At 40.1% G+C, this 288358-nt stretch overlaps 1 protein-coding gene and 2 non-coding genes across 4 annotated transcripts; 1 reads left to right on the forward strand and 2 right to left on the reverse strand.

Annotated features, from left to right (window-relative positions):
* Positions 1-33671: 33671 nt before the first annotated feature.
* Positions 33672-234386, reverse strand: SATB2 (SATB homeobox 2). Of its 2 annotated transcripts, none has more exons than XM_069574480.1 (11): positions 234308-234386; positions 229679-229906; positions 207646-207822; positions 152437-152563; positions 150913-151036; positions 134204-134306; positions 107563-108035; positions 86407-86619; positions 81655-81810; positions 65831-66028; positions 33672-34863 (listed from the first exon to the last, which is right to left on the reverse strand). In XM_069574480.1, exons 2-11 carry the CDS (start codon positions 229845-229847, stop codon positions 34402-34404), a joined length of 2202 nt encoding a protein of 733 aa, XP_069430581.1. In that variant the 5' UTR covers positions 229848-229906; positions 234308-234386; the 3' UTR covers positions 33672-34401. The 2 variants fall into 2 exon arrangements, with proteins under 2 accessions (XP_069430581.1, XP_069430580.1); XM_069574479.1 differs by lacking the exon at positions 234308-234386 and adding an exon at positions 231176-232587.
* On the forward strand, positions 88672-88744 carry TRNAC-ACA (transfer RNA cysteine (anticodon ACA)). Its single transcript has one exon. It is a non-coding gene; the product is annotated as a tRNA-Cys (tRNA).
* Positions 234387-272187: 37801 nt separating the features above from the next.
* LOC138434816 (U6 spliceosomal RNA) lies at positions 272188-272291 on the reverse strand. Its single transcript, XR_011254895.1, has one exon. It is a non-coding gene; the product is annotated as a U6 spliceosomal RNA (small nuclear RNA).
* Positions 272292-288358: the final 16067 nt, after the last annotated feature.

Genomic DNA, 288358 nt, shown 5'->3' on the forward strand with positions numbered 1-288358 from the left:
TAACTTCAGGTCAACTACAGTTATTAGTCAAACTACCTTCTCTTTATGATAAAGGACTCAAAATGAAACTTACAACAAATATACAGTTGCATAACAAATATCTCACAATTCCATCTCTCGGGTGATTTAAGACATCAGGTCAAATCTGGGTCTATTTAACTCTGTCACAGAGAAATACTACATCTATTGGCAGTAAACCTTGATGAAGGATTCTTTAAATAGGAACAAATAATCCAATGAAACAGGAACACCTGGCATTGGTTGCCTGCCTACTCAAGCATCATGCCAGACCCAATACTGGACACTCTTGTGTCCAAACCTATCATAAATTCCTCATTTAATGGATGAAGAAACTGATGCTTGATGTCAGAACTTGCTGGTGGCCTCACAGCTGGTGAAAGGAAGCACTAGGATTCCAACAGGGAACAGCCCAAGTCTCAACTATCTCACTGCCCTGACTCTCTAGGCACATTATCGGTGTGTTGACCTGGAAGACAGCTAAGAAGAGTAGGCGGTGACTTGGGCAGAGTCTGGAGTCCTGCCTCTGACTCTATTTAAATCACTTTTTCTACCTGGAGACATTTCTTTCTGGAGAAAAAAATGAAGAAAGAATTACTATCCATTAAGCCAACTCTGATTAAATAATCCTGCCTTCGGAGAATCTGCAAGTTTTAAATCCAGATTATCCAAAAAGACCAGAAAATCACTCACTTTTCATTCATCATCACCTCTAAGCACAAAAGAGAACTATCATTTTAAGGGACTAGTAGTGCTCATCTCTTAGGTAACATATTAGAAGTAATATTTAGATGAGTGAAAAACAAACTTACTCTGGGTTTCCCTGGTGGTCCAGTGGTTAAGAATCTGCCTTGCAATGCCAAGGACACAGGTTTGATCCCTGGTCTGGGAAGATCTCATGGTGCAGAGAACAAAGCTCATTGGCCACAGCTACTGAGCAAGGACCCTAAAGCCAGTGAGCCATAACTCTAGAAGCCTGCGCACCTACAGCCTGAGCTCTGCCACAAGAAAAGCCACTGCAATGAGAAGCCTGAGCACCAAATCGAAGAGAAGTCCCTGCTGGCTGCAACTAGAGAGAGCCCATGCACAGCAATGAAGACCCAGCACAACCCAAAATAAAATCGATCTTTTTTAAAAGAAGTCACTCCGAAGTGGTCTTTGGTGCCATAACCACATAATGCCTGCTCATGTTATTTTGTGGATGCCCCTGAACTCAGAGTCACTCAGTTATTTCCTACCAGGTGCTACCCTGAAAAGACCCCAAGTGTCTCCGTGCCCATCTACCAATTGGGGATACAGTGAAAACAATTTCTGCCTGTTAGAAATATCAAGCACTACACAATCTGATGCAGCTTCCCTGGTGGCTCAGATGATAAAGTGTCTGTCTGCAGTGTGGGAGACCCAGGTTTGATCCCTGGGTTGGGAAGATCCCCTGGCGAAGCATATGGCAGCCCACTCCATTACTCCTGCCTAGAAAATCCCATGGATGGAGGATCCTGCTAGTCTACAGTCCACGGGATAGCAGAGTCGGACATGACTGGGTGACTTCACTTCACTTCCCATCACCAAATACTAGGAAAGCTACTGTTTACACAAATATTCTCTCACTTACTTCCATTAAGACCTCAGTTAGAAAAAACTCAGGCATTGGCTTTTCTCTGGATCTTCACCCTGAACTTGTGAACATCAGGCACAGAGCCATCCATTGACAAGATACTACCCCTTTCCCCAACTCCACCTTGTCTACCTGGTAAAAGATTGTGCTTGTAATAGACATAGGATATGTTCAAACGCTGTCATTCTTGTCTTGCTAAAAAAATTTTTGTCCTGAATTTTCATTCATCTTCACAGCCTCCTCATTGCTTCCATTTAGTTTGACTGACATACATTCTTATTAAGAAAAAAAAATCCAGTTGGCTTACTTACTGCTCAAGATTTATTAAGTACATTAAAATTAGTGTCTTTTTTCTTGATAGTGTCAAATCTCTCTAGAGCCTTCTTTTCCCTCTCTCTCTCTCTTTTTTTTTTTTTGTCTCTCTCTCTCAGATAGGAATGCAAGAAAAGCTGAATCAGTTGTTATATTCTTTCACGCATTCCTCTCAGACACAGAACAATTATTTTATTATTGGCAAACGGCTGCCTAACACAGGGCTTATTAACCAGTTACTTAGAACACTTGCTCTCAAACTTGGCTGCCCACTGGCATCATTTGGAGAGCTTTAAAAATGCTAATACCCAGATCCCATCCTCAGAAATTCTGATATAATTCATCTGGATTGTGGCCTGAACACTGGGATTTTTTTAAAGCTCCCTGAGGGGTTCTAAATGCAGTCAACTTTGAAAGCTACTGATTTAGAGCTTTGAAAAGGGTAGTTTGAGTAGATTTAGCAAGTCAAGGGTAGAAAATTATAAAAAATAGAGCTAAAGATATGTTGATTTCTCTTTGGTAAAGCAGCCTTACAACGGGCAGTTCTTGGTATTCAGCCATATCCAGCTCCATACCCTATGGACTGTAGCCCGCCAGGCTCCTCTCTCCATGGGATTCTCCAGGCAAGAATACTGGGGTGGGTTGCCATTTTCTCCTCCAGGGGATCTTCCTGACCCAGAGATAGAACCCACACCTCATGTCTCCCACATTCGTGTTCTTTACCACTAGTGCCACCTGGTAAGCCAGAATGTACTGGTGCAAAGTTCAAAGGTTTAAACTCCCCCTACAAGTTCCCCAGGAGCCTCTTTTCCTTTGGAGTTTACTCCTTAGCTTTCTTTGATTTTTTTTTTTAATTTGGAGTGGAAGCATTTTTTAAAAACAGTATTGAAATTGATTATGATCTTACTTTTGCAATGCCGCAACTTTTAATAAAGAGGATCGGCTTTCAGACAAAGTTGAAACAAACAGACCCTTCTGTTTGAAGTTGCTTAGTCAGAATCCTAAATGCCAATTCCAGCAAAGAAAACAGGACAACCTGAGAGCGTGGAGATCATTTCTCCCTGAGCAGTGACCAAGTCGCTGAGTGTCAAAGTGACAAGCCAAGAAAACACCAGGTGAAGAAAGAATCCTGGTAACACATCAGTGTGGTTCAAAAGGCAGTGTGGTCCTAAATATTTGGACTTAATTCGGAATTTCCTTCTTTTGGTGAATTTAAATCCTTAGCCTAATGTTATGCAGTTGTTTTTGCATGGTTTATTTTCTTTTCCCCTTTTTTTTTCATTTAATATTCAAAATAACGTGAAACGTACATTCTTCATCACATGAAGAATGAATTCAGCAACAACTCAAGCACATAATTCTTCTCTGCATGGAAGATGCTGGACATCTGCTCATCCCAGATCTACAGAACAATGTGGTACATTTACACAGAGTAACTGAGGGAGGAAGTCTCCTGTGAGATGCAAAAACACAAGCTTTATGAGAGGCAAGGAACCTAGAAATACCCTATTTAAGAAAAAAAAATCTGTTTATTATTTGCCTGTCTGCCCCTTTGAGAATGAAGGCTCCATGAGACCAGTACAATCTGTTCACACTATATCCCTGAGCCTAACTAATGCCTGGCATACAGTAGACACTCATTAAATACCTGTTAAATGAATGAAAGATTCCTCCTTCAAATAAAGTCAGGAAAATGAAAAAAAGTACAATGTATTTTTCTTCTTAGTCTCAAAGCACAGAAACAGGATTAAAATGACTGTTTTTCTCCTAAGCTCCATGGATAAGTTGTTATACCTGGAAAGGAAAACATTCTATCCTAACACCTTCTGTAGGTTGTCACTCCCAGCCCAGGCAAGCTCTAAGTAACATCCAAGAGGGTATAGACAGGCATCCACACTGAGCTCCAGCTTGCTCCTCGTTCCATCAAGCCTGGCTCCAGCACTGCCTTGATTCCTGACTCCCCATCAATAGCCCAGGACAGTCCTTTAACATTAATGCCTGTCGGGATCATCTAGGGCACTTGTTAAAATAGTTTTGGGGGACTTCTCTGGTGCTCCAGTGGTTAAGACTCCACACTTCCAGTGTGAGAGATGCAGGTTCAATCCCCAGCCGGGGAACTAGATCCCATATGCTGTGTGGTGTGGCAAAAAAGTTTTTTAAAAATACAGTTGCTGGGACCCCACATTCGTGTCACAATAGCATATACCTGTTTAATGAAAGAGCCTCATTTAGTCTCTTTACCTAAGCCCTGAGTTTGCTCTTAGATTAGAAAAACTGATTCCTAGTTTTGAGTCTCTGCTCCTGAGTTCTCCTCTGAATAACCTACTCCCAATGTAATCGCTCCTAGAGTGGCTTTATCAAGCTACTTACTTTCTCTTTGTCCTGAGCTTCAGAATTGTCATCCATGAAATGGAGACATTTCTTTGAAAAGAAATAGATTTTTTCAAGCATATATACAGAAAAATTGAGCAGCTATGTCTCTATATGCTAAGTCGCTTCAGTCATGTCTGACCCTGTGCGACCCCAGAGATGGCAGCCCACCAGGCTCCACCATCCCTGGGATTCTCCAGGCAAGAACACTGGAGTGGGTTGTCATTTCCTTCTCCAATGCATGAAAGTGAAAAGTGAAAGAAGTCACTCAGTCGTGTCCGACTCTTTGCAACCCCATGGACTGCAGCCTACCAGGCTCCTCTGTCCATGGGATTTTCCAGGCAAGAGTACTGGAGTGGGGTGCCATTGCCTTCTCCAATGTCTCTATATACTATCCCCCCAAAACAATTTCCCCTGTTTTTAACATCTTGCATTAGTGAGGTACATTTGTTATAATTAAGGAGTAAGTATTGATATATTATTGTGAAGTTCATAGTTTACTTTAAAGTTCATTCTTCACATTGCACAGTTTTGTGGGGTTAGAGAAATGTCTACTGTCCTGACCCACCATTACAGTGTCGAACAGAATAGTTTTACTATGCTAAAAATGTCCACCTATTGCTTCCTACTTTCCTTCTTATGAATCCCTAACAACCACTAATCTTTTCACTATCTTCATAGTTTTGCCTTTGTTAGGATGTCTTATGGTTGGAACCTCTTTTTTTCTCTTTTGCATGTTGAATGTCCAATTTGCTGGAAAACACTGTCCTTTCTCCATTAACTTGGCTTTTCTTCTTTGTCGAAGATCGGTTGACTGTATTCATGTAAATCTGTGTCTGGGATCTGTAGTCTGCTCCATTGATCTATTTATTCATCTATTGTTTCATCACCATCTAAGGGTGTTGATCACTGTGTGTGTGTGTGCTCAGTCATGTCTGACTGTTTGCAAACTCATGGAATGGGTTTCCATTTCCTCTTCCAGGGAATCTTCCCAACCCGGGGATCAAACCCACATCTCCTGCGTCACGTCATCTGCGTTGACAGGCAGGTTCTTTACCACTGAGCCACCTGGGAAGTCTGCTTGATTACCATAGGTTTATAGTGAGCCTTGAATTCAAGTAGTGTTACTCCTCCAACTTTGTTCTCCTCCTTCAGTGTTGTGTTTCCTATTCTGGGCCTTAGAATCAATCTGTCAATATCTACAAAATAAGTTTCTAGGATTTTGACTGGGATTGTGTTGAATCTACAGAGTAAGTGATGGAGAACAGACATCCTGACAATACTGAAACTTCCTAAGCATGAGCATGGAACATCTTTCCACTCATTGAGGTCATTTTTTTTTCAAATATTTTATTTAGGCATGATTGACATCCAGAAAGGTACATATATTTAATGTGTACCACATAGTGAGTTTAGAAATAAGCAAACACCCGTGAATCTACCTGTCAATGCAGGAGACATGGGTTCGATACCTGGGTCAGGAAGATCCCCTGCAGAAGGAAATGGCAACCCACTCCAGTATTCCTGCCTGGGAAATCCCACGGACAGAGGAGCCTGGCAGGCTATGGGGTCATAAAGAGTCAGACACAACTTAGTGACTAAACAGCAAACAACAATATACCCGTGAAACCATCACCACAATCCAGGCCAAAAATCTATCCATCACTTTCAAAAGTTTTCTCCCTCTGCCTCATTATTTGTAATGAGAACACATAACATAAGATCAACCCTCTTACCATCTTTTAGACATACAGTATTGTTAACTATAGGCACTACCCTATGCTGTAGATGTCTAAGACATATTCATCTTGTGTAAGTGAAATTTTATACCCTTTAGCTAATATCTCCTTGCTTTCCCTTCCCTCATTCCCTGGTAGCAACCATTCCACTCTCTGCTTAAATGCATTTAACTGTCTTAGAATCATCATATAGGTGTTTATAGTGTTCGTTTTTCTGTGTCTGGTTTATTTCAGTTAGCATAAAGTCCTCCAGTCATTGATGTTTCAATGGCAAGATTTCCTTCACTCTTAAGACTGCATAATATCCAATTGTACATACAGACCCATTCTTTATCCATTCATTCATGGACATTTAGGTTGCTTTGATGTCTTGGCAATTGTAAATAATGCTGCAGTGACCACAGAAGTACAGATATCTTTGAGATTATTATTTAAATTCTTTCTGATGCATGTTCCCAGAAGTGGGATTGCTATTTTTCATTTTTTAAGAAAACTTCATACTGTTATCTATAATGGCCACACCAATTTGCTTCCCTACCACATCCTTGCCTATATATGTTATCTCTTGGGTTTTGTTTATTTTTGTTTGTTTGTTTTGGTAATCGCCATCCCAACAAGCATGAAGCAATATCTCATTATGCTTTAATTTGCATTTCTTGTTGATCTGTATTGTTGAGCTCCTTTTATCCCTGTTGGCCATGTATGCCTTTGGAGAAATGTCTATCCAATTCTTTTGTCAATTTTTAAAATTGAGTTGTCTTTTTGCTATTGAACTGTAGAAGTTTCTATATTTTTAAGATATTAACCCTTTATCAGATATATGATTTGCAAACATTTTCTCCTATCCTATAGGTTGCCTTTTCATTTTGTTGTTATGTACCTTTGCTGTGCAAATGCTATTTAGTTTGATGTAACCCCATTTGTCTTTTTCTGCTTTTGCTGCATATGATTTTGGTGCTACATTCAAGAAATTGAAATTGCCAAGGCCAATATCAAGAAGTTTCTTTCTGCTTTTCTTCTAGGAGTTTTATGTCTGGTTTCAGGTTTTATGTTTATTTAAGTCTTTAATCCATTTTAAGTTGATTCTATGTACATTGCACCATTGATGCAACAAACATGAACTTTGGCAAACTCTAGGAGATGGTGAGGGAGGGAGGCACGGCATGCTGCAGTCCATGAGGTCGCATGAGGGAGGGAGGCATGGCATGCTGTAGTCCATGAGGTCGCAGAGTTGGACACAACTGGTGACTGAAAAACAACAACATGTACAGTGCAAGAAAAGGGTCCAGTTTTTCTTTTGCATGTAGATAATCTCTTCAATAAGTAGTATTGGGAAAACTGGCTCTCTCTTCCCCATTGTGTGCAGTCTTGTTGAAAATCAATGACTCTCAGAAATACTTTACATGTATTAATTCTCAGAATAAATCTATGCTATGCTTAGTTGCTCAGTCATGTCCTACTATTTGTGACCCCATGGACTGTAGGCCCCTCTGTCCATGGGAATTCTCCAGGCAAGAATACTGGAGTGGGTTGCCATAACTTTATCCAGGGGATCTCCCCAACCCAGGGATTGAACCCAGGTCTCCTGCATTGCAGACAGATTCTTTACCATCTGAGCCACCAGGGAGGCCCAACAAACCTATAATATAGGCAAAAATTTTATTTCCATTCTACTACTTGTGGAAACTGAGGTATATGGAGCTTTTATACCTCAACAAGGATTCAAGCCTGAAAAGTCAAGTTTTAGGACATAGACTGGCATAATCAACCCCCCTCCCCCAAATAAGTCCCAACACAGACCTTGTCTTATGCTGACCTCTTATACAAGGGGCTGGACTCAGACATCTCCACCATCTCATGGCTGAAATCCTGCTGTTGCAGGTAGATCTCTTTGACTCTGTGTAGCTTCTCAGTTGACGGCCTTGAAGCCATTGGAATATTCTAATTCACTAGCCTTTCTAGATCTGCCTACCAGGCACATCTGGCCCCTAGTCTGCCTCACACCCTTGACTGATGCTTTAGAGTTCCCATCCTGACCTCATGTTACAGATAGAAAATTTGAAGAAAAACATTTAAAAGATGAGTTGCAAACAAACCACAACAAAAATGTTTGCTTGTGGATTAACAGAGTCAAAGTCTGTGAATGGTTCTCAGAGATCCTAACAAGGAGGGTGATAAGAGATTTGAATGCACTGTTCAGTCACAGCTTTCCTGGGGCCAGAAATGACAGAATGTGAAAAGAGACAAACTAGGTAATTAATTTGACCTAGAGGGCTTCCCCTGTGGCGCAATCAGTAAAGAATCCAGCTGCAATACAGAGGACTGGAGTTTGATCCCTGGGTTGGGAACATCCCCTTGAGAAGGGAATGGCTACCCACTCCAATATTGTTGCCTGGAGGGCTACAATCCAGGGGATCACAAAAAGTTGGACATGACTGAGCGACTAAACCACCACCATAGCGTTAAATTAAGGGTCTCAGAGTTCCTGGCTAGTTAAAGCCGATCTCCTTTCCGCAGTTCAGGAGAGGCCCCAGGTGACAGTGAGAAACAAGTCCTTCTCTGGGACCAGCTGCTCAGGCCCACAGACCTAGTGGTCTGAGCCATTTTGTTGCTTCTATCCTAGTGGGTGGCACAGAATTTCTATGTATCATTCTTCCATGGGAACTACAGGAGTGAATGGTGTTAAGGGATTCTGTGTTCACTCCAAACCTTCCTTGTCAACTCTCTCTGTGTGTGCTATCTTTAGGGAGAGTCCTGACAAACCCTACACCCTCAAACAAAGAATAAAAAGCCCCTGATTGTCCCCATTAATACCTCGCATTGATCTAAACAGCCCTCTATAAGAGATCAATTTATATCAGGAAATCAGTATTCTACCATTGCTGTTCATTAGAATTCATTAACAGCTAAAATCAATTTCCCATTCTGTGCATTTTACTGCCCTGAAAACATCTAGCTTTTTAACAAGTTAGGCTCAACTTAATATCTACCACCCTGATTTATTTGGTGAGTGTTTAACAATCAACTCCCTGCAAAAGAGAAGGTATGCTGATTTGTAGAATTTGCCAATTTGTAGGCTACAAATCACTTTCCTGCCAAGAAGAAATCAGTCTTCTGATTTCAGGGCTACAGTATGTTGAAAAGCAGAGATATTACTCTACTGATGAAGGTCCTTATAGTCAAGGCTATGATCTTTCCAGTTGTCATATACGGTTGTGAGAGTTGGATCCTAAAGTAGAACACAAAAGAATTGATGCCTTTGAACTGTGGTGCTGGAGAAGACTCCTGAAAGTCCCCTGGACATCAAGGAGATCAAACCATTCAATCTTAAGGGAAATCAACCATGAGTATTTACTGGAAGGACTGATGCTGCAGGTGAAGCTCCAATACTTTGGTGATCTGATGCCAACAGATGACTCATTGGAAAAGTCCCTGATGCTGAGAAAGACTGAGGGCAGAAGAAGAAGAAGGCATCAGAGGATGAGATGGCTGGACAGCATCACCGATGCAATGAACATGAACTTGGGCAAACTCTGGGAGATGATGAGGGACAGGGAGGTCTGGTGTGCTGCAGTCCATGGGTTCACAAAGAGTTAGACATGACAGGGCAACTGAACAACAAGGCTACAAATACTGCCACCATGGCTAGTTTTGAGCTGTCACCAACATGATGACATCAAACATGGAGTTGGGAAGAGATGCAGAGAAGCACATAATTCTAGAGTGTTTCCATCATGTACAAGCGTAAATAACCTTAAGAGCAGAAATGACAGTAACTGGCTGAAAAATAACTATGTGGTGATAAGTCTGGAGTATTTGAAAATCTTCATTTTAATATAATTCATTAAATTCTAAGTTTACAGAATTTTTAAAAATTAGCTCATAATATTCCCCAAAATGTTAATGATCAGCAAGCATACTCTGGACAGGCAGCATGGTGGAGGAATAAAACAAGCATTGCAATAAGAAGTGCCGTGGATTTTGGTTAAAAGACTATAGGTGACCTGCTGAACTTTTCTGGCTTTAGTGGCTAGACTAGGTAATCTCTTAAAATAGATCCTATTCAAATTGCAGGGCTCTGAATTGCTGCTATTTCTACTGTTACCTCAAAGAACTCTGTTGCCCTTTGCATTTGATACTCATAGATTCCTTTCTACCCAAGGACATTAAATAAATGAGTAATTTTTCAATAATAATAGCTAACACTTATTGAACATATACCATTTGTCAGGAGCATATTAATTTATTAAATCCTCACTTAATGAGATGGATACTATGACTATTACCATTTCAAAGATGGGTAAATGAATGAACCGAGAGGTAAGATAAATTGCTGAGGGTCTTACATCTAGCTGCCTTGTATTTAATCCTTCCAGTCTAAGTGACTAAGCATGGGCGGCAACCGGCACACTAAATGCAGCTGAGAGGAGCTACCCCACTTCCGAGGTCAGGGGCAGAAGCCGGGAGGACCCCATGCCCGAAGGGTGGCTGCCAAGAGGAGTTACCCCACATCCGAGGTCAGGGGCAGCGGCCGAGAGTGCCAGGCTGCGACAGCACAGCAACGGCCGAGAGGAGCTACCGCGCATTGGAGGTCGGGGGGCCGGGAGGAGCCACCCCAACACCTGAGGCCAGGGGCAGCAGCCAAGGAGCTGTGGCTGTGCAGGCACAGGAGGGCCTAGAGGTATCCCATGTTGAGGTCAAGAAGGGCGGTGGTGAGGAGATACCCTTCGTCCAAGGTAAGGAGCAGCGGCTGTGCTTTGCTGGAGCAACCATGAAGAGATACCCCATGCCGAGGTAAGAGAAACCCAAGTAAGATGGTAGGTGTTGCAAGAGGGCATCAGAGGGCAGACACACTGAAACCTTACTCACAGAAAACTAGTCAATCTAATCACACTAGGACCACAGCCTTGTCTAACTCAGTGAAACTAAGCCATGCCCGCGGGGCAACCCAAGATGGGCTGGTCATGGTGGAGAGGTCTGACAGAATGTGGTCCACTGGAGAAGAGAATGGCAAACGACTTCGGTATTCTTGCCTTGAGAACCCCATGAACAGTATGAAAAGGCAAAATAATAGGATACTGAAAGAGGAACTCCCCAGGTCAGTAGGTGCCCAACACGCTACTGGAGATCAGTGGAGAAATAACTCCAGAAAGATTGAAGGGATGGAGCCAAAGCAAAAACAATACCCAGCTGTGGATGTGACTGGTGATAGAAGAAAGGTCCGATGCTGTAAAGAGCAATATTGCATAGGAACCTGGAATGGCAGGTCCATGAATCAAGGCAAATTGGAAGTGGTCAAACAAGAGATGGCAAGAGTAAACGTCAACATTCTAGGAATCAGTGAACTAAAATGGACTGGAATGGGTGAATTTAACTCAGATGACCACCATATCTACTACTGCGGGCAGGAATCCCTCAGAAGATATGGAATAGCCATCATGGTCAACAAAAGAATCCGAAATGCAGTACTTGGATGCAATCTCAAAAATGACAGAATGATCTCTGTTCATTTCCAGGCACACCATTCAATATCACAGTAATCCAAGTCTATGCCCCAACCAGTAATGCTGAAGAAGCTGAAGTTGAATGGTTCTATGAAGACCTACAAGATCTTTTAGAACTAACACCTGAAAAAGATGTCCTTTTCATTATAGGGGACTGGAATGCAAAAGCAGGATGTCAAGAAACACCTGGAGTAACAGGCAAATTTGGCCTTGGAATGCAGAATGAAGCAGGGCAAAGACTAATACAGTTTTGCCAAGAAAATGCACTGGTCATAGCCAACACCCTCTTCAAACAACACAAGAGAAGACTCTACACATGGACATCACCAGATGGTTAATACCGAAATCAGATTGATTATATTCTTTGCAGCCAAAGATGGGGAAGTTCTATACAGTCAACAAAAACAAGACCAGGATCTGACTGTGTCTCAGATCATGAACTCCTTATTACCAAATTCAGACTTAAATTGAAGAAAGTAGGGAAAACCGCTAGACCATTCAGGTATGACCTAAATTACATCCCTTATGATTATACAGTGGAAGTGAGAAATAGATTTAAGGGCCTAGATCTGATAGATAGAGTGCCTGATGAACTATGGAATGAGGTTCGTGACATTGTACAGGACTCAGGGATCAACACCATCCCCATGGAAAAGAAATGCAAAAAAGCAAAATGGCTGTCTGGGGAGGCCTTACAAATAGCTGTGAAAAGAAGAGAGGTGAAAAACAAAGGAGAAAAGGAAAGATAAAAACATCTGAGTGCAGAGTTTCAAAGAATAGCAAGGAGAGACAAGAAAGCCTTCTTCAGCAATCAATGCAAAGAAATAGAGGACAACAACAGAATGGGAAAGACTAGAGATCACTTCAAGAAAATGAGAGACACCAAGGGAATATTTCATGCAAAGATTGACTCGATAAAGGACAGAAATGGTATGGACCTAACAGAAGCAGAAGATATTAAGAAGAGGTGGCAAGAATACACAGAAGAACTGTACAAAAAAGATCTTCATGACTCAGATAATCATGATGGTGTGATCACTCATCTAGAGCCAGACATCCTGGAATGTGAAGTCAAGTGGGCCTTAGAAAGCATCACTACGAACAAAGCTAGTGGAGGTGATGGAATTCCAGTTGAGCTATTTCAAATCCTGAAAGATGATGCTGTGAAAGTGCTGCACTCAATATGCCAGCACATTTGGAAAACTCAGCAGCGGCCACAGGACTGGAAAAGGTCAGTTTTCATTCCAATCCCAAAGAAAGGCAATGCCAAAGAATGCCCAAACTACCGCACAGTTGCACTAATCTCACATGTTAGTAAAGTAATGCTCAAAATTCTCCAAGCCAGGCTTCAGCAAGATGTGAACAGTGAACTTCCAGATGTTCAAGCTGGTTTTAGAAAAGGCAGAGGAACCAGAGATCAAATTGCCAACATCCACTGGATCATCAAAAAAGCAAGAGAGTTCCAGGAAAATATCTGTTTCTGCTTTATTGACTATGCCAAAGCCTTTGACTGTGTGGATCACAATCAACTGGAAAATTCTGAAAGAGTTGGGAATACCAGACCACCTGACCTACCTCTTGAGATATCTGTATGCAGGTCAGGAAGCAACAGTTAGAGCTGGACATGGAACAACAGACTGGTTCCAAATAGGAAAAGGAGTACATCAAGGCTGTATATTGTCACCCCACTTATTTAACTTCTATGCAGAGTACATCATGAGAAACACTGGACTGGAAGAAACACAGGCTGGAATTGAGATTGCCGGCAGAAATACCAATAACCTCAGATATGCAAATGACACCACCCTTATGGCAGAGAGTGAAGAGAAACTAAAAAGCCTCTTGATGAAAGTGAAAGAGGAGAGTGAAAAAGTTGGCTTAAAGCTCAACATTCAGAAAATGAAGATCATGGCATCCGGTCCCATCACTTCATGGGAAATAGATGGGGAAACGGTGGAAACAGTGTCAGACTTTAGTTTTTTGGGCTCCAAAATCACTGCAGATGGTGACTGCAGCCATGAAATTAAAAGACGCTTACTCCTTGGAAGGAAAGTTATGACCAACCTAGATAGCATATTCAAAAGCAAAGACATTACTTTGCCAACTAAGGTCCGTCTAGTCAAGGCTATGGTTTTTCCAGTGGTCATGTATGGATGTGAGAGTTGGACTGTGAAAAAACCTGAGCGCTGAAGAATTGATGCTTTTGCACTGTGGTGTTGGAGAAGACTCTTGAGAGTCCCTTGGACTGCAAGGAGATCCAACCAGTCCATTCTGAAGGAGATCAACCCTGGGATTTCTTTGGAAGGAATGATGCTAAAGCTGAAACTCCAGTACTTTGGCCACCTCATGTGAAGAGTTGACTCATTGGAAAAGACTCTGATGCTGGGAGGGACTGGGGGCAGGAGGAGAAGGGGACGACAGAGGATGAGATGGCTGGATGGCATCACTGACTCGATGGACGTGAGTCTGAGTGAACTCCGGGAGTTGGTGATGGACAGGGAGGCCTGGTGTGCTGCAATTCATGGGGTCGCAAAGAGTTGGACACGACTGAGCAACTGAAATGAACTGAACTGAACTCTAAGTGAACCATAGCGTTTCCATTATGGAGGAGGCATTTTTTGGGGACTATTTGGGATTATGATTTCTGAAAGAAAACCTGGTAAAATGAAGTATGTCTCTGAAGCAAACATGCAAAATAAATGTCTTGTTTTTCCAGAGTAACTTTTTTCAGGGTAATTTTTTAATGACTCAAATTTTGAAAAGTTTATTACAATGATACATGAGCGCCTGCAAAGAATTGATGCTTTTGAACTGTGGTGCCAGAGACAATTCTTGAGAGTCCCTTGGACTGCAAGAATATCAAACCTGTCCATCCTAAAGGAAATCAACCTTGAGTATTCACTGGAAGAACTGATGCTGAAGCTGAAGCTCTGCTACTTTGGCCACCTGATGAGAAGATGTGATTGGAAAAGACACATAACTGGGAACGATTGAAGGAAAAAGGAGAAGGGGGCAGCAGAGGATGAGATGGTTATATAGCATCACTGACTCAATGGACATGAGCCTGAGCAAACTCTGGGAGACAGTAAATGGCAGGGAAGCCTGGTGTGCTGCAGTTCATGGGGTCGCAAAGATTCAGACACGACTTAGCAACTGAACAACAACAGTGGTCCCTTCCTTTTAAAATCTAATGTCTATGATAGCTCCTGACAAAAGAAATAGTTCATTCATTTTTTAAAATAATCCCTTACTATACAATGAGAAAGATGGCAGCATTCAGTAACACAACTTCCACAAATTAGATATTCCCTTACCCCCCAATAAAATCTTATAAGAAACCACCAATTACTGTGAGAATTATCTTCATCTTAACCATCTGTTTCTTCTGAACAGAAAATGTATGCACATGAGCCTGAGATCAAGATAGAGAACTGTTATCTTGATGTATTGAAAATAATTGCTTTTAGTGTGGTTAATACTCATATCACACACAATACAACTTTAGGGCAAAATTCTTGTCTGTGTTCCATATACTTAATTTGACTCCAACGTTCAACCCTTCTTATATGTACCAGACTGATTAGACATTCTAAGACTGACTTAATTTTGCAGAAAATTTTCCAAACTAACTCAATAATGAAAATTCATACACAAGAAAAGGTAGTCTTTTTCCATAATGTTCATGACAATGTGATTTGAGTTTTAAAGAAAGATAATGTGTACCCAGGGTGCTGGTTATTCTCTATACGGCCCGTGAGTCTATCCATCACCCTCCATTCCCTGTCCTGGAGGTTCATCTCAGATATTTTCATCACCCAAGACACTGCCCTCTGGCTTCAGGTTGTTTGGGGCCAACGGGAGGAATTGACAGGAGACTGGAGAATGGAGAGAAGATATGGTTTTATGCCCTTACTTTGATGTGGTGTCTGAAAGACCTCAATATTCTGAGGCCATGGAGCCTCTCAGGCAGCCCCTCTTACCTTTCCATCTCCTGGCTCCTTCAGACCAGCGTGCAGTAACAGCTTCCAGTGTTGCTAATCCCTTGGGTGCCCAACATGCTTTCCTGATTCCTTTAATGATAGCCACATCTTTATAGACAGGCCCTTCATCAACTTCATTTTGGTTAAATACTTTGCATTTGCCATCTGTTGCCTCCCAGACATTCATAGAAATATCACGCTTTAAAAGAATATGTATATCAAAAATGTTCTGAATGATGGGGTTGATTATTTGTTATATATGATAACGTGTCATTTCTTTCTACAAACTACCTTCCCTCTATATTCTTTTAAACAGAGAGTAAGCCCTGAATTATTTGATTCAGGTAAAATTGACTTAAAGCAACTTTTTAGGAGACACACCTGTTTGCATAAATTGAGGCATCCTGGAAGTTGTTGTTTGGTGTTGAAGAAATGTTTAAAGATACACGTTGATTTCTACCCATGGTTTTGGCTACTAAATAGTGAAAGCCGACAGAGTCCAAAAGAAAATAAGATCCATTCTATTCCAAGTTGAAGGGCTTTGATTTCACAGTTTTGTTTTTCAGTCACTTCAAAGAACTTGACTCTGCTGCCTTTTGCACTGTATAGCTTCCTTCCAGTCAAACACAAACAAATAAATCAATAATTTTCAATAGCAATAATAGCTAACATTTTGTAAGCTAAACTGCTATAAGCATAGGGCATATGTATACTAAAAATTGTCTGCTGATTATCTGAAATTCAAATTTACTAGGTCTCTTGGCTCAACTGGTAAAGAATCCACCTGTAGTGCAGGAGACCTGGGTTCAATCCCTGGGTTGAGAAGATCCCCTGGAGAAGGGAAAGGCTACCCACTCCAGTATTTTGGCCTGGAGAATCCCATTGTACTGTATAGTCCATGAGGTCTCGAAGAATCGGACACGACTCAGTGACTTTCACTTTCACTTCTCTGTTTCTTTGGCCTTCCCAGTTGTCGCTAGAGTAAGGAACTCGCTTGCAAATGCAGATTGATATAAGAGATGCAGGTTCGATCCCTGGGTCAGGAAGATCTCCTGGAGGAGGGCACAGCAACCCACTCCAGTATTCTTGCCTAGAGAACCCCATGGACAGAGGAGCCTGGTGAGCTACAATTCACAGGCTCGCACAGTCGGACATGAATGAAGTGGCTTAGTACCCACACTGGCTTCTTTAAATTTAGGGGCTTTGTTTTGCTAAATGTGGCAACTCTACACATGTGTGAGGGGTTATGAGGCAACACAGATGTAGAACATTTCCATTATTAAAGAAAAGTCTATTGGAGTGCTTTGTTCTAGACTATTACAAACTCAGTAGTAATAAAAATCAATAATAATGCCAGTCATCACACTCTTGTCTAAAGGGCAACGTATTTGGATAAAAATAGGCATTTGTATGGTTGAAATTCTGAGCATTTACATTTATTTTATTTGTTTTTGAGAGAAAATAGAGATCAAGTCTTCTGACACCAACTTTCACATTAACATTTTAGAGAGCCGGTTAGTCATTTTTCCCTTTGAGATAGTCTTCCTTTCAATATCACAAAAGAAATTCCTTTTAAAAAAAATCTTTTATGGAAAAATACTGTCTTCATAGATAAATGTTTAATACATATTTGGACAGTTTCAAAAATAATCATAAATTGACTTCCCTGGTGGTCCTGTGGTTAAGAGACAGCGCTTTCACTGCAGGTGCTTTAGTTCAATCCCTGGTTGGAGAACTAAGATTTTGCATGCCACGTGGCATGGCCAAAAGAAAAACCAAACAAATTATATGCATGTCCCATGCACTTTAAGAAATTCTACATTCTTTTGTCATGTATGTCAGAGGCTGGTTACTTTCAAGGAATCATTTTGATTTATTTCCTCCCAATTTTCTAAATTTAGCCAGAAATATTCTTTTTTTTATGTTGTGAACTCCTCTTTAATCAGCTCCTGAAAAAATTTGTAGTTAAAATCCTCAATAAATGACTCAGAAAATAAAGGAATAGATTGTATGAAAGGAAGGTATTAAGAAAATTGACCTCTGTTAATCTCATAAAAATGGGAGAGACAAGATCCTTACAGCCCAATCAATGCCATTAATTGGTTATTGGAGCAAACGAATGATTCTCTCTACCTGTTCTCCTCCAGGTTTGGGGGGAATTAATCTGGTCAATTAACCTTTGGCATCATGGATTCAAAGCAATTTGGAAGAAGGCTATTTTTCATTTTCCCAAGCTATCCTTTTTGTCCCATGCACTTTAAGAGAAAACTCTACCCAGGACCTTCCAACAAATCCAGAAGGAAAAATCCTGAGTCCCCTGATGCTTGAGAAGTGAGAATCACAAGCAGGCCGTGGGCCTTTATTTCTGGAGGGAGACAGCTGGAGTGAGCCCTCTCTGTGGGGCTAAGAGCATCTTGCTCTTTATTCGTCTTCTCTGATCAGACCTTGTGTTGGGCATCAGTTTACCCACTGGTACATGCAGTTGAATAATATATACTTACCACTCCATAGTAAATGAATATTGAAGATCTTTGGCTAAAGAGGGCCATGAATATGCAAAAGTACTATGAATACAAATCAAGAATTCATGACTTAGTAAAAGCTCAATATGTTGATAAATCTTGAATTTTTGCAAATGCTGAGATGTTTCGCTTTTATTCAGAATATATAATAGTCAGGGATTGAGGTTTAGCCAGAGAGGCTTTATGCAAAGGACACATATGTAACTACATACAGTAAGAAGCTGTACATCTGGCATGTTGCGGGAAATTGGAGGCACCAATCAGTCAAAAGTTCTGACTAACAATTTTTCATTGCTTTTGGTAACTCTCTTGTTTCTTGTCTTGGCCTCTCTACCAGAGTCTAGATGAGGGGGGAAAAAGTTGGAGATTTCACTGAGGCAAAGCTCTGTTATTTCAAAGTCCACTGAAGCAGAGATGTAGCTTGGCCCCACACAGTGTGATACCCAAGACAGCCTCAGAGAACATCCTGTTCAAAGATCATGAGATCCTTACTATAGGCATTCTGACATTAAAGGAGAAAATGCTGGAAGGAGAAACATATATGCAAATGGACTGTGCATGAGCGTGGGCAGAGGCCTATTCCACACCTTAGTGTTAACTACAGAGAAGGGCCCCTTCTCTGATCAGAAGCAGATCCCACACCAGAGCACATGATTTGGTAAGCCTCCATTCAACCCTTTACCTGCACACCTGTGCTATAAAGAACTGCACATGTGTAGAAGGTGGCCTGAGTATGAACCCCGGGGAGCTCCTTGATTTCTTTAAAAGAATGGATTTGTCTGTATGAAGAAATTTTACTAGGTTGAAATTTTTAGTGACCTACTACTGAAAACTCTGTACTGTCCAAACTCAGCTTTCTAGGTAATCTGACATGTCATTTCTTTCCCATTTAGAAGTACAGGGTAATTCAGCAGCTATGAGTACACATTCGAATTAACACTGAGCTTCCCAGTGGCCCAGGCAAAAAAGGGAACTCAAGAAGTTCAGTCATTCTCATTATCAGAAAAAGCAAATAGCATCTCCATTCCACTGGAGAGACAATGATCTTTTTTCACTTTCAACTGGAAAAGAAACTTCTCAGGTGGAATTTCACATGGGAGACATTGAGAGACATTACAGGCAACAGCTAAAGCAATAGCAAGTGCAACATGAGGGCCACATGAGTGGTTCCTTGTAACAAAACTCGATACCACAGTTGAGTCAGTTCTGAGAAGGCTGAACTAGTTTTGGCTTCAGTGTTGATCTTTTGTTGCCTGATTCAATCACATCAATCTTATATTCCTAGATAAGAGTATCTAGGAAATAAATACTCAGCCTAATTCTCAGACCAGTGATTCCCAGATATCCATCTGCAATAACTTCAGGGTGGTGACCAAGTTTTCAATGCTCCCCATGAAAAGGAGAAAAAGAAGAACAGGACACGTACATTTCATTGCAGACTGGCTAACTTTTGACACATTGTTAGGAGTATACTTCACTGCAAGAGTATGTCTCCTAACTTTGGGCGTGATTAAAGATCCTTTATCTGATGTAATAATGGTAGAGCAGATGGTAGTTTTAGCATTTTTATTGTCTGTTGATTGCCTTTTTTGCCAATATGAATTTGACAACACTATTGGCGACTACGTCTGAAGGGGTGGCTATCCCTCTCTCTGAAATCTCAGTGTCTGGAGTGATTACCATGGATTATCTTCCCAACATAGGATTTCCTAAACTGGCAAATATTTGAAAGTCACACTTGGTGAAGAGGGCTGGGTGTAAGTGCACCTTTCTACACTGATGCTGAATATTGCAAAGTCTTCCAACTATTCCCAGGCTGGACCTCTTCAATGCCACCAGACCTGGGCCTGAAGGTCACCTGCAGGAAGCAACAAGGTATACTTGTAGGCATCTTGACACACAGTGATTGAAATCCAATTGTTCCACAGTTTGGGGGTTTTTGGTCACATGGTGCAGCTGGCAGGATCTTAGTTCCCCTACCAGGGACTGAACCCTGGCCTGGCAGTGAAATTGCCAAGTCCTAACCACTGGACTTCCAGGGAATTCCCTCCATGATTTGAGTCTGGAGGCTTTCAAATCTGCTTCATCTGTGACCTGTCTGTGATGTAGAAAATGTTCTTCTATGTTTTGCCCATCCTTCTGATATTAAGCACCCCAACTTGATGCTTGCCCACCATGGAATCAGTTATAAAACGTATCCCCAGATAATCTAATGAGTTGACCTGCCATCAGGAAATATTTAGTAGATCCAATTGAATAAAGAAGAATTAATGGAGGTAATTTTACCTTTGACAGGAGTAAGATAGCAAGACAAAGAATGATTTGAGTTTCTGCTAATAAAGCTGCTGCTGCTGCTAAATCACTTCAGTCGTGTCCTACTCTGTGCGACCCCATAAATGGCAGCCCACCAGGCTCCCTCATCCCTGGGATTCTCCAGGCAAGAACACTAGAGTAGGTTGCCATTTCCTTCTCCAATGCCTGAAAGTGAAAAGTGAAAGTAAAGTCACTCAGTCATGTCCTACTCTTTGCGACCCCATGGACTGCAGCTTATCAGGCTCCTCCATCCATGGGATTTTCCAGGCAAGAGTACTGGAGTGGGTGGTCATTGCCTTCTCCAGCTAATAAAGCAGGCACCAGTATTTTGGACAACACTGACCTTCCTCCCATCCACAGTGGATCTAATTTGTCGCATCTTGGGTTTTAATACTTGGGGTTTACATGTTACCTATCCACTGATATATTTTTCTTGAAGCCAAATACCATGATATCCACAAACATTCCTACATTTAAAAAAAATTGAATACTGTGTACCAGGCTCCATCCTTGGTAATGGGGATATAAAGACAATGAGGGTAAAGGTGCATTTGTAGGCAGGCATTGTGCTTTAGAAGGGCTTCCCAAGTGTCGCAGTGGTAAAGAATCTGCCTGCCAACGCAGGAGACACAGGAGATGCAAGAGACACAGGTTCAATCTCTGCGTCACGAAAATCCTCTGGAGTAGAAAATGGCAGCCCATTCCAGGATTTTTGCCTGGAAAATTCCATGGACAGAGGATCCTGGTGGTCTGCAATTCATGGGTCACAAAGAGCCAGACAAGACTGAGTATGCGCACACATACACACACTGTGCTTTAGAAGATTTAACCACTATTCTCAAATGCAAAAGCACTGCACGATAGGTCTTATTTTCAACTTGTGGAAGTTGAGATCTAGGTTAAACAATAGCTCAAAGTCATAGAGAGCTAAGAAGTGGAGTAGTCAGAATTCATACTATATCTTTCTGATTTCAGACCAAACACCACGTTATTTAAATAAAACACAGTGTCTTTCCTCAATGATCTCACAAGTAATCCCATTGCTGCTGGCATTTGAAATGCTTTGGGTCTCTGAATACTTCTAACTATTTCTCCTATGTTTAGAGAATTTCCTATGCTTTCCCAACCTTCCTTGCCTATGATTAGACTATTTCATTCAGTCGCATCTGCACGAGATGTTGTTTTGGAAGGAAGTGGAATGAACAAAAATGTGCCTCATAGATTTCATTCTGATAAGGGCAGTAGCAGAGCCCCACCCTTCAGAGGCAGCAGGGGGAGAGGTTATATAGGGAGTATCCATGCCCTGGATCAGGGGCCAAGTTTGGATGCCTACACCTCATGGGACAGGAGTGGAGTCTCCACTGGAGTGGCCTCAGATCTTGACCTTCACCTCTAAACTTGATTTCCTGACCCTTCTCCAAATTCTCTGAGGGCTCTCATGGCTATTAGTAAATTCCTTTTTCTACTTAACTAACTAGACCTAGTTCTGTTGTTGTCAGCTAACAATCCTGGCTTCATTTCCCTTCAGTTCAGTTCAGTCGCTCAGTTATGTCCGACTCTTTGCGACCCCATGAATCGCAGCACACCAGGCCTTCCTGTCCATCACCAACTCCCGGAGTTCACTCAGACTCATGTCCATCGAGTCAGTGATGCCATCCAGCCATCTCATCCTCTGTCGTCCCCTTCTCCTCCTGCCCGGAATCCCTCCCAGCATCAGAGTCTTTTCCAATGAGTCAACTCTTTGCATGAGGTAGCCAGAGTACTGGAGTTTCAGCTTTAGCATCATTCCTTCCAAAGAAATCCCAGAGTTGATCTCCTTCAGAATGGACTGGTTGGATCTCCCTGCAGGCCAAGGGACTCTCAAGAGTCTTCTCCAACACCACAGTTCAAAAGCATCAATTCTTCAGCGCTCACCCTTCTTCACAGTCCAACTCTCACATCCATACATGACCACTGGAAAAACCATAGCCTTGACTAGACGGACCTTAGTCGGCAAAGTAATGTCTCTGCTTTTGAATATGCAATCTAGGTTGGTCATAACTTTCCTTCCAAGGAGTAAGCATCTTTTAATTTCATGGCTGCAATCACCATCTGCAGTGATTTTGAAGCCCCCAAAACTAAAGTCTGACACTGTTTCCACGGTTTTCCCATCTATTTCCCATGAAGTGATGGGACCAGATGCCATGACCTTCGTTTTCTGAATGTTGAGCTTTAAGCCAACTTTTTCACTCTCCTCTTTCACTTTCATCAAGAGGCTTTTTAGTTCCTCTTCACTTTCTGCCATAAGGGTGGTGTCATCTGCATATCTGAGGTTATTGGTATTTCTCCCGGCAATCTTAATTCCAGCCTGTGTTTCTTCCAGTCCAGCGTTTCTCATGATGTACTCTGCATAGAAGTTAAATAAGCAGGGTGACAATATACAGCCTTGACGTACTCTTTTTCCTATTTGGAACCAGTCTGTTGTTCCATGTCCAGTTCTAACTGTTGCTTCCTGACCTGCATATAGATTTCTCAAGAGACAGGTCAGGTGGAGCCAAAGATGGAGAAGCTCTATACAGTCAACAAAAACAAGACCAGGAGCTGACTGTGGCTCAAATCATGAGCCACAGTAGGGAAAACTGCTAGACCATTCAGGTATGACCTAAATCACATCCCTTATGATTATACAGTGGAAGTGAGAAATAGATTTAAGGGCCTAGATCTGATAGATAGAGTGCCTGATGAACTATGGAATGAGGTTCGTGACATTGTACAGGAGTCAGGGATCAACACCATCCCCATGGAAAAGAAATGCAAAAAAGCAAAATGGCTATCTGGGGAGGCCTTACAAATAGCTGTGAAAAGAAGAGAGGTGAAAAACAAAGGAGAAAAGGAAAGATAAAAACATCTGAGTGCAGAGTTCCAAAGAATAGCAAGGAGAGACAAGAAAGCCTTCCTCAGTAATCAATACAAAGAAATAGAGGACAACAACAGAATGGGAAAGACTAGAGATCTCTTCAAGAAAATGAGACATACCAAGGGGACATTTCATGCAAAGATGGACTCGATAAAGGACAGAAATGGTATGGACCTAACAGAAGCAGAAGATATTAAGAAGAGGTGGCAAGAATACACAGAAGAACTGTACAAAAAAGATCTTCATGACCTAGATAATCACGATGGTGTGATCACTCATCTAGAGCCAGACATCCTGGAATGTGAAGTCAAGTGGGCCTTAGGAAGCATCACTACGAACAAAGCTAGTGGAGGTGATGGAATTCCAGTTGAGCTATTTCAAATCCTGAAAGATGATGCTGTGAAAGTGCTGCACTCAATATGCCAGCACATTTGGAAAACTCAGCAGTGGCCACAGGACTGGAAAAGGTCAGTTTTCATTTCAATCCCAAAGAAAGGCAATGCCAAAGAATGCTCAAACTACCACACAATTGCACTAATCTCACATGTTAGTAAAGTAATGCTCAAAATTCTCCAAGTCAGGCTTCAGCAATACGTGTACCGTGAACTTCCTGATGTTCAAGCTGGTTTTAGAAAAGGCAGAGGAACCAGAGATCAAATTGCCAACATCCGCTGGATCATGGAAAAAGCAAGAGAGTTCCAGAAAAACATCTATTTCTACTTTATTGACTATGCCAAAGCCTTTGACTGTGTGGATCACAATGAGCTGTGGAAATTCATTTCCCTTACAGTGATTTAAATCCAATAGATATTTCATAAATTTGGTTTGTTGGTTGATGAATAAGAAAATTATTACATTGAATAAATCAGTAGAAGGTAAACTTTCAATGGGCTTCCCGGGTAGCACCAGTGGTAAAGAACCCACCTGCCAATTCAGGAGATGTAAGCAATGCAGGTCCGATCCCTGGCTTAGGAAGATCCCCTGGAGGAGGGCATGGCAACTCCAGTATTCTTGCCTGCAGAATCCCACGGACAGAGGAGACTGGTGGGCTACAGTCCATAGGGTTGCAAAGAGTCAGACTTAGCACACACATACACACAAACTTTCAAGGTCCTTTATCATCCTGATCACCCTGTGACTTCTGAATATACTGCAGTTTACTGATACATTTCCAAAACATGTCATGAGAACTGACAGTAATGCTGTAATGTGGCCTGATAGGTTTGAAAAGTACAAGGAGATCACTTCCTTTAGCCTAAGCTGTGTCTTTCTGTTCATTGAGTCTGAGTGACATAAGCTCTCTTTATGACTGCATTGCATGGTTAGTAAAAGAAACCTAGGAACTTACAAGATTTAATGGTCAAAATCCAATGTGAGTTCAAACATGTGAGGCGATTACTGGAAGAGCCCATGCAGTCTTAGGTGGCATTCACAAGAGTTCAGTTCAGAGCTGACCCAAGGTGGACTGGGCTGAATTCCAAAGCCATAAGCTCTTAGTTATGGAGGGACAAAGGCTGCCTGGCCTCCAGCCAAGGACGCCTCCAACCTGAAAAGGGTTTTCTGCTTTGAATAGAGGATGTGCTAGACAACAGAATCCATGATTCAGTGATTCTGTCTTCCAAGAGAGCATAGACTCACAGACCATAAATTAAACAAATGTGAGCTTACAAATGTCAGCCTTGGAAGTTCCTGAGGCCTCGGGTACCTGGGATACGTACTAAAGAAATATTCAGGTGAAGTTCATCTCTAGAAAGTAAGTTAAATCCTTCATCTAGACTGAAGTTTGGAAAATTGAAAAATCTCACTAGGTGAAAACTGTTATGAAAGGTAGTTCACTTAAATATGTATTGGTTAAAAAAAAAAGAAAGACAGAAACACAGACTTTGTGCCCTCCTGGTGTTTTCATTGGGCTAAAGGACCTGACAAGTAAAGAAAAACAGGAAAAATAAGTAAAGTATAGATTATGTTAGAAGCCATGAAAAAATTAAACTAGGGTAGGATAAAAGGGATCCAGAAGGCAAGGGTGGGATCTTTTTGCAATTTTAAATAAGGTGGTCAGAGTAGTTGTCACTGAGGAGGTGACATGTGAGCAGACTGGGGGGATTTGAGGAATGAGCCTTGCAGCCTCGGGGGGAAAAGCTTTCCTGGCAAAATGAAGAGGGAAAAGAGTAAGGGCCCTAAGGCAAGAATGAGCCCTGCATTCCGGGGACAGCCAGGTGGCCTAACTTGGCTGGAGCCCAGGAAGCAGGGAGAAAGTGGAAGGGAAGGAGGTCAGAGAGTCAGATCAAGTAAGAGATGATGGTGCCTCTCACCAAGCTGGTGGCAGTATCAAAGGGGAGAGGTTGTCATATAGTGAATGTATTTTGAAGAACTTTGCTGACAGACGAAGAATCAAGGATTAAGTCAAGATTTTAGGTCCAAGCAACTGGAAGGCCGGAGTTGTCATCAGCTGGTGGATCAAATTTGGGGAAGAAGATAAGTTGGTTGGGGACATGTTCGGTGGACGCGGTGAGCAGGCAGCGCAACAGGACAGTTTGGAGATCCAGCAAAGGTCCAGGCTACAGGTAGAAAGGGGAGGTCGCCAGCTCAGGGGACACTCGGTGTCTTCATAGCAGATGAGGAAGGAGTATGGATCTGGGAATAGGGGGAGCAAAGAAGGTGCCTACCACACCTGAGCGAAAAGACAGAATCTACAGAACACACTGGGACTGAGTGAGAGTGAAGCAGGAGAAAAACAGGGGAGTGGGATGCCATTCATGTTTAAACAGCTAATTTTGAAAACTTCAGGAGGCTACTAAGCTTTCTCTTTCATTTTCTCTTCTCATTTAGAAAGAAAACCATATTATAGCTCTTGACAGGAAGAAGGAAAGAGAAGGGAGGGAGGGGCAGAAAGAGATTGTAATGAGACAGAATGGAAGAAAGGAAGGGGCGGGATACAAAAGCAAAAGATAAATAGCACAGTAGCCCTTCAGGCTATAAATCATGTAAAACCACGTCTAATAACATCAGACTTAATCCTACTCTAAAACCCATCTGAAGTGTTTAAAATCATTTATAACATCTTATATCCTGCTTCTCTTTCACCTTTGGAAGTGAGAAAGAAAGGAAGGATTTGTTCTAGATGCTTCTACCTATCTTATTTAATCATGGCAACAGATCTGAGATCTATGAATTATTAACCCCATTTTGCGGATAATGAAACTGAGGATCTGAAAAATAACAAGCTGCCAAACTGGTAAGAAATAGACACTAGGATAGCTCACTGCCTTTTCACAATCAACTTGAGAGAGTAAATCTAGAATTCTCTCATCTTTTTCTTGCAGTGGATGAGGAGGATTCCTAGGACTACATAGTCCAAAGTTGCTACAGAGCCTCCCAGGACTCCCTTAGTCTGTACTGTTTTGTGTTAAAATGGGATTATGCTTGTTAATGGATAGTGAATAAATAATGGTTCTGTCTTTAATTAATCATTGCTCTGCACCATTCATTACAGTGCTGATGGAATATTTTTGTAATTATTTCTTCATATGTGAAGGTAACACTTTAAACCTCTTAAAATGTTACCAAAGAAACAACTTCTAGATTCTTCTGGGACAGTTTTACTAGCATAGTATGGTGTTTTTTTAATAGGTCTTTCCTTCAGAAATGTCATACTCAGACAAGATGATGAAAAAGTGGGTGAAGTCAAAAGGTCATCTCATACAAAACATGTCAACCAACAAACTGACATGCAGTTCATACAGCCTTTCTAGGATAGTGGTGTTACTGGGGAGAAAATGCAAGCTTTGGAGACTTTAGGTCCTGACTCTATCATCACCCTGCTCTGTTGAGCTGGCAGGGTTCTAAATCATCTGGCCCTTGCTGCACTTTTCATTCTTCACTTCTGTCTCTGACTCTGTGTCACTCCTGGACATGCTGAGCCAGAGGAAACATTGTCACACCTATTTCCCCGGGGCTGCTGCTATTTCCACCAGCCTACCCCACTTTTGTGCATGGATAAATGCAAAGAAAAACTTCATACCTTCCCACTGAGCAAATACAGCAACCACGTTTTGCCACAAAACTTGGGACAGACCTGTAATGGTGGAATATTCTGGATGCTATGTGAGAATAGGAGGATTTGTAACCACACTGGCAGGGAAGATCATCAAAAAAGGAAGAGAGTTCCAAAAAAAACATCTACTTCTGCTTTATTGACTATGCCAAAGCCTTTGACTGTGTGGATCACAACAAACTGTGGAAAATTCTTTAACAGATGGGAATACCAGACCACCTGACCTGCCTCTTGAGAAATCTGTATGCAGGTCAGGAAGCAACAGTTAGAACTGGACATGGAACAACAGACTGATTCCAAATCAGGAAAGGAGTACATCAAAGGTGTATATTGTCATCCTGCTTATTTAACTTATATGCAGAGTACATCATGAGAAATGCTGGGCTGGAGGAAGCACAAGCTGGAATCAAGATTGCCGGGAGAAATATCAATAACCTCAGCTATGCAGATGACACCACCCTTATGGTAGACAGCAAAGAAGAACTAAAGAGCCTCTTGATGAAAGTGAAAGAGGAGAGTGAAAAAGTTGGCTTAAAGCTCAACATTCAGAAAACGAAGATCATGGCATCTGGTCCCATCACTTCATGGCAAATAGATGGGGAAACAGTGAGAGAATTTATTTTCTTGGGCTCCAAAATCACCGCAGATGGTGACTAAAGCCATGAAATTAAAAGATGCTTGTTCCTTGGTAGAAAAGTTATGACCGACCTAGACAGCATATTAAAAAGCAGAAACATTACCAACAAAAGTCCACCTAGTCAAAGCTATGGTTTTTCCAGTGGTCATGTATGGATGTGAGAGTTGGACTATAAAGAAACCTGAGTGCCAAAGAATTAATGCTTTTGAGCTGTGGTGTTGAAGAATACTCTTGAGAGTCCCTTGGACTATAAGGAGATCCAACCAGTCAATCCTAAAGGAGATCAGTCCTGAATATTCACTGGAAAGACTAATCCTGAAACTGAAACTCCAATACTTTGGCCACCTGATGTGAAGAACTGACTCATTGGAAAAGACCCTGATGCTGGGAAAGACTGAAGATGGGAGGAGAAGGGGATGACAGAGGATAAGATGGTTGGATGGCATCACTGACATGATGGACATGAGTTTGAGTGGCTCCAAGAGTTGGTGATGGACAGGGAAGGCTGGTGTGCTGCAGTCCATGGGGTCACAAAGAGTTGGACATGACTGAGTGACTTAACTGAACTGAGGGCAGATCAGAAAGGCTTCCTGGAAGAAGTGGTGCTCTAACTGATTCTTAAAGTTAGCAAGGAAAAGAATACAGGATGGAAAGGAAGAAGGGGGTCAAGGTACTAGAAGTAGCAGCAGGACAAATGCGTCTTTGTACTTATCTTCCTCTTATCTATTATCTTCAACATTCTTTTTGATACCTTCTCTGGCAGAGGCCACCTGACCTGCCTCTTGAGAAACCTATATGCAGGTCAGGAAGCAACAGTTAGAACTGGACATGGAACAACAGACTGGTTCCAAATAGGAAAAGGAGTACGTCAAGGCTGTATATTGTCACCCTGCTTATTTAACTCATATGCAGAGTACATCATGAGAAACACTGGGCTGGAAGAAGCACAAGCTGGAATCAAGATTGCCGGGAGAAATATCAATAACCTCAGATATGCAGATGACACCACCCTTATGGCAGAAAGTGAAGAGGAACTAAAAAGCCTCTTGATGAAAGTGAAAGAGGAGTGAAAAAGTTGGCTTAAAGCTCAACATTCAGAAAATGAAGATCATGGCATCTGGTCCCATCACTTCATGGGAAATAGATGGGAAAACAGTGGAAACAGTGTCAGACCTTATTTTGGGGGGCTCCAAAATCACTGCAGATGGTGATTGCAGCCATGACATTAAAAGACACTTATTCCTTGGAAGGAAAGTTATGACCAACCTAGATAGCATATTCAAAAGCAGAGATATTACTTTGCCAACAAAGGTCTGTCTAGTCAAGGCTATGGTTTTTCCAGTGAGAGTTGGACTGTGAAGAAAACTGAGTGCCGAAGAATTGATGCCACTGTGGTGTTGGAGAAGACTCTTGAGAGTCCCTTGGACTGCAAGGAGGTCCAACCAATCCATCCTAAATGAGATCAGTCCTGGGTGTTCATTGGAAGGACTGATGCTGAAGCTAAAACTCAAATACTTTGGCCACCTCATGAGAAGAGTTGACTCATTGGAAAAGACTCTGATGCGGAGAGGGATTGAGGGCAGGAGGAGAAGGGGACGACAGGATGAGATGGCTAGATGGCATCACCAACTCGATGGACATGAGTTTGAGTGAACTCCGGGAGTTCGTGATGGACAGGGAGCCTGGCGTGCTGCGATTCATGGGTCACAAAGTGTTGGACACGACTGAGTGACTGAACTGAACTGAACTGGCAGAGGCTGTGAGTTGCTCACCAAGTATCCACTCTCCCCTTCTGTCTGGAATTAACAGAACAGCTAGGAACATTTACCACTCTCCCTTGTATTTAAGCATAGGACTTGAAAACATCCCACAAAAGAAAGGGAGTATGCCTTTCTTTACTTCTTCCATCCTGATGTCTGCAAGGTGGGTGTGATGGCAAGGCTCTAGCAATCACCCTGGGCCGTAAGGAAAAGGGGACACAGGAACATAGGGAGAAGTGGAACTGGAAGGAGTTTGAGTCCCTGACAAATTGTGAAGTCAGATTATCCTAGCAATTTCTTTTATGTAAGAAATAGGTAAATTCTTCACTTGTTACTACTCTGTAATTTTAAAAATGATATGCAGCCAATCCTAAGGCCATTCTAGCTCACAAATAATGACAATTCTTATTTTCTAAATTATAGCACATGCTTGTACCACTCACTGAACAAATACATATCTGTCTGAGGACAACCATTGGATGACAACTTCAGTTTTCCTGGATTGATATACATTTCCATTAAGTTACAAGCTCTTTGAGGGGAGAGCATTAAATTATACAGTTTTCTTTGTCAACTCAGTTATTAGCAAATTATTTGGTTTAGAGTGTATGTTTAATAAATGTTTACTGTGATGATGCCGTGATTGTCCTTTAGAAAAAATGTGAAGACTTTAAAATCTTTGTTTAAACCTTTGCAGAAAGGGAAATAACCGTGTAAAGGAAAATATCTTCTCTAAGGGAAAAAAACACCTCAACCCATAAAGTGATAGCTCTGAGATGACATGACTTAACATATAGTCAAGAACCTCTGACTTTGTATTATTGGAAATAAAAGTTGTTAGCACAGACTCCCCTCTAAAAGACAAAAGCCAACTCATCCTTGGGCAGAGCCTCCCAGCTTTGAGTTTGTCACTTTGGATGAAGTATGACCCCCGAAAATACAACCTCATGACGGTGGAAAGCATTTGTGCTAAAAGGCAGACTATCTCACACACGCTTTACTTCCATGTCTTTACCCCAAAGGCAGAATTCATGTACATTTGCATAGACATGTTTCATCCTCGATTGAACCTCTAATTTTTCCTTAAAAATCTTTAGTGCTCTATACTATGGGGCTATCTGCCTTTCTATAAACACCCAGTTTCCACAAACTGTCCTCAAAACTTATCTACACGGTTTTGCACTACATGGCTATCAACAATCATGGGGGGAAAGGAAAGTGAAATCAGGGGAAAAAGGAAAGTGAATTCAAGGGAAAAAGGAAAGAAAAATTACATCTGCATGTCAACCATGTGCCAAAGACGAAAGAAAGAAGAAGAAAAAAAGACAGGAAAAACAATTTGCAGTATCAAAAGAAAAAAAAATCACTTTTTAATTGACTTTCTCTTTGTCAGTTCTGATGCTAAGCACTTGCTCCTTCCTTATTAACTTTGGTCTTTTGAGCAATTTTTTCCATTGTGAGCACTTTCTAAAAAATCATTTTCACACATTTCTCAGAAGCATCAATCCTTCCGGCATTCCTCTATGCTCACATTATGGTACCCAGCTCTAAATATAAAAGACTTTTATTATGTCCATTAACCATGGACATATGTGCTCCAAAAGTTTCCTGACATGCAGTCATTTGTGGGTTTTTAATTATAAACAGAAAATATTCACTAGAAAAATAAAGAAGCAAGCCCATAAATATATCTTTATGCACTGAGTTTTGTTTGTATACCACAAAATGTTTAGGCAAATGACTCCCCCAGCTGCCAACTTCAGGATGTGAGCATGCATACGTTTACAAACACACAGAGATGCACATACATTTATAGGTACGATTAAAATCTTGCCTTGGTAGGACTCAAACGTCTGTCATTGCAGGTACAGCTGTCTTGTAAATAAGAGAATGGAGCTTCCTTACACTCACCAGGTCTCATCCCATATGAAAACTTCAGTGGGAAAGAAGGCAATACCCAATAAAACACCTGACAGACAAAGTCATATTTTTTGAATGCGTTTTATTTTAACAACCAAAAAATTCTAACAGCCTAACAATGCACATAAGTTAAAAATTAATTATCACTTAGTGATAACAAAGATAGTTGATTTACATGGAAAAAAGAACATTTACAATATGTTAATCCTTATTCACATTGTTGATACCGCAATAAAACACAATTTGTTTTTTCATTTCACAAAAAAAAAAAAAGGGGTGGGGCAGGAAATTGTGCTTTGTCAAGAGGCACTACAAGAGAAAGTTTCTTCTTCCAAATAGATATTATATGACAGATATTGAATAAATAGACATATATGCATTGTAATTCGCAAAGATCTGGCAAGACCACAGGCTAAAATGCCCACAGATTCACTTAGAACCACTGCAAACTTGGCAGTGAAATTAAAAAATAAAAGGCAAGACTTAGCATTGAAAAATACCTAATAAATTTTTGGTTGAAGTGTAAAAGATACCAAATGCGGATGCCATCGAGAGATGAACCACCTTGTAAGAGCTTGGCAAAATCAGTTTCCATTACCTGTACAGAGTGACCTTCAGCAACAGTGTAAGAAGACAATTTGGAAAAGAGTAACTCGGAGATCAGGAAGCAGCAACCACGGACTTTCTGATTAAAGCTGCAGCATACTACAGAAATAGGAATGATGGGCCCAGGGCTTGACTGCAAACCACCATCCTTTTGCAAAGGTATATGACGCTCGTGTCAAGATAATTTCTTAAACATCATTATTTGAAAAAGTACAGGAAAATGTCCCTTTAAAAACTCCAGAGGTTACTGAGCAGCTAGAATTAGCTTGTATTGCAACATGTCTTCTCCCTGTATATCGTAAGTTCTGAGTTAATATCTACAAATAGAGGTTTTTTTTTAACTCCGACCTTTTATACCTTTCAAATATATAAATAGTATTAACAGTTATATTACAATGTTTGTGTAGTAAACAGAAAATAACTTTCAAAGTGATATTGCATGAGGTCTTTGACAAGGTTGCATGAGAGCACAACTCTTAAAAAAAATCCAACCATGTGGGACTGTCTGATGGCCACCTTGAAGTATGGGTTAGGTTTGATTGGCCAGTCCTGAAGGTGAGGTCTCCTCTTGCAATGACTAGAAGTAGAAGTAGCAAGTAATGGTTTCTGATGGGAAGCTAAAGGCGGTGGGAGAACTATAGTAGATTGCAGCTTTAATGCTCATTCCCTTAAACAGCCAGTCGGCATTAGTTCTGCTTTACTTAAGGTAACTGCTATGTAGGTAACTGGGAAAATGTTTTAGTTTATGACAAGTAGGTGATTCCACTGAAATTGCTTTGCTTACTCTATTGCTTGGAGCTACACAATGATTTAAAAACAGGTTTTCGTTAGGGCTGCTCCCATAGCAGGGAAGGGATGAGGTGCATGAGAGCAAGGACTAAAAATGTCTGGTTAGTTAAGTGGATGGAATGTGTACGAAGAAGAAGACGCCCAAAGTAAAACAGAAATGAGAAGCGTCTCTCGGGAGCTGGAGGGACGGGGATTTATTTGAGAAGGAGCCCCTTTACCTGGGCAGCAACTTCTTTTCTAACTTAACATTACATTGAACTATTTTCTATTTTTAAAATAAGAAAAGTAAAAGAAAACAGCAACAATAAACAAGTTAAAATGAGCAGGCTTATTAATTTTAAGATCTGAAGCCACGAGCAGGTAAATAAATTTCACAATAAAATGTGGCTCATACTGTGAATTCCATTTGTCTGATGTCAAAATGTCATTTTATCGAGGCTGCACTAATAAATGAGTTTTCTCTGCACTGAGTTTCAGCTTCATTCATTTGGAATTCCACAGAAATGCACCTGTCCACTACAGTAACGACAAGTTGAGGAACGGAACACATCGAGTCATTTAAGTGTGCATTGTGTCTTTAAGATTAATGTGACTGGTATCATTTTAAGGTGCCCTGATTTTTTTTTCCACTTTATTCTTCTTTCTTTCTTTTACTTTTTTTGGCAGTGTTGATTTATTTAGTTAAATACATACCTCAAAAATTACCCATCAAGCTGCCAGATAGGAAGCCATAGAATTAAAAAAAAAAAAAATCAGGGACAAACACAGAAAATAAATAGGAATTCAAAAATAAGTCACCCCACCCTGAGAGCAGGCCGCAGTTTATCAAAAAGCCAAAGCGACTCACTGTGAAGTGGTTTTTTTTTTTAATACATAAACAAGTCTCTTCTTTAAGAACTCATTTCACAGTCTATTCTTTCAGATTGTAAAGTTCTCTGTCCCATGCAATTTAATATATATATGTAAATATATAGATATATACATATACATATACACACACACTTGTAGCTTCCTTCATTTCGTAGGTCTTTTCATCTGGGAACTTGCCTGGTGTCTCTTCCATAAGTGCAAGGATAATGAAGGCAGAGTCTCCTGTGATTATAATGACTACGATCCAGTCCATTGTAAAGCGTAACACTTTAGTGTCTTTGCCAAGGCGATGTCTGATTCGGAAATACTGAACTTATTCAGTCTACAGGTGTATCCTGTGAAACAAAGAAATGTCAAAAAAAAAAAAAGGAAGGAGAACAAAAAGACCAAAAAAGACAAAAATAAAATAAGGCAAAAAAAAAAAAAAAAGCTTTCAGAGAAACTAAAACGGAAAATCCTTGGACTGGTGTATTGCTTCACCTGATTGGAGTTCACATTATCTCTGGTCAATTTCAGCGGGCGCGGCCTTACTTTTCTCCGCATTCTCCTCCTCAGCCTCCACTTTGTACATCTCCTCCGAGCCTTCCTCACTGTCATTCTCTTCTGACTCCGTCAGCAGCTCCTCGTCCTTATACTCGGCCACATCTACCGCCGAGCCCAGGTGTTCCTTGAGCTTCCCATGATGTTTCACGTGGTACCGCTGGTTCTGGAAGAACTTGATGATGGTGTGTTTGGGGAGATCCAGCTGAGCAGAAAGAGTATGGATAGCTTCCTGATCAGGGTAGAGGCCCACATCATGAATGAAGCTCTGGAGGATTCCAAGGGCTTCCAAAGAGATCTTTGTACGAGACCGAGGCTTTTTGGCACAACTGTCTTCGGTTGGAGGAGGTGGTGGGGGTGCTTCTTCTCTGGGAGGAGAACTCTCCTTGGCTGGCTGAGACTGCTGTCTGTGAAGGACCTGATAATTAAAAAAAAATAATAAATAACATTTGATTCACTATTTCACCTTTCAAAAGCCATCATTCTTCTAAAATACACGTTGTCTGCTTAGCATTTTAGTGATGCATAGTCATTGTAAGTTCAGGTCTTCTGAAAACTTAACTGAATTTCTGGAGACTCAGAATCTCATCTACAAAACAAGAGGTTAATAATAGTAATGTTTCCATTCTGAGGCACAAAGAAGTTAAGTCCCATGTTGCCCAAGGTTATTCAGATTCAAAGGACCTGGCTCTAGGCTCTTGCTGTTAACCGGTATGATGTGCCACCTCTCTGGAGCCCAGTGACAAAGAAACTGGACCCAAAGGAAAAGTGCAGGCTCTGCAAATGAGATCACATGAATTCACGTCCCGATTCTTCCACACAGCTGGGTGTCTCTGTGCAAGACACTAAACATCTTTAAGCCTCAATTTCATCATATATGAAAGAAGGATAAGACACTAGCTTCCTAGGGATGTTGTAAGGATTAAATGACATACTGCATGTAAAGAACAGTGTCTGCCTTAAACCAGAGGTTGACAAACTTTTTCAGCACAGGGCCAGGTGGGAAATATTTTATTTAGCCTTAGCAGGGCCTCACCATCTCTGTTGCCTCACCATCTCATGGTTCAATTCTATCTTCATAATGTGAACATACACAAATGAGCATGGCTATGTTGCCATAAACTTTATTTATAAAAACAAGAGGTAGCTTGAATTGGTTCATGGGCCAGAGTTTGTTCACCTCTGGCTTAGACCAAACATCCAATAAATGATAAGTCATTATTATATCAGCCTCATAAATTATTCTTGAAGTGTAACAGAGGAATAGTATTTGAGTCAAAAAATCAATACTCCATAAAATTAGGAACAACTTAAATTTATTTTCTTTTAACCCTGATCTTAATCCTTAAACAATAATGTTTTTTTATATATATATAAAAACTTACAACTTTTTATTAAATTATGAACTTTAGATGACTACTTTATACTCATAAATGGACCTTCTCAATATCACTAATGTCAAGGAGACAGCAATGCCTGGTGTCTTGAAGTGAGACCTTGGTTTCCTACCCAGGAACTGCAGCTGGTTAGCCTGGGTGAAAACCAAGAATCCTAGCCACTAGTCCACCATGGAGGCTAGAGAACAAACTAGTCATCCTTTGTTTTGCAGCTCACTTCCTTTTTTGCTGTTGTTGTATCCTTCATGTCAAGGCTTTCTAGTTGTAATTAATTTAAATTTCTCTTTCATTTCTACCTATTCCTCACTCAAAGATAAAGCAAAACTAGTATTTAAAAAAATTTTCTAGACCCAAGTTGGGGCCACTCCTGCCTGGTGCCACATCAGCAGACTGAACTTTCATGTGGCTGGCTGTAAATGCTCTGCTTGACCAGAATCACAGTATCCATTCAGCCCAGCCCCAAACGCAAAGCCAGCTCTGGGCTCTATACTTACTTCCTTGTTCTTTGATCTTTCTAAATAAAGTCAGATATGCAATCCCCACCAATCATGCCCGGTCCTCTGTGTTGCCACTTCTAATGCTCTAAAATGATGCCCCAAATCCCTCCACACGATTGCTCCACTGCTTGTGAGGAATTGTAGCCCCCATCCATGGATTGTCTCCCTTAAATAAAGGATATCAAACTCATTGCTACATTGCATTAGTTTTGTCATTTGACACTGGTTGTGGTCAGTCACTCAGTAGTGTCCAACTCTTTGTGACCCTTTGGACTATTGCCTGCCAGGCTCCTCTGTCCATGGGATTGTCCATGCAAGAATACTGGAATGGGTTGCCATTTCCTCCAAGGGATCTTCCCAACCCAGAGATCAAACAACGTCTCCTGTGTCTCCTGCATTGCAGGCAGATTCTTTATGGCTGAGCCATCAGGGAAGCCACATTGGACACCAGCTGGGCAAACTTATTCTTGATCTTCGTAACTGCTTTTACAATGTCCTCTCTGCATGAAATAGTTTCCCATTTTAATATTTACTTACGAACTTCTTCAATCTGACTAATCTTCACATCTTGCAACATTAGCAGCAGTGCTATGTAATTAAAAGGCTACCATGAAGGTCCCCATGACAAAGTATTCTATCAATGTCAAAGGCAAACACTGTATTTCCTCCGCTCAGATCAGTGTCTAACTTCCTGGATCACCCCCGCCCCAAGACCTTTAAGAATAGTGAGTGCATTTTTTAAAAAACACATGTTTCTCTTTTACCATTCTCTCCTATTTTACATGGTGTTTTCCATGTTAGAAAAACAAATTAAACATTTTCCAGAGTTCAAGTGAACTCAGTCCAATCAATGCATAAGAAACATGTCTGGTTACACTAGAGTATCACTGGTAATATCACTGCCACTCTCCCCACACATTACCCTAATGACCCATTTTTCAGACTAGAAAATATCAGCATCAGAGCAAGCATTTAAGAAAAAAATCTCTGCCATCTCTCCTAGTCTCAGGGACTATTTGATGAAAAACTAATTTTTCACTGATGTGAATACGTCAGTCTTTTCTATAGAATTTAATAGTTATTAGGGCAGATGAAATTGTTACTTAGGTAGAAAAAAAAAGAGGATGAAATTTTTAATCATTCATAAACAAATAACAATAAAAGGATAATCAAATGCACATAAGAACACCCATCATAATAGGCTGATGGCTGGTGGCAGAAAGAAATCTAAAACAGAGGACCATAAAACGGTGGCACTAAAGGCCCATATAATGTTGACCAATTAAAATGAATGTTCTTGGCATTTTCTTTACCACTTTCAACTAAGAGTAAACTCATGTGGTCTGCTGTGGTGAGCTGGCATCAGCAAAAAAGTGAGAGCTCCATTACTTCAATGTCCTAATTATAGCCACAGGGAGAGGAAAGCTGCGTGGTGGGCCTGCGTGTTCAGGGCAGCTTTGACGGCAGGAAGATATTTGCTCCAAGGTTGTAATCTGGGTAGCCTGAGCACTGTAATAAATAAACCTCCATGTCAACAGGTGAGGGTTTTTTGTTTGGTTGCTTTTTTTTTTTTTTGGATGAGAAAGAATAAGAGAGAGACTGAAATTACGCAGGGAATATGTACTCATAGAACATGTACACTCAAGCACAGGACCTCCTTTTAGAGCAATTGCGTTAATTGGAAAACAAAAGAGAATTAAAATGCCCCATTTTCTAAATTATGCTTGCCTTCTGTAGTAAAAGTCAGCATAACAGTTCCATTTAATTAAATAATTAGATTGGTTCTTTAGGGGTTTTCCATTGTGCATCGGTTAGATTTAAAGAGATTTTCCAAAACTATACTTTGAAGTTACTATAATCTTTCTGCATGATAGGGTTTGTTCTTCTCCTGAGGTCCCAGCAATTGGCCTATTTTCCCTCCCTTTCTAACTTTGAACCTAGCTGCAGTAACACACGAATAGAGAGAAGCCACACATGGAATGGGAAAACAATGATCATAGTAGCTACCACTAACTGAAGGCTTACTCTGTGCCAGGCATTTCTAAGAACTTTACATGGATTAACTCATTGTGAAGGTGCTACTTGAATCAATAACAACCTGGAAACATGTAGCATTTCAAGAACACCCTCAAAGTTGGAAACTTTAAACACAGGGAGCAGTCAGTCTTAAGAAAGTAGGTTTCCAAGGAACAATGACAATGTCGCTGCCCTCATAGGAGAGGAAGATCTTTTTCAGAGAAATAACAGCAATAGAAATGATCTACAAAGTGAGAGATCCTGGGTTAGTTCAATATTCTATACTGAGTTAGAAGGCATAACAGTATTTACATGAAGGTTAAATGATATTTCTAGCATCTTTGACCAGACAGTAAAGAGTACAATGCGCATAATATCTGAGACAAAAAGAGTCCCCCCAAGTCTCAGCTATCTTTACTCTCCTGAAATGTTCTGATTACTCCAGGCAGAGAGTTGCTTATTGTCTGTAGATAATTCTTAGCAAAAAGAACTGCCTACATTTCCTCACTAGCCACTTGTAGTAGCTTATTATTATGACAATCAGGGAATTCTTACTGTCGTGCAGCACTTCTTCCAATGGTGTGAATACTCTGAACAAAAGTAGAGTAGAGCCAAAAAACAGAGATGGCAGTCCAAACTCTCTTCCCAAATCCTCCATCTAAACAGCAGGATCAAGTCACTTCATAGGACTGATTTCTGAACTTCCACTTTACTAAATTTTGGTTTTTCTGTCTGAACTTTTCAGAAATATTTGAAATTCCTTGTGCGTTAACTAGAATGACTCAAGTTTGGTTCCTGTCCCCAGCCAGCACCCTGAGTAACTCTAGCCTGAGGCTGTCACTGATTCCTGCCGGATGGACTACACACCATCCTGTTCCTCAGATCATCTGACAGTGCAGGCATATATTTCTGGATGATTGACTTTTTGAAACCACAAAATTTACAGTTACTTCAACCAAGACAGAGAATGCCCTGCCAACTAAACAGAGATATGCTCTTTCCTAACAAGTTCTTTCCAAACCCAGATGATTGTTTTCTGATATTTTTTTAAAAAGGTAAGTATGATAGAGCAGCTACCCAGATAGTTACATAAATCTGCCCAAGTCTGCACATTTTCCAGCCTCATCCTTTTTCCCCTTTTTCAAAATGGGCCCAGAAGCTGACCTTTGTACTCCTAAAGTCCATCATCTCTCTTCACATGATTTTCCCAAATAACAGAATATATCATTCTGTAAAGATAGCTATCCATCCCTTTCTTCATGACCTTTGCAAACTGAAGCCTGACAATTCATCCCAGTTCATTTTGGTTTGGATTTTTCTCCATCACGATTGAGCTTAATCTGGTCAGCAATTCATTTCTGATAACTTCTACAAAGAGAGTTTTAAAAGGTTTATTTGAAAGTCTTCTTCTATTTCTTTTTTTGTAGCTTCTATTGTTATTTTTTAAATATAACGATGAGGGTTCACAGCAGTAAAATATCTAGGCAGCTTCAATAGTAATAATAATATTAATAATAGATGGTGGCATTAATGTACAGTTTATTATGAACCTAAACACCAGCCTAAATCTATAAATGCATTTTATTTTCACAATAATCCTGGACTAGGTATTTTTACTCCATTCATGATGAGAAAACTGGGATTCAGAGAGTATAGGTAATTTATGAGAGGTCTCATAGATTCTAATTAGCAGGACTGGGAATCTAAAACATATCTGGTTTCAAATCCCATGTCTGTAACCATGCTGTTCTCCTGTCTTCTATGAGCAAGATCACATGGGAAAACTGAGCAAAGGCTCCAGAGTAGAGGAGATAGACCGTAAGAAAGATATCAGGCAGTAATAAATACTATCAGCAAAAATAGAGCAAAGCATACAGAGAAGAACTGGGGGGAGATGACGTTCTTTTAGATTCAGTGATTCAAGGAAGGCTCCCTAAGGAGGTGGCATTTGAGCAGAAGCCTGAAGGAAGTGAGGACCCAGCCATGAAGAAGGGCATCCCAGACAGAGGAAAATAGCAAATGAACAAGCTAGGAGGAAGAAGTACACTCAATATATTTGAAGAACATCGAGGGAGGCAGCAAGTTAAATCTGTGCCACCTAATACAGCAGCTTACTAGCCACACACAGCTACTGACATCTAAATTCATTAAAACTGGAAGAAGAAAAACCACTTAGCTCTCTCAGGCACATGAGCCTTCTTTCCAGTGCTGGATATCCACACTGCACACCACCACACTGGACAGCACAGATATAGCACATTTCCAACGGCAGCACTGTCATTGCCATCACAGGACATGGCATCAGACAGCCCTCCGCTGGACAGAAATGACAAGTGAGGGGTGGTCAGGGCGAGAGCCGGAGCAGCGGGGCCCTGGCATTCTACTATCAGGGTGAGGGAAACCCTGACTGTGATCTATAATCATATCATCTGATCTACCCCAAAACACAGCAGGACTTGAAAGTACGACTATCACTAGAGAGAAGAGAAATATTCCTGTGTGTATGTGTGTGTGTATATACATATATATATAGAGTAAGACTCAGCTCACATATATAACTGGACTTTCAATACAGTATCACAAATAGCAATACTATCATCAAAACAATCAGAAGGATGCATTGGCACTGCTATCCTAAAAAGATGGTTAACTTACATTTAACTGATGACTGCCTTCTTCATCAGAAGTGTTTATCATGTCTAAAAGAAATTATGTTTAAAACCGTAGACCTTGGGTTAAAAAAAGTAAAAAAAAGAATTCATTTATCAAATATTTTTGGAATGCCTATAATAACTGGACCTAGCAGTCTACAAAGCTTTCTAATAAGGAGTCCTGTCTCCAACAGTCAAGTGTTGATGAATAAGTTATGAGTAGAATATAATCAAATAGAAACTTGAAAGTTTAATAAGTGTGTTCTTATTTATTCACTGAAATCTCTTTGGGCTGAAATATGACATACATGTGTATAAATGAACAGGAACATAGCGATGAAGAAAGAAAGGCTGTGAATATATTCAAAAGAGACATCAACTTCAAAATAAAACCCAACACCTCCTTGCCCAGTAACGAAGCGCAAGGATATATGTTGTTTTCCTGCCTAAGAGATGGAAAATTTTAAAAACACAAGGACAAAATGGTACCATGACAAAGACTGACTAAGAAAGATAAAGCAGCTCTTCTTAAACTGCTCAGTGTTCAAATAGATTTTGAAGGCCTCAATGAAAACCAGCTGGGAGCCATGTGTAAAATATAATGGCTTTTGCCTGCAGGGAAGGAAGTGAGATCCTGAATGATTAAGTTTAGGAAAGTATATAATTCACTGTATCATTATGGGGTGAACTGGATTACTTATAATATGCCAAGACTTTGTGGTCTTTTTTATATAGAGAAAATGAGAAATTATTAAGGAGGTGACTATAGAGGGTGGTTGATCTAGTGGGGTAATAGGTAATGGGTTAAAATCGGCTCCCAGGTGGCTGCATCCCTCTCTCTCTCCGACAAGCCTCACCCGCAGGAGTGAGTCAGTGTCACCAGAGCGTCAGGTTCTCCATGGTGGTGAACATCAATAGGAGATGACTTCTAACTGCATTTGAGTCAATAACAGAATTCTTTTTACTCGTTTAATTTTACCTCATCTAAAATAACAGAATGTTAACAAAATAACAGAAGGTAAAATAGTTTATCCAAAGAAGGAAAGCATTCTTCTACTAAAAATTCTGAGAAAGTATACTTAACAGGCAATAAGAAAAACTGGTTAGAACAACTGGAAAGCCCTCATGCATAACTCAATTAGAATTTGTTAAATGAATGAGTCAGTGCTGCTGTTTTTAAAATATACTATATATAAAAAATAGAATATAACTGAGATATTTGTCTTAAAATATAACTGAGATATTTGTCTTAAATTCCAACAGCCTAGCTCTACCCTCTAATTTTTCCTTTTTTTTCAAAATCAGCATCTAAGACTTTAAATTTTGGCTCAAAACTCAATGGGGAGAATTCAGCATTAGTAATTAATAATTAATGTAACTATCATACCTCTCTCTCATGTGTTGGACTGTGAGCTACACACTGGCACACCTAAGTGCTCAGTACATCTTTCTTCTGCTATACTAGATTAATCCATATTCTTTCTTCCTTTAATTGCAAGCCGGTTATTATTTTTGTTCTCTGCCCCTTACTTTTTCTTGCTATTATTCATCTTTAGCAAAACTATGCTTTAAAATAAAGAAACCATCACTCATTACAGGAACTTTTATCTAATAGTTTGTGGCATTTGTTTGTTTTTCACCATTTTTTTGTGTTAAAATCAGCTCCAGGGCACTGTATAAGCCTTAAGGTTGCTTTTATATAAAAGTTGTTAGCAGGAGTTGTGAGGTTACAAAGTTCTGGTTTTGAATCCAGTCTTTATCCTAAAAAGCATATCTGCTTACTAGCCGTGCAACTCTGAGCAAGTTACTTTCTCAGACCCACAGTGTTTATTAATCTATAATATCTTCCTTGCAGTTTTATAAGGATTAAGAGAGATAATACACTTCTGTGGCATACCTAAGTAAAATAGTTCTCATGAGAAAGAAGTGAAGTGAAAGTCACTCAGAAATGTCGAACTCTTTGCAATCCCATGGACTGGAGTCTGCCAGGCTCCTCTGTTCATGGAATTCTCCAGACAAGAATACTGGGCTACATAGCCATTCCCTTCTCCAGGGGATCTTCCCAACCCATGGATAGAACCTGGGTCTCTTGCATTGCAGGCAGATTCTTTACTGTCTGAGCAAAGAGCATTTGTGCAACTCTGTGAGTTGAGAGCTGAACTAGCACCTTTGTAATGAAATAAATATCATTTTTATTTGAAATAACAAACAACAGGCATACTATAGTTATTCAGACTTAGGTTTGTGGCAAACATTCTCTTAAAAATGAAGTAAGCCTGTTGATTAAAAAAAAAAAATCTGTACAATTTGTTGCCAATGATTAAATTCTACCTTCTCAGCAAAAATAAAAAATTTGGAAAACTTGTAGCTTCCACTAAAAACTTACTTCCCCTATACTTAAATACCTCCCTGATGATACTGGTGATGATTTAAGAATTTTTAAAAAATATGTCATGCAATGAAATGTGTCAATATTTAGAAGATCTACATAACTCACTACATCAATATTTTATAAATATTGATATTATAAAATTATGAATAGGTAAAATACTTATTCAAAGTAACAGGCAGACAAATGAATTATAATGTAAAAAAATATGAAGTTCACTGATATAATTTTAGATTCCACTCTGCAACTAACCTTTAAGAAATGACCACTTGTAGAGTTTTGTATCAAAAAAAGAAAATCATAATTTCCTGGAAAAGCTAGCAAAATATGCCTTCCTTTTCTAATTACATGTCTGTGTGAGGCTTGCTTTTCTTCATTTACTTCAACCAAACTATAAGCTACACTTTATATCAGAATGAATACAGAAGCAATTATGATAATCCAGAGGTCTTCCACTCAGACATTAAAAATATTTGCAAAAATATATTTAAAACAATGGTACCCTTCTTATATTTTTTTGGGGGGGATACAGTGGTCTTCATTAAAATATATCATTTATACACCTATTATTTCTAGTTGGTTTCAAAAAAATAAACATTTAAGTTTTCTCAGAACTAATTTCTAATATGTTAAGTATTGATATGCACATTATTGGAGTCCTTAATAGGAATAGTGAAAGGAGATCCCAATACTAAGATGTTTGAAAACTCTATACCACATAAATCATACTGAATATATAGCTCTGTCTTAGCCCTAATGAAAACTAAACCATTTACTATGAAACTCAAAATGGATCTTAGAGTTAAAAACATCCTTACTTGAATTCAGTCACCTAGGAAGGTATTAGAGAACGAGCGTAGGAGAAAGTACCCAGCATTATGATTTGCCTCTTGACTTGATCATTCAGAGACATTTTCACAGGCAAAATATATCTGCCTAGATGTACAACTCAGCACTATTTCTAACTTCAAATGGTGTTACTTGAGTTGGTTCTTATGGTTGTAATTTCACATTCTAACATTATAAGACTTATTAAAAACTATGGTTTAGTTTTGTTGCTTTTTTTTTTTTTTTGGATTATACAGTATCCTAAGGTCAAAACTCAGGAAATCTGTTATTAAAAAAAAAAAGTATCCATGAAGTGATGACAAATTGCAGACTACAGGTGTTAGATTACATTTTGACTCCAGGCAAGTTTAATTTAAGTTGGTCTCCTTTTACAATTGCTCTTAGCACAGACAGCTATGGGAAGGGGATTTGGGGAGGGGAGGAAGCGGGGAGAGAGAGAATAAGAACCAAAAAAAAAAAGAGTAGTGCTCAATAAAAGAAGACCATGTCAAGAGAAATCAATACAAACAAGCAAAATGGTAGGAAGTCTGACATGGAAATATGTGTTCAATTTCATCCAGCCTTAGTCTGAGTTTCCTTTAATATTGTAACCAAGATGGCATTGGAACATCGTGTATGTTTTTAATGCAGTTTAATGATTGTTTCTCAAAATAAACACTTTGGTCAGAGATAAAAGCATAAAAACACTATGACACAATAATCTGTTAAAACAAACTTGGGGGTTTAGAGGAAGCATAGTTCTTAAAACAGCCTTTGGCTTATATCATTTCCTCTTTAGTAACAAATTGAGAACAACTATACCAACAACTTCGGTATGGTTTGGGTTAAAAAAAAAATGTGTTGTAGTCCTTAATCTGACTATACTGAGTGGCCAGTCTGCAGACTCTAGAGGTAGCTGAGTGAGCTGCTTTTCTAATACAAGGAGATGAGCTGATAGCAAATTAAGCAGGGTCAAGATGAGGAGCTGTATTTCCATCAAATAGACTCCATGACACATAAAAAGCAAATCTCTCTCCTATTAGAATGCAAAAGAGATAAAACATAGGCATATACTGAACCTATAAGCAATGAAAACTTTTCCTTCATCAGCGTCACGATACATAGGTTTATTTGATAATTTAGGACCTAATATGACCAAAATCATTCCACAAACTGTTCATGGGGTAATCCAGGAAGAGCAGATTCTTCAGGATGGTCCAGGCTACAACCTGTGTCTTTCTTCCTAGGAGAAATCATCCCTCAGCCCATCCACCCAAGCCCCATTTGCCTGACACCCATGAGTGTTCATTTACCCCCGTTCCCTATACTTCTACCACCGTTCACAACGTCATCTCAAAACACAAAACTCTGCCTAAAAATTAACAGGGAAAGCCTATCTTCTGAAGATCAGATTCAAGTTACAGGTAATGTTAAAGTGTCTTTGAAAGTGAAAATCGCTCAGTCGTGTCCAGCTGTTTGTGACCCCATGGACTTATACAGTCCGTGAAATTCTCCAGGCCAGAATACTGATTGGGTAGCCTTTCCCTTCTCCAGGGGATCTTTCCAACACAGGGATTGAACCCAGGTCTCCTGCATTGCAGATGGATTCTTTACCAGCTGAGCCACCAGGAAAGCCTTAAAGACCTTATATTTGAGTGAAAATGAGTCAACAGTAACAAGACATGACCAGAGCTGACAGTTACCTATGGTATTCTGATTTCTAAATGCCTGCATGGTGTGTTCATTGGTATAGCTGAGTGGCTTTTGCACCAACGTGGATGAAAGAAGAGCTCTTAAGTTAAAGACAATGAAGAGTATAAAATGCTAGGATGAACTGAGTACCTGGAATTCATAATGTCATTAAAAGAACCAAACTAGAAATTCATGACATATCATCAATAGCAAAAGGGCAAGAGAGAAAGACGTGCAAAGGTTCAGAATAAGAACGATCTATTAGAATTATTAAACAGTTAATCCAGTTAGCTAAATAATTGTCAAGTGAAGTAAAATGTAAATCAAATGAAAACAACCTTTTGAAAAGGCAGTGATACCTGAACAGTGAGCTCTGGACTTTGAGTTTTTAAAACAGATTCAAGCTTAAAAGAATAGAATGCATTATTGAGCTCAGCTTTATTGCATTTCTCAGATATCACATTTTTTTAAAAAAACAGATTGAAGGCTTGTGGCAACCCCACATTGTCAGATGATGGATAGAATTTTTTAGCTATATTTTTAAATTAAGGTATGTACATTTTTTTAGACAAAATCCAAATGCATGCTTCACAGACTACAGTATGGTGTAAACATCATTTTCATACACACTGGGGAACCAAACAAATTTGTTGGACTCACTTTGTTGTGACATTTGCTTTATCATGGTAGTCTGGAACTGAACTGGCAATACCTCTGAGTTATGCTTGTACATCAACTGTTTCAGGTAAAGAAATTTCATCTAACAAGTTTAATCAGAGCAGAGTTTCAATTACTTTTAAGTGAAAACATGTTAAGTTAGAGAAGGTAGAAAATAGATATATTTTACAAGAGCAGACATCATGTAGCCAGCCAAGAGCTCTATCAACTAAAATAATGATTCCTGAGGAAAAGTACTAGAGTCAAAATTCAAACCACTTTCAAATATCTTACTATTTAGAAATCTGGTGACAAAAATAACTTGAAAACACCTATTGGTAAAGAATGACTTAGAGACAAAGAGGACATGGAGGAAAAGGATATGTACACTTAAAGGATCTCAATAAATTATATAGGCTTCTTGAACTAAAGCATCATCCTTCCTGATTTACACAGATTGTATGATGTGACTTGGGGATCATATGATAAATTTAATTATTCAGATCCTACAGTTAGTATATATTTGAAGTGGTTCACTATCCTTTGGGCTAGTTTCTTAAAAATGATAACAAACTAACCTCACAATAACAATGGATTCTGTTGTATTTATTCATCAGATGAGAAAACGCATACACAAAATTGAACTCTGATCTACATATTACAAATCCCTGTCTAACACATAGCAAACACGGTCTTGCTGCTGTTAGCTGGAAAACACAAAAATTATTCTGTTTAAAAGCTTTGAACAAAAATTCACTTTAGTGTGAATAAACATCTTCCAATTAAAATATAAAAATAACACCAGAAGTGACAGAGGGGACAATTCAGTGTTTGCAGTTTATGATTAAAAGTGAAGACACACAAGGAACAATTATATCATGGAGAAGCTCCTCTCCCAAATGTTAATTTTTAATTTTTACTTTTTCTATCTTTGGATATCATTAAAAAAAAAATAATATACCCAATTCTGTCAAAATCTGCAGCAGAAGAAGGAGATTTTCATCCTGACAGAACTCAGCCAAGACTCAGCTTCAGATGAAAATTCCCCATAATTGTAACGGCATGAGTGACACAGCAGTTATGCTGCATTCCAGCTTCTCAAAGGAGAGGTCTTAAATTATTTAAGGAAAAAGGGTGTTTAGATTAGATTCTTTACTTCAGGGCAAAAAGAAAAAAGAAGGTAATCCATGTATTTGAGGTCTCACATGGGGCTGTTTAGAATCCTATGATAGGCCACATTTTCTGTATGATTTTTACAGCTGGGGCACTCAGAAGTCAGAACAATCTGACAGTTAGGGTTAGTGAAAATATTAGATGTTCACCCGTAAAACACTACCTCAGCATATTTTTGCTTTCTGGATGTAACCACTTAATAACAGGACTTGGGAAAACTGCACTGTGTAAATCAAACACATAAAAGTACAAATACTCCTTTTATAGAAAGCAAGTCTTGAGCAGTGCATTATAATCAACCACTCTGGTAAAAGGCAAAGTATCTAGAGTTACCATACCACGGACATAGTATGGTTTATTATATCGTAACGTCCAAACCGGGTAAACAAAGTCAAATGATCAAAGAAGAGTTTTCTCCTCAGACAGTGAGGTAAAAGCCACCGATCTAGAGAGTGTCAGCAAAGAGTCCTCATGGCTTAGCAAAGAAAAGGTGTCAAAGGAGAGCTTATCAAATATAGCCCTTAGTTTTCAACTTCACTTAATTTCATCAGAGACTGGCTTCCTTGGTATGATTTTCTTTCAAGAAAAAAAAAAATATATGGAAAAATTAAATCCTTTTTATTTAAGTAAAATAAATACTGGATGTGAAGTAAAACATCCAAAAGGTTAATTCTAGAGTATTCATTTAAATTTGAAACCACATTTAATTCATTATGAGGATAGTGGTTTTACATTCTCCACCTTAATGATCTTATTAACAGTAACCAGGTATGGAGAAACTTCTGCTTCTAAAATTCGTGGTAAGTACACCAGGTGAGAGATGGAAAGCAGACAGGGTGACGCAGTCTTATTCAGACTGTGGTTTACTCAAGAAAATAAATCTTTGTCTCCCAGGGTACCAAGGATGGTCACTAGGAAGAGAAATCCCAGTTCCTGACTCCCTGGGGCAAAGTAACTGGATCGGCAATTCCTTTTCCCACAAGAAAGATTTCAGTTTCCAAGTTGCAGATGAACCATTATATCCCCATGAGACCAGTCATGCAGCATCCTTATCTACCCAGCTTCACAAAGCAAGTCCGATTTTGTCTCTGTGCCACGTTGCCTTGGCTTTTCTAAGCATATTTGCTTATCCTGTGTAGGTCGTCCTCAGAAACTAGAACTGTCAAGTCATTATACTTCCAAATGTGAAGCTGCTTAGGGGTGGATTTAATTTAATAGCTGAAAACTCAGTACAAAACAAACACACTTACAACTGACATTATCAGGGAATCAATCATTAACGCTCTCGACTGGTGTTCCAAGACCCTCAAATTGCCCCAGCTATGATCTGAGAGTTTTCACTGACTCCTTCCCCCGACCTGAACCTCCACATCTAGCCAATCCCACCTGCTGCTGATTATCCCTTTTAAATAGTTGCTGGGTTAATTTCCCCCTCTCCATCCTACTCTCACTGCTGTTATATAGACCTTTATAATCTCTTGCTTGAGTTAGTTTACTTCCCAACAGGCCTCCCTGCCACAGCCAACACAACGTCTTGCCAAGGTCTTCAAGGCCTCTTGCACATTCCGGAAAGCTGGGTGCCCTGTCTGCAGCGTGTGCCCCGGCCCTGTCTGTGCTCCTCAACGCAGCCTTTCAGGCTGTGCTCCAGCTCCAGGCCTCACACCTGTACTCTAATCTCAATGCCTTTGCCTCCCCTGTCCCCTTTGTCTGGAAAGTGCCTCTAGTGAGGAATTCTGGAAGGGACCCAGCACTACTTCCTGGAAGCCTCCTGGGTCCTCCAGCCCACCAGGATTTAGGTGTCATTCTTTTCTTTCTCTGAACTTACTTACATGCTGTATTATCGTCATCTGTCCACATACCCATCTCTCCACAAATCTGAGAGTTCCTTAGAGTTAGATTCTGTGTTACATTCACACACTCTGCACTTAGCATAGGGTCAGGCACTGTGTTTTACATGAATAGTTGAAGCTTAAAATTCTTAAAATTTATCCTAAAATTTTCAGAATACATCTGTATTGGTAACAGCCATATCCAAGGTGTGTGCAAGCTCAGTCATGCTCAACTCTTTGCAGCCCCGTGGACTGTAGCCCACCAGGCTCCTCTATCCATGGGATTCTCCAGGCAAGAATACTGGAGCAGGTTGCCACTTGGTTCTCCAGGGGATCTTCCAGACCCAGGGATTGAACCTGCATATCTTGCATCTCCTGCATTGGCAAGTGGACTTTTTACCACTAGCACCATCTGGGAAGCCCAATAGTCATATTGCGTTGCACTGTGCGTTAGTCGCTCAGTCGTGTTTGACTCCTTGCAACCACATGGTCCACAGCCCGCCAGGCTCCTCCGTCCATGAGACTCTCCAGGCACAAGTACTGGAGTGGGTTGCCATTTCCTACTCCAACAGTCATATAATATAGACCAAAAAGTCTTCTGAGAAATTAGAACATGTCTAATAGCTGTAAGAGGGGAGAAAGTGGCAGTTCATATAGGCTCTCATTAAAAAAATACACCTAGTACTGAGAAGGACTAAGTTATACTAGTTCACGGTAATTCATTAGATTCACAGACACACACATACTTTTCATAGAGCAATAACACTATTCAGTGGCTCAAGCAGTTCTCTAATTCCATCCCCAACTCTGAAATTATCTGATTGAAAATTACTGACATTTGGAGAAGTACATTTAGGGTCTCACAGTTGTCAGGGATAAAAACTGAAATATTCATCAGCTTGCTTCCTTCTTGCCCCTCCCCAGTCTCCAGAAATATTTCTACTATCAACAGCATTCAGAAGGCCTGCAACAGACAGTTTCTATGACAAGAAAAGCTGCTGGAGGTAAAACAACAAATAACAATGAGAGAATCCATATAACACAAAGAAAGAAACCTTTAAGAAAATTAAATTATAAAAACTAGATGTCTGGTTAAAAAGGGGTCCTATGTATCACAATAAAACCCCAAGACAGTAATGGCAGTGAAATGTGAATGGATGCTGCTTACCTACACAATGCTGGAGATTGTGTATGGAGAGCACTGTAGGTCTTTTCCAAAACAAATATTAAATGCCAAAATGATCATCCTTAGAGTAGAAAGGATGATGTTAACTTGTGTTTAAGAACCAACAAGGAAAGAAAAGTAACAAAATTAATTCAAGTATTTTTGCCTGCACTTTGAGCCAATCACTGCAGCTCCAACACCACACAGTCCAGAGTGAGTGAAGTCAATGGTTTCAAGTTAGGGCCAGAAACAGTCTTGGCTGCTCCATGGCCACCTTTGTAGCTTATTTAGATTTTATTAAAACTCATTTGTTATCAATATGTGTTTTGTTTCCACGCAACTAAAACTAAATAAATCACAGAGAAGAAAAAAAAATCCATGGAAAAAAAATCTAGAAACTAAATATAAGCCATCTGATTTATACTTATGGAAACCAAAAAAGCATTTTGGCATTAAAAAACATTTTCGTTTTAAGGTGCAATGCTTTTAAGGTATTATATAATTACTCTTACTGAGAGCACACTTTTTAGCTTTGTCAGATTCTCTGTTGGAATTATAATTCCAGACTGAGCAAAGAATTCTATCAAAACTCTATTATCATATTAAAACACTTGATCATGTGTTCCCTCAAGATTCCCAACTTTCTATTTCTGAGAAGAGAACAGATTTAATGAGATATTTTCAAAGTAGAGCTGGTAAAGGGAGTATTTACGAAAAGCACTGCCAAAAAGACAATTCATTTGGTAGACATAGAAAAGGCAAATTTTACCACATATACTGGAGCTATGGATATTAAATAATCATCTCTGAATAAACTCTATCAATCAATATGGTCCTTTTGGTCTAAACTGAAGACAGTATTGTATTCAGTATTGTCTAAAGGAAATCTCTAAGGTCAACCAGCAATTAACTGAAAGGTTTTCACTGAAAATCTTATTGACTACTTTCATATCAGACAGCTTCTTGGTTATTATACTTCATGGACTAAGTAGGTGCCAAGACATTAAACTGTCAATAATCTATTAATACTGGACTGTTCTGTTCGCTTTCCCTGAATCTGCAGGTAAAGGTATTCAAGCCAAGGGTCTGCTGAGAACTAATGCAAATTCACCAATCCGATATGGAAATCATATCTTTATTACCTCCCAGTTTAAGTGCCTAGGAGGATTGAAACATTATAAGAAAAACAGATAATAAATGTTTATTCAGATGAGTTAAATTATTTTTTTAAAGAAACTGCTGAAGGGATGGGGAATATGTCTTGGAATCTGACTTTTCTTCTAAGTCATATTTAACAGTTTCTAAATTGAATGTAATAAACACTTTACAAAGAGAAATCAGAAGTTATTTAAAGTGAGCCTCATAGGTCCCTGCCACTCAGCATCTGGAAAGCAGTTATACACGATGTGGGGGGTGGGGGGGGGCAGAATTTTTAATGAATTTAATAGAGAAAAGCACTTTAATTAAATGCTGTCAGAGTGGATTGTATTAATGACTGTACACAGAGGAATTTAAAGCAGCCAAGTTTATTTAGCAAATAGAAGCTGGGCTTTCGAAGCCTGCAAGTATTTATGTTTCTGCCATTGCAGTACATCTAAAAGATGATGATGGTGCCAAATGAAACTGTTGAGTTATTAGATATGATTTTATTTATTGTGCATTATTAAAGTTTTCAAAGGCCTCAGGAGAATTAATTTCATTTTCAAAATGAAATACCACATCTGATCAGAAAGGGTTAAGAAATATGAATACTGTCCCCCAGTTTTTCCTGGGCCCTGGAATTTTGATGCAGCTGAGTGGCTATGGAAACAACCTTCCCTAAGTTCACCCAGCCAGAATTCACATCATTGCACAGTACTGCAAACAAATCAATGACAATATTTCTTCTATGATTTCTTCTTCTGTTTCCCTCCCCACCCGGTGCTTTGCCACTAAACATAATTCACTCTCTTTCACATAGCAATAAGCTGAAAAAATGACCAAAGCTCCTAAAAATCTCCATGAAAATTTGGTTGCCATAACTTTTTAAATGAAAAACATGAGTAGCACAAACTTCTCCAAAGGAAAAGGTATCAAATGTTTGACTTGAGGAAAACAGAGAAAAATGGGTCTTCCTCAGTGTCTTCTACTCAGAGGTTGACCACAGAACAAACCTATTATTAATGATAATATCTTAAAAATAAACAAAGAATATGTGAGCCTTAATGCATGAAAGCTGTAAAAGATTGAAAAGCTGGTCTGGCTGGAAAATACTATGTGTGTGTCAAAATGATTTTCTCTACCGTTTGTAAAAATGTAATTATCCATGATATGCTATTATCCATGATAGGCTACAAGGGTGAGGGATTTCAAGTAAATCCACTGGAAGCTAAGGATTCGCCTTTGGTCTTCATCCCTGACACCACCACGTCTGTGAGATCACAAACCTCTGCCATGACTTACCACATCCTTTTTGCAGTTATATATACTCTTTCGGGCTGTCTTTAGATTTTAATTTAAAACAGGAGGAAGGGGGAGGAGGGAAACGTGAGGACTGAAGCAAAAAAACAAAACATAAAATCCAGCACCTATTTCCTTTCAAGAACAGAGTAATGATCACAAATGGAGACTTTCAACTTTCTAAATAAATAACCTAATTTTTAATCCTTCCCCTCTCCCCATCCCCCATCCAAGCTATTTATTAATATCGTATGTTTGATCTGTGTCTTTGTAGTTCTGGAACTTATAAGCAACTCTGCTTTCCCCATCTGTGCCAAGATGTTGCAGACTAGTCTTTGAAATGCTGCAAATGCAGATGAATGTGACATAAAATAAAAGCTGATTACAGGCACGTTCTACATGTGAGTGATGGCAACACAGAGGACGTTACACGTTCATAGAGTGTACTGGACAATGCTGCTTCAAATATGCAAATACAAAGAGACTATTGGAGTACAGAGTGCCATCCTTAGCATATCTATTTCTAGGAGCTCCAAATAAACTAGCTGATATCTTGCAAGTAAAGTGACAAGAAAACTTCTCCCTTGGTACATCAGTAGTTCTAAAACACAGATATATCAAAGAATCGTCGACTGATAGAACATCCTGATGCATTTGATCCAGATTATGTTTTACAAGCAAAAGAATCCGTCAATTTGGTTCTCTCCTTTCATTACTAAGGAAACAACTGTATTAAAGTACTACACACACTGTTTGACTACTTTAGCTCTATCTCTTTGGGAGGTTTTCATTTCTCATGAAGCACAAACTCAAATAAGGATTTCTCTCAAAAGTACTCCTAAAATTACACCTACATGGAAATGCTTGACATTTGTCGACCACAATTCCCTGTTTGCTCTTCTAGCACCACACTTATGAGTACACTGTTGACATGAATTGTCAAAAAAGCTGAAATGAGAAAAACTATATTTAAGAAACCATTTGCATGTATATATTGTACTTAAACAGTATATGCTCACTTTGGCACATTCTGTTCATTCAGATCGTAATAGAAATAGGAAGGCCTTTCCATATCCACATATATTTAAGCATTCATATCATAGATTTTAGCTCCCTAAGTTTAGAGTACTCTAAAAAAAATAATTGACTCCTCATTTTGAAGTGCACTGTGAGGGTTCACTTCATCAAATCTAAGAAAGTACTCTATTAAAATAACTTCCCGTTTTCACCCAAATCTGTTGGGTGTTTGGCACCAGGGAATCCCAGACTATGAACTCATTATGTACATGGTTCTGATTCTGCAAAATGAATCCAACCAGATACTCAAGTTAGCCTTTTATACCACATACAGAAGGCAATACAAAGACAAGCGCCATGAACATGAAGAAACAGATTTAAACTAAAGGAAAGCATGAAGGGGAAAGAGTAGAAACAACTACTGCTTAAATATATAACTATTTTTGATGATTCAGACAGTAGACAATCTGTCTGCAATGTGGGAGACCTAGGTGTGATCCCTGGGTCAAGAAGATGCCCTGGAGAAGGGAACGGCTACCCACTCCAGGATCCTTGCTGGAGAATTCCATGGACAGAGGCTACAATCCACAGGGTCACAGAATCGAACACAGCTGAGGTACTAACACTTACTTTGACACCTGAGTGAACAAGTGAGCTGCAATACCAATCAGCCATTCAGTTCTGGAAACACCTAACCTTTCTTTTATACAATGGTTTTTAGCATATCTTACTTATGAAAAGTAAGTACATGGATATCCACAAGGCTTTAAAAAAAAATCTAACTGGAGTCTATTCAGTGTTATGCTGGTAAATATTTAACAACTGGCTCTCTAGAGAAAAAAAAAGTACCAACTGAATCATTTGCCAGTTCTTGTAGTGTGAATAATTTGACCAACACCAGTTCCATTCTACTAACAATGTTAAAACCAGCTTCCAAAATTCCTAAAAACATCAATTCCTGCTCACTGTGTAAGCTTATTCCAGTACACCCTGATCTGTTATAGAAAGTGATACTCATACCTCCTAGGCTTTCCAGACTTGGTCACTGGAATTCCTTCACCTGATCCAACTTACCTGTCATTTTCCCAGCCCCAGAGTGATCAGGATGACCTTGATGTGATACACAATTCCCTAAAAGATTCCATGTCAAGAGGTGAAGGGTTATATGATTTGCAGTGAATTCAATCTAGAAACAACTTGTGAGGAAATTGAACTTGTGACCTCAGAACTGTCAAATCTATCTAGTTTTCTTGATCTCCCATTTCTAGGGTTAAACCGAGTAATAATAAAATAAATGAATTTCAGAACTCTGGCAGTTTTCCTTTCATTGAAAGTAAGTTTGTCTATCATTACAAGGGGAAGTTCCAGACTTTGACTTAATAAAAATCAGCAGTAGTTTTCAGCTACATTAGATTTCCACACTAATCAGAAACATCTGAGAAGCCACAGTAGGTAGGTTTGGCTATGATAGTTTAAAACTCAGTGGCTGGCTTTCTCTTGTAATTGTCATAACTATCAGTCATAAGAAAATCAACTGTATCTCTCTGAGCCCATATAAGGTGTTCATAATTTGTTACTTTGTTGCTAATTTGTTTTTCTGAAATGCACTTAAACCTCCCAGGGGCAATGTATTTTATTTTTTGTTTTTTTCATTTTCATTAAATCCTCAAGGATCAGGATTAAAATCCTGAGGATCAGAAACAGATGAACCAATTTACAGAATCAGTGTTTCAGATGGAGACCACCTAATCCATAACCTGCTGCTGCTAAGTCACTTCAGTTGTGTCCAACTCTGCGACCCCAGAGGACAGGCTCCCCCGTCCCTGGGATTCTCCAGGCAAGAACACTGGAGTGGGTTGCCATTTCCTTCTCCAATGCATGAGTTTACAAAACAGCAAAAGGAAACTCTGAAGGATAAAACTCCTGTCCACAGTCACACGACCAGCCCTGTGACTGGAGTCAAGGTCACTTCCAGGCCCTTTTCTTTACTCTATCATCTTTTTCCCATTTGGTCAAAGATTCATTGAAAATAGAAATAGAAAGTGGCTTCTTTCTTTACAAGATACTCTGGTTCCTGAAACAGTGAATAGAAAGGCTTGCATGTGTGCATGCTAAGTCGCTTCAGTTGTGTCTGACCCCTTGTGACCCTATGGACTGTAGTCCTCCAGGCTCCTCTGTCCATGGGATTCTCCAGGCAAGAATACTGGAGTGGGTTGCCATGCCCTCCTCCAGGGGATCTTCTTCCTGACCCAGGGATCAAACCCACATCTCCTACACTGGGAGGTGAGTTCTCTACTAGCGCCACCCAAGACAACTGAATAGGCTTATGGACTCTACTAAACCATAGTCCGAATTCTAGATTAAGGCAAGGCGGAGGGAAAATGAAGTCTGTTTAAAAACGTAATCTATGTGAGTAAAAGGGAAAGCTGCTCTATATATGTATGAAATTCTGTTTTATTTATTATTATATACATAGTGCCTAGACCAATACCTGGCACACTGAGGGAGCCCAACCAATATTTGTTGAATAAATAAGTAGCACCCCTGCAGTGGAAGCATATAGCCTTAACCCCTGGACCACAGGGAAGTCCCAGTTTTATCAGTTAATTTTAATCATCTTTACCAAAAGCCAGACTTTGCTAGATGCCTATAAAAGTATAAAGAAAGGTATTTCCTTCTCACAGATGAAATATGACAAGGAACTTCATTAAAACAATGACACCTCAATGTCCACAGTGTCTTCATTTAAGTTTATTGCTGTTTTTTTGTGGGTGAGAGAGAAGGCACGATGCATGCGGAAGGCACTGACTCAGTCTATTTTGCTTCCCTCAACTTGCTCCACATTGCTCATATTTAATCAGTTTTCCCCGACACAAAATTTATTAGCTAATGCCCTAAATTATTTCAGCTTGAAAAAAAGTGTTTCAGATTACTGAAAAAAAAAGAGTGCAAGGAAAGAAGAAAGTAGAGAAGGAGGAAGAAAATAGCCACACTGAGTTGGCTAATAGAACAATGGCAAGAAGATACACTAACAATTCCATAGCAATATGCTGATCCATTTTTTTAAAGACAACTAAACTTTATGTTCAAAAATATTACGTTTAGTATCATTTTCCTATCAGAACATCAAGAAAAGGCCAAGGTGCTAAAGGTTTTATAATGTTCCTATCTTTATTTAATTTCAGCAGAAGGAAAAGAATATGACAATGTACATGAGGAGTACCCTGCTGTCCCTAAACCTTTAAAAATTGGCATCAGTTCAGTTCAGTTCAGTCGCTCAGTCGTGTCCAACTCTTTGCGACCCCATGAATCTCAGCACCCCAGGCCTCCCTGTCCATCACCATCTCCCGGAGTTTACTCAGACTCACGTCCATCAAGTCAGTGATGCCATCCAGCCATCTCATCCTCTGTTGTCCCCTTCTTCTCCTGCCCCTAATCTCTCAAATAGCCATAAAGAATGTAATTTATATTAGCAATGTTAGTGGTTTCCAAGCACTGAGCAGTGCAGAAGCTTCCATCAGTGAGAAGTACTGGTCCTGATGTAAGTAACAGAGCTAATCCTGCTTCTTCCCTTCATCCACAGAGTAGCACTAGGCAAAGCACCTTCTACTCAGTTTTAGGAGCTGAAAAACAAGGGGTCCACCAGTAACCCACAGCAGGACCTGAAGAGATTGTACTGCCTCTTGAAAATGCAATTAAACTGTTATTTAAGGAACACAACAATTATGGAAGAGCAAGTTACTCAGGAAAACAGGGTTCTTTGTGCTCCCCGGGACAGGAAAAGCCTGGGAGAAGCGGAACCCAGCTGCCTGACATTTCACTTCCAACCAGTAGCTAACCCTAGATTTTTAATTTGGAAGGTGGTGTGTTGTGAAGTTTTCGTCACTCATAGGGCGAGTTCTGCTCAGCAAAAACACTGGAACAACCCCATGAAGAATGAGAAGTAGAAAGCTAACTCCAACTATTAAAACAATAAACCTAGCAAATCAGTGACCCCACTTTAAAGCAGTAAATAGATAGACCCAGAACAGATTACTATAAAATTTTAATTCCTATCTGGATCTATAACACAGTGCCTGAAAGCATGGCCATCCATGATAAATGTTAGAAAAATTATAATGAACTTTAAAGGCATTACACTTTGGATACACACAAACTTGAAATCGCTCTTAGGTATTGGATTCCTACTGCTTACATGTCCACAGCACTTCTTATATTGAACAAGTCACATAAATCTCTTTTGACATGAGAATTTTATATTAGACTTGTTAATCATATCTGCTACTATCTACCGTGACAGATGCAGGACTACTAAACGGCCTTAACTTTCCAGCCCAAAGACAGACCATTCGCAGGTTACCTGCAGATGGTGCGCAGCCAGCTAGCTTTCCATTCCCCATTCTCCTGGAGCTTATTCTAACCATGTGCCCAACAAAGCTCTTCCTCTAAAATGCAGTGACCTCCAAATTGAGCATTCACATTACTGGTTGGGAATTAAGTGTCAAGAAAGTTTGCCTTCATGGGGATAAGGTGGGCCAGTCAATTTCTCTCTTACAAGAATCTAAAGTTGTAAATAAGGAGTGGATAACTTAAGCTGGATTTGATAAAAGCATACAGAAAAGTTGTGAAGTAGAGCAGAGGTGATGGGCAGGCCAAGGCTTTGGGAAGCTTGGAATTACAGTTCAAAGATGCTATGAGTAGTAAGCAGAAGTCATGTGGTAGAGAAAATATCGAGCAAAAGGTAAATAAGATAATAGAAGAAAGAAAACGATGATAGCAGGAAGAAGCTGGCAATGGAAGAAGATATGTTATACCCAGGATAGCAAAGGAGAGGGTGAATCCGTGAACTACACAAATTCCAAGTCCCAGGTTCAGAGAAACCTACAAATATTCATAGTGCTACAGGTGGATTTTCATCAAGTTCTATTTCCCTCAATTTCTTTTCATATATATCCAATATTTAAGCTGGGATTTCTACGTTGTATCCAAAAAATACTTTAAGAAACTTTAAAATTTAAAAAGTAGACAAACAACTTGCTGAAATCTCTAAAGAAAGCAAAGCCACAGCTAACGTCCAATCTACCAGGTACCAACTTTAAGGAAATTGTTCAACTATTCGACATCACCACCGTGAGAAACCTGTTCGCTATACTTTGGAAGAAGCTGAACCTGAGATAGAAATGTCTATGTTCTAGAATAAAGAGTTCATTCTAAATAACCTCCAAATCTTTCTATATTCCCAGTGACAAATTTAAAAGTTTGGATGTGCTGAAAGGCTAACTAGTAACAAAGAAATGAAGAACCTCTCCAAGTTAAATAAATGCCTGCAGGATAACATTATGTGAATATGGAAAAGGCTAGTGTGGCTCTCGACTGATGGTCAGGGCCTCTCAAAGTTTACCCCAGTGAGGACTTCCTTATACCCAACTGCTGTAATCTTTCATCTAAAACGGCAAGCATCTCTCTGCACATTTCCTCATGACTCAGGTAGAGTTTCAAACCTCTAGAGCCATATTCACACAGCAGGTTTTGAAGAGGAGCTTGGAATGAATCCAAGATGGGAGAGATTCTAGTAACCTGATCAAAGAATTTGCAAACATCCTTAATTAATTAATTAGCTTATTTATTTTCTTATACACTGTCCTTCTGAAAGCAAATTCACAAATCAAAATACACCTACAGCTTGGACTTCCTTGGCAGGCCAGTGGTTAAAGACTCTGTTTTCATTGCAGGGGGCATGGGTTAGATCCCTGGTCTGGGAACTAAGATCCTACACACCGCATGGTGCAGCCAAAAGACTGAAAAATGAATAACAAATAAAACCTACAGCTGAGGCAAAAAGGCATGATCAAATTCTCAGTGCTTAATCAGAGACTTCAAGTATCCTTAAACTTTGCAATGAGAGTCACATTCCAAAGCTATCTCAAAAATGCCAAAGAAGCTTAATGAAAAGTGAAATTTTCAGTCACATCAGTTCCTTGACATCACACCAAAGAGCACTGAATACTCTATAAAAAAGAAGCTAACAAAACTAGATCTGTTCAGTAGAATGATGGATGTACATAAACAGCTCTGCCTAATATCTAACAGCAAGTATTTGGGAAAGGCTGGCTGCTGCATGTTTAGCAGTTCTTTCTAGTTCAGAGGAAAAAGTCAAACACCGAAGGTAGACAAATGAAGATTTAAGGTCCCACTTTGAGCAGGTTACTAAACTTCTCTAAGCTTCAGTGTCTCACATGTGAAAGTAGATAACCTACCCCCCGCCCTCAACCTTGATGGGGTTTCTATACAGGTTTCTTAGCCCTAGCACTATCAAAAGTGTAGAACAGATATATCTTTGTTTAGAGGGTAGGGGAGGTTGCTGTCTGCATTATGGGACATTTGACAGCATCCCTGGCCTCCACCCAGCAGATGCCAGTAGCATCCCCAAGTTATAATAATCAAAAATATCTCCAGACATTGCCACATATCCATGAGGGCAAAGTCAGCACTGGTTAACATTAGCACAAGGATTCAATAGCTGAGAAAATACTGAGAATCCCCTGAGTGGGCAGCAACCCAGACGAGCCAAGGTGTGAGGCTGGAGTCGGCTGTCCTCCACCAGGTCTCACATTCTTACTCAGCGTACGGCATGGAATTTTAAAACAAGGACTTGTCAGGAAACCACATAGCAGCAAGCTCAGAATTCCTGAACTTACAAAATAACCCCTGGAAACACTGTGGTGGAAATATAATAAAACAATAAAGCACAAACTACACAGACACGAACAATTTGGCAAATGCTCTCCAATCAGCCCCACTCAGTGACCTAGTCATAACATGAGCAATGTCCTTTCTTCTCTGCTGCATTAAGGGAGAAGTGTGGTCAGAGGGAAGACTGGATGCCAAAAGCGCCTGTGTTTTCATTCAGCTGGCGATTCTGGCTGCAGGCAAGGCCCTCCGTCTTTGCTCCAGTTTTTCCAATTGTAAAATAGGGTTGGTAATAATGAATACCCTGGCCTAACTAGTTTTTTATTCTAAGGTGAGGATACCCATTCCCTATAGGGCCTCAGGTTGTAATAACCACTAGGGGGAATATCACTACAACCACAAGAAATAATTTTGTCTCCAATCTTTTGGTGTGGGAAAAAAAAAAGGAATTTATTTTCTCTTTTTCATGGAATGTTTTTGTTTGTCATACCATCTCATTTCATCTATGTTGGTCTTTGTGCTATCCATACATAAACTATAAGCATTATGTATGTTAGCATTTCGCAACATTTTTCATTATTCCCCACAGGAGCCTTTTTAGGCATTTTTTCCTAATCATCTCCCCACCGCATCATGAAATTTTAATACCAGGTATATAGAATATCTCTTTATGTACTATGTCCCTTTGGAGAGCAATAAACAATTGTAAACTGAAGACTTTTATGCACCCCAAGAATCAATTTTTACTCCCTGGGGCAATACTGCCTCCACTGAAAGGCCATAAGTGTAGGTGAATCTAGTTTACAAAGTGTATTCAGAGACTGGAAGGTCACCTTCTAGACAGTAGGAACTTAAATGGGGGTTTCAAAAAAGAATGCCAACAAGAAAACTGGAGAAATCAGATAACTCCATATGACATCAAATCTATATCGCCTGGAGAGATCTGAATTTCTAAGGAAAAAAATCTTGTTCTCCCAGGACCCCCAAGTCTCTGGGGCTGACTATACCCCTCAATGGCCCCAAGCCCAACTATAACCCAGGTCCGTCCCAGAAGGGAAATTCCATCAAATATGCATTTCAAGAGACTCTGAGGTGTTAGAATTAGAAAAATAAATGGCGCACAATGGCTACCATGGAAGAACCGCAGGGCAAGGCACATGTGGCTTTAGGACTCTTGGGGCAAGCAGGCCTCACAGGGACGCGGTGATGGGACAGGAGCAGCCTAAATGAACAAAGTGAATTGGATGTGTGTGCATGGCAGACAGCGTGTGGGCTGTGGGGCCTGTGCAGCAGGATAGAGACTGCTATCCTGTGTGTGCCCAGAATGGAGACCACCAGCTCCAGCCATGTGGCCCACTGGGTCAGATCTCCTGAATTTCTGGATTGTGAAATCTGGATTTCGAAGTGAAATTTCTCAACTTCTAAATGGGGGCTTGAATTTTTAAAAATCTTTCATAGGCTTAAAAAAAGAAACACATCTGCATGCAATATAAGACTACCAATTAGTAAACTATTTGCAAACAAAAGGCAAGAAAAATTTCCTCCCTTCCTGAAGGAAAGAGGCTCTGACTCTAAGGGACTTCACAGAATTCACTGAATGGGGAGGGGCTTATTCCAAGCTTCTTCTTTTATCCAATACATCTGTGGAGCCCTAATTCGACAGACTCCTCTAGTGGGTAATTATGTACAAAGGTCACTACTTCATATCTTTATAATTTAAGAAAAACTGGGGAATAGTGTACCCTAACTACTTAAAGAAATTTAGATGGCACTCTTCCATAACCACAAGTAGGGTGGACTTCTGTGTGCATTTTAATATGCTGCATAATCAGAGACTCTTAATAATCCCTGATTTCACTCATACTTAACAATTTAATAGCAGTGCATTTTCTGCCTAATTAGACAAAATGCAACATCACCTAATACTACCAATGTACAAATTTTTTAATCCCTAAAATGTGTAAGCAATTATGTTTCTCTAAAATTTTAATTGATACAAGGGCACCAGTGAATCTCAACCCTGAATCCAATGGCTTAACTTTTGGACAATCACAGACACTTTTTAGTAGTCTGGAATCTTTCTGAATACAATCTGTCCAAAGTCATAGTAGCTGTGCTAAATTTATTCTCCAGTTTCAAGAGTTCTGTTGTCTAGTTCAAGTTCTCTTCATTTTTCCTATCATGACGGTAATAAACAATTAATCAAGTGCTTTCTATTTTGCCACAAAACATGAATGCAGTGTTGAAAGCAGTGTCACTGAGAGAGAAATCTCACACACACACACACACACACACACACACACACACTGATATATTGAAGAGTTCTACAGTTATGAGATCAAGGTCAACGGCTGAGAAAAAGTCAATGTAGAAAAAATTACCTTATTTGTAAACTCTTTAGCTAAGAGCTGAGTGATAGGAATAACATTTTGTAAAATAAGTGAATTATCTTACAACATCAGGAGTTAATGTTAATAGCCACAATGTGCTTAAAACTGAAGGAAAACTGCAGACCGACTCTTTCTTAGCCATTAAATGTTGTTAGCACACTCTAGTTCTGATACACTAGCATAAAAGGGAATAAAACCCACAAATAGATGGGCTGTCTGCTTCTAAGATTTACTTGACTCAGACTGGTCAGTTAAAATACAAAATACGATGCTAAATATCCCTTCTAGCTACCTAAACACAGAGCCCTCTAAGGATGAGAATTTCCGGACAGGAAGAGTAGAGACAGGAATATGCAGGAACCATCATCCAAATGAAGGGAGGTCCTCATTTTAATGGAGAATAGGTATTACTTTTCTTATCCCAAACGTCTCCAAATTTTCAACTTTGCCATCATCCTATGGTAAAAAAGAAATGCTACTAATGTTTATAATAAATCAATTTTTCACTTCTATTCAGGAAGATGCCCTAAAGGAGGGCATGGTAACCCACGCCAGTGTTCTTGCCTGGAGAATCCCCATGGACAGAGGAGCCTTTTACCTTGCCTGGACTGACTAAGATAGACTCTGAATGAAAAGTCCACACAAAGTGAGTGGTTTCCTGAAGCTGGTCATAGGTTCAACACAGAAGGTTGAATCAATTCACATTAAAATGAGAAAAATAAGGGTGATGGTGAGTTTTTCATATGATTAAATGTATACATTTGTAAGATCTTTTGCCTGAAGCTATCCTTTTCATTAATTTGTTATTTAATGAGTATTTATTGTATAAACATATGAATAATAAATAGGAGTATCCCTTGAATTTTTTGAATAAATTTATTTTCTAAAATAAAAGATAGGTAATTATGATGGGCCCCTTTTTAATTTCAACTGAATCTCAAAATCTACAAACCACTGCTTCATGTGACTCAGCAAGCTGGAATAATCATCTCTAGGGAAGTGCCCTGGTGTTTGGACAAGGCCCCAGCAGAAGAGGACAGTGGAGGGAAGGGAGAGGCTGGTCCTGAAGGGTAAAACCTGGGGATCATCTCTGGGGAATGAGTCACTCACACACTAGTCCAGAGCCAGGAGAACCGGCTCTGCCACTTATTAACCAGGTACCCCTTGTGACCACCCTTCTCTGAGTGTACTGTGGATATTAGAAGAGGTTCCTGCAGATGCTTGTAGCTTTGTGAACTCACAAGTCTAATGATCTGGGCAACTCATTCTGTGACTTTGGAAAGTGACCAATGAGAGCACAAGAGCACTGACTGAGATGTCAATATTTGGAGGCCAAGTGACATAATGGCTCCAGTGGATTCTGGCTTATTCCCCAGGCATGTGAGGGTGGAGCAAGGGGAAAGGAGACAGGCCTCAGGCAGAGCATTTCAGAACCGCATCCTTCACACCTCTCTCATGCTATCTGATCAAGACACCACACCCCACCCTTCCTTCATCCTCATCTTCCTTCACACCTGCCTCAATTGTCCCCTTCTTGCTACACGCAAGGAGATGCAGGTGATCCTCTTTCACAGCAGTTGGGACTGACAGCATTGAGCAGGAGGACAAATCTCACAGTCTACCCAAACACTTTGTGGCACAACTCGAAGGGGAGAAACCATAGAAACCTTCACTGATATTTCTTCCCCAAAGTAACTGATTTTAGATAACAGCAAGGCTCAGTAGCTAAACTCTGTGACTCTCAGAAAGAATATAATTTATCTCAATAAGACTAAAATCTAAGCAAACAAAACATGCAAACCAATGAAGGTAGATTTCTAAGAGAGGAAAACGAAGACAGCAGGAACTCACCTAAAAACACTAAGAGTCTATCACAACTTCTCTCAGGCTCAGCTGAGCTCAGTGGTATTCCCTAGCTCATGTGGATATTTCTCTCAGCCTAATGAAACATTTCTTGAGGAATTTTGATTCAATTCATTGGCTGTTTCAGAGTTTTTTCCTCTAGAAAGTGCACTGATGGAAACTATGATTTCTAGTTAGGAGATTTAATTCTTCACCAGCGCTCTGGCTTCACAGTCCCACAAGTATCAATAAAATACTCCCAGGAAGTGTGAAGTGTTAGTCGATCAGTCATGTCCGACTCTTTGTGACCCCATGGAATGTAGCCCACAAGGCTCCTCTGTCCATGGACCTCTCCAGGCAAGAATACTGGAAATAGGTAGCCATGCCATTCTCCAGGGGATCTTCCCAACCTGGTGATCCAACTCGGGTCTCTGGCACTGCAGGCAGATTCTTCGCTGTCTGAGCCAGAGTAGCTGCCTTTGGATTTGACTTCTCGGTCACAGGTGTGTTTGTATGTGTGAGAGAGAGACAGCACGTGTGCACATGCACATATACACGCTATGCCCACGCTATGTGAGAACAGGGCTCTCTGTTTCGGGGGACATGGAATGAGACCCCTTCCGAGGGCAGGGGACATGGTCTGCCCCTTTGACCTTCAACAGCTGCCGACACCGAGAGCCCTGTCCAGGTTTAGGGGAGAAGGGGACGCCCACCTGCACTGGCTCCGGGGGAAGCTGAACCACGTGCTGCATGCGCTCGCTGTGATGGTGCCTTGATTCCTCTTCATAAATCACATCCCTCTCATGCTGGGGAAGGTTCAGGAAACGGCGGATGGTACAGAGGTTCTCCCAGAGAGTGCGGTTTTCTGGGCTGGGGTTCTCCTTCCAGCGGAGCAGTTCACACAGCCAGCCCTAGAAGCAGAGAAGGCCACTGAATGAACCTGCAGAGCGCACAGCCGCAGAGGGGGCTTGAGTGCAGTCAAGCACCGTACCGGCTTATCATATTTTTACAACAAAGCCGTTCCCACCAAACTGGGGAGACACTGAAACAGCCTGGAAACTCTGAAAACCAACAAAGGACCACACATATAGTTACACCAATACCTGAGAATCTTCAGTCTTGCTAATTGCCTTATCCCCCTTCCTACTGAATACATTCTCAATTAATTTACAGTCCCTTTGTAAAAGAAACTCAAGGACGCGTGTACCTCTCCAATTCTCAGCAAAAGTCATTCATGTTAGTCAGCTACAAATTTTAAAATTACCCACCCAGTTGGATAGTACTCCATTCCAAGAAAAAAATGAAAATGAACAAATATGTATTACAAAATGGCAAATTCTGAAGAGGAAATACCTAGGTATAAATAGAAATAGAAATATTTCCTCTCTAGGGAGGAAATAGTCTCACAAAGATCAATAACTCCTCCGTAACACTCTTTGCTAGAATGAGAAAAGTGTATATCTGCTCAACCTCTGAATGCCTTGGGCTCCAGGCCCTTGTAACCATCACCTTCCTGCCTCAGCCACACCTGCAGGAAGGTAAGCAGTTGGATGGGTCACACCTGCAAATGTCTGCCTCCCAACTCTGGCATCCGGATGTTCTCTTGCTCGCAACTGCACGAGAAAGAAAATGTAATGCAAATAATGATGGATTATATGAAAATAATACAGAGGATGCTGTCAACATCGCTCACTGACTCATGTCAAAATATTTTACCCAGTAGCTTTCTAACCCATCATTTCCAATCTACGTCGCTCATTTTAAATACAAGGACTGTCCCATATCACGCCTCCTGCAAGAATAAGAATTTTTCTTAAAAGGTGCATAAGTAAACACACATGACTTTGTAAGAAATCTGGAAACCTCCACAAATTCTATCTCATAACTTGTAAACTAATGAAAGTTCCTGACATGCATTATAAAAACCCCTCATAATATCATAAGCTGTTGTTTGTCTAACTCTCCACTGTGTCTTCTGCCTTTACCCAAAAAAAGGCAAGATTTGATTATCTCCGCTGCATCAGCCAAGACAGCAACACCAGCTGTTCTCATTGTGCAGCCTCTTCCTCGCGGCCTCCATGTTAATAACCTGATCATTCCATTTTCTCCTTCAACTGCCGGCTGCAGCACTGCGAAGAGACAAAAACCCAGACCCATCTGCAGCAGCTGTAGGCACTGAACTGTGAAGCCACTGGGGATTTATAAACTAATCTGTAACACAACACTGCCTTGTTTTTACAAGTGAGAGGCCACATTTGCGCAGACCTGATCTTTTCTTGCAATAAACTGGGAGCTGGGGAGAGTTAGAGGGCTAGGAAGAATGAAAACAAGATATCTAATCATTTGCTTGGAAATGTGCTTCCAAGTATTTTCAAAGATTTTTTTTTTTTTTTTTGCCAGTTGAGAGACAGGTAATGGTTGATTTTCAAGGTGTAACATACATGAAAATTGAAGATGATTCAATTTTTTATCCCTATCAAAAAGTCAATTATATTTTTTAAAAACACTCCTAGTCCCAAAGTGTTTCCTCAAGGGTTTCTTTGTACAAAGCAAAAAATTCTTGAAATGGAATATAAACCATCTGTGGGAAAAAAAAATAAGCTATTTCTCTGTCTTTTCACAGATCTGAATAAGTCTCCAACTGAACTCTTTCAAATGTTTCAAACAGGTATGTTTAACATCTCCCAGGGGAGGCTACAGCATGGAGACCAATCCTTGAACAGAAAATAAAAACAAAAATCTGCATCTGTTAAAAGATGAAGTTCTGAGATATCCAGACCTTAAGGAGGACAGCACCTGCTGTTCTGCATGAGGAGTGAGCTGCATTGTGGGAAGCCACAGCTTGAAAGGAGACAGGTGACAGCTGAGTGGTATCTCCACTTACATACTTGGAATGTCTCGCACAACATTCATTGCTGCATTTGATTTATATGCGCTGTTATAATCTGCACTCATTACAATCACTTAGAACAAACTACAGGCCTCGTTATGGACTGGGCGCTGTCTGCCATCAGTCTTTAAGAAGTGTAGTGCTCAATTTGCCCACTGACAAGCAAGGTCCTGACCTTGAAGCTATTAGGGAGTGGATTAGACACAAGTGTGATCATGTGTGCAGACATAAGCAAACCAAATTAATTTCTGGCACAGGGAGGTAGCCAGCAAGACCCTGTTCTTAGGGCACCGGAGAACTTCCTCAAATCCCTGATGGAGCTGAGCTAATAGCATGTTTAAGGGAACCCAGTTTTGAAGATGAAGCACATTCATGGTATTTAGAGGGTTATTAATCTAGTTTCCCCACAAAGTGTTTGCTTGGCTGATCAGATTAAGGGATGGAGCCTTCAACAGTGCACCCCCACCACAGCAGGCCCCAAGAAATCTGTGATACTTCACAGCCTTGGACATATTGCACCATGTGTACCCAGCTGCTTCAATAATTAGCTTATGAATGTATCAGCTGGTTCTGTGATTTTTATAAATAATAACTAACCTACAGAGCAGAAACATTGTGAAGAGCCTTACAGTAACACAAAACCACAAGGAGTTCCTAACTTGCTCATCTACTAAATGCCGATATTCCCTACTAGAGGAGCTCCTGCAATGCCATCTATAAATATTTATCCTGTGTCTGAAATGGCAGTGTATTTTTGTCAGTTTTCTTCACGGCAGCCATGATTCGCTTTCCCCTCACTCTGACTCACTTGCTCGCTCCACGGATTTGGGTGCTTATCTTCCGGAAATCTATTCTTCCACCTCACTTCCCATCTCACCCTCCATCTTTGGATTCACATGATCCCTCCACCAGCCCATTTGGGAAGCTTATCTCTGTTTTCTCAAAAGGGTCTGTTATTAGTTTGTTTGGTGGCTAATGAATTTGCCAGAAAGGGCCATGCTGTTGCCTGCACACACACGTATGTATTGTGAGTGAACCCATCACAGAAGAGATAAAGAGTCCCACGTTGGGATTTTTTTCATTTATATAATTTTTGCATGCCATCCAAGAAAGTTTTGCAGTATCAGGCAAAAAAAAAAAAAAAGTGTAAATGTCAAATAAAACAGTGACAGATGACAGTATTCTCTATTGAATAGCACTGTTTCTGTCGTGCATGTTCAATGGGAACTCATGAATTATTAATAAACAAATCTCCTTTTTCTGTTAAAAATCTCAAGTAGGTTTTTTGTTGTTGTTCCCTATGTGTTATGTGGAGCATTCCAGGAGAATTATTTTCATTTTATAGATGCTGATGCAGAAGTTCATCTGATTTCCAGCCTTGGCCAGCCTTGTGAGCAGGCACCAGGAACTGTGGAATATATACCTAGCTGTAATTACTCTTTTAGCCTGGAAATAAGCTTTGATCAAAGGTTGGCTGAATTGATAAAATCAATTTAGCTTTTTAGTATGGGAAAACTGAGGCTGAATTATGTGTACCTGAGCATGGCTAGGAAGCATAGAATATTCAGTTTGGGGACTGAACTGCTAGGTTCCTGCTATGACAATAAATTACTGGGTGACCTTTGGATAAGGTCTTAGATCTTCTGGAAGCTTAACTATAAAAGAAGGAGTTTACAAAAGATGATCTCTAAGTTCCCTTCCAGCTCCACAATCTGTGATCTGTTTCCTGGTTATTTGTCAGAAACAACAGATAATGATTAGCCACCAGGTCAAAGTACAAAGAATAAAAACCACCTTGGTTAAGTGATCAAGGTCAACATCACCAGTGAGGACATACTCACACTAAGAACTCTGTGATATGATTCACTGCAAAGGACACAACATAGTATCTGAGGTAGACTTGCCCAAAATGCATAATCTCAGTCAAATCATGGCAAACCCTAACTGAGAGACTTTTTTCAACAAAATAACCCATCAGTACTCTTTAAAAGTGACAAGGTCATTAAAAAAAAAAAAAAAGGAAAGAAGAGACTGAGCAATGGTCACAAACTACAGAAAGCTAAGAATAATAACTAAATGTAATGTGGTTCCTGATTGGGGTCCTGGCACCAAAAAAGGTAATTAGTGGAAATACTATTAATATTTAGCATATTAATTTTAAAATAGTGAAATTAGAATAACGTTTTTAGTTGGTAGTATTAAAACACTGGTAGTTTCCTACTTTTGATAACTGCACTGTGGTAATACAGTGTACATCAGGGGAAGCTAGGTTAGAAATATATGGAAACTGTAACATTTTGCAAAGTCTCTGCAAGTCTAAAATGTGTTCAAAATAAGAAGTTTGAAAAAATATAGAGAATACCTGGAACTTACATAGGAAAATGTACATGGAACTTAAGTGTAATGATGCCAAGAAATTTACAATTTAAACACTTTTACCTTCAAACTCTGAACCCAAAGCAAGCATATAAGTTCAAAGGCTACATCCTTTTGATCAATGGTTAAAGAGTTCCAAGCATTCAGGCCATAAGCAAATAACACTTATTAACATTTCATTTTAATCATCTCATCGGCCTCTTAAACAAATATATTTCCCTCAGTAGAGAAAACAACTCTGACCACCTTTTCCCAACTATGCAGGTGAGGTGACACTCACGCCAGTCAAGAGATAGTTTATTTACAACCCACATGTTCCTAAAAAGTTGTACATCAATCTAAATTTACAAAGTAAATAAAGTTGTAAATGTATCAAGAATCCTTACTACTTGAAGAAATGTATTATTATTCCTTTTTGAAAGATGAATAATGGCCCCACAGTTTATCCTTTAGTAAACTGATAGTTTTACTGAGGATTTACTTAAACGAGACACCTCTAGTTCACAATTTAGGAACATTAGAAGCAGCAGCAATAAGAACCACAATTTGCTCTTATTTTTCCCTCATGGTCTCATCTCCCATCAATTCTCCCATGGACTTTGTGCTTTGGCCACTGTGAATTACTCACAATCCCTGAGTAGGCTTGATACATTTTCATCCTCATGCTTTTGCTCATGTTACTTCCTTTGCTGGGAAACTTGACTCAATTCTCTATCCCCTCTATGAGAAGTTGTAATTCATTTAATTTTCATTGTTACTGTTTACTTAAAAGGTTAGTTGAGATCACCAACAGGAAAGTATATAATTCCGACCATGAAATTCAAGGAAAATGTCACTACAGGTTAAGAGATTCATAATGTGGGTCTTAAAAGATAAAGATGAGTTTCGCCAGGTGGGGAGAGTAAGTGACTGGAATAACATTCTAAGCAGAGAAAGCAGTATCAGCAAATGCAGGGGCTTATAAAAATAACACATTTGGTAATCAGAAGCAACTTTGTGCAGCTAAAGCACAGTCTAGAAATGGAGGTGGGTGGCAGATTAGAAAGAATAACATGCAAAGAAATTTCATCTTAATCATATTGGCCATGGGAGTCACTGAAGGCTTTTTAACTGATATGACAAAGAACTCTTTGATTTCTTCTTTACATTTTTTTTCTTTTTATCTTTTTATTGAAGGATAATTGCTTTACAGAATTTTGTTGTGTTCTGTCAAACCTCAACATGAATCAGCCACAAGTATACATATATCCCCTCCCTTTTGAACCTCCCTCCCATCTCCCTCCCCATCCCACCTCTCTAGGTTGAGAGCCCCTGTTTGAGTTTCCTGAGCCATACAGCAAATTACCGTTGGCTATCTATTTTACATGTGGTAATGTAAGTTTCCATGTTACTGTCTCCATACATCTCACCCTCTCCTCCCCTCTCCCCATGTCCATAAGTCTATTCTCTATGTCTGTTTCTCCCCTGCTGCCCTGTAAATAAATTCTTCAGTACCATTTTCCTAGAACCTATTATACAGAGTGAAGTGAGTCAGAAAGAGAAATATCATATTCTAACACACATATATGGAATATTCTTTCCATTTTTAATTTCCTTCCTCCATTCCTCCCTTCCTCTCTTCCTGAAGTCCTTGGAGAAAAAACTATGATAAAGTTAAGAACTCCACTTAGCCTAGATATATTTTCTTTTTCATAGTTGGGTATTAATCAGGCCCTACAATGGCCTGCTAGTAGTAAATTATACACAGCATAGGCTTTATCCTCCAGTTTTTGTTCAATAAAAAATGACATGTATCCTAAACACTAAACCATATCATTTAACTCTCATTATTTTAATCACCTGTGTGTATGTACACGCGCGCGTGTGTGTGTGTGTGCTGCTGTTGCTCAAATGAGAATTTTTAAAGCTCTATCACATTGAAAATGAATGAGGAAGAACAATATCTATTATCTTTATTAAAAAAAGAAAGGTTTAAAATTTTCAAATATACAATAAATGTGACATACTTTCCACGCTACACACCAAATGCTGAGAATCTTCAAATGACCAGGGAGGTCTTTCAGAAAACAATAATACAGACTAGTGTCTGAATTTGGAGCCCATCAGATATGGGTTTTAATCCTAGCTCCATGCCTTAGGTTTAAGTGATGGGGGAGGGGAAGGAGATGGGACGAGTGGGGTTCCTGTCCGTGGTACTGAAATTTCACTGTGTACTAAGTAACCTGTTTTCCTACACCAGGACACAGGTAATCACTCCAACCTCTGCCTGTTTCCACATTTTTTTTCCTTAAAAAAAAAAAAAGAAAAAAAAATCTGTGTAGGTGACACATTTCCTAGTTTTTAAAGCATTTCTGAACAAATACAAACCAGGACTTGCTAAGAAACACATGTAAGTCCACAGACTGATTTGGTCTCCAAAAAGAGATACAATAGATAAATTTGTTCTTCTTAAGTAAGGTTGTACTCACTTTGTAGACCAAGGTCTTATCAGTCAGTACTGTTTGCCCTGAGGAACCTAGCACAGAGCTGATGAGTGAACTCCGTCTACAAATAGTAAGAAGCCCCCACCCTCTTTGCCCATCTAGGAACTCCAATGAATGAATAAGTTGACAAATGAACAGCTCTCTTCAGGAGAATGACTCAAGGCTTCTTGCAACAGACATGTAAAAGGCCATTTACTCACCCACATCTTCAATACAGAAAATGTCAGCATATGTAACCAAAAGGAAACATTTTCCGAGTGTCTCAAAAGAAAATTCGTATTATTAACCACAGACAGTTTGCTTTCTACATGGAAGCACATAAAGTCCCCAAACAAACTTTTGTAACTGTGAAAAAATTTCTCTTCAGCTGGTTGAGACTCTTCTGAAGTGTGAAATGAGCCAGATAATATTCAGCTCTTGTTTCTTAGTCACTGAATTCTCTTTTCATGAATCCAATAAGTGTCTATTAAAATAAATAAACCCCCTAATGATTCAAGATAACCTAATCAAGAAAACTGAAATGGATAAAAGGCTAAACTGCAAGGGAGACTTGTCAAGGGCTTCAATGAATCCCTGACAAGGAGGTCATCTAAACCTGAAAAAAGATTTGTGCTGCGCATTTGGTTACAGTTCAAGGTTAATTATTGTATACCTTGAATGTAATAAGTAAAAATGATCTGCTGCTTTTTTTATTCCTCAAAATTGTACACTAAGTTCTAAACTGTATTTTCATGGGGACTAATTTTCAGCTGTCTCTGGGCATGTGTCTCACATTTCTATGGATGTGTTTATAAAGATTGAATCTGTAATTGAGAGTAATGAAAATTTTATTTCAGAACAACTCCTTAACCTCTGTTATAAAGGGCTCAAGTTAAGAAGGGATTTCATAAAATCTTGTTGCCTTCCTTATCATGGAAATATGGGATATGCATAGCTATATAATAGTATAGAGATTTGGGATGACTTTATACAAGTATGTACACACATACTTAAACACATACATGGGAACATGCATCTAAGAAAAAAATCTATATCCGTCAAAAAGAAGAATGAATCTGGAGTCTTCTCCACCTAAATATTAAAAACATATTAACATTAGAATGTACTAGACTAAAATATCAGGAAGAAAACAACCAAAATATTTCTAGTCCCAGACTTCAGATTCAAATTCCAGGATACCTGTGATATAAGGTATATATATTATAATATATATATACCATAATATACCTATGATACATAACATATATACTTATAATACAAGGTACATATATATATACACACACATATATATATACAAACACACACATATACATGATACAAGGTATATATACACACATATATATATGATCCAAAGTATATATATTAATATATATTATTATATACAAGGTACTATATATTAATATTATGAACACTGCCTCAAGAACTCATAAGTGTGTGTGGGGGGGTGGAAAATAGACACAGCAGAAAACCAGGAATAAAACTTGTTTGAAAGATTAGGACTGGGACCAAAGTGAGGCATGCAAGCAACTAAGGTGCAAAAATTAAGAAATGTACTCTGAAAGGGCGTGCCTCCTTGGACTGTACCCTAAGACCTAGTGTGTCTAATCCTAGTCTTCGGCCTGTGAAAGCAAGATGACTAAATGGTCCCTATGACAAAATAGTAGGAACTAGTCACAGCACCAACATTCTCCAACTGTAAGAACTATGGTTTAACTCAACATCATCTCCAGAAGAAGGCTGGGAGAGTTCAGAAAGATGGCTTTTAATATGTTAACCTGATCTGCTTCAAAGTCATATGCAAGTTTCTAAAAGTGTTGTGTCATGAACAGGCAAAAGAATGCAACTCAAAGGTTTCTGCAATAGATCAAGATGTGCTTAGACCCAGCAAAGAAATTTTCACAATGGGTAAAGGTACCTGACACTTAATGAACTGCATATGAACTCTACATATTAACCTTCACTGATATCTAACTAAGGGTTCCCATAAAGGCTAGATTTAGGGTATGAAACATAAACATAATCAACTGTGAAGAACCCAATTCCTCACTATAGGGGTGATGTAAAAATTGAGATCTTCAGGGAATTTCTGCTGATCATTTCTCAAAAGAATCTAATCCTTTGAATTATGCTGAGAGAAAAAGGAAGAAAGTGAAGGGTTTGACTTGATGCTTAGGCACTTAATTTGGCATTTGAGAATACTGAGAAGCCTAATTTCTTTACTACTTGCTGTAATAATTTTTTTCAAATGGCAATTATAAGGTAAATATGTTAATTTGTTTCATGTAAGCTTGGTGGACAGCACTGACATTGTAGTATACATGCCCCAGTTGACAAGAGTAGAAGCTGCTTTTTGACAGGCTGTCAAAATGTGCTCAAAAAAATCTCCCCATCAGGAAGGGGCAGGCAAGGCCACACACCTCATTTTAGTCTGCCTTATACACTGAAGACAAGATGGCGGAAGCAAAAGCACTGGAAGTGAGACGAGACCACCACCTCATTCTACATGTGGCATCATACGGCCAGTTTTTCCTGTCACTCTTTATCCCAGAGATCAGGGCAGTCAAACATTTACTTCCAATGTGGTGGTTTAGATGCTAAGTCATGTCCGACTCTTGTGACCCCATGGACGGTAGCCCACCAAGTTCCTCTGTCCATGGGATTCTCCAGGTAAGAATGCTGGAGTGGGTTGCCATTTCCTTCTTCAGGGGACCTTTCTGAGCCAGGGATTGAACCCAGGTCTCCTGCATTGTACACAGATTCTTTACCAACTGAACCACCAGGGAAGCCCCAATAGCCTGAGCAGTCCTAGTCCCGATAAAGCCATCTCCATAAGGAAACATAAAAAATAAGGTAACTGTCAAACCACTTTCAGGGCAAAGTGGCAAAATTGATCCTTGTGTAATATTTTCTAAAGGCTAGGAAACTAAATAATGAGACTGAAGATACTTTACAATTCATAAATATACTCTCCCATGAGAAAAGGTGGTTTAAAAATTTACTATTTATAACTGTCTTATTACAGTATAATTCCAACCAGGATATAAACACGCATGTGCAAACAAATACTTACACGTTAGAAGACTAAAAGGTTAACAGCAACTACCTCCGGATTGTGGAATTATGGGTGATTCATATTTTGCCTTTATACTTTTTTCATTTTATTTTTTAAAATGAGGATGGGGCATTGCAGGTGACATTTCAGGGGGTATGCAATCTCTCCTACCACCTGACAACCCATAAGGACACACGGCCCTCATCTTGATGGGCCTTTGTAGCAATCGCAGAACCTGCAGGCCCCAGGCAGGAGGTGGGCCTGCAGGGAGCAGTTAGGCAGCATGCAGCTTTGACCCCGGATGCTGCAGCAGGTACAAGGGCACAGGACCGCTAGCTGGGGATCATATGTGGAGCCATATGCTGAGCCCACCTGGTGGAAGAGGGAGATGTGGAAATTTCCAGTTGTTCAGGGTTTTGTTTTGCTTTTGTTAATTATAAACATTTTATATTGGCCAAAACTATAGTCAGCTGAATCATTCAAAATGCCTTAGGTGAAGGTATAGAGGCAGCGACCCTCAAGCATCGCTGGCAAGGACATCACTGGAATGTAAATCCTATCATTATTTTCAATATGGTAGGACTAGAAATGATTTACATACCCATGAAGGGAAGAGAGTCAAATTGTGGTGCATCCAATCCATCCAATATGACATAGCAGCTTAAGAGAATAAGAGGACTAAGTGTGCTGATATGGAAAGATCTTTAGGATTTGTAAAGAAAAAATCGTATGTAAAGTATGCTAGTCATTTGTGCATAGGGACAAAGAAAGCCTATAAACTTGTATATCCAAAGATAGAGGAGAAATGTTGGCAGTGGCTGCCTCTAAGGATGGCTGAGGGATGGAGGAAGACTGTTCACTATATACTCTTTTGTCCCTTTTGAAACTTATATAATGAACATATGCTACCTATTCAAAATAAATAGCATTAAAGAAGAAAAGAAATGCCTTTGAATTAAAGAATAAAAATAAAATGAGGATGTTATTTCTTAAGTAATCATAAAATAGAAGTTATTTCTTTAAAAAGGAAATATGTACAACTAACTTGTGCCTGGGACATTTTTACCAGACATACAAAAGCAAAAATTAATATGGTAACCCATGATTGAATGAAGAAAACACATTAGCACTATACTGAATGTGATATAAACTCCAATAGCAAAGAGTAGTAAAAGGAAGGAAACAAACAGAATGATATACCAGTTATTTTTCGTTATGTACACTTGTCTGTCTTTACTTTTACCTTTAAAAGGATCTGCTACGGAGTCCTGTGTATTTTAAATCATTTAATTTGTTAGTCAAATTAGATCCTCTATGGAGGAAATTATTTCAGAATTGTATACCGAAGGCCAGAAACTCCTTTTCCCCACTGTGGTGGGGTCACAGTTGTGCCTCCCTCTCTCTTCTGCAGTAGGAATGAGGACTCCTTCATTTCTGATCCTAGCAGTAGCTCCTGCAGCTCGTGGGCCTGGAAGGTATGTGGGGCAGAACTCGAGGACTGGCAGGGGTTTTTAAATCCTGGTGGCGATGATGAGGACATCCTACAATGTCATTCCTTCAGAGGTCCCCCCCACTACCCCTTATTCCCAGGTCACTCCCCCTTTTATACCAGCAGACTCTAGGGTTGGCCCTTTCATTACCACCAACTGAGCTTTACAACCAGGCTGTCTATTTCCCTTTTTTGCAGTGTTTCAGCTTCTCTCTAACTTCCTAATAATAGAAAGCAAGACCCTCCTATCCCGCCAAAAAAAGAGAGAAGAGAGAGAGAGAAAAAAGAAAAAAAGAAAACAAACCTAGTGCCCTTCTAACATTTTTATTCATTTGCTTTATTTGTGCCACGAAGGCAAAGTAGAACAGGAATAAGTCCATCCCCATTCCTCTACCTACTCTGCTGCTGCGGCTAAGCTGCTTCAGTCGTGTCTGACTCTGTGCGACCCCAGAGACGGCAGCCCACCAGGCTCCCCCACCCCCCGACCCCGTCCCTGGGATTCTCCAGGCAAGAACAATGGAGTGGGTTGCCATTTCCTTCTCCAATGCATGCAAATGAAAAGTGAAAGTGAAGTCGCTCAGTCGTGTCCGACTCTTAGCGACCCCATGGACTTCAGCCTACCAGGCTCCTCCATCCATGGGATTTTCCGGGCAAGAGTACTGGAGTAGGGTGCCATTGCCTTCTCCCCTACCTACTCTATTTCCACCCAAACCTAATAGGAAAAGACATATGTAGAGTTGGCTCTTTGGGTGTAAAATAATAAAGTTTCACTCTCCTTTCAAAATAAAGCCAACCTCAGATCAACCTCAGCATTCCATGAGTTGAATACTGAAAGCAATATAAAAAAGAGAAGCAGGCAGGAGAGAAGAGAAACAGTGAGTTAACATCTGGGGAAAGGGGCAGCTGATGTCAACAGAAAGAAATGTAGCTAAAGATGCTGTCACGAAGTGCATGGCCATCACTGGAGCACTGCAGTGGGGGTGCCACACAGGTCACTGTGTTTGCTCCCTGCTGGATTTCCATTTTCCAGATCACATGTGATAAACTGCACTTGGGGAGGAAGGGACAGTGGGAGAGTAACTCCACAGAATCTGAGGGGCTGGGACACAGAGTTCCTCTAGTCACTTAGACTGCACACTGGGGTGCTTATTCTCTGGGGGCCCTTTGTACATAGGGCCATACTGAACTTGTGAGGGAAATGCCATATGCCTTTACACTATGGTTCCTACTGAGGACCCCCACTCCTAGTTCACAGAGAAAAACCATTGACCATAGTTCATCCCATCCCATGAAGACCAATAATGCGAATATTTTGCAGTAAGAAAAGAGAGTCTTCAGAACCCACATCCATACACACACACACAACACCTAAAATTGATCCTAAATTGAAAATGAAACAAAAGTAAAAGGTGAAATGTATGTAAGCATACTTTCCCCCCTGCTTTTCTTTCTTTGGCTTCTCTCACATGAAGAAAGGGCCAAGGATCAGACAGGAGGCACTCAGTGGAATTGGATGATGGGCTGGCCATGACAAAGGAGCCGGACACCAGTTAAATGAACAGGTGGTCTTCGACCCTACAAATGCACCCTGATGTAACCCACACACTAAGGAAACACACACTTTCCAGTAATATCGTTTCCACCAATAGGACCACAGGCATAACTGCAAATGTTTGTCACTCTTAGCTCCTTTTCTGAACCCCTCCTCCAACTATGCCTGTTTTCTAAACTCTTACAGCCCTCGAGGAACCTCTTGCCCCTCCACTCCAATCTCTAAAAATGTCCTCTCCTTTCCCTACTCTTCATTCAAAGCTTGCCTAACACACAGGCAGTGTCAGGTTACTATTTTTATCATGATGACAGCAATTCATAGCAAGGAATGAATGATATTTAATGGAGGGTTCCTTTCCATTTTAAGACATGTAAAACGGAAGAGGAGGGGTTAGTATGTGTGTTTGAACAGGGCCTTCCATGCTCAAACCCACTCCAGTTCACAAGAGTTCCTATTCAAGGTTCTCCTAATTTTACCTCCAAGAGAATGGAGTACCCTTACCTCCTCAGTCACTCCACACACACACACACACACACACACACACACACACACACACCCCTTATGGACATGTACCAAATACAAGTGCAAAGTACAACATCATGCTATTGATTTAATTAAGGATGCTTTTTGTCAAGCAAATGCTGGTAGTACTTACAAAGCAGAGTGAATATCTTACGTTAAATTGCCTTTGAAACTATCAGCTAAGTTTATTTTGTTTGACAGTGCCATTTTTAAGACACTTAACACCTGATTTGCACATCTCTGTCAGCTGTTTACAAATAAAGTTCCTTATTCATAAATGTGAATGAAATCACCACCCTAATGAAAAACAAACAGGAAACAAAGCATCTTATCTTCATTTAGGCTCAATCTCACCTTTTAGCACATCAGGTCCTAGAACTATATTTCACTCCAAGCTCTACAGAAACAGGGCTACTGAGTTCTGCAGGCAATAAAAATTTGGAGAGCTACATTTGTGCCAACTGGCAAACACAGTTTTCAATCAGCCACCTGAACTACTTGGGGAGGCCGGAGTCAACACTATTTTCAGAGGCAATAGTGCCAAGTCAACAGGAAGATGACAAGCATTCTGAATCAAGTTCTTAGACTATAGCCTTGAGGTTTTCTAGAAAGCAGCTATAAAAAGAGGACTGAGTGCAACTTTGATATTTACATCAAGTCACGACTAAGGGGCAGGTTTGCAAAAGCAATTGTGTAGTTTTATACTTACTGCACATTTACCACATATGTCCTTTATTACACAGTGGAAAACCATTAAATGCACAGTAGTTTTGCCAAGTGGCATTATGCATTTAACAGCTTTATTCGTTTAACAGCTCCAACTCTCATTATATTTTGCCATGTGGTACATGGGATTTTATGCATTTAACAGTTTAAGAAGGCTCTATGGTATTTTCTTTTCATGTATTTCATACTATGATTGGACATGATATCTTAGCCAACTACACTGCAGTGATTTCATTGACGAGAGAAAGAATAACCTGGAAAAATCATGACATCAAAATTGAATAGGGGAAACAAATATCTCAGCCCTCCTCAAAATTGCTGAATATTCTACTGTTCTCTTTTTATTAACATCTGAAAAATAATTTAGGTTACTGCAAAACTACACGTAAAAAAAGTCTATTCCCCAAACTGTATAATTAGTAAACATATAGCATTTAACTATCATTTAAAAAACTTAATTTTCATTAAAAACCATCTTGCTTAAAACATATTCAGTAACTTCCTTTCTCTACAGCACAAAGCAGATCTGTTCAGGAGAGGATGGACCATTTTACCATTTACATATGTAGGGATGAAAGCATTTGTCATGCAAGCCCACAGAGGAAATCAAGCTCTGAATCAAAGGACTCTCAAATTAAGCTTTAACTAACTTTTGTTTCCTTCACCCTGCATCTGAGTAATTGTTCAACCCAGAAATAAATAAGCAGGCACCTCAACATAACCCATTCTAGGATAGGGCAGTAGTTGTCACTTTAAACAAATTGAAACAGATAGTACAGCCCTTCAACTGTTGCTGCTTTCAGAAATAAAAAACCTAAGCATCTGTCTACTTTCTCCCGGGAGCATTCCATTCCCCACAATCGCAGCACTCTGCAAAATTGTACTGGATAAGCTTCTCTGTTTTTCTGTTAAAGATCTCAGCACTCACTCTGCAGTCCCCAATGTGCGTTTTCTCCTGGAAAAACAACTGTATTCTCTACATAAAAGAAACACCTGACATTGCAAGGTGTCTCTGGGGCAAGGTTGAAAAGCAGTTATTATAACAAAGTCATCCATTCCCCTGGTGGGAATAAGAGAGGTGACGAGACCTGGCTAAAACTTGTTCTCAGGAAGATGCTGTTCTGAACACACCGAGTTTTGCTCAAATACCCAAAAGAAAGAAAAAAAGCATACATAGCAATATTCAGAATTGGGAGAGATATCCCTCAAGGCTGATTCTTTTTGAAAAAATGAAAAAAACTTGAAAAAAATCTGGGTTTTGACTTAGTCTTTATTGTGAACTCTGATGGGAATAAAAGCAAACTGTAGCGCAAAAGGCAAGAACGTGACAGGTTCCCTAGGGATTATTATTGTTATTATTATTATAGGAACAGATGTATTTTTATTGGTGGGAGGAGGAGAACAGTCTAATTCCAGCCTCACTTTTGCTCTTTAAAAATCCACTCACCTGACTTTTATTTGCAGCCACTTTGGCAAACAGGGCTTGAGACACCTTGGCCCTTTTCATCTCTTGTTGGATCTCATCATAAATGGCAGCTGTGATGTTGACGTTGGCGCCGTCCACCTTAATGGGGAGGTCTGTTGTCGGTGTCGAGGTTTTGGCCTACCAAGAGACCATGAAAATAATAATTTAAAAAGTGCTGCATTCAGCCCAGCCATCTGTGCAGAAATTATCAAAGGATTTCAGTCAGCTGATGCCAAACCGCATTAGCTACAGAGGGACACTTCCTGTCCATTATTCTAATCAGGTTAATTGTGATTGGAAATAATTGCAGTGCATTCCTATAGGACATGCAGAGTCCTGTCAACCCTGTTGTTCCCCTCACTGTAGCCGAGACGGTTCACAGGTAGGATGGCTACTCCGGGTACCAAACTCAAGCCATCACCTAACTGCAACACAAACATGCAGAACACACACACGGTTACTTTTTTCCTTCTGAAAACAGAACACCTTAGAGGAAGAGTCAATCTTCCAGGAAAAAAAAAAAAATGAGTAAATGGGTAGAGGTCTCTAAATAATAAATTATTACTCAATTTAATGCACTCCCCTGAGTCTCTCTCATTCTTTATTAAAGCTCTACGTATGTCATTTGAGTATGTATGGCTTCCCCCCATTATCATCATTATGCTACCCAGACAGTCACCTAATTTCACCTAGGAAATCAGTGGAAATGAAACAAAATTTCATTTCATAAAAATAGGCTTCAGAATGCCTTTGAAGTGCTGTTTTCATTTTCTTAAACTCATATTGTGGTTTTATGTATTCTGCCATGCTCGTTTTAATTGAATGATTTCCCATCAGCTTCAGAGACAAATGAAGGACAATATAAAAGGTGTCTGTACTTCTTGGAGTTAGGATAACCCTAAAATGTTTGAACCTACTTGATCCAGAAAACTATGGTGTGTAAGGCGCGGGGGCTGGGCAGCCTTCTCAGAACCCAGGGCCACCAGACAAGGAAACAGTCTGCCCCCACCCTCAGATTCCTGAGCACTGCCAGCTGATTTGGTCTCAAGTGAGCTTTTTTCTTTTTGTTCCCACCCACCCTAGAACTCTAAACCGCTAATTTCCCTCTGTGGATGTCCTGAGCTGTTTCCCCACTGGATTGATAGTATGCAGGGTTGAGAGACATGGCATACAGTGTGGACACCATGGGATCATTCTCAACGATGTCCTGAAGCCAGAGTCACATCCTAACTTTAACAGAAAGCTTGGGTTCCTACAAGCACTCAGTGACTTCTGCCATTCTCCTGGGACCTTCCTGTCGCATATTGTTTTCTAATTACTGAAAAGTAATAATAAGAATAACTGATACACATGCTTTTTATGTGCCAGGCTTTCTAGAAAGTGTTTTACTTTGTCATCACATTTTATTCTTTTTAAGAACACAATGAGTTAAACATTATTATTTTCACTTTAGAGATGAAGACAACTGAAAATAGAAGAAGATAATTTGCTGGAAGGATAGGCAGCAGCAAGTGAAATAACCATGATCTGAACTCAAGTCTCTCAGGCTCCAAAGCACAAGTTCATAGACCACTGTGCTACTCTGCCTCCAAAACCTCCAGTTTACACTGGTGCTGTTTTTATACTTTTCTTCTTGCCCTGGAGTTTGAGGTCTTCCCATAACACTCTAATCCTCTCCCATCTTTTTCAAGAAGACTCCTTTTTCTTCTTAAAACTTCTAGTTAATCCAGAGTGTTTTCCCTACTGAGTGCATGTTTTAGCATACCATTTCTGCCTTTCTCAATGCAGGTTTTTTTATTAGCCTCAGTGACTTAACATCATGTTAACTAACTGATCAAATCTTTTCTGGAACACTGACAGCTAAAGTCAAAGCACAGAAATATATGCTTAGGGCCCCAGACCTTGGAATCAGAATAATCTGAACTAAAATCCTAACTCTACCAATCACTTATATTACCTTATATGAGATATTTAACCTACCTAAACCTCAGTTTCCTTATCTGTAAAATGGGAACAACAATGCAAAATGGTGAGGATCCAAATCCATGCAAAATGTTCATAATACATGATACAATAAGTGCTCAATAAATGACCATTCTTATCCTTTTCTGTTGCTTTGTTATCAATAAATGCACTGAAGAATACTGGCCAGTTGAAGGATTATTAGAAGAGACTGTAGGGGTTGAATTTGAAATTTCTTCAATTTGTTTTAAACCAGTAATAAAGTGCTATTGGGTCTGGAAAATAATCTCCATGGACCTATGCAAGACCCTGTGTGTGTGTGCCCTGGAATGCTGGCTCCAACTCAAAGACTGAACCAGTGGCACCTCTCTGACATTTGTTTGCACAATGAAAGCCTTACAGTAATCTGTATCTACACCACTGAGATGGTTCTGTAAAGAATTTTAAGTAGATAATCATGAAATGTTTTAAACATCTTTAATAATTCTCTCAGTGCTTAACCAGCAGAAAAAGAAGGATGTTCCAGACAATGTAAAAATGTCAGTGCCATGACCATGTTCTCAAATATATTTTGAGAAAAATACTTAACATTTATTTTCAAAAATCTCCAAACTGTGAAATTAAATGATCAATTTCCCTGTTAAACTTGTCTCTAAAAGGACACCTTTATCTAGGAATTTTCTAGATGGGATTTTCTTCTGCTCAAAAAAAACAAAATATTGGCCTTAACTGTGTAGCCTTGTAAGTTGGTCTGGCTCTGAAAGCTACCAGGTCTTTGAAAAGATGCCTAAGATATAATCTTGTTAGAAAAATATTATGAAGGAGTGGAAAACAAAACACACAGACATGTGTGATTTTCTAACAAGAAGGAGTGACTTTCTGAGAAAAGTTGCCCAGTTAAACGGCCATGAAGCATGGCTGGATTCTTCTGTAATAGCTTAATGGGCTTCAAAAGTGGCAAAAATGTTGGTGAATTTAATAGAAGTAAATATTAGTGCAAATTAACAACTCGCCCAACTCAATAGCTCAACATGCATGCCCCAAAATTTAAAAAAATAAAAGTAAAAAAACTTGGCTTCACTGGTCCAAAGTAAGCAGTCAAGCGTCTTAGTTTTGGTTTAACAGTAACTAAAATTCATAATTCACTAAGGTCTAAGTATCACAATTTGGCAGTTCATGATAGAAAATGATCTTCAATTAAAAATCTATTGCAGAGTGTAAAAATATAAAGAGAGTTAAGATGTGTGAAAAAAAAAATGAATGTACTTGAAAAAGCTCAAATATTTCTATTAGAATAAAATTCTGCTTAATCAGTTCCTTAGACCTTGCCAGAAAACAAACTCCTAAACCCAAAACTATATGTATCTAAGCCAAAGAAAAAATCACATTTCACATACCCAATTTTCTGATTTGTACAAATGTACAACTGTTAAATATTTGGTTTGAAAACTATAACTCAAGAAGGAACTTGAAACCATGCCAGCAGCAGTAAATGAGATGACTTTACTATAAATCCGCTGATTAGTAAAAGTTTACGGGAAGCGCTGTGTGTGTACGTGCTTAGTCGCTAAGTCGTGTCTTACTGTGACCCCAGGACTGTAGCCCGCCAGGGTTCTCTGTCCATGGGCTTTCCCAGGTAAGAATACTGGAGTTGCCATCCTTTTCAAGGAGATCTATCCGACCCAGGGACTGAGCACGAGTCTCTTGTGTCTCCTGCACTGGCAGGCAGATTCTTTACCACTTATCCACCTGAGAAGCCTAAGGGAAGTAGCTGTGCTGTGCTTAGTCTCTCAGTCATGTCCTAGTCTTTGCAACCCCGTGGACTGTAGCCCATCAGGCTCCTCTGTCCATGGGGATTCTCCAGGCAAGAATACTGGAGTGGGTTGCCATGCCCTCCTCCAGGGGGATCTCCTCAACCCAGGGATCAAACACAGGACTCCTGCATTGCAGGTGGATTCTTTACTATCTGAGCCGCCACGGAAGCCCTAGAAGGGAAGCAGGGAGTGGGCTAAGAAGGAGTGAGCTCAGATCTGAGTTGGAGATGACTCTTGGCTACTTGAGAACTTGACCCTTCAGTTAACCTCTTTAAAGCACACACTACTATTAACAGATGTATGCATTTGCAGAAGGACCTGAGGACAGAGTGCTGTTAAAGTGCGGATGAAAGAAGGATGGAAAGCTGAGCCAGGATCCTGTGGGAATCACTGCAGGAAAGAGAACCTGGTCTACCTTCCCACCCTTTTCTACAGAGTCACTGAATGAGCTCCTAGTCATTGTGATCTAGCCACAGCATATGCCTGCTTCCGTCACACAGGTTCCTCACGGATTTCGTTCCTTTCAGGTTCCATCAAGCAGAACTCGGACTACTCTAGCTGTCCCCAGCCCCCAACTACTCTATCTCCATCCAAATAAATACATAATTGGAGGAAGAGCAGTGTGCTGCCTATGCAAACTTAGCCTCAACACTAATCCCCTAGTTCCTTCTTTGATAACCAACCAACTGTATGCAGACATCTAGCGGTTATCCTTCCACCCACCCCCGCCACATATGGAAGAATGGGACTTTTTTAAAGGGAGAGAAATGGCATGGATGATACAGTAAAGGATAACCACCAGTATAGGGTCAGAGGTTCACATTCTCTAACCCACATGTTTAGCAGATTAAGAAGTCCTATAATTATATCTCTTAGGTTTTGAGGGAAAACAAAGTATCAGTGAAGGCAAGATGTTTCTAAGGCAAAGAGTGAAAAGTCAGTGGAGGGAATATCTCACCTGAGGGGTTCGGGAGGAGCTGGGACTGCTGGAGGCTGACGAGACCATGCTCACATTGGGGTTCATGCTCCGCTCTCTCTCATCCTGGTATATGCGGTCCCGCTCCACTTCAGGCAGATTGAGGAAATTCTGCATGGCTCTCAGGTTTACTAAAAGAGACTGAGATGCTGTCCGAGGGTCTTCTTCCTTCCGCAGAATCTCAGACAACAACCCCTGATTAAAAGGAAAAAAAAAAAAGTAGGCCACGTTACATATGCAGGTATGTGGTGCGGCTTCTGTCTGGCGCACCCCACCCCTGCACCCTTCCCCTTTGTTTGGTATAACCAGCTGGCTGTGATGTCAAGAACCTCGGTCTAATTCCTGACAGTTCTCAAGCAAGAAGATTTGGAGGGATTGTGCTTGGCTCCTGGGGGCTCTGCGTTATTTTAGACCATTCTATTCTGACACTTTATCATCACTGTAATAATCAGCAGTGTACAGAGATGCCAGCTAGCAAGGTAGGCGCTTGGGAAGAATTGTGAAACTGCAATTACCACCAGGTGCCTCCTACAAGTATTTCAGGAACTGTTAGAACTCTCTCTGCTTGAAACTGGGAACACTTGGCAGTCCTGCTCAGCTTTACAAATCTGCCAAGTTTGGTAAATTTAGTTCCGACATTTAAACAGCATGGGAGATTTACATCGACTTAAAAAAAAAAAAGTTTGGCTGAATTTCTGTGTGACCGGCCACTGTTTTCAATATAGATGTTACTTGTGGGGGAAAAAAAAAAAGACACAAAGCAAGTGGCTCTAACTTGTGTTAACCCTCTATCAGCTTCCCAGTCCACATACTTAATAGCTTTCCTTGCATGTGTACCAGAGGGCACCCAAACCTTTTTATGAGATGCCCTCATGGGGACACTCCAATTCCACCACTGAAGTGACAGAAAGTGTGGCTGCAATCGGGTGAAAGGCCACAGCACACCTCAGAGAACACCATGATAGGCTCAGATACCTTCTGACTGTGTGACAAATCCAAACAGAATGCTTTACATAGAAACTTAATGTTTTTGTGTGCTTTGCTCACAGAGAACTCCAAAAGAAAAGACAAATGCTGACAAGCCGAAAGAAAAGTAGTATGGACTCAAGAAAAAGGCTAGAGACCTGAGTTTGGACGTCACAGTACTTGAGGCAAAAGCTGATCCATTTCCATCCTGCATGTGTGGGTGTGCTCAGCTGCTCAGTTGTGGCTGACTCTTTGGGAACCTGTGGCCTGCAGCCCGCCAGGCTCCTCTGTCCATGGGATTTCCCAGGCAAGAATACTGGAGTTGCCATTTCCTTCTCCAGGGAATCTTCCTGACCTAGGGATTGAATTTGGGTCTCCTGCATTGGCAGGTGGATTCTTCACCACTGAGCCACCTGGGAAGCCCCTCCATTCTGCACACTTGTTAGATTATCACGTAAAGGCATTCCCAGCTAACATCCCTTCTCAGGGCAATATGAGATCAGGCCCTAGGATGATACCTCAGAAAGAGCTGAGCTGTTAACTTCTGAGTCTTACAAGAGATGGAGATAACCCCAAATTCTAAAAAGTAGATGCCAAAGATATTTCCACTTAGGGGAATATTAATGCAAAGAAATACTATCAGATTTGTAATCTCTGGCTAAATAGGCCATGTTTGGCCAATAGGCCAAAAGGCATTGGGTATAAAAGAAACACACTACTACCTCTAGTTGGTCAACAATCCTCAGGGTAAGGTAGGCAAATTTGTTTTTAGAAAGTAATATATTATAAGATAGTGAACCAAATGTCACAGGAATATACATCACATAGTTACCAGCACTCCAGGAGGTAATCACAACCCAAAACACCATTTAAGACAATTTTACTATAAGAAACTTACAAAAGGTATGCCATCTGATAGTTCTGCCAATTTGGTTGTTATTACTTTGATTAGAAAAGTCTTTATAAATAGGAATAAAATATGCCATACAATGAAGCTAGAAAAAAATGTTAACCAGTGTGTGTCTGCATGCATACATGCCCAAGGAAAGGCCAAGATAGGGCAGGTATATAAAACTACCCTACTGGTGAAATGATTCTAAGAAAATCCTGATTTCTTGTCATGTTTTCAGAAAGAAGCAACAAGTGAGACACCTGTCTTCCAGAAAATGTTGTACAATCTAGGTATTAATTCTCTTTCTGAAATTAAAAGTCAGTTCTGCCTTAAGTTACCCTACTTTCCACTTGGACTAAGCAACCTGAAATATTAATAATGATTTGACTTCCCTGGTGGCTCAGATGGTAAAGCGTCTGTCTACAATTCAGGAGACCCAGGTTCGATCCCTGGGTCAGGAAGATCCCCTGGAGAAGGAAATGGCAACCCACTCCAGGATTACTGCCTGGAAAATTCCATGGACAGAGGAACCTGGTAGGCTACACTCCATGGGGTCGCAAAGAGTCGGAGACGACTGAGCAACTTCACTTTCACTTTTCTTTCTTGCTTCTAAGACAAAAATCTCCAAATTAATATATGCAGAAGCAAGAGGGATAAGAATTTTCAACACTAATTTCCTATACACACAATGGAATACTATTCAGTCATGAAAAAGAATGAAATACCACCATTTGCAGCAACACAGATGGACCTGGAGATGATCATACTAAGTAAGTCCAACAGAGAAAGGCAAATGTCATATCACTTATATGTAGAATTTAAAATATGATACAAATGAACTTGTTTACAAAACAGAAACAGACTCACAGATATAGAAAACAAATTTATGGTTACCAAAGGGGAAAGGGAAAGGGAGGGCTAAATTAGGTGTTTGAGATTGGTAGATGCAAACTGCTATACATAAAATAGACCAAACAACAAGGTCCTACTGTATAGCACAGTATCTTGTAACAAGCCACAATGAAAAAGAATATAAAACAGAAAATATGTATGTATATATATGAATCATTTTGCTGTATACCACAAACTAACACACTGTAAATCAATTATACTTCAATAAAATAAAAAATTAAAGTATAAAATACAACCAATACCAATTTCTAATACTAACAAGATACTAAGATTGGTATTTTCTGAGCTTTCTTTAATGATGAACTCTACACCTGAAGGACAAACTGGCACTCACTCCCCTTCTCTCTTTCTCGCTCTCTCATGGATATGTATATATGTATGGCTGAGTCCCTTTGTTGTTCACCTGAAATTATCACAACATTGTTAATCAGCTATACACCAATGCAAAATAAAAAGTTTTTTATAACAGATAAATAGTATAAATAATGAGATGAAAAATTAAAACTCTTTATTCTCTGACCTCTCCCCCTCCAAAAAAATAAGTAACTTTAGCATTTTACTAAATGTCAGACTACCAAATTTGGAAAAGCTTTAGGATATGCATGGATATATTCTTCATCCTGGTTATGATGATTGTATGTTAAGATCTCTCAAAGGCAAAGTTTGTAAACTTCTTCTGCGAAATTACTTTCACAAATTGGGGAGGATATTATGGCAAAGATCTTGTGTGTAAAATACTGAAACAACAAAAAAAATATTGTTCTCATGGACCAGGTTCAAAACTGTAAGTCTGTTTATTCCTAATCAATAAAAAACAAAATCACTCTGAAGGTCAGAGTTCTTTTATTTACTTTTTGTTCAGCGTGGTTTACCTTTTTCTCCCCACATGGAAATTGTGGAGTTCCTACCCCTGCATTTTTCACATGTTGGACAACCATACAGGGAAATGAATTCATCTCTAAGAAAAATCAAGACAAAGCATCCTTGTAAATGACTGCTCATCAGCATCATTTCCGAAGTGAATGAGACACAATATTTGTATTTTCAGGGGTTGCTGGATATACTGTTGCCTCTGTCTCATTCGCCTAATTGAAGATAAAGTCTCAAACCAACAAGGTGGCCAGTGCCGCCTCCATGAATTGCCCCAGAGAATGAGAACACTGTTCTAAATTATTTACTTCAAGTCTCATCTGTGTAGCCCTGGTCCCAAAGCAGATTCCTTTTACCTCAGACATTTTCAATAACAAGTGGCTAACTGGTGGGCACAAGAAGAGTTTTAGTTGTTTTGTTGAACCTTCTTCGTTTCGGTTATATGCTTATAACTATTTCAACAGCGATTTTTAAAAATATATCCAAAATTCTGCAGGCACATGAATGTAAAGCATGTTTTATTTAATTAGTTTAAAATCATCAAGGGAAAAAAAAAATCAGAAGAAAATGTATGGCATGACTTAAATATACCACAAATCACCCCATCTAATTATTAAGATAAGTAAATGCTTATCATATTGAAACTGTCTTGAATAGAACATAAATTAATAATTTATCCTACATAAATATTTCTAAAGCCCTTGCCCGCAGTTGTCTGGCATTTTAATTATCAACCGGCCAGGGAGGAGGTGTCACTTGGACGTTCCCATTATGCAGCCTGAGCTATAGAGAACATGGCGTGGCACCTGGGCACTGAAAATAAAAATACACTTTTATGAATAGAAAGGTCATGAATATTGAGAATGTGAAAATGGAGGGAAATTAATAAATTAACCAGGATATTGCTTATTAAAATTTTATATCAGTAATCTTATTAAAACATATTGTAAGTATTGAGTAAAGTGGTCATTAACTATTTTCCTCATCATAGGCAGCAGAGCCTTCTCGAGGGAGAGATTATAAACAATCCTCTCTGTGGTGTTAGCTGAGGTTGTCTAAGACCAAGAAACATGTTGACTGAGAAGGAGTAGAACAAGCCTCTGCACAGGGGAGAAAGGCACCTTCTACCAGAGCTCTTGGGTTACAGGTCACTGACAAAAGAAGGGAGTTGGGCAAAAAGAGCCTCTCACTGGCCTTCTCCCTCATCCTTTAATGGAGAGTTTTGTAAGCTCCAAAATACTTCCAGCACCAGCAAACAATACATGAGGCTGGCAGAAAATTCAATAAAAGCAAAATAATTCAAAGCGCAAACGAGATAACATAATGCCATCTAGCTTCATTGCTAATACAGGTTATCTCTAAAGACAAAACAAAGAGTTGGGGCCAGGAATTCCCTGGTCGTCCAGTGGTTAGGACTTTAACCACTGTTAGAGCTTTCACTGTGGTGAGCACAGGATTGAGCCCTGGTTAGGGAACTAAAATCCTGCAAGCCATACAATGTGACCACCACCACCACCACCACCAACAACAACAAAAACTGGGGCTAATTTTTAAACAGAAAAATCGATATGCTTATGATTTCTAGTATTTTAATAATACTTATTTGTGATGTTAAATGACCTTAAGAGTTTCTGAATCTGCCATTTCTATTGAAGTGCTTTCTTATTTACATTATTATGACTTTCACATTCCTTCAGCAATTTATATAGTTGGCTCCAAATTGCTAGTGTGCAAAATACATGCTCCGAAATATTTGGGAAACATTACCATGACTAGCTCTGTAAAATTTACTTCCAAGGTTGTGCACTAGCCCTTGAAACTTTGTCTGGGACAGGTGAGAAATTACCTTTGATGGGCCTTTAATCTTTTCAGAGCAAGAAGAAAACCCAAGCCTGGGCCAGGTTTTAGGAAATCTGAGCCTGAGCCCATCGGACCTCTCAGCCACTCCAGAAGACACCAAAGGTCATTACTGACTAGATTTTAACAGATACCTCTTTTTCATACCTCTCAGACATTAGTTATTCTCAACAATTAGGCTATATCTCCCAATGATTACCTAGAGAACCCCCAAATTCAATATACATATTGCCCAGGAATGACAGATCAGTCTATTAATTCATTTCTCATTTACAACTTGGAATAAAGCTCATAAGGGAATGGGAGGATTCCCAAGACGTAGATTCTGCTGCCAAGGAGTTTACTATATGGTGGTTTATAGAAGTACAATGTAAAAGATGATGAGTGTCATAAATTTCAGATAGAACTAGTACCATTTCAGTTCAAAAGAGGGTGAACGTATTGCCAACTGCTGGATTCAGGGAAAACATTTTGGAAGAGGCGGTACTTAACTTGGCTGGGATTTGAAATGTACATAATATTAACAGGCAGCCATAGACATAGTGGTGAGGCTAGGCAAAGAGGGAGACTGAGTGAAGGATTGGACAGTATTAGAACATTTGAACAAAAAGAAAGAGCATGACTAATCCAGAATATCAAAAGAAGTTTCTATTTCCTTAAAAGCTTAAAAAAAAAAACACAGTACAAAAATGGGTAAAGCAGTAGAAGACTTTCTGAAGTGAAAATAATACAGTCCACATTAAAAGAATTCTGAACTATTGGAGTATACACAAACTAACCAGCGAACATTACCCCCCAAATGAAGTGATATTAGATAATCTGTTCAGCCTTTTTGTCACCTGCAACAAATTAGGCTTTCAATATGCAAAACATCTTCCTTCCAGAAAAACAAATGATCATGATTCCATTTAATTGTAATTTAATGAGGCATAATTTATTTTTTAAAGTGATATACACCAGGTGTGTGCTGAAAAAACTGGCCCAGCCAAACCCTAGTGCTTCTCTTTGCAAAAAGCCTCAAACTAGCCAGAGACTATTTTCATTTCTGTAAGCTACATTTTTGTTCACATATTTGTTATAACATAAACTTTTGAAGTAATTCAACCCCCAAAATACTCATATATCATGTAACACAGATATCATATCATATGCATAGTATATTATAGTTTGAAAATGTTAGGTTTCAACCTAAACAAATGATGCCACAACCAATGAACAAGGTTAAAAGGCACACACACCCCCATATTACAGATTAAAGTTACAGAAAGTCAGAGGTGGAAGGGGTCTTGGGACCCTTATGGGCTAACCACATATCCTGCCACCCAGCATGACCTATCACATAGTTCCCTCAGAAGGTGCTCTTCACATTTCACCTCCCCTTTTGCATGCCTATCAGTTAGTCTTAACTAATACAATTCTGAAATGTCTGATTTCAGCTGACATGAGCCAAGAACTAGTATCTTCTTATGAAAACCAGGTGATACCAAATTCTTAGCCTAATCATACAAAGTGAATGCTTCAATTTCAGTGGTTAATGTACAATCAGTTGAAGCTGTGAACTCAGTTACTTGACTGAACAGAGTATTGACATCCTCCCCACTGAAAGCTGACCTAATAGAATTGGTTCTTTCCTAATCTCCAGTCTCATTTCCTTCCAGACACTCCTGAGAGGCATTCTCCCCTTGGCTCACAAACATAAACAGGTTTCCCTGGCTCCCATATTCTACAACCCCACTACAAAGCTGACTGCTGAAATTCATTTGCATTATGTTAAAAACTACTCACCTCCCCCATCACCCCCTAGAGCACTGCTTAGACATGAAGGCAGAGTATTTAGTGTGATTTGAATAAAAGGTATACAGGGCACAACAATGACAATTTGATTTTTATTATTAAAAATGATGTGTTAAATCCTCAAAGAAAATGTCGTTATTGCATTAGTTTAATAAAAACCTCTCTTTTATCATAATATTTCTTTATTAGCAAAGACAGCCTATGCATATAGCACTTTTATATGATGGGGGTGGATAGAACTGAGCATTTAGAGGGAATCAATGTACTCTGCAAATATAAATGCATATACAAAAGTAACATTTGCAGACAAATGTTCAGGCTGTAGAGATGTATTCTGCAATGCACTAAAAGACTATGCATATATCTGTATATGTATATATGCTGCAGTTGGCAATACTTTCTCCCTCCTCTGAAGGGAGACGGCACTAATTCCATCTTATATTTACGACACTTAGCATCTTTTACATTGTGTAACTATAAAACCTCTTTCTCCCACCATATAGTCAACTCCTTGGGAGTAAAATATGTATATTTTGTGCCTAGTGGTTCAGTTCAGTTCAGTTCAGTCACTCAGTCATGTCCGACTCTCTGTGACCCCATGAATCACAGCACGCCAGGCCTCCCTGTCCATCACCAACTCCCGGAGTTCACTCAGACTCACGTCCATCGAGTCAGTGATGCCATCCAGCCATCTCTTCCTCTGTCGTCCCCTTCTCCTCCTGCCCCCAATCCCTCCCAGCATCAGAGGTTTTTCCAATGAGTCAACTCTTTGCATGAGGTGGCCAAAGTACTGGAGTTTCAGCTTTAGCATCATTCCTTCCAAAGAAATCCCAGGGCTGATCTCCTTTAGAATGGACTAGTTGGAACTCCTTGCAGTCCAAGGGACTCTCAAGAGTCTTCTCCAACACCACAGTTCAAAAGCATCAATTCTTTGGCGCTCAGCCTTCTTCACAGTCCAACTCTCACATCCATACATGACCACAGGAAAAACCATAGCCTTGACTAGACGGACCTTAGTCAGCAATGTCTCTGCTTTTGAATATGCTATCTAGGTTGGTCATAACTTTCCTTCCAAGGAGTAAGCGTCTTTTAATTTCATGGCTGCAGTCACCATCTGCAGTGAGTTTGGAGCCCAAAAAATAAAGTCTGACACTGTTTCCACTGTTTCCCCATCTATTTCCCATGAAGTGATGGGATCGGATGCCATGATCTTCGTTTTCTGAATGTTGAGCTTTAAGCCAACTTTTTCACTCTCCCCTTTCACTTTCATCAAGAGGCTTTTTAGTTCCTCTTCACTTTCTGCCATAAGGGTGGTGGCATCTGCATATCTGAGGTTATTGATACTTCTCCCGGCAATCTTGATTCCAGCTTGTGTTTCTTCCAGTCCAGCGTTTCTCATGATGTACTCTGCATAGATGTTAAATAAGCAGGGTGACAAAATACAGCCTTGACGTACTCCTTTTCCTATTTGAAACCAGTCTGTTGTTCCATATCCAGTTCTAACTGTTACTTCCTGAGCTGCATACAGATTTCTCAAGAGGCAGGTCAGGTGGTCTGGTATTTCCATCTCTTCTCAGAATTTTCCACAGTTTATTGTGATCCACACAGTCAAAGGCTTTGGCATAGTCAATAAAGCAGAAATAGATGTTTTTCTGGAACTCTCTTAGTGGTTAGTTGGGGATATACAGAAATATAGAGCCCTAAGAGGGCACCATATTTTTTTCAGTTTTCTGGAAGTGGGAGTCCCATATTTGCTAAACAGTCAGCAGCTAGCCTGAAAGTGAAGTTGCTCAGCCGTGTCCAACTCTTTGAGATTCCATGGACTGTAGCCTACCAGGCTCCTCCCTCCATGGAATTTTCCAGGCAAGAATACTGGAGTGGGTTGCCACTTCCTTCTCCAGGGGATCCTCCCAACCCAGGGACTAAACCCAGGTCTCCCGCATTGTAGGCAGACACTTTGCCATCTGAGCCACCAGGGAAGCCCCAGCTAGCCTGATGGACCATGTTAAAAGCCTAACTCACAACAGTCACTCAAGATCTTCTCTTTCAACCTATTGAAAACAAGTAAGATAATAAATACTGAAACTTAGGCCTTACAAACCCCGTGTTAGAACAAATATTCCATGTTCCCCAAATCTACAATTTATTAAGTGAAACAGTCCCCTCACAGACAGCTTTCTTTCTAGTATATGCAGTAAAACTTCACTTGTGCCACCTGCCACATGAGAATATAGTAAGCAGGCAACACAACACGGCCTGCAACGGAGCATTCTTGAAACCAAAGCAGTCTGTGCTTTCTTAACTGTAACCCCCTTGTTCAAACCACACTTGAGCATGTACCATGGAGGAACTTAGCCCAAACCAGATTCCTGACAACTTGACTACTTTCTACCTACCTCATCTATGCAGTGATAGAAGCAACTAAATAAATGGTCCCATCTTATTTCCTTCCTCAACCCTTCCACCTTTGTCTCTAGGAAGGCTTAGGAACTGAAATGGGGGCTGTGCACAATCTAAGTAAAAATTTTCTAAGCACATTAGCACCGAAAAGCAAAGCAAATACAGAACTGAACAGGTTCCTTTGCAAACATTTGCCAGCGGTGTTCTCAGCTCTGGGCACATACATGGTTTCCACTAACACCTCAAGTACCTGGCACCATGAGTACCGCATTCACAAAGTGCTGGGCCCTTGTTATTCCTAGTTTCCAGGAGTATTCTGTGAAACAACTGTTGGCAAACTTCCCAAAAAATTTACTAGCTTTGGCTACTTTGTCAAAACATTGGCAAAAATAGTACTTTCAAAAACAAAACAAAACAAAACATACATTCTACTGCATATTTATATCTCAAATGTATCAAATACATTCAGATATAAGTAGAAAAGCAGTCTACAAACATATGAGTTGCCTCTGTCCTGAAATAATTATAAAGCACTATTTTTTTTTTCCTTGCTGAGCATTTTCTGCCTTAGCTTTGATCACCTCCAGGGTTAAAAACATCTGTTCTCATACAGTACATGGAACATGTCACAGGACTTATTATACCAAAGTGGGAATACCAATTTTAAAAGTCTGTTTATTCCTGTATCTCCTTGAGGGGGGGTTTGTGTCTTTCATCATCTGGTCAATGGTAACAAATGATTGAGAATAAAGTGATTATGAGGATGAGTTCTGAAGTCAAAATTTCTGAGTTCAAAATTGGGTTTCAAGTGGACAAAGATTAATTAATCTCCCTATGGCACAGTCTCCTCATCAGCAAAATTGAGATAATGATTGCACTTCCCTCATAGGGTTCTCTAGAGAGCTTACAACTGTACTGAATATGTGTCAAATGTTCAATAAATGTTAGCCCTCATTATAACCCTAGCGTAGTCTCTGAATGGTTAATAAATCCTTGTTAAATGAATGCATAAATACAGAACTAATATCAAAGTACATTTCTTTTTTTTTCAAAGTACATTTCTTATTTTCAACTTGCAACTTCACATATTCAAAGCCCTCCACTTATAGATGTCTTCCTATAAAGAAGACAATTAAAATAAATCAAGAAAATTATAGGAAGTAGAATAATTTAAATTATTTGGGACAGAGGAGAGTGTGAAGAAAAATTTAATAAATTATATAAAGCAAAATGACCACAAGGACATTTCAGGACAGCACTGAACTAATATTTATTCATACTTCAAAAAAGTAAAACCACTTTCTTTCCCCAAGTAACTTTTAAAATCAGCTTTAATCTGCATCATTGTTGAAACATGTTCATAAGTATTAGTGGCTAATAAAATTAATTTAGCACATTACAGGTAGTTTATTTATAACAAAATATAGTTAAATAGTGCTTCATACTCTATTGTTTCATGAAGGTTTTTTTCTTTTTCTTTCATGAAGAAATATACAGATATAGTTGGAAATAAGGTGGAACTTAGGCACACATACATGTATGCATTAATGTCTAAGTGTGTGCGACTTAGACATACTAGCTCATAATGTAAAAATTATTTCTTACTGAGTGTGGTGATCAGAGAAGTTTGCAAGTAAATACTGCTGTCTACAGGAATAATTTTAGGCACAAAACTTGCAGATAGAATTTAAACTACCCTGTCAATTTCCAATTGACTTCAAATTGATTTAGTTGTATTTTTCTCACAGAATTTTTGGCCTTCAAACTGAATTTACTTTAGTTGAACAAACATGCACTTAACCCCAGGCCAAATGGTCATCATTTCCATCAATGGCCATGAAAGGAACACTCCATGTATTTTTTTAATTACTTTGAATAAGCAAAGGTGAAAAGCATATAAATAATGGAACCTAAAGCTAGTGTTGCCTTGTATTTCTTCTATAAAAATCCTACTTTAAACACCATCCAGGATTTGGAGAAACTAGTTAACTAATAAAACTAGGCTTTCCCACTAAAAGTGCCAGTCTCTACCGAGACACACTCACTAGAAGTGAAATATCTTATTTCAGGTTAGAGACTCCACATCTGTGCAAAATGAGTCAATCCCTCCCTGTTAGAGAATAGTGACATTATAAAACTATAAAACCATCATCGAAAGGCAGGTTTTGTTTTTTTTTTTTTTTTAGTAAAAATAAAAAGCCCTGAATTTTATTTATTTAGGCCACACCCATAGTTTATGGACTCTTAGTTCCCTAACCAGGAATTGAACCCTTGCCCTTGGCAATGAGCATGCAGTCCTAACCACTGGACTGTCAGGGAATTCCCCTTGAATTCTCTGTAACTCAGATGGTAAAGAGTCTGCCCGCAATGCGGGAGATCTGGGTTCAATCCCTGGGTTTGGAAGATCCCCTGGAGAAGGGAACAGATACCCACTCCAGTATTCTGCCCTGTAGAATTGGGGTCACAGAGAGTTGGACACAATTGAGCGATTTTCACTTTCTTTCACTTTGTAACCGTTCAGTAACTATTTTTTAAGGATTTTTCACACTGATCAGGGATGAAAGGAATAGAACACTGTACTATCATATCTGTATCCTTTGATTCTTTGGTACAAGTTTTGTGAAGGAGGGGGACAAAAGGAGCCTTTCTATTTTCTTTTACATGAAATGTTCTGTTTCAATTAGCTTTAGGAGTGGGAATACGCTGGTATATTGAGTCAAACTTCTCTTTACCCAGAGCACAAACAGACCCAGCTTCTTCCCCATGCTTTTTGCCCAAAATTGCCTAAAAGGTGCTAATTAATGATAGTCTTTATATGTAAGGAGGGACTAAACTGAGACCACTATCTTGAGGGCCATCCTTAAGTCACTGAATAACTTTGAGACATTGCTGTCTTTGGAGATATTAATATTATTATAATCTTTAAATCTATGAATTCAAGCCAGTGATTCTGAAATGAAAGAGTACCTATTTTATGAAGCTTGCAGGACCCTCTTTCCCTACTTTATTAATTTAACATTGAAATCAAAAGAGGGCATATTATTTGCTTCAAAACTCAATAACATGTTCATGCCTGATCTGTGGCATTTCATATTTACAGCCCGTCTTTCAGTGGCTGGACTTCCTTTTTCTCACAGGTTCCCTAGTAATTTTATAACCAGCTCACTGGACCATGGAGTCAAGACCCCTGGATTTACACTGTATTCTATTGCTATATTGCTAAGTGCCTATATCTTACTGAATGCTGAGAAAGAGTTTTAAATATCTTGGAGGTCAAGTTTTCTACATGTACAAATGGTATGTGTAACTAAATCATGCCTACCTTGGGCTATAAGTATAAATCAAACAAGAAGTCATAGAAATTTCTCCCCACCCTCAGAAAAAACCAACAGGTAACATACTAAAGCTCAGACTTCCAAATAGTTTGGTTGTTAGAATTTTCATTTTGTTGCTACACATCTCTTCCTAATTGTGCCACTTCAATTTTTAACCTTAATAATGTGGGTGGGAATATACTATAAACACAGTGCCAAAAAGCATAAAAGCAAAGTCCATGTCATTTCACACAAAGACATTTACATTTCTAGCTGTTGACCTTACTGCCAATTTTTCTGATACATCACTCAATTTAATTTTCCAATCTGTTGAAAACATTCTCTGGTTGCTGAGTGACTTCATAAATTGTATTTATGACCCTGAACTTAAGTTTCTTCAAATGATATGGCTTTAATAAATAAACAACAGATTTTTTTTACAAAGTCTCATAAAAAATTAAAAGTATGCAAATTAAGGATCGATCAACCAAATAAGTTCACAAAGGATTTTAAAAATTCTCTTCTATATCAGATAAAAGTAAGATGAACAGCTTTCTCAAAAAAAAAAAAACCCTCTGATAAAATGTTGCAAATTGTGTAACTCTGTGACTTTTTCACAAACTAAAGATACCAAATTAGAAGCATTTCTTTTACAGAAGATTAACACATTTTGCAAAATACATATAGACTTCTAATGAAAACATGTTTCTAAGAACTGACTCAGAAGAGCTACCTAGACACAAAATGAGTCTGAACTTTCCCAGTTATGGTATATAATCTGCTAGAGATAAAAGAAAGATAACCACACTTCGTCAAAACTGAATGTGGCAAGAGTCTCGTTCAAATGATACAAACTTTTTATTGCCAATTCCATGTGTATGGCTGTTTCCTGAACCCCACCTTCGAGGTAAGGGGACAGAGGTGCAAAGAGGGACAGAGAATAACCCTTTACTTTCCTTTGCTGGCATTCTAACGCTCCCATTCACATGTGGCAGGGCATTTGTTCCAGTGGATTTAGCCTAGTTTGGATCAAAGCTTCCTCTCTACTTCATTTAACAGATTTGCTCAAATGGAAGGTCTCAAAGGAGAAATAATGCTAGTAAATGGGGAATTTCTGAACACGTGAATATGTAGGTCATTGGCTTTTAAATAAATTAGAGAATAGTTTATCTATTAAGGAAGATTCATTGTACATATTTCATGAAACCATTCTTATTATAGGTCAGTGGACATCCCACAACCATTCCTGGGTAATAGTAAGTCTTGTAAAATAGTCACAAACCTTTTCGTATCTTCAAAAGCCTCTTACTGATTTTCTTAAGTCCATAAAGTGACAAGGGACAAAAGAATGCTATAGGTTAGGATTCATAACCAAATTGTCAAAATGCAAAGAGGTAAACACAGTAAATAGCCAGGCAACTTATTTCATGTCCATAGCGCTGCTAAGTGTGCCAACGCTAAAATAAATTTGGGATAGAAGCAAGGGAAAATGAATATGCAAAAAAAATAAAACCCTACAGAGGTCCTCTTACTTCTCAAAATTGTCTGTCTAACAGAACCCATTTGCATCATTAACAGAGCACTGGAGATAGGGCAGGACAGAGAAGCAAAGCTACTCTGAAACTCACGTAAATCACATAAGGCACCTTTGAGACTCAGTAAGGATGGCTTTATGTCAAGTCTGAATGACCTCATAGGGCCTCATATCCAGTGTCTGTTTCTGTCTCATTCCTTCTCCTTCTCTCCCCTCCCTCTAACCAATCCCTCCACATTCAACATCCATAAGTAAATCTGGCTAATAGCCATACCAGCCCATTGAATTCAGAGGACTCAGTTAAAAATCACAATAATTATAATGTTTTCAAGAGAGAGTAGTACAGTAAAAAAAAAAAAAAATCTATATAATTCTATACTATTGCCCTAATAACATCTTGCTCATGATTTATAAACAACACTGATAATAAACAAAGTGTACCATAGTACCAAAGTACCATAAAAACCTCTATACTATTTCCATAATAACATCTTGCCTTAGATTTCTAAAGGTGGTAGGTATAAAAGTGAAGATATATTTTATTCAAACTACTATCCTATGGCATAACCAAATGTCAATTAGACTAGCAATGACCTTGATCTGTAATCCAAGATAAAAAGCACATCCTGAGATAGAGATTCCTACACAAATGATTTATTTAGGAAGTGCTTCCGAGGGAAACTTGTTAGGGAGTGGGAGAAGCAGGACAGAGAAGGGAAGAAATGCAAGCAAAGCCTCAGCCTCAGCCCAGTCTGCAGACAGCTCTGGAGTGAAAGTCACAGGTCAGCACTGTCCCTGCGACAAGCAGCAAGGAGCTGGGCTTTCATCCTCCTGCGCCTATCAGACATCTATTAAGTGCTTCCAGCTCTCCGTCAGTGTGAGCAAAGGAAAATCCAGTAGTCTGAGGAAAGTCCTTTGAATGAAGAGCCAACCAGCAGACACCATGACTTAGAAGTAAATCATGAGGCAGGAGGGTGGGAGGTGGTGCTGGAGGAGTGAAGGATGGAAACCGGAGCAGGCTTGTGATCTGCCTCAGCCTCCTCTGGTGTATCATAGCACTCTGTGACCACAGGTAACAGAAATGCTTAGTAATGTGTCATAGGATTGCCAGAATATTAATGACCAGGTCAGAAAATGTCACTTTTCTCCTACTATTCTCATAGGCTCCCATTTGTCATAAAAGTCTCCAGAAGTAGGGCTAACCTTTTCTTTCAAAAGACTAGCAAAGGAGAAAGTGAATGTGCTCAGAGTATATCTTATATAAGGTCAGAATGGCAAAAATAGGCTTCTACCATGTAAGATGGAGCTTCTCTGGTGGCTCAGTAGTAAAGAATCTGCCTGCAATGCTGGAGATGTGGGTTTGATCCCTGGATGGGGAAGATCCCCTGAAGGAGGAAATGGCAACCCACTCCAGTATTATTGCCTGGGAAATCTCATGGACAGAGAAGACTGGTGGGCTACAGTCCAGGGGGTAGCAAAGAGTCAGACAAACCTCAGCAGCTGAACAACAACAACAAATCATGCTTATGGCACAGACACTATGCAACACACTGCCACACCCTGTATCTGGAGTTAGTCTCATGCTCAGGCTGAAGATTCAATATCCTGGCACTGCATGATCTCAAATGTGCTGCTTCCCTTGCCCGGAACACGTGACTTAATTTATGTTCTTAGCTTAGACAGTATTAACAAACTAACAGAGAAGTGTAAGAAATAATAATAAATAAAATCAGAATGGCAAAAGGTTGTCGATCTCTGACTCTGGCAGAAGTCAGGACCTTGTCAAGAAGTATGGGTAGGAAATCATTTCATCAAACAAATGCATTTTCTGTTTTTAAAAGACATGCTGATAAGAATTAAAATGTAAAAAAGCAAGTTCTTGGAAATACAGTTCCTTTCCCCTTAATTTTGTTATTTTACATCAACAAGTGGTATAGTGACAATGGATCAGACATACAAAGTAATTCAGTTTTCCCTTGAAGAACTGCTTTTTCAAATGCTATTTATTATGAATTTAAGTTTTTCATCTAGAAGTCTTAAACATGAAAAACTAGACTTTTTTTAACAATTCTAAATTCATTTGTGAATGTTGTGCACGTGATTTTTGTTCTACATGTACATATACACACATACAAAACAGAGAAATTAATTACTAGATTTATTCTTGGTCCAATCATCAAGAACAAATCCAGGAACACAAACTATAGTGTGACAAATCAAAGTGTTTTTTACTGAATTTGATAATAAGTGAATAATAGATATCATGAAGTATTTATAAAAAATACTCAGTAAACTGAGAATATGCTCCAGGGATCAGACCCATGTCTCCTGCATCTCCTGCACTGCAAGTGGATTTTTTTACCCACCAAGCCATTGAAAAAGCCCAAGCATATACTACATATCAGTAAAACAACTGAGTACAAGACTAGAACTCGTCTTAGGTGTCCATCAAAAATAAATGGCTCTGATTCTGTTTGCTTGGAGGAAAAAAAAATGTTGAGATTCGTCACTGTCCACAGATTAACAACTCATTTATGTTATTATCTACAAAGTTAATTTTTATTTGTTAACAAGTTATTTTATCACTCACATATTTCTGATTCCACTCAAGACAGCTTATCATTTGAAAAATCCATGGCTGGTTTCATGGGGCATAGTAGACCATATCTTCCATTTAACAATGTGGCTGGTGAAATCCAGCTGTCCAACCTTTGCTGTAGTGACTGCAGCATATACAGCAGAAACAATCTGCCTGTTGACCTCCAGCTTAGGTTCAAACTATGTCATTCTGTCAATACCATCTACCTTGATTAGGTTGGGCTTTATACACAACAGGTTATGATCCCAGAGGGATGAAAAGCTTTCCCAAATTAAAAGCAGAAATTTAAAATGAAATACTCATACATTCCTACGCAGTTTCCACTTGATATCCTCAAGGCCCCATGAACTCAAGCTCATGTTGATTGAAAGTGAATGTTTCTTTCTGAGTGTAGCCATCTTACAAATTTAATGGCAGGAGGAAAATAATAAAATGTGTTCTGTGCTTCAATTAGACCTTTTATAACTTGGCACTTGAAAGATGGCAGTGCCAAAGAAAAATCATTAATTCCAAAAAACAGACAAAAAGGACTGTGCAGAAGACAGGCCTCCAGGGCCCAGGGCTTTGGCAGAGCATTTCTTCATACCAACACGGCCTGCCTTGGTCTAGCCTCATTGGGAGTCTTCTCTCATGCTTCATGCTATTTAGATAAACTGTATACTGCATTCATTGATTCTAAAATCCAAAGCAATACAACCATGCTCTTAAGCTTATCCTTATCCAAAGGAGCTATATAAATAACCAACAATAAAATGTTGACTAGCCTTGAAATGCCTATTCATGCACATGAATGATAGATGAAAGAGCGCGCAGACACACAGAGAAATATAGACTTAAAGACACTTCCTTCTACTTTGTGTTTTATAATAGTATGAAACAGACTTGCTCAAGAAGATAAGCACTCCTATGGGCTCAATCCAGATAACTGTGGACACACACACACGCTACCCTAGTACTTTAAGCTGCAAGAGAATAGTGGCTTAGTGATGTCTGGAACACGTGTAGCCCCCTGTGAACCTCTGAACTCATTTTCAAATGATGCAACAGGCTCTGTCAATAACAGAATGTATACGTTAGCTAAGAGTCAAGGGAGCAAGAGATTTCACCCCTCTTGGTCTCCTGCCATACCTAATCTGTCAGCACCAAATCTCAAGCAAGACCACTGCCTTTCTTCCCTGATCCTACTCCTGCAGTTTCACGGTGGCTGAAGACTTAACCAAACCACAGCGGCTGGTTCCATCACTCGTTCATGCTGTTTGACTTCAGCTGAGGCCCGAGCTAATTCTGTCTCAAACTGACTGCCTCTCACTTTCAGAACTGTCAACCCATTTCTGGTCTCCCTTTCAACACCAAATTTTGGAAAGAGTAATTTACAGCCACTGCTTCTGTATCCTTGACAGTTAATCACTCCTTAACTCCTAAATTCTGGCTCCTGCCCTTACCACTCTAATGAAATTATACTCTAAAGCTTGCCAAGGATTTCTCCCAACCAAACACCAAATCTCATGGCATGGTTTCAAACTTCCCCTCCCTAGACTTCTTAGTTTTCCCCACATGGAAGAGTCTCCTCTGGAGACTCTCAGCCCAGATCCTCTATACTTTATCAGCATCTCCCTTTTCTTCTACCTTCACCTGCCCCCACCTCTCCTGGCATTTCGTGGTCTCTTTTCCTTGGTGTTAGCAGTGCTGGTGGCTTCTCCCCTCCCTCTGCTGTCTTTTTAAATTCCAGGTTTTGTGAATAAATTTCTTATCTCTACTATTCTTAGCACTAAACTCTTATTTTCAATGACTGCTACACATCTTCACTTAAGGAGTCTACTAGCACTTCAAAGTCAAATAGCCCAAAGTCAAAACAGCCCAAAATAATCACTTTAACCTTATTCCAACCATCTCTTTCAATGCCCTCCTTGATTCTCTAAATAATTAAGCTTCATTGGTAGTCATGAGGCTCAAACCCTAGCATTATCTCTACTCCAGGTAGTTGCAATTTCTGTCAACTTTACTCTCACAATGCTTTTTGATAGTACCCTCTACTCCATTACCACCAGTCTTGTTCAAAACTTCTATGCATTTCAGCTGCATATGTAAGGCAGCCTCCTAAGTAAAATTCCTACACTCTCGATATCATTAAAGGGAAAAAAGTATTCCTAAGATCCAATTCTGATCATTTGATGAAAGAATATCCCTACATAAATCCTTCAGTGGTTTCTACTGCTCATTAAACACCGTTCAAAGTTCTTGGCATGAACCTAAGGCCTTTTCGGATCTGTTCTTCTACCTTTAAGTTACATTAGCTAGCTTTGCTATCAACTATCCGCTGGTCCTGACTTTTTCTGACTCAACCCTTTTCTTGTGTGTTCTTTAACCTAAAATACCCTTCTTCTCCATGTTTGCCCATTAAATTTTATTCATCTTTCAAGGTCTAACTATCCAGAAACTTTCATACTCAAGTCAGTTGTTCACATATGTGTTCACTCACAATTTTTTTATCTTTGCATCTGCAGAGAGCTTGGTTTCCTGCCTTACATTTAGTAGGGTGGCTAACTTAAACCCACTGTCCTCTTAAGACTCACTTGCTTACTCACTTATTTACTCTACTGTAAGTACGCCTAACCCCAGCTCCTCACAAACACCCATTGCAGTCACTGCTCACATTACCTTAAATTATTCTCCTGACTTCACATTTTATTTTAGTTATCTGAGTACATTCTACTTTTCACTACCAGATTGTTAGCTCTTTAAGATTAGGCACTTTTACTTTTTGGGTACTCATACAACTGGTCCTCTGTGTCTGTGGATGCAAAATCCACAGATAGGGCAGACCAACTGTACTGCACCATTTTACATAAGGGACTTGAGCATCTATGGGTTTTGGTATTTGTGAGAGTCCTGGAACCAAATTCCTACAGACACCAAAGGAACAATGGCATAAGAGCTAGATTGGCAGTTCCCAAAATGTGACCCAAGACCAGCATCAGGACCAGCTGCGATCTTGTTAGACATGCAAATTTCTGGGTCCCACCCTAGACCTGTGAATCAGAAACTCTAGGAAGTGGGCCAGCAATCTATGTTTTAACAGTCTTCCAAGTGATTCTAATGCACACTCACATTTAGTACTGGTGGGAAAGAACTTCTTGATTATAAGCAGCCTTCAATAAAATAAGACATAGCTAAGCTGTTCACTGTCTATCATTTAATATTATATTGGCATATAATTCTCTCGAAACACTAAAAATACGAGTCAGCTATCCATTACTACTTTGTGCTAAGTCAGTTCAGTCATGTCCAACTCTGTGTAACCCTATGGACTGTAGACCTCCAGGCTCCTCTGTCCATGGGGATTCTCTGGGCAATAATACTGGAGTAGGCTGCCAAGCCCTCCTCCAAGCAATCTTCCCAACCCAGAAATCGACCTGTGTCTCTTACGCCTCCTGCACTGGCAGGTGGGTTATTTACCGCTAGCACCACCTGGGAACCCCTTTATCAATACTACTTTACTAATATCTTAAATCTAACTTATACATTTTGAAGGGTTTATTAAAAATTATAAAAATGATAGCATAATATTTTTTGTAAAGTTCAAAGATAAGGTAAGTTTTAGAACTAGTTTTTTAAAAAATAAAAACAAGGAATGGTAATCACAAAATTCAAGATCAGGGTTACATCTGGGGAAAGTAAATGGAAAAGAGGAGAGAAGAAGTACATAAAGAGACCCACGTCACTAGTAACATTTCAGGTGCTGAGTTGGGTAGTGAGTTCACAACATTCGTTACATTACTGAAATTAATTAATCATAGCCAAGCATAGATCAATGGTGATAGTATTTCATGAACTAAAGATTATTAGTTAATCTGATTCTATGTGCTCTGAGATCCACAGAAAAATTTTAAAGAGATAAAAAATATTTGTCACAATATGTCCACAGTATTAACATGATACATGATATATCATTAACATGATATAAACATTATGATGTTTAAAACCTTATGATGTTTAATACCTGTGTGCGATTGAATGCCACTCTTGCAAAGACAGCTTGGGACACACTGGCTCTCTTCAACTCATCTCTGACTTGCTGGTAGATATCTGGAGATACTTCCACAGAGGAGTTGGTTGGCTCCGGCTTAACTGCTCTGGGAATGGGTGGGTGGTTCAAGAACTGCTGGTTGATGGCTTGAGGATGCTGGTGAGCCAGAAGCCGGCTAACGGCAATCTGTTGGTTGATCAGATGGGCCATGGCAATTTGTTGCCTGACAAGTTGTGGACTGAGCTGGGGAGAAAGAAGACCAGGGCTCATGATGGGCTGTAATGCGGGCACTTGGTTTCGGATTGGAGTACTGTGGTGGATTTGGCTATGAGGAGACTGTTCGTTGGTTTTCCCCAGGGAGGCCAGCTGGTTCATATTTGGTAAATGCATTGGACGCTGGCCCAGAACACAATAGTCTGAAAGGTTTTCTCGTTCCACTCTTTCCACTGTTAAGAGATAAAAATGATAATTCGTCATTATCATCATTAGTATAATTTGTTGCATGTACTTTTAAATTATATTTTTGGTATATTAATGAAAAAGATTTTTTTCATACAAAGCTGGAAGACCCAGAGTAAAAGTGAGTCATCTTTTCCTGAAAAAATGTTTCAATAATGGATTTTTCCATAGGTTATGACATGAAAGTAAAAATATTTGCCTTTTTTTAATTTCTAAAAGTAGGCATTTTATTAAATAGCCAAGACAGAAATGGTTACTACAACTTCTAAAACTTCTTAGGTTTCCAAGCTCGATCACCTCTTCATCATCCACTGTGGGTAAAAAAAAAAAAAAAAAAATCTGTTTTCATCTTCTGTAGTTTGTGGTTAATGGTATAGTTCATGGGTATCAGGAAATGACAACAACATCTTCTGCCAAATTAATTGCTATTTCCTAATAAAAATCTCAACTGGAATTCCAGCTGAGCTATTTCAAATCCTGAAAGATGATGCTGTGAAAGTGCTGCACTCAATATGCCAGCAAATTTGGAAAACTCAGCAGTGGCCACAGGACTGGAAAAGGTCAGTTTTCATTCCAATCCCAAAGAAAGGCAATGCCAAAGAGTGCTCAAACTACCACACAATTGCACTCATCTCACATGCTAGTAAAGTAATGCTCAAAATTCTCCAAGCCAGGCTTCAGCAATATGTGAACCGTGAACTTCCAGAGGTTCAAGCTGGTTTTAGAAAAGGCAGAGGAACCAGAGATCAAATTGCCAACATCCACTGGATCATCAAAAAAGCAAGAGAGTTCCAGAAAAACATTTATTTCTGCTTTATTGACTACGCTAAAGCCTTTGACTGTGTGGATGACAATAAATTGTGGAAAATTCTGAAAGAGATGGGAATACCAGACCACCTGACCTGCCTCCTGAGAAACCTATATGCAGATCAGGAAGCAACAGTTAGAACCGGACATGAAACAACCAACTGGTTCCAAATAGGAAAAGGAGTACGTCAAGGCTGTATATTGTCACCCTGCTTATTTAACTCATATGCAGAGTACATCATGAAAAACGCTGGGCTGAAAGAAACACAAGCTGGAATCGATTGCTGGGAGAAATATCAATAACCTCAGATATGCAGATGACACCACCCTTATAGCAGAAAGTAAAAAGGAACTAAAAAGCCTCTTGATGAAAGTGAAAGAGGACAGTGAAAAATTTGGCTTAAAGCTCAGCATTCAGAAAACTAAGATCATGGCATCTGGTCCCATCACTTCATGGGAAATAGATGGGAAAACAGTGGAAACAGTGTCAGACTTTATTTTGGGAGGGCTCCAAAATCACTGCAGATGGTGACTGCAGCCATGAAATTAAAAGACGCTTACTCCTTGGAAGAAAAGTTATGACCAACCTAGATAGCATATTCAAAAGCAGAGACATTACTTTGCTAACAAAGGTCCATCTAGTCAAAGCTATGGTTTTTCCAGTGGTCATGTATGGATGTGAGAGCTCGACTGTGAAGAAAGCTGAACGCTGAAGAATTGATGCTTTTGAGCTGTGGTGTTGGAGAAGACTCTTGAGAGTCCTTTGGACTGCAACGAGATCCAACCAGTCCATCCTAAAGGAGATCAGTCCTGGGTGTTCACTGGAAGGACTGATGCTGAAGCTGAAACTCCAATTCTTCAGCCACCTCATGCGAAGAGTTGACTCACTGGAAAAGACCCTGATGCTGGGAGGGATTGGGGGCAGGGGGAGAAGGGGATGACAGAAGATGAGATGGCTGGATGGCACCACCGACTTGATGGACATGAGTTTGAGTGAACTCCGGGAGATGGTGATGGACAGGAAAGCCTAGTGTGCTGCAATTCATGGGGTCGCAAAGAGTTGGACACGACTGAGCCACTGAACTGAACCGAATAAAAATCTCACATAAATACTATGGAGACATTTATATAAAATGCCCATCTCATAGTATATCCTTTCAACTCCTCACCTGCTATCTTTTCTGTAGGAATGTATCTTTAAGACATGGATATTTTAATGATTGTGATATGCACTAGAATAAGAAAAAGTCTCACAAAATTAATAATATCACCTTGATTTGCCGTTTGTTTGCTAGGACCAATGCATTCTCTTGGCAAAACTCTGTTAGCCTTTAATCTGCTTTCAACATTGCCAGGAGAAATATCAATAATCTTAGATATGCAGATGACACCACCCTTATGGTAGACAGCGAAGAAACTAAAGAGCCTCTTGATGAAAGTGAAAGAGGAGTGAAAAAGTAAGATCATGGCATCCGGTCCCATCACTTCATGGCAAATAGATGCGGAAAACAATGGGAACAGTGAGAGACTATTTTCTTGGGCTCCAAAATCACTGCAGATGGTAACTAAAGCCATGAAATTAAAGGGCATTTGCTCCTTGGAAAAAAAAGCTATGACCAACCTAGATGGCATGTTAAAAAGCAGAGATATTACTTTGCCAACAAAGGCCTGTCTAGTCAAAGCTATGGTTTTTCCAATAGTCATGTATGGATGTGAGAGTTGGACTATAAAGAAAGCTGAGCGCTGAAGAATTGATGCTTTTGAACTGTGGTGTTAGAGAAGACTCTTGAGAGTCCCTTGGACTGCAAGGAGATCCAATCAGTCAATTCTAAAGGAAATCAATCCTGACTACTCATTGAAAGGACTAATGTTGAAGCTGAAACTCCAATACTTTGATCACCTGATGCAAAGAACTGACTCACTGGAAAAGACCCTGATGCTGGGAAAGATTGAAGGCAGGAGGAGAAGGGGATGACAGAGGATGAGATGGTTGGATGGCATCACCGACTCAATGGACATGAATCTGAGTAAGCTCCGGGAGTTGATGATGGACAGGGAAGTGTGACTAAGTGACTGAACTGAAGTGAACTGATTTATGATTAAATAAAATTCTCCCTTTCTCCAGGTTATTTTCCTTATATGTTTTATTGTACTTTAGTAAAGATTTAAGGAATAACTTTGAAAGGGAGAAAAAGGAAAGTATCATATATGTTCAAACATGAGGCAGTCTTTTCTTCCCTCAGGAATATTTCTCAAGAAAAACTCACATAAAAAAAAAAAAAGTCACATCATATCAAATCAAATCCTTATCTAAATCTCTGTATTATATTATTATATAAAGCTAAGGTTTGTTTGGGGAAAACACACTAGGCTGAACCAACCTCTGACTTTGCCAGCCTTAAATGCTTACGGATATAATCTAACAAAAACTGTGTTATGTTGTTGTTTTTATTTTGACACTCTGCTTGTGCTATTCTATGAATATTTCCCCAGGCCTGAACCCAGGCCCTGGCAGTGAGAGCATGTAATACCGACCACGGGGCTGCCAGGGAATTCCCCAAAAACCTGATAAAGCAAAAATTCTACATGGACTTAGTAATTTTTTCTTTCAATTGGAAATGTACATGATTATGCAAAAGTCTGATATAACTTTAAATAAAACTACTTTGAATGATTACATGTTAGAGAGCAGAAAAGTATTCACCTGTAAGACAAATTTTTTAAATAACTGCACCTTTCAGTATGCAAACAGTGCTTGTAAATTGGCACATGGCTTACAGTGATAGAGACATGGCTTACAGTGATAGAGTCATAACTGATCAAAAAAGTACTGAGTCTCACATACTAAGATAACGAACTTATAGCTGCCAGGGGAAAGGGACAGTTAGGGAGTCTGGGATGATTGTGTATACACTGCTATATTTAAAACGGATAACCAGCAAGGACCTATTGCAAAGCACTCTGCTCAATGTTATGTGATAGCCTGGATGGAGAGGGGCTTGGGGGAAAATGGATACATGAATATGCATGGCAGAGTTCCTTCACTGTTGGCCTGAAACTATCACAACATTGCTAACTCACTATACCCTAATACAAAATCAAGTTCAAAAGAAAAAGTACTGAATCTCAAAATACTTAGGCAAAAGTGATGTGTTCTGGAAAACCGGGTGAGATGACTCAAAACAGGGAATTTAGAGATGACAAAGTCACTAGAATCAAATCATACGTAAAGTATTTGAAAAAAATCAATCAAGAAAGTAATATTTCTAAATTAATATTTTATATAACGTGGTTTTTAAATACATACAAGGAAGTAATATCTGATCATTTTATTACATGTCTAAAGGCTTTGTATATTTAAAACTTCTAACCGGTAAAGCACATAGACATCCATATCTTGGGAGCACCTTATATTCAGACATATACAATATTTTTTCATGATTTTTTAAAAAACTGAATGATTGCTTAACTTTCCTATGAACTCCTAAATAAGTCAAAAGTTTACTTCAAACTTCTTTAAGACTTCAATTTATAACTTAATCCTTTCGATGTAACTAATATATTTTGTATTCACCTTTCCTTCAAAAAGTTCAAGGTAAACAAATTATTTTAATCTTATCCTCTAAAGGCAAACATTTTTCGGGTATTGCAATAAGACACACTTAAAATCAAACCAAGCAAATAGTTAAGAGCCTTTGAGCAAGGTAATCTAACACAGTTTTCAAAGGACAGAAGTTGCTATTGTAAGTTCCTCGCTGAAAGAAGTGAAGACGGTATGGAAGAAGGTATTCCATGCAAAGGGAAATCAAAAGAAAGCTAAAGTAGCAATGCTCATATCAGACAAATAGTCTTTAAAATAAAGACTGTTATAAGAGACAAAGAAGGACACTATACAATGATCAAGAGATCAATCTAAAAAGAAGATATAATAGTTGTAAGGGGCTTCCCTGGTGGCTCAGAGGTTAAAGTGTCTACCCTGGGTTCAATTCCTGGGTTGGGAAGATCCCCTGGAGAAGGAAACGGCAACCCACTCCAGTACTCTTGCCTGGAGAATCCCATGGACGGAGGAGCCTGGTGGGCTACAGTCCACGGGGTTGCAAAGAGTCGGACACTGAGCGATTTCACTTTCACTTTCAAATATACATACAACATAGTAGCACCTCAATATATACGGCAAATGCTAACAGCCACAAAAGGAGAAATTAGCACAATAATAGTGGGTGACTTTAACACTCCACTTTTGTCAATGGACAGATCATCCAAACAAAAACTCAATAAGGAAACAAAGGCCTTAAATGTTACATTAGACCAGATGGACTTAACTGAGTTTTATAGACCATTCTATTGAAAAATAACAGAATACACATTTTTCCCAAGTGCACATGGAACATTTCATTCTCCAGGATCAACCATGTGCTGGGCCACAAAGCAAGCCTTGGTAAATTTAAGCAAATTAAAATTGTATCAGGCATCTTTTCTGACCATGTGCTATGAGATTAGAAATAAACTACAAGAAAAAACACTATTTTTAAAAAAACCACTATTAAAAAAAAAAACACACACACAAATAGGTGAAGGCTAAATAAGACATCACTGAACAACCAGTACTCTTGCCTGGAAAATCCCATGGACGGAGGAGCCTGGTGGGCTGCAGTCCATGGGGTTGCTAAGAGTCAGACAAGACTGAGTGACTTCACTTTCACTTTTCACTTTTATGCATTGGAGAAGGAAATGGCAACCCACTCCAGTGTTCTTGCCTGGAGTATCCCAGGGATGGAGGAGCCTGGTGGGCTGCCGTCTATGGGGTCGCACAGAGTCGGATACTACTGAAGCAACTTAGCAGCAGCAGGGAACAGCTAATGAATCATTGAAGAAATCAAAGAGGAAACAAAGTATCTGGAAACAAATGAAAATGAAAGCACAATGATCCAAAACCTATGGAATGCAGCAAAAGCAGTTCTAAGAAGAAAGTAAAGCAATACAATCTTACCTCAGGAAACAAGAAAAATCTCAAATAACAACCAAACCTTACACCTAAAGCAACTAGAGAAAAACAAACAAAAAACCTAAAGTTAGCATAAAGAAAAAAAAAAAGCATAAAGATCAGAGCAGAAATAAATGAAACAGAAAGAAGACAGTAGCAAAGAGCAATGAAACTAAAAGTCGGTTCTTTGAAAAGCTAAACAAAATTGATAAACCTTTAGCCAGACTCATCAAGAAAAAAAAGAGAGAGGACTAAAATGAATAAAACTAGACATGAAAAAGGAGACTTTACAACTGACACCACAGAAATACAAAAGATCATAAGAGATTTCCACAAGCAACTGTATGCCAATAAAATGGACAACCTGAAAGAAATGGACAAATTCTTAGAAAGTTACAAGCTCCCAAGACTGAATTAGGAAGAAATAGAAAACAGTAACAGACCAATCACAAGCACTGAAACTCCCAACAAACAAAAGTCCTGGATGGCTTCACAGGTGAATTCTATCAAACATTTAGAGAAGGGCTAACACCCATCCTTCTGAAAAGGTTCCATAAATTGCAGAGGAAGGAAAACTCCCAAACTCATTTTACAAGGCCACCATCACCCTTATACCAAAATCAGACAAAGGTACTACCAAAAAAAAAAAAAAAGATTATAAGCCAAATATCACTGATGAATATAGATGCAAAAGTCCTCAACAAAATACTAGCAATCTGAATCCAATCAAGTGGGATATATCCCTGGGAAGCAAGGATTTTTCAATATCCACAAATTAATCAATGTGATACTCCACATCAATAAATGAAGAACAAAGTTTCCAGAGCAAAGTCATACTTTTCAGGCAGAAATACTTGCCCTCAGACATTCAATTCACTTTTGTTTGCTTGCTTTTTAATTCAGCCAAAATAAAGGCAACTTCAAGTTAGCAAATTATGTTTTCAGGTACTTAAGAAGTAGACATTATATTCATTTCTTTTTCTACTAAAAAAAAAAGAAATATCCTATTAATGTAAACATTCTTTGATCAAAAGCTAATTTTCCAAAATGTCACTATTTTCATTTTTCAGTACTTAATTACATTGAGTTACTTTCTTGAGCTCTGTGAAATCTCTATGAAATTGGTGCAATAAGAATCAGAATAATACCAGTCCATATTCCTTTAAGATTCAGTCAGTTCAATTCAGTTGCTCAGTCATGTCCGACTCTCTGAGACCCCATGGACTGCAACACGCCAGCTTCCCTGTCCATTACCAACTCCCAGAGTTTACTCAAACTCATCTGCATTGAGTCGGTGATGCCATCCAACTATCTCATTCTCTGTCATCCCCTTTTCCTCCTGCCTTCAATCTTTCCCAGCACCAGGGTCTTTTCTAATGAGTAAGTTCTTCGCATCAGATGCGAAGATTCCTTTGCATCCTTTAAGATTATACATAATAATTCCCCTTTTCTAATGAGTTCCCAGATCCTTATAATTTCATATAGTTTAGAACAGTGACTGAGGAAGTATCTTTTTAGTGACATGTGGGCACACCATGAAGTACTAAGTCATTAGCAAACCATAATGAAGGCATTGCAAATTCAAATGTCTACACAGCCAGGTAGAGCACAACAGCCAGAAAGCCAGCCACAGAGATACTAGGAGAGAAAGTCTTCCAGTCCAAAGAGAGTAGTCACTACCTTGACTCAGCCGGTTGTCTTTCTCATATTGTCATTTCTTTAGATGTTTTTTCCAAAAATAATATATCTTTTTAAAATCTGGATTTTTGCAGGATAGCTCCTAAATTTAGGAACTGGCAAATAACTCCATTTTCAAAACACAAGAAAAGCCAAACAAAATACTTCTGAAAACTAGGTCCTGCCCATACCACAGGTTACCAGTGTTAAAATTTTACCTATGAGAATAAAGATACTCTCTATGTTGTTAAAGATGTTAAGGCAGACCTTATTCAGGAGCATCACAACAGGTATATGGACCACTGCAATGGGCTATTACAGTCGGGGAAAGAGACTGGGCCCAACTCCATAAACAGCATAAGAAAGTGGGAATTTACAGCCAAGGAACAGACTGGGAGTCAGAGGTGGAAAATAACCAAAAGGAAACGTCATGATCAAGAGGGATTCTGGCTAAACTGACCTAACAGGATTCTTTGCTGAAGACAGGCCAGGGTGATCAGACATCACCTAGGGGATGTTAGAGGATGAGAAACCCGATAAGAATGAGATATTGAGGCTGATCAGATATTAAGCGGGTTCTGGCTAAACTGACTTAGCAGGGTTCTCATAAAGCTGGATTTTACAAGGAAGTGCACAGATGGGCCTAGGAAAAGGTTCAAGAGCTTGTCTTAAACTGGTCAAGGAATGAGGCTTCATCAACATTTCCTGGGCCTTGACAGCTCTATCAATAAAAGTCAAATTCTTTACCTCAAATAATAAAGAAAAAAAATCATCATACCAACTTTAAAAATGCCTGAAAATCAAGTGATCCCCAACAGGCTTCATTTTTACTGACCAAGGCAGTTCATGGTTTCAGGAGTGGTTTGCATAGCTTTTGTCAAATCTGAAAAACATTTTCTTCTGCTGCCACTCTTTTACAAATAATATCAGAATAATATTTTAGCCTCTTATGTCACAGCAGGTGAAATACAAATACTTGAAAGAAAAAAGTCAGAGGAGCATCACAATGTACCAGACAACCTGAAAAGTAAGCTTGAACATTCATTACTTTTCTCTCTTCTTTCTGACCTCCCTTCCGTCCTTCCTTTCATTCCTCTCTCCCTTCTTCCCTCTCTTCTTCCCCTTTTCTTTCTTTTTAAATTATTTGAAAATAATCATAGTGACTAAAATGTAGACCTAACAGCAGTGCCTGATTCTGTATTTTGCTTTTTCACTCTGATAGAAAGTATCAGGTTGTTGCTGCTGCTGCTAAGTCGCTTCAGTCGTGTCCAACTCTGTGCGACCCCATAGACGGCAGCCCACCAGGCTCCTCCGTCCCTGGGATTCTCCAGGCAAGAACACTGGAGTGGGTTGCCATGTCTTTCTCCAACGCATGAAAGTGAAGAGTGAAAGTGAAGTCACTCAGTCGTGTCCGACTCTTAGCGACCCCATGGTCTGCAGCCTATCAGGCTTCTCCACCCATAGGATTTTCCAGGCAAGAGTACTGGAGTGGGTCGCCATTGCCTTCTCTGAAATATCAGGTTAAGCCTGTGTTAAATTAAACCAAGACCAAAGGTAAGCCCTGGTTCTAAGGGCTCATCTTATCTTTACAATACTTAGCCATGGATCAGAAATCCTAAAAAACATGAAGAATACAATGGAGTGCTGCCTCTCGTTACAAAATGTGAGCAATGCTCACATTCATAACAAAATATATCCTGAATAAAGCCAAAATGCTTACTTATTAAAGAGACATTAAAAATACAACTGCTTTCAGAGTTTTACATCAGAGCTGCAATTTAATTCACAGTGAATTTGATTCTACTGTTGCCAAAGTCCCTAAAGGTAATTTGTGGAATGGGAAGTGCCTGGGAAGAAATGATGTTCCCAGCTTAAAGTACAAGTCCCCAGCATGTGGCAAGTGGGGCTGAAACGCTGCTATGTTTAGTAACAGAGCAGCTTTCTGTAGCTGTTTTAACCTCTGGAGAAGGGTCCCAGTCCTCGGGCCTTGCAGGTGGGTAGTTCAGATCTGGAGTCTGCTCAAGTTTCTGAGAAACTCACAGTTCCTGGAGGATCTTGCTAATTCCTTTGAACTTCCTGGGACTCAGTGAAAATAACAAAAACTGGGAACTACTATCTAACCATCCTCTGAGCTTCTGGGGTTGTATACAACTCCAAGTAGATGTCCTAACCAAGAGCACCCTATGAATATTAGCTATTCAATGCCCAAGACTGCTGGCTATGATAGGTTATTCACAGTCAAGAAAGTTGCACTCCTCCCCAGGGATTTATCTGCATTACAATGAAAAGGTATTTGGTTAAAATAAAAAAAAAATCTCATTTTATTTCATGCAATTTCACAGTACATCCAGGAAGTCAAGTGTCTAAGAATCACAAATCCCTGACATATACATATATATTTTAGAAGGTTGCAGAAACATTTTCAATGCTCAAAAAATATATGTCTATATGTAAATCTTGTCATATTCCTATCTGGCACTTAATTTTTTATTATAATGTCTTTATTGCAGTTTGGGGTAAATATGTTTTCAGCTATTGGGAAAGATGTACGGCATAAAAGTTAACCGCAGAGATTTCTAAGTCAGACTGCCAGGGCTTAAATCTCAGCTTGCCCATTTGGTAGATATGTGACTATGGATAGGTTACTTAACTTCCTTGTGCCTTAGGACATTTATTGTGGGTTCAAAAGTATGCCTACCTTGAAGGATTATTGTGCAGATTAAATGAATTAATATATGTCAACACTTAGAACAGTACCTGGGACTGTGTAGTGTTTATCATTACTATTAATATCCACCTTATTTGTGTGTCTGTCTGTGTGTGTGTGTGTGTTGTACATTGCACATTTCGGGTCTGTGTCAAAGATATTAAAAATATGGTCCTATGAAACATCAAAATTTATATTTCGTGGAAACTGTTAGAAATACAAATTCAGAATCTCTTCTAGTTTTTATGTATACCAAATTTCCAATTCTTATGTAAAGTTTGAGAATCAGTGCCTATATCATTTTTGCTTTTACTTACTGTCTTTTGAGAGTACACAAGATACAGCTGCCAGGTGATTTTTATGTATTCTGAAATTTGAGAATCCTGTTCTGTATTGTCCAGGCTTTTACGTTGTCTTTTGAGATTATGCAAGACATTTATAACCGTCATATTTCTTTTTTTTCTCTAAACCCTAATGACATTAAGGATTCAATCTTACTGAATTTTCACTATATTATTAAAGTTAGTTAAGTGGTAAGTATTAATCGTGTCTGACTCTTTGTGACCCTGTGGACTATAGCCCGCCAGGCTCCTCTGTCCATGGAATTCTTCAGACAAGAATACTGAAGTGGGTAACCATTCCCTTCTCCAGAGGATCTTCTCGATCCAGGGATCAAACCCAGGTCTCCTGCATTGTAGGCAGATTCTTTACAGTCTGAATCACCAGAAAAGCCCTCACTATATTATAAATGTATCAAAACATTTTGAATTTTCTTCTCTATGATGCATCTTTAGTTTTTGTTGATGATCATATTATACTAAAGAAGCACTGACTGGACCTGACATTAGAAAACTGCACTCAAATCTACATTCTAATTCTTACTAGCTCTGAGACCTCCTTTTGAGCAAGTTGGAGATTTTTCTGGATCTTAGTTTTATTATAGGGAAAATATCATTATCTTAGAATTGTAAGGGTAAATTTTAGATGATCAGTATCTACATGAAAGGTCTTTGTTAAATGTTACTGTACATTTCAGAAAATGTCTATATAATTATGATTAACAGATTAGCTTTGCCATTTCAAAATTAGGACATTCTGACCATTCTGACCTGATTAGGACATTCTGACCAGTGTCTGCTGTTTCCCAAGGGTCATCTGAAGAATTGCAACTTTTCCTTTGGTTTAGGTAACAATGGCACGTTACATCATACTGCTTTTTAAAACAAATCACTACAGCTTAAAAGAATTCATTGTCAATTTAGAATCATATGCTTCATAGCACTTGCAGGAATGTGTTAGATTTAGCTTCTCCAAATGAGGCTTAATAGTTCATATCTTGACTTTCAAATTAGGAGACAGCAGAATAGATGGGAAATAAAATGACAACCTCCCAACTCTGGAAATTAAATTTATAGGAATACTATATAAATACAGCTTTAAGTTTCAAAAATTACTATAAATAAAAAATGGAAAGAAAACTTGAGGAATAAAACATGCTTTAAATATATACAAGTTATATTCACATTAAACACAAAAAAGAAGAAAAGGGTCCTACAGTATTTTTTTTTAATTGAAGAATGAAAGTAATAGTCACTCAGTCATGTCTGAGTCTTTGTGACCCCATGGACTGTAGCCCACCAGGCTTCTCTGTCTATGGGATTTTCCAGACAAGAACACTAGAGTGGGATGCCATTCCCTTCTTCAGGGGATCTTCCCAACCCAGTGATCGAACCGGGCTCTCCAGCATTGCAGGCACACTCTTTACCACCTGAGCCACGAGGAAAGCCCCAACTGAAGAATAGTTGATTTACAATATTGTGTTGGTTTGATGCATACAACAAAGTGAATCACTTATACATACATGTGTATATATCTATATTATTTTTCCAATTATTTTCCATTATAGTTAATTACACGATGTTGAATATAGTTCTCTGTACTATACAGTAAATCTTTGTTGTTTTACACACAGAGAGAACTAAAAGAAACATAGGGGCTTCCTGGATGACTCAGCAGTAAAGAATTCGCCTGCAATGCAGGAGATGCAGGAGATGTGGGTTTGATCCCTGGGTCAGGAAGATCCCCTGGAGGAGGAAATGGCAACCCACTCAGTATTCTTGCCTGGAAAATCCCATGGATGGAGAACCCTGGCAGGCTACAATCCAAAGGGCGGCAAAGAACCTGACACAACACGACCGAGCAAGAGCATGCATGCAAAAGAAACACACAAACACACACAATAGCTTTTTTTTTTTCAGCCTATTGCTTCTCTGTTAGGTTTCATTGTTTTATTTCTTCTATCTGCTATAGATGCTATAAAGAGTAAACCCAGAAAAATTTTAGTCTCCAAATATACTCAAGTGACTTTATGCCCCAAAGTATACTCTCTGAAGAGGATTTATGAGCAAAAGGTGAAGCCATATACACAGAGTTATCTGCTAATCAAAGCGAGATGGCATAGGATAGGTGCAAAGAAGAGCAAACTGGGGTTTTTAAAGCCTAAGTTCTAACTAGCTGGGGGATTTGGGGATGATCTGCAAAATGAGAAAGATTACCTGTAAACTGGTTTTAAAGCAACCTTCCAGGTTACTCATCTAATAGCATATTAAAGAGTATTGTTGCTAGGATTTTCAAAGCAATTCTCTTGCAATATTTGCTTCTGTTTTTTGACTCCTTGGCAAAAATTAAGACTTAACTCAAGATATCTCTCTTTGGGAAACTCCCCAATGCAACAACAGTAGTTTAGTAGTTTATACACTGGTAATAACAGCAGATGTAGTATTGCTCTTGCAAGTTTGTCAACACTGCTTAAAAGACTGATAGTTTTTTCCAGAAACATGAACCAAGTGTTTCAATGCAAACCTTAACAAAATTGCCTTTGAGAAAGAAGCCCTAGGGTTTTGTCCATACTTATAATGAGTAGAAAGCAATGAATTGGGTAAAAGGCTTTGCACTGAGAAATTTCTGGAATTTCTGGCCTATGGATTTTTCCTTAAACCATTAAGGTGCTTATGCAAATATAAACAGATTAGCAAGAATGAGTGCTAATGGATTCCATAATAAGCTAACACTCTAAGTACTCACCAGAACAAATCCTGGAAACCCTGGATAGAAGAGTACAGCCAAATAAAAATTTGGGTGGGGGGAGTGAAGAATAATTCATTTCTCTGTGACTCCTTCAGCCTCAGAAAGTACTCTGGAAGCAATTCTACAAGGTAAGACAAAGGCTGACCATGTGGCACTCTTGGTAGAAAAGTTGCCAATCAAATCAATAGTTTGGAATGGGTCCTCACATCTTGAGCACAGGGAAAAGATATTCTTGAGCATACCACTGCTGTGGATTTCCAAACCTCCACCCCAAGATTCTTGCTCCTTCAATCCTAACCCCCAAACCTTGTATCCTAATTTTAAGGATAACAATCCTGTCTAATACCAGAGAAGTCAGATAACTTGTTCAAGGTCAAATAGTCCAAATGTAGACAAATCTTTAGGAAAAATTAAAATGATTAGAGCTACTGGCTTTGGTCTTATAAGCATAATAAACAAATCACAGGGCCAGTGAAAACTAATGTTTGTTAGTTTTTTCTCTTTTTCTGCATAACTCAAAGTGAAGTTCTCAGGGACTAAATGTTTCACAAGTACTTTTGTTGTATTTCCTTTAGAGAAAAATATTTTTATTCTTAGTGTATTGCAGATAACTTCAAGCCTTCTACCATTTATATAGTAGTTGAGGTACTGAGCTAACCCTTAACACATCACTGTCATTTAATTCTCAAATAAAAATTATATCACATAGATATTATTACGCCATTTTATTGAAGAAGTTGAAGCTCAGGGGAAAAAAAGGAAAAACAACAATAAAGCAAGTAACAGAACTCAAACCTATGTCTTTAGGATCTTAAAGCCTCTGTCCCACTGCTTATGCTAAACTGCCCAACTTGGGGCATGTGGCTGCTATTCATTTTGGGGTTTAAGTCAGGACTTAATCAACTTTCCAACAGACAAGTCCTGCTTTCTGTTTGTACATGTGCGTGCAGGTGCGCATGTGGTCCATACACGCAGAGGTGACAGGATGAGTGGCTGAGTTAGCTGAATGGTAGCGGCTCTCCCTGCAGGCTACACTCTGCACCCTGTAAACCCTCCTGATGCGACAGACTGCAGAAGACAGTCAGTTCTGAACGGTGAGGAAATGACTGATTTTTTTCAACTGCATGAGCTAATCACTAAAATAGGATTATTCACATTTGCTTTTTGTTTTAATTCATAGGATAGAATCTATCAACTACTTTGTACTTATTTATTAGTCAGCTACTATGTATCAGGTCCTTGAGAGTCCCTTGGACTGCAAGGAGATCAAACCAATCAATCCTAAAGGAAATCAACCCTGAATATTCATTGAAGGGACTGATGCTGAAGCTGAAGCTTCAATACTTTGGCCACCTGCTATGAACAGCCAACTCACTGGAAAAGACCCTGATGCTGGAAAAGACTGAAGACAAAAGGAGAAGAGAATAGCAGAGGATAAGATGGTTGGATAGCATCACCAATTCAATGGACATGAACTTAGGGGAACTCCAGGAGCTGGTGAGGGACAGGGAGGTCTAGAACGTCACAAAGAGTCAGACATGACTTAGCAATAAACAACAACACATACCAGTTATGATGACAGCCCCTACAGATATAGTACTGAATAATACTAGCTTGAAAGAGCTCTATCTATAGATTTGCTTCAGACAGTTTAACAGCTTGGTACACAGAAATGGACCTGTAGCAACTGCCTGTGATATAAGATGCATTTCTATTTGATGATGAAACATAGCTCCTTTAATCCCTATTTTGTTGTTATTAGCAACTCATTCTAGTCATCTGTAATATAAATTTGCACTCACTATATTTATTTTCATGAATCCTCCCATTCTTTTACTTTTGTTGCTGCCAAAAAGCTTTATCCCCAAATGAGTGCCATCAGCATGGATTCCCTCCTGTCTGATGACACATGAATCACACAACTGAGAGCTTTTGCAAGTACTCTTTTTAAGCTCTGTAACTATGAAGTATTCATTTGAAACAAAAAATAAAATGGGGTATGCACACTCATATAACATGGTAATAACTTGAGAATCTCAGGAAATCACAATAAATTCACATCAATGAACTACTATATGAAATTGGTGACATACAATTCTAACCTATGTAAATGGCAATTACATCTGATTCAACCTGATATTTATTTAGACTCCTCTCTCTGAACTGGGCTACACATCAGCATTAAAAAGCCCTACTGTCTACTCAAAGTCTTTAACTGAGTTAATTTTTTTTTAATGTAAACATAACACTAATTTTCCTGACAAACCAGAACAGCATCATGTCTGCCAATACGGAACATGCCCAATCACTGAAAATACTTGTGATTTATTCTTAGTCAATAACTGTAGGTCCAAAGTCAATTTGTTATATAAAAACTGCTTTTTTGTTAACACCAACATAGACACAATTTCAAGAGCTAAAGCCAATATTCCATATATACCAGATATAAATCCCACACCACTGGAAATTAAAAACAAAACTATAACCAGAAGAGTTCACTAAATATAATTAAAGAAAATATTAGGAGTCTGAAAGGGCTGAAGGGCAAAAAAAAAAAAAAAAAAGCTAAGTCTTTTAGGATTATGAAACCTAAAGTTTTTTTTTTTTTCCTCTAAATTTGTTAAAGAGAATCTGTCTCTGGATTGAGAATTCGCTTGCAAAGTCTCTGCCTAGAGCAAGATATTCAGAGCCAACTTGTTAACTCCTAATAAAACAAGGCTTGGAAGGAAAATGCTTCCAGCCCATAAGCAAAGTGTACCAGCCGGCATTGTGATAATACCCCAAATGATTGGTTTTCTTAGGTATATTTTCCCCTTATTATCAACTTCCTTTTTCCATCATACTAAGATCCACAAAAAAATATATATCTACCATAAAGCAACTTGAACCTGAACACCTTTGTATTTTGACAATAAAAGGCCATACAGGACCCATTATGCTCCATGGAAAAAGTGAGCATTGCCCACCTTTACTGCATCAGAACACTATTGTTCCTTTTGGTGTCAAATGATGCTTTATCATAGTTTGATAACACTGGTCATTTCAAATATTCCTACAGCTTTCTGAATAGGTTAATGTTACCTATATATAATGATATTTTGATTTTCACTCTTTGTTTTAATCTGAAACCATAATTTCAGGGGTAAATTGACACATGATTTAAAAAATCACATTTTAGAAACGCAACAGTATTGTTCAGGAGTATTTTTCTTTACTTTAACCTATTAAGGAAATGTTCATCAAAGAACCTATCAACCCATAATTCATTCTTTTCCACTGGCCATTCTCTTTGATTTCATAGGACTTAAATGTTTGGGGCTGTTATTTTTAGTAAACTATTCAATAAACTAGCTGGAAATACCTCCAAGGGATGTTTTTCTTAGGCTACATAAATGGTCTCTAATTTTTATTTAATAAAGGTGTTACTGTCTCTTTCAGTGGAATTAATTAACAGTTGTTAAATCTTTAGCTCAAAAAGTAATTAACAGAAAAAGAGAATGAGCTTAACTGATAACTAATTTGCTAAGGATATTTGTAATATGAATTAAACAAGCAAAAATTTTCTTTTTTCTCTCAATTGAGACATCCAATAGCAAATAAGATTAGTCACAATATAACATGCAAAAATAAAACTGTTCTAAGTGTGTATGTTCAAATAAATTTATCTATATTAAATTAAATTCTATTAATATTTACTAAGTATCTACAATACTCAAAGTCCTATGTTCACAGGGCTTGGAGAAGGTAACAAAATGGATGAGTCCTACAGATGTTCTTTCACGGAATTTTTGGTCTAAGAGGGAGACTATTCAAGAACCGAACTTACTACTAACATGGAACTTAGAAGGTGACAGCCTGAAAGGACAAATGTTAGAACTCATAGCCTGACTTGTATTCCAGATGATTCTAGATTTATGTCCATTCCTAAGGGAGTTCAGAAGTTCAAGGTCAGATAATTTCAAATTCTTGCACAGGGTAAGAACAGTGAGTTCAACAACTATCTACCATAGACAGTTGGTGGTCCTAGCATTCTGTATTTAAGAGCTTCGAGCACCTTGCAAACCTAAGCACTTTTCTGTTTTAACTCTGTAAATCATCTGAGGAAACACAAATAACAATTTTCATTTACTCAATCAAGAGACCAAGAGAATTCTGACTTCAACCTACTGGTTCCCCCAAAATAAGAGGATGTCACCACACTCATAACAGATTTTAAATCTGGATATTTGCTAGTCGGCATACAATAGCTCTCATTTCACAACTCTGTGGTATCTTCATCAGGCACCATCAGATCTATCTTTGTTTTCGCTTTTGTTTCTTGGCAAGACAAATGGAAATCTGAAACTACGAAAAATCTAAAGTTTGTGAAAAGAAAAGCTAAGAATTCGAGACCAGAACCACAACCTTTAACCACATCATCCCAATTCAACTCCTTGTTTCTCTCTGTTTCCCAAACATATTTGGTCCAGAGCCTATTTCAGAGTTCCCCACCAAGCCCCCGTCCCAACCATTCTCTCCCTCACTGCTAGATAATCAGAACATAATGGCCTCCTCTGGCTCCATCCTCTTTCTCCTGAGTATCAGAGTAGGGGTGGAAGTACGTGTTGCCCTCACGCCTGATGCTGCAGTTAGCTTCTCTTACATCCTTTCATCACTCAGTCGCTATCTGCGCCCTCACTTCCTTATAACCTTCCATCTCTGATGTATATAACTTCTCTTCATTTTCACATGACAAGGAAATAGCTCCCTCCAATGTCACTATGGTCCCTTTTTTGCCAAAGCTAAGAGCTTCCAGGGGCTTCCTAGGTAGCTGAATGGTAAAGAATCTACCTGCCAAAGCAGCAGATGCAAGAGACATAAGTTCGATCCCTGTGTTGAAAAGATCTCCTGGAGAAGAAGATGGCAACCCACTCCCGTACTCTTGCCTGAAGAATCCCATGGACAGAGAAGCCTGGAGGGCTACAGTCCATGGGGGTCACAAAAGAGTTGGACACGACTAAGTGACTAAACAACAGCAAGGGCTTCCAATCTCCTCTTCTCCTTCTCTTGCCCCTGTCCCCCTTGATAATGTTTCTCCACTGGTAACCCATCTTCCCTTGACTTCCATGAAACCTCACTTTCTCTCTAATCATGTCTTCTAACCCCTGGCCCTTTTATGCCTCAAAGCTTCCAATCCCTGCTTGTTCTAACTTTCTCCTTCAGAGAATCCTCCACTGCAACTATTATATCCAAAAAATTGGCTACAGAATCTATCCTCTAGTCCTGTCTTTTGGTAAGCTGGCTCCACACCTTGAACAGCCCAGTGGATATTTCTCACTAGTTCACCAACTCTCTGAAGCACCAGCAACTTCCTCTCAGTTTATATCAATACGTTTCTGTCAAAACCATCCAAAAGTCACTTAAGCTCAAAACCTTGGACTCTACTTTGATTTTCCTTTCTCTTTCCACCCACATAGTGCACCAGTCACCTCTCTCTTTCCCATTCCTGCCACCAAAGCCAAAGCCCCACCTCCCTCGCTTGCCTGTATTCTGCAGAGTGTGCACACCACCCCTCTTCCTCTCACTTGCCTCCCCTCCTGCCGTATACACTCACATCCATACAATGGTTTCAGATGGCTTCTAGAAGACTTTTTTTAAACTGTCATTACCATTATTTCACTTCATTGTTGAAAAACTTTCAATGCTTCTCAGAATGTCTCAACTGGGCTTTCAGAGTGCCCTAAGATGTGTTCACTAGCTTTCCAACTTTATTTTGCATTACTATAACACAAAAGCTTCTCACAGCCAAGTCCCAAACATTTTTGCTCTTTCACCAATGTCTGGTGCCACCGTCAGTCCCACATCCAGCCATGCTCTATCTTTTCCTTTTTACCAATCAAAAATCTTAGCCATTCTGGGCATGTTATATTCACAGTATCATGATAGACACACTGGACAACCACCGAAATTTCCTAAATACATTATGCTCTTCTGCACCTCTGCACCTATACTGATGAACTTGCAGCTTCCTGAAAGGTTCTTCCTTCTCCTTGTCCTCTTGGAGAAAAGCTCTGTTTGTCCTAAGGTTTAACTCATATGCTACTTCTTTTTAAATTACCCCTCACTCCCAACCAAACCTGACACCCAGCAGGTATAATTTATAGACCTTCTTCTATGTTACCACTGCACTAGTTTATATCACTGCTATATATTTGCCAGATACACTTATAGGGTTCTCCTCCCTTGCTAGGATGAGGCAACACAACTAGAGGTAGGAACCATATCTTACATGTTTCTGAATGTCTCTCTGCTTCTAGCACTGAATATGGGATATAGTAGAGATATTCACTAAACATTTAATCAAAATTAATCATCTAATTGTGACTGTAACTTCCTTGCAAAGGAGGACTATATAATGATCCCTACTTAAAATCCTGCCAAGTAGTTGATGTCTTTCTGAATGATAATAAAAGATGTTATATTATTAATTATTTCATAGAGAATATAGGCTTTTAAAAACCAGAAACCATGTCTTATAATTCTTTCAAACTGTAATGGATAGATGAATGGATGAAAAAAATGAAGAGATTAGAAAAGTAGGTCCTTTTTTCCTTTCCATTCTTTTTAACACATGTTTTTAAATGGCTTATGCTGTACTGGTGCTTAGTCACTCAGTCGTGTCCAACTCTTTGCAACCCCATGGACTCCCCTGTCCATAGAATTCTCCAGGCAAGAATACTGGAGTGGGTTGCCAGGCACTCCTCCAGGAGATCTTCCCAAACCAGAGATCAAACCCAGGCCTCCCACATTGAAGGAGGATTCTTTACCATCTGAGCCACCAGTGGTGGCTACTATCCAAATGGCTTATAAGTAGTATAAGTATGAGAAGATAGCAAGTTTGTTTCATCTACAAACCACATTGTTGACAAATGATTGTTTTCGTTCTTTAAACATTTATGAATAAATACATCCAGGCTAAAGAAACAGTTACCAGTACAGCTAGAATAAGCTTCTTAAAATCCAATTAAGAAATGAGTCCACATCTGAGGTTAGGTTCCATGACATTTCCCACGCACCATCCTTCCACTTAGTGATACTACCGACAAGCTCCTAGTCTGAAGGTCAGCAAGGATAAGGTGATCAATGAATGAACATCAGGGATTACCAGTGTAAATGCACAAGGCTCTTTCAAACGTTGGAGAACTACTAAGATGGAAAGTGCTTGTTTGCGGAAGTGATGTTTCTATTTCAGTGAATCTAATATTCATATAAAATTCAAGGATTTGATGTTGTCATTATTTTACGCGAGGTACACTATAGGCAGAGGGCAGACAAACTTCCTTGCCAAACACCTTAATTTAGATTTAAAACTGAAAGCAAATTTCTTTCATGACTCAGAAGAATTAGGTAGACGAAAGTTAAGTTACTTTGACCTCATCAGAGCTAAACGGCAGCAGAGGGAGAAGTATCGGCAGTTGATTAAAGGCATTGTCCTGACCACCAAGGCTAAGCAAGGACTGCCTTGTGGAACCAGGTCAGAGGACACTCATTTCTCTATTCAACTTTGAGGCGCCACTTTGTAAATGACACAATCATTTTTGGGTACAAGAGGTGCTTTAAATGTGGTAACATTATATCATTTCAGCTATAATGATCATAATTACTTATTTCTTTTAATCACAACCCACTTAACCACTTTAGTACAGAGGACTAGTTCAAGGAGTTTAATTTTCATTCAACATCTAATCTTTGTGTTTACTGAAACCCTTCACGGGCTTTGTTTACTGTCTGCTTGCTGGCCTGGACGTTTGATCTTGCAAGACTAGATCAGACAGGGTCAGATAAAATACTGATTACTAGAATAAACCAGGCTTGAGGAAGTAACACTGGTTTTTAAAAATCCTCATTTCTCCCAGCTTTTTAATATTTTGCAAAACAAGTTCAAATAAACAAATAAAATTAAGACAACTAGCAATCAGGGGTTCTTGAGCAATGATTGAGAAAAGGAAAGTGATGGGGATAATTTTGCTTTCTGGCCAAAGTATGGGGTTTGGTTAGGTCTGCTCACTCTAGTGGTATTATTTTATGACACAAACAATTTTGTGAGATCCACTAGATTTGTGTAAACTTTCAATGACCCCTTAATTCTTGTGACATATTAAATACTTGAGATTGACCTGACCAAAAATGATACTTCACTTTGCTTTTGGTGCCAGATGGAAAACATTTTAAATATAAAGTTATTTTTTTAAACTTATTAGGTTTTAATTAGGGAACATTTAAAGTATATCATCCCTTCTTTGTTAACGTACTTTCATATTCTTCTAAGCTCCCCTGTGAAAGCAGATTGCCAGAATAACAAAATTTCTAATAATATTGCACATAATTGCCACTTAGCTTCATAAAAATGATGGGGCAAGTTTATATCTAAATAGATTTAATACATAAGATGACTTAGGTTAAAAAATTTAGTGTTTTAATAAAATGTGTAACACTTAAGAAAGAAAAATTCATAGATAAGTCTCACACAACCCCTAGAATTCTTGAAAATAATTAATAGCATGACTGTTTCTAGGTCCCTGTGGATTAATCTTGTGTCCAATACTAAGATTCCTACATAAACAACTGTTAATATTGCTCTTTTTGTTTTGCTCTGTTTTTCCACAAAGTATACTTTTTTCCCCCTTAAACCTGGGAGTTTTTATGAGCTCTACATTGTATAAACTAGGCCAGAAGCAATTATAGTATGAGATGAATAGCAATAAAAAAAATGTCATCTAAACCAACCAACTATGCCATTCACCCACTTCCATTTTCTTCAGTATCAAAAACTCCTGGGGAGTAGGTTCATAGTTCTGATCTTTAAAACCATAGTATACAAACTGTCTCCCCATCTATCCTAAATTAACACTAATGTTAACTCAAATACGTCTGTGTCAACTATGATTGTCTTTGAAATTAAAGGAAAAAGGTAAACAGAATGTGCTTTGCTATGATCACTGAGGAAAATAAAGTTAACATGCTAAGCCAAACCAACTTAGGACATTTTAAAGAGTAAGTGTAAACGTTTAGCTATAATAACAACAAATTCAAAAAATGCACATTAAAATGTTTACTTCAAAATTTAGACAATTCTATTTGTATACAGTCTTCACATCTGTTTTTAATGATATCAAATTATTGATTATTCATTTTTCTCATATTTATTTAAGCATTAACTATAGAATTTGCAATCTGATCTTTTTTTTTTTTTTCAAATCCTTTCAGTAGACTTTTATTTTTGCCAGGTTTTAGTCATATTTACTTTGATCTTTCAAAGTATATAATTATTTTACTGTTTATTTACTTCTATGAGAAGAGAAAAAAATTTTGACCTACAAGATCTATATGTGGCAATTTGTAACAGAATCACATAGCTTATGTTTAGGAAATCATGGTTTTGATTAAGAAGCAACCATTTAGTTCCCACTGTTTTATTAAAACAGACATTAGAAGATAATAGGAAACATATTCAACAATGCAGAGTGCATTTAGTTTGGGCCATCAGTAAGTTAGCGTCAGATTTTCTTCTACACTGAGTATCAGCAATGATACATGGAAGCTGGTAACTATCGGATGGACACAAGCAAGGGGTGGGGAGACAATAAAAGACTGATTTCTGGGTTCTGAGGAAGAGGACGGCATGGCAAGCCACTCCAGCATTCTTGCCTGGAGAATCCCCATGGACAGAGGAGCATGGCGGGCTACAGTCCATGGGGTCACCAAAGAGTCAGACATGACTGAGCGACTAAGCAAAGGAAGAGTCGCAAGCAGAATTCTGGTTTTGCTACTTTATTTCCAGGCTTGAAATTCCAGGTTTGTTGTTTTTGTTTTGTTTTTCCATTTTGAAAATGGATGGACACAAAATTTCCATGTTTGGATGTTTGGAAATTTCACAAACAAAATCACTGCTTTCTCATGAGTAATGGATTCTACCAGATAGGAACCCCCACAGTGACACCTATTCATAGCATAAAGCTTCCGAGTGGAAATGTTCCTGTATAGGTCCAACACTTCCTTTTCTCCGAAGGTTGAAGGTTAATAAAATGCACTTCTCTGGAGTGTTTATTTTCTGCACACCGTTCTACCTGTCATGAATTCTTTGTTTTTCCTCCCACTCCCTTGGTTGATGAATCAACACCACTTGAACTGTTTTACGGCAGCTTGTGTTTACTTCACACATACCTTAACCTTCCCTTTTCTCCTCCTACTGACACACACATGCACACGCACACTCTCAACAGCAATGACTAGCGCCATCTCTTTGAATAGCATGTGTACATAGTGTCTGGCCGCCTCTCCAGGTGTGGATCCTTGACCTCCTGAAACCGAGGTCTCAGTCTGCTTTTATGGCACTTAAAGAATTAACTGTGCATTTACTATCTTGAGGGGAAAAAACAGAGCTTGAAGAACTGAATCTCTAAGAAAGAAAAGAGAAAAGTAGAAGACGTGAGTGTTAATGTGTATGTGAAGACATACACATACCACAGACTCACACACACACACACACACACATTCTGCAGTGGCAATTCTGAGAACACTACAGTGAAATTTCCAGTCTTTCTGAATTTAGAATTATACTCCAGACTATTAAAAGAGTGTGTACATTCTCTTCCTTTCTCTCATAATAGCAAGTAAATGAGATCTAACAAATGACCTTCAAGCAGTATGATTCTTTTGATTTTTTTAGCCAAAGAGGATATTGTTCAAACACTTTAACAACCTGATGTTAAAGGAAAAACTTGGAGACAACACTTACAGAAAAGAAACACTTCGGAACTACACAATCATGTCGTAGAATGAGGAGTTATTCATCTTATCCTGTACAAGAGTTAATATTAGTAACATTCTAAAGCAAGTCCCCAAACCAGAAACTAGAAAGTCTAAAGAATTTTAGAATATGTTGAAAAGGAATGGATCTTAGTTGAATTTTCAGTGAACTTAATCTCTACTGGGTAGTTCAACCTCTTGACTTTCCTTACAAATTATATATTTAGCATAAAATGCTCTCATTCCTTTGAAAGGAGAAATGTGCCACCAATGAAAATAAAGTTCATTTCTTCAAAAGGTAACCTTGTAAACAAACTCCCAAAAACAGCCAAGAGGCACTACTTTGATACTGTTTCCCTAGAGAAAACTTGCAGGGTAATAAAAACAAACAAATTCTTCCTTTACTTTTACCTGTCCACCATAAATTGCCATTTAACCCTCTCCACAGGGGCAGTAAACCACTAGCAAGGCTCTGAATACCCAAATAAAGTGCAACAGATGATGTCATAGTCACGCAAAATATGGACTAGAAGGACCCTCAAACACCAATCTGTTCTGTTCCCCCAAATTCCAATTTCCACAGGGGCTGGTAGCATTTGAATTGAATAGCCTTTGAATTGGGATGGGAAGAATAGAATTTTTCCAACATTGACAAATTTGCAAAGGCCAAATATGATTGATATACTTAAAGGGCTGGATGGCCTAAATAATATGCCATTTATTATATTGATGATAAGAGAACTGTATATTCAGTACCAGATATAATTCCATATATAATATATTACTGCTAGTAGAACTACTACTATTAATAAACAACAACTAAAATACTGTAACAATGATTAAGAGATTACTTTGTGCCAGTATTAAGGTACTTAGTCCTTGTAGCTAGTTAGCGATTTACTTTTATTACTTCCAATTTTCAGATGAGGAAACTGATTCTTGGTAGAGTTAAATAATTTAATCAAACCCACACAGTTAGCAAACAGAAGACAAATTTCCGAATACAAATTCTCCTGACTACAGAGTCCCTTTGCTTTAACCACTATTTTGGAATTGTCTCCAAGTAAACACAACATCAAAACTCCACTTCTGATCAAAGATTTCCTGATACCACACACTCCTTTCAGTTTGTTAACTGGTACTTAAACCATAAGTGCTAATTTAACCTAGAATGACTGCTTTTAAATTACATTAATAAATTAATGAAAATGATTTATTAAGTTTTTAAAATAGACATGCCTGTCTAAAACATACCACTTCAAAATATTTTTAAAGATTTCAGCCTTCACATGCATCTCTTGTGAAAACTATAAACTTCATACATTATGCTAAGAATTTAGTTTTAATGCCATCTTAGTTTTAAAGGAGCCAATTTGGATCTCTTAATGAAAATATTAAGAGAACCCTTTCTTGTACCCCAATGCTCACAGCAGCACTATTTACAACAGCCAAGACAAGGAAGCAACTTAAGTGTCCATCAATGAATGAACAGATAAAGATATGATATTTACATATAACAGAATATTACTACTCAGTCACAAAAAAAAGAATGAAATATTGCCATTTGCAGCAACATGGATGGACCTAGAGATCACCATACTGAGTGAAGTCAGACAGAGAAAAACAAATATTATATGATATCATTTATTTTTTGTTGAATCTAAAATAATAATAATAATACAAATGAACTTATTTACAAAACAGAAAAGACTCACAGACTTAGAAAATAAACTTGTGGTTGGCAAAGGGGGAAGGGGAGATAAATTAGGAGGACGAAATTAACAGACAGACACTACTATATGTAAAATAAATAACAAGGATTTACTGTATAGTCCAGGGAACTATATTCAATATCTTTTTTCTAATAACCTAAAATGGAAAAGAATCTGGAAAAAAATAAAACTGAATCACTTTGCTGTATACCTGAAACTAACACAATATTGTAAATCAACTATATTTCAATTGTAAAAAATCCTACCTTTAGAAAAAAATTATATAAATTTTTTATTAAAAAGTTATATCTAAATCAACAGAAATTCCCAAGAGTCAACAATTCCTTGACCTAAAAACCTGAAAATCAGCTTCAAAAATATAAGCCAATTTACCTTTAATCTTCTTGTACTTTTTATACCATCTCCCAAACTCCTGGCACTTGGTTGCTGACACGTTGGCATAATATGTGCTATTTACAATGGATGAAATCATACTCTGCAAAGAAAAAAAAAGTTATTTTTGATATGAGTATTCCTTTTTAGGGACAAGAAAGGGGACATTATAGTCTATACCAATCTCCTTTGTCTTTTAAGTTTGAAGAAGTCATTCTCCTACAAACTAAACTATTAAACACAATTACAGAAATTTACCAGCCCTTTAACCTGCAGATGACAGTGCTTTCTCCAAAAAAACAACAGGGGGACAATGTCAAAAAGAGGGGACAGGACATGTAGATTGACTGCAAAGGCAAAGAACAGTTGTGATTTAGGAACCCCAGCAAAAGGTGAGATCAGATGCTTCTGTATCTGTAATCCAAATAATGCCTTTCAAATATTTCTGTTCAGCTTCCAACTGCAACAAGCTTACACAGCCAAGAATCTGAGAACATCCGTGCTACACACTGCAGAACAACATTTAGGAAAATAAGTTAAATTAATATAATTTATAGAAACGTGTGATTAGCACTTGTGTGAAAATTCACCAAATGAAAAAATTAACAGTGCTATTTTAGAGCAGGGGAAACTAAACATAACACCTGTACTGTGTTTCAACCAAAAATGCATCAAAATTTCTGAGTGCTAAAGTACCTGATTCCTTCTTACTCTTCATACTCCTTTCTCTCCTCAGCTCAACGCCTTAGCTGATTTGTTTGAAATTGCAGTTAAAAGGAAAAAGAAGGGGAACATAACCTGACTCACCACTGAAAAATTAAAAATTACAGCTGCATGTGTGTGCTCAGTTGCAAAGCTGTGTCTGACTTTTTGTGGCCCCATGGACTGTAGCCCACCAGCCTCCTCTCTCCATGGGATTTCCCAGGCAAGAATACTGGAGTGGGTTGCCATTTCCTTCTCTAGGGAATCTTTCTGACCCAGGGATCAAACCCGTGTCTCCTGCATTGGCAGGACGCTTCTTTACCACTGAGCCGCCAGGCAAGCCCTATAACTGCACACCTTGAATTAAATTCCATACAGAGATACGTTTCCAGTCAATATGGCATGCCTGGACCAACATTCGTGGCAGATGTTCACTTATACCTGAACGACTGTGAGAGTATATGTGTATGTTTTGCACACAGGTTTTATTTCTGCAAATTCTGTCAAAAAGCAAATGGACATAAACAAGTCAGGAAATCCAAATGACCTATGTAAGGCTTTATATCCTGCCTTGAAATCTCATCTTTCTTACAAAAGGCTTCCCCAGATATGAAGCAGTTGAAGGAAATCTTAGAACTTCTAATGGCATTTTGACGAAGTAGTCAAGATAAAAAGGATAACAATAAATCAAGGCGTTGGCAACTTATCTACCAGAAAGTTCAAACACCAGTAGACAGTCCTGCATAGACTCCCATATAAGACAGTTTCCTCTCTGAGCTCACAGGCTCCCTCTTTTTCAATCACTACACAGTACTGATGAGGGGAGTGGGGATTCCTAATTCAATTTACAGAAATCTCTTTGGTTCTTTCTATACAGCAGATGGCTGTCCTGCCTGCAGTTGCTGATTTCTAAATGACAATTCTGTTCTCTATTGGGAGATAGTAAAGAGAACTCTCTTAATCTGAGGCTCTGAACACAGCCTGGGAAACACAAAGAGCTAGTAACACCTGAGTGTATCACAGAACTTCCGAGCCTTGCATGCTACTTTAGAGGATCAACGGAACCCTAATCTTCCTGAGGCAGGGTTTTACTTTGTGTCTTATTAACAAGGAGTATAGAAGTCTCTTGGCTAGCTGGGCTAGTTCCTTCCCTCTCTGGGCTGAGCTTTCCTCTCTGTCCCAGTCTATGAGACCCTGGAGGACAGTGACTATGTCTCTTTTTTCTTCTCCCTTGTGCCTAACACAGCTCTGATGTGGGATATCTGAGGCACCAAAATGTAACAGATGAAAAGGGACAAAGATGAAATTTTAAAATGCCAAACTGAAATGTCATAATAATGAAAAATTTAACATGAAAGCCGTCTAATAACAGATGCACCAGCCACTCTAGTGTATGTGAATAATTACAGATGTACTTGTCATCTTTCTTTGTTGGTTGTTATGAATCTTACCCTCTGGAAAGGCATAAGATATATAGCTATGGCAGTAGTCAGAGCTAAACCTTCCATTGCAAAGTGTCCCAGAAAGCTGATTAAAATGGAAAGTGTTTTAAGTCCTGCCTGGAGCTTCCCCTCAACTCTCCCTGGCCCATAACACCAGGAAACAAACCCATATCACTCTGGTCCCAAATAATCCACATTTCTCCCGCTCCTTGGCCTCCCTACTTTGTTGTTATTTCAGGTGCATCTTCATTAACACTCTTTTCTTAGTGGCCAGTGTCAATCTATTTGGCTGAAAGGAGATAACCCACGTCCAAAGTCAGGAGCAGCAGCTGTGCTTTGTTGGAGCAGTCATGAAGATACCCCATGTCCAAGCTAAGAGAAAGGCCATTAAGAAAGTAGGCACTCAGAGAGGGCATCAAAGGGCAGACAGACTGAAACCACAATCACAGAAAACTAGTCAATCTGATCACATAAACCAAGCCTTGTCTAACTCAATGAAACTAAGGCATGCCATCTAGGGCCACCCAAGACAGATGGGTCATGGTGGCGAGTTCTGACAAAATGTGGTCCACTGGAAAAGGGAATGGCAAACCACTTCAATATTTTTGCCTTGAGAACCCCATGAACAGTATGAAAAGGTAAAAGATAGGACACTGAAAGATGAACTCCCCAGGTCAGTTAGGTACCCAATATGCTACTAGAGATCAGTGGAGAAATAACTCCAGAAAGAATGAAGGCATGGAGCCAAAGCAAAAACAACACCCAGTTGTGGATGTGACTGGTGAGAGAAGCAAGGTCCAATGCTGTAAGAGCAATATGGCATAGGAACCTGGAATGTGAGGTCCATGAATCAAGGCAAATTGGAAGCGGTCAAACAGGAGATGGCAAGAGTGAACGTCGACATTTTAGGAATCAGCGAACTAAAATGGACTAGAATGGGTGAATTTAACTCAGATGACCATTATTTCTACTACTGTAGGCAGGAATCCCTTAGAAGAAATGGAGGAGCCATCATAGTCAACAAAAGAGTCCAAAATGCAGTACTTGGATGCAATCTCAAAAATGACAGAATGATCTCTGTTCATTTCCAGGCAAACCATTCAATATCATAGTAATCCAAGCCTATGCCCCAACCACTAACACTGAAGAAGCTGAAGTTGAATGGTTCTATGAAGACCTACAAGACCTTTTAGAACTAACACCCCCAAAAGATGTCCTTTTCATTATAAGGGACTAGAATGCAAAAGTAGGAAGTCAAGAAACACCTGGAGTAACAGGCAAATTTGGCCTTGGAATGCGGAATGAAGCAGGACAAAGACTAATAGAGTTTTGCCAAGAAAATGCACTGGTCATAGCAAACACCCTCTTCCAACAACACAAGAGAAGACTCTACAGGTGGACATCACCAGATGGCCAACACCGAAATCAGGTTGATTATATTCTTTGCAGACAAAAAGGGAGAAGCTCTACACAGTCAGCAAAAACAAGACCAGGAGCTGACTCTCATAAACTCCTTACTGCCAAATTCAGACTTAAATTGAAGAAAGTGGGGAAAACCACTAGACCATTCAAGTATGACCTAAATCAAATCCCTTATGATTATACAGTGAAAGTGAGAAATAGATTTAAGGGACTAGATCTGATAGACAGAGTGCCTGAGAAACTATGGATGGGGTTTTTGACATTGTACAGGAGACAGGGAGTAGACCATCCCCTAGAAAAAGAAATGCAAAAAAGCAAAATGGCTAGCTGAGGAGGCCTTACAAATAGCTGTGAAAAGAAGAGAAGTGAAAAGCAAAGGAGAAAAGGAAAGATATAAGCATCTGAATGCAGAGTTCCAAAGAATAGCAAGAAAAGATATGAAAGCCTTCTTCAGCAATCAATGCAAAGAAATAGAGGAAAAGAGCAGAATGGGAAAGACTAGAGATCTCTTCAAGAAAATCAGAGATACCAAGGGAACATTTCATGCAAAGATGGACTCAATAAAGGACAGAAATGGTATAGACCTAACAGAAGCAGAAGATATTAAGAAGAGGTGGCAAGAGTACACAGAAGAACTGTACAAGAAAGATCTTCATGACCCAGATAAACACAATGGTGTGATCACTCACCTAGAGCCAAACATCCTGGAATGTGAAGTTAAGTGGGCCTTACAAAGCATCACTACAAACAAAGCTACTGGAGGTGATGGAATTCCAGTTGAGCTATTTCAAATCCTGAAAGATGATGCTGTGAAAGTGCTGCACTCAATATGCCAGCACATTTGGAAAACTCAGCAGTGTCCATGGAACTGGAAAAAGGTCAGTTTTCATTCCAGTCCCAAAGAAAGGCAATGCCAAAGAATGCTCAAACCACTGCACAATTGCACTCATATCACACACTAGTAAAATAATGCTCAAAATTCTCCAAGCCAGGCTTCAGCAATATGTGAACCATGAACTTCCAGATGTTCAAGCTGGTTTTAGAAAAGGCAGAGGAACCAGAGATCAAATTGCCAACATCCACTGGAACATCGAAAAAGCAAGAGTTCCAGAAAAACATCTATTTCTGCTTTATTGACTATGCCAAAGGCTTTGACTATGTGGATCACAATAAACTGTGGAAAATTCTGAAAGAGACAGGAATACCAGACCACCTGACCTGCCTCTTGAAAAACCTATATGCAGGTTAGGAAGCAACAGTTAGAACTGGACATGGAACAACAGACTGGTTCCAAATAGGAAAAGGAGTACGTCAAAACTCTATATTGTCACCCTGCTTATTTAACTTCTATGCAGAGTACATCATGAGAAACGCTGGGCTGGATGAAGCACAAGCTGGAATCAAGATTTCCAGGAGAAATATAAATAACCTCAGATATGCAGATGACACTACCCTTATGGCAGAAAGTGAATAACTAAAGAGCCTCTTGATGAAAGCGAAAGAGGAGAGTGAAAAAGTTGTCTTAAAGTTCAACATTCAGAAAACTAAGATCTTGGCATCTGGTCCCATCACTTCATGGCAAATAGATGGGAAAACAGTGGAAGCAATGTCTGACTTTATTTTGGGGGCTCCAAAATCACTGCAGATGGTGACTGCAGCCATGAAATTAATAGACACTTACTCCTTGGAAGGAAAGTTATGACCCACCTAGATAGCATATTCAAAAGCAGAGACATTACTTTGCCAACAAAGGTCCATCTAGTCAAGACTATGGTTTTTCCAGTGGTCATGTATGGATGTGAGCTGGACCATAAGGAAAGCTGAGCACTGAAGAATTGATGCTTTTCAACTGTGGTGTTGGAGAAGACTCTTGAGAATCCCTTGGACTGCAAGGAGATCCAACCAGTCTATCCTAAAGGAGATCAGTCCTGAGTATTCACTGGAAGGACTGATGTTGAAGATGAAACTCCAATACTTTGGCCACCTGATGTGAAGAACTGACTAACTGGAAAAGACTTTGATGCTGAGAAAGACTGAAGGTGGGAGAAGGGGACAACAGAGGATGAGATGGTTGGATGGCATCACTGACTCAATGGACATGAATTTGGGTGAACTTCAGGAGTTGGTGATGGACAGGGAGGCCTGGTGTGCTGCAGTCCATGGGGTCACAAAGAGTTGGACACAACTAAGCAACTGAACTGAACTGATGTCACAAGAAAATGAATATCAGGGCTTTTATTGGCTTCATCAAAGATGGTCTTATACTGGGGTTGGGCTCACACTCATTTAAAAAGCAGGAGTTGGCAAATGTGGCATATAACACAGTGGAATACTACTCAGTCATAACAAAGCATTAAATCCTCTCATTGGCAAAAATGTGAATGTACCTTGCAGGTATTATGTTAAGTGAAATAAATAAGAGAAACACAAATGCTATATAATTTCACTCATATGGAATCTAAAAATTAAAACAAACAAAATTAAAACAAACTCAGAGATACAGATATCAGATTAGTGGTTACCAGAGAGGAAGAGAGTTGCAGGGTGGGTGAAACTGGTGAAGGAGCTCAACTGTATGGTAATGGATGGTAATTAGACCTGTGGCAGTGATCACTGTGTAGAGTACACAGATGTCAAACAGTAAATTCTGCACATCTGAAACATATACTAAAATAATAATAATAATTAAAAGATAATAGGGGAAAAAAAAGGAGTTGGCTACCCTGAGATTCAGTCAGGCTTGTTCTCTTCCCTGTATCATTTTGAGTTTCCAGCTCTACAAACCACAGAACAAAAAAATAGGTTTACACTAGGAACTGAGTAAAGGAACTGGGTAGTAAATAAAAACAATTACCTCTATAATGAGAAACTTTAGTCACCAGAAAAGTCTCTTCAAATTTGTGGCACCTTTTATTTATATTAATTCTGTGCAGTTCTTTACATTTAGTTGACACTTAAAGTAGCTCTACTGATACAAATCTTTATAATTCAACCCGAGAAAGCTTTAAAAATAGAAGAGGTATTTCTTGGGAATATTGTAGATGAAAAATCATGTTATGTCTTATTAGTCCAGTTTCTTATAATCATTCTATAACCCTAAATTAGACTCCTATATTCTCATTGCCTTTGTCTGAATCACTAAACCTCACTGGAATACTCTAGACACATACAACAAGGCCATCTTAATGTTTACTGGTGTCAATTTATATTTAAAACATCAAAACAATTTATTATAAACAAAATTGAAAGGGGATAATGTAGAGCAAGCACATGATGACTTTTACTTTACAAGGAAGAGTGTTCTCCAGCAGCCCTGGGGCACAAAGAATTTTTATTTACCCCATTTCATCATACAGTCATGCCCCGGTATCCATGGGTTCTGCATCCAGGCATCCATACTATAGATTGAAAATATTGGGAAAAAAATTCCAGAATGTTCCAAAAAGCAAAACTTGAATTTCCTGTGCATACTGCAGCACATGCAGTGTGCAACTATGAACACAGCATTTAATCTAGAGATGACTTAAAGTACACAGGAGCATGTGAGCTGGGCATATGCAAATACTACATTATTTTATACACATTATTTAAAGATCTGAGAACCTGGCTATCTGCAAGGGGGTCCTAGGGATACCAAGGGATGACACTACTTTAATATCACTGAAATTGAGATGCATCTTACAATCAACAGCATCTTGGACCTGATGAGATACAGTTGCTGCAAAATGGGATGAGTAATGATTAAAATTTCTCCCACCTACCACCCTGCCAAAAAACATCTAATTTCCATTCACTGCTTTTAAAAATATGTATATAATTTTGTAGTCTACATTGCTCTTTTATGTTTTCCAATCATTTGAGAGCAACCATACAATTGGACTTTTAGAATACCCACATTTTTTTTGACAAATGAACAAGATCTGAGTCTACTTTTTCAATCCAGAATACAACCAACTTCTGAGTATTTATGTTAACATCAAGTGATACTGATATGAATAACCCAAAAGATATGTGTGCTGTTACTTTTAACACAAACTATGGGACTATGTTTTATTAAATATTAATATTTATATTATAATTAAATAGAGGGCTTTCCTAGTAACTCAGTTGGTAAAGAAAACTGCCTGCAGTGCAGGAGACTACCTGCAATTCACAAGACCCAGGCTCAGTCCCTGGGTTGGGAACATTTCCTGGCAAAAGAAACAGCAACCCACTCCGGTATTCTTGCTTGGGAAATCCCATGGACAGAGAAGCATGGTAGATTACAGTCCATGGTGTCGCAGAGAGTAGAATGTGACTTAGCAACTAAAATCAAAATATAATTAAATATATGTAAATAGGATATAATTAAATAGACTAATATTAAATGTCCTGGAGAAGGAAATGGCAACACATTCCAGTATTCTTGCCTGGAGAATCCCATGGACAGAGGAGTCTGGGGGGCTACAGTCCATGCGGTCACAAAGAGTCAGACACGACTGAGCGATTTCACTCACCCACTCAATATTAAATGACTAATAATAAACTGACTTTGCATTTAATAAACATGCTTCACTTTGCATAGTGGGGGATTGTGAGAAAGAAAGGAGGAAGACTTGTGTTATGGGCAACTGAGGCAACCCCCTCAGATACTTACTCACAACCATAAACAACATATAGACAGTGATTGTAGACAAAGCTATTTATGAAAAATATTATGCACTGAAGTAAATAGGAAGGTTTAACACATCTCCCTAACTACAGAAAAATTTTTGAAAATTGTGGGCTTCTTTGTAACCAATCATGAAATTTTAAATATAAAGAACATAGATGAGGGATTAAAATCCCTTATTTGCAACCACTCTGACACTTCTGCCACTTATATTTGGAAGTCGTTTTTTAATAAAATAAGAGAACTCAAAATATACCAGAATTACTTACTGCAAAGTTTACTAATTTGAAATTGCTCTAAGACAACTGCAAGAGAACATTATGGTATTATTATTAATGCTTATTATAGCTAAGTAGAAATTATACAACTAAAAAAAACAAATTTTCTTTTAGCTTCCTGAGACAAATTTTAAACTCACTTGTTTGTTTTTGACTATCCCAGAAAAGAGATGTCACCTATCATTTTAAGTATGGTTCCATTTTTCAGACTAAAGACTCAGAAACTCAGAATAAAGAAGCAGCTTGTTCAAAGTCAAATAGCAGCAGGGAACAGCACAAAGAGACACTACCACTAGGCCACACTATTTCTTGGGAAATCTTCACCACCATCTCCATCAGTGAACACAAGCCCAAAGTGGATACTGCAACCAATTCTTTAGACAAAGCAAGAAACAAGGTGACAAAAATGAAACAAAAAGTTTCAGGCCTTTATATGAGCTAACTAAGGAATTAAGAATCAGAGGAAGTTAAGGGACCTAAAGGTAATTTAAAACTTAATAGGAAAAGCAAAACAGCAAACACAGGTTAAGATGATTTGTACATATACTGGGAAAGACAGAGATCTGAGCATTGCCTTTTCCTCCTTCCCAAAAAGGAAAGATAAAATAATTGGGTATTTTTCACCACTTTCCCTTTGGCTTAGTGAGATTAGTTTGAACAGCAACGTTATACTAAGAGTAGCTAAGCTGCAGATACATAATACACTCATTGTTAAAAAGAACATTTTAAAACCAAAGTGAATGGTTACATGTTCCACTGGTGAGAACGCATGCCCCGTCAGAGCAAGAGAAGTGGGGGGGGGAAGCTGGCATCTCAGGGCCATCCTTTCTACCTTAGCATAGAGGAAAGAGCACGATGCAGGCAATGAATGGCATATGCATTCTTTGCTTGTTTTTAGCCTTGTCATTATGTTTTGTGATATGCTAAATAACTATTAAACATGAGATCATAATAATACTCCAACTAAGGATACGAAGTGAAACTGTTAGTCACTCAGTCATGTCCAACTTTTTGCGATCTGATGGACTGTAGCCCACCAGGCTCCTCTGTCCATGGGATTCTCCAGGCAAGAATGCTAGAATGGGTTGCCATTCGCTTCTCCAGGGAATCTTTCTGACCACGGGATTGAACCCAGGTCTCCTGTACTGCAGGTAGATTCTTTACTGTCTGAGCCACCAGGAAGGTACAGTATAGGGAAGAAATGACTTGGAGGAATTACTTTATCATGAAAAATTAATGTTATTTGTCAGCCTTCTAAAAGCTTCCCTGGTGGCTCAGACGGTAAAGCGTCTGTGTGCCTGTGAGGCGGGAGACCCAGGTTCGATCCCTGGGTGGGGAAGATCTCTTGGAGAAGGAAATGGCAAACCACTTTAATACTCTTGCCTGGAAAACTCCATGGACGGAGGAGCCTAGAAGGCTGTACAGTCCATGGGGTTGCAAAGGGTCAGACATGACTGAGCTACTTCACTTTCACTTTTGTCAGCCTTCTAACATCCTTTTCCATCACCATTTCTGAGTTATACTATCAGAATGGAAACTTCCTGCCATTCTAGTTGATAGAAATACTTCCCCTGGGCTGTGGAGTCTGACATGAGTCAATTCAAGAACTCCTCACCTAGAAGACTATGGAAGGGCTTGCTTGTCTGACAGGGGCACCCTCATCTGTGAGAATGAAATATGGATACTAGCCTCTGAGGCTGGAAGGATTCAGAGAGAAGATCTGTGCAGAAGGCCTAACACACAGGATATGGAGCCAGTGAATGTCAGCTTTCTTCCCTCCATGCAGTCATTTCTCAGACATCATCCCAGTCACCCGCTGGGAATTACTTTGAAGTTGTCATTTGTGCGTCCCCATCAACAAGATTCATGAGGTTGCACATGAACTAATACAACTTTGCATGATAATAACTGAAAGGGACAGTCAACACCTGGTTAACACAGGACATGCATGAATTTAAGATTAAATGAAACGGACAGTTAAGACAATACCAATCCAGGCATTTGATCAGTCACTAGTCTATAGATGAGGGCATGATCAATCTGCTATTTTCTACTGACCCATTTGGCTATTTGATTTCATTGTCTGATTATTTTGGCATATTGCAATTTAGGTTGGTCCTTTACTGACCCCTCAAATGGGCAAGACTTGCTTAAAATGACACAAATCATTATCCTACAATCTATGTCTCTAAAAGACTACATAAACACCACCACGATACTATAACATTTTCACAGTTTAGTAACTTCTACCAGTCATCTTGTTCCTCAAATATTTGGCAATAAAACCTCAAATAGGGGAATGGGGCAGACCTGCTTTAAAAATATATCTATATGCTAAGTTAAACAAGCCAAGACAAAAGGACAAATATTCTATGATTCTACTTTTATGAGACATCTAGAATAAGTAAATTCATAGGGACAGAAGATAGAACAGAGGTAACCAGGGGCTGTTGGAAGAGAGAAGAATAGGCAATTATTGCTTAATATTTATAGAACTTTCATCTGGAGTGATAAAAAGTTTGGAAAACAGATGGGGGTGAGGGGTTATGATTGTACGACCTGTAAATGTAGTCAATGATACTGGATTATAAAATTATAAATTTAAAAATTGTTAAAATGATAAACTTCGTGTTATACATTTTTTACCACATACACGAAAAAAGTTTTAAACATGTGTAGTGTTGCAGAGATAATGTTAGGAAGGGAGGAGGGGGCATTTGCAAACTGTCCTTCCATTTGATCATCCTAATAACCTATGAGATAGTTAAGGTGGGTACTGTTTAAAACCCTAAGGATCTGGGGTTTTGTCTTTTAACTTTTCCTTGAGTAAAAAATTAGTAAGCCACAGAAAGACATGTTCATAATGTTTTCAAACTGGAATAGTTAGAGACCATTTAATAAGGAAGACCTAGGCCTAAGGTACAGTAAATTAGGATGCTTGGGACAGACAATGGGGCTGATGGAAGAGGCTGGAAGTGGTGACTCAGGAGGACATCAGAGGAAAAGGAAGAAGCTGTCAGCACTTAAACATATTTTGAAAGGTGAAATCAAAAATAAATACACAGACACACAAACATAACCTATACTTTCTAAGCATCTGGCCAGACAGAGAACAAACAGCTAAATCACGACTTCCCTGTCTTTAAATATATATGCCTCAGCCTGCAATTGTTGCCCTTTTATGGACTTTCCCACTCTTTCCTTCTGCCCTCAAGCCTGCTCTTTTGAAATGTAGACCACTGGGATATTCAAGAAAACTACTTGAAAATATACTAGCCACTGAATTATTCTTTTATGCAACTGCCAAACTTAAGTGAGGAAATACCTAAAATGGATTGACGTGGGGGTAATAAGGGAGAATTATTTCAAAACCAGTCTTTTACTCATGAACTGAGAATATTTTAAATAGCCCAATAATCTACCGTTCTCCTGTGAAGTACTATTGGATGCTCCACTCTCTTCTTCCTAGGCTGAAAGTTTCGTTTCTTTCATCTTCACCACTATACCCCCAATCCTTTGTAAAGTACCTGAGTCAACTGGGACTCCATTCAAGCTGGTAAAATACATTTTTAAATTACTGTTTCACCTTCTATAAACAAAAATTCATTCTTTTTAACACTACACGGGTTGAATAAAAATATATTCACCTATTCTATGGTAACCACCAAAAAAATGAGTGAGCTTATCTCCACATTGAAATTCAATCCAGCTATGCAATTTAAGTGAATAATCCGGAATGTTTCAGAGTAACAGCCATAGGATTAATGTAGACACGTATACTATGTGCCCTTGCTGGCTGAGAAGGACTACGCCAGTGATGTTTTCCAAAATCACACAACATACCAGAAGCCTAAATCAAATATCCCCCATATCTAAGCAATAGAAAAGAGCCTCCGTTTGATTGAAAATGTTCTGGGGGCATCAACCACCAAAGTACTATATTCATTGTTTCTCATTCCAAACATTTTAGAGCTGCCAAAACCACTGTAAAAATAATAAAACTTTATATTTTATAAAACTTTCTTAAACATTTTAATTATTAAATTAATTAAACACCTTAGAGCAGTGGCTCTCAACCAAGAATCATTTGCCTCCCTTCAAAGGACATTTGGCAATGTCGAGACATTTTGGCTGGCACCGAGTTGGGTGGGGAATGCTACTGGCATCTAGTAGGTAGAGGTCAAGGATGTTTCTAAATACCCTATGATACACCGGATCACAGGTCATTCCCCAATCACAAAGAATATCCAACCCAAAAGCTTAGTTGGGCCAAAGTTTAAAACTCATGCATTACAGTAACAACTACATTCAAGATACTCTTTGTGCTGAATGCTGAGAACTCTGAGATAAAAGATAAGAGATGGCTTCTGCTATTGTGAGGCAGTCCATTAAGTGATGAGAACTGGCAGATAACATTGACAGCAGGTTGTGATAAGTGCTCTGACAGGGGTGTGTCCAAAAGGTTACTAAAAGCAGAAGCAACTACTTTAATCAGAAGGTCAGGGTTCTTCACCAGAAGTGACTTCCCAGCTGATATTTGAAGGATTTTATCAAGCAGAAGAGAGTAGGGCATGCTAGCCAAGAGAAATCACACAGCAAAAGCAAAGCAGTGCCACACCGAAGGACTCCAAGGTCACCAGCATTGTGCACAGGGGCCACCAAAGCCAGAGATTAACGTGGCACATCTCCCTTGAGGACTAGTCTCATGCAGACAGGGGAGGTTAGTCATTGAACAGGTAAAGAGGTTTCTACAGAAATTTTAAAAATATCAAAAACACAGGTGCATGGAGTAGAGGAAATGCTAAGGGTAGTAGTTAGATTGTTCCCACCCTTGGGAACATTTTGGTGAAGTCTGAGCAATGGTAAATGTTTCAGCTGCATACATTTGGAGCACTGAGCAGATGTAGGTAGAGGGAGGAAGGTGACGGATAGAAATCAGGCTAGTGTCTGTCATCTTCATAGTATACACAGGCTATTCAGTCTGCTCTCCCTACAGGCTGAGCAGGGGGAGCCGCTGGAGGCTTATAGGCAAGGAAATGATACAATGTTAGTGTTGGAGAAGCAGGTGCCAGAAGAAAGATTATGACGCAGGATGACTGAAAATGTTTCACAAGAGAGGTGATGAAGCCTAAACAAGGCAATGGCACAAAGGAGGAAGATTTTAATATGGAGGTGGTAGAACCCATAGTATCTACTATCAGAGTGACAGAAAAGACACTTTTGAGGTTGGGCAACTCGGTGGGCAAGCAATGCGAAGAGAAAATGGGGGAGCAAAAGCACTTTTACAGCAAGGGTAAAGATGTTCTCATTCAAAGCTCAAGACAACCCTGCAAATTACAGGACACATGTGGACACAATCATGCCCAGTTTACAGACAAGCTTAATGAGGCTCTGAGAGTGGACAGGCTTGCCCCAGATCACAAAAGAACTGAGGTTCAATAATTCCCTGGTAGTCCAATAGTTAGGACATGGTCCTGTCACTGCCCAGGGCCAGGTTCAATTCCACAAGCCACACGGCTCAGCCAGCAAAAAGAGAGAGAGAAAAAGAGTAGAGCTCAGGGCTCTCAGCTCCTCATGTGGGTTCCTTCCATGCAGGCTGTCTCTCTAGTCACATCTTACAGCTATAACCAAACCAAATAATCACAACAGATCAACACTGACCAAATTCCTGCAGGCCTCAAAAACCCTGGATAAAATTCCGAATTGGTGATATTAGGTTAGGAGCTTGTCTACTTCCAGGCAAAGCCCAATTTGACTTTCAAGTAAATCCAAGAGAAAATTAACTGTGACTAACTGTAAAATTTAAGACAAATGACTGAATTGTTTTTCTAAATTGTTCTTTATCCAGTCCCTATGTATGATCAGAATAATTCAAAATATATATATTTTAGAACTTCATAAGTAATCACATTGGAATAAATAAAAATTCTAGCAACAAGCTTTAATACTATGTACATCCTCTGGAGGAGGAAATAGCAACCCACTCCAGTATTGTTGCCTGAAAAATCCCATAGACAGAGGAACCTAGTGTGACTCAAAAAGGTCACAAAGAGTTAGATAAAACATACCAACAGGGAGGTATTGAAATGGCCTACAAAAGCTGTAAGCACAGAAGCAGGGACATGACTGATGGTCAAGAAACACTAGTGTCCCTTTCCATCTACCAATCACTCAGGTGCCTGCTGGCTTGATTTTTTTGGAATCAAAAATATTAATAGTAGGCTTTGTCTCAGAGGATCTATTCCAAAACACTCTCCAAGACACATATAAAAAATATTCAATTCACACCAACAATATCATGTCTCAATAATAACAGCTGGTACTATTTATGGAGTATCATTGTATGCCAGTACTAGGCCAAGAATTTATGTGATTTATCTCATTACTCCTCATTATATGACTTAGAACTATTACTCTCCTGGTTTTACTTACAAAGAAATAGATAAGATCACAGAGGCTTGTAAGCCAAGACCTGAAGCCAGATCTGACTGATTCTCAATGCAGATTCTTAACCACTAGGCTTCCTAATTCCCCCAAAGACTGTTATCCTAGAACATAGCTCAGGACATATCAAGTTTCCATGGTTCTTGTTATCGTCCCTTGAACTTGACAGACATGCAGTCAACCTACTGTCTTATATCAAGTACAGCAACTCACACCAGAAAATGGATTTCCATTCATAGCTTTAAATAATGCCAACCTGAGTTCACTTCACAGCTGTTCTAAGCCACTACCTATAGCCACCAAAACATCTTATCATTAGAAAAAGTGGTGCCCTCACCCATAAACACAAACAGTAACAGAAGCCCTTCCTCTGCATTCCTCCCTTTCATCCTCTCGATCTCTTACTTTTGTGACTTGTTATAGCTTATGATCCGGAGAAGGCAATGGCACCCCACTCCAGTACTCTTGCCTGGAAAATCCCATGGATGGAAGAGTCTGGTAGGCTGCAGTCCATGGGTTCACGAAGAATCGGACACTTACTGAGTGACTTCACTTTCACTTTTCACTTTCATGCACTGGAGAAGGAAATGGCAACCCACTCCAGTGTTCTTGCCTGGAGAATCCCAGAGACGGGGAGCCTGGTGGGCTGCCGTCTATGGGGTCGCACAGAGTCGACACGACTGAAGCAACTTAGCAGCAGCAGCAGCAGCAGCAGCAGCATAGCTTATGATCAGTTCATTAAAGAAAGAGTACCGCTTTTTCTCACAGTGCATTTTTACATGCTGAACTCACCACAAAATCTCTATAGAACATATATGATGCAAAGATCATCTCTCTCTGCTAGACCCAGAAAAGGCTCAATAAACAAATATAAACAAATTAAGATGTATTTGGCATGGCTGACCCATTTCATTGACCAAGAAATGCAACTTGGAGCCTGCACTTTGGCAAGGGAGGTCTCAACTGGAGTTGCAATTAACCAGCTGAGTAAGGTTATGCAGGTAAAGGGCCTCTAAGCCTTGTTTTCTTGACCTATAAAATAGAAATATTGATACACACCTCCTATGACATGTATGAGAAGTTAAAGAATGAGTGTGAAATATTTTAATGTGACTCCTCCTACATCAGAGCTCTAGTAAGTGATAAGTTCTCCTCTACAACAAAAAGCATCACAGTCTCCATATTTTTGCCCACCTAAGATGTAGTGTCACCTTCCAAGGGATCTTCCCCACCCAGGGATCAAACCCAGGTCTCCTGCATTGCAGGCAGATTTTTTACTGTCTGAGCCACCAGGGAAGCCCAAGAATACTGCAATGGATAGCCCATCCCTTCTCCAGGGGAACTTCCTGACCCAGAAATCAAACTGGGGTCTCCTGCATTGCAGGCGGATTCTTTACCAGCTGAGCCACCAAGGACTCACTGCAAAAGTTCCTGATGCTGGGAAAGACTGAGGGCAGAAGAAGAGGGCATCAGAGGATGAGAAGGCTGGACATCAGAGGGCATCAGAGGATGAGAAGGCTGGACATCAGAGGGCATCAGAGGATGAGGAGGATGGATGCTATGAACATGAACTTGGACAAACTCTGGGAGATAGTGAGGGACAAGGGAGGCCTGGCATGCTATAGTCCATGGGATCACAAAGAGCTGGACACGACTGGGCGACTGAACAACACGATGTAGTGTGAATATAAAGACAACTGTCTGAGCGGGAGTGCCCCTCCTGCTAGACAGCACACCCATGGCTGCTTCATTTGCGCTGAAGACACTGACCTGGGAGAGAGGGCATTCTTTGGCTAATGTGCTCTGGTTCATCTCTTTAAGCAATTCCTTTAAGGCATTGCGGACCGTGGCATGGTTCCACTGCTCTGCAGGCAAGTCTTCCAACTTCGAACAACTGGAAAACAGAGGAAGAATGAATGACGTGCAAACCCTAATAGTGCAGAGTACAGCAGTCACCCCCCGTTCTGTAAAGCATAGGCAGAAGCAGCAAAGAACACGGTCGAACCTGGGCTCGAAATGAGGGAAAGGGAGTAAAACTGCTTCTCTAGGGCCTCAGCAGAGCCCACTGTGGCCTCTTTCAGTTGGCCATCACACTAGCCTGAGAAAAACAGTCATTTTGCAGATAAAGAAATGCCAATTTTTAAAAGTATGATTTTTCCAACCTGCTGATAGAAATGGCATGGCAGTATGCTTACAAACTTCTGCAATTTAAATTTAATTATTGGACATTCCTAAGGTTAAACGTAACATAAGCTTCACCAGATTTGAAGGCCTACTTTCACTTTCACCCTTAACCCTCACAGAACAATCTAGAGATGTTACTTACCTAACCAAAAACTAACTAAAGATATTAAAGTATTCCTAGACAAGGACAGGAATGGTAGGTCCCTATTAAAGTGCAAATTCTCTGAAAGGGGGTAAACTCAAAACCTAAGAAGGCAATGGCAACCCACTCCAGTACTCTTGCCTAGAAAATCCCATGGACAGAGGAATCTGGTAGGCTATAGTCCATGGGGTCGCTGAGGGTCGGACAAGACTGAGCAACTTCACTTTCACTTTTCACTTTCATGCATTGGAGAAGGAAATGGCAACCCACTCCAGTGTTCTTGCCTGGAGAATCCCAGGGACGGGGAGCCAGGTGGGCTGCCGTCTATGGGGTCGCACAGAGTTGGACACGACTGAAGTGACTTAGCAGCAGGAGAGGAAAGGACAATATAAGGGATATAACTTGCAGGTACTTTACAACACAAGATATGGCAGAGACCCTCTTGATTCTTTAGTGGTATACTTTGTCTTGAGTGCTGTATCTGAAAAAAAGGAACCATTCCCAGAACTTCTGCAGGCTACCAGAGAGGAAAGCAAAGTCCAGTGCCAGTGCCCTCTGGGTAAGTAGGCTACCCAGGCACCCAACTCACTCCTCAAACACAAGCCTGAAACAGCAGAGGTGTTGATTCTTCAAGTATTATGTACTAAGCATTTAACCAGAGGACTCATTAAATTAGGCGCTTTGGAAAGTGCCCCTTTACAGGCTGCAGATTTTTAATGATTTATCAAGCTCCCCCTAGGTTACCACTTCACTGCTTCTGAAAACAAAACATAAAACAGTTGGAATGTGGACTATAAAGATGCCTGGTGAAGGGCCCCCTTCCCCTCCTCTTCTTTTTTTTTTTTTCTTTTCATTTCATCTGATGTCAAGAAATTAACAAAGACAGGATGAGCTGATCTCTGCAGCGAGTCTATGATCGACGGAGCAGCTCCGAGAGTAAGGAAGGGCAGATGTTCAGAGACACCCACCTTTGTAATTGGATTTTCAACGTCACGACGTGATAGACATCTTGCAGCATGTCGGCCACTGTCGCGTCGGGTGCATCTGTCACATAACTGAGGGGGAGAGGGTTCCACCTCCCCAGCTTGATTATTCCTGCACAGGGAAGAAAAACATAATAAACACATAGCTGCTATTTATTAAACCCTCTCGTTGTTTGTTCAATGTTAAGAAGGTCATCCAATAGCCAACATCCAAGGCCCACTCAGATATTTTACAACCCAGTGCAATAGCCTATTTCTCTCCGGCTGACAATTGAGTTAACTATACAGGAAGATGAGAATGAAAGGATGAGGTTTAATCACGGACAATCAGTTTTTTTTTATGTTTTCCTGTTTCTTAAATTACTTAGAAAACCATACGGACACTTCCTTCCCCCAAAGTCTTATTTCACAGTCTAACTTAAGACTGATGCTAAATATACCGAACTGCTGATTTCATAGACAAAAAAAAAAAAAAAGCAAGTCTTAAGTAAATATAAGATTCAGTTTTGAATTGTACAAGAAAATTCCTGTGTGTGGGCTCAGCACACACACAGTCACATCCTGGTTGTGGTGTGAACCCCAGTGTGAATAGCATTTGGAGCTGAAGAAGCAGTGAGAATTCACTTCTAAATTCACGTTTCACCAGGCGGAGGGCTTGTGTTCCATAGCACAATGACTGACCACAGATCAGAAATAGCAGAGATGCCTTCAACTTCCTTTTTTCCCCCCTTTGATAGTTCCTCAGCTTTTCTTTACAATGACAGTGGTACCCTTCCCCTCTGCTACATATGGTAAACACTCAGGACAATGGAGACAATAAAAATCCTGGTCAGACCTGGACAGACTCACAGGACAGCTTCAGCAAGGCATGGTGAAAATGCTAGGCTAGTCACAAGATGGACCTTATCTGGAGCACAGGGCACCCATACACTGATAACAAAATATAAGGAGAAACTCACTGCACAAGAAACACAGAGAAACAAGCATTTTATTTGTATGCTACAAAAAAATCCAAAGGTCCCCTAGATGTCAAAAACTGCCACACTCCCACACAGCCATGCTACAGTGATAGACGAGGAACAGCATTTTTATTTTTATTTTTGGCAACACAGGTGAGTTCCAGCTACACTGTTCTTTCAAAAAATATATTTTATCATCAAAGAGAGATAACACCTGTATACCCAAGTAAACCTTTAAAAGCTTCATAAGATGCTGCTTTATAGCTATGGGGCAAAATTCCAATAATAGGAAATGAACTTTCTGGTCAGGGCACGTCCTGTCCAAGATGAAATCAATGAATGCGCAATGCTTGACATAATGCTTGAAAACAGGGAATAAACAGAACAAAAATATTAAAATGATGCACTGTTTCAGTATTAAGATTTAACAATCTGGTGCTGAATATGCTGCAGTATAAATAGTGCCTGGACTCAGATCCAATAAAGTAACACAGCTCTCATTCATAGTACCGTATGTCTCCAGTTCTGGCTCCTTAAGTCATATTTCACTTGCCAAGAAAAGCTGTTTTCTTGTGGGGATAGTTTTCCTAACATTCTCTCTCATGACAATGAAAAGTGCACAGCACACAGCAAGGAGTAGTCATGAAATGAACATCCAGCGCCCACTGGGCAGCCATCCGCAGAGGCCGGGTCTGCTCCTTTGCTTCCTCTACTGCTCCTGACTTCTGAAAGTACTAAAAAGATACCGTGGGACCTAACATATTTCCTTTAAAAAAAAAAAAAAACCACTCCGCAGTTTTAAATTCCCTTTAAAAATCCATTATCGTGATAGCCCATAAGTTGAGTATAAACTGTGTGTGCATGCTAAGTTGCTTCAGTTGTGTCTGACTCTTTGCAACCCTAAGGACTGGAGCCCACCAGGTTCCTCTGTCCATGGGATTCTCCAGGCAAGAATACTGAAGTGGGTTGCTGAGCCCTCCTCCAGGGGATCTTCCTGAGCCAGGGATTGAACCCACATCCCTTGCATATTTCCTGCACTGGCTGGTGGGGTCTTTACCACTAACGCCACCTGGGAAGCCTGAGTATAACCTGACCATCTCCTAAAGATGGTATTTTATTATAAGAGATTAGAGGGAGAAAAAACAAAGCCAGCAACTCCTAAACAAGTAGAAGACAACTGTGTGGGTCATTTGGTTACTAAGAATATAGAGATAGCACGAAGCCATGGAATCCTGTAAACTTTAACGCACAACTCTAGAGGGGATTCATTCATGCTAGTGTGTGTCATCGTTCATCCCTCTTTATTGTTGTGGAGTGTTCTGCTGCAAGTTTATACCACAGTGCAGCCAGACACAACAGAATATCTCCTAATGCTTTCATTTATATAAAATACAAGAACAAGCAAGACTCTTCTATGAGAAGAGAGGTCAGAATGTGCTGACCTCAAGAGAGCAGAGTCATGACTGGAAAGGAACATAAAAGGGATTTCTAGTTTCGGCTGGTGGTTGCATGGGTATAAAAATTGTCAAAATCCATATAACCGAACACCTAATATGCCTGTATTTTATTGTGTTTAATTATACCTCAATTTTTTACAAAAGTAGAGGAGGAGGAATCTCTACCAGAAATGATAGACAATCACTCTATTGAAATTATTCGTCTCCATTTAGATGAATTCTCTCCCTACCTTGATGATCCGGAAGGAGACTTGTTTGGGCTGGAATTAGACACATACAGGTGTCTTCACCACTTAATGCCTTCACAGAGAGCAGCTGCTACAGGTTGGTTTCTACATCTTGGAAGAGAGCTGTTGACACACGCTATTTTCAGGCAATGGGAAGTGGTGTGTGCTTTTTCTTTTTCACACCATATTGACTAACCTGCACCTAGAAGTCATGCTCTTTGCTTAACTACCTGCCAGAGTTTGCAGATGCTAGAAGTGCTAGGACTGCCATGTCCAGAGGCTGCTCTCTTCCAGCCTGGCAGGGACTTGGAGCAACTCTTCTTAACAAGCCTTTCCTCCAAACAAGGTCTTGTCTAAAGTATTAACCTTCTTTGGAAATACCTTCCTGAGATACAGTTCTCCTTCCTTGGTATAAAACAAACAGAAATATTACTTGGGCTGGTATCAAGTGTTAATTGAGGAAATTGAATTGGTTTTTTCTTTAATTAACTTTTAATTGAAGGACAATTGCTTTATAGTACTGTGTTGATTTCTACCAAACATCAATATCAATCAGCCATAGGTTTACCCATGTCCCCCCCAACTTGAACATGCCTCCCACCTCCCTTGCCTGAGGAAATCAAATTGGGAAGCAGACACCATAATGACCAAGAACTCCAGCTTCCAAGCCAAACTGCTGTTGCTCATATTCTGGCTCCTCTACCAACTAACCATGTAGCCACAGCAAGTTCCATCATTTCCCCGTACCTCAATCCTCTAATCTGTAAAATGCAACAATAAAAATACTGACCTCACATGATATTGTGAGCCTGAATATAGAGCCCTTAGTACAGAGCTCTGTTGTATGTGTCAGCTGCTCAGTTATGTCCAACTCATTATGACCCCATGGACTGCAGCCCGCCAGGCTCCTCTGTCCATGGAATTCTCCAGGCACAAATACTGGAGTGGGTTGCCATTCCCTTCTCTAGGCAATCTTCCTGACCCACGGATGAAACCCATGTCTCCTGCACTGGCAGGTAGATTCTTTACCATCTGAACCACCAGAGAAGCCCCAGTACAGAGCCTGGATATCATTAATTCCAACAATTTACAGTAATTATCTTGACACATTTATGCTTCCTAGGGTTTCCCAGGTGGAGCTAGTGGTAAAGAATCGGCCTGCAATGCAGTAGATGTAAGAGACACGGCTTCAATCTCTGGGTCAGGAAGATCCCCTGGAGGAGGTAGTGGCAACCCACTACAGTATTCTTGCCATGGACAAGACTCCCACAGATAGAGGAGTCTGGCGGGCTACAGTCCATAGCATCGCACAGTCAGAGACAACTGAAGTGTCTTCTCATGCATGTAATGCTCCCTAAAAGGCAAATATAATTAATTTCAAAAATATTTACTCAAGGATGACTTCAATATCATTTAATCTTTAATTCAGTCAAGTGCCTACAAAAGGCCCTCATTATTTTAAATCACAAAGGAAGAGCATACATCAATTATGTCCCTCCTTTTATCCCTGTTCTTGCCCCTCCCCCCTGCTTATTCATTTCTTACAACCTTGCCGTGCAGTATCGCCTTCCTTTTACCTACAAGTTCAGATCTCTCCTACTTTAAAACTAACAAAATCAGTACAAAAACCCTTTACCTCTCAGTGTCTCTTTTTTTTGTACCATCAAATGGACTGAAAGTGAACCTCTTCAATTTCTCCATCAGAACTTCACCCCAGATATCTATTTTCAGCTCCTTTCATGAGGAAAGGGAGATTAAGCAGGGCTGGGTTACCTTGAGTAACATCACTAGGAAATCAAAGATTCACTTCAAATACCCTGTGCTCATTCATCTTAGTAGCCTACAAGCCACATGGGTTCAAGTGTGAAGCACAACAGAAGACAAGACTGGAAAGAGCTTGGTTCCAACTCTGGAAGGCCTGGATGTCCAACTCAGCAGCACACTGCATGGGTCAGAGGTTATAAGCAAGGCCTGGGGTCAGAGGTGAGTCCATGCCCAGTCCCCTCTTCTTGTCAGCTGTGAGCCTCTGGGCAAGTTGTTTAGTTAGTCTCTTCAAGACTCAGTTTCCACTGTCTGTAAGATGGGGATAGTAATAATGCCTGCTCTTTAGGGTTGCCACCAGGCTTAAAATGAGAATGAGAATGTGGCCGTCGGATGGCACAGATTAAGTGCCTAGTAAACACGAGAAGAGGACAGATATTTGAAAGCTCTTGGTTATAGATGTAACACCATCAAAGCAAAACTTGAGGACAATGAAGCTATACTGGCTAGATGGAGATGTATAATCGACTCACTTTGCTGTACACCTGAAACTAACACCAGGTAAATCAACTATACTCCAATAATTTTTTTTAAAAAACCTGGACTAGAATTCAGATAGACTAAAAGAAGGAAGTATTCTGTGGGGGGGTGGGGGGAAGAGCTGAAATAATCCAGATAGGTGTATCTAATTATACCATAACAGCCTCTTCCTGACTCCCTCTAAGGAGAGATACAGACCCCCAAGAAATGCCTCAGTACAGGGAAGGAGGACAAAGAAAGAAGAAAGGGTATGTACCCACAGGGGATATCGGACTCACAGCATTGGAGAAATCTCAATATAAACAGTGTAAGTATACAAAATTCTTTCTAATGCTTATACGCCATGAGTAGGTTTTAAAGCCTCAGTCCAAAAAATGAGGGAAACTAATGATGATTAGATAGTACTAGACACATCCAGGTGGCGCTAGTGGTAAAGAATCTGCCTGCCAATGCAAGTTCAATCGCTGGGTCAGGAAGATCCCCTAGGGTAAGAAATAGCACTCCATTCCAGTATTCTTGCCTGGAAAATTCCATGGGCAGGGGAGCCTGGCAGGCTACAGTCTGTGGGACTACAAAGAGCTGGACACAACTGAGTGACTGAGCACACACACACATACACACACAGCCAGCCAGGCACACAGTACATGCTCAATAAATGGCAATTCCCAATTCTTTTCTGAATATGTATCACACTCTCACTTTGTCTGGAGTACTCATCCCATGCCTTCACTTCTGGAAATTGTATGCATTCTTCAAATTATGTACCAAGAATAATTCCAACTCTGGTCAATCCAGCCTGAAGCAATTCCTTTCTCTATATATCTGCACAGTAAATACTCTTGGTTGGTTTGTGTATCCTAGAAGGAGCTTATTTTATCACAATATCCCTTTATATTACTTTACTTAGTGTTTTTGTCTTTTTTCCCCAAACCATTAGAGTTCATCCTCAGAGGAGAGCAGAGTCAGCATGACACCTGAAAATGAGGTGAAGATAAGAAAAGAGTGAGTTTTCTAGGACATCAGTGGATGACGGCCAGGACTAGGCTCTAAGCTTCATCTGACAAGTTTTCTACCTACAGGACTAATTCCCTTCCCACTCAGCTCTGCCCGTGTGTGCTGTGCCCCACCACACAGTTACACATGGGGCAAGGTCTTGACATTTAATGTTAAAAAAGGAACATATGAGACCAATAAGGAAACAGGTGTCAGGGCCTAAAAAGCCAGCTTCTCTGAGAAAAAAATCATCTCCCTCAACAGTGCCATTTCAGACATAACCACTGTTTCCCACATCATCTTTCCTATTTCCAAAGAATTTATCATCTGCACACATTTACGAAATGCCTGGTACTGAGGACTATTACAGATGCACTTTCAAGGTCTTTGAGTTGCAAATTATGGGCCTTTATTTGGGGGCTGAAATTCATACAGATGTTAACACGATTGAATTGAGCATAATATAAATAAAATTGTTTATATCTAGACAAATCTTTCACTAAAATGCAGAGGACCAATCCATTCTTCATGAGATGCCTTTAGACCAAATAACAAAATACAATTGCAGGTAAATTTCCCATTAGTGACATAAAATTAGGTTGCAAATGGAAGCAATTTTTGTCTAAAATTAAAAAGATGCCATAATGGAAACCAGTTTTTTACTCTCTCAATGCAGTTTCTGCCAAACAGTGAACATATCACAAAAGAAATATCAATACTTGCTTGTGTTCATTTGTATTTGTTATTTTTATCAGTTTATAACCTGTCTTAAAGACACCAAATACTCTTCTCAGTAAATGCATAATTCATATCACTAGTATTATTTAACTATGTGAAAACAAGCATGGTGATAATATACATTAGAGTTAATCAATATTTGACTCAAGTTTTTAGAAAGTTGATCACTTCTGAGGATAATACAATATAATCAATAAAACATCAAAAGGGTTTATGTTAAGCACTAGTTATTCGTTCATTTAACAAATTTTTCTTTTGTGTCTCCAGCATAAGTCACGAAGAGGAAAACATAACCCAATACACATTATCCCTGTAATTATGGAGCTCACAGTTGAGTAGAGTAGCTTATTATTGCTAAACACATACCTAAGTGAAACCATTCTTAAAATAAACCAAAATGACAGTTTTACCCCCTGTACCTCAAATATAAGAAATGTTTATTTCATGAACACCTGCAGCAGATCACCTATAAGAGAATAATTCTCACAGTTTGCAGTGGCACAGAGATAGATGCTGATAAAACAGATATATATTGGGTGTATTGAAGAATAAAGCCTACAAATCAATCGGTAAGACAGATACAGAAACCCAGCAAGATATCAGCTGTATTCTTATAGAACAGCTTGATGAATAATTTTCTTTTATTCCAGGTACATTTTACCATTAATTTTCAAACAAAACGAAAATTCAGCCTGGGAAAAAAATGAAACATTAGCTTTAATATCTAAAGGCTAAGGTTTACATATTTCATAACTCTCTGAAAAGATCTCAGCAAAAGAGTATCAATACAAAACCCCAGCCTCAGAGTAACTAAGCCCTGGGGCTTCTGGCTGGCAGTATTATTTCCTCAATACACCAAATGCTGATGAAGCCCCTTTTAAAAATAGGAGAACTCATGACATTGACTGCATCTGTTTATCCCCCTCAGAGTGGTTGTGTCCCTGTGCTATAGCATCTAATTTTCCGTTGTTCAGCCAAGCTTTGTTAAAGAAATTAAAAACTGTCTATCCTATATAATAAGAACACAGAATTATTTATCCATAAATCAGTTCACAGGAAATCACTACCCAGCAGTATACAGTAACTCAGCCTGTGTTTCTAACCTGTGGCCTGACTGCAGTATATCATCAAACTGTAGCAGCATAAAGGCATAAATTGTAGTTATTATTGTTAAACCTGTGGTAAGAATGACTTTTCAATGAGGAAAGAGAACAAAAGGCAAAACAAAAACGGTTTTTGAAATGTACACATTTTCCTTTTGAATACATAGCTTAGCAGTACCCCAGTACAACTTAGTGAAACTCTCCTACACGTTCAGCTTTGATTTTAAAGACTATCCATATTTCAGATGTCTTGCATTGATGTAAAAGTAAATGGTAAATGAAATAGCATTCTTCCAGCATTTCTTACATTTTTCAAGTACCATTACAACTTACAAAAATTAATGAAATCTCAGAACATACTTGTCCGGGAACCTACAATACACTTAATCCTGAATTTATAACAATACAAAAGAAAATATAGGACAAAAACAGATATTTTGGCAATTGAGAATAAATACTGAGGCTGCACTGGTTAAATGAATTTATCTAAAAATACATACACACACACACATACTCACAGAGAAAGCTCTGCCTGTAACAATTCAAATATTATTGACAAAAACAAACAAGGTAGGTTCTTACTCTTTAGAACACTCACTTTAATCTTAAATCCTATCTGTATAAAGAGAAATAATCATCAGGAATATTATTAGTATTGAAAACCTGAAATATGAATTTTTAGAGCACTTTCTGAACAAACGACAGTGATACAGAGCTGTCTGACAATCTTTTCTTGAGCTGACTACCCCCTTACATTATAAAAACGTTCTACTTTAAAAAATACATACAGTACCATTTCGTGCCTTGTAATTCTATACATGGTTTTTACATTTTGGAGCATAAAGATTTTGTCTCATGTAATAGATGCTGCTTCACATTTGGGAAACGTTATGCTATAACCCTGACTTTTATTAGATTATTTAATATAAGCACTAAGTAACTAGACTAAATTAATAAAGACCCTATGAAAAAAAAAAACAGACAGAGAGAACAAAATTATTCCACAAATTAAATAAAACTTTCTGAAGTTGGTATTTTAGAAACCTTTATTTAATTTTCAAAATTCCGACTCTTCTGAAAAACAGCCAAAATATTGGTCAGGATATGAAAAAAATATGGTTGGTGTTTAGTTATTTATTTCATAAGAATGCCATTTAAAACTATTACATGGGGAATAAGACAAATGAGAAAGAAAAGCGTTATGAGAAATTATTTGGGATCAGTTCTGAGCTTCTGCCACTGAATAAAATTATTTCATCTGGTATATATTTTCTTATTATTGTTCTCAGTTTAATCATTATCTGAAAGAGTTCAGAATCAAATGATTAATTTTGGCAGGTAACACAAACAAACTTCTCCTCCTTTCTATTCAGAAATATATTTGCATAAAGAGATTTTTCCCTAGTGTTTGCCCTCCTAAAGTATCTTCAATAATCAAAGACACAGGGGAAAATGTATATATTCTTTTAAACATGTTTGGCTATATTCTAGCAGATGCTATTCATAAATTATGTTTAGCCGGTGTTTCTGCATCCTCTGGGGTAAGCAGTCTATCCACTGAAGATCAAAGAATACCATTTGAACATATTCCCCATCTTAATTTATTACATGTATTCTTTTCTGATAGAAGCTCAAATGTTGCAACAAGTTTTACTGAGGACCTAGTTCTCCAGGTACCATGTCACTGAGCTCAACACCCTTGTAAATTCTATAGACTGTATGCTCCCAATTATATATTCCAGAATTGTCCTTCAGGCATATTCTGTTTCCTATAATTTAAGGTTACATAATATCTGATTTTAAGGGCAATATTATGAGGGCATGTTGATTATCAAAGAAAATGTTGCCGCATAATAGGGAGGTAAAAGTATACTCATTTTATGTTCTACATTTATTCATGTTCCAACTAACCTGATTTCACAGTAATTTGTTAAGAAACTACAAGACATGGAAGCAAATATGGCTATAACGATTACAAAATGGCAACTAGTTTGGAGGTTTTTTCTTTGGTTTAAATTCCTGGGGGGTTCTTTAAGAACATTTTAGTAATTTTTACTTTCAGTACATCTTCACATATATTCTACTGTTAAATCTAAAAATGTACATGGCTTTCTGATTTCAGATATTTCATATTCAAAGAAGTTCTGATGGTACCTTGATTTCCATCTTTTGGAAATGTCATACATAAAAGTGGCACACCGAACTTTTACATACGGCACTCCCACTCGAATGGCTGTAACAAAGAAGCGAAAGACCTAGTACATATGAGGTGTGTTCTCAGTAGGTAACAGTTTCTTGAATTGAATAGAAGGTAGATCTATAGTCACAACATACTTGATGAATCATGAAAATGGTTTATTTGAGCCCCGTAAAATATTTATCCACATCAGAAAAATGCCACAGGAATCAACAGGCAACTGAACCATGATAGAGATTCAGCATTGGCTTCCCTGGTGGCTCAGAGGTTAAAGCGTCTGCCCGCAATGTGGGAGACCTGGGTTCGATCCCTGGGTCGGGAAGATCCCCTGGAGAAGGAAATGGCAATCCACTCCAGTATTCTTGCCTGGAGAATTCCATGGATGGAGAAGTCCATGGGGTCGCAAAGAGTCGGACATGACTGAGTGACTTCTCCTCCTCCTGACAGGAAGTCTGGTTATCCCATGGTAGCTGGGCTGAACAGTTACAGATGATCTGAAGAGTAGGGGAAGACCAGAAATGGATTTTTTTTCCTCCCCATTCCCAGAAATTTGTAGTTTAGTAAAGATTGTGCTATTGAGAGTGGTCATATTAAGCAAATAGCTAGAGCATTCAAGATCAAGTTCATCCTGAGAGCAGCTGTAGGCCTACCCGGGCTTGCAGAACAGAAGCTCCAGGGTAAATCTTTGTAAGTGCTGGGAATAAGCCATGTTTGGGAAGCACAGCCCAGGTATCTGGTAAAAATAAGAAGCTAGAGCACGGAAAAGATCAAGCTACTGATCCTCCTCAGAAGAAGGGGAGGAGACCAAGAGATTCGCAGATTCCTTTTTTCCAACTCACTAGTACTGTTGCCTGGAGTATCCCATGGAGGGAGGAGCCTCGTAGTCCATGGGGTCGCAAAGAGTCGGACAAGACTGAGCGACTTCACTTCACTTCACTTCAGCAAATGTTAAAGACGATAAGCAAAGAGAAAGGAGAAAGTGCTGGAGTGTGAGAAGGAAAATAGGGTTAGGAGCGCATTATAATGAAGTTACAGTTCTCCTTAAGTTTGCAGGATTTGGCATGGGCTGCTGCTGCTAAGTCACTTCAGTCATGTCTGACTGTGCAACCCCATAGACAGCAGCCCACCAGGCTCCCCCATCCCTGGGATGAAGAGGTAATGTTAACAACAGAAGAAAACAGTTTCCTGTATAGGCATCAACTCCAAAAACTTTTTACCTTACTTTGATTATTTGCTGCCAGAAGGCAAGGGCAGTGCCAGTTTAACTGTTTCATACAACCCCAACTACAGCCCTGTAAGCATGAGGATGCCTAAAATACAGTGTGTGCATGACAAACAAGAAAGCCACTTTATCTGAGAGAGGGCAAACTGGGAATTAGGATATCCAGGTCTGGTCCTGGAGCTGCCATTTGTTGGCTGGAGCTCTGCACCTATAAGCAACTCACTTAACCTCTCTGGATACCTCTTTTTTATAAAATGGGGATTTAAAAGCAAAACCAGAATAAAATCACCACCAATAAAAAATCCCCTGCCTGACTCACAAAATGGTAATTATAATAACATGAGCTAAATGGCACTGAAAATTATAAAGTGCTGTATAAACATATGCTGGCATTCATGAATTGTGAGTTACCATAAAAAAGGTAAGCATTACATTTTTTTAGAATGTTTTTACTTAAGTAAAAACGTGAATCCCCTAAAATGTCACTGGCCAATATGGCAAGTCACCTGATATAGTCAAAAGCGCCTGGGCTTGAAAACTGTCCTCAGTGACTGAGGCAAGTCACTTAATTTCCTTGAGCCTCCATCTTACCATCTTTAAAAAAAAAAAAAGATTACTTATTTATTCATTTGGCTGCTCAGAGCCTTATCTGTGGCATGTGGGATCCTTGATCTTTGTTGTGGCCGAAATCTGAGAGATATCAGGAACTGTATCTCACCCGCACCCTCTGCTGCAAAGCATCCCAGAGGCCCTCTGGACCTGTAAATACTTATCGTCTCTATTCCTCACTGGACTGCAAGCTCCTCAATAGCACAGTTCCTGGCAGATGGCAGAGGCACAAAGATATGAGAGGGAAGGACAGAAGGAAGTGAGAAGGAAGAGCAAGGAAGGAGGAGGGAAGGAAGGAAAATGGATGGGGAAGGAGGGGAGGAAAAAGGAAGAAAGCTAAATGGGGTAGGAGAAGGGAATACGGAACAGGGTTGGGGGAAAGAAGAAAAGATGGAAAAGAAGGAAGGAAAAAGGGAGGAAGGAGGCAAAGGGGGAGATAGGGGAATTAAGTAATTTCCTCTCCTTGATGCATCTGTACATGAACTAATGGAGAAGGGAAGGAGGGGAAGGGAGGAAGCAGATGGAAGGAGGAGAGAAGGGAATGGAAGGAGGGAGGAGGAAAGAAGGGAGGGAAAGGGTAAAGGGAAGGGGGCCTGCCACTCTGCCATGCCATGGGCAGAACTAGCTCACCTGTTAGGTTTAATTGATGTTTTCTACCCAGACCCCATCCCCTGGATCTCTGTTAACCCCCAACACATAGAGAAATGAGCCCCCACACTCTTAGCACCCTAGACAGCCAGGAAGACAAGATATTCTAGACAGCTGCTGAAGCCACAGAGAAAGGCCTGAGGGGTTGAAACCCTCAAACCAAATCTTCTCAAGGAATCCATCCACTCCCAGAGACTTACTCCTGGTCTCCCCCCTGCAGTTCTGACACCCTAAATCAAAATACTGCCCAAATACTTTGGAGGCCTAATAATGGTGGCTTTGATTACTGTCATTTTTAAAACACAGCAAGCCTTCAAAACTGTGAAAATAAACTCAACATTGAATTGGTGGATTGATTTTTCTTTCATTAAAATTCTATTTTTCTTTTTAAAAAAATGGCAAGCACCCAGCTTTTTGTTTCTCAGGGAGGGCTCATTTTTAAACTTTCAAAGTATAGTAAACAACTTCTAAATTCAGGATAATTGAAGGTCTGCCAGTTGGTGAGCAAAACAATGGCTTTCATATCAACCAAAAAAGGGAACATGGCTCAATCAGGATTTTTTTAACTGATTATCATTCTGCCAACTGCACTTCTTACTAAAATAACAGAAGCTGCTGCCTACAGACTCCTAACGGACTACTACCTGAATAAATATACTTGTTTTCATAATTTCCTTTACATTAAAATTATTAGCTAACAGTGGCTTTCCCCAGGGATTCTTTTATGTGAATGAAAGACAATAACACAATTATTAGAAAAGTAAGATACGCTCAGATCAATTTTGCATCTCCATAGGACAAACAGAAGAAATATAATGCTGATATGCCTCCACAAATAAGTGATTTCCTCTCCTTAAAGATGTTTTTGTACATGAACTAAGCCCCTAGCATAAGTAAATAAACCACCTAAGTAAATAAATCTAATTCAGGAAGTATTATTCTGAAAATTAAGAGAAAGGTGCTGAAGTTTCTAAATTATCTAATTATAAATACTATGAAATTTCCTAGGAATCACTGATATACAAGCCCCACAAAACGTAAATAGTTTTATTTTTATTCAGGGCATTTAAAAATAAAAGCTGGTAAGGAAGACAAGGAGAAGACAGGAATTATATGAGAGTTACTACGGTAAATTTCTGTTGTGTTCCATTAGAAACAAGGGACTAGGATATCAAGTGGATTTTTAATTCAATCATTCTCAAAACAGCTTGAGTGGTGTTTCATTTTAATTCTAATATCAGGTCACCATCAATTTCCCATCTCTAAAAGGAAGGAAAGTCACAAATCTTAAAAACATAGTCAGGTCAGTAAGCCAAATGTGAAAAAAAAAAAAAAAGATCAGCTTATTTCAGTTTTTATTTTATTTTGTTGTTTTAACATGTATATTCTACAATATATGGGAGGAACATAAAAAATATTCACTACAAGACTGATTTTCCTCATGTCTAATCTTGGCTATGTTTTTTTCAGTAGTCATGTACGGATGTAAGAGTTGGACTATAAAGAAAGCTGAGTGCCTAAGAATTGATGCTTTTGAATTGTGGTGTTAGAGAAGACTCTTGAGAGTCCCTTGGACTGCAAGGAGATCCAACCAGTCCATCCTAAAGGAGATCGGTCCTGGGTGTTCACTGGAAGGACTGATGTTAAAGCTGAAACTCTAATACTTTGGCCACCTGATGCAAAGAGCTGACTCATTTGAAAAGACCCTGATGCTGGGAAAGATTGAGGGCAGGAGGAGAAGGGGACGACAGAGGATGAGATGGTTGGATGGCATCACTGACTCAATGGACATGAGTTTGGGTGAGCCCCAGGAGTTGGTGATGGACAGGGAGGCCTGGCATGCTGCAGTTCGCAGGGTCACAAAAGTCGAACACGACTGAGCGACTGAACTGAACTGAATCTTTTACACTGATGAACAGCAGGTATCTTCATAGGCCCAAATTTTTCTTTTATGCTCATTTTAACTTGATGAGCAGTATATTATCAGGACTTCCTTGACAGTCCAGTAGTTAAGACTCTTTGTTCCCAATGCAGGGGGCATGGATCTGATCCCTGGTCAGGAAACTAAGATCCGCTCCTCCCATCCAAAAAAAGGAAACAACAGTGTATTGTCATATTCACTTTATAATGATTCACCAATAAACTGGACATTTATTTCATGTATATCATGATATTGCTAGGCTGCTATACTAGAAGTAGGTAGTTAACCAAGTTATCCAATATCACATTAAAATTAATTTGCATCAGCAACAAGAATAACTTTATGTTCTGATAAAACACTTATCTATATCATTCATAGTTCATTAAATTTACTTAAGTTAAAACACCCCTGGACATTTATCAATCTGTAGTTTTTACACACTTGGAAACATTTCAGAACTAGCTGCAATCAATCAGTGATTATATATCTCATTCATCTGAATGCCTCACCTGATGACTGGCACTCAGTACAGCCTCAAAAAAAAAAAGCTCGCACAATATTACTACATTCTTGAAATATCATTATATCTAAGAACTATGAGTCCAAAAATGATTGCAAATTTCTTCCCCAATCACATCTATGTGACTATTAATTTTAGCATTCAAAGAAATTAGAAATAAGAACTTTGTAATTCTTGTTCCTGCTACTGAGTTACTTTCCGGTAATTACTTAATTACTCAAAATACTGGGTTCAGTGGTACACGTAATGATGCTTACAAGAAACCAGAATGAGACCTTAAAAACAAAATTTTTATTCATCCATGCATGGGTGCATGCTAAGCTGCTTCAGTTGTGTCTTTTTGTGATTCTATGGACTGTAGCCTACCAGGTTCCTCTGTCCATGGGCTTCTCCAGGCAATAATACTGGAGTGGATCACCAGGCCCTGCTTCAGGGGATCTTCCTGACTCAGGGATTGAACCTGAATCTCCGAATGCTCCTGCACTGCAGGTGGATTCTTTACCTTTGAGCCCCTGGGAAAGCCCTTATTCATCCATAAACCATCCCATGTGAAGCAAACCCATGTGAAGAACTTATTACGGTGTTTGGAACACAGCCATTTATCTCTTTGGTCTATTCGTGACAATGTAGACTATGTCAACCATTTAGTATGTTTCTTGCTCCTTCACTGGCAAAAAATGATTTGTTATAAAATAACCTCAAAGGAAATATTGCTCACATTAAATATCCCACAATTTTCAATATGGGCTTAGTTTAGACAACCGACAAAGCTGACTCTATTTTTTAAAACTCGTCATGCACCCAAATCTGGAGATAGGACTCTAGTTTTTTTCTTCCTGAACTTCCAACCCCTATTTGGTCTTGCAAACCTTTTATCCTTTTCCCACAAAAATGCAATCATCAGTATCAAAATATTTTCTTAAAATCTACTCTAATAGAGCCATGAGAGATGTGTGATATTTCTATATTTGCTGTCTCTATTATCTTTTGGGAAGATAATTAATCTTTTACCCTGAGGCACTGAAAATAACTGTTGCAATAATCCTAAAACTCAACTGCCCAGAGTGAGTATCCTTAAACAAACATCCATTCTAGACAATTTAAGGTATTTGCTTTTGCAAATATAAGGCCTACAGATGTGTTTTACCAAATAATAATTTTTAAAAGGACAATAATATTTCACATTGGGAATGCAGAGGAAAATGGCTTTCAAAGTCATGACAGCACAAAGGAAAATTAGGGTCCCACTGGTCTCTGGAAACTCCAAAGTTCCTGGGGAGAAGAAACCCAGTGAAAATGAAGGAAATCATAAATGCCCAGGCCAGTCTGCTTCATCTAGAAACTGGCCAAGTATAACCTGACCATGGTTATGTGTGAAAATATCAACTCCGCTGCTAACTTATTCCCAGCAAATTCATTTCTGTTTCAATAGAGAAGAAGATCTGGGTTCACACTAATCAGACCCAACTAGAAGGCCATATTAACAATTTGGCAGGTGCCTGAGGGCCATACCTAATCTGCATAAAATGGAGCAGATTGCAACCGCCCTCATCTTTTTTATTTTTAAACTGGTTTTTGAAGCTGAGCATACATAAAATCTCAGAGGGAGAGACAAGGAAATGGTAGTGCATACATTTTCCTTCATGCCTTTATTTTCATTCTTTTTGTATAAACCATCTTCCTGAATGACTATTTACTAAAGCAAAGATAACAAAATAAAAGGTGCTAGGAAAAGGAGTGGGCAGGAATCACAAATCCTTAAAAAAAAATAAGTCATATCTTGTAATAGATCTTCACATCTTACAGTATAATTTTAAATCACTTTGAATTTGAACTTAGTGTTTTTATATTTTGTAAAGATGTGCTAAGTTGAAATATACCCTGAATGTGGCAAACAAGCTGCAGCTAGCAGACATTCCAAGTCTAATAATTATTTGTAAACCTGTGATCTAACAGAGAAAAACATTTTATTAAGTATCACCATTATCATCTCAACACTAGTTTCTGCTGCTCATAGAATAATTTAAAGTAACAGTGTTCTTTATACGCTAAGAATTTATAATCTAAGTCATTCAGTTCAAGACTGAGTGACTCTGAAAAATAACTCAGCAATAATGAGTGGTAATGTAAGCCACACAAAGTCTAGAAAAGAAGAAACTCATAAAGGTAAGTGTATGAGATAATTTTTTAATGGAGTTCATGTAGACATGGGAGTCCCAAGAGAAAGCCATCATGGAAAAATTCGGTTTCTGTTTTAGAAAGACATGGAAAAAGTTGCTTAGCAGAGTACTGAGGAGCCCAAGGACGTTACAGGAAAAGTAGCTCCACTGCAAAGAATTTACAACTTAAGTATACTCCATACCTCAACAAGACAGTGGAAGGATGGGCAAGAAGTAAAGAAGGACTGGTAGTTTTGAGGGAGAAGATAAGAGGATCCTGAAGTTGCTTCACAGGGCAATAAGAAGACACTGGACAACATCAAGAAATGAGAGGGAAATACCAGTCCATCAATATCAACAAAAAGCAGGCACAAGCTTCCCTCGAGCTACAAAATCTAGGTCATAAGAGGACGCCGCATAATCCAGGGTCATACAGAACTAAACAAGACTGCTGCAGTCTAAAGGGAAAAAAAAAAAAAAGAATGGATGCTGGCAAACCTGGAAGGAATGCCAGGCTCGGAAGACAGGCAAACTACAGAAAGACAGGTGTGGTATCAAGTTAGAAGTCCTGGATTAGAATCAGAAGACCAAGTCACTTATCTCTCTGTGCCTCTCTATCTCCTTGCCTGTAAATAAGACCATAATGGCCTTCATCTCAAAGGTTGAAAGCATTAAATGAAGTAACATGAGTTCAGGTTCCCTGTAAATTCTAAACTGCTAACCAAATATAAGCTGCCAATTGTTACTGAAGTTACAAAGAGTAAGCAGGGTGACAAAGAGCTTTAAATGATTGATTTCTTATTTAGAAATCTAGAAGAAGGCAGACAACGTTTTCTTGGACAGTGAGTGAGAGTGAAACTCCTAAAGAGCCAAATGTTCTAACCAATTGAGTTTGAAGTGGTGATGAATAGCCAGTCTTTGAACTTTAAAAAAAAAAATATTAAAAAAAAAAAAAAGATTTAACCAAGTGAAAAAAACTCATATTTGACCAGGTAAAGACATACAACTATGGACTCATGGGAGTAGAGGTCATCTTGCCATTTCCTGTACCTGGAGGACAAAATTCCAGGTGACTACAAAAAACCACATATATAAGTACTTACTATGAGCTGAATATGTTCTCACTGTACTAATTTTCACAAAAATCCTATGACATAGACATGAGAGGCTCCAATTTATATTAAGCTAAACAACTTGCTTAATATAAGACTTCCCTCGTAGCTCACTTGGTAAAGAATCCACCTGCAATGCACGAGACCCTAGTTCAATTCCTGGGTCAGGAAGACCTGCTGGAGAAAGGATAGGCTACCCACTCCAGTATTCTTAGGCTTCCCTTGTGGCTCAGCTGGTTAAGAATCCACCTGCAATGCAGGGGACCTAGGTTTGATCCCAGGGTTGGAAAGATCCCCTGGAGAAGGGAAAGGCCATCCACTCCAGTATTCTGGTCTGGAGAATTTCATGGACTGTATAGTCCATGGGGTCACAAAAAGTTGGACACGACTAGGCAACTTTCATTTTCACTTTCAAATAACTTGCCTAACATCATAAAGATGTTAAACAGCAGAGACTGGAAGCCATGTTTGCCTGACTCCATAGTTGATATTTTTTCCCCATATCATGGTGCACCTGCATGCTTCAGTCACTAAGTAATATATGACTCCTTGCGACCCCATGGACTATACCCCACCAGGATCCTCTGTCCATTAGCTTTCCCAGGCAAGAATACTGGAGTGGGTTACCATTTTCTCCTTCAGGGGATCTTCCCAACCCAGGGATCAAATCTGTGTCTCATGTAATGGCAGGTAGATTCTTTACCACTGAGCCACCTGGGAAGCCCCCCATATCATGGCCCCTCTTACCCTTTGGAGAACTCCTCTTTAGCCTTTAAAATCCAACTCCAACAATATCCCCAGATGGAATAGCACTTTCCCTATTACTCTCAAGATAATGAATCTCACTCTGCTGGTATTTATTTATGAGGTAAATTACTAAATAATTCATGTAATATTCTCTTTCCCCACTAAACTGTAGCCTACTCCATGAAGCTTCGTCTTAGTCATCCTTGTAGCACTGAGCTAAGTACCTTGAACAAAACAGACATCCAATAAATATGTACTAAATGAATCAATGAAATTTAAAGACTCCCAATCCCCACCAAGTAACTTAATCCCAAGTCTTTTTTTATCAACCACCTTTATTCGTTGATTGAGGGTCAATTATGAGTCAAGTAGAAATGCTCTAGATGTCTTACATCAATACATTCATACATTATATTATTCAATCCTCAAGTTATTTCCATAAAGTAAGAATGATCCCCATTTTGGGATTCCCAGGTGGTGCCAGTGGTAAAGAACTCACCTGCCAATGCAGGAGACATAAGAGATGTGGGTCTGATCCCTGGGTCAGGAAGATGCCCTGGAGGAGGGCATGGCAATCCACTCCAGTATTCTTGCCTGGAGAATCCCACGAAAGAGGAGCCTGGTGGGCTATAGTCCATGGGATCACAAAGACTCAGACATGACTGAAGTGACTTAGCATGCACACATCCTCATTTTACAGATTAAGAAATAATAGCAGGAAAAGATTAAGCCACTTAAAGGCACATAGTTCCTAATAATAATGATATAATAATAATATCATGAATTAAGTGTTTATTTTGTAGAAAGCACAGGGCTAAGGTTTAACATATATTACTTCCTTCAATCTTCTCAACAAATCAATAAAGCATATGTTATTATCACACAGGCTTCCCTGGTGGCTCAGAGGGTAAAGAATCTGCCTGCAATGCAAGAGATGTGGGTTTAGTCTCTGGGTCAGGATGATACCTTGGAGAACCCAGTCCAGTATTCTTACCTGGAGAATTCCATGGACAGAGGAACCTGGCAGGCCATAGCCTATGGGGTCACAAGTTGGACACAACTCAGTGATTAACACTCTCATATTCACTTATCATCACATCTTGCAGATGAGAACACCAGGGGACAAAAAAGTTAAGTAGTTTCCTAAAATTACTAACAAACAGCATAAATACTACTTAGAGTCAAGTTTTTATGACTCCAAAGCCCACATTCTTTCCATTATATCAAGATCCCTTCCACAATATTATGTTGCCTAAATCTTTCTATTTTATGTACTTATGATAAGCACTTGAGAGAAAATAAATCTCTAATAGAGTATTTAAACCTAAATTGGTCACATTTAATAAACCAGTCAGTTAGAATTAAAAATAATATACGTATGCAAACAAAAAGAGGTAGAGGGATATAGGACTGATTCAATGAACTGAATCAGTTTTATTTTATTAGACCCAAAATAGCATACATCACTGGAAAACATTAAAAAGTTAATATTCTCTTCCAAATGCAGCATTAAATTTTTTCACTTATGTGTTTAAACATTTTTGGAGTGTTTACCAAAGTACTAGAATAGAAGCACAAAGTAGTCACCAATAGGCATGGTGCCTACACTCATGAAATTTAAGTCTATTAGGTCTAACCAATAAGCAAAGACAGTATTAAATATTTAACAACTGTTAAGCACACAGTAATAGGATGCTATGAGAAATAATAATCAGATAGGGAAAATGGCTCAAGAAATAAAAAGGCAAGTTTTCATCAAAGTGTAATGAAAAATAGGGTACTAAGCAAAAGTGAGGGAAAGAATGTATATGGTGATGAAGCAGGAAAGATCTGGCTTAGGCTTACTTAAAGAAGGTCCATGTGGCTGGGAGCAGAAATGGGAGGAATAAGTGGTAAAGGATGGAGGCCAGGACAGATTAGAAAGAGTTTTGCAGGTCACAGTGAGTATTTGAATTTTACTCTAAATTAAACAACAACAACAAAAAACAGAGAACAGTTTTAGGCAGATGAATAGCAGTATTCAGTTTTTGTATTTAAGCTATCACTTGGACTGGGACGGGGGTGGAGGGCAGGGGGCAAGGGAAGTGCTGGGATCTTGAGCTGAAATGGATCAGAAGGGAAAGGCAAAGAAGCCAGTTTGGAGGCTGTTGCAACACGTTAGGTAAGAAGGGATGGTAGACTGGACCAGGTGAAAGCAGTAGAAATGGAAAAAATTAAATATTTACAAATCTTCTCAAACCAATATAACTGAGCTTCTTGGCACTGAAACACACACACATACACACAAATATCAATTATATTAAGAACATGAAGTCGTTTCGAAGGTGCTGAGAATAGTCTCTTTTCTAAGCAGCGTGGTTGTCTTATTTACTCTTTACTTATTTACTCTTTAGTGTTAAGCATATACATGACTTGTATTCTTGTGTAAGTGTGATATATTTCATACTAAAACATTTAAAGTTTATGAATGTTATGCATTTTAAATGACTGCTATATCTTAGAATACTCAGATGTAGCTGTCTTATAATTTCAGACATGCTTTATAAATTCTTCAGTTTGACCCTTAAATCAGTACAATGCCCTTCACCAGCCCAAATTCTTCTTATGAGTATTTTCTAACTCCAGGTTAACTATAATAACAAGAAAACTCATTAAGCTTTAAGTTGAGTTTAAAGTCTGACAATTTAACATCTTAAGTATCAGTGAAAATTAACCATGAATATAGTCGAGAATTTTAAAAAGCATTGTCCATTACCCCAATAAGTCATAAACATAAAAGGACATCAAATACAAAGATGTTTGTTACAGAGTTATCTGTAAAAATAAAACATTCTAAACAACCTAAATACCTAAAAGACATGGGATAGTTAAGTAAATTATGGTATAACTCATACCATCAACCATTAGGAAATCATTAAAAATTAATGCCATGGAATATGTGTGTTACATTAAGTAGAAAAAACATGTTATATAGATATAGTCCTGTGCCTATGAGGAGGGAAGGCAAAAGATACTAAGAGGGATACAGAAAAGTCTTTATCGGCAAAACTTTTAAGATAAAATATATCTTGGACCACAGGTGATATCAAAAGGGAATTTTATTTTACCCTTCACATTGTTTTGTATTTTTCAAACTTCCTACAAGGGATGAATTTATTGCTGTTAAAATGCATGCTTTCCTTGAAAATTATTAAGCAAAACAACCTACACACGAAAGGAAGCTATTTGCATTCAGAAATCTCTGTTCTTTTATAAATTCTTGACTATTTTCAGATGAGAAATCCTCCAATTTAGAAACCTTTAGATAGAAACATGAACAGTTCCAATGTTGCCTAAAAGGATATTAAGCAAGAAAGCCTTGATATTCAAAGTGGCTGGATAGGAATACTGACAGATTAAATCAATCTGGTCAGTCAGCAGAAATTAACTCCTCTCCCAGACTTCATCATCTATTCAGGCAACAGCCACACAGTGCCTTCAGGGGGTCAGAGAAGTCGGAAACAATCTTTGTCAACAAGGGGCTTCTTATCACCTGGCTGGAGAAAGAGTAGGTAAGGCAGTAGCACCAGGGACAAAACCGCAAGTAAAGGATCCCTGAGCAGATGCCCCTGAGCACTGGATGAGTAAGACTTCCCCTTTGGTAATATTAAGAGGATTGCCAAACAGGACAGCAGCCAATGCCTAGTCAGTGAAAGTGATGGTAACACCATGATAAGGAGGGAGATAAGAACTTTCACACAAAAACAACCATCCCAATGGCTAGCACTCTCCTGACTCTTGATTGGACCTGCTTGCTCTGATTGAGCTCACTTCCTCTGTGTGCTGCCTAAAGAATGATTATTATGTTACCAGATAGAAGACAAAATATAAGTGGCAGCTCTAATTGACATAACCAATAACTCTCAGTTAATGGTTACTTACCTTAATTAAAATAGTGTACATTATTTAGAAGAAAGTTTTAATACACCATGGTAAAGAGCAATATAGGATATAAAATGGCTCAGTACAATTTTGGGTGAAACCACAAAAGAAAAATATGTTATTTAAGCCAGAGATTATTCATTTACCACATATACTTAGCATAAAGAAAAGTGAAGTCGCTCAGTCATGTCTGTAGCTGTAGGCTGTAGCCTACCAGGTTCCTCTGTCCATGGGATTTTCCGGGCAAGAATGCCATTTCCTTCTCCAGGGGAACTTCCTAACCTAGGGATTAAACCCGACCCTCCCACACTGCAAGCAGACTCTTTACCATCTGAGCCACCAGGGAAGCCCTGGCTAGCATAAAGAAAGTATACTCATTTTTTAAAAATACAAACACTGTGAATAGTGCTTTATTGCTATGTGAGTCTTTTTAACCTCCACCCCCCAAATTTTAAACATTTATAAAACCACTGCTTTAAATTAAAAGACATTTTAAATAAAATCACGCAAATCCCAAACAAGCAAATTTTTTTAAAAAAGTAATTTGGCATTCTTAATTTTGCCTTCCAAGTATTATATTACGTCAATTAGAATACCGGACAACCCATTTTTTTTCCCATTTTGGTTATGCCCTTAAAATAACTGATGCTCCCATAGCTAAGAGCTTTAAACTTGTAAATAACCCCTCCCAGAAGCCTAAATCTCCATATCTTAATATCATAAAAGCTGGAACTGTAAAATAAAATCTGTTAGCAGCTGAAATCTTAATGAGGTTCTACAAAGAAGCGGCTTTTCTGCAGTGACTCAATGCATGGAAACAGTTGAGTAATTATAAATGCATGGGCTGAATATGAGTTGGCAAATATAATACCACAGAATGTACCCAGAACTAGGGTTGTCCCAGTTCAAATGAGACTCTATTCCTCTACCCGTGCAGGCACACGACTAACCTGAAATGTCTTTGGCTGAGAGATAGGTGTGAGCCCATAAAATTATGTCCCTTGACACCCCATTTACATGGTGACAATCTGTTCTGGCCCACTAGCAGCCTGTTCTTCAACAACAAAGCATTTCGGAAGGAACACTGCATAATGTTGGTTTTATCTGACATAATAGAAGCCAACGACAATTGAACTAGAGAAATGGTTCTCAAAACTCGGGGATGTGAGATCCCCCCCCAAAAAAAAATTTTTATGAAAAGGAAGATTCTGGGGTCTGCCAGCATGGGACTGGATGTGATAGGCTGGGATGGGCCCCGGGAATCTGCTCTTATAGAAGTACCTCCCTACCAATCAGGCCTGTCAGGGAGACGCTAGAATAGAGTGCCTCTCCCCAGGGAAGTGTGAGAAGGTCAGAGGGAAAATGCAAGTGACAAGCAGGAGAGGGGAGCCACATTTTTTTTTTAAGTACTCTACCACTATCACTTTTTCAGGGAAAATGAAAGGAGTTTCCTCAAAAGTATTCTCTGAACCTTTGCACATATAACTGCAAACTTAGAACATGTTCTAGAAATATTTTAGTACAATTATTCATGGTAAAGAAATCAAACTCCACATGCTTATTTCTATATATAAATATATATTCTTAAAAAGGAAAAAAAAAAGAAGAAGAAGAAAGATCTCAGGGCCAAACACTCTCAAATTCATTCTTACTTAGGAATTCCAAAAATTTAGGAATGCTTAATTATATGAATATCGCATGGTCCATGGTACTATTATCTACTCTCTGCATACTACAGATAAAAAGCAGGCAGTCTCTACAATTAACACACCTAACAAGGTAGGATGTTAAAATGTAAACACGGTGAAACCCTATATTTTCATAATTATGTTTCCACAATTCTTACTTATTTTCCCTAAGCCCATTAAATTCCCAGTCCAACATTCTAATAACATGTTTAGTTTTCCCCATGTGCAGTCCTTTGTGAGAAAACCCAGGGAAATTCCAACATCTTCAGCTGACAATCTAACCCCTCGAAGAATAGAGGTATCCACAAAGCCTTCTGAGAGCTTAGTATCTTATGGGAGAGCCGTAGGCTGCCCCCATAAGTCATCCTGCTTATGGTATTCACCATGGAAAGCATATGGGAACACCTTTATGAAGCTGAACTACCCTGGACTTAAATCAAATGGATTAACTTGAGAGATATGGAGCCATGGGAGTTTTAGAAGTACAAAAGTCTGCTTCAACAATAGTTAAGCAATGGCATTCTTAGAAGAGGTATGTATTCTATAGTTTAGAAAAACAGACATCAAAAAGCTGAAAGAAAATATGGGTGTGATTCCATGGATAGCACTGCTGTAAGGGAGATGGTTTAAAAGAGATGCCAAACTATAAAAAGGCCTGTATGGTCACAAAAATGGGGAAAAAATATGAGCGGGCATCATCATGAAAAATAACAGTAATAAGAAAAGCATTCATTGAATATGATGCCACTCACTGGTCATTAAAATAATCTCACTTAATCTTTAAAACTGGTCTAGCGTAAGGAGGGCTCTGAGTCCATTTTACAGATGATGTGTAGAGAATTTTAGGAGCTCTCCCAAGGTCAGCTCCCCTACTAAGAAATGAGGTCAGGATCAGGACCCTACACTAAATAGCCCTTTGTGTGGCCAATTAAAAAGTTCTCCTATGAACTTAAAACTTGAAGACTACATAAAAAGCCTGGGAAGTAGAGTGGAGATATAAGCAGGAATCTCTGAAAGAATCTTAATGAAGAGGTTACCACCAAGAAAGACCCGAACCAAGTGAAACCAAACCTGCTAACATTCACAAAGGTGTTCCATAAAATCAGGGACCAAATGATGATCTAAGGAAAGATACGACAGCTGTTTAAGGGAAATGATATCATGTAAAAAGACCAGAACACTGGAAGCAAATCTACCCAATTATCCATCTATCCCCATTTTATCTGCTAAAGCAAAAGAAGCTTCAAACTGGAAATGCTAGAACAATGGCTGAGAAGGCCCTGAAAGCTAATACAGGAAAGAAAGCCATAAAAGAACATCAAGCTTCTATAAACGAGGATAAGTCTCCTAGCCCAGAGAACTCACATCCTAGTATATTGGAGGAATCTGCAGACGTGTTATCCGAGAGTAAAAATTTAAAAATATTATACATACATATATACATGAAATCATGAAGAAACAGAATTCCAGAACAAGTCAAATTGTTATGCCCAAGTTCAAAATCTAAGAAGTAAAAAAAAGTTCAGTTCACAGAAAAGGATAACCAAATTAAAATAATGTCCTTTGACCACGGTTATAAGAATGGCAGAAATATCTGAGAAGAACTTCCATTATACCATAGTGAACCAGACAGACAGTACAGTTAGGTAGTTTGTGTCTTGTTCCGTAATAATTAGTCCCCAAGTAAATGGTCATGCTTCCCAAGTGGTGCAGCAGTAAAGAACCCACCTGCCAGTGCAGGAGATGCAAGAGACCTGGAGAAAATCCCCTGGAGTAAGAAATGGCAACCCACTCCAGTATTCTTGCCTAGAAAATTCCATGGACAAAGGAGCTTGGTGGACTACAGTCCATCGGGTCGCAAAGCGTCACACATGACTAAGTGACGGAGGGCCCAAGGAAACAGGCAGCCTCCAGGGTGGTCTTCAGGGTTATGGTGCAGCACTCTGTTCAGCCCAGTCCATTCAACATTTTGCTAATGATTTAGATGAACATGCTTGTAAAATGTGTAAAGCCCACAAAGCCAATATAATTGATAACATAATTTAGATTAAAAATTATCTCAATGGGCCACTAACACGTGAATAGATAAAGCAAAATTAAATCTACCAAGAATTAATACATTAGTGTCTAAATTTTGACCTTCTCTAAATTCTTGTGACTCGGTGGTAAAGAATCCACCTGCCAATGCAGGAGTCACGGGGTTGATCCCTGGGTCAGGAAAATCTCCTGAAGAAAGGACCGGCAACCCACTCCAGTATTCTTGCCTGGAAAATCCCCATGGACAGAGGAGCCTGGTGGGCTCCTCTCTCCATCCATGGTGTCACAAAAGAGTTGGATATCACTTAGCAACTAAATAATAATAAATTCTTGTGAAAAAAAAAAAGAATAAAAACCTTGATTACATTAAGGTGATTTAACATGAGCCACCACTGTAAACATCTGCCAAAAAAAACTAATGCATTTCTAGAAAGTGAAGATTACATGTGAGGAAATGAGTAGTTTCAAAGGTCCATGGACAACTAGAGGGCAACCAAAGACAGAGTGATACAGAGCATGAGAGGATAAGAAAAGAGACCAAATATTCACGTAGACATCTGTGGTTGTTTAGACTACAGAAAAGAAGTCTTAGGGCACAATCGGTACTTTCCAAATATCTGAACTGTCCTACACACAAAGGAAGTAGTACTGGTACACACTGTCTGAAGACTATTCCCTTTTTTTCTTTTACAATTTTCAGGAAATTATAAAACTAGAGCAATATGACAAACACAGATAACCTCAAAAAGAAGAGAGTCCCCCACCCCTAGAAGCACAGGCTAGTAACACTCAACCAGAAAAGTACTAGAGGAGTGGGAAGAGATGATCTCTAACTATGTTTTGGACTCAACTATTTCCCTGGTGGCTCAGACTGTAAAGAATCTACCTGCAATGTAGGAGACCTGGGTTCTATCCAGGGAAGATCCCCTGGAGAAAGGAATGGCAACCTACTCCAGTACTCTTGCCTGGAGAATTCCATGGACAGAGGAGCCTAGCGGGCTACAGTCCAAGGGGTCGCAAAGAGCCCGACACAGCTGAAGTGACACCCACCCACAATGAGTGATTAACACTTTCACTTTTTTCACAGTCCTAATAATTCGTTCCAGTTTTTCTCTTTTCACAGCTAGCCCTATACATTGCTCAGTTGTGTTTTTTTCACAGTGGTCTACACAGAAATTGGAGGAGGAGGGAATTTACAGTAAATTTACTGATGTACAAATGGCACTAAATAAAATAATAGGTAGAAAGCTGAATTCAGGTTATGTATAAACCTCCAACATTTTATAGAGCACTATTCAGCTATAAGATACTGCATAGTTAATACCATTTCCCTGAGGAATAGCCTTTTCCATGGAAAAGATGGGGAACTAACATATTTATCATGGTTAAATTAATCTGTGCCCTACAATGCTGTCTACTTTATATTTTCAATACCTTACTTAGAAAATCAAGACTAGATTTTTCTATACCATGGTGTCATAACACCACCTGCAACAAATGTCAAGTTTTTATAAAGGAGGAATCTTTGCTTAGAATATGCCTGCTGTTTAGCATGGGTTTGTTTTTAAAGATTGGTCACAGTGTGAATACCCTTTCTACTGCAGGGGGAGGGTAATGTTAAGAAATTCAACCTCAAAAGAATCTCCAGCTCATCTTCCCAATGTAATGATGCCACTGCTAAGTCTGGATTTAATCACAGGAGTGCAAAGAATGAGAAAGAAAGGGAGTTTGTCAGCGCAGCTCCCTCTCTCTCATCACTGCCAACCCCCTTCATCGACTTTTCTTTTTGGTTTGTACACACTCTATAGGCCAGAGTCATTAATAACCTGTGTAAACAGACTATTTTAGAGACTATGAACTGCCTTTCTCTGTGTTAGTTTAGCAGTTAAGGGTATTTGACGGATTTGAAAAGTACCATAGAAGAAAATCTGAGCTGCAAACACATCAAGAGCATGTTGTCTTCCCTTCTCTCTGAAACTTAACCATGACTCCTTGAACTCTGACCTGAAAGGACACTTGGTCAGCCAAACCTAATCCCAGGCTCTGAGATTAGTTTAATGATATTTGAGGCAGCTAGGATCAACCATGCTGAATTTTGTGGCCACATTGTAAAACGAGCCATTGTTCCTCGGGCGGAACACTCTCATCTCAGTTGGTATCTGAGTTAAACTGCTATTACTGATCACCCACCCACCCGTTCCTCAACACAAATAACTCAACAGTTAGAATAGGACCCATTAATGCCTCATTTATCAGAACTCGGTATTTTCCAGTATCGTCTTCCCAAAGAACTGGACAAAGAATGCCGGGGATTGTCATCTTTACCAATCTCCAATCTTGAAGTGAGATTACAACTCTGAAAAACTGACCTCCCAGCATACGTTGCTGTAACTTTAACTATGAAATATTTTAGGCTGCAGTTCAAGAAGAATGAATGCTGCATTATTTTAGCCAGCTGCTCAGGGTGGTCACTTTATGTTTTAATGCAATGTACTACACAGGAATGACATCATAAGGCTATCATAAAAGCAAGTGTTAAAACCTATGATGAATTTTCCTACTATAACGAAGCAGTTAATAAGTGTAAAAGTACATCAAAACATACACTTAGGGCCTGGTAAAACATTTACATTCACCTTTACAAATACAAAAATAAAAAGCTTTTCAAAAAGTCATAAAAGTTCTTTGTGCCTCTTACTTTTAAAGCTTTAGTAGTGATCTTAGATGTCTGGAGGCTTTTTTCTAAATAAGAAGCCCAAATGGTAATTGCTAATAAATGGCATTTACTGATCTTGTATAGTTTGTTTCTTCTTATGATAAAGGTCTCATCCTTATTGAGTAGTTTGTCATCCAGAAGCTCACCAAGTTGTCATATTTATGCATGACAACCCCCTTTAATTTTCCTTGCTTATATTCACCTAAAACAAAAAGTGAAAGAGGAGACAGATAGTATTACCACCAAATATTGTTCTATTTATTAATATATTTTTTAACAAATATTCTTTTAACATGAATACGTACCATGTTCTAGGCACTAGGCTAAGAACCTTACTTGGATGTCATCTTATCCACATAACATTATAAGGGTAGGTACTATTTTTATTTAGTACCTCAGATAAATAAACTGAGATTGATGGAGTTTTACACATTTGCTCAAAGTCACAAAGCCAGCAAGTGGTAGTCAATATAAGAACTCTGGTAATGTGACTCCAAAGTCAGTATTTCAGCAACGAGAGTGATTGTAATGCACTATGCCATATAACCCACTATGTGGCAAGCAGTGAGTACGGATAATACATGGTCTCTAGACTAAAATAACTCACAGACCAGGGGAGAAAAGATAGGTAAGCAGATAAACTATAATCTATTGTGTTAACTGCTGTTACAAAGATAAGCACCATAAGAGCAGAGAAGAAAGCAACTAATTAATGCTATTTGGTGGATGGACCGCGGATAATCCTTCCAGGATGATAACTCCAACAGTAATCGGGTCTTAAAGTGTTCCAGGTAACCTGGAAAGAAGGCAAGCATTTCAGAAAATGCATACAGACAAAGATTCCTGAAAGAAAACAGTACATCTGAGGACCAATAAGAAATGCAATTCTGAACGAGGTCAGAAAATGTAAGCAGTTCCATGACTGGAAGCGAACAGAAAGGAAGACAAGCCAGATTGTGGGGCTCCTAAATTCGGTGACTAGAAAAACACTATGTAAAAGCAATTTGAGACTGATGAGAGCTAGATTGTAAGAATGGAGTGATGCAAACTTTGAATACAATTAACAAGAATATGGTGGTTGCCTGAATCACAGAATTAATACGGAAAATCTGTTTCAATCTGGGGCAGTTTTTTGTTGTTTTAGTTTGTTTTTTGATGCTGTTTCTCCATTTTAGTTTATTTATTTTTATTTTTGGTCACGTTGTGCAAGGCATCCAGAACTTTGTTCCCTAACCAGGGATTGAACCCATGCCCCTTAGAGGAAGTGCAGATTCTTAAATCACTGGATCACCAGGGACATCCCTAGAACAGTCTTGAATGAACGTTTCTATAGACCAAGCAGAAAGGGCTAACAGCAAGGGAGAAATTGAAGCTACAAGAATTCTGAGGATAAATGATGAAGAAATGTCCCAAAAAAAGGTGAGAGAATCAGCAAGTGAGTGAGCCAAGAGAGGCCCACACCCCACCCCAGCACAGAGACAGCAGCACCTGCTCCAGCACTTCATTAGTTCATCTTATGTGCCATTCTCCTTTTGTTCTGTGTGTCTTCGTCTTCTCTTCCCAACTAAATAATAAATCCCTCAAGGATAGCGGCCAAGTTTTTTATTTCTTTTTATCTCCCTCCCTACTTAAAACAATGTGGACACATCTGAGCTAGGCATATGTGCCTTGTCATGGCGGGTCGGGGAAGAAATCAGGGATGGAACAAAGAGACAACACCTCTCCTAACGGGAACAAGTCACAGATGAAAAATAGAACTGTGCATCTTTGCTTTGTATGGTACGAGCTGCCCCAGATGGAACTGTAAAATACATGGAGAATGTAATTGAGCTATTTATCAGGAAAAGACCGTGTAATAAATTGTCACATTATAAATAATCCTGTTAGAGCAGGGGCTCGGGAGTGAATCTGTTATCTCCTACTTCCCTACAGTAACGAAATGCAAGTATAGTTGATAACAGAAAACACCAGTGCCAAGGAATATTACAGTGTTGTTTTTAAAAATCTATTTTAAATTAATACATGAAATACTTTTGCTAGCTCTTGGGTTCCTCAAATTAGCAGAAAACATTTCTAAATAAATTTATATCTTCTCATAATCCGTATGTTTATTTTTATAACTTACTCAGTGTTTAATCTGAAAATAGTATTCAAGAGCACATATGCAATCATCTCTTAGCATCACAAATTTTGGCTCACAGGTTTTGAAGTCCTCAACTTTACAGATAAGAAAACTGAGGTTCAGAGAAGTGACTTTGTAAAAAAAAAATATGAATTTTTAATAATAGTGCTAGATTTAAAGCCTAGTTTTCCTAACTGATTGTCCCATCATCTTTCATTAAGCAAATCTAAAATTGAAACCAAACTCTGAAGTTATTCTCTCTGAGTCTAATCAGAAATCTCTGCTGGCATGATTAGCTTTCTGCCCCTCTGCTCTCTGTCTTTCCTGATTTCCCACGATAGATTCACAAACAAGCTATGGCCAACACTGCTACTATCTACCCGATAACCACTCTCCCTTTCTTTCTTCCAAAAGAAACCCAATTTTTTTCTGAGAGGCGTTGTATCAAATTAAAAAATTGATTTCCCAGGCTCTCTAGACCTGAAACTGAGATAAATGACAAAGTCCTACGGGATGAAATCCCTTCCAGAATAATATAGAGCTTCATGAGGAGAGGCATTTGGCCTTTTTTCCTTCTTTCCCCACCCTCTTCCTGCATGGAATCTGCACTGGATGTCTGGAGGTACAGCAGCCATTTTGCAACCATAAGAAGAGAAGCCAGGAAGAGACCCAGAGCCTGTGTCTGTGGCAGCACTGGGAAATACTGTACTATCCTGGAACGGTCACTGCTGCTGCTGCTAAGTCGCTTCAGTCGTGTCCGACTCTGTGCGACCCCATAGATGGCAGCCCAACAGGCTCCCCCATCCCTGGGATTCTCCAGGCAAGAACACTGGAGTAGGTTGCCATTTCCTTCTCCAACAAGGCAAATAAAGCCCCTATTTGGTTAAACTACCTCTGCAGAGTTTCTGCAACATGTAGTCACTTGCAAACTTAACTGATTAATACCTAAACTAATATCTTACTATGCACTGACATATTCCTAACATATTACTGCCCTGCTCAAAAACCTTTCAGTGGAAGGCTCAAGCAGGAGTCCACTAAGGCAACATTAACTCTTTAACCTGGCATTCACAGCTCTTTACAGTAGGTTCCTGAGTCCTTGTATCTCCCCTAAACACATCCTGCCTACCAGCTAAGCAGAATTCCCTGCCACCTGTCTCTCTCACCTCATCTCTGCCCATCAAAATCCTACAGTCTTGTCAAGGCCCCTCTCACACATCACTTCCCTCATCAGTCTAAATGGATCCCTCCAACCTGGTAAGAGGGATCTTACCCTCTTTTAAACTCTCAAAGTAATTTTGTTTGCCCCCTCCAAGGTTACTCCTTATGACAGTCACTGCATTCTCGGGGTCTGCTGGGCAAGAGGCACCTTGAGGGCAGAACCTTGTCATTCTGGCATGGGAGCCCCACCCCCACGCCCAGCACAGCGCCTGACACAGAGCAGATGATTAATAGCACTTCTTCAGTTGAATTAATAAACACCTCCCCCTCTCCTAATGCATCTCTAACTGCTCCCGGGAAGAGTCCACGCCAAAACTCTAATGACTTAGGAGGGAGCGTGTGTGACAGCAGGAATACGCTGAGCTGCAGTTCAAACTGCGGTATTGTTTTGACACCAGCGCAAGTGATAATGGGCTGTTACTCGGTGTGTCAAAGCGCTCACTCAAGACTCCTGCGCCAGCCTCTCCTGCTTGTCACAAACCCCAGTCTGCAAAAGCCTTCTATTCGAAACACCATGTGGCTTCTGCTTGAGAAATGCGTCTAGCTGGTCACTCCTTTCCCCGTGGATCACCAAAAAAAAAAAAAAAAAATCAGAATGATTCCAGCAAGAGCAGGGTCTCGATGGGATCCGTCAGCACACACCTGTCCCCCCAGAAATGATCTCTGGAAGCAAGATAGGGGTAAAGAGCAGGACGCCACGGCCAAGGGCAGAAGAGCAGCGTGTTCTGATTAAGGAAAGGCTGCAACCACGGCAATACAGAGAAAGTGAAAAGCTGGGAATCGTAAAAGGAGGAAAAGTCTACAGGATGAGAGGCTGTGCAATTTGAATACAATCTAAAAAACAAAATAACTCAAATAAGAATGAGAGCCATAAAATTTACATATTAAAATACAGGGCCTGAAGTGAGAAACACGCTGTCCTTCTTCATAGTACAGGGTTATTATAACTCAAGTACTTGCTCCATGACTGCAAGTCTCAAAAGAAAAGGTGATCTTCAGGAACAGACTAGTTAAGGTTGTCATCTGCCCAAAGGCTGAGGTCTCAAATAACTGTTCGAACTAAGCTAAATCAAAGTGACTGTTTCAGACACTATTAACTGGAATAGAGACTAACTCATCAATATTACTGTAAATCTCTAAGAAAAGTTGCTAATCATGAGCCATATGAATCACTGATGGTGCTATGCAGAAGGAGGTACATTACAATTAAAAATGATATTGCTTTAGCAAGCATTTAATACTAATGATGCACACTGGTTAAAAAAATAAATAACTGAATGAACACCAATAACATGCATCAGTATCCAAATTGTGTTAAAATCTGTAAATAAGCTGTTTGATTTGATGGTAAGAGGATTCCTTCATTTGTGAGAAATTTGATTAAACAGATTCATCCCTCACGCCCCAAATGAGACTGTGCTTGCTAGTGCCTCCCCCACAGGTCTGTGATGGCCCCGTAAACCTTTCCAATTAGGAGCTAGCCCCATGGCACTGCACTGTGTCCCTCTGGTCTAGCCTGTCTCCTTCAGGATGTGAGGCTCCATCCTACTCTCCACAGGCTCTGCAGGCAGCCTCCAGGCCCAGCATCGCTCCCTGTGAGCTATCCTTCTCTGCGAGACTGCTCCCAGCCCCACCGAGCCTGTCTGCCGACCTTCAGCATCAGCGTTGCTCCCATTGCCACTGCCCACAGCCACAGGGGAAAGGGGTAGCTGTCACATGCGCAGGCCTTGGCAGGGGTGAATGCCTGGGAAAGTTAAAAATAAAATGACTGGATTCAGAAGGGAGTGGGCATCAGGGCTTGGCAGGAGTCACGTCATAATATTTGGCAGAAGGAACATTATATTTCTATTTTAGTGTGTTTTAGTTATTTTGATATAGGTGTGGTTCTATTATACCAAAGTGGGTTATTTTGCCTAAAATCCAGCGGATTATACTTTGTGGGAAATTCAATGAATTTTAAAAATACACATTTTTAAAAACACTACTTTATGTATAAATCTATGAATGGATAATTATCAAATAGGAGACTATCCCCTAATAATTATATTTGACTTTGAGGTACACCATGCAATTTTTGATACAGATTTACCTTCATAATTATACTTTTCTTAGAGTATTATTAGCTTTCAGCTGGGAATTCTAATATTAAAATAAATACACACCAAAACACAGTGGGACCACACATCTACTAGCTGGCAGGAAAAAAGTCTTCAAATGCTATGTTTCCCCACAGGTAATTCATGCTTAATTTTTTCTTTTTTAATAACAGAATATTGCTCAAAAAAGGGCAGGGGGGAGACAGGAATATTTTAAATACTGAGAAAAGGGAGAGAAATAGTGAGAATGGAAGAAGACTACAGGAGTGAGGGGAAAGAAGTTAAAAAATTAGAATAAAACTGCGACTTTGGGATTCACTGTCCGTTCATTCCTTATTGCCCTGTTTACAAGCTAACAGCACCATGCAGCAATGGAACTGAAAGCAGCATAACATGACCTAATATCTCTATTTAGCTGGGCTCTTCAGTCACACAAATACCACTGTCTACTTCTTTTTTTTTTTTTTTTTTTCCTTCAAGATGTGATCATCTAGTCCAGGTAAGATGTACTAAAGTTAAGCTATGTCCTGTGAGATGCTCCAGGAAGGAGAATGAAAAGGAGGAGCTGTGATTAAGGTAAATAACATTCAAATTTTCCAGGTCACAAATACCTATTGACAATGTATCCCCAGGGGAAAAAACATTTACATTCCTTCTGCTCCACAGAGCCCCAGATTTGCTTTGAGGCAGTTCCATAAGTGGAACATAAGAAGAAAAGATATGAACAACTATTTTGGAAGAGGAATGAGATGGGAAATAGCCTGGTTTTCAATCCAACGGTGGGAATGCTGTGTTAAACTAGATGGTTCACTGTAGTCAAGCTACATTTGTACTTAGATAACTGGATATTTCGGGAGCTTCCCAGGTGACACAGTGGTAAAGAATTTGCCTGCCAATGCAGGAGATGCCGGTTCGATCCCTGGGTCGGGAAGATCCCCTGGAGTAAGAAATGGCAACCCACTCCAGTATTCTTGCCTGGAAAATCCCATGGACAAAGGAGCCTGGTGGGCTACAGTTCACAGGGTGGCAAAGAGTCGGACATGGACACGACAGAGCCACTGAGCGTGGCAAGGCACCTGGATATTTAGAATGTTATAGAAGGAGGAGATTGAACAGATACGAAGTGTTTGTCACCTGACTAAAAAACTAACTCATTTTATTATAAAACCATTAGTGAAATTTAAAGCTTTTAAAATTTGTTATTACTAAAGACTGTTTCATTTTTTAAAATACACAATTTCAACCAGACAACTTGGGAGAAATTTTATTATACTGTCAGCATATATAAAATATAGATTAAATTCTACTTTAAAAGTAGAGTCAATATAGAACAGAATACTTTGTCTACAGAAAAAGAAATCAACTTTTTTCCAAGTTGATGTAGAGCCATGGAATAGGATTTCGTTGATCAAAACACAATGAATATCATAGGATCTATGCTTCCTATCCAGCAAGAAAATCAAAATGATTAAGAAAATATTAGTAATTCACATCCAGTATTGCAGAAGGAGGGGATATATAAATGAAGACTACAGAAAACCAAAGAAATTAACATATTGTATCTAGCTTTTGCTTTGTAAAGTATTAGTAGTAACTATACTAGCAACTAACATGTACCCAGCCCTTACCCTGTGTTCAGTTCAGTTCAGTTCAGTTCAGTCGCTCAGTCGTGTCCGACTCTTTGCGACCCCATGAATCGCAGCACGCCAGGCCTCCCTGTCCATCACCAACTCCCGGAGTTCACTCAGATTCGCGTCCATCGAGTCAGTGATGCCATCCAGCCATCTCGTCCTCTGTCGTCCCCTTCTCCTCCTGCCCCCAATCCCTCCCAGCATCAGAGTCTTTTCCAATGAGTCGACTCTTCGCATGAGGTGGCCAAAGTACTGGAGTTTCAGCTTTAGCATCATTCCTTCCAAAGAAATCCCAGGGTTGATCAAAGCACCTTATCTGGACTGTTTCATTTAATTTTCCTAACAATCCTAGGAAGGAGGTGAGGAAGGGAAAGCAATGACTTCTACCCCTATTTTTGCAGCAGCAGCAGCAGCAGTGTGTGGAATCTTATATACTGCACTCCTGCAGTGGAAGGACCGAGTGTGAACCACTAGACTATCAGGGAATTCCCTTTTACCCCTATGTTATAGATGAGGACGAGGGGCAGAGAGTCACAGAGCTGGAAAGTGGTAACAACAAGACTAAAAGCCCAGCAGTCACCCTCTTGAGTTCACAGCACCTAACACACTCTACTATCCTGTCCTCAACAAGAACAGGAGCGTAGAAAACACAGGCCTGGAGATCCAAGGTCCTGTCTCACTACGTTACATAGCTCTCAGCTGGTCTGATAGGAGATACCTGATCAACTGTTCACCGTGAGCAATTCCTAACAAAGCCCTAAAGAAAAGAAACTGAGAAATCCATAAGCTTCTAACCATTTATATTCATTAAGTTGGAAATTAAATTAAAAAAAAAAAACTAATGGACAACTGAGAACTTCTACTTTCAAAATGGCCTGGTTTCCCTCTATACTGTCACAATGTTGTACAATACTATCTCTTGTTTGATTTGATTTGTTTAATAAACTCTAGTTTCCCTGGTAGCTCAGACAGTAAATGTATCTACCTGCAATGCAGGAGACCGAGTTTGATTCCTGGGTCAGGAAGATCTCCTGGAGACGAGAATGGCAATCTGCTCTTGCCTGGAGAATCTCATGGACAGAGGAGCCTGGCGGGCTACAGTCTATGAGGTCGCAAAAAGTCAGACATGACTGACTAACACACACACGCAACATTTATATCAGATAGCCATTTTCAACCATTTTTTTTCATATAATAGAAAATATACCACTAAAAAAAATTAAGTAAAGCAGCTAATACAAGACCCAGTGATACAGAATAACATCTCCTGCATGTCTGAATTTACCCATTACTCTGGAACCTAATACAAAATAAACCAAACCAAGATCTGCTTTATGGAGTTCTGTTTTTGTCTTTGACCCAAACACTTAATCTCTGCCCCCCATTCTTGCCCACCCATCACAAATCAGCTGTCATGGATCACAAAAGGGACCAGGTGAGTGATTTTGGCAGACTCAATGAAAAGTCCATCACTGCCCAACAAAATTAAGGCAATGATTAGGTGCTACCTGCAGAAGGATCATTTTATCTAATAGGGCTTCCGGGGTGGCTCAGGTGGCAAGGAATCTGCCCGAAATGCAGGAGACCTGGGTTTGATTCCTGGAGCAGGAAGATCTGCTGGAGAAGGAAATGCCAACCCACTCCAGTATTCTTGCCTGAGAATCCCAAGGACAGAGGAGCACAGCAGGCCACAGTCCACAGGATCACAAGAGTCGGACACGACTTAGTGACTAAACCACCACGGCCACCAGCAATCAAGCCATATCAAACTCTCCCACACGGAAGACAACACGTTTATTTTCCCAGATTCCCCAGTACTACAAACAGAACTATTTTGGTCCCACACATTTCAAAACCCTTTTAAAATTCAGGACAAACAAATGACTGTGGCAGCTTGGGGACACAGGTCCTTTGAGAAGTGCTTGAATGCACAACATCCACATTTTTTAGTTTTTAGACTTTCACCACACAGAGACCTACAACACACTGTTTTTAGTCCAGTGGGAAGAAAAAAGAATTATTACTCAGTCTTACTATGAATAAATTACCCTCCAGAAGAAGTCAACAAATACCTTCCAGGAAACTATTAAATGCACTTAAGACAGAGAATTTTCTAAATGCCACTCCCCACCCCATGCCCTGAAAATGGCCCATTCTCTCTATAGGATAAAATGACTTATTTCTGAAGAGTAAATTAATGCTCAAGAAGGTCAGTTAGGAAGATATATCTGCATTCCATGACTTCAGAAGTTCAACCTGGGCTTTGCCTCACACTGGTTTAAGAAAATTTTTAGTATGCGTTGTAAATTACCTCAGGAAGGCCATGTGAAAGCAGTGCCGCCTGGGAAGAGTTGTGTCATATCGTAGCACACTCAGCTGCTCCATCCCCTCGAACGGCACTTGGAATGAAAACACTGCCATATATCTTGATTTGTCAGAGAACAAATCAGTTTTATCTGTTCATTTTGTGGTTTAGTGTCATAGGTACTTTAAAAAACATAATTTATATTTCCTCATGCAATTATATATGAAATTAAATCATCTCACTTTTCCAGAAGCATCAAAATATTTCAGATTAAGTAGAACACACTCATAATGTCTTTGAAGTTTTTGTCTCCCAATCTACAAGAAGAAAAGATAAATAAAGGAAAAAGAGAGGGGAAATAAGTAGCATTTTAAAGAGTTAGTCTAGTTATATTAGGCCTTGCAGAGCCTTTTATTTATATAAACAATCACAACAATGTCTGGTCATGCCTTAGAGAGGCAGAGTACAGTGACTAAGTCCCTGTCTCAAGAAGCACATGCCTGGGTTGCAACATCTGAATCCTGGCTCCATCACTTTCTTTCTGGATGTCCTGGAGTAATTCACTTAACCTCTCTGTGCTTAGTTTCTTTAGGTGTAAAATGTAGGTAATTGTACTTACGTCACACATGGTTTGTGAGCATTAAGTGAATTACCACATGCCTGGCACACAGTAAGCTCTATGTTCCCTAGCATTATAATTAGCAACAATATGCACACCATTTTTTTAAAAGACTAAACCTACATGAAAACATAACAAAACTATGTCTTACTAATACTGAGGTATACCAATGAGAGACAAGAAAAAAATATTCTATTGGTGTGTTCTTTGGGGATGATAAGTTGGTTATTTTTTGTAAACTTAAAGACAATGCAGCCAATATCCCTTATCAAATGTTAAATGACACCTCATTCTCCTGGGAGAACACACCACACCCACAGGTGTTTTAATCCCCCTGAGTTACAACAGAGTTGGACTTTTTTTTTTTTTTTCGTTTACCTGGCTGAATTAGTTCTGCTGAGAGACTTGGACAAAATTTATAATCTTATTAGTCACAACAGGAAACTTCCCTTTGATAAGTTAAGACAGAAAAACATTATTGATCTTAATTCTGTTCGTTTAAACTGCAAATGGGTACACTGTAATATCTACCAGGGGTTACAAGTAAAAAAAAGGAAAATAACAGCAAATTATAACACTGTATTATGTAAAATATAAGAAAACACTGGTTTCTTAACTAAACTCTTTGTTCATATGAATCGATATTTTTGGTCACAGGAGTACATTTTTATAGATAACCTGGGTTACATAAATCCTGACCAATCATTGCTATGCCCATTATGAAAGCCCACCTAAATATTTATTGAAAGCAAATACTTCTCTCTAAGCTTCCCAGGTGACACTAGTGGTAGAGAAACATAAGAGAAGCAGATTGGATCCCTTGGTTGGGAAGATGCCCTAGAGGAGGGGGTGGCAACCCACTCCAGTATTCTTGCCTGGAGAATCCCATGGACAGAGAAGCCTGGTGGGTTACAATCCATAGGGTCACAAAGAGTCAGACATGACTGAAGTGACTTAGCACACACACATGCAAATACTTCTCTTGATCCAAGGGCCACCAACATAATCATATAGGAACAGAGTGATCCCGACCTCTAAGGACAGACCTCAGTGTGAGCTGAATGATTCCAGAAAAGGACACAAAAGGGAGACGATGGAAACAGTACCAATGACACTGCTAGGAAAGGGTGCAGGGTAGGAGGCCATCTGACTTCTAACTAGGACCATCTGACACCTGCTAAGCTACAGAGAACACTATGAAAATAAGCCAGGTCAGTTTTAGAACTATAAAATACAGAAAGGAGACAGAGAGAGGTTCATCTCATTCCCATGCCCAGTAGAATCTGAGGTCCTCTAGAAACAAACCAAAAAGGGATTACAACCCATTGCTCCTGCAAGCCTAGAAGCTTTCATGATTTGTCTGACAAATTCTCTACCTCCGAGTGTGAGCCATGATCAGTCAATTCAAACACAAGAAAAACCTTCCGTAAGAGTGTCCCCCAATGACTCTTTCAGAACATTCCCATCTACTGCACAGAGCAAAAACCAGAGGCTAAAAAACAGACAAACTGTCATCAGTTATTAATGCCTGGGCCAAGGGACATTGTTAACACAGGACTGTCATTGTGAAACTGGTAAGCACTCAGTAACTAACCCACACAATGCTGTGTATGTGTTTTTTAAAGAGGAGAAAGACCAAAATGTGGTAAGAACGAGACTATTATAAAAACAAAATATGCAATCAATTAACTAAGGTTTCCTGAATGACACAATGTCTTTTAACTTTTCTCCCACATTAAAAAACTTAACTCTTTACAATAAGGCAGAGGTAAGAAAGAAAGGAGGTCAATGCCAAAACACCTACAATAAACTTTTTTTTTTTTTTGCCTCATAGTATGCAGGATCTTAGCTCCCAGACCAGAATCAAACCCTCACTCCCTAAATTCAAAGGGTGGAATCTTAACCACTGGATTGCCAAAGAAGTCACTGCAATGAAGTAACCTAGAAAAAACATCTCAAAGGGTAACTACATTGTCACATGAACAGTAGAGCTGGTCACTCTGATGGTCCAGCATGGCCTAGATGCAGTATCTCTACTTAACACCTCCTAATTTACTGACCATGCCTAAATCCTTCCAGATGATCAAAAGAAGATAAATCTTTCATATTCGCTTTGAAAACCAAAACTTCACTACTATGTAATATTAGAAATAATAATAAAGAATATACAAATTATATAATATTAAATGAACCACAGATGAAAATATTACATATGTGACCTCAACTATTTTTAAAAATGCCCTGCACTATAACTAAAGATCCCCTGGAGAAGGAAATGGCAACCCACTCCATACTCTTGCCTGGAGAATCCCATGGACAGAGGAGACTGGCAGGCTACAGTCCATGGGGGTCACAAGAGTCAGACACGACTTAGCGACCGAAGAGATAACTAAAGAAGAGTGCCTTAAAATGTTACCTACATTTATTTCTCGGTCCCTGGTCTGACATGTGGGTGGTGTCTTTTTTTTCCTTTTTCTGTATTTTTTTAGTTTTCTAGAATTAACAAGCACTAGTTTGTTATTAGAAAAAGTTGTTTTTTTAATTTATAAGTTTGTTTTGAACTGTGGTGTTGGAGAAGACTCTTGAGAGTCCCTTGGACTGCAAGGAGATCCAACCAGTCCATTCTGAAGGAGATCAGCCCTGGGATTTCTTTGGAAGGAATGATGCTGAAGCTAAACTCCAGTACTCTGGCCATCTCATGCGAAGAGTTGACTCACTGGAAAGGACTCTGATGCTGGGAGGGACTGGGGGCAGGAGGCGAAGGGGACAACAGAGGATGAGATGGCTGGATGGCATCACTGACTCGATGGACGTGAGTCTGAATGAACTCCGGGAGTTGGTGATGGGCCAGGGAGGCCTGGCATGCTGCGATTCATGGGGTCGCAAAGAGTCGGACACGACTGAGTGACTGAACTGAACTGAACTGCAAGAGCTTAGATATACAAAAATGGGAGTCTCACAAATAAGTTCTCATAAAATGCCATCCCAAGACAGCAAGTTCAGTTTTGTTATTTAGACTCATAACAAGCTCCCTGCTCAATTTAAACATGTATATGTTCAGTTACCAATTCCAAAATGTCAATCTTTGGTTTATGCCTGTAAAATAGAGTTACTATTAGTTTGAATTATAAACTAAATTGGCAGACTAGAAATATAATGCCACAGAGGGAGATACTGGTTAAGTACACATTCTATGGAGCCAATTTTTGGCATCAGCCATGATAGTTATCTCTTTGAATGTCAGTTTCCTCACTGGTAAATTGTGGGCAATTATATCATGTACTTCATAGGAGTTATTATGAGGACTGAATGAAAGACTACATGTGAAGCACCTAGAACTATCTCTGGTGTATAAGAAGCATTAAATAAATATTAGTGCTTCATATCGGAGAAGGCAATGGAAACCCACTCCAGTACTCTTGCCTGGAAAATCCCATGGACGGAGGAGCCTGGTAGGCTGCAGTCCATGGGGTCACGAAGAGTTGGACGTGACTGGGCGACTTCACTTTCACTTTTCGCTTTCATGCATTGGAGAAGGAAATGGCAACCCACTCCAGTGTTCTTGCCTAGAGAATCCCAGGGACAGAGGAGCCTGGTAGACTGTTGTCTATGGGGTCGCACAGAGTTGAACACGACTAAAGCGACTTAGCAGCAGCAGCAGTGGCTCACATTAGTTAATAATTAATTAGTTAATAATATTTTTATTAAATATATTCATAGCATGTCCATTCTATACAAGTTTCAGTTTCCCTCACAAAAACTAAACTATGGCTTAAGCTAATTTTGATGTATTCATTTGTCTTATTCCAAACATGAATAGTCCAAATAGGTAAATTTTTCAGAAAACTGAGGCTTACCCTTTTAGGCACCTACATCATTTTATTTTTAATCCTCAAACCCCATTCAAAAGCTTCAATTCTGTTCTGGCCAAATGGCTACTTTCCACAAGCTTAAATTTGCCAAAACTTCCTTCTAGACAAGATGGGGAAAATAGGATCAACATATGCATTAATTTATTGCCAGGTCCTACTTAACATTTTTTTATATATTTATAGTTTTCTATCTCCCTTACTGGAATGTATCTTGACAGCAGAGGCATTATATGTTTGGTTTTCTGCTGTGCCCTCAACACCTAGAACAATGCCTGGCACATAATAGGCACTCAAGAAATATTTGTTAAGTAAATGAATGATATAGTGTGAGAGAGAGTCACAAAATTAAGGTATCATCTTCAAAAGTGTCTGCATTGTCTCTGGAGAAGGGAATGGCTACCCACTCCAGTATTCTTGCCTGGGAAATCCCATGGACAGAGAAGTCTGGCGGGGCTTCAGTCCATGGGGTCACGACTGAGCAACTAAACAAAATAACAAAAATGACAATAACAACAATAAACAAAAATTTCTTCATTGTGTTCCTCTCCATAAAAGGGGAGCAGTAAAACTCAGCTATACTTCTTCCAATCATGCTCTAAAAGACTAAATATCTTAATAAAGTACTTCCTTTCCAAATAATTCTAATCTCTCTTTTCGCTTGTGGAGTATCTAAAGGAGACCCCCTTTCAAAGAAACTTCCCCCTTCCCTTAAGGAAGCACTGTATTCATAATAATAAAACATGACCCTTGAATTTTATATTATTACTCTGTCTCTGGAGCAGATATTCTCAAGAACCATCAGCTTAAATCAGTAAAACTGGTGAAAGCGTTTGATTAAGAACAGACTGTCATCTTGGCTCCCAGGGTGGTGGGCCCAGATTTTCACCTGGGAGAGTATTAGGCCTTATACAGCCACGTCACTGAGGACAGAGGCTTGACTGTGCTAGGAGCATTCCAGCATCTCATTCGTTGATTTACAAAACTGACGGAAAGAATATGTAGGATGCATTTCTCCGATGAGCTGGAGCTGGAAGCTGCAGAAACCTTGGGCACTGTCTATTTGCATATAGCCTGCAGCGATCTTTTCCAACCTGAGTAAACTAGCTAGTAAAACAATAGTGCAGATTTGCTCTTCAGTCCTGGGTGATATTTCTTCAAACCAAACAGGGGCAGACAGGGAAAAACCTTTCCCTCACTGACACACAAACAATCTTGCTAGTTACTGCTTTTGAGCAAGTAGTACCTTGATATAAGACTCTTTAGAGCTCTCAGAGCTACTATCAAAAAAACTCCAAAACAACAACAAAAACATTGCTTTTCAAAGCACTGAATTTTAGATGTTCATCGCAATCATGTGAAATCTGACACCTCAGAAACCAAACCAAGAAGCTCATGAGTGACCAGTCAACTGCATGCTTGTTCTACAACCCTGCCTCCCACAACCACTGCTGAGCTCTGTCACACAGCAGAGAGAAGAGGTCCCTGACCCCGCAGGGCTCCTTTCCCGTGCCAAGGTGCCTACATACATTACAAATAAACTTCCCACCAACTGACAGTACGCAATGAATGAAGAGTTTGTTGCAGAGTTTATATCCCATAAAAATTTTTAAATACAATTGTATCTGAGAAAATTTGGACAAAGTATAAATGTAAAATGTATACAAATTTTAGAAGTAAAAGGAACTACAGTTCTGAAATTGCACAATTACACAAAGAGTTAACTGAAATTATAAGAATTAGATGACAGAGCTCTTACCCAGATTAAAAAGGGAAAAAAGAAAGTTTTTGAAAAGTATTTGAATATTACAAAATGTCTATGGCCAAGGATTTTTTACTGTCTATCATGAACGTCAAAACAGGCTTTATTAAATATGATTGGTATAGCATCAAGACTGAGAATTGTTATCAATGAAAAGCATTAAATATAAAGCATCTACACAAAAGGGAACAGCACTGTCTATTGTATCATTTATGAATGTGCTTTTTACCAAATGAGTTCCTTTCACAGAATTGCTACTGCATCTTCTTAAAGCACAAAAAGAGTGGGTCTTCAGCAAATGACTACCCTGTATTTTAAATCTATACGTTAGTAAATGACAGTTACACTATTGAAGGGAATAGAATAAAAAATTAAACACAATATAAATTGTATGAGAGTATCACCAATTTTAGATGGTAGGAGTTTCCTCCTCATAACTCCTCAAAAGCTATATATTTTTAATGGGACATACTTTAATTATTAAATAAAAGTTGTATATCACTGTGGGTCAATCTCTTTAACCTGGATCATTTTATATGAATGCCAAAGCACAGAACTAAGATGATCACTCCTCTCCAGGTCAAAGGCATTAATGCCCAAACTGCAAAAAGAAGGATTTTAAGCAGTTTAAAAAATACATCAAAGCTAATGGTCACCATGACCAACTGCCCCAAACAAAACATAACTGCAAACACTGCTAAACCCGTCCCTCATAATAGAGAAAATAATGAGCTAGTTTTGTCTTTAATGAATTATTTCCACTAATAATGATTTTTTTCCACTGGACATTCTGGCAAAAATTTCAAGGTCATGTGTCAAGTGAGATCAGATTTTTTTTTTTTCAATTCACTGCCCTTAACACTTTTTATCAAACACTTCCTACTTAATAGCTAGGCATTCTGCAAATCAAATTGGATAAGGTCTTCACTCTCTACAAATTTACATACACACAACAATTCCATCAGCTGACCTTTAAATGAGCCATAAATACATATTTATATATTTTAAATAACATTTATGACAATATAAACAAAAATTAGAAAAACAGAACTATAAACACATATTAGATATTCGTTTTTAAGTATATAATAGACAAAGAAGTAAGATGAGCATTATTCCTCCCTGGCATTTAGTGAAAAAGTAGTGCTTCAGGTTTTGCTATGTGCAGGTGAATAAATATAAATGTACACACATATACATGAATACTTAATTTTATATAGTAGAGGAGGGAAGAGCATGGGGGCTTGTTAGAGATTTGTGTCAGCCAGCCAGTGTTTTACATTTTGGTCCATCCAGCTCTAATGAGGGTTGAAACATGGTTAACAGCAATTTTGGGTAACTTTCTTAGCTCTTTTTTGAGAGCCACAGAATTTTAAAAAAGCAGCTTGTTTGTTAAAAGTTTGCTCCAAGGCCTAAAATTTCTAAATATGCACCATTTTTCCAACATTGCCCTTATAAAGAAAAAACTTCTGAGAGTCTCCCAAACATGAGAGTTTAATTAAAGAAGAAAAAGTGGGGAAAAAAAAGAGAGAGAGTGAACCAAAGAAAGAAACTAAGACAGACAAGGCAAGAGATCATTTAAAACATTTTCAGTAGGGAGAATGTCAAACTTTCAGAGCATGAAAAACCTTTCAGCTTTAGACAACATATGTCTTTTAATCATTCTTTCTCTGTGTCTCAAAAAAGTGATTTTTCTGAATTCCTGTCCAAGGTTATGATTAAGCTTATTAATTTTTTATTTGAAATCATAATATTTGCATTTATAGAATTGGGGTTTTCATTAAGTTTAGCAAAATAAAAATTATTCTGAATTAAAACAGCAAATGTAAGGTTTAGAATTTTTTTTTAATTTAAGAGAATGAGAAACCCATAGATTCAAAGACTTAAGATACACATCAACCAAATACAGTATGTAGATTTGTATGGCTCTAATTTGAATAAACAAACACTAAAAATATATACATATAGATATTAAAAATTAGAAAAATTTGAACCTTGACTGGATATTTTACATTAAGGAATTATTATCTTTTATTTTTAGGCATCACACTGTATTGTAGTTATGTTTTTAAAATAGTCTTTAAGAGACAGTAAAATATTTATGGACAAAATATTACATCTAGAATTATTTCAAATAATCCAGTGGGAGAGAGGTAAGAATGGGTAGAAGCACAGATGAAACAAAATCAACCATAAATTGCTAATTGTTGATCCTAGATGATGAGCTCATGAGTATTTAATAGACTCTCAACTTTGTATGTGTTATATATGAAAGTGTATTCTATGTAAAGTTTCCCCAATATGTGCTATGTTATAGAACTAACCCACTAGAAAGTATATGATAAAAAGGAATAATATATATAATATACATAAAATAACATTTATTTTCTATAACATAAAATATAAAGTAATACCATTCCATTCCTTTTTATATAAATAGTCTCACTGCTCTGGTTTTAACTTATTCTATATATTCTTATCATTGTTTATCGTTCGTAAACTGAAATTATTCTCCCTTCATACAATGCCTTCAAACAGATGAAGCCTACGTAAACACTGACACAATATCTCTAAGTTTTGATCAGAATAATTTAGATGCCAGCAATCCCCTAAGTACCCTTTGAATAACTACCTCTTTGAGTCTAACAGTTATGACTGGAATGTTTGGCCACACCAAGCATAGCCAAAACATCACTGACTATGGAATGACGACGTGGGATAATCTGGAAATGGCAATAGCTGAACAATAAGCAGTCAAACTGGGGGCTTCCCCGGTGGCTCAGACAGTAAAAACCCTGCCTACAATGCACAAGACCCAGGTTCAGTCAATGGGTTAGGAAGATGCCCTGGAGAAGGGAATGGATACCCACTCTAGTATTCTTGCCTGGAAAATCCCATGGACTGAGGAGCCTGGTAGGCTAGAGTCCCTGGATAGCAGAGAGTCAGGCAACTGAGCAGCTAAACCTTTCACATTTTCACAAGGAGTCAAATTATACTTTACTTCTGATGAAAACAGCAAGTTAATGAATGGGAACCAACTTCACACACAACTTCATATACACATAAAAATTCCTTATGTTTAGTAAAAATGAAGCTTATTAAATGTTCAAAAAATATTTATGGCAGTCCTACCAACTTCCCATTGTGCTATGTATCACTCTGTTATAAGAGAACAAAATGATTTCCAGTTCATGAGTCCAAACCTAATAATTAAAGACAGTAAACTGATACTTTTTAGGAATGCATGTTTTTCCAGGGTAATAAATATCTTCATTTGTTCATTCTTCTAACATTAACTAAACGCCTACCACTAGTGCCACCCTTGTGTTCTGAAGAAATGGGCCTGTGAGAACAGAAGAGTTTCACCAATAAAAATCAAAGCCAGGGACTTCCCCGATGACCCAGTGGTTGAGACTCTGCACTTCCACTGCAAAGGGCATGAGTTCAATTCCTAGTCAGGGAACTAAGATTCCACACACTTGGCTGTACGGCCAAAATGAAAAGCAAAGCCAGCAACAGGGCTGTTTTTAAAATGAAGACAACAATGGACAGAAGAGACAAATAAACAGCTTTCCTTAATAAAGCCAAGTAAGGACTGTGTGGATCACAATAAACTGTGGAAATTTCTGAAAGAGACAGGAATACCAGACCACCTGACCTGCCTCCTGAGAAACCTGTATGCAGGTCAGGAAGCAACAGTTAGAACTGGACATGGAACAACAGACTGGTTCCAAATAGGAAAAGGAGTATGTCGAGGCTGTATATTGTCACCCTGCTTATTTAACTTAAATGCAGAGTACATCATGAGAAACGCTGGGCTGAGAGAAGCATAAGCTGGAATCAAGATTACCGGGAGAAACAGCAATAACCTCAAATATGCAGATGACACCACCCTTATGGTAGAAAGTGAAGAGGAACTAAAAAGCCTCTTGATGAAAGTGAAAGAGGAGAGTGAAGAAGTTAGCTTAAAGCTCAACGTTCAGAAAACTAAGATCATGGCATCCGGTCCCATCACTTCATGGGAAATAGATGGGGAAACAGTGGAAACAGTGTCAGACTTTATTTTGGGGGGCTCCAAAATCACTGCAGATGGTGATTGCAGCCATGAAATTAAAAGACGCTTACTCCTTGGAAGGAATGTTATGACCAACCTAGATAGCATACTGAAAAGCAGAGACATTACTTTGCCGACTAAGGTCCATCTCGTCAAGGCTATGGTTTTTCCTGTGGTCATGTATGGATGTGAGAGTTGGACTGTGAAGAAAGCTGAGTGCCAAAGAATTGATGCTTTTGAACTGTGGTGTTGGAGAAGACTCTTGAGAGTCCCTTGGACTGCAAGGAGTTCCAACTAGTCCATTCTAAAGGAGATCAGCCCTGGGATTTCTTTGGAAGGAATGATGCTAAAGCTGAAACTCCAGTACTTTGGCCACCTGATGTGAAGAGTTGACTCTTTGGAAAAGACCCCGATGCTGGGAGGGATTGTGGGCAGGAGGAGAAGGGGACGACAGAGGATGAGATGGCTGGATGGCATCACTGACTCGCTGGACACGTGAGTTTGAGTGAACTCCGGGAGTTGGTGATGGACAGGGAGGCCTGGCGTGCTGCAATTCATGGGGTCAGAGTTGGACACGACTGAACGACTGAACTGAACTGAAGGATTTCCTAGAAATTGTAACCCATATTTCCCACCTCAACATCTATTTCCAAAAGCTAACAAGAAGAAGAGATACTCTCACGTGATTTTCAGGAAGAAAATAAACATTTAGTTAAAAATTAGCACCAACCAGTAAACAAATTTTATATGCATCTCTATTCTCTGAGCCTCAATAGCCAATGTTTCTGAGCTCAGAAGGCAAAAATCAACTAGAAATCCATATACTAAACTTTTCTTATATAAGCTCCATGAAAGCAAGATGGTTTTTTTCCAGTTCTTTTTCCCCAAAACCTAGAACGACTGGTACACAGTAGGTGTTTCATGCTACTGAATTAATTGAAGATGAGAACTGCTGAGAAATATGCTTTACTTGCATATCAGGAATCATTTTAGCTTCATAAGAAAGAAACGTATATTTGAATTATGTAACTTACCATGTACACATGTGCTCAGTTGCCTCAGTTGTGCCCAACTCTTTGTGACCCTGTGGACTGTAGCCCGTCAGGCTCCTCTGTCCATGAGATTCTCCAGGCAAGAACACTGGAGTGGGTTGCCATGCCCTCCACCAGGGAACCTTCGTGATCCCAGGGATCAAACCCACATCTCCGGTATCTCTTGCATTGCAGCCCCCTGGGAAGTCCACATACCTACTACAGGCCCTCTTTATAGTTTTAGGAGTTGGCGTTATTAAACAGTTTTGTGAGGCTGTTTTTAATGAAATCTGTTTCAGTTATCTTGATAAAATATTTCTGTACATTTCATTACGGAAGTTAAGTATGTATACTTTATCATTATTGAATATATGCAATCATTACAAAATAAATAAAATCATTATATAAGAGTAATCCAAATCCAAAAAGTCTTGCCTTTTGCGCCTTCTGTCCAAAAAGTAAACGAACAAGAATTAAATAAGAATGGACTCCCACCCCAACTCTACATTTCCAGTCATCAGGGCTGTCACTGGACAATCCTATGGTGAAGGCCTCTGATTCAGGAGGTATTTAACTAGGCTTCAGATTTCAGCTCTTTCACCCACTAGTCCTGTGCCCCAAGGAAAGTTATTTCCCTCTCTTTACTTGCCTCAGTTTCCTCATCTATGAAATGGGAAACATTTAAGTTACTTCAAGAGCTGTTGCGAGAATTAAATGTCAGTACATGTAACTCTCTTAGAATAGTGTCCGGCAAACAGTAATTGCTCAATTTATGTTACCTTGTACTATTAAAACTCTAAGAAACCTTGATACATCAACTATACTTTAATGAATTTTTTTAAGAAAACTTTGTTTTATATACCACAGGGGCCCATTAATGACTTATTCCTTTCTTAAACTGAAAAAGACAACAGAAATAATGTATCTGTATCATATATAAGTTTTCACACCTATGGATAAATTAACTTCCCAGTTATTCAGAGAAGAATTCATAGAGGAAGTAGAATTTCATACTTACATTATTTTCTGACTAGAAAAAGAAGAAAATCCCACATAATCCCACAACCCACCCAACTGATATTTTCACATATTTTCTTTGTCTTTTCCTATACATATAAGTATAATTTTATATCATTGATACTATATTTGGCACTCTGCTTGATTCAAATTACATTAAATGCATTTTTTGTGTCACTTTTTAAAAATGTCATTTTAAACAGCCATATACATTTAATTTCCCTGTAGCAGGAAACGGCAACCCACTCTTCTTGCCTGGAAAATTCCATGGACAGAGCAGTCTGACAGGCTACAGTATATGGAGTCACAAAGAGTCGGACACAACTGAGCAACTAAACACCTGCACATATATTTAACTATTCTAATACACATAAGAAAAAATGGTGACTAATATACTTCCTCTGAACTCATAACTTTTACATACTTATGACCCACCCTCCCAAAAATACCAGCCAGAAAGGATTTTTGCTTATTTATTTTTCTGCATGTTTGTTCTTAAATAAAATTTTCTCGTCAAAAATAAATTTTATTATAAAGTTCAAAAATAAATTTTAAATAGGAAGCAGGAGAGAGAAAAGATATCCATTTACAAGTTAATCAAATGTACACAGTAAGGAATCATGTTGCCATCACTGCCACTTCGCAGAGTCCACCGTCTACCTTGCAAGTATGAATAGCTACATAGTCAGTAGGATAAAGAACTCTCTTGACTACGTAGAGAGGTCCATGGCTATTACCAAAAGCCTTGTGGAGCAAAACTGAAAGGATGAAAAGGAACAAGACCAATGAAAGGAGTGATGAGTTTAGAGGGGGAGGGTTACTGCATAGCGTTCCCTAGGTTAACACTCCTCTTCCAAAAGACTGGAAGCTACTTTTGATCCACATACATTGACTCATAGTTCAGCATATAACATAAAACGTGCCGGTTGTTCTTGAGGCTACCTATTCTGGGAAAAGCAAAGAGCTTGCCATCTTTAGGCTTTTTGCATATGCAAAACAGCTGGTCAGATGAATCCTGCATCTCATATCCTTGAGAATCACAGAAAGTTAATGGCATATGTTCTGGGAAACTGGAGGGTTTGGGTCAATAAAAAGCCTAATGTCCATGGTTTATGACATTATCTTGTGCTCTTATCCTCTCTTGGGTCCAAATATCTGGCTTCAAATAAAAACAGTTACTGTAAAATGGGGAGGGGAGGGGTTGGGTTAGAAATCCTTGAATTACATTTCAGTAGATTTTCTATCATCCTTTATAAGAAAATATTCTTTATTAAAAAAAACTTCAGCTCACCTAGAGGGAATGACCTCTCAGAAAAAGAAACTGACTATGCTATGCTCACTAGAGTGCTTCCCAGATGACACAGTGGTAAAGAATCCACCTGCAATGCAGGACACACAGATTCGATCCCTGGGTCTGGAAGATGCCCTGGAGAAGGAAAGAGCAACCCACTCTAGCATTCCTGCCTGGGAAATCCCATGGACCAAGGAGACTGGTGGTCTACAGCGCACAGGGTCTCAAAGAGCTGGACACAACTGAGTGACTAAACACCACCACCACCACGCTTGCAAGAGCATGGGTATGCTGCCTTGTCACTGGAACATGAGTGTCACTTGAAAATAACAACATTGCTGATGCATTTTCTCTTTTCAAGACAATCTGAATACTGTTCTAATTCAATTACTGAAGCTCTTTTCTGGCCATGTCAAAATGAAAAATCATGTTTCAAGAATCTAAATTTATAAAAATAGGCTCAAGAAACCAGCTCTCCCTGCAGTTTAGTTTGGCCCAACTTCTCCAACACAGGAAGAAGAGGTTCAGAAACACTCAGTTTCTCTGCCACAAACGCATTTGCTAGGAGGTCACCCAATGACTTCTCCATCTTGAGAGAATTACCTAAACTAACAAACAAACAAAACCAGAACAAAACAGAAAACTAGACATATAAAACCTCAGGCCTTGAATATCCAATCACATTTTGTTCTGCCTCCTTTTCTAGCTTCCTCCTGCTCTGTTGTTTCTCCAGCACGTGAGTGATCTGTCTTATCATGCACTGTTTGGTCTATAATATTAATAAATGTGCCACAAACTGCACACATGTGATGATCTGAATGACAAAAAAGATCTAATACATTTATTTCAAAATAAACAATTCTAAGTTTTTCCATTTGCCCAAAACAGAGACCAGCAATCCAATTTAAAATAAAATAAATGAACTGTGATTTTTTTTTTCCTCCTCTGTGAAATTATAGTATAGGAGCTAGAGATAATACCTTCATTTACCTACAAAATAAATTATATCTGCAATCTAGAGCACCTTCAGGATGCTGATTCAACTTTTACAAAATATAATATTTAGTCATTTTTAACCACCATTTTCAAAAACTTTGGGGAAGCCAATATTCGCTTTTGGCTTTTTTCCTCTTTAACCCTCCACCATGGACCATATTTCTTGTTAGTGGATCTCATCTTGGTGAGTAGAACTCTCGGTCCACATCACTGAATGGAACCGTGTGGCTCCCTCGTGCAAATTTCCTGAGAGCCCCTGCCCTGAGCATGTGCCAAAAATCAAATCTTGGCCACTTAGTGCTCTGTGCTCCACATGTGAGCTCACGGCGCGTTGAGCAGCCGTGCTAACTGAGATGGATAGCCCTGTCAAACAGGAAGCTGGCACACCAGGATGCAAGCAGTGGGATACAATGACCTTTACATTCAGAGAAAATATCCCTAAAATGGCATGAAAAGTTTATGGGGGGGAAGAAGGGGGGATTCTTTTCTTTCATTTGGGCACATAGCATGCAAGAAAAGCAATGGTGCCCAGCGTGCAATTTGCTCAGGATCAAATCTTGAATCCCTCACACAAGAAGGAAATGAATCATCCTTTATCAAGCTGCTTTGAAAGCAGTGGACTCTACGATTCAGCAGTATGTATCACTGCACCCGGACAGGCCAAGTGGAGGGATTCAGCATGCACTTCAACTCACAATAACCCAGAGTCCTGGGAAAACATTCCTAATCTCCTGTAGATGGGTTGGTTTCAGACGGTAGAACCAAGATATAATTTGAATATTTAATTTTTTAAAAATTTTAAAAGTAATAATCTTCTTACAAAATCAGAGTCAAGAGCTTGGGAATTTAAATCCCATGTCCTTGGTCACCATATTTGTAACTTTTTATAAACTGCTTAATCTCTCGTTTCCTTCTCTAAACAAACAGAGGATTGTACTAACAGTTCTTAGGAAGTATATGAGGAGGAATTAATCTGAAAAAGTAGCAAAAATCGATAGCACATACACAAATGTTAAGTAAGGATAGAAATTAATATATGGAATAAAACCAGGCAGTCATATGCTTCTGTCCTTTAGTTATAGCCTTTATCATAATCTACACAATTCGATCATTCCAGCTACAAAACAAACATCATTCTATTGGGTCAAAAATTTATTTTTCTATTCTTCAGGTTTGGGGGCATTTTTGTTATTTGTTTTGTCAATTATTTGGCATAAAAGAACAATGGGCAACACCAATTCACAATGAGGTCCCAGTGCTGTACAATTCACACTGAAATAGTGAAGCAAATTTAATATTTAATTAAATCAGTAAAATGAATTGATCACTGAGACACTGAGCTTTTTTTTTTTTTTTTGACACTGAGCATTTTTTAAATGACTGGACCACAGAACTACAGACAGGTTTTCAAAGATACGAAAGTATAGTATACGAGAGACATACTTTGTTTTTTCTATTTAAAAACTGATCATAAAGTATAAAAGCTGCAGGCCCAAAGCACTGAATAAACTTAGAAAATTGAAAGGTTATAAATCACATATTAAAGTTTGGATAAGTTAGGAGTCAAATGTCTGAGTACTCTGAGAATACCGATTTGGGGACTTAGAGAAAATAAGAGAGCTATCAACGCAAAAAGAAAAAAAAAAACCTCTATGATGACCACTTTGAAATGCAAATGGCAAATGAAATGATTTTGGTGACGCTAGAGGTGCTGGTCAAATGCGTCCCAAAGCAACCAGAGAACAAGATTCTCCATAAAACATTCTACTGTCTATTGTTTGGGAAAGATGCTAAATGTGACCGGTCTCCTCCAATCCCTGTTTGGAGAATTACTTCGGGGAACATACTCTTCCTCAAATCATGACACGTCTGCAGCATGGGGAGAAGAAGGAGATGGGAGAATACCTTGTGCTTGCGCCGCTGAGCTGTGGGAGTAGCCCAGGGCCAGGAGCGCAGTCTCCACCAGCTGGCTGAAAAGCACGTCTTTGCGAACCAGGACGAACTCGGCATGCTCTTCCCTGTTGTCATATTCAAGAGAGCCGTCCAACTGCTCCACCACACAAAAGACAGGAATCATCAAACCTGCAGGGACAAAATTCAAGAGCAAAACACAAACATTACAAAGCAAATCCCAGTCACCATCATAAGAAGGGAAGAGACAGTTGTAAAAGTCACTCATCTGTGATTGACAGTGGCTTGGATTAAACAAGCCTCTTAGTCGGGCCTCTTAGTCGGATAGGCCTAATGGGAAAGCTGTTTTTCCCCTTCATTATTACTATCAGAACTGCCCCAAGCAGTGACAGAAGCCCTCAGATTCTAGTCACTAAAAAGTGGAGTGTCCCAATCAACATCTCCTGCCCGAGAAACCTCAAGTTTATAGACAGCACATAAGTGAGATCAAGGAAACCTTCTGTCTCTAGCATGCTTATGTATGGTCTTATCGTCAGCTGTTAATGGGACCAGTATTTTCAGATCAGATGTGCTTTCGTCTAGAAATATTGTAAGACACCTAGGAGGGAAGCATATTTGATTTGAGGCCCTAAGCTATTATGTGAATATGTACAAGAACATGAATAAGAATTTAAAAGAAACCCCTCTTGTATCTGTTATGTTTCTAAATCTTGTTTAAATAGGCCATCAACTAACCTGAAAATACTCTGCTCACATAAGTCTTAACTGACATTTAATTTACGTCAAAGTCTGCATACAAATACGAAACTTTGTCTTTTAAACAAAATTACTATATTATATGTTAACACCAGTTACCACTGGAAAGGAATACCTCGGCTTATGTATTCAAAGAAGTAAACTACCCTAAAGAGTAAAGCAAATTAGTGTAGTTGAAAATCTGTTGAAATCTGTTGTCACTGAAATATTTCTCTGCTTTGTATCAATGTGTAAAAAGCTAAAAAGTGTTTAATTCACTAAAGATTTTTTTATAAACTTTTTTATTAAAAAAAAAAAGTCATACAGGCATTTAAATCAAAACACAGCTATGACAAAAGAAGATCAAAGTTTTACCAACATACAAGTAAATAAACATGGACTCTGCCCCACGTAATTCACATAAATTAGTATGTTACGGAGTTAAGGATCTGCAAGAAAAATTAAAAGTTATGAAGGGGGAGGTAGAAGATCAGCCGCTCATGGTGACAGCATTTCACAATAAAAATAAGACCTCTGTGTAAAATGACATATGTGAGTATGGCCTCTGACGCACAGAATACACAGGAGTTTCTGTAGAAACCCCTACCTGTTGCCTGGACCCTGGAAGCTTCCTGACTCACTCTGATCTGGAAAGCAGAGGGTGGGAGCAGACATTCTGCAAACTACCAGGTCACAGATTAAGATTTTTCTTCTAAAGATAATACAATGGTGACACTGGTTCCCATGTGCTAATTATTATTATTAAAGATAATAAGTATTGGATGTAATTATTAAATATAATCATTATTAACAATAATAATACTCATTAAGAATTGTTATCATTAAAGATCATGGTAATTATTATTAAGCCTGCACAACAGACTAACAAGTCATACCACACTATACCTGACACAACTATTAACTTAGTATTTATTCCTAAGAACAACAAAGCAGCATTATTGTCCATTGCCCATATACCATCCATGGTATCAATTTATGGAACATAGAAAATAAGGGTGGGGCAGATGTTATTTTAGACAAAGAAGAGAATTTAGCCTAGCCACATGGTGGCTTACATAATATTTTTTAAAATTATGATCAGCACTGTCATATTAAATGCTTATTTACTTATGCCCAGTTTATTCCCAACTGCTTGTAAGACATGTGAACAATATAAATTAGATTTGTTCCTAATTATCTCAGTGGTCATTCATTTATCCAACTTTTGTTCCCTGAATACCTGCTGTGTGCCAGGTATACCCCATGGCTCTAGTGATACAAATGAAAACAAGCGTGCCCCTGCTCGTACCCTCAGTGCAGCTGAAGAGTGTCGTAAAATCTTCCTAAGCAAGCATAATGGCATTTTATAGGATCCATTCGTGAGAGTCCTTACCAGCACCGAGTAGCCTCCATTTAGACCTTTTAACTCTTACATACTGGTAAATGATCTTTGTTCAAGGAAGCAGGTTGATTTCTATTTTTAATGATTTAAGCATATGCACACATAGAGCCATGTAGTCAGTGGTGCCATAAGCTACTTCATCAGTAATACCTGTGTGTACATAAGTTTCAATGCTGAAAATCCATGGGCAGTTCCTAATGTCAACATCTATGTGTCACACATCTGGAAATCAGAGATAAGACCTTTAAATGAATCCAGTTGCTCCATAACCTATCATGCAGCCATTGCTTTAGCAACCATAAATCTTCCTCATGTAGGTGGTCACCTGAAAAAACTTAAGACCCCAGTAATTTTTCAATAATATTAAGAGTTCATGAGTTAGAGATGAAATACAATACTAAAGCACAAAGATTTATACTACATAGAGATTTATTTTTTGAAAATGTCAATGATCAAAATATTTCCTAAATATTTTATTTCAGTGACTAAAGGAAGCAAATTGTTATCTGACATGACAGCAATAACTGCTCACAACCAAAAAGCAAGTACCTGTCCCTCACAGGCATCACTTACTTTCAAAAAAAGAAGAAGAAAAAAAAAAGGACATTTATAAAGCAAAACAGTATTAATCAGAAGTATATGATAACAGAATCTGTTCTAAAAGCACATATGCATGTAAAACTAAAAGCTATCATAAACAGGTTATATTTAACCACTAGAAAAAATGTACCCTTTTAGTAGAGTTAGATCAATCAAAATTATGATAAAATATTTACACTGAAATGCAATTTCTACAAAAGAAGAGGAAGGCAGGAAAAACAGATGCAGTTACTAGTGACAATGACAAGAGAAACAAAAAGTAGTAAAACAGTACAACTGAGGTCAAGTGTAGGGAAGAAGAAAGTTAAGGTATACATTTAAAACACAGCAAATTCCTAAGAGAGAAAACTATGAAAGGATGAGTAGATATATACATCAAAAACATATATATTTATTCATTTCATCACCTCATTTGCTCCAGGCAAAAGAGGAAAAAAAAAAAGGAAAAAAGTGACAACAGATGAAAGGATAGTGAGAGCATGTGGCAAGCCCTTCAAAAAATAAAATTGGGAAGAATTAAAAGTCCCAATAAAATAAAAATAGCAATGTAAAACTAAGATACATTTATAACAAAATTTAGAAATGATCAAGAAGAAAAAGAAAAACACTGCTGTCTTCACCCTATACCTAGGGCTTACGGCATTATTTTTCTTTTATTATAGCACAGACCATCTCCAGATGATCAAGTAGAGAACTTTGAACCTTTTGATTATAAGCCTCGCTAAGCCTTTTATAATTGCAGGAGGTAAGCAAGTGGTTTAATCTAGAGGATAGGCACACAGCCCTAGCCATTTGCTAAAAATTAAGAGCTCTTCTGGCAAATTGGGATAAATGGCTAATTCTGTTGTCAGAGAGGTAAAATAAGCAAGAGGACTCTCTCTACTAGAAAAATGCATTTTCCCAAAATTGCCATTTTTATCATGACATGATTTCCGAGGAAGTGTGCATCATTATAAAGAGTTAACCTGATCTTCACCACCACAGCCCTGCAAACACAGACGTGTGGGGAGATGGTTGCTTTGAGCCAGGATGGACTGAAGTCCTGCCACTGTCATTTCTAACCTGTGGGAGTAATTTGTTTGACCTCTCAGTTAAATTCCTCCTAGCTAAAATGTAAATAATACTATCTACATCCTAGAATGGTGTGAGAATTAAACAATGTAACATAGTTAAATGGTCTGACAAATAGCCCTCCAATAATGAAATCCATTGGGTTTTCTTTTTTCAAAATCAGTATTAATACCACTTCACAGAGGAAAAAAAGAGACCAATAATTTTTTTCAGGTTCCACCATCAAGGCTCAAGATACTTCCTGAAAAGCATTTCTTCAGAATGAAAATCATACCAGTAATTACTGAATGACCTAATTAAGATGCTTAAAGGCTTAACATGTTCACCATGCCCCACAGCAAAAGGGTGAAAGTGTTAAAAGCACCATACTTAATATGCGAAGGACTTCCCTGGTGGCTCAGCCAGTAAAGTGTCTGCCTACAATGAGGGAGACCCAGGTTCGATCCCTGGGTTGGGAAGATCTCCTGGAGAAGGAAATGGTAATCCACTCCAGTATTCTTGCCTGGAAAATCCCAGAAACCTAGTAGGCTACAGGCCATGGTGTCGCAGAGTCCGACACAACTGAGCAACTTCACTTTCACTTTCACTTTAATACGCTAAAACTGCCTGTCCAATACAGGAACCACTAGCCACATGCGGGGACGGAGCAATTGAATGCTGAGTAGTCCTGAGCTGAGATGTGCCGTGTGACATACACACTGTCAACAATTTAATATCAAAAAATAAAAAATAACTACATTTGACTCAAAAAAATTATTAGTTGAATATAGAAATAATATTTTGGGTACACTGAGTTAAACAAAATGTATTATTAAAAATTAATTTCATCTGTTTCTTTAACCATTTTTTTTTAAAGAAGCTACAAGAAATTTAAAATTATACATGCAGCTTTTATTACATTTCAATCAGACAAAACTGCTCTAAGCAATCTGCCAAATACCAACATATGCAATGGTTTTTCTGACCCAGGATAAATACACCACAACCTGATTAGCAGGACAATTGTGCCATTGTCACTTATCTCTCCTCTGTGTTCCAGATCTTAAGAGACTTGAGGACCGATGTACTCTTGGTTAAACTCCAATATCTAACGTGATATCTTCCCTGTTTCATTGAACAAATTGTAGGCTATTGTTTCACTCCTAACTATATTAACGCAACTTCTTTAATAAAAGAAAGACTTTTTTTTGTCTTCATTTCAGAGAACAAAATCTAAAGTGCTCAGGAAATGACAAGATACAGAGATAAATGTGAGGAACAAGTACTGTTTAATGTGCTGGATCTAACAGTGCAAAGTGAAAGAAGGTCCAGAGGCAGAGGTCTAGATAGCAGGATTCTAGCGTCTCCTGGGAGAGCTGGGACACAAAATGATACTCTCATCTGCAGGGCAACTCTTAACTCATCGCGTACTCTGACATACATTCTTACCTTTGTTTCTTCCCTGTTTACCCTGTGAAAGGGTTATTATTACTCTCATCTGATAAGCGAGGAAGCTGAAACTATAGGAAAATTAAGTATGATGTCCAAAGAAACCAAGAGAAGCAAGAATAGAGCAGTTTCAGTTAGCCAACTTTAAATCTCAAGCACACAGCATTCTTGGGGGGCGCCGGGAGGGGTGTCAAAAAACAACACTCCAAAACCCACACCCACAGAACTATAAATGTAAAACCTTTCAGTAAAGGACCCTTCACCACTTGTGTCCAATGAGTAACCCATGTCATTTGTAACTGAACGGTAAAGCATCTGGCTGCAGTGCGGGAGACCCGGGTTCGATCCCTGGGCTGGGAAGATCCCCTGGAGAAGGAAATGGCAATCCACTCCAGTACTCTTGCCTGGAAAATTCCATGGACTAAAGAGCCTGGTAGGCGACAGTCCATGGGGTAGCAAAGAGTCGGACACGACTGAGCGACTTGACTTCAACTTTCAATAGCCTACTGCGTGTCAGGGTATTGACGTGGGCGCAGAGGAGAAACCGAAGACAGTCACTCAAAAGAAAGGCTCACAAAATGTGTTCTTCTCCAGTGTGGGTGACCAGAGGCTCCAGGCTCCTCCTCAGCCCCTTCACCTGCTAGATCCACCCTCATTCCTGAGCCTGCCCCTTGAATGACAGGAGCCAGTCTGAGATGATAGGAGGCCAGCCTTTTTCCTTCCCTCTTTCAAAGGGCTCCTGAAACCATCCTTTTCCAGAAGAAAGGCAGCCACAGGGCCTTCTTCCTTCCCTGGGGGCAGCAGTAGATCAGGTTCTATTACCTGAGAAGGCCCCTGGGCTAATTGAAGATCACAAAGGCTTTAGGGCAAAGCCTTGCATCTATATCTGTTCTTTGTATAAAACTGAGCCAGGAGTAAAGCATTACCCTCAGCAACTCCCACAATCAATAAATCACAGATCCGCAGAAACACTGAAACAAATTCTACCGAGGAAACCGACTAAACAACACAGGGGCTTCCAGAAGACTGGGAAGGAGGGTGGGAGTGGGGGCAACTATCTTTTCTCACTGCAAATTTACCAGAAGCACAAAACTACTGTTTACTTGCTCTAAAACCTCATATCCTCCCCCTCTCTTTGTTTCTCACACAGGCACAAGCACACACAGTCTCACCAGTTTTAACCTCTAGATTCTTCCTTCCACCCTGAAACAACAAAGGCAAGTTTGAGTGCAAAGAACTGCAAACAGAAACAGAAAGGATGAGGGTGTCCTGCACCACCTTCTGGGGGTCCCAGGAAAAATTTCAAAATGGATCAAGTGTGTCTTCCCTCCTCCCCTCTTTTCTGCTCCTACTCTCAACTCCCAGGGACCAACCTCCTAAGCTCTGGTGGCCCCAGGCTCCACATTCCACTCCAGCTGCCCACTCCCCCAGGAGCTGAAATTCCAAAGAGATTAATAGATAAAAAGATGCAACACTTTACAGTTTAAATGGTTTGGTAGCCTCTTAATCTCCTCAGATATATTTTCATTGTTAAAGAAGTAAACTATAGCCCATATTAACTTTCAGTGGAAAGATCTTCAGGTAAGGTAATAAAGAAAAACATGTTTTCACCAGTATTAGTGTGCATTCTATGAACATATGTGCGTGCTAAACTGCTTCAGTCATGTCCGACTCTTTGCAACGCTATGGACTGTAGCCCTCCAGGCTTATCTGTCCATGGGATTCTTGAGGCAAGAATACTGGAGTGGGTTGCCATGCCCTCCTCCAGGGGATCTTCAAGACCCAGAGATTGAACCCACTTCTCTTGCATCTCCTGCATTAGCAGGTGGATTCTTTATGACTAGTGTCACCTTGGAAACCAGTATTAGGAGGGCAAGTAAAATCATCTGGGGGAAAAGGAGCCACCTGTAGGTGGCACAGAGGTCCTCTAGGCTCCCCTAAACTGCTCCACTTTCCAAAGTTCCTCTTTTGCTTGTCAACTACAGATTCTTAGAAGGATCAATTCATTTGTTTTTGCTGTTGGTGTTGTTTTTAACACTTCCCGAAGAGGAAACAGGAGGCAAGACAGCAATGGGACAGCTGAAAGTTCTGGTCATTCACAGGTAGAAGACCAGTCATTCCTACAATTATGGTGAAGGCAAAATAATTACTCTAAGGGCATGACCTGTTCATCCATGACCCAGCTGCTTAGAATTCAGAATTAGACCTCCAAATAAAGTTTCACCTATAAAGCTCATTGGTGCCACTTCCTCTGTGTGGAGATGAGAAGGTAAGACTATCAAGAAGTATTTTATTTTCAGAATTCTCTCTAGTAAAACCAGACACTACATTATAGCCCCTGGGGCAGATCTTAACTTTGGAAGATAAGAACAAAAAATAAGCCGGGGGTAGGGCTGGCCAAGTAAGCTCTGGTCCTCTCACTTATCACCTCAAAAGCTCATATTGGGTTTAAAGTGGTAGGGAGGGGAGATGAGTTTTCTAGTCTTCCAGATCTGTGATTCCAGGCCTGTCCCCAAACTGAGAGGCCACAATTCAACCTGAAATCAGATCTGAAGGCTAAAGGAAAACACCAGGTCTCTCGATACACTTCAGTTCCAGAAATGCGGTGGCAGGATCAACTTGGCCTGGCTGTCTGCAAAACAGGACTTCATGGGCATGCAGGAGGCACCGTATAGCTACTTATCTAAACCAAAACTTCTGAGTGCCACCTGGGAACACAGCCACAGCAAGCCTGATCCAAGGAACTAAATTCCCAGATGTGAGGAATGTCCAGTTACAGTGAACGAGAAGCTGGCCATTTCCTTCTCCAACACGGACCAGTCTTAGATAAGTCCTCACCCTCCCACTCCCCCTTCCACCCCCAGACTAACCTGCAGCAGACCCAAGAGAAATGTTTGTTCATTTTAGCAAAATGCTAATTGCACCCAGACATTAATAACGACCATTAATAGGCAGTGTCGGTTCTGGAAACCCCCCGACTCCTCAGCCATCTAACTGGTCCACATCACTCTGGCCCTACTGCAGGGCATTTAGCGTCAGCAGACAAGGAACACTTTCTAGGAAAGGATCCGCACACATGGATCCAGGAGTTAACTTACTCCATGTTCTCCAGGGAAACACACCAGATCACGGGGGCCTGCACAACCACTGCCGACAGAAACTGTTGGTTTATCACCAACCACAAAGGCATCCCAGTCGGCTGGCACAGGACTCTGTGGCTCATAGCACCTTGCCCTGTGACTGTACACACCCTAGAGCCTAGAGGGCATCTTATCTGCAGTCCTACCACGTCCTGCACTGAAGGACAGCAGCATCTTTTCTAAGCGTAGCTACAGAGAGATAAAAATGTTTACCGATCTCAGAATCAAAACAAAATTTAAGAAAAGAAAAAAAGTCAAATATGCAAGTTTGGGTATCACAGATCAAACATATAGCACACTGTGTGAGGATCCCCCAGCTCAAAACTAAATTCTTCAGGTTCCTTTCATATTGGGTTAGAAATGCATGTACTAGTTAAGTCTTGAGACTCAATGGCATGTTAAAATGACTGTGAAAGTGAAAGTGAAGTTGTTCAGTCGTGTCCGACTCTTTGCGACCCCCTGGACTGTATGTAGCCTATCAGGCTCCTCCATCCATGGGATTTTCCAGGCAAGAGTGCTGGAGTGGATTGCCATTTCCTTCTCCAGGGGGATCTTCCCGACCCAGGAATCGAACCCCAGTCTCCCGAATTGCAGGCAGACACTTTACTGTCTGAGCCACAACTCATTAACATCAGGATCTCCATGCTCCATTTAGTAAAATTTTATTCTGGAGGTTTCTGGGAAGGTAATTTTTTTTAATAGTATTGAACTAGAGATGTATTTGCCGCTCCCTTCATTCTTATTATCCTCTCTGGAAAAGCTATTTGCAACTCAGAGCCCCAGGAATGAAAAAAGGAGTCAGTAAAAATTATCTTTGTTAGCAAACTAACATTTGCTTCATCATCACAGGTTTTGAGCTCTGCCTAAATGTTATTTTATCTAATTTAACAATTAAAAAACCCTTGATTAATTTCTCCAGTGTAGTGTTAAGGAAAGATTAACTGTACTGAGGTTCTCTAGCAAGGAATTAATAAAGGAATCAAGCACTTGGCTCTCAATAAGACAAGACTACCCAGATTTCTAGTGGGAATATTCCAGAGCACAAGCATGTTTTCTTTGGGGAGTTTAACTCACCAAAATTATTAAAAATTGAGATCAAACACTAGTGCAAAGCCCCAAAGGAAATCATACTAGAGTGGAGAGATTTTTATCAAATGAAAACCTGAAAAGGTAAAGTTTTTATAGTGAAAAATAAAAGGCTTTCTTCCTTACAAGAAAAAAATCCTGCTGCCCTATATCTGTGTTTAGGGTTCAAACAGAAAAACGTATACAGGTATTTAATAAGTGTGTAAAGATCATCACTATGAAATGAATGCAGATTTCACAAAGCCGAGCTTAAACAGACAGGCAGCCATTACCATCCTTTCCCAACCACTAAAAGCCATTCTCATTCTTGTACCTAACAAATGCCTCCACTGAGATGTAATAGCAACCAGGTCCTTGAAATGGCTAACACTGGGAGGTAAAAAAGAAAAGAACAGGAGGAGAGAGCAAGGAAGTCAAAATCATACTGTGTATTCTGCAGTTCCCTAAGGGGACACAGCGCTCTAGATTGCAGTACATAGGATATTATTATTGTGACTGAAATGAAGTTAATAAAACCCAGCATACAGACTGGGGAAACTCAGGTCCCCACTGATGGAATACTTCCCACACAACATATTTTAAGCATATATGTATCTGTGTAATTTATAGTAGTTACTTAAATAAGAAAAACAAAACAGAAAAAACTAGTATATTATTTTTCATTTTATGATTCTAAGACATCTCTTTATAATTTACATCATTTCCCAAAGGCAATATTAACTTTGATATTATAAAACCAAACCAAAGAGACTATTTCAGCTCCTGAATGTAAATCCACTGAAACTCTTATCCTCATTCTTAATGTTATCCAAAGGGTATCATCCAATCATAGGAGGAATGTATTTCCATTTTTAACTATCTTTGAAAAGTGTCACAAAAGCCCAAAGTGATTTGTCTTCTGGAAAAAAAAAAAAGTCATAAACCTTTATCCTAAAGAAAATATATATGTTTCTACCTTTCTTAAAGCACAAAAACCCTGGGAGACCACCGCACTGTTTTAGATTGGGGTAGATATGGAATATCCCAACTTCAAAAAGATTTCATTCTTCCTAGATTCCCTGAGTTCACAAGTTATTAACTCAAGAACAATTTCTGAGCCACAAAACGAAGCATATTAATGTAGTTTCTCCCTGCCCCTTGAGAGGCCACAATTTTAAAATAGTTCTCATCTCACAGGCTCAGAACGAACTACTAGAAAGACAAGTCAAAGGCTCTGTTTCGAAGTCAGCCTTAAAGGAGAAAGCGGTTGTTTTGGAGGTTAATCCAGAGCTGCAGGTTTAGGTGTAGGCTTGTGGGTGCACTCCTCACTTGCCTGCCATACTGACAGAGACTCTCTCAGGGCCACCGCTACCCAGATCTAGATAAAGATGACAAAAGAAACTCTACCTAACAGGTTCCATGAATATGGGTTCATTTCTTTACTTTGCTAGCAGGAGTAGGATCGACAACCAGATATGTTTTCAGAGAGCAAGCCTGTGTTTATCATATACATGAGAGGCTGGCTGTGAGAAAGACGACTTCACTGACTCACATCAAAGGAAGAAAAGAGCTGCATCTCAGAAGCCTTCCTGGCTTGAAAAGAACTGTCTCCCTCTAACTCGCTTTCAAGCTATACATCAATCTTCAATATAATTATGTTTGACAGAATATAAGCTCTCGGCAGTTAACTTGTTTACAATAAATGCTTAGTTTGGGTACATGGACTGTATTTCAGTCTTAGAAATATCAAACGCAAACCTACAACAGTCCCACTATCCGGCTGAGAATTATTTTGCTATAAATCTTTTTATTGGGGGTCTGAGGGAATTACTTTGCAGTTTGTTTTCCACTAACCACTTGGAACAGTGTGAAAAGAGGTACATTTATACTCTGACCCTGGGCTAATTGGAATTCTATACATTTTCACAGGAGAACGTGCGGTATCAATCCTGAGTATGAAGGTCGGCGCCTAGATGGTTTCACCATGGCGGCAAAAAAACGCGTGTGCAACAAAATGGCTCTTACTAAGGGCACAGCATTCTCCTTCAGTTCTTTTTCTCCTCCAAGTCTCTTGGGAACTAACAACCATTTGTGACGGCATTGGCAGACTTTCAATAGTAAGCTCCAGTTGAGGGGTGAGGGGTAATAAGCTAGCCGTAAAAACGTGCTGAAGGCTCAAACTCACTATATGAATGGACCTGTAAATAGAGAAAGTCATGCTGAATGTTAACTGGAGATGCATCTGAGAAGAAAAAAGAAAATCAGGATCACCTTGTTCATCGTTATCAAGTGCCTTTACTTGAGTCTTAAATGAGTAATAACTTCCCTTTCAGTGAACAATTTGCTCCACTTATACCCCCTAAATAACAAAGGATGTTCATTCCTCCTGTACAACATCTTCCAAGCCTACAGGACAAAATCTTATCTGAATGGACCCTGGTGAGCTGAAAGCTGGCAAAGCTTCAGGAGGACCCTGGTTTAGCCTCACTCTCCTCCATGAGCTCCTTCCGGGCATGCATCCTCACTAGCATTCTGAACCCTTTCTCATTTGCAGATCATGACAAACTGATCATCCCAGGGTTTCCTGACTTGTCTCTTAATTTCACAAACACCTTGTTACCAGATTTCTATGATAACTCAACTTTAACATAGTATTAGTATTATATATAAGAGATCATTTTAAGAAACCTAGCTTAAGTTTACTTTCCAAAATAACTAATACTGGGAAATGTCGCTCCTTTATTACTTAACAGTGAGATCCCAACTTCTTTCCTTCTAGTCAATATTATCATTTCAGGCAACAGAGAGAATTTTTTAAGTCTTTCAGCTTCTAATAAAGAAGACACATAAGTGATTTGTAAGTGTCAAGAGTCCTCCAATATATTTTATTAAAAAAACTTGTCACATGACTTCAGTATGAAAGAAAGGAAAAATATTTTCACTGAATTATCAACCTCACAGATCTTTTTTGTTAATATCAAAAGCACTAGTTTGCAACATGAACTAATGGAAAATTGTTAAATTCACCTAAAATAATCACTTCTTTTTTTGATTTAAATAAGCCCTTTTAAAACCTTGACTATTTAACTGCTATTTACTTAGGGGAGGGGAGACATGGAGAAGGTGACTGATGAAAAAAAAACAGTATTTTTTTTTTTTTATTGTACAACAAAAATTCCCTCCAAGGCAAAAAGACATTATGCCAAGTTCCACCCAGAATTAATGTTTAGGTTTAAATTATAAAGCCCAGAAAAAATGGAACCACTAATAGACCCTTAAAGCTCGTGGCATTCGTCAATGATGTTAGGTTATGTAAATGTTAAAACTGAAAAACCTTTTGCTGACAAAAAGTATTTTAATGAAAGCACTATTAACTAGACTCTCTAAACTGAAATTTTTTTAAAAAGGAAAAAAAAAAAAGCTTTTTGAGCTGTATGACATAAATTCTAGTCTGAAAGGGATTATGCTTTGGACAGTTCTGGGATTATGAGACCTCCACCAGGAAGGGTTTACTGCCTATCTTATTCCTTTCATTTTGTTACTCTCAGAAAGGTTTTTAAAGATCGAACCCAAGAAAACTCTTAGCTACAAACCAAAGAAATAGTCTCCTCTAACTCTGTCAACTGAGTCCAACCTTGGGCTCCAGCCGCTCTGATGGCCAACCTCATTTGTGGTTTTAGTATCCACACAACGACAGGGGTTAACTCCCCTGTTTGGGCTAACTCCACTGTCATCACCCAAGTTTCCAAGCACACACAATTCTATGAACAGAGTAAGAAATACAGCCTACAGTGAAAGAACAGTAGCCACCGATTTCAGCGGCTGCCAGTCAGCTCATTCCAAGTTGCTGAAAGCGATGCCCTGGGGAATGAGGGCTCAGCAGTGTGAAGGATTATCAATGCAATGGTTCCAAAGACTGCAGACAGCAGCCCACGCCTATGCATCTCAGAGGACAGTCTATGTCACCTATGTGAATATCAGGCGATATGTCGTGTGGAAACTCGGGGTCTCCCCCACAATGCCACGTATGCCAAGAAAAAATAAGGGTGTTCATTATTCATCTTCAACTCTCTCCCCCCATCTTGGCTGTTCTTCCATCAGCCCGAGGAGGAAGAACAGCAGGCCCAGGGACCACACCTAACCCTTACTTTGCAGGGCTTTGTAACAAGAGAAACATTCATTACTGTTTACTTCCATTTACACAGGTGAAAGAAAGAGAGGGAGAGAGAAAGAGAGAAGGCAGTTACTCCTTCAGGTAGAATATAAGAAATTGTGATTCCCCATCTTCAACTGTATATGAAGACAAACCAATTAGCACTTTCCATGTCTCCTGAGCAACTACACCCAGGAGCTTCTTTCGGAACTTCCCAGGGCATAGGGAGAACCAGTCTCTCCCCAAAACCGAATTTAGCTAGTAAACACAGCAAAGTAAGTGAAAAGCACTTCAGTTTTTCTGCATCTTCTCCAAGACTAAAAATTGGTACATTGTGTGACAGGTCCACCTCATTTTTCTTAATGATGTTTTTATTATTCTTTCACTCAATTAAAGCAGAAATGGGTATTGCATCTTCTGACTGTATAATTGTTATTGTAATCTGTTTTCGATCACTGCTTGGGAAATGGGTCCAAAACAACATAAACTCTCCACTGCCTCAGAAGGCAAGTCATTTTCTTTTACTACGACACTTAAAGAGACATTTATCATGCTGCTCTGTTAGCATCTCTGGGTTATGAATTTAAAAAGTTCTTGTTCTGTTAACCAAAAATAATAATAATAATAATATTTTGAAAACATTGCTACTTTAAGAGTTTTGATATGAATGTATTTTCCTAGGAAGCAATCAGTTTTTCCTTTTCATATATGCATATATAAATAACTGGAACAAGCACAACCAAAATAAACAATTTTAATACGGGGGAATAATCAGGAAATTTGAAAATCAATCTTATCCAGTTATGAAAGAACAGATATACTTGCTTTCTAGACAAACTGTTTTTAAGAAGTAAAAAATAATTTTAAAAGAAATAAGATATCTATGCTTAATATTATGAAATTAAAATTGTTTCTATGAAAGATGCAAATCACCTCTGTCAGATCTTAGTGCTCTGAAAAACAATTTCTCTAACCAGAGTGTCTATTAATTTTGTTCGTATCTGCGGAAGTCTTCAGTAAAACAAAGAAAGTCACTGAGCTACTGGGCACATTTCAATAACCATGCAACCATCAGTAAGCACCAAAAAGTTACTCTGTTGTGAACATATACAGTAGCTTGCAGCATTTCTCCTTAACTTTTTAAAAATCTTTTTTGTTACGTTATGCTATAGTTTAACAGCCCACTGTGCTAAGACAGAACTTCATTCCAGTGATAAAGCAACTAGTTAAGGGTAGAAACTAATCTGTCTTCCATACTAGCAAGTAGTAATAATACTGAGAGCAATCAAAATTGAACTATACATCCCCCAGACAGTTTTATTATCCTAATGTGTCCTAAACACATATAAAGAATATTTCTAGTACAATATAAGACTGTCATAATTTGCTCATAACTTTACTGCAAGGTTCAAATTCTGGAAACTTCTATTAAGGATTTTTTTTCCATTTTAAGCATTTGTCAACTAATAGCTATCATATTCACTAGCTTATTTTTAATATTTTTAAAGATATACACATTAAGAATGGAAAAAATATAACCAAAAACCTAATCATAATTATATATCTACAGCACATTTACTCCATATTAAGTCATTTTTGGCTGGTTAATTAAAAATCTGAAATAATTAAAAACTCTGCAAATGAGAAGCAAAAGACAAGCTGCAGAAACAATTTCTGATGTAGCCTTTCACTGCCTCTTGGTTATATTGATTTTTACCACAATTTTTAAATCATTTGCTATCAAACAGCAAAATAACTGTGTCAATTGAAAACAAAAAATATTACATGTATAGATGGAGTCCCATGATTTTGAAAACTCCATGATAGAGCATTTTTACATAAATACTTTGTAATATAAAGTCCTTGTGGGGCTTGTTTCATGTAAAAGAAGAAAATAAATGTTTGGTTGATCACTGAATTCAGAAATATAGAAAATAACACACTATAGAGGCCACAACTCTACTTTTTTGGAAATGTGTGAATCCTTAACTGGCTTTTGTTTTAACTCATACTTCAATTCCACTCAGGGCGGTCTACTTTGACTTTAAAGCATCTATCACATTACCCGTAAGTAGTAGGATAATGAATCCTTTGTATTAAAAAATCCATTTTTAACACACAGACATTTCCAAACCTCTACTCCACTTTAAAATAAAAGGAATCCACGGCTCTCCATATTGACATCCTAAATTAATGCTGGAGAGCAGCGGTGATTAGAAGTGAGAAAGCTCCAATACAATCAAAGTCAGCAGAAGGGAATCATTCATTTTTAAGTCATTATAAAGAAAACAAAAGGCAAACTCTCCTCTTCATTTCTGAGCTAAACATAAAGGTCTCCTACTTGAAACCATTTTCAGTTCCTTCTCTCTTTTCTTTTCTTTTCTTTTCTCTCTTTCTCTCTCCCCACCCTCCTTCCTTTCTTTCTTTCCTTTTTTCCAAAAAATGAGTTAAAATGTATGGGTTAGATCCAACATTTCACTGCTGTTCTTATTCTTGGGGAGTTGGGGGGAGGGGGATCTTACTGCCAAAGCTTCAGAAAAGAGAGTTTGGGCTGCTAATTTTCCGTTCACAAAATCTAAATTCCTGTTATGCATCTCACACAACTCATGAAATAATATGAAACAGTATTATATCACTGCAAATTGAGACATTTTTATCAAAATAAAGAGTGATGATGCCAACATTTCATTTGTCATTTCCCACTTGTCACTTTTCACTGACAAACTGTTACACATACAACTTTTGTCAAATGCTCCATCCTTAAATATGTTCCAAAATGCCATTGTATCTCAGCATTCATGTAAGGAAGATAGTAAAACTACTATGTGACCACACATAAGTTATGCAAGTTTTTTTAAAAGCCTACTTATTAGATAAAAGTATAAATAACTTTTTATTTATTTACATGCTATGTAAGATAAATGTTGGCTTCCTGAAATAAAGCAAATTATGTACATACATTTTGCACGTATATGTATGGCTGAGTCCCTTTACTGTTCACCTGAAACTATCGCAACATTGTTAATCGGCTACACTCCAATACAAAATAAAAAGTTAAATTAAAAAACTATGTACAAATTTTTTTTGCATCTAATATGAGATTACTAGTTATAAGAAACTTTAATGATGATAAATTGTCATTTTTATCTCAATAGAAACTTAAAAATCCTTAAAAGACCAAAGAAAATAATACAATTTGAAATTCATCTAACTCTGTCAATTTGTGTTTTTTTACATATCATATTAACTGTCTCTGCACTAAATCATAAAAAAGGGAAAAAAAAGAGTTTTAATTTATCAAAGTAGTACCACCAAGTTTGACTGCTTACCAGATTTGCCTTGTCAGATACACCAAATAATTATTATGTCTTGCCTGGAATAAAACTGATTTCCACATTTTAAAAATAACTCAAAATTAATTTTCTTAGATGTTTAATAAATTATAATTAGTCTGTTTCCTTCCCTACAGATAGGTAGGTAAAATATATACATACATTCATAGAAGGAGTGAAGAAGTAACATAGGATATGTAGTATGTACAGACTGATACTCTTAGTCACAACCCCCTGGAAAAAGAGGATATTACCTATTGTCCGCAGGGGTTAAAAAACAGATGCCTTAAGGGATATCTATGTAGTTTCAATACACACACATACACATATTTTGTTCAGATGATCTTGAATATATAATGGTCAGTGGGTTTCTACTAATGGAATATAAGGCTTCCAAAACTACTCGAAACATCAAATTATGCTCAGGACTTTGAGGGGCGGATACCCTATGTTCTGTTTAATGTGTATGTTTCATTGCATATATATTTTTTTTAACCAAGTATATCTTTATTTTAATAACAGGCCAAGGACAGAAAACACTTTAGAGAGGGCTATTTTTCTACCTCAGCAAAAGTACAGAGGACATACAAGACTGTTGGATGACCCCAAAGCCTAAGTTCATTCTATTTAGAACAACTTAAACCCTTAAAAAAAAAAAAGGAATAGAAGAGGGAAATACAATCTTCTCACTTTTAAAGTAATAACATGAGTCTTCCTCACAAGCATAATGGTGTTGTACATCCTTAGTTACAATGAATTTAATGAGTTTTCTCCATTTTGCCTATGTTGACAATGTTTCAAATTTCTAAGTATTTTATACATGTCTATAAGTCGGTATCTATACTCTTTCATATCTGCACTCCTTTCAAAATGTAAAATGTCTCTCTATAAGTGCTCCTATGGTGACTACACCTGACCTGAAGTGCATTTCTTTTAATCGAAAAGGAAATGTTCCACATGCAGATAATTAACACTGTAGACAGTGTTCAGCTCTAAATGAGGCCCTGCCCCACAATCATGATCACATTTGCTTCCCAATTTGAGTACATCAGCATGTATTGCATAATGATATTTTTCCCCTTCCAACAAGACAGTTGTGTTCTTAAAAAGGCTGACCGGTAGCAAGAAGAAAAGGTCTACTTGGGGTCCAAGAGTTTTAACTTCAATAGACAATTCTTCACCAAAATTAAATGGTTGTTTTAAAAACTAATTTTTCCCCAAAAAAGCTAATTATTTTTTCAAAAAAAAAAAAAGGCAAGATATTCCTAGTGTTTAAACATTTTCCCTTGAACTCTAGAACATTTAACACCAAAACAAAACAAAAAAATCATCAAAACTCAAAGGAAAATGGAAAATATCAAAAAGATTTCTGATGTTTAATGCCTCCTATCAGCAAATACACCATCTGGTATACTCAAGCGCTGTTCATTCAGTTTAAATAAAGCTGTCTGAAAGTTCTTCTTTAAGCCAAACATTAAAAAATGAAAATGCTTGTGTTAACAATGAATGAAGCACAATAATTTATTGCTATTAAGGCACAACTGGCCAGCGCCTTTCAGCAGTCCAGGAGGAAAGCAGAATGCCTTGCTTCCTCGGGAAACTTGATTGGCATCACTTTCATTTTATGCTGTAGGTTGCGTGGCTGAAGCATTGCATACAGCTGAACATTTTAGGTACTTATGCTAATGGTGGTTAAAAGGATCATCTGATTCTTATATTCATCATCCTTAATAATCTTTTATTTTTCTAAATCTTCAAATAGATCTGTAAGTTTTAATCAACAATTTCACGAATATAAATTTCCCCACCATTAATCACTCTTTTTCAAAATCCTTATGGAGTGAATTACTAGCTGAGAGGGGACGCCAATTCTAGTAAGTGAATGTTACCCAGCAGGGATATAAAGCTGTCAACACCGTGGTGCTCTTGCTTGCTCTAAACTCTCTCCCAGCCTTCATATGTTTTTTAAAGAGATATTAGCCTTTTTTTTCCTAAGGACCTTCTATAAAAGCTGACTGTCATATATATCTGAGCACTTATATTTTATTACATACACACTTTAAAACATACTGCTTAGATAAGAGCAAATATAGCCTAGAAAGTGTTAGAAATACAAAGCAAAATTGATCTACTTTCTAATAATCTTCTAAAGCTAACCATACTGTAAACAACACACTTCTAAGTCCCTTATTAAAACAGAATCCTGTGATAGTGTTTCTACCACCTCATCCAGTCAAATCCAGACACTAAAATAATCTCTCTTTTGAAAAAAAAAAAATTTAGTTCTCATCAAAAAATACAGCAAACTCTCTCTCCCTCTAGAAAAGTAGTGACAGTAACAGAATTTATTATGGCAACCAACGCATTCAGAAACAGTTATTTACCTATTTATCAGAAGCAGTAAGATAAACTGCCATTTTATTGAGAAGCCAATTAACTTAATGGTTTCCCCTATTTTTAGGGGGAGACTATTTAAGAAAGAGAATCACTAAACATTACTAACACATTTTCCCAAATTTTGAGCTCTGTTTTATTATTATTATTAATTATTACAGCCATCTTTACAACATTGACAAGACTGCAGTATATCTGAAAATGGTAATAAATGATGCAGAGCTATAAATATTTTTGTAGTTGTCTAGGGTTATTATATTGCTTCATAAAGAAAATTTAAACAAGAAGAGGTAGGATAATAGAAATATAATCTACTTTACATATACTCTTGTTCCCCCAATCATTTCAATTATAAAAGAACCACTAAATAGAAATATTATCTTAAATATTTTTAAAATTTAGAATGTGCATTTTTAAAAACACTTTGCTTTTCTCCAATCTATATACATGATTAAAAGTTATAATGAAGTAAAATTATGTATCTTAATGTACATTTGGAAACTATCAATATATAAACTTAAACCCACAAAATAATCATTAACATTCAATAAGAAAACTTTGCACTATTGAAATGTTATGTTCTAAGTTGTTATATTTTAAAACTTCCTAAACGAAAAATTTTCCAATCTATTATGTTCTACAGAGTAAAATCGTAAAAAAATCTTTAAAAATCCACTCTATGTAAACTATTTTATCCACTTTACTATTACATATCATAAATGGTACTTATTGAGACAAAATGGTGTCATTTTTATTTTCAATTTGGGAAGCAGCAGAGACCTTTGATATTGCTGAATTAAGTTAAAGCTCAGAAAAAGTGACTAAACCAGCTAATTGAAACAAATTTTTTACTTCTCACCAAGGCTTCATATTTGTCTGTATCAAATTTGTAGTAAGTGGTCAAATGTGAATAATCACCTCCAAAAATATGAAAAATAACCGCTATTTTACACTGAAGGCATCCCTGGTCAACAAAATCAAGTAGTTTCTTTCACAGTTCAGTAAGATATAGGAAGGAAAGAAAAACTTGCTTTAGGAAGGTACAATTGTTAATCATTACATTCTAAAATGTTTAGAGACTTCTTTCAATTTAATGAGTTTAAAAAGAAACCAAAATTTCAGTCCAGGCTTTTTGGGGTGTTTTTTTCCTTATGCATAAGGCCACTTTGAGAACACATCCTCTCCAAGGATTTCCAAAAGTTTTTCAACCCAACATCACTAGCACTTATCATGTCATCTCACCTTTGGTCCCACCATATTCACTATATATTTTTCTTTCTTGTATGCATATACTAAAAAATGGTATCAAAAGTCCGAAGTTATTCTTTCAGTCTCAAGACAGCACATTAATAAACACTATTTCTAAAAAGTGAGTCACAAAACTATGAAGTTTTCTTTTGCTTCAAGTCCCTAAAATGAAAGGTACGTAAGCCCACAATCTATAGCCAAAAAAGCTTTAAAAATTGAGCAAATGAGTACTTTGCAAGGGAGATGATTAATATAAGGAACTAAGGCAAAGCATCCTGAATGTCTACAATGAAGAAATAGTAATAATAAAATAAGTAAAACCAAAAGCCTGTTCTTTCATAAACTGTCCATTGTTTATAAAATTTCTTCAAAAGGGACTGGATATTTCAAATTAAGTCTTTACTTGGAAATACAATGGCTGTTTAGAGCAGGAGAACTTATCACTTACTTTCCCTAGGGTTTTGTTTCATTTCAGGCAGGCTAATGTAAAAGTAACACTAAATAGGCTAATACTGAAAATATTAGGGGGAAAAAACTTTAAGAAGCAAAAAAATTTTTAATTAGTAATTTATGTCAAACACAAAAAAACTGCATGTCATGTAGAACTGTGTATTTATATGTATAAAACAACTAGGGAAATGTCCTATAAACCTCAAAATATTTTAATAGTGTTTAAATTTCTTTCATATCTTTACTTCATAAAATTACTTTCCCTAACCACTTTAAAAGAAAGTGGTTGTTTAAGTAGTAAACACTGCAAAAGATTTTAAGTAACATTAAATTCTTGGAAAGAAAAACAGCATGTAGCCAATAAGATCACTATACCATTTTTACCTGTTGTCCTATATCATTCCGTAACAAAGTTACAAATGCATATAACTTTAAACTTTATTTTTTTTAAACGGTAGCATTAAAGTCTCTAAGGGCCTGACAGATTCGCAGGGATTCTTTATTTCCCACTTGAAATAAAGTGGCTGGAAATACTCCCAGGTGTTAATCATTTGTGTCTAAGTACTGTCCTAACTAATAAAGTAATATCAACACCCTTGCTCCTGGTCTAACCTGAGCATTCAAGATTAATCCATAAAAGCGATCGCACCTAAACTCCATCCCTACAACAGACACTCTTGAGGCAAAGCAAAAGAGTTAGATCACTAAAAAGCTCTCTAGGAAAATCTAGAAACAGTTAGCTGGCTGTGACATAAACCTGCCAACACCTCAGCACATAGTGGCAAAGTGCCCAAAAAATGCCACCCTCCGGGTAAACCACTTTCTTGTTTTAACTCGAGATGAAGCTACCAGTTGCAGAATAGAGGCGACGGGGGCATTATTTGGCAACCTGGAACTCACTTCCTGTAACCCTACACCGCGACAGCGCCTAATCAACCTGAACCCTGACACCCGGGCCTTGATCGCCCCGGCCGCGGGCTGCGCGCGCCTCCCCGCTCCGGGCTGTTACCTCCCACGGCCTTGGCCACGGCGCCGTTGGGCCTCCCGCGGGCTCCCATGGGGCTGCCGTTCTGCTCCAGCCGGGCCACCTTCGCCGGGGGAGGACCCTTGACGTCGGGACTGCCGCTCCGCCGGTCGGGGCTGTCCCGCAGACACGGGCTCTCGCTCCGCCGCTCCATGCTGCTCCGACTTGGAGACAAAGTTCCCACCGGCAGGTCGCAATAAAACGCGCAGGGACCTAGGGAGGGGGCGGGGGGGAAAGGGGAGGGAAAGAAAAAAAAGAGGGAAAACCGCTCACACACGTGATAGACGTTTAGGCCAGTGGGGCAGCGCGCCGCACCAAAGCCACCCAAACTTCCTCCCACGCTGCCGGAGGGTCCCGAACCTCGGTTGGCCGGGGAAACCGGACCCAACCTGACACTGGGTGGCCCACAGCAAACTCAGAACTTGGGGTGCCGCGACCCTGCTGCTCCCCAGAAGTTAGCTCTCGGTCACGAAGTCCGGCCCCTCGCCCAGGGCCGCCCAGAAGTGATCCATTCATTGGGACAGGGTTGGCCTGACCCGTTCTCGGGTGCGACGGCCTTGCTGTCGGGGGGAGGAGGGGTCAGGGTTGCGGAAGAAATGAACTTCATAAAAAGACATCGCACACACTCAAGGAGGGGTGGGAGTGCACACAAGTCCATAAGAAAACAAATTAACCACACGGTGAAGGCGCTCTGAATCGCCCGGCAGTAGGCAAAGGCCTGGCAAAAAGACCCTTGAATCCCTGCTGTTTATCTTTCCCGAGCACGTCTTGGGACACACATACACACTTTGTACAAAATCAACCCTAATTCCACATTAATAAGCATTCCAAAACACTTGGAGATATTGATCAGAGTAATCTTCTGAATAACCTTCACCTCAAGGGCGGGGGCTACAATCGTTATTATTTTGGAACGTTATCTTCATCCGATCCTGAGTTTTGTTTTCAAAAGCTCTTCAGGATAAAATACAAAAGCAAAAAGCAGTTGAATTATTAGGTGCGGGAGGGAGCAGCCTTCATCAACCCCAATTTTTAAATTTCCCAAAGTTTTTTTCTGGGTCGCTTGGCTGGCAGCGCGCTCCTCACAGAGCCCGCAGATCTCCGCACCCCTGGATTTTTGAGAGGGTGGAGACGCAGGAGGAAACACCTGATGAAAAGACACTCACATTGTCATTGACTTCCCGGAGAAGCTGGAACCCGGCGCAACAAAGTGCGCTGGGAATCCTCGCGGGCGCTCAGGTTGTGGGAGAAGCCGCGTCGCCACGGCTCGAGCAGACAAGGTGGGGGTGGCAAAGGGGAGGTGAGAGGAGGGATGCGAGAGATGCAGAGGCTGAGCTCGAGCGCTGAGGGCGAAGGCTGCGCCCGCACTCCCTCCGCTGCGCTGTCCGAGAGAGCGGGAGCCGCGGAGAGGGAACCTAGCCGGACCCGGGGCTTCCCCGGACTCCCGAGCTTGGCGCGGGCGCCTTCGCCCTGAGTACTTACTGCTCACAGTCTGTCTGTAACTTGGCTGGCTGGGGCTCTGTCCATGGAGCAAAAGTAGAGAATCCAGGGTGGAAAGTTTCTGGTGATATGCTTTGCAGTGTTCTCCTAGTCTTCCTTTCTCTTTACTCTTTTCCCTTTCCTCTTTCCCAGGTCCAAACGTTTAAGGTCCTGGGTCAGGGTGTCTTCTTAGTGCGGCGATGATGGTTGTTATGATGATGATGGGGGGGAGGGGGGGCGTTGGGTGGGGGGAAGAGGGAGGAGGAGTAGAGGGAAAGGAGGGCTCCTCTAAAGGGGCACCCGAGCGAGCGCGGGAGGAGGCGACGGAGGAGGGGAGAAGAGAGAAGGAGGCTGAAAAAGCCTTTTCACACCTTCGGGAAGGAGACCCTTTCTGGAGAGAAAAGGCTGAGAACTGGGAGGCGGCGGAGGCGGGTCGGGGCTGCAGCTTCGCGGGGCCGCTAGCTCGCGAGGAGGCGCGGCCGAAGAAGCCGTAGGGCCGGTGCCACTGGGAATCGAGAAGGCGCAGGGACCTGGGACCGCGCGCGGGAGCAAAAGCGGCGGCCGCCGCAGCTGTCACCTCCAGCCTCTCCCCTCTCGGCCGACGCCGCCGCCAGCAGCCGGAGCCGGACTCACTGACGAGCCGCAGAGGGAGACACAGTGAGAGGGAGATGATTATTAGTTGCGTTGAGTCATCAGGCAAAGTGAGTCCTTTTGGGTTGTCCTCGGTTTCCGATTTCTCCCCCTCCCCCTTTCCGTCCCCAGATCTAGCGCCTTCAAAATAATAATTTGGGGTGGGGGTAGGGGAAGTCTCTGGGTTATTTCGGGATGGGGGTTGGGGGGGAGAGATCTAAACCCGAGCCAGACTGGTCCAACGCATTGAAGGAGAGTGGGGGGCGGGGAGGAGGGCCGGGGAGGTTGCGGGGGGAGGGGGGCCCCGCCTGGCAGGAAATTAAACATCAATCAATCAATCGCTGTGAGCCAGGCGACCCAACAGCAGCGGGGCTGCAGAGGAGGCAGAGGGACTGAAGAGGGGCGGGTGGAGAGCTGGGAGGAGGGAGAAGAAGGAAGAGAGAGAGTCGGCGGTGGGAGAGCCGTGTGGCGAGGACCGCGCGCGCGCGCGCGAGACGGCGGAGGACCGATGGCAGGGAACCGAGTGCCGCGCGAGGCGGTGGCCGCGGCTGGTGGGTGGGTGCGCCCGGGTGAAGGCGGGCGCTGCGGCCCGGGGTCTCTTCCTCCTCCTCCTCGTGGCGGGTCCAGGGCGCGGCCGCCTCGCCCAGCCCAGAGGCGCACTAGTCCCGGCGCGGAGGCTGCGGCGGCGACGAGACTGGCGCTGGTTGCCTGGTCTCCCGGCGAAGGCACAGACCCACGCGCAGGAGGCAACCGCGGCTGCCTCAGCTCCGGGTTCTACTAACTACGCGGAGTACTTTCGACTTTGGAGATAGGAGGGCTATCGCCTCCCCCACCCACCGCCTCCGCCCACCACCCACCGCCTCCGCCCCTCCGAACAACTTTTCCCGGTGCCTGCGAGCTCCCCCTCCGCGCGGAGCCAGCCGTCCGGGCCCGCCGCGCGGCCGCACGCCCGGGGAAGGCCGCCTCTCGCTCAGAGCTGGCACGGCCGTGGGTCCAGAACAATAGCCCGGGTGTCCCGAATGGCAGGCGCACCGGCATTGCCCGCCGGGTTGCGGGTGGCACAGGGAAGAGGGGTGCGCGGGGCGGGGGTCATCCCTGGATGACGTCCCTGGACCGCTCGCAGCGCCGGCGACATTTCGAGCAGCACAGCCCGGGCCGCCTGCAGGCCGTGACGCGGTGGCAGCGAGGGCAGTGGGGCTGCCAGTCTTCTGGCTGCTGGGCTGGGACTCCTGGGACCCCAAGCCTCTCGGGCCCTAGGCTGTGAGCGCAGCCCTAGAGCTGTGCGGCGAGGACCTGGCCTCCGCACCCCGGGGGAGGCCGTGTGGGAGCGTCCCCAGCAGGTCTCGCGAAAGCATAACTGAGCCACAAACTTTTGCGGACTCCCGCGGCCGCAGTCGCCCGTAGCCCGGCTCTGGCCGCGGTGTTCATTTAAGGTGGCGCCGGCACTGGCTGAGCAGGCCGGTGTCTGGCCGCGCTTTTGTCCCTAAGATCACTCTTGGACGCGGAACCTCCTTAAAGAAAGCACGTGGGCAGAAGCCGCGGCCCCCGCGAGACACTGGGGGCGCCTGCTTACACTCGCGCTCCCGACCTGCGGCGGGAAAATGTGGACGCGTCCCCTCCCGTCTCGAGGCCAGAGAAACCTCCTGAGGTGGCGGTACCTCTTCTCCTCCCGCACACCTCGGTTCTCCTTCCTAACCCCGGGGACCCCAAGATCTCCCCGCCACATCTCGTCGCCTAAGTCACCGGTCCGCCTTAAGAAGCGCTGACTCTACGGCGGCGCCAGAGGGCCAAACTATTTTCGATTTCGGGAAACGCGCTCGGGGGGCTGTTAATGGAAATTTTGGTCCGGTGTACCCGCAGCGGGAAGCCGCTTCAACCTCGGGTACCAGAGCCAGGTCGCCGTCCACTCGCCGCACCCAACCGGCGCTAGTGTGCACCTAGCCTCCCCTCAAAAACAGGGAACGGGAAGGTGGGAGAGACTGTAAAAGAAAAGGTCCCAGAAGTGAAACCTGCCCCCGGCCTAAGTCTCAGAGCCCAGAATCCGGAGGACCCCGCACCCAGTCGCCGCCCACCGAGTTCCAAAGGAGCCCGAGGCGACCCCGGAGACGGTCGGAGCCGGGCGAAGAAAGGAAGCGAGATGGACAGTAAACCTTTGGGGGGGCACCGGGAGTTTTAGGCTGCGTTTTCTTTCCCCGGTTTCCTACCCCCTCCAAACCTCATCCCCCTCCCACCTCCCTAAAAGAAAGGGTTCGAGAAAACGCAGTTTGGAACAAAGTGCTCAAGCAAACCAACTCGTGGTGGTAGGTTTGGGGCTGCAAAGAGACAAAACTGTAAGTTCGATCGACAAACTTTTTTAAAAATCTGTACTATCAAGTCAGAATGGGAAGGGGGTGTTTCAAAAACCAGCTACTACCACTGTCAAAGTTTAAGCCCGTTTTCAAAATGGGGAAAGGCGCATTTCTTATTAATACCTTAACAACGATAATAATGCTGTTCTTTCCTTACCTTGATGTTGAACTGCAGAATCCTCCGGATCAATGTCCAGGAACTTAGAAGAATTGGTGATATTAGGACTTCAGTACTTCTGGAAAAAAATGCAAATCGTTTAGCCTGGATCTTTCCTGTCTGATTCGTCACTATTATTATATCTGATGATGCGAATGGTTGGAGCGATTCAATCTTAAGTCATTAATGAGCTATTTTATAAACACCACTGTCCGAAGATCTTCATTTACATTTTGCGAAGAATCACTTCGCACAGGCTTCTGTCAACAGCATGATTATGGGGACTTCAGTTACACTCTTATGAACAACACAGCTGTATTGTTAATCGGTTAATATTTTATAAAGTGTAAATATTTTATTATGTTTTGAAAGGAACTATTGATTCTAAATTATTAAACCCCTGAGAAGGGCGATTTAAATAAAGTTTACAATTAAGTACAATTAAATGTACATTGTGGCTAGTTTTTTTTTCAGATTCTACACTCTTTTAAAGTCATTGATTTTCTCTTTGTTGGCGTTTACTCGACCTTTTTTAATGAAGGAAGTGATCATTTTGGGCAAAAGAACTAAAAAAATTTTAATTGCATTTAACATAGAAGGAAATGTCAAATACTATGAGTTATAACCAGAAATGTATTTTGAATGCTTGGAGATGGGTGTTTAGATTTTACAAATTTCTTTCAATTTAAAAGGGAAGAATTTTAGGGAATTTTGTGATATATGCCCAGAATGGGTACCCCCCCTTGAGTTTTGTCCCTAATAAAGGCCTTTTCTGTTTCAAATTACATGAGCTTTTTACTGCACAACTTTTGTATTGACTTTATTTCAACTGAAGTAAGCGATTATTTCCAGCATGTTTAATTTTGACAATAAGAAATTTTAAATAACGTTTTTACCTTTTGCTAGGATATTCTACTTTTAAAACAGTAAATAAATTAATGATGATTCAAAAGTTTTGTTTGGTTTTGTTTTCTATTCCTCAAGTGGTTTATTTCCAGTTTCAAAACAAAATCACACTTAAGAAAATAATTGGTTTTGATTACTTTAAAAAAAATAATTTGATCCCAAATGCATTTTTGCGCATTACAGGATGGCTCGCTCCAGTGCTCAAAGCATAAAGTTCACATTGAGGGACATTTTTATCCCTCAGATTGCTTCTCACTGACGTTTTCGTAGGGAATCTACTCAGACATTTCCCCCTCTTCCTCCCCCACTCCCAATTTTTTTCATATGTCATCTAGCCAAAGGTCGTCTGTCTTTCATAATCACACTGAGATTTGTTATTTTAAAAATCAACGGGTCTTTATACGCTGGACTTCAGTATGTATGTTTTTTCTCATTTCCATGTTCTCCCTCTCCCTCTCTATCTTTTGCCAGGCCTTTCTTCTCCTTTCTTTTATGGCCTGCACTTTCAATTACAACAGTTCGTGATTTCTTGATTTCCGAGGGTTCTGCTGTGCTAGCTCTCCGCTCTGGCCAACCTTCCTTCCCTAGTGCCCGCGCGGGAATGACTAGGCCCGACTGCCCGAGCGCAGGGTGCCGGTGCCGGGCGTGGGATTCTGGCTCCCGGTCGGGCGCCGTGGCCCCCACCATCATCCAGCATCCATCACCACGCTCCCAGGATTTCAGGTCCGGTCACCCTAGCAAAGAGGCCCTTCCCCGCGGTGCGCCACATCTTAGAGAACAAGGGAAAATTGTGCCGCGTTCCCCTTCCACTCCCGAAAGCACAGAGGGGAAATTCTATGGAAATGGCCATCGTCAACTGCCTTCGACGGTTCCTAGGAACCCACGCGGGCCTGCCTCTCCCCCACCCCCACCCCCTTCCAGCCCGGGGCTTGCTCTGCTGGGGGCGAGAGGAGGCGGGAGGGAATCGTTCCTTTCACTTGAAGCCCACACCAGCTCTAAAGCCAGTTTCCGTCGCGGACTGTCCGAGGAGAGTTGGGCGACCAACATTTTCTCAGACTGCATTAACTGCGCGGGGCTGGGACTGGAAACTGCATGCGCCGAGGGGATAAGGGCCCCTGGGGCCAGAAAGCTCCACAGGGAACGCGCCTAGAAGGATCGATCGACCAGGGTGGGCTCCTGCCCTTTTCTAGGCTGCCCCCAAGGCGTCTGGGGACTGGCCGGAGCGCAGGGGCGGGGGACACTTACTTCGTTATCCGCACGCCTTGCTTGTTGGCATCAGAGCCGGACAAATCCCAAACCCGCGCCAGGCAAAGATAAATCCCTCCTGGCTCCCGCAGCGGCTCCAGGGGCCTGGGAGGGGCGGAGCGGTGAGGCGGACGTCGGGCCGCCCAAGGCAGGGGCAGTGGACGTGTGCTCCTAGCTTCACCTGAACAAGCCCCTGAGGCCTAGACGGCTGATGGGGGAAAGTTGGTGGGCGACCAGCGCGCGTTAGACGGTGAGCGGCGGGACACCCAAGATGCCAGAGGGTCGGGGCGGACAGTGGGAGGGGAGGGTTCCGAGGAATAAACAGTGCAGAGGTCCCGAGGGCGGGAGGGGACTCGCGAAGCTTGGAACTGCTTCGGGAGAAGACGCGGAACTTTCGGCTCCGGGGTCGCAGATGGAACGGAGGGGAGAGGGCGCCGGGAGGGTGGGGGTGGGAGCGCCGACTGCCCTAAGCAAGGAAAACTAGAAGACAGGTTTCGAAGCTAAGGAGAGTTGGTTCGGTGTGCTTTGGCTGCGGCCGCGGGCCGGGAAGCCGGGGAGGGCGGAAGGCCTGCGGGCACCGAGCGCTCACTGCTCAGGCGACAAAGGACAGCGCCCCTGGGGCTCCCGGATCCCTTCATTCTTTTTCAGAGTCTAGCGCTTAATAATAGCTGGATCTCCTTCTGCAGTCGCGAAGCGAGACAACTACTGGCATGATCTAGTTTTTCTTTAAAAAAATAGAAATCGATTTTCAACCACGGGGTAACGAGGCAAAGGGGGGAAGAAAACGAAACGCCAAAGGAGTCACCGCTACGCCCCCGCGTCCCCACCCGGGGAGACCGGGATTGGAGCCCAGAGTCGCGTTTTCTTTCTGTCGGGAAACACCGAGCCAGCCAAGAGAAGTTGGTCGGTTGGTCGGTCCCATCTCCGAACCCCGGTCCCGAGGCGGCGAAGAAACTCGCGGGCTCGACTCGTCGTGGCAGCCCAGTCATTCTCCCCCAAGCCCGGGGTCACGGCCCGGGTCCCAGCCCCGAGCGCGGGCGTCGTCTCCCGACAGCGCCACCGCGTGGGCTGCGGCCCCAGCGTGCTGCGCCGGCTCCATCCTCGGCGTCCCGGGGCCGGCCTTTCGCGTTGCCCCCAAGTCCGCCTTGGGGGTTCAGGATGCGGTGGGAAGGAAGGGCAGGTCCCCAGACCCAGGCACAACCGGACGACCCAACCTAAAAACGCGCCCTGGCAGACAGAACATCGGCGCGCTCAGTCTGCCCTAACCCCTTGCAATGAAAAGTACACCAGGAAAGTCTAGTCTAGTCCACGGTGGCCCACCAGCACCCCCAAATTCAGACAGGCCAGCTCAAGTCGTGAAACCCGTGCCCACCCCTAGCTGGGGCAAAGCGAGCCCAGGAAGCCCAGACCCTAGGCGGCCAAGCCCCGAGCGGCTCCACGAGCTTTTTTGCGGCGTGGGGTGATGTCCAACCGCGCCGGAGAGAGCCCGGGTCCCGGGCACTTACTAGAACCGAGGACCAAGCAGGTGTTGGTCTGTATGGCGGCCCAAAGCCGTCCGGAGTGGCGTGGACCCTGGAGGGTTTTCTGCGTTGGCGACTCGCCTGTTATCTCGGTCTCACGAAGCCCAACGCAAACCCTCAGTACCCGCAAGGCTTGACCCCCGGGGCCCAGGCGGCATAGACACAGTGTCCTGGGACTCAGTTCTTCCCCACCCCCGCGACACCTTGCCTCCGAGCCCAGGGGCCAAGTCTGGCTGAACTGGGCATCACCTGGCGCTTCCTGGGCGCTGCGTCAGGACTCCAGAGCCTCCACGTCGGGCTTAGAGGATTTCAGTGGGTAGGCTGGGATTTATCTTAAATTCAACTGTTTCTGCGCGCGCGGACGCGCACATACACACATATATTTTGAGAGTCAGCTATGGAAAGGGACATCGTCGCAGAAAGGTGGAAATCCACCTGGTGCCCAGCCCATTACAAAGTTCCCAGGCCCACACAAAACAGGAGCGAGCCCCGGACGCCCAAGCGGCCGCTCGCCGGGTGGCCAGAAGCCGCACCCTCACAGGGTGCCTGGCCAGCCGCGCCGGTTTGCGCGCTTCGGCCGTGGCCGGTGCCCAGCGGCGCCCGAGGGGAGCTGCCCGGCCGTCCCGCTGAGTTCCGGCGCTGGGTGTCCGCCTGGCCTGCTCCTCCACGCCTTTTCACGGGCTGCGACCTGTCTCTAAATTTTAATTTCTGAATTCTAATCCCCATATGCAACGCGGAGCTGTCTCGAGTCGGCCAGGCCGGACCCCCTGCCAAGTGGCTCACCTCTGCTTGCGCCGCCTGCTTTTGCCACCGGTGCCAAGGACCAAGCGAGGGGCGGCCGGTCAGGGCGCGGACGCCGTCTGCTCTCCTCCAGGAGCCAACGGCGGGTGCCTGCGGCGTCGCTCGTCCAGCCCTGGGGCTGATTTAAATAACTAATAAGCTCAGAGAAATTTTACAAGGGGAACTTTTCCTTTTAGTATCAATAAAGCCTAGTAATTGGGTTTGTTGGTTACCTAAGCCAGAGGGTTTCCCAGTCTCGCTCGCTCGCTCGCTCCCTCTTTCTCTTTCTCCCTCTCGTTCAGAAGTAACATTTTTTAAAAAACCGACAACTGTGGGTGCGTTTGTGTCGGGTGTGCGAGTGTGTGAAAGAAGTTGTTTGTTTCAAAAGTCCTTCCTCTGGAGAACAATCATCATTGTCGCTCTATGGTGAAGAGTTTTGAAAGGTGAACTGTTGCTATTTCACAGGCGGGAAATGTTAACAGAAATTCAAGGTTCAGGATACAAGTAAGGAGGGAGAGGGTTCTTAAGGTATTTCTCTTTGCATGTGACAAAGACATTTGCAGTGTGCTTCCTTAATAGTTTGCATTTTAATTAAGTCTCACTACATTTTAAGTTCATCTCCTAGATTGTAATATCTGTTGTTTTCAGTAAAGATTTCTATACTATAATGCCGTCTAATTTTTTGTTCTGATTTTCTAATCTTTTCGAAAGCATGTTCTTAGTGGTAAGGAATTTTTCCACCTGGGAACCATGCCTCAATTTAAAAATATAAAAGACCTTTCATGAATAACTGCAAATAGCCCATTCGTTAGTGTCCATAGAGGTGTTGGCGCCTACACAAAATCTCAGAAATCTAAAGGCGAACTAAGCATGTTTCTCTATAATCATGGAGATATATATTTTTTCATCTCTTTTATATGGAAGTAAAAAAATATTTTTAAGTACTTTCAAGAAAAGAGTTATGCTAAAATTTACCTGAATTTAAATTTCCTAATAGACACAACAGAACTAGTACCCACCAATATCAGCCTAAACGAAATGAAGAGTATTTCTGAACCAGATTACTATAGAGGTCAAAAACTAGTCATTGAAAAGCAACACGAATTCACGTTTGCAAACCAGGAAGGGGGAAGGGGAAAATCGGCTTCCAAAGTTCCAGGAACACACCCCAACCTGTGCATTCATATCTTCAGTGTTTACAGATTGTGGAGAAATTTTGCTCTCCACTTTCAGTTTAAAAATTGATGAGCCTTCCTTAGCTTGACTTGTTCTGGTCTGTGAGACACAAAGTCCAATGAAGGTTGCCTTCTTCCAGGTAACTTCCAGAGATCCAGAGTTATTTGGAGATAGATACAGCCTTTTGCACAGTCCCAGTGGAAAAGAGCTTCTTGCTGACACTTCTCAGAGACATCACCTCCCCAAGCTCTCCCCTGCACCCACAGACTGAGAGCATCAGGGCACCAGAGACCCAGTTCTACCTTCTCCAGATCACGCCCAGGTTTTGGGGCTTCTCTGCAGAGGGAGCAAACCTTGAGCCCTGGGTGTATACACCCCATTCCCCAGTTTCCCAGAGGGTTATAGAGGACTTCTCTTACCGTCTGCTCTGGGCTACTCTCACTTCCCACTCATCCTCCCCAGGGTTGCCAACTCCAGGCTCCAATGGCCAAATGTTCAGGGCACATGTCGGACTGCTGCCCCTTGGCCCCCAAGCTGACTGAACTAAATTACGGAAGAACATGTCCTCTTGGTACAGTCCTCCAAGTGACAAGAATTCAAAAGCAATGACAGGGAAAGATGGAAGGATTAGGAAGGAAAATGCAGAGCTGAATAGGGTAACTTAGAGCCTCTGAAGTGGGGCTGCTCCCCTAAATTCTCCCCCAAAGCCTGGGGCCTCCCCTTCCCTTCCTGCCCTTCTACTCCAGACCCACCTTGAGGTGCGGGTCTCTGTCAGAGCTGCTCTGTGAACTCAAGCTCTCCCTAAGCTTCAGTTCTCCTCCCCACCCACATTACCTCCCTGCCATCCTGTGTTTTGGTTCCAGTTAAGCTGTTTTCTGAGGCTGTGGAAACTCCACTTTTATTCCTTTTTCTCTTTGATTCATTCATACTCCTTTTTAAAAAAGAGCATCCCCCAAGTGAGGCTTCTGCCAGACCCCATGTGACCTCTCAGAGCTCTATGTGCAAGAGGAGAAGTGATTTGTCTGTTTATAGTAGGTTTAATTAAGATAGTTATGTGCCATGAACTCTTTGGGCCCCAATCAATGCATTTTGATTTGGAAAGTCAAATAGAATCACATCTTACACTCATAGGGCCCCTGTTGGCCACCCAGGCTGGGGACAGACTCCATTGTCTGTCTACATTTGCCTCACTGGACCTGGATGAGTCCGCTGCAGAGCTTGCCACCATGTTTGTCCCTGGTGACCTCCAGCCCAGTCTTCTGGCAAGATCGAGGCCTTCCTGGTAAGGGCATGAAAAGCTGAGCTCTCAGAGCATTCCTGGTGGCCTTTGGCTAAAGGAGTCAGGTGTCTGACTTCCTATCTGGCTTTCCCAGTCGCTTAGTCCCCTACCCTCCCTCATCCCAACCCTGCAGTTTTAGGGGCAGAGAAGGATAGGGAAGCCAGTGTCTCCTTTCCCCCAGTTTTTCATCTAGTAACGGCTCCTCCCCCCAACTCTCAGACTGAGGTTACAGCCGAAGCATTTTTCTAATTTGTCATCATTGGAAACCTCAGACAAATGTGTAAAACTTCAAGGGCTTCCAAGGATACACTGACTTCAGGCATTCAATGAAGGGGCAAGAGCAGGGTGAGGGTTGGGGGACAGGGATGCCCAGGACAGACACTCCAGCCTGCTCTCCTGGACTTTACTCCATCTGTAACCCAGCTGCACACTCCCTTGTCCACCCTTCCGTCCTCTCTGCCCCACCTGCGGAAGTACCCCAACACTTCTTCCACCCTCAGAAAGGAAAGGGACCGGTTGGATCTCTCGGTCTCTTCCCTCCCCCACTTAGTTCCAGGACCTAGAACCCAAGGGCCAGCTCCCTGAGGTGCCACTTTTGCAGCTCCTCTCCGTCCCAGGCCCTGGGATCAGAGCCCACATCCCCACCACCCCACCCCGTACCTGTTCAGATCCCCGGAAAGCGGCAGACCTGCTACTAACTTCATCAGCTCCTCTCTGTTTTCAGTAACTTTGGGATTTAACAAAGGCTAACAATTTTAGGATTTAGGGCGCTTGAAACATTTGACCATGCCTGCAGAAGGTCTCAGGGGAACTGTCCCGAAGGCCGAAGAGACCAGCCACGTTCTTGACAAGTCACCTCTGGGGGCTGGGTGCTATGGCTCCAGCCCCACCCCCACCCCACCCCACCCCCACGGCCTCTTGCAACCCGGTAGGAGGACTGGGTTGTAGAATAGGGGGAGGGGAGAGGGGCTCTTTTATTATTTTTTTAATGTGTCTTTATTTCTATGGAGAACTCATCCCAGCACTAAAAGTGTGCAGCAGTTCGCCCCAAAGTGGCCTGTGACTCGCCCCTCCCCATGTGTCAGGCAGCAGGGGGTGACAGTCTGGCAGCAGCTCTAGGAACGCAATCTGGCAGGGCGTTGGGCCTCAGCATCCAACTGAGGCCCAGTCGCCTGGCTCGTGGGTGCATCTTGCCTGGGGTGTGTGTGCGTTCGTGTGGGCGTGGGGGCAGCTGGGCTGGTGCGGTACCCAGCCTAGCACTGCCTTTCCGCGCGGGGAAAGTACCGACGCAGCGAATGAATTCACGAATCAGCTCCACGGCGGAGAAGTCGAAGGAACAGCCGTCTCGGTTAAATGGGCTGCGGGCAGCTGCGGCCGACTGCCCCCTCCCCTCCTCTGAGCAGGAGTGAGGTGGCCCGGGAGCCCCGCCAGCAGCCCCCGCCCCTCAGGCGGAGCTCGGGCCCTGGCAATCTCTGCACTTTGTCATCACGCCCGAGTATTTGACATTCGCAATTATCTGCAAATACCCTGATCGGTTTGTATATGAAACACTTTTTTTCCTGCCTAAAGGTTGGAATCTGGTAAGTTTCAGACAAGTGGTTGCTGGGGGGAGGTGACCCGGGGGGACCACGGGGGACCGGCCCGATGAACCCTACTCGGCGACGTGGGCGACGAGAAGGTATGGGTCTGCGTGCCGCCCCCTTCTCTCCCAGCCTTGCTCAGAGAAGAGGCCGCTCGGAGGTAAAGGAGGGCCCAGGCCGCGACCCTCTGGCTCTCCTTTGGAAGGAGCGCCCCCTAATCCCTGTGAGGGGGAAGCTGAAGGGGGTGCAGAGATCTCACCAGGGGCAAGGCCCAGAGGTTAATCACCTTGATAACCGGCAAGGGCCCTGCCCTGCCTGGTCGCCATCACCGAGAGTGTCAGTCACCTGCTCTCAACCCCGCCGCAGATTTACCTGCTCAGGGAGCCATCCAGAGAGCCCTCTGCTCCGAGCTCTGCCCGGCACGCGCAGTCCTCGTTCAAAAGAACCGGATGCTCCTTTGACCCTCCTCCTCCCCAAGGCGTTTCCTAAATCCAGGAGGGCAGTGCCAGCCCCGGGACAGCTCACCACTCTTACATTGCAGCTTCGGACCACCTGCCTATGTCTCAGCCCGTCTACGAAAAGAAAGAAAAAAAAAAAAGTGGTGGGGCGAGGGGAGGCGGGGGAGGAAAAAGGAGCGAGATTACTTGTCAGTTTCATCTGCTACCTTGGGAACCTGATCCTGGCCCCTGGCTGAGCCTAGGGGCCTCCAGCCCAGGGACTAGGGAGATCAGACGGTGCTCTGGAGAGGTGCACACAGCCACCCCTCCCCATCCACCTCGGGGCTCGAGTTTTACTCGAAAACAAGCCAAGCTCCTCTGTAAGAGGTATATATCAGCAACTTCAGAAAGAAACACCTAACCTTTAGGGAAGCCCCTTCCCTAAGCACTTAGTTTTCAGCTCGGCAACAGACACTGGACATCTTCCACACATATTACATTTTCAGAGAAAGTGGGAGGAGGAGCAGGTTAGAGAAAGAGTGTGTGTGTGTGTGTTAGGAAGGTGGTGGATATTGCAACATCTTCAAGAAAAACTAGGAGGGGAAGGGAGTTTAGAAAATGAGTCTCAGTAACAGCCTAACCGCCAAATCACTGGCTTATTCTGAAAAGGAAGAGCGAAAAGAGAAGCAGGCGGGAAATGGGGGCCCTGCGCCCCGCCAACACCCTCCCAACGCCCTCAGCCTAGGTATTCAGAGGGGAGAACTGAGAGTGTGCTCTGCCGTCAGCATTCCCGGCTCAGACTCAGCCCCAGGTGGGCAAGAAAGCGCGAGCGGCTGGCGAAGGGCATTACAGTATCTGCGGCACCCTTGCCCCAGGAAACCTTCCTGCGGATAAAGCACTTGAGGCGGCTTCTCCACTCAGGGGTCGAAGCCCTCTGCCTGAGACTTTCCGAGAAGCAGCCCGCAACGCCCGGATCTTGGGCCTCCTTCCCTCAGACTCCCTGAAACTCGGTGGGCGGTGGGCTCTTAAGATTAGGCCCCACCTTGGCCTCCGATGCCTAGGTGGGGGTACGGAGACCCCTGGCTGGCGGATTTTTGCCTGTGGGGGCCCAGGGAGGGGGTAAGGTCAAGACCTCAGCAATGTCTGGTGACATCCACTGCGCCTTGCGCTGCCTCCAGGACGGCCCTGAAGAAAGAGGGACGGGCAAGATGCCCCGCGCCGGGTCGTACCTTAATGCTTTTATTTCCTATCATTTTCCCCCTATGTCCCTATCTTTGTAAGATAAGTGTATGGCTGCTATGTTCCAACGGCTTATCCTACATAAAATGCACCCCCCCCCCCATTGGGCTAGGCTTAGCAAATTTGGAGAAAGACATGGCAACCCACTCCAGTATTCTTGCCTGGAGAATCCCATGGACAGATGCGCCTGGCGGGCTACAGTCCATGGGGTCACAAAGAGTCGGACACGACTGAAGCGACTTAGCACATGCACATGAGCAGCTTGGACTTCCCAGGTGACTAGTCTTCAAGATTTTGTCCTTGACTCACCCATCTCGCACATGAATACCCAGGCAGCTCTAACTTGGGCAGAACTGATGGTGGTGCTAGCCCAGCGGAGCGCGCATGGCTCAAATTTGCGCGCACAGAAAGTACCATAGTCGGAGCTCCAGCACTGCCCTCCCCTAAACAAGCCGGGCCCCCGAGCACGAGCACGTGCAAGCCTTCTCCCAGTTTGAAATGACTTCGCCCCCTCGTCCTTCACTCCAAACGGCTTTGCCTTCGGGCCACTGCTAGAACCCAAAACCCGGGAGAGAAGTTCTGAGGGCGAAGGCGAGGGCTGGAGCTTGGGAACTCCCCTGCTCACCTGAACTTGAGATATTCGGAGGCCCAAATTAACTATCGGTGATATCAAGGGCCGATGAGTGCAAGGTGGCTGCGCCCGGGCGGAGGCCCTCTGTCCTCGGGTCCGGGTCTCCAAGGGCGTCAGGAGCCTGCGTGGGTTGTGCTGACTACATGCAGCTCGCTCGGATCCCAGGCCGCAAAGTAGGGCGCCGTGTAACGGAGACGGTCGGCTACCTCTCCAGGGAGCGGCCCTGACTTGGTTAGTAACTTCAGGAGCGCGTGTTGGGGCACCTCTTTGCACACACGCACGCACACACGCACGCACCTCCTTCCTTGGCCTCGCATCTTTTCCCTCCACTCTCCTGTCTTTACTCCCACCCCTACCCCCGCCCCCTGCGGCCACAGCAGTTAGAGGCGCGCGGCAGTCCCTCGGTTTACGGAGCCATCAGCTCAGATGTTTATTCGCACTAATTGCTTATGCAGGAAAATGCTCGTTACCCGGGCCGAACGCTTCCGCCCTGCGTCGGCCGACCCTGCCGGAGGCCGCTCGCCGATCCCACCCGCAAAGCCACGAAGGAACCGGCTTCAGGGAGGCGGCTGTGCCACCCTGTGCCCCGCCAACCGGCACTGCTCCGGATTCCCGGTAGGGGGAGCCGCCTCAGGCGCTAGGTCCGCTCGGGTCCAGGCCTCAGGTTGGCCCAGCCGCCTGCGACAAAGGAAACGCGGATCGCGTGCGGCCTCCTCACCTGCCCTCCAGGTGTGCGCTGCCAGCAGAGAAGGGGCCACAGGGCCAGGCGCACTGATCCCCGCGTTGTTACACAGCACAGAACATAGGCGAGAGCGAAGTATATTCTTTAGATCCAGATATAGTTAAGGAACTTCGTGACAAGATTACCACCTTGCCCATATCCAGCGAGAAATATATTCATTATATATATTCCACCTCCACCCTCCACCACCAGTGGTTAAGGACCGCTCTTAGTTCCACAAATTTTGAGACTTATTTAACAATTTTTAGGTGATCTAATCTCTTCTGTTGGGCTTCCCTGGTGTATTCAGCAATAAAGAATCCACCTGCAGTGCAAGAGACTCCGGTTGAATCCCTGGGTTGGGAATATGCCCTGGAGAAGGAAATGGCAACCCACTCCAGTATTCTTTACTGGGAAATCCCATGGACAGAGGAACCTGGCGGGCTACAGTCCTACAGTCTTTGGGATCACAAAAGAGTCGACAAGACTTAACGACTAGGTAACATCAATCCCTTTTGTGTTTCCAAGTCCTTTATTTCCAGGAGCTTTAGATGGTCCCAGCATAAACTAGGAACTCAGAGGACAACCGCTAGCTTTGCTGTGGTACTATCACAACAGACTCTCTTTCTTTCTGACTCCATATGCTTAAGTATGGGTTTAGAAGCTTTCATCTTAAGGTATGACCAATGTTTAGAGAGCCACCCTAATCCAGGGTCAGGAGGAAAACAGCTGGACTATGAACCCACAGACCACCCCACTGTGCCTGGGGTGACTGTACAGAGTGCTGAGGGGTCAGAGACCTCCTGGTGAATACTCCCACAGATAAAAGTCTGCAAGCCCTCCTTACACAAAAACCCATCCTGCCCAAAGAAACCTACAATTCAGAAAAACTCTCCTAATGCTGAGTCATCCAAGTCACTCCCACTCCAGGGACTCACAACAGCAAGAATTTCACGCTTAGAAGGAAACATGAAGACCATCTATTCTAACAGTTGTAATTTACTGATGAGGAACTTGAGCTGAATAAAGGCAAAGTATCACATGAAAGTGAAAGTCCGCTCGGTCATGTAGGACTCTTTCGTGACCCCGTGGGCTGTAGCCCACCAGGCTCCTCTGCCCATGGGATTCTCCAGTCAAGAATACTGGAGTGGTTTGCCATTTCCTTCTCCAGGGGATCTTCCTGACCCAGGGAAGGAACCAGACTCTCCAAAATTGCAGGCAGATTCTTTACCATCGGAGTCACAAGGGAAAGCCTGAGTGCCCAGTGGCAACCGGAACTCTTCTGACCCTCACTCCAGTACAGTTTTGATTATGGGACATTAATATGAATTTTACTGTTTTCATTATCTTTGTAATTATTATGTTCTCCCAAATTTTAGGGTTCTTAGTCAGGCATACTCCTTTAATAATAGTGTAATAATAACAAAATCTGTACCATCTGTGTGAAAAGAGTATTGCTGAAAGAGAGGCTGAATTTTAAAAATGAAGTTACACATATAGATTGAAGCATTTGGGAGAAAGACTAAACAAAACTAGTTGTATTGTTTTATCGCAATTTAAGAGCATTGGATATGTGCAAATATATATCTGAATAAACAAAACAGAGAAAAATGTGGGATTCTTAGTATTATAAAGGCATTCTTTCAAGATGTATTGTTTTTCTCCAAAATTCAGAGCTAATTTAATGCATTTAAGTGTTTGCTTATAGATTTTTAAATGTTAAATTCTGGTGTCATTTTTTAGGATCAGGAGGAAAGAATATATACATTTCTAAAATCAGATTTGAAAAAATAAAAATCTAATTTCTAAAAAGTTGATTTAGCTACAGTAGGGACATCTCTTGAATGAAATACTATCAGAAAAGTCTAGAAAACATTTCTATTTTATAATAAACTGAGATATAAATGATTATCATCATTCTCTCCATAATTACCCTCTTATTAATTTTTGATAAGGTCAACACAAAAATAATTATTTACAAGGACACGCCGCTATTACTTTTTTGGATCTGGTTCACAAAGGCAAAGAGATACATTATCAAATGGAAATGTCTTGGTCTCTTTCCGTAGCTAATCTCTGCTCTTCAGCAAATGGCACTGTGATGTCATTGAGATGGGTATTGGACAAGGTACCAATTGATTTATTGATCTCCCTTCTTCAAAGTCCTTTGGGAATTGGGGAGAAAAAGGAAAAGCATTGGTTGGCTGAGATGTGCAATACTTATTCTATCATACACATACAAAAATTATGTTTGGCTGATAAAATTGACAATTCAGAAGCATTGTTTACATAAATTCATAACGGAATGACATTGAGGCCACTCAGCTCATCAACCTGCTTCACCCCCACCAAGTCATTTTATTTGTCCTTCCAGTTTCAGCCTTTTAAAAGCCAAAAAGCATCAAGTTTTCAGTTAGCCTACATACAACAATGGCAACAAGAGAAAAAGAGGAGGTTTACTGAGAAGGAAACAGAAGAGACACATTTGCTTTCCAACATAACCCAATTAGCCCTACTCTAAGACCCTGTAAGTTCCATTGTATCACTGAAGACTGGCACTTGCTGTGGGTCTCACAAGGGGTCTCCATGGTCCATGGGCTGGAGTAACTTCCTACCTGGGGGGTCTGAGAGCTTCCTGTGGCCTAAACCTGTGATGGTTCACAGCAGACTCATGGCAATAAAGAAAATAAGGCTGCTCTGATTGTCTTTGGTTTTGTAGGAGAGGATTTCAAAGCCAGGCTCCTTTCAGCCTCAATCACTGAACTGGCTTTTGAGGAGAAAGACTTTTAATCCGAGTCCTGTTAAAAATGCCAACTAAACCGCCTGGAGAAACTCTACATTGTAACATCTGCCTAGGAATTACCACACACAACAGTATCTACAGCGAAGCTGAAAATATATGAATAAAAACAAACCTCAGACTTCCTCTCCCTTGGCTCTCCGTATGGGTGAGCTGCATTGAATAACAGGGAAGATTTACCATAATGCATTCTAAACACAACTGTACACTAGCAACTTTGTTTTTCCTGTTCCCTCCCTGGCTCCAAGAAGAATTGAACCTCTTTGCCTTCCAGAGCTCTCTATTCATTTAGCTCAATCCTCTGGGTTTAGCACCATGGTCTGGGAAATCCCTGCTCACTAAGGTGAGCCCACTTTTCTCCACCTGTGTCTGCAGGAGTGGGTGGCAGGCTGAGGTGAAGAAAGTTTCTTTCCCTCACTCCCCCAACCAGAGGAGGGTGCTTCCAGAACAGTTGGTTCATTTTACCCTGGTGGTGCCCTCTCCTGCTTCCTCGAGGCTGGACTTTAGGCATGCTTTCCTCCGAGAGAAATTGGAGATGCCTATGAAGAAGAATCTGGAATACTTCCTGCACCTCTCTCCTCACCCAGAAGACTGATGGTGAACAAGATATTGGCTAGGAAGTATGATGGAAAGGAAAGGCAAACTCTGACCACCCTTAAGGAGGTTATGCCAGTGTGTGCTGGGAGCTGGTACAGGGAACAAGTCTCTCTTAAAAAAAATTAAATGTATTTAAACAATAGTTTCTATCTTCCTGTAGTAGTAACTTTAATGACTATGAAAAATTCTTTAAATTAATGTAAATACTGGGGGAAATGAAGCATTACATTTCAAAATTTTAAACCTATGTGTACATCAATCTCGCCATTCCCACTTAACTAGCAATGTAAGCCTGGGGAGGTTAACCTACCTCTCGGAGCCTCATTTTTGATATCTGTCAAATGGACATGATACTAATAGCTATCTCATAACACTGAGAGGATTAAATGGAATACTCCATCTAAGTTGCTTGAAAGTTTTTGGAATACAGCAAAAACTTTGAAAATTTCACTCTATTATTATGGTGTGGGAATTTCTTTCTTTCTTTCTTTCTTTTTTTGGTGTGGGAATTTCTAATCCAGTCATTCTCTTTTAATTCATACTGAAAAATTATTGATGATGCATGAATAAGGAGTTGAAAGTTAGATCACATTGTTCTCCTAGATTCATTTTTTGTTAAAAGACAAAATAACACAAAGGCCTTTATATCACTGCATCACCAATGAGATTTTTCTGACTTGTATGTAGCCTCTGTTTTGTACTCCTTCTCCACCTATACTAGAGGCTCCTCAGCCAGGCAAGATGGGCAGAGATTAGCAGGACTATCTGCCGAGAGGTCAGTTCAGAGGACTATGTTCAGGCAGGTAGAACTTTTCATCATATGACCCCAGAGATGTGACATTATATTGGTTTAGGATATGGAAAAAGAAATGTAAGATTCTTTGATTATTGCTACAAGGGCACAGGGTGTCATACCAAGTGGTGAGCTCTAGGCTTAGTCTGAGGGCTTTCCCTGGTGGCTCAGATAGTAAAGAATCCATCTGCAATTCTGGGGACCCAGGTTCCATCCCCTGGAGAAGGGAATAGCAACCCACTCCAGTATCCTTGCCTGAAGAATCCCATGGACAGAGGAGCCTTGTGGGCTATAGTCCATGGGGGTCACAAAGAGTCAGACTCAACTGCGCAGACTTGCAGGCTTACTCTGAGAAGCATCTCTCTTGCCCTGAACATTAAATTAACCCAGGCTACTGGTATTGTCTGTTTGCTGTAGGCAAATAAAATATTGCCATTTTCCTCCTTATTACAGTCATCTGCTTTTCAGGAAGAAAATGGTTGTTCCTTATTGGGTTAGGCAATATTCTCCATCCAGTTTATAAACTCCCATGCTATTCTCACTGTGGTCAGATTTTTGTCTAACTTGTGTTCTGTTAGCCATACTGAGACCACCAGCAGCCCCAGCAGGGGGCAGCGACAAAGCAGAGCATTCAAAAGCAGCAACACCAAATCAGAATTCTTTTCACTCACCTGGAAGACCAGGCACAAAACTGCTGGGGCCGTACTTGAAGCCTCAAAGGAGCCTTCAAAGCAGCCTCTTCAGTCTTTTGCAAAAGCAGAGCAGAGTATAGGACCTACCGTCAAAGATCCACTTCCTCTGTCCTGTAGTGTCTTGACTCTTTTCCTGAGGATTTCTCAAAGCCCACACACTAAGCCAAATCAGCTTGTGGCTAGTTGATTAGACACCTGGCCTACCATTGCCTTTAACTTCAGATGTAGGTGTTAAAAGGCAGAGTCGTGAGGCCCAGGAAGAGGCTTTTGGAAGGAAAACCCCCAAGACGCTGTTCTGTATGGTTCTCTCTTTGATTCAATGTTTGGTCCTTTGTGAGCTCTGCCTAGATATTTACATCAGTTTGAAACATTCATACAATAAAATTTCAATGACCTTCCAGGCGGTGTTCACTCCCACAAACCAAACACAAATTGATTGCTTTTTACCAATCAATTCTCTACTGCAGCTTAAGGGAAGACACCACTAACACACCGGGAACGCTCATTCCAAGATGAAAACCCTCAGGCTGCTTGGGGTGGGTTGGGTTATTGTAAACTAAAGCCCAACTATGAAGCTTGAAGTAGTGACTCTCCAGTCTTTCCCTCCTGTTCTGTGTAACAGCCATTTGTTTTTATTGCTTCCATATTGTTTGTATTTTCAGTCCTCCAGAAAAGAGAAGGAGAAGCAAAAGGGGATGGATTTGGATAATAGCCACCAAACTGGATTGGCTGAAAGGCTCAGGCCTCTGCTGACATTGGGAACTTTGAAACACAGGGCTCAGAACCATTTCAATTTAAAAAATATACTGAGAAGCTACTAGTTTGTACATTCCATGCTCATCTATCTCTACCTCAAGGAATCACTGAAACAACTTCAAAAATAAGACCTATGAATGTTACTAGGCACTTTACATGCATTATCTCATTTAATCCTTAAAACAATACTGTGACTAGGTACTGTTATCATTCACGTTTCATTTTCAAAAGTGAATTCGGAGAAGTTACATAATTGGCACAAGGTCACACTGCTAATGGAGCTTCCCAGGTGGTGTCCGTGGTAAAGAACCCACTTGCGAGCAGGGGACAAAAGTGTCATGGGTTCGATTCCTGGGTCAGGAAGATCCCTTGGAGGAAGGCATGACAACCCACTCAGTATACTTGCCTGGAGAATGCCCTGGACAGAGGAGCCTGGAGAGCTACAGTCCATAAGATGGCAGAGTCGAACATGACTGATGTGACTTAGCATGCACACACACTGCTGAGAGTGGTGTTTAATGAAGAGATCTGCACTGCTTAGACTTTCTGTCTGCTTCTGTCATCATCAGCCTAACAGTGAAAAGCTAGAGGTGAGCTTTTATGCAGATGACTTTTTTTTTTTTTAAGGGCACCATTTACCAGTCATTGGAAAGGGTGTTTTCAAGCCAGGAAATGCCCCAGGCATGTTTAAAAATACATTCTGTACATCCTGTAAGAACTGAGAGTCTAAGACCAACTGTTAATAGAACCATACCATGCTTGACCATGCAGATGATGGACAAAATACACAGGTAAGCAAACAGCTTTTATGGCCAAATGGACACTGAAAAAAGTTCCTGTTTTCAATTGGCAGTTGCAGAAGAGTAGCCTGCTTGGACATGATTGAGTGACTAAGCACAGCATAGCAGAGCCTACTTGGAAATCCAGGCCTAGAGGACTTGTGCTCACTGACAGCATTTAGAGCCTGCCTCTTGGAGAGAAAGGGGTACCTCAGATGCTGATGGAATTGCAACAAATGAATGGAGGTGTCCACCACAGTCCACCATCTGCAGGGTCAGGAACTGAGTGTAGACAGTGAAGTTCCCAACCTGCTAAGGATCTTATCGGGACAGTGGTCAGAAGAGCCAACAGGAGGCATGTGGAGAGCAAGTGGCTGGCAAGTCAGGGCAAAGGTGATATCTTCCAAGGCCACACCATCATGCTGTTACTGATACCCCAAATCCCCACATTAGCTTTTGACTTCTTTGTTTTCCTGATTACCATCCCTATGAAATCCTCCTTCAGATATTTTGTAGGAAGTGGTCTGACACATGTTAAATCACTTAGCTAAGGTGAATAAAGTTCTCAAAATATAATTATCAATGGATTACCTATTATGTATTCAGAATTATGCCAGAGGGTGAGAGGAAAGCAAGGAATTTACAAGAGTTCACCCTTGTCCTCAAAGAACTTGGAATTCACTTAGGAGACAAAATTCATGCAGGTAAAAGTATTGACATCAACTGCATCATCAGTTTTTTATGGAACATGATAATGACATAAATAAAATGTCAGAGAAGTGATACATATGTTTTAGAATTAAAATAGCCCAGGAAAGTGAAATTTAACTATGTCTGGAAAGATGGCTAAAACTTGAGTGGGCTGAGAAGACAGAGTTCGACAAGAACAGAAGTCATGCGCCATGAGGAAAGTATAGCAGCCTAGATTTGAAGAATCGAGAGATAGTATGTTTGGTCACTAGGGTAGGACTATCTATGGAAGCCTCAAATAGTGTCCCAAAGGATTCAGACTTGATGAAGAAGAAATGAGAGCCACAATGGCTCCCAGCTGCCCCCTCCCAACTTCTGAAGCATTTAAAACCCATTGTCTTTTCATTGTTATAGAAATCATACAAGTTTATTGTAGAGGCTTTTAAAAGTACATTTAAGGAAAACTCCAGCTCTGAAAAAAAAAAAGAAGAAGAAGAGAGAAATATAAAAGAACCCTAATAACTTCATTAGGTAAATTCTAAGGTAAAGAAGGCTCGTCGTGAAAAGGATTTTGGAGAATTATCATGACAACAATATGCAGGATGTCTTTAAGGAACAATCAGCAAGTAGCAAAGAGACAAGTTAAACAGGATAACAAGGCTGGTCACAGAATTCCAAGGGCCAAGCCAAGAGCAGCAGCAGCGGGAGTGGGAAGGTAAGTCTGATTCTGAGAGACCTTCCAGAGGAGGTCACCAGCAGGCATTCTTCTGATAACTTAGATGGCATAGCAAGTTCCCTGAGCCTATCCGCGTTTCAGCTGCAGGGCATCGCCTCTGGAATTGTCGCCTGATTTTCCCATCCCAATCATTTTCCTCTAGAGCATCTCACAAACTGGTCTGATGCTGGTTAGATGGGATCCTCCAGGCAAGAATACTGGAGTGGGTTGCCATTTCCTTCTCCGCAGGATCTTCCCCACTCAAGGATCAAACCTGGCGTCTCCTGCATTGCAGGCAGTTTCTTTACCGTCTAAGCCACCAAGGAAGTCCCAAAGTAAATCAAGAGGATGCTAAAATTCTGGAAACTATTATCTGCTTGTGAGAGATATTGGAAACTATTTTCCAGCACTTCATAAACATTTTCATGGATTCAGGCTCTTGGACTGGCCTGCAGAAGCCATCTCCAGACTGAGCAGATATTGATGATCTCTGGGTCAACCATGCACTGATGGGCATCCCATTCCTGGGAGGGAATGAAACCTCCAAATGGTCCAAGCAGCATCTGTATTTCATAATACAGCACAGTACTTCCTTGTTTGTTCTCTGCCACTCCGTCAAGAGCACCACTTGCTTCAAGACTTCCCCACTCCTTTTCCAGCTCTGTTTTGCATTAGTAATCCTCTATCACTCTTTCTAGAACCACCAGCAAACTTGCCCCTAAATTACTTTTGAATCACAAGCACAGAATCAAAAGATTTTGAAAGAAGAGTATTTTCTAGGTTCTTCTGTGAAAAGTGGGGCAGATATATCTTCAGATATATCAGCACTTGTATTAACAGCAATTTCTGAGGCTATAACAGTAAGGACCTTGTGAAAATTTTCAGATTTTCATCTAATACTGTTCTTTTGTTCTTCTGTCACTTGACTCATTTGAAAAGACCCCAATGCTAGGAAAGATTGAAGGCAGGAGAAGGGGACAACAGAGGATGAGATGGCTGGATGGCATCACCAACTCAATGGACATGATTTTGGGTAAACTCCGGGAGTTGGTGATGGACAGGGAGGCCTGGTGTGCTGCAGTTCATGGGGTCTCAAAGAGTCGGAAACGACTGAGCGACTGAACTGAACTGAACTGAACTGAGACCATATGACTAAATTTGGAGCATTTAAGTGAGGGAAGGAAACCAGTGGTTACCAGTGTGGAGAGGGCATGGAAGAGGAGCAAGAAAGGGGTAGGGAATTAGCAGTTACAAACTACTATGTATAAAATAGATAAAAAATAAGGATATACTGCATGGCACAGGGAATTACAGCCACTGTCTTGTAATAATTTTTAGTGATATATAAACTGTAAAAAAGCTAAATCACTGTGCTGTGCACCTGAAGCTAAAAAATATTATAAATCAACTATAATTTAAAAAATAATAAATAAGAGAAATGGGTGCTACTCGTGGTCTTAATTTGAAAACATCAGGCATGTGCCTGAGAAAATATAAGAACTGGAGCAGTCACTTTAAAGCTAAACGTGAGATTCAAATGTTGAGGATGGCAGACTGCACTATCAGCCTATCTCTAAACTGTTACATAAAAGAGAAACAAACTCCTATTCTGCTTAAGACACTCTGTGAAGACATGTTCTTGTTTTATCGGCTATGCTCAGTCACTTCAGCTGTGTCCGGCTCTTTGGACCCCATGGATTGTACCCCGCCAGGATCCTCTGTCCATGGGATTTTTCAGGCAAGAATACTGGAGTGGGCTGCTCTTCCCTTCTCCAGGGGATCTTCCTGACCCAGGGGTCAGATCTGTGTCTCCTGCATGGCAAGTGGATTCTTTACTGCTGAGCCACTGGGGGAAGCCCTTTCATCAGCTGACCTAAATGTGCTACAGTCCATGGGGTCGCAAAGAGTTGGACATGACTGAGCGACTAAACTGAACTGAAGCCAAGATAATTTTCCCCTATATTGTCTGTAAGGGAACTAAGTCAAATAACTTCTTTAATATCTTTCAAACAATCTTCCATGAAGTTATCACAGCAGAACTTATAAATAAGGAACTGTACAAGCATGCCAAAAACTTAGGAGGACTGGGGCAGACCGCTTAATAAAGAATGAATTCTGCCTGGAAGTGAGAAAAATTGAATTGAATAATATCTGTTACTTTTTATTGAATGTTTGCAATAGCATATACTATGTAAATATGTCACACCTATTATCTCATTTGATAATTTTGAGGTAGTTTTTTTTTTTTAATCTCATCTTTTAATCTCAATTGAGGAACATAAGATGAGAAGTTATATAACCTGCCCAAATTACAGAACAAACAATTGTCAGAGCCCAGGTTGTGCAATGATTTGTGAGTATCTAGACAAGTAGCTGAAACTATTTTCCCAATATATCAGTGATCACGGTGATCTCTAAAAATATCACAACTGTGCAGTCAAAACATTTCCAGATCACACCACACCCACCAGGTGAGACCTGGCCACCACTTATATCATTATCGTGAGCATCGTCACCATGATCATCTTCATCTTCATCACTCTGCTGGACAGGAAGCTCTTATAACCATTGTTTCCTGAAGCTTCCTCCTTTTCCAGAGTTCACCCTGACAAAGCAGATGGTCGTCCGCCCCCTCCCCCCATCTCACCCTAAAGTGGTAAGCTCTCAGCACCCTCTGCTGGGCTTTGCCTGCAGCTCAGAGGCTCTCTCCATTGAGGGACCAGCTGGGCCTTTCCAAGAGCTACCAGGGAGGTCTCCTGAGGGAATTAAACGGAGGCTCTGACTTCAAAGGCATTCCTGCTGAGTGGAAGGCGGTGCTCCAATTAGGCTCCTTCTCTGGCTCCCCAAATGGCAGTTTTCCAAATCTTGCTGTGCAGACCCTGTAAATTACTTTCCTGATCTTTAAGGGGCAGAACTGCTTGAATTCAGGAAGCTGTCGACCGCTTATGCCCTGGCCCACTCAGTGATCCTCTACGCACCAGGAGAAGCCACCAAAGATCAGAAGACAAGGTTTCCTGTGAGATCATCCATGATATATTCCTAATTCTGTCACTTAACAGCTTTCAAATCCTGGTCAAGGCAACCTTTTTATGTGGGTTTTTTTTTTTTTTTGGTTTCTTAGCTATAGCATATGGATAAAAATCTATACATGCCTTGCCTGCCTCACAAGATGTTGTGACAATAAAAAGTGATAATTTGCTGAAAAGGACATTGAAAACTGTAAACCGCTATGAAAAATCCAGTTATTGCTGCTCTGATATCAATGTCTATGCACTGATCCACAAAGTCAGATTAGGAAAACAGTAAAATGTGTTCTTACAGTTAAAATGTATTATCAGGAAATTTTAAATCAACCAAATCAGTAGAATTATTGTCCTTCCCAAGGCTGACTAGGATATTGAGCTCATTACTATCATGTCAGTAACCTACAGTGTAGAACCTGGGACCAGAAAATGCAAGGATCACCCCAGAAACTAATCCCAAGCCAAATGTTAGAACCATAAGGATCTGTCCCTCTTCCCTACTCTCTTCCTCTGCCGCAGGAGTCAGCATAAGGGAAATCAGCCAACTGATTTAAAGACACTGAGATAAGAAAGGATGATGGGAGTCCCCGTGTGCTTAGCCAGGCTGCCAAACAGACCCACACTCCTACCTTCAGGCTACCCTTTCCCCACAGTGACATTTCTGCCTTTGCAGCCTCATTCCACTGGCACCTCTGCCTATGCCCTGGATTTCAGCGCCCTCTAGGGTGGGATCTTTCTTCCTACCACTAGAGCTGCTGCTGCTGCTAAGTTGCTTCAGTCTGTCTGACTCTGTGTGACCCCATAGACGGCAGCCCACCAGGCTCCCCCGTCCCTGGGATTATCCAAGCAAGAACACTGGAGTGGGTTGCCATTTCCTTCTCCAGTGCATGAAAGTGAAAAGTGAAAGTGAAGTCGCTCAGTAAGTGTCCGACTCTTCGTGATCCCGTGGACTGCAGCCTACCAGGCTCCTCCCCCCATGGGATTTTCCAGGCAAGAGTACTGGAGTGGGGTGTCATCGCCTTCTCCACTAGAGCAATGCTGTCCAATAAGATATGTGCGTGCATGCTAAGTTACTTCAGTCCTGTCTGGCTCTTTGTAACCCTATGGACTGTAGCCCCCCCAGGCTTCTCTGTCCGTGGGATTCTCCAGGCAAGAATACTGGAGTGAGTTGTCATGATCTCCTCCAGGAAATAGAGATACAATGCCATGTACATAACTTAAAATTTTCTAGTAGCCATAGTTAAATTTTTTTTAAACAAGTAGCATTAATTTTAACAATAGGTTTTATTTAGCCAATATATCCATTTTTAAATTCCAATATGTAATGAATATAAAAAATTACTAGTGAGATTTTTTTTCCTTGATAAGTCTTTGAAAACTAGTGTGTATTTTATATTTTATAGCACATTCCAACATGGACCAGAATTCCAAGGGCCCAAGAGCCATGTGTGGCTGGTGGCTGCTGGGTTGGATCATATAGCACTTAAGTGCATCATCTGATGCTATTTCATTTTCTATATCCTCAAAGCCAAATTTCTAAGACTTCCAAAGGGCTAATGAGATAACCTGACAGAAATAGCTTGTGACTTAATGGTAATGTGTGTGTGTGTGTGTTTGTGTGTGTGTGTGTGTGTGTGTGTGTTAGTCACTAAGTTGTGTCTGATTCTTTATGACCCTGAGGACTGTACCCTGCCAGGCTCCTCTATCCATTGAATTTTCCAGAAAATAATACTGAAGTGGGTTGCTTTTCCCTTCTCCAGGGAATCTTCCAAACCCAGGGATTGAACCAGGTTCTCCCATCTTGCAGGCAGATTCTTTACCATCTGAGCCACAAGGGAAATGTTCCAAGCCACCAGGAACACTCTTGTTAATGGTAATAAGAGGGAACTATAAGCATCCAGCCTCTCTACTCTTCCTTTTCCCTTAATAACCACTACACACCACACATACGCATCCCTACACATTCTTGATCCAGGCACGTTCCTCTCTCTCTTCTTAAAAATGTAGGTATTTGAATGGCAACAGTGGGTTAACCTCCTGCCCCTCCCCCAAAGTGGTATTAGTGTGAGAATTTCAGGTCAAGTTGTGGGGAGACCATTGTAGATATGCTGGAAGTTTGAGAAGCCCTTGGAAGACTCCTCAGAACAAAAGATTGGAGAAGTCACCTACGTTCTTTTGAGTACAGTGGCCAAGACAAGGAATAACTGAGGGTTCTGGAAATTTCAGGACAGCAGAGTTGGTGAATGTAATCACCTCCAGTATGTCTTGATTCTCAGTTTAGTTCAACAAGAATGTGCTGAATACTTATCAAGTATCTTGCTAGGCAGTGGAAACTCTGAAAATAGGACCATCTCTTCCTCATCTCCGTATGGTCAATGTCTCAACTGGCAAGTTTATACAATTTCAGCCAAAAGCAAAAGACATTTGATGTTTTCATTTTCCTATGTGGCTTTACTTCAGATAACTAAACATTTGGGAGGCTTTCTCAAACATGAAATTCATTAGTGGACCCTTCACGCTTCTGTGTGGCGCTCTCTTGAGTGTGTGTGGGAGGGAATTCCAGGGTGAAGACCACAACTCTACCTCCATTGTCTAACAAAGGGAGGAACTGAGGTCACCAGATTGTGAATGTATCTATAGAAAGTTTTATAATCAGGTCATTTTCCTGGGGAGAAGGATGGGGAGAGTATCAGGAGGAATAGTTGGGCGATTGCTAGAATTTCAACAGATCTTAGTTCACTACATCTTTAAAGACCCAAGAACTCCAGGCTGGGCTACAGAAAAAAAGGAGTAAGAGAAAAAGAGGAAAGGAAGGCCACCAACAATCTCCAGCAGGGGATTAGAGTCCACCAGGGTTTTATAGTCCACGTGGCCAAAGGGAATGTTTGTATTCTTAGAAATGTATCTTGAGCTTTCAAAGCATGCCAAACTCCATGGGTCATTTTGTAAACTACAAAGTCACCAGCTTAAAAAACAGCATAATTTAGCCAGGTCAGGCTACAGGGCATCTTACATCACAGTCCTTACTATGTCGTCTATTGCAGAGAAACTTGAATAGAAAATCTTCCTGACCCAGGACATTTCCCAGGGAATCACAAACTGGAACATCCTTGGAAAACAGAAACTTCTGGTCATTGCATAGGCAGTCCACGTGAACAGTGCTCAGTTAGGAATGGATTGGCCTCCAGAGGTTCCTTTGTAAGTCCACTGGTGAAATCCCCAAAGCGTTTTCCCATAGAAATATTATAACTGATAAGGTCCCCAGGTTAACCTGCAAGGACTGTTTAGCTCACAGTGCTGCTGAGATGTGATACAGATGGTGATTGCAGCCATGAAATTAAAAGACACTTACTCCTTGGAAGAAAAGTTATGACCAACCTAGATAGCATGTTGAAAAGCAGAGACATTACTTTGCCAACAAAGGTCCATCTAGTAAAGGCTATGGTTTTTCCAGTGATCATGTATGGATATGAGAGTTGGACTGTGAAGAAAGCTGAGCACCAAAGAATTGATGTTATTGAACTGTGGTGTTGGAGAAGACTCTTGAGAGTCCCTTGGACTGCAAGGAGATCCAACCAGTCCATCCTAAAGGAGATCAGCCCTGGGTGTTCTTTGGAAGGAATGATTCTAAAGCTGAAGCTCCAGTAGTTTGGCCACCTCATGCAAAGAGTTGACTCATTGGAAAAGACTTTGATGCTGGGAGGGATTGGGGGCAGGAGGAGAAGGGGACGACAGAGGTTGAGATGGCTGGATGACATCACTGACTTGATGGACGTGAGTCTGAGTGAACTCCGGGAGTTGGTGATGGACAGGGAGGCCTGGTGTGCTGCGATTCATGGGGTCACAAAGAGTCGGACATTACTGAGCGACTGAACTGGACTGAACTGAACTGAATGATGAAAAATAATAAGGTGCAGTGTCACCACCACACTAGGAATTAAGCACTAGAGGAAAATAAGTTCATTGAAAAAGAACTTGGTATTCAGAATAAAAGCTGAGGTCAGAGAGAGATCCCAACTATCACCTGCCTCTTCATCCCCACAGCAGAGAGTGTGACCCAGAGGCCCTGCCTTAGCCACCCACCCAGTCCTTGGGACTAGCCCCTCCAGGACCTCACTGCTTTTCATCTCCTCTCCTCCTTGCCAGAAGAATTCTCCCCAGTGTTTGACATCTGACAAATGCACGTCCTTCCCTAATACTGACCCTCCTGGAGAAGGAGCTCTCTTCTCAATCTGCTATCCAAGTTAAACTCGCCTCCTTTCTAAAGAGGAACACAAAAGAATCCTTTTGGAAAGACCCTCCAAACCAGAGAAGGGAAAAAAGGAAATCTTGATGATATGTTCTGGATGATTGTCTTCCCTGAATATGGGAAGGACAAGCCAGGAAAGCTGGTGCTGTTCCCTCAAGCTAAGGAGTAGAGAAGGTCAGGGCAAGAATTCAGGAGAATACCAGGTTGCTCAATAAGGAAACATTTATGAATACTAAACGAGATAGCAATGAAGTTGACATATGCTATATTTTATAATTATTTAATAAATCTGTATTAACTTCAGTGTTCTATTTTTCTTTTCATGTGTCGAAGCAAACAATTTTTTTCAGATCTCAAATTTCAGTAGGTTCCAGAAAAGCTAGACAGCCCTAAGAACTGTGCCTGCAGCCCAGCGTTCCTACTCTTCTGGAATACTGCATAAGTATCAGAGTGTTGGGTTTGTCCCTGGGTTGATATTAGTAGGGATCCTGTTGTGATATAACTGACATTACAATTTCAGGAAACTTTTCTGTTTTAGTACATCTTGAAGCACTTAATCAGATAGAATAGAAAAACTGGCAGCTTCAAGCAAAATTAAAATGAAATACCTTTAGGATGGTCAACCAATTCTGCTTCCAGGGGTCCACATTAGAGAAACATTTGCAAACATGTACAAAATAGAGTGTGCAAAGGTATTCACGGTAGCACCATTTAAAAATCTTGCAAAATTGGAAGTAACCCAAGTATCCATGAGAAGGGGAAAGAGTCAATGACAAATATCCACATCTCTGCCATGAAATACTATTCAGCAGTTTGAAAAGAAAGAAGTAGATTTATATGCACTGATGTGAAAATCTTTGAAGATAGGTATATAAGCAGAAAAAGTTTTCAAAATGATTTGAGCCCTAAGAGAACATATGGAACTATATATTGTTTCTATATGCATGTATGTGTGTGTGTGAAATAAAGGACAGTGAAGAGACAAATCTTACTCTTAGGAGGAGGAATGTACTTCTTTTCTTTTTCAAGGGGTTGCTGTGAAAGGAACTCCCAAGTCTTAGGGTACTTCTGTATTGTTGCATTTTTTGCAATGGGAAAGTATTCATGTATTAGCTACGTAATTTAAGAACTATATAAAATAATAACGAAAGTTCAGTGATATTATACATGTAGTTTGTGTGAGTCTAGGCTTGAGTTTTAGTCTTATCCCTTTGGGATTTGGCGTGTCTGAGCCTGTCTTGCTGGGCAGAATTGATGGGAATCTATTTTCTAGATGAAGAGCCACCTGGGAGAGGTTTGTCTCAAGAGAAGAGAGAGGCAGGCACACATGTGTTACCTAATCCCCAAGGCTCAGGGGGTGGAGCGAGGAGCAGTCATGAGGCCAGAACTACACAGTTTGCTGTGGGACCAGGGCAGGTGGGCTCCCACAAGCTGATGAAATGGTAGCAAATGGCCACCCAGGGGCTTGGAGAGGAAGAACACTGGCCAGGTGTGGCCCATGACTAGTTCTCTTTCTTCCTCTCCAGACTTGAGTTTCCTTCTGGTTTCCTTACCAGGATAAAGTCATCAAATCACCCAAGGTTAAAATTCTGCCAGGCTGTTTCTCCCTTTCCAATGTTCCCCATCTCTAGGTCACCAGGCCCCCTCCATGCTCTCTTGAAATGCACCTCCCATCCATCACCTTCTATCCATTCCCCTCTAGATGATTGTTTTGCTTCACACTGTCCACCACACAGAGGTCAGTAAACTTTCTGAAGCACTGAAGATGATTTCTGAGCTTCCCAGGTGGTGCAGTGGTAAAGAATCCACCTGTCAGTGCAGGAGACAGAAGAGAAGCGGGTTCTCTCGGTTGGTCTAAAAGATCCCCTGCAGGAGGGTGTGGAAACCCACTCCAGTATTCTTGCCTGGAGAATCCCATGGACGGAGGAATCTGGCAGGCTACAGTCCATGGGGTCAGAGAGTTGGACACAACTGAGCACTTAACGCACACATGATGATGATTTAACCTTCCTCAAATCCAATGGCTCTTGCAAGCTCCTTGCAAAGTCATTTCTGTCTCTGAGCTGATCAACTCACCTCTGCTACTCTCCTCTCTCATCTCCCTCTGCAACATGTTTGCATGTCCTATTTTCCAGGTATAACGAAATGATGAGCATCCCCCTCCATGTTATGCTTTTACAGCCAGGCCTTGACATCACTATTTCTTTCTTCTGCTTGAGATGTCCTCTGCAGACTTCACCATCTGGTGAATCCTTACTCATCCTTCAAGATCCGGGTAAAACAACTCTGACTCTTCTCTCCCTAAGCAGCCAGGGACGCAGTCCTTTCTGTGCCTCAAACACTTTGCCCACACAGCTGTCACAGCACAGTCACAGCATATGACCATGGCTGTCTCCATGCTTCCCTTCCAATACAGATCAGAGCTTCATCAGGATAGATCTGCATTCACGTGCGCATTCATTCAACAGATGTCTACTAAGTGTTTTCTATGTGGCAGGCACTGTTTTAGGCATTGAGATGATAGCGGTTAAGATAGACAAAGCTCTTGGAATTTCATTTTAGTGGGGAGGAAAAACAACAATAAAAATAAATATTTCATGTGAAGGGCTAGGAGGACAAAAAAAATCAAGGGCAAGGGGAGACAGTGAGGAGTTGAGAGTGTCTTCTATTTTTACTATGATATTTTAGGTCAGGAAAGGCCTCTCTGAGGAAGTGACATTTGAGTAGAGACTCAGATCAAGTGAATGTCTGGCGGCAGGGCAAGGAGGATTCCAAGCAGAAGAAAGAGTTAGCGAAAAGGACCTGAACTGAGTGTGAACTAGGTGTGTTCAAAGCATAATGGGTTGAAATGAGCTGGGAGCAAAGTATAAAAGATGAAGAGAGAGACAGAGGTCTTGAAGGCCATGGTTAGGAGTTGGGATTTTATTCTGAGTGCTGTTGGAGTGTCTGAGTGTTGTTTTCTGATTTCATTTTTAAGAAAGACATCTTGGCTGCTGTGTGGAGAATAGGTAATATTGGGGGCAGGGGGAGAAGAAAGAAGAACAATTAGGATGATCCTCCTATAGCCCATGGAAGAGAAGGTTGTGGCTTGAACTAAGAAGGCAATACAGGAGAAAGAAGGGGGCATTAAGCATGTTAGGAATATAGATTTTATAGCAGTTGCTAAGAGCTTTGAAAAGGCAAGTCAAAGGGAAGTTTAAGTTTTTGGTCTCAGCAACTGAGTAATAGGAAATGAATTATCTTATTTCTTTTCATACATCCTCTTCACATGGTGCTTAATATACAGCAGGTTGTAAGCTCTGTGTATGTGTGTGTGTGCATGCCTTTGTATGCGCACGTGTTATTTCCACAGAGAATGTGGCCGGAAGAAAAGTCAATCTTAGCTTCAGTTGTAAATGGTATTCGATTTCCTTACAGTATTCCTGTGTTTTGAAAAGTACTTAATAAAAGGGTGATGAAGTAGGCATGGAAAGAATTCAGCAGAGCCTCTGAATGACAGATCAGCCAGCGGCACCCCCCTCCCCGCCCTCTGTCTTTCTCTCGTGTTCTCTCTCTCTCACACACACATACACACACACACACTCAAATTCCTTTGTGCATTATGCCAACTGAGTGTTTTACATGTCTTCAGCTAAACTTGCATAAAATTCTCTGTCATACCACATACAAACCTATGTGCTAAATGACTAAAAATGAAACAACAATAATCTGAAAAAATAACTTTCCTAATTTTGCCTTAGCGTTAATCTACTCTTCCTCACCAAAAATCAACTTTATTGCTGCCTTTTTGTGGCAGTTTCTGCTTGAAGAAAGAGTGCTGTTTAATGTAATGATGTCCTTCTGCATTGGGATCAAGGAGTGAAACAAGAAACTGGGGATTCTTAGGAAATTCTGGGTCTAAGTAGAGGTCTGGAACACTCAGTGAAGACCCTAGGATGATAAGTACATGCATTTATACATGTTTTTGCTAAATGGGGTATACGTGATACATGTATTTCTGAAAATGTTGAACTCTGTGAAATTGTACTCAAAACAACACAGCTTGTGGATAAAATATAGTTGGCAAAAACCACTCAAAATCTCTGAAACTTGGCAATTAGAGCACCACCTAAATAAATAACTAGCATAATTTAAAGTGAATATACTAGACCAATTTAAAAAGATGAAGATTACTAGTAACAAGTGTTATAGTCAATGTGGAAAATCTAAATTTTTTTTAAAAGTCAAATAATTTTGATGAAAGGGGATCTAGGTAGATAAAAGATGGTTACAATTTTTTTGCTGTTCCTCTCATTGAGAAGCAAAGTCTAGTTCTCTCTCCTGGAATCTGAGCTGGCCCTAGTGACTTGCTTGACCCATAGAATGCTGCAAAAGTGATGTCCTTGTACTTCTGAGGTTAGGTACTAAGAAAGCTTGGAGATCCTACCATGGACTTTGGAAATGCTGCTGCTGGGAGAAGTCAACTGCTCTGTAAGAAGTGCAACCACTCTGAGGTCAACATGTTATTGGGAAATCTGAACTATTCATGTGGAAAAGGAAGAGAGAGAAAAGGAGACAGAAACAGAGAAACCCAGCCACCTCCCACCCAGTTCTTCCAACCTCCATTCCTCAGGTCATCTTGAGTCCCCAGATACTGTAAAGCAAAGAGATATTCTTTCTAAGCCTCATCAAAATTGCTGAAACAATGGTAAATTAAACACTTATGTTGTTTTTAAACCGCTAAGTTTTGAGACAGCTTGTTATACAATGATAGATAAATGAAACATAGCTGAAAGGAAGAGGTGAGGTTACTGAACTGTGGCAAAAAATGAAAAATACACAGTGATGAGGAGAAGCAGTCAATCAGGTAAAACTGACCTGAGGAGAAGACTGGGGGGATTGTATCCACTCTCAAAGCATAGCTTCCTTGATATCCTAGATGCTGCATGTGTCAACAGATTCCAGAAAAACATCTATGTATGTTTCATTGACTACATTAAAGCCTTTGACTATGTGGATCACAGCAAACTGTGGAAAATTCTTAAAGAGAAGGGAATACCAGATCACCTTCCTGCCTCCTGAGAAATCTGTACGCAGGTCAAGAAGCAACAGCTGGAAGCAGACATGGAACAACGGACTGGTTCTGAATTGGGAAAGGAGTACTTCAAGGCAGTATGTTGTCATCCTGCTTATTTAACTTATATGCAGAGTACATCATGGAAAATGCTAGGCCGAATGAAGCAGAAGCTGGAATCAAGATTGCCGGGAGAAATATCAATAACCTCAGATATGCAGATGACACCATGCTTATGGCAGAAAGTGAAGAAGAACTAAAGAGCCTCTTGATGAAAGTGAAATAGAGTGAAAAAGCTGGCTTAAAACTCAACATTCAGAAAACAAAGATCATGGCATCCAGTTCCATCTCTTCATGGCAAATAGATGGGAAACAATGGAAAGAGTGAGAGACTTTATTTTCTTGAGCTCCAAAATCACTGCTGGTGGTGACTACAGCAGCCATGAATTTAAACGATGCCTGTTCCTTGGAAGGAAAGTTATAACCAACCTAGACAGCATATTAAAAAGCAGAGACATTACTTTGCCAACAAAGGTCCGTCTAGTCAAGGCTATGGTTTTTCCTGTGGTCATGTATGGATGTGAGAGACGGACTGTGAAAAAAGCTGAGTGCCAAAGAATTGATGCTTTTGAACTGTGGTGTTGGAAAAGACTCTTGAGAGTCCCTTGGACTGAAAGGAGATCAAACCTATCAGTCCTAAAAGAAACCAATCCTGAATATTCATTAGAAGGACTGATGCTGAAGCTGAAGCTCCAATACTTTGGCCACCTGATGCGAAGAACTGACTCACTGGAAAAGACCCTGATACTGGGAAAGATTAAGGTGGGAAGAGAAGGGGACAGCAGAGTATGAGATGGTTGGATGGCATCACCGACTCAATGGACATGATTTTGAGCAAGTTCCGGGAGATGGTGATGAACAGGGAAGCCTGGCATGCTGCAGTCCATGAGGTCACAAAGAGTCGGACATGACTGAGTGACTGTACAGTAACAACAGTACTCAGTAGTATGGGTTTACCACAATTTGTTTAACTATTCATCTTTTGAAGAACATTTATTTCCAGTTTTTGGAACATTTGTATATAGGTTTTGTGTAAACATAAGATTTTATTTCTGATACATATAAATTATGAGATAAATAAATGTTTGCTGTTTTGGTCACCAAATTATGGAGTAATCTTTAATAAATATATAGATAATAGATCATCTTTAATACTATATATATAGATAATTGTCTTTGTTAGTATGGATTGCTATAACAGAAATACTGTAGGCTGGTGGCTTAACAAATTTATTTCTTACAGTTCTGGAGGCAAGTCTGAGATCAAGATACCAGCAAATTTGGTATCTGGTGAGGACTACCTGTGTTTCATAGGTGGTCACCTTCTTGCTGTGTCCTCATGGCAGAGATAGAGAGAAAGAGACAGCTAGCATTCTGGGCTCTTCAGTGTAAGAGCACCAATACCACCATGGGGGCTGCACCCCCATGATCTCATCCAAACCAGTTACCTTCCATAGGTCCACATTCAAACACTGTCAAATTAAGGGTTAGGCTTCAACATACAAAGAGGAACCACTATTCAGTACATAGCAATGATTAATACAGATAGTTATGTATTTCCCTAATGCATGTTATATTATATCAGATAATGGCCTTTTCCAGTTGGAGTTATATAAGAGAATTAAGCAGAAAATGACATAAGAGACTGTTCTCCTAAAGTCACTAATGTACACTATGCACCTAGGATGGTACATAGCTATTATAAGTCTAGGTGCTTACCTGAGGAGGTGATTCATTACACACAATGGATGCCCTGGAGCACCAGCTTGATTTTCTCTGTGCAGTCTGGTAGAGAAGAGCTGGAGAGGGCTGAACAGCGTAGACATTGAAGCTAGATTATATAAGTTCAGATCCAGACTTTACCTTTAACTTCCTAAACAAGCCAGGACAAATCTTTTGAACTTCCTGTACCTTGGTCTCCTCATCTGTAACAGGGGGCAATAATATTACCTACCCTCTCCCTAGAACTGATATGAGGACTAAATGAGTTAATGGAGATAAGACATAATATCTAGCACATGGTAAATACTATTTAAATGCAAGTTACTACATTGTAAACAATTAGCTATTAAAATGATAAATGTTCATTTATGTCCACCTAAACTCATCTTGCAGTACATGATGATGGCATCGTCGACTCAGTGAACATGAGTTTGAGGAAACCCTGGAGATGGTGAAGAACAGGGAACCTGGTGTGCTATAGTCCATGGGGTCATGAAGAGTCGGACACAACTTCGGGACTGAACAACAACAAATATTGCACATTAACACAGGGGATAAATGACTCCCTTCCCCATACTTCTCCTTTTGAAGATTGAGATTCTCCAAGAAGTTGTGCTAGGGACTTTCCGTGGTGGCCTATTGGTTAAGATTCTGCGTTCCCAATGCAAGAGGCCCAGGTTCGAGCCCTGATCAAGGAACTAGATCCTACATGCTGCAACTAAAGATTCTGCAGTCTGCAACTAAGAGCCTGCACATGGCAACTAAGACTCAGTGCAGCCAAAAAATAAAAAGCTGCATTAGATTTTTAAGTTGCTAGAACACAATTCAGTTAGAAAGTTCTCTTGCCGAGGAAGCTCAGTAACTACTGTCCCCAAGCCTGCAGGGGTGAGTGGGGACAATCATGGGTTTACAATATGCAGTGAGGAGCAGAGAGGGAAAGAGAACTTGATGCTTGGAATTTCTCACTGGCCCAAGAGAGCTCTCAGGGAAAAAAATAAGCATAAAATGTCTACCTCTTTTTGGGTTCATTTCTCCTTAGCACTACTTCTAAAACTTAAATAGAAGTTAAACTCCAAACTGAATTTGACCTTCTAAACATCAAGTTTAGAGCACAGGTTCATTATAAGCTTGAAAGAGATACTGGCGCACTGCTGAGAGCCTGACTCCTGGAGGGCAATTTTATACAGAGAGAGTCTGGCCCAGGGTCTTAATATAATAACTATTATACATTAAGTGTACCTAGTTATCTGTAACGTAAGAATAATCCTATGATTTAACTGCTGATAATACTTGTTTTGTGGATGAGAGCCATGTTACAACTGTGTTTGAAAAGAATTTTAAATGAACCCTACTGTGGGCAGGGCCCTTGGTGGGCGCTTGAGTGCTGGTTTGAAGGGAAAAAATGTGTATAAGAAGCATGTGATGTTTTTGCAGTGGTTTGAGGGCTGGGTTTGGTAATTATACTCTCGAATGCGAAAATCCAATGTGGCCTAATGAAAAACACACCTCTGTTCTGCTTCCAAAACTCATTCCACACACAGGACAGTGTTTGCCCAGGCCGATTGTGTTCTATAAAGGGTGCGTTCACTCCACTTCTGTCTGTAAGTGCACCAGGGCAAAAATAAGATGCCATAAAAATGCGTGCTGCCTCCTCCGTTTGGTTCCAGTTAGCTCTTCCTCTAAGGTACCTTCTTCATCACTCTTGTGGCCCAATCGACTTATTTGAAAATACAGACAAAACCACTCTTGACAGAAGGAAAAGTGGTCGTGTGGGTAACAAATCAACTGTGTAGTTCACATCATCATTACAATAAAATATTGTTGAGTAAGTACCCCACAGAGTTATAAAAAGGATAGTTTGTTTGGGTAGGAATAAAAATCCAGCAAGGAATTACGCAGTTTAATGTGAAAGTCCTTTTTTACTACAGAATTCCTATCTACGCCTGCCCTGCAACGTTAAACATTTGACTACAAAAATTCGAAGGAACCAAAACTTCCCTCATGGATTTCTAACTGAATGTTAAGAATATGCATAACATCTTTCTTCTTTATCTAGTAGAATTTGCTAATCAAGAAAGGGGAGACATTTACAATCCTTTTTGTATGAGAAACACTTTATGTAAAAATACCAAGTACTGTTCTTTAGTTGCCCACATGCAGGCTTGTATTGCTGACTGTTTACATGTTGCTGAGGGCCTTATCAACTAGGTCATGGGGCATTGTTCTCTTTATGTTACTCAGTGGAGAAATTTCTCTTAGAACTCAGTATCAGGAGTGATTATAATTTACATGAACAACTTTAGTGCAAAGGCTTCGCTCTTTTTGCTCTCTTTACTAAGAAGCTAACATTCCTACCCTTATTTCACAACTTGTACTGAACCTTTGGTATGCATTTTGTGTAATAATGTTATCTCTGGCTTTATCTTATTTATCCTAGTGGAGAGTGAAAAAGTTGGCTTAAAGCTCAACATTCAGAAAACGAAGATCGTGGCATCCGGTCCCATCATTTCATGAGAAATAGATGGGGAAACAGTGGAAACAGTATCAGACTTTATTTTTGGGGGCTCCAAAATCACTGCAGATGGTGACTGCAGCCATGAAATTAAAAGACGCTTACTCCTTGGAAGAAAAGTTATGACCAACCTAGATAGCATGTTGAAAAGCAGAGACATTACTTTGCCAATAAAAGTCTGTCTAGTCAAGGCTATGGTTTTTCCAGTAGTCATGTATGGATTTGAGAGTTGGACTGTGAAGAAAGCTGAGCGCCGAAGAATTGATGCTTTTGAACTGTGGTGTGGAGAAGACTCTTGAGAGTCCCTTGGACTGCAAGGAGATCCAACCAGTCCATTCTGAAGGAGATCAGCCCTGGGATTTCTTTGGAAGGAATGATGCTGAAGCTGAAACTCCAGTATTTTGGCCACCTCATGCGAAGAGCTGACTCATTGGAAAAGACTCTGATGCTGGGAGGGATTGAGGGCAGGAGGAGAAGGGGACGACCGAGGATGAGATGGCTGGATGGCATCACTGACTTGATGGACGTGAGTTTGAGTGAACTCCAGGAGTTGGTGATGGACAGGGAGGCCTGGTGTGCTGCGATTCATGGGATCGCAGAGTCGGACACGACTGAGCGACTAAACTGAACTGAACTGAATCTTTCCCTTTCCATAATTTCTTCATTTATACTCTTTTAATCTTGCACTATATTCTTTTGCATGTAAACACTCTCAAGTCCACTTTTGGATAAGGCATGGTTTAAATTTCTAAATAGAGTGTCTAGAAAAAGAAGCTGCTGTATTTCTTCAGCAGCTATGCTGACCAGAGAAGAACCGTTGCTTTCGTCATCATGCAGCACACTACAGTCAGGATCAGCCTGGTTGTCTGAAATTCCCACTAATGCTAGGCAGTCACCATGGCTGACAGGCTGCCACATCTGCTTCCTGACACAGGCCCCAGGATCTCACTTACAATCATTGGAACCTAGCCTGACTTCAGTGCCTAACAAGAATATCACATGGTACAGGTGAAAAGAGAGTCAGTTCAGTTCAGTTGCTCAGTCGTGTCCGACTCTTTGCGACCCCATGAATTGCAGCACACCAGGCCTCCTTGTCCATCACCAACTCCCGGAGTTCACTCAGACTCACGTCCATCAAGTCGGTGATGCCATCCAGCCATCTCATCCTCGGTCGTCCCCTTCTCCTCCTGCCCTCAATCCCTCCCAGCATCAGTCTTTTCCAATGAGTCAACTCTTCGCATGAGGTGGCCAAAGTACTGGAGTTTCAGCTTCAGCATCATTCCTTCCAAAGAAATCCCAGGGCTGATCTCCTTCAGAATGGACTGGTTGGATCTCCTTGCAGTCCAAGAGACTCTCAAGAGTCTTCTCCACACCACAGTTCAAAAGCATCAATTCTTCGGTGTTCAGCTTTCTTCACAGTCCAACTCTCACATCCATACATGACCACAAGAAAAACAAAAGCCTTGACTAGACGGACCTTAGTCGGCAAAGTAATGTCTCTGCTTTTGAATATACTATCTAGGTTGGTCATAACTTTTCTTCCAAGGAGTAAGCGTCTTTTGATTTCATGGCTGCAATCACCATCTGCAGTGATTCTGGAGCCCCAAAAAATAAAGTCTGACACTGTTTCCACATCTATTTGCCATGAAGTGATGGGACCGGATGCCATGATCTTCGTTTTCTGAATGTTGAGCTTTAAGCCAACTTTTTCACTCTCCACTTTCAGTTTCATCAAGAGGCTTTTTAGCTCCTCTTCACTTTCTGCCATAAGGGTGGTGTTATCTGCATATCTGAGGTTATTGATATTTCTGGTTACAATCAAAACTACATCCTGGATATATTTTGGTTTATCTTTTCTCTTTTTCTATCTTAACAACTGTTACCATTTATTGAATTCTTACTGTGGTCCAAATGCTTTCTTCCCCCCAAATATGGAATGCTTCACAAATTTACACGTCATCCTTGAACAGGGGCCATGCTAATCTCTGTATCATTCCAATTTTAGTATATATGCTGCTGAAGCGAGCACTATTTTGATTTATCTTAAACATTCCAAGTAGGTTCTAACATCAAAAATTTGTTTTGCAAATACAATTCCTTTTGGTTTGGTTGGCTACTTTCTTCCCTGATACATCTTGTTAGGATTAATGTTCCTCTTAACCTTAGTCCTCCTCACTTCTATTTCTCTTACCTCTAAACATATAATTGAATTAGAAGGGTTTTTTGGCTCTTATTGCATATTACCTCAAAACCAAAAGCATAAAAAGGCAGCTAGATACAAATTTTAAAAAAAATTTTTTTTTAAAGGAAACAAAAAGTCAGCTGTAAGCCCAAACCGATCAAACAACAACAACAAAAAACAAACTTGCAATTGCCACCAGCAGCACCATAATAAAGTTAGACAAAATCAAATGAGAAAAAATATCTGCAATATATGAACACAGTCAATTTTGTTAATATATGAAGCTTTCTTAAGAGTCAATGAAAAAATAATAATCCCATAAGAAAAATGAATTAAAGGCACGAACAAGCAGTTAACTAATAAGAATATAAATGAATAAAAAACATGAAAAAATATATAATCTTACCAGTCATTTAAAAAAATTTTTATTTTTTGCTTATTTTTATCTAAATAGATAGCTAGTGAGAACCTGCTATAAATCACATGAAGCTCGGCTCAGTTCTTTGGGACTACCTAGATGGGTGGGAATGGGAGGTGGTAGGTGGGAGGGTGGTCCAAGAAGGAGGGGATATATGTATACCTATAGCTGATTCAAACTATGACAAACGTAGACAGCATATTAAAAAACAAAGCCACAATTTGCCAGTGAAGGCCTGTATAGTCAAAGCTTTTCCAGTAGCCATGTACAGATGTGAGAGTAGGACCAAAAAGAAATCTGAGTGCCCAAAGAATTGACACTTTTGAACTGTGGTGCTAGAGAAGACTCTTGAGAGTCCCTTGGACAGCCAGGAGATCAAACCAGTCCATCCTAAAGGAAATTAACCCTGAATATTCATTGGAAGGACTGATGCTGAAGCCCCAATACTTTGGCCATCTGATGCAAGGGAAGGGAAAGTCGATCAGTCGTGTCCGACTCTTTGAGACCCCATAGACTGTAGCCTACCAGGCTTCTCAGTCCATGGGATTTTCCATGCATGAGTGCTGGAGTGGGTTGCCATTTCCTTCTCCAGGGGATCTTCCCGACCCAGGGATCAAACCCGGGTCTCCTGCATTGTAGGCAGACGCTTTACCCACTGAGCCACTGATGCAAAGAACTGACTTATTGGAAAAGACCCAGATGCTGGAAAAGACTGAGGGCAGAAGGAGAAGGGGGCCACAGAGGATGAGATGGTTGGATAGAATCACAGACACAATGGACATGAGTTTGAGCAAACTCCGGGAGATAGTGATAGGGAAGCCTGGAGTGCTACAGTCCATGAAGTCGCAAAGAGTGAGACACAACTTAGCAAGTGAACACAACAAAAATATAGCAGAAATCAACACAACACTGTGAAGCAATTGTACTCCAATACAAATTATTAGATGAAGTTAAATGCACATTGAGATATGTTTAGAATTTTTTGCTTATCAGATTGGAGAAAAAATACAAAAGAATTATAAAAGCTGATGGGAATGTGACTGAATCTTCCTGGAAAAAATATTGATGATAAAGACAAAAAGCTGTACAATGTGCTTCATTAACTCTCATGCAGATCCATGAGGAAACTAGTAGAGTTGTGGTAGTGAAGAGTGGGAAGCAATGTGGAGGTCCATTATTAGTGTAATGAAGAAGTAAAATGCATGCATACAGTGGAATGCCATACAGTGATTATAATAAATTAGCTATATTTTCATATAACATGATCATATCTCAGATTCACAGTACTTAAGTCTAACATGTAAAAATCAAAATGAGATTTTTAGCACAGCATCACTTATATATCTTAAAAGCACATATACACATCACCACAATTTTCAAAGATACACATATTTCTACACAGAAAAAGGGACAGTGAATTTAAAGGAAAGATATTAAATACACTAGGAGGGGGATCTGGGAGGGAGGAAGATGCGGGTAAAGAGAATAATAATAACATGAAATAACATATAAGAGATGTCTTACTTGCACTACTAAGGCGTGAACTGAAGTGTGTGAGAAATTCAACTTGGGGCAGCTAAGATGCCTGTCTCCAGAACCAGAAATTGTACTTCTGTTAGAATTTATTCTAATTAACAATATACTTTTTAAAAAGCTGAAGTAAAACATATTTCACAGTCAAAAATCATAAATGCAAAGCTTGATGGTTTTTCACACAGTGAACACACTCATGTTATCACCTCTCAAATTAAAAAACAGAACATTTTCAACTCCTAGAAGTTTTTTGAACCATTAGTGTCCTCCATCAAAGGTAACCACTGGACCTTCCCTGGTGGTTCAGGGGTTAAGTCTCTGCATTTCCAATGCAAGGCTTGCGGGTTTCATCCCTGGTCTGGGAACTGAGATCCCATATGCTGCACAGCATGGTCAAAGAAACAAACAAAAAACAAGAAAATGTAACCACTATTTTGTTTCATCTGTTTAGTTTCATCTCTTTCACAGATTAGTTTCATCTGTTTTACCTTCCTATAAATGGTACTTCTTTTGTACCATTTCTGTACCATAAAAAACTTTTTAATGGCAAAAATAACTCATCAAAAGAAATTGAATAGTAATCTTGTACTATTCATATTAAAAAAGCAACCCTCTGCTGTTCATGCACTGAGGCACTACAGATGGGTGTATTGTGGTCAGTTGATAACTAGAAAGAGATGCTATAATATTTTAATGTATAAACATCACATTATTCCTTCTACTATTGATGAACTTCAAGTTGCTCTTTGTTTTTTTATTATTATGAAGAAAGCTGCTGTGAACATTCTTGACTGTGTCTTTTTGGACAAATCATGTTTTCTCTTTGGGGAAGAGGAGGACCAAGGAGAAGAGCTGGGTCATAAGATTTGCATATGATAAACTTCAGTGGACACTGCTGACCAATTTTACTCCACCAGCAGTCTATGAGAGTTTCATTTGTTCCACATCCTCACCATGCCAGTCTTTTTAATTAAAACTATTGTGGTAGATGTCTTATTCTCATTATTTTAAATTTAAATCAGCTCCTGGATTTAATTTCTCTTAAAATTCAGATTAGATTTCACTGTCTAACTCTTCCATTTGTCTCTTGATAGTCCCAAGACCCAGTGTCATCTTATCCCTACTTCTTGGTCAAATCTCAAGTGCAGATCAATCATTTTGCCTTCCACCTCACCTATTATTTACCCCGAAGGATTCGTACCTTTGTATATCAAGGGCCAACCTTAGGTGGGCTCTCTCTCCATGCCCATCACTACTCTCCTAGTCCAGCCCATCAGGATGTCTTGTGCATGACTGCAGTAGCCACCTAAGCAGTCTCCCAGCTCTTCTTTCATCTTTCTCTAGAAGGATCTTTACAAAGCACAAATGTGATCACAATATTCTCTGAACTACTCTTTAACAGCTCCCATTGTCTCTAGGATGAAGTAAGATTTATTTCAGATCTCATCTTTAACACTTCTTATGGTGTCTCCTATACATTCCTTACATTATAGTTCAGTGTTTCTCAAATATTTTTGACTTGGTTCCCACACATAATGAAACAAAAGTTTTTAAAACAAGATTTAACCTTTTTACAGTTAACCACTCTGGTATTCCCCATTGTGTTTTATTCTCTCTCACTTTACATGAAATTTTGGTAATGACTAAAGAAATTGGTTTCATAACCAGTGGGTTGCCACCAGCAGTTTGTAAAACACATTATCTACTGTAGCCTCTTCTAGTTTCTGTCAGTCAGTCAGTCAATTCAGTCGCTCAGTCACGTCTGACTCTTTGCAGCTCCATGGACCGCAGCACGCCAGGCCTCCCTGTCCATCACCAACTCCTGGAGTTTAACCAAACTCATGTCCATTGAGTCGGTGACTCCATTCAACCATCTCACCCTCTGTTATCCCCTTCTTCTCCTGCCTTCAATCTTTACCAGCATCAGGGTCTTTTCAAATGAGTCAGCTCTTCGCATAAGATGGCCAAAGTATTGGAGTTTCAGTTTCAACATCAGTCCTTCCAATGAACACTCAGGACTGATCTCCTTTAGGATGGACTAGTTGGATCTCCTTGAAGCCCAAATGACTCTCAAAAGTCTCCAACACCACAGTTCAAAAGCATCAATTCTTTGGCGCTCAGCTGTCTTTATAGTCCAACTCTCACATCCATATATGACCACTGGAAAAACCATAGCCTTGACTAGATGGACCTTTGTTGGCTAAGTAATGTCTGCTTTTCAATATGCCATCTAGGCTGGTCATAACTTTCCTTCCAAGGAGAGTGTCTTTTAATTTCATGGCTGCAATCCCATATGAAGTGATTTTGGAGCCCCCCAAAATAAAGTCTGTCACTGTTTCCACTGTTTCCCCACTTATTTGCCATGAAGTGGTGGGATGGGATGCCATGAAGTGGTGGGATGGGATGCCATGATCTTCGTTTTCTGAATTTTGAGCTTTAAGCCAACTTTTTCACTCTCCTCTTTCACTTTCATCAAGAGGCTCTTTAGTTCCTCTTCACTTTCTGCCATAAGGGTGGTGTCATCTGCATATGTGAGGTTATTGATATTTCTCCTGGCAATCTTGATTCCAGCTTGTGCTTCATCAAGCCCAGCATTTCTCATGATGTACTCTGCATATAAGTTAAATAAACAGGGTGACAATACACAGCCTTGATGTGCTCTTTTTCCTATTTGGAACCTGTCTGTTGTTCTGTGTCCAGTTCTAACTGTAGCTTCTGGAAAACCCTTTATTTCTCCTCTGCAGGAACCTTTTGCCGTAAATCTCTATCAGTAGTTTCTCATCTTTCAGGGCTCCAATCCAGAAGCACTTCTTGGTCATCCCTTTTTTGTACTCCAATTATGCACATACTTTTTTATATAATTGTCTGTTTGCTTAAACTTTCCAATGCACTATAAGGTCTTGATGCCAGGAGATAGGATTTTTTTGATCATCATAACTGTAATGCTTGGCACATAGCAGGTACATAAATATTACTGAATGAATGAACTATGTGTGTATATATATATATATTGTGTGTGTATATATACATACCTATACCTATATATTTATTATGGCATTGTTTTTATATCTATATCTATATATACACACAAAAACATATATAAATCAATATTTATTCTTCTAACTATAATATTGAAAACAGATTAACTAGTCAACATTTGGATATTCAAGAATGATGGAATATTGTTGTGATACACTGTAGGAAATGATTTAGGTGAATACTTTTTGCTATGAAACAATGTAATTGGTCTACTGGGAAGATTAAATGAAATAGAGCAGACAAAGTGGTCTTGGCACTTTGCAAGCACTCATCTAATATTCAAGAGCCACATTTGTTGTGAATTAATGAGACGCATTCATAGCTGACAGGAAATAGGATAAAAGAAAAGTTGGCAGTAAAGAAAGGAAGTCAGCTTCAAGAGTCCAGAGAAGAAAGAGGAAGGAGGGAGAGTCAACATCTCTGGAAGATGTCTTTGTGATTTTAGCTTTACATGCCCATTCTACAGATGGAAAATAAAGTCCAGAAAGCATAGAGAGTCTGTCTTTGGACATATGACTGAAACCTAGGTCCTGATTTCCAGTTCGAGACTCATTAAAATACCAAACAGAAGGGTACCTGTGAACATATATTTCAAACAAAAATTATTTCTGAAAGTGCCTGAGAGAACTGAGAGGAACCTCCTAGGAGGGCTTTGCAGAAATTTCATCTTTATAAAAATACAGAGATTTGCAAGGTTCAGTGCATTAATATACCATATTACCTTACTTGTACTCAGAATATAATGCAATTATTTTGACCCAAGCTTTCTTGATGACAACTGCACTTTAGTCCTGCCTTCTTGGAGGGCCCTTTGATTATGTTTTACATGCTCTTTTTAAGAAACTGATTAATCTCTTTAGTTTCTTTGGCCATGCCATGCAGAATGTGGGATCTTAGTTGCCCTACCAGGGATTGAATCCACGCCCCCTTCAATGGAATCATGGAGTTTTAACCGCTGGACTGCCAGAGAAGTCCCTGCATGCTCTTATTATTATTATTATCTAAAATAATTTTATTTATTCATTTTTGGATGTGCTGGGTCTTTGCTGCTCCACGGGCTTTTCTCTGGTTGTAGCGAGTGAGGGCTAGCTACTCTCTAGTTGCAGTGTACAGGCTTCTTATTGCAGTGGCTTCTCTTGCTGTGGAGCGTGGGCTCTAGGGTACACCCACTTCCCTAGGTGCAGCACATGGGCTCAGTAGTTGCAGCTCCCAGGCTCTAGAGCACAGGCTCAACAGTTGTGGTGCATGGTCTTAGTTGCCCCACAGCATGTGGGATCCTCCCAGACCAGGGATCGAACCTGTGTCTCCTGCATTGGCAGGCACATTCGTTACCACTGAGCAACCAAGGGAAGCCCCTCTGCATGCTTTCTTAATCACATATTTACTGATTTCCACTGGGACTGGGTTATCAATGACTCAGCTTACCTTTTACAATTTGATCCTTTCTCATTTCAATCTGAAAGTGTTCTTATTCTTAATTTCAATGTGTAATTACTTTGCCAATGCCCCATTTATAATACAAACACTATAGTATAATATTACCAGTGTTGTTTTTACACAAAGCTTGATAAATGATAAAGATTATATCATTCTATCGACACGTGCGTATTAGACATTTATATTTCTGAGCCTAGAAATGTAATTAGATCCACGAACATAATGTGTGAAATATTTAAGTTGGGTATTTTAGTTTAGTACGGTTTTTTTGTTTTTCATGTTGGCAGGACCTATAACACTGGTTTACATAGCTTTTAAAATCCAATCTGCAACTGAAAGCAACAGCATTCAGAAAATGTAGGAAAGTTTAAAATTAGCTTTAAAAATGATTTAAGTTCTGACTATTTTTTATATTATTACAGTAATATAATAGGAGCAAACTGTAGTCATATGAAAGGAGTAAGGTCAAATGCAATAACTATTTAATTTCAGTGGGTGCATACAGTGTAGGCTCTGAGGACACTTTCTCTTGCTGCTCATAGTCCAGGACTGGTTTGCTTCAGCGTCTCCTCCTCGCCTCCCTTTCCTTGTCCTCATCTCCTTTGTTTCCGCACTGCCCCTGCATCCATTCCCTCACTTCTTGTTTTGTCTCTCTTTGTATTTTTTTTCTTGTTTCCTCTTAATTTCTCAAATTTCCGTTTCTCTTCCTTTTGTTCTCTTTTTCACTTGTTCTGCCCCTTGTCTCCCTCCTGACCTCCTTTTCCCTTGGTGATTTTTGGCAGAACCCTTGCTTGATCCATAATACAACCCTAATCTAACCCTGGGCTCTTATCTCAAGTTCTGAGACACCTCCCCCAACCGCCACCCCCCAACCCCCCAACCAGCAATCCACTTTCCTTGTTCAGATATAAAGACAGGGGGTTTTCCCCTTATGAGAAGACTTCTTGACACTGCAGGATGAAGCAGTTTGGCAGACAACCTTTTTGGTCTCCATGTGGGTATTCTGAATGTGGATGAAAAAGCAGTTTAAGCATTCAGGCATGTGCCCTGGGGCTGAGGCAGGATGGTTCATTGCTCATTGCTTTTCTCTTCTAAGTTCCTGGCTGAAACATGAAATTGCTATATTTAAAATAAGAACTATTTTTTGAATGAATGATTTTATATAAATGATTCTGTATAGAATTGATTCATTTACTTAAGTAGCCAGCCAAATCAGTTTAGCCAGTCAATATCATTGATTTTGTGAAAAGTGAAAGAAGTGTTAGTCTCTCAGTTATGTCCAGAGATCCCATGGACTGTAGCCACCCCCCTCTCCCCCTCCCGGCTCCTTTGTTCCTGGAATTCTCCAGGCAAGAATACTGGAGCGGGTATCCATTCCTTTCTACAGGGGATCTTCCTGGCCCAGGGATCAAAACCAGGTCTCCTGTATGGCAGGCAGATTCTTTACTGTCTGAGCCACCAGGGAAGCCCCGCTGGTTTATTTAAATATAATCTACGAAGTGGAAAGTCAAAATTCGAGAGGGGATAAAAAGATTTTCATTATTGTACTATAGTGAAAAGCTAAAAACTTTCAGTTCTATGAAGAAAATTCTTTCTACACTTTTGAATCCCTGAATAGCGGGAAAAGGGGTGGGTAGAAACTTCGAAGACAATAATTTTAAAACAGAAAACAAAGTAGTCCTTTAATTATAGCATAATCACCAGATTTCATACAGTGAATTCACTTTTGCTTTGGTCTTTTAAATAAATTATGCATGTTTTCCATATGGGGCCCCTCACCAAAACTCCTTTTTAATCTGGGAAAACATTTTCAAAATCCAAGTTAGTATCCAAGTTCTGGAATATTAATTTGATTTTGGATTCTTCCATAAACTTTCCATGTTTAGCAATCTTTTTGAACTGCCCCTTGGGATACATATGTTTGCATTACACATATTCTATGTCTTTTAATAGTAACATTTAGAAATTCAGTAGGAAAAAATCATGTCCTTGTAAATTTGATCTTGTTCAAACATCAGAACATGAAGTGCTCATTGGCTTACCCCCCACTAAGTTTACATTAATAAGCCATCTATTGTAAGCTCAACCATTCAATTGCAAAGAAACTTCCAACTTCAATATTATATGCTGTTTAATTGTTATACATTTAACAAAGAATTAAGGCATAACTCATTTTTAGTAAACTAAAATATTAATGGCAAAAGGCTTTTAAGAAAAAGTTTTTAAAGAATTGCTCACCATGAGCATGGTTTCAATAGAATTTGTTTATAAAGCTTAGAGAAAAAGGAATGAATAATTAAATCTTTTAAGAAATGTTTTCCTTTTATATGAAATAGTTAACTCGTAGATAACAGCAAAAATACTCCTGAGGGTGATGTACTAACTTTCAAGCACTGAGATTTTCTACTTTTCCCCAAGTTTTGGTGAAACAGCTTGTATTAAACACGTACAGCTTAGACTGTGTTTAGCCAACCAGACTCCTTAATGGGCCACACTCCACCAACATAAATGCTTTTCTTAGTAGTCACTACAAATCCTGAAACTGCAACTAATGAGCTGATGGAGAGTAACAGAATGTGAACCAGAATATTGATCAATTCAGTACTATCCTGCTCTTAACTCTACTGTTTACACTACACAAAGTGAGGTCAAGATTTTATCCATCGTGGTTGATAGCATTTCAATACTGGCAACGGACTAATTTTCATAGCTTTGAAAAATTTGAAGCCAATTAATCCAATTAGAGTTATATTTGGCTAAATTTAATAGAAATCGACCAACAGTGGCTTATCAATAAAGCTTTGTTTCTCATATAAATTAGAAGTCCAGAAGGAAGCATTATAGGCATTAAAGGAATCACTGAAGACTGAGGCTCCTTCTAGCTCTCTGTGTCATCTTCCATGGTATTTGATTCCCATGATAACAAGATGGTAGCTCCCTTTCTAGGCATCATATCTGTGGTCTTAGCTGGAAGAAGTAAGTGCATGTGAGCTGAGTTTGTCCATTTTTAACAAGGAAAACATACCATTCCTAGAAGCTTTGCCAGTAGAATTCTGCTTATATCTCAGTGTCCAGAATTGTCTCACATGGGCTACCACTAGTGGAAAGGGTAGCTTGAAAAATCAACTTCATTTATGTTGAGTACTTTTGCTTCCCCCAATAAAATCAGCTTTTCACCGATAAGCATGAGGGAGGGAAAAAGACACTGAGTCAACAAGTAAGAGTGCTTGAAGGCAGGAGTGCTTGACGTGGCTTATTATGTTGACCAAATAAATGATCCATTTTCGACTTTACCTAATGTTGTATAGATTCAGCCTCAAATATATTCTCCTAAAATCAGAAGACCCAAAATACTATTTATATCACAACACCACATTTGGCTCTCAAATCCTCCATTCTTTCTCATAAGCCTAGCCACAGCCTCAGGCACTTCCCAGATGTTTGCAAGGCTCAGTCTGCCTACAGTGCAGGAGACAAACAGGTTAGATCCTTGGGTCGGGAAGATCCTCTGGAGAAGGAAATGGCACCCCACTCCAGTACTCTTGCCTGGAAAATCCCATGGATGGAGGAGCATGGTAGGCTACAGTCCATGGGGTAGCAAAGAGTTGGACATGACTGAGCTACTTCACTTGGTCTTGGTCTTTGCAATAAAGGCAGAGCTTGTCAGAATGGATCAAAAAGATGGTTTTGGGTCATTTGTCTTAGTCATTCTTACTCTACAGCTTGAATCCCATCTCATTTGGTGCAACATATGGAAAGCTGATAACTACATACTCCTAATTTCTGGCCTACTTATGTTTCTGCATTTACTAGAAAACCTTTATCCCTCAGTGCTTCTACATCAGGTACATCCACAGTATTCTTGTGGCAATGAATGACCTAGACAGATTAAGGGTCTGCAAATTAGACTCCAGAGTTAAATCGGGCCAGTTGCATTTTTGTAAACAGAGTTTTCTTAGAACATAGCTGTGCCCATTCCTTTCTGTTTTGCAGATGGCTGCTTTCATACTGCCAGAGCAGAGCTGAGTACCTGCAACAGAGACGATCTGGTTTGCGAAACCCAAAATACTACTATGTGGTGCTTTACTGAAAGAGTTTGCTGACTCTTGATCTAGATAGCCAACCTATAAGTTCAGTTTAGTCTCTTAGTCATATCCAACTCTTTGCAACCCCATGGAGCAGGCTTCCCTACCAATCACCAACTCCAAGAGTTTGCTCAAAATCATGTCCATCGAGTCGGTGATGCCATCTAACCATCTAATCCTCTGTCATCCTCTTCTCCTCCTGCCTTCAATCTTTCCCAGCATCAGGGTCTTTTCTAATGAGTCAGTTCTTCTCATCAGGTGGCCAAAGTATTAAAGCTTCAGCTTCAGCCAGTCCTTCCAATGAATATTCAGGGTTGATTTCCTTTAGGATCGACTGGTTTGATCTCCTCGCAGTCCAAGAGACTCTCAAGAGTCATCTCCAATACCACAATTCAAAAACATCAGTTCTTCAGCATTCAGCTTTTTTTATGGTCCAACTCTCACATCCATACACGACTACTGGAAAAACCATAGCTTTGACTATACAGACCTTTGTCAGTAAAGTAGTGTCTCTGCTTTTTAATATGCTATCTTGGTTTGTCATAGCTTTTCTTCCAAGGAGCAAGTGTCTTTTAATTTCATGGCTGCAAGTCACCATCTGCAGTGATTTTGGAACCCAAGAAAATAAAGTCTGTCACTGTTTCCATCGTTTCCCCATCTATTTGCCATGAAGTGATGGGGCTGGATGCCATCATCTTAGTTTTCTGAACGTGGAGTTTTAAGCCAGCTTTTTCACTCTCCTCTTTCACCTTCATCAAGAGGCTCTTTAGTTCCTCTTCACTTTCTATCATAAAGATGGTGATTAAGCAAAACAAAACAAAACACCTCAGTAGTCTACTGCCTCCTTTAATGAACTAGTGGGAGAAACAGATGTCAAGACAAATGGTTACAGTATCAGCTACCAAAGTCTTCTAGGAGCCCAAGGAAGAAAATGCTTAAATCTTCTTAGTCAGCCTATAAAAATAAGCAAATATTTGTATTGTGTAAGGATCACATCCTCCTAAACATGTAACAAATACTTTTTTCTTCCTGTTTTCTCCCCAACCCACTACCAAGGAACAGAAGCAAAGGACTGTGATGCAGCAATTGACAAAAATATTGGGAAGTGAAGCATGGAAATTAATTAGCTAGAGAGTTTTGAATGGATGAATCAATGAAGTGAGAAGTTTTGAACAGTTGAGACTACCCCTTTCAATCACTGGAGTATTATGGTCGGTGCTTGTTTACAGATTAGGAATATAATTAAGAGTTAAGCCGTTTTGCAAAACACAAAGAGTGAATTTCCAAGATTATAACTTCAACATAAAATTCTCCCAAGAGGAAATAATTTAGCTTTTCCCTGCAATTCCAAGCAAATGTAAGCATTTTCTTCCTTGGGATCCTAGAAGACTTTGGTAGATTATACTGTAACAACTTGTCTTGATATCTGTTCCTCCCACTAGTTCTTTAAGGGAGGCAGCAGATTAGTGAGGTTGTTTTTTTTTTCAATCTCCATGATCCATCAGGGTGCATGGGTCATAGTAAGTGCTAAAAACATAATTTTTATCAGAATTAACTATTTATTAAGCAATTTTAGATTTGAAGTCTTATTTTAGTGATTTATGGATAGTGCAAAAGAGATTTGGTTATCAATAGTCTGTAGCAAGGGATTAACTTTGTCCTAAGAGAGGTTTGGCCTTTGTACGCAGCTCTTGGGAAGCAGCCTCTAGCCTTGGAATGTCCTGCTTGATGAATGTTTTTGTTTATTTGGTCCCTTGAGCCACAACATTCTCTTCTAACAATGTAATTTATGATTGGGGGCCCTTTAGCCAGGCAGTATCAGGTCGACCTCCGAAAAGGCTAGAGGTTAAGGTCAGTGATGGAGCCAATCAACCATGTTTATGTGACTGATTCCTAATAAAATCTGTGGACATCAAAGCTCAACTGAGCTTCTTTGGTTGGCAATTATTCTATGTGTATTTCCATATGTGCAGAAGGAGAAGAGGGCATCAGAAGATGAGTGGCATCACCGATGCAATGAACATAAACTTGGGCAGACTCTGGGAGATGGTGAGGGGCAGGGAGGCCTGGAGTGCTGCAGCCCATGGGTTCACGAAGAGTTGGACATGACTGGGCAACTGAACAACAACAATTGCCATATATAGTTGCTGCAGGAAATAGGTGCTGTTGTATAACTCCACTGGGAGAGGACAGCTGGGACACTTACCCTGGACTCTCACCCTGGACTCTCTTTGACCCTAAGCTATGCATCTCTTCCCTTGTCTGATTTTAATCTGTAGCCTTCACTGTAGAAAACTGTGAGTATAACATCTTTTCTGAGTTCTGTGAATCCTTCTAGTGAATTATTGAACCTAAGGGTAGTCCTAGGGATGCTCAAACTTGCACTTGGTGTTGAAAATGAGAATGTCTTGGGAACTCCTGAACTTTATAATATATAATATATAATATATAATTATATAAAATTATATATATAATTATATAATATATAATTATTATATATAATATATATAATATATATAACTTATATATATTATATATAATATATAAATATATTATTTATATATTATTTATATATAATATATATAATATATAAATATAATATTATAATATATAATAATTATATATTATATAAATATAATATTATATATAATTATATATAATTATATATATATAATTTATAATATATAATAATATATATAAATATATAATAATATAATAGCAAAGACTTGATAGCTACTTTCTGTATGCAAGGATGGAAACTCAAATTTCTTCATTGATTTCATAGACTAAATTTACAAGTTTGACCATTTGACCCTATTTTTAATGCCCATTTTAGAGATAGGAAAATTGAGGCTTAAAGATTAAATACCAAATCCAAAGTCTGAGGAAGTAGAGATGGTGCCAAGGTCAGGCTCCCTGACTCAACAGCAAGTCACTCATCCACTGTGCCAAGACTGTGCTTCTTCCTTCATGATACAGAGAAGAGAAGCCAGAGATAACCTTCAGTTAGGTCTCCATACCTTCTGCACATGGAGGGGGACCACAGTGGAGATTACAGTGAAGACCATTGGCTTCAGAGCAAGAAATGCTCTTTGGTTTTTTTTTTTTGATGGTGGTGGCAGTGGTTTGATTTGTTTTTTTTTTTTTTGGTTTGTTTGGTTTCTTAGATTTTTTTAAAAAATTGAATCATAGTTGTTTTACAACATTGTGTTAGTTTTAGGTATACAGTAAAGTGATTCAGTTATATATATATTTTCAGATTATACTCGACTTTAGGCTATTATAAGATATGGAATATAATTCCCTGTACTATAAATACTTGTTGCTTATCTACTTTACGTATGGTAGTTTGTATCTGTTAGCGCCATACTCTTAATTTGTTTCTCTTTCGTTCCCTTTCCCCTACGGTAACGGTAAATTTGTTTTCTATGTCTGTGGACCTTTTTCTCTTTTGTACAGAGATTCACGTATTATTTTTTAGATTCCACAAAAAAGTGATATCATATAGAATTTGTCTTTCTCTGTCTGACTTACTAAGTCTAATATTCTCTAGATCCATCTGTGTTGCTGCAAATGGCACTGTTTCATTCTTTTTTATGATTAAGTAATGGTCCAGTGTCCAAATTGCTTTTGATTTTTGACAGCTCTGTTTCTCTCTTTGACCCTAAGATCATCTATGACAGTTGGTTAATAATTCATCCTAATCAATTATCTCTTTTGTAGAAAAAAATGTTTCTCCTTTGTAGAAAATTAATGGCCTTTTGGGAAGCTGTTCTCATTCTTGCTGAATGAACATCCCAACAGTCCAAGGTGGAAAGTGAAGAATTTGCCTCTCCAGGCTGGGAAACTTGGGACACCAGCAGTCATAAAGTGGGGGCCTGATGAGGGTGCACGATTATTTTCTTTTCCCTTTGGTATTTTCAAGATCACTGTGACTGAAGAGGAAACGGGACTGGACTCCGCTGACCTGACCCTCCGTGCAGCACTGTAGACATAGGGCTGTCCATTGAGCCAACTAGAACAGATCAGCCAAGGATGCCCAAAACTGCTCTCAAAGACTGCCAGCTTAGATTTACAACAGGTAACAGGCACAGGCACAGGCTGCTGTATGTGTGCTGCTAGGAGAGTAGTTAACTTTTCCATTCTTACCCTGGGAATCCAGAGATTTCTGGCTTAGCATGTGAGTCAGAGGCAAGCCCACATGACCCAGGGTCCGGATAGATCACAGGTACATGAAAACAGCTCTTCGAAGAGTAAATTCCAATAGCACTTGAACTCTAATAAAATAATTGCTCCATAAATCTTTAGGTTGAAATACTAAGATTTACTCCAATTCTTCCCTCCACGTACATTGAGCACAATGAATCTTATGCCACCCAAGACTAACAGACAAATTCAGAACAAGAGAACATAATAACTGCTATTCAGGTAGTCTAAAAAGCAAAATTTGGGACCCTGATTTTCATATCCATTTATGGATATAATTCACTCTTAGACCAAATGGATTTCTCCTCTGTTGTTACATTGAAATTCAAATATTGGCCATTTGGAGTATAAACCCAAGTGGCAAATTTCCAGTGTCAATATGCCTGAGTAGAAATTTGATCATCACTTTTTCCTGAATGAATCTTTTCTAGCTATCCAGGAAGAAAGGTCTTTGATTTATTAAGATTGAGTCAGCCACATAAGGCCCAGCCACCATGATAGACACAGGCCCAATGGGTTCATATTTGAGATGCTTCCAAGGCTGAGGAGTTCAGAAGCTGTCATCAGATTGGCACCCTTCGGACAAACTTTGCCTTGAGTCATTCTTCATAAGGGCTTCTTCAGTCTTGTCTTTGTGCCCCTGAGAACTATTTTATTCAGCTTCATCTGTGAGCTATGAGTTTCTCAATCTCACCTCTAGTGATGGCTTTGTTTACATTTCAGAAACCTGAGATTGTAGAAACACCGTTCTCACTGACTCTTGCAGTGCACATGGGGTGGTCTCCATCTAAGTCACTGGTCGCTTCGGGTCAAACGTCTGACTTAATATTTTTTGAATTACGTTTCTAACTCATGTGTGTTTCTTAAAATGGCATAATTCAATCAAAGATCACTTGTACTTACAGTGCCACATTGAAGAAGTTTGGACATGAACAGAAAAGGAAACAAAATCTTAACTACCTATAGGTCTTTATTTTTTTAATTGACATAGGAAAACTTACAAATGCAATTAGGATTCTGAAGTTGTCTCTAAAGGATTTTCCAATAGCCAAAATTTTAGAGGAAAAGTTTACTTAAAAGTTTAGACTTACCATGGAGACATTTTAAAGCTGCTCTGAACTCTACAGAAGAGAAAAAGGAACTTGAAACTTCTCTGGGAAAATAAAGAGACTTCAAGCAAGACCAGCACCCAATCT

The sequence above is a fragment of the Ovis canadensis genome, chromosome 2 (genome assembly GCF_042477335.2).
Source record: "Ovis canadensis isolate MfBH-ARS-UI-01 breed Bighorn chromosome 2, ARS-UI_OviCan_v2, whole genome shotgun sequence".
Taxonomy (NCBI): domain Eukaryota; kingdom Metazoa; phylum Chordata; class Mammalia; order Artiodactyla; family Bovidae; genus Ovis; species Ovis canadensis.

What these genes read in the sequence shown, in the direction of transcription:
- SATB2 (XM_069574480.1), bottom strand. Translation starts at nt 229,847, where the DNA reads ATGGAGCGGCGGAGCGAGAGCCCGTGTCTGCGGGACAGCCCCGACCGG. An exon ending in AAGAATGCCCTCTCTCCCAG is followed by an intron (nt 134,307 to 150,912) that starts GTCAGTGTCTTC and finishes TTTTCTTTGCAG; the next exon opens with AGTATGATTTCATCCATTGT. An exon ending in TGGCATTCAATCGCACACAG is followed by an intron (nt 86,620 to 107,562) that starts GTATTAAACATC and finishes CCTTTTAATCAG; the next exon opens with GGGTTGTTGTCTGAGATTCT.